General features: G+C 41.1%; 1 protein-coding gene and 1 long non-coding RNA gene across 2 annotated transcripts; both read right to left on the bottom strand.

The window, feature by feature from the left end:
* Window positions 1–47,427: 47,427 nt before the first annotated feature.
* On the bottom strand, window positions 47,428–156,204 carry LOC103183744 (follistatin-related protein 5). The gene is made up of 14 exons (XM_007901388.2): window positions 156,018–156,204; window positions 142,868–143,116; window positions 110,551–110,741; window positions 108,749–108,869; window positions 71,821–71,987; window positions 67,492–67,612; window positions 66,587–66,748; window positions 64,648–64,782; window positions 57,170–57,196; window positions 54,120–54,238; window positions 51,079–51,225; window positions 50,391–50,498; window positions 49,959–50,083; window positions 47,428–48,183 (listed from the first exon to the last, which is right to left on the bottom strand). The coding sequence occupies exons 1-14, from the start codon at window positions 156,202–156,204 to the stop codon at window positions 47,481–47,483; spliced, it is 2,562 nt and encodes an 853-aa protein (XP_007899579.2). The 3' UTR covers window positions 47,428–47,480.
* A 10,162-nt stretch (window positions 156,205–166,366) lies between these two features.
* On the bottom strand, window positions 166,367–201,227 carry LOC103183675. Its single transcript, XR_488439.1, has 3 exons — window positions 201,170–201,227; window positions 195,049–195,174; window positions 166,367–166,404 (listed from the first exon to the last, which is right to left on the bottom strand). It is a non-coding gene; the product is annotated as an uncharacterized LOC103183675 (long non-coding RNA).
* Window positions 201,228–225,046: the final 23,819 nt, after the last annotated feature.

The following is a 225,046-nucleotide window of genomic DNA, read 5'->3' as shown; positions in this document are numbered from 1 at the left end:
CACCTCAACGTGATTTTGAACCCCCTCGACGACATCTAGACATTTCATGATGAATGGCTAACTTATTGACAGAATCACACCAGTAATCCAAACCATTCAGCACAGAAGAAAGCTCATCATTTCTGCTTAGTCTCACTCCACAGCATAGCTTTACCCTTTCAGATGTTTTCCCCAGATGTTTTGAGTGTCGGCCTGGCTCGGTGAGTCAGCAGGTTGCGAGCTCAAGCCCCTACATCGAGACTTTTGATTTCATATTCCAGGCTGACACCCCAGTGCCAGTTGAACTGGCTCCAAGGTGACGTGGTTGGCACCCGAATACGGGAATCGAGTCAATCCTCAGTGATTGTCAAATGCACGCGTTATCAAAAGCGAATGCAAAGATTATTATAATCCTCTGGTGGTCTCAGGAATCCAGTTCGTCAGCCTGGCAGATCAGTATTTCCAGGGCACTGCTGATGGCAGACCGGCCAACCTGCCTCCTCAACAGGTCTTTGGATTCTCCCAGATTTAGAGCAAGGATTCTCCCCCAATCAGCTCTCGTTCACCCTGCCGGTCAATGCCCAGCTGGGGGCGATGGTCCTAGCTGGACAAGCAGCGTAAAGCTTGTCAGACAGTTTACGGTTTAAGGTGGTTAAACTCCAGCAGTACCCAATGCACACTCTGGGGTTCAAAGACTCTTAATAATTAGGTAAGCGGGGTGTGTCCCACCACGGAGAGATGCATATTCCATGACAGACGTGGAAATCTCCACATGTAGGTGACATACATATATGGATAAACCAAAAAAAGACATCTGATCAAGCAGTTGGGATCTCAGTTTATTATCACTTCGAACAATGCGGCTCTGTATCAGAATGTCAGCCGAGAGCCCTCTGGATTATGAGCTCAAAGTCTCAACGAAGAGCTTGAATACCACAACCTATCTCAATTAAGATAAAACATTTCACAAGGATTAGTAATTTTTCCTTTTTCACCAGAGGCCTTGGATTCATTAAATCCCATATATATATATATATTTTTCACTCTTTAATTTGTCATTTTGATAGATTTTGATCTATGAATTTGATTTTAATCAGTCCATGCATTCGACTGTTCGTAAACTCACCAAGACTTCGATCCTTTAACCTTTCGAACAGTTAATCAATGAATCAGGGGCAAAAAATTAAGATTAATAAATTGCAAATTTTGTCGTATTAAATATGGATTATTATGAGACAGAACATAGTGATCTTCACTGCAATTGTTTACAGGAAGTCATGGGAATGTTACACAAATCCAATCAAGCTTGACTTATATACGCCCTAAATTTTCTACTGATTTGATAAATGGTTTAATAAAGTTTATTGCTCTCCTGATGTTCATAAAATAAATTACTATAGAGAAACAATGTCCAGCTGTAAACAGGAAATATGTAATATTATTTTGATAGATTAATTTGGACTGAAATAGATCAGAGAATTAATACGAGGCTCTAATTGGCAGAATATTATATTCCTATTTCTGTTTACCTATAACTAATATAAGGACATATATATCTGAAAAGAATTTCTGATAGTAGATTGAAGCTTACATAAAATATTTCATTTCCATATTTAATTTCTCGTTCAAAGTATATTACATTGATTCCTTCGCCCACCCAGGTTTCCCGAGGCACACATATTTATAGATTGTGCAAAATTGCCCTCATCGAATCTGATATCTCCTCTTTTGATATTCCAGCATCCATTTGAACCACGCCTTGTGTCTCAGCTACTTTACGTCCATCCACTTTTTAAATATTATTGCCGTATAATATTTTGTTCCAGTAAATAGATGTGTTTCGCACCTTCCTCTGGAATTGTTCCTTGTCCCTTTCCATAAGTAAACCTAAACCTAATGATATTATAAACACCGTTATCCAGATGCTCTCTCACTGCTACACACTCCACTTGCTCCCATTATCGCTATTCCATCACTTGATTTTCATAGTTTGTGCATTGGCATTCACACAAAAAAAAACACTCTTAAGCGCGATGATTTGTGTACTGCTGGTATCAGGTCATTGCAGGTTATTGACCGTAGAGGAAAAGATGCCAAGACCGAGCGATGAAGGTGAATGGGTCAAATCATCTGTCCGTCCGCGATCATATGCTTTATTTTCTATGTTCTTATGAAACCAATGTTTTGTTTAAATGCTAAGATGGAACGTAAATGCAATGCTGAATCACACCAGCGAGTGGCGCAGGTGCTACATAAGACATTTACAGTTCATTCATAAAGCACCATATAAAATATTCAGGAATCAATAAAATATATTAATTCAGTCACACTGCAATGCTCAATGTACAGCCAAACAAATCGTTTGGTGAGTTGCAGTTGTTTTTCTCTCTCTTTGCTGACATATACCTAATAAAATGCTGATTCAGACCACAATCATCTGAAAGCAGTTTAAGAATAATTAATTTTTTTAAAAAAAAACTCCAAATACGTGAATGCTAATGCAAAGGACTGTTTAATGATAAAGAGACAGAGACGGATCGAGAGTAAGGAGGTGGTGTTGGGTAAGAGAGAAGGATCACAATGAGTAATGATGATTACTTCTAGAAGCAACTCTGAGAACGTGATGAAATTCTCAATTATTTTCAAAGAGGGTGATACGAGCAGTGCAAAAAAAAAAGGGGTTGGTGAAGGGCTAATACAGTTTGTAACATGCTACATCCTAAACATCTTCAGGTGAGATTAAACCAAAGCTCTGTCTTCCTGTCCAGGTGAGCATTAAAGATCTCACGGCACTATTCGAGAAGAGAAAGAAATTTCTACTGATGTCTTGGCCAACAATCCCCCAAATAAAATCAGTTAGACCGATTATTATTATTATTATTATTGTTGTTGTTGTTGTTGTGAAGTGCTGGCGTGCAATCATCTTTTTGTCCTGTAAAATTGCTGGCGGTGCTGGAATCTCTCAGTAGCCCCCTCGCCAACCTCGCTCAGCTGTGCTCCAGACAGCAGCAATTTTTCACTCAGATTTAGTCTTTTCCTTACGGGTTGTTCGATTGTTTGACTGCAGGACACGGCCTCGCTAAGCTAACGCTGTGCATTTTTTGCACCCACACAGATACACATTTCGACAAGGGTCACGAGAGAGGTCCTGGCGAAGAAAGCCCTTCAGTTCATCCTTCCAGAATACTAACCCTATTTCTCATCACAGCATTAAATTGTTTCTTAAGTGTGTTCGGTGACCTGGCCTCACCCACCCTTCTTGCCAATCAATTGTAGCAATCAATTACTCTCTATGCCATCCTAGAAAAGTGCGCGGCACAGTAGTGAGCAAAACAGTGATTTGTTCCATGTGCTCTTCTAAAAATCATCCATCTTTATGCCGTTTCCTTGATCTTTCTCTATATCTTCTCATACCCTTCCTCTGCCTGTGCTTTTCAAATTCTTTTTTAAAGACGCCTGTGCAAAGAAATACTTACAACACCATAAATGTATATTTATATAATACCTTTACATGTGTCCGTCCTGAAATTTGCTCTTCACACCCCTGTTGTTCTGCCGTGTTGGCATATTTAAAAGTAATATTTTGGGTTTATTTTCATTATTTCATTAAACATCTTAAATACCTTTACAGCAACTCTCATTTTCCTTGTATGTTTCGTCTCCATCTCTCTCTCTCCCCCTCTCACTCTCTTCCCTCTAGCTTTCCTTCTTTCCATCTATCTTCTCTTCTATCCCTCTACCTCCTCACCCTCCCTCTGCTTTCCTCTTTCTCCGTTCCCCCTCTCCACTCTTTGCATCTCTGCCGGTTGTCAGAATCCTAATGTGAAACTTATTTGGTCTTTGCTTTTATGAGGAGCGAATAAGGATTACAGAATAAGGAGCGACATGAAATGATGAGACTAATTGCAACCAAGAGCACTGCATCATCCATCCGTTCATGCCAAAGGGATAGATGCTGTTGCATTGCACTGTGGTTCAGTGAAGCAATTTCCCTTCTACCTGATCAATTCCTCATCTGCTGGTGTGTATCTTAACCCTTTATCCAGCTGAGACTCAGCAACAGATTTGAACAAGTCTAAGCTCTAGTTTGGGGTCAGTGTGTTCTCTTCTACAGTGCAATCAATAAAACAAGTGGCTAAGAACTTTGACCTGAAATATTAGATCGGACAAATGGATTCAGATGACGACTAAATTGAAATGACCTTTTTCTTCCCCCAAAATAAGCAAAGGGGCTTTGCTCTCTAAAAATGAATATGTTTTACAAGTTTCAAAGAGTGGACCTGACTGTGGAGAGATTGATTGCAATGTGGACTGCGATGAACGTGAGATGGTATGGAAATGAGACCAATCATCTGAAAATGTTGAATAATGTTTGTTTCACCAGTTTTGGTTTCCTAGTCAGCTTTGTATCATAACACCTGTCACCAATATTATAAGTGTATCCAAACCAGATTGAGAGTTCCTCAAATAGTGGAATCTGTATATTGTTGTAGATTTTGCGAGCATAGTTTAAAGGGCCCCCCCAAATGTCATCAGTTTTAGGGCTTCCCCCAATCCCTTAATCTGGTCCTGCTCAGAGCTCAGCCCTCCAATAAAAGAGATAAATCGTCTTCATTGCTCTCCTAAAAAGCCCTGGGCAGCTCCGCCACCAGCATCTCCCGATGCTTTCCTCCTGCCTTACTCAGGAGCAAATCCGTTTCATGCTATCAGTCAAACTCACACTCTCCTCGGAATTGTCTTCCTTGTTTACGGGGACTGGAGAATCTTCGCAGTCGTTTTATGTAAAGCACATTTAATGGGAAATGCAGTACGTGACTGACTGGAAAGCCACTCTTGAATTGTCCGACTGCCATGTCAACTTGTTGGTGCTGAACGTCTGTGGCAGTGCGAGGATGGATGAGCACAGAGCGTGGATGAGTTTGGGTCAATCAAAAAGCACAGGAAAAGATAAGGTTGGGTCAACCGAGCAGATTGCAGGGGTCACTCAATGACCAAGTTCGAATAAGTTAACAAGACGCATAGAACGTATTTTATTTCCGCCAACGAAATATCCAGTCAACTCACTTTACAGTATATTCTGCGAAGCACTTTGAGACGTCTCGAAGACATGATAAGGCGCTATATCAAACGCAAGGAGTGAAATGTAAAACGGTACCATAGCTCCAGCCAATAAAATCATTGTCTTTGCAAATTTCAAACTAATTTCCTTTGCAGCTGCTCGCAAGGGTGAAGGTGCAGCTATTTGTGGTCATAGAAAAGAATCCAATACAAGAGGGATTATTAATATCTTCAAGGCCCTGACACCCAGCAAATGGAAGAAGCAATAATAATAACGAAAGCAATGACCTCAGGAGTCAACCAGCGTCACCAATCCAGAAAAATCAATCATACATCTCAACAACAGAAGCTACAGAAAATAAACTGGTTCTATTTTACATCTGGATTTGAAGTGAGAAGCACAATGTGGAGGAGGTATATGTGCTTATTAATAATAATAATAATAATTCTTCCATTTGATACAGCGCCTTATCACGCTGTAAGCGCTTTGAGATGCTTCACAGAATATACTGTAAAGTGAATTGACTGTATGTTTTGTGGGCGAAACGCGGCAGCCAATTGCGCACAGCAGCGTCCCCACAAACAGTCGTGGATTAAGTGACCAAGTTATTATTATAAACAAATTATTAACATTTTTTTGAACAAATTATTACCCCCGGAAAAGCGATCCTCCAATTGATAACAACTGGGTTCCTACTTACTGCCAGGTAAACAGAGGCGTGTGGAGTGAGGAAATTTGCCCAACATTGCGTCCTGCCGGGTCCTTCCCCTTGCGAGGCGAGTGCTCTAACCACAGAGTTACAGGACTCCATAAATTGTGTGTCAGCTATGTCCTGAGTGGCAAAAGCTCATTGGTGTCTCTGAGGATGTAAAGCTGAAATTGTGTTCCAGTTCTTTGGTGCAATCATGTTCTCAATTTGTGTTCAGTATTTTAAGGGCAAGCATTTTGCTGAAACAGCCTGATGCTTTGCATCTGCTTCAATCAGTATTCCTGGTCGGTGAAAGCATATTTCAATGCCTGTGCCCCTCATTCTCCTGGTGAATGAACTCGGATCGATTATAACAGCCAACGTAATTAAACCTGAAGGCATCAAGATAAGACCCAATTACAACCTTTGTGTGAAATGGCATTTGGACGAGGCATTGAGACTAAGAACTGGTAACATTTATTTGTGCTATTCATGGAAAGAAAGACACTTGAGCACAAAATAGATATTCTTATTTAGTTCTTGTTACATATCTCATCTGTATATCTTCTTTTGGTTTTACTTGAATTGATTCCAGTTCAGTGACAGGAAATTGAAGCCACGTATTTGTTTCTCTGCAGAGGACTAGTCACCAGCCATCCTGGTGCTGGTCCGTGTTCCACAACATAGCGCCCATTTGCACTGACAAAGTGAAGTCCTTTCAGACCAATTGGAGCAGAAATGTCCTAAAGTTTTACCGATACATTTCTCGATATGATTATTTATTGCCGAATAGAAATAATGTTGCCGGTGCATTTTTGTATTTTGTTTGTATCATGCTCCTTGCATTGCTCTTTTGGATAGTTCAGGAGGGTAAGTAATATATAATATCATATAATAATCCTTGCATTTGATACAGCGCCTTATCACATTGTTGAGACGTTTCAAAGCACTTCACAGAATATACTGTAAAGTGAATTGACTGTATATTTTGTGGGCAAAACGCGGCAGCCAATTGCACACAGCAGCGTCCCCACAAACAGCCGTGGATTGAGTATATTATTTTATTTATTGTTTGGAAGGGATTATTACCCCCGGAAAAGCGATCCGCCAATCGACTAACAACGGGGTTCTTACTGACTGATGGATAAACAGAGGCGTTTGGAGTAAGGAAACTTAACCAACGTTTCGCCCTGCCCGGGAATCGAACCCAGGTCCCTTTGCTTGCGAGGCGAGTGCTCTAACCACTGAGCCACAGGACTCCACCCTTCAACCCTTTCCAGCTCAGGGATCTTCCTGGCTGAAGAATCCTTCTGCCCAGACCTTTGCAGTCACTCTCAATGTCTGGAAACCTAGCGATCAATTCACTGGCTCAGAGCTACAGGACGTCGTTGACAAATGCCCCTAATGTCACGTGCTGGCGACTCGGCAGAGGCAGGGGATGTTTTCCAGCTCTTTCGGTGTTACAATAACAGCTCTTTCACTTAGCTCTGTTCTGGGATGAATTGAACAGGCATTGGGTCTGCTGCTCAGTCTTATCATGCGAAATTTGTATATCTACAACCTGTCTCAGCTGATTATATTTCCTGTGTATTTTTGTCTTACAGGGATCAGGATAAGACAGTGAGTTGATGCGCCAGTGAGGTTAGGGAGAGAACGCACCTGTTAACCATGAGATATATGATCATTGACATACTGAGCTATTGATCCCAAGATCCTCTCACTCGTTTGTAAATCCCTTCGTGCCCCTGGTACCTCCCTCCCTCCCTCTCCGACCTGCTTACCCCCACAACCCACTACCGCTGCCTCCGCTCCACTGGCTCCGGCCTCCTGCTCGTCCCTCGTGCTCTGGAAAAACATCAAGACTCATTCACCAGCTCCCGTGGCAGGAGCTCACAGTGCTATGTGTGCTATCAATTCAAAATGACAGGTCATTTCTTTGGACTTCCATGAGCAGAAAGAAAAAGGACAATTCACATTTGGCTCACTCTTTTGTTTTCATTGTGACATTAGATACTGTGTCATGTCTTCCCTTGGTCACTATCAATCTTATCCTCATTAATCAATAAGATTATATCGCACTTTATACCTAAAATTATGCACCCCTCTCCCCATCAGATGGTCTTTTCCAGCTGTAAGGATGCTGCAGTCCGAATCATTAATTTCACTACGGTGCACCCAAGAGGAACTAAATGATCGAGTAAAGTCATACAGCTCAACGGCTTAGCCTATTGTCTCTCTCATTGTCGACTGTAATGGGTCTTAGTTAAATAATAATCCTCGCGCTCGATAGAGCGCCTTATCACGTCTTCGAGATGTCTCAAGGCGCTTCACAGGATATACTGTAAAGTGAATTGACTGTGTATTTTGTGGGCAAATCACAGCAACAGCTTTCCATGTCAGTAACAATCCCCTGGGCGGAGAATGTGATGTGACCACCACTGTAGACCTTCCCAAGTTCACATGAAAAGCCACAGGACTGTTAGAGAAACACATGCTATACGCAACAATTATTTGTTAGGTATATTTTCTGATGCGTGAACCAATGTGTACGAGCATGTGTGTGCGCTGATGTGTCAAAAAGGTAGGAGTTTGGATGGCTTTCAGCGCCTTGGGACGTCTTCCCGACGTGAAAGGCGCTATACAAATGTAACCTTGGTGGTGGTGGTGGTGGTGGTGGAAAACAGAGAGGTATGGTTTATAGATCCTCTGTTTTATTTTATTTTACTTCAACCTTGCTAAGAGTCTTCCAAAAGAGTAAAGCAATTTATTTTTCTCATTCCTCTCTTTGATAGATTACACTCTCGTCCTTGAGAAGCATTAAAAATGACAGCTCACTGCATGATTACAGTGACAACTGCAAGTACAAGGGCTTGCTTGGGTCGACGAAACAGCTGAGACAATGACAGACAGACGGCAGATTTTACCCATTGTTAACAATTAGTTTTACATTTCGACAGAGGGCTGTCATGCTGTGACTTTACGCAAGTTTAAAGGTGGCAGGGATAAGCAGTTCTACCTGGTGGACTTTACGTCCTTTGAGCGAGAACTTGTGAAACGAGTCGGCTGTAAGAACGTCAGCTTCTGTGAATTCCTGCCTGCATTTCGACTCTCCGATGCATGGACCAGCGCAGCTATTTCATCCTCAAACCTCAAGAGAAAACTTCGAAATAGAGAGAGTGTTCCTGCAGTTGGCTTTATGAGCTATTCTGAGGTTTGGGAACATGCTGGAAAAACCAGCCTGGTGAATTATTTTGATGGTTACAGCACACGCTTCTTAAAAAGGTGACATTTTCGGCAAACAAAGCCCCTAGCGATTACCGAAGGTAGTTTTACAGTCAAGTCAAAGACAAGTACCCAACCAGTAACTTCAATGGTTGAGTCTTTAGACACGTCAAACTCTTACATCTAGCGTACTTTCTGCGTGTATCAAACTGTCCGCACACTTTGCTCAGAAGGCTCCGGCCCGCTCCACGTCCCCCGGCCCGGCCCGGCCAGCCCCACCATCGGTGGTCGGGTCTTCAGTCTCTCTGCCCCCACCCTTTGGAACTCCATCCCACGGTCCCTTTTTCTCGCTCCCTCTCTTGCCTCCTTCAAGGCACATCTCATGACCCTCCTCTTCGACCGCGCCTTTGGCTCCTCTCCTGCCCCGACACTCCCAGCCCGCCTGATCCCACTGAGCCAAGCTGACATTGTTCTAACTGGTGGGTTTAAAGATTAAACATTTTAAGAAGGGGTCAAATAGGTGATAGTTACAGCAGAATTCCACAAGGGCCTATGAATATTGAATCCTGCAGATAATCTGATGTCTCATGTTAACCTGTGGGAACTCCATTCTGAGGTACACCAGAGAAGATTGCTTTGGAGCGCAGTTTCCAACAGTCAGTTTGACACATAACCGGTTAACTGCAGTTCTAAATTGGTTTTGACCCCAAGAATGTGACCGAGATAACAGAAGTGGTCAAGTTCTCTGATCCCAGTGGCCAGTTATGTTTGGGGTATTGTCAATTCACTTTACAGTATATTCTGTGAAGCGCTTTGAGACGTCTCGAAGATGTGATAAGGAGCTCTATCAAATGCAAGGATTATTATTATTATTTATTGTAAATACCTGGTTTCAAATCTTAGCATGTAAAACTTTGTGACTTACTTTTTGATTCCTGATCTTAATTTTTCTCGGTCGAGTTCCCAAACATTAGGTAATTGCCAGTGGCTGTGAGATCTGTAAATTAAATATGATCCTCGCATTTAGTCATGTCGTGTGTTTTAATTGACAGCAGATGGAGCTATCATCAGATATTCATTAAAGTAAGAAATATATTGTTGTTAATCGATATTATTTTTCTTTTGCAAGTGAGATCATTTCAGTTAATATAAATATGTTCCATCAGTTTCAAATGAACATTTCTGTATGATTGAAAAACGTTATCGTGTGTTAGAAAAGAATCAGATTAAGTGGAATTATAATAATAATAATGACAATAAACAAATAATAATTATGTATAAAAATCATATTGTTTATTGTGATGAGAGCTACGACACTGCCTCTGAAAATCTTCTAAAGTGGGAAGAGGTTGAAAGAGGACTCAATGGACAATATTTTTTTCTTACATTCATTTTCTATTGTGTGTTAGTCAAAGACTCTCACAGCGATCAGGAAATCATGAAATACTGATAATCAAAATCCTCGTATTTGATATACCACGTCTTCGAGACGCCTCAAAGTGCTTCACAGAATAAACTGTAAAGTGAACTGACTGTACAGTTTGTGGGCGAAATGACTTTATGAGGCAGCAACAACAACAACTTCTTGCATTTATATAGTGGTGGAGTCTGACAACGAGCTACTGATTTACTTTGAAGCACTCTCCGGATTTCCTTATCTGCATTGATTAAACTGCTACATGTTTTGATGAGGTTTCCCCTTTCTTGCTAAGCTGCAACGGTGTTTCTTCACGGATTAGTGTTTTATATTTCTGTAGCTTTTGTAATGTTAGGTTTTTGTACCATGGAATTCAAACCTCTGTTAACCTATATTTAATTGTTCAAGTGCTGTATCGCAACATTTTATTAGCTTTTTAATCGCTTCACAGTATTTTGTTTGAACATTGAAAGTGAGATCTCTGTTACTACTCTCCAGTCTAATTCTAAGTCTCTCCCTATTCTAAATCAATACAATTTGTTTAAGGCTCAAGTTAGTTCAATACACAGTATATGTAATTGTCAGTATTAAATTCAAATTGCAATAGACCCGGCCACACAAATCTAAAGTCTTTTCAATTGCTTTGTTGCGTTCTGTGTCTTTACCGCTCTCCCTATTTTTGTCTTCACAGCAAACGTGACCGACCATATGTTGGTTTCAGTATTCATGTCATTTGCAAAAATTAGAAGCCTATGTGCCCAAAGCTTCTGCAAATGCTCTCCTCTCAGTAGCCTTTGAGAATCCACCGAATACTCTACTTTCTCTCCAGTCTAACACGTTTCCTATTTTTACACTGTTCCTTATCTAATCCTGTGCTTGGAATATAATTTAGAACGATACCTAAATCCACAAAGATCCAGAAAAGAACACGGAAATGAATATAATTAGAAGCCTTTCACCTTTACATACATTATTTATAATATTTCGACTTCGACACGGAACCAGGTCAGTGATACACATTGTGATAAAACTATGTAAATTATCGCTAAATAATATAACAGTGCATATTGTATAGTGCATAATAGAATCATATATAATAAGAAACACGATACCAGTCACTGGGACATGGAACCAGATATGAATCTGCATTGGTGATAAAACTACATAAAATGTCGTTAAATAATACAAAATATAATACAATATAACACTATAGTATGCTAAATGTAGTGTACAATGCCGGAATAAACTTCAGCGCAGTGTCACTGAGATGAAACTAAGTGAGAGTCCAAGACAGTGGTTAATAGGAACATAGGAACAGAAGTAAGCCATTCAGCCCATCGAACCTGTTCCGCCATTTAATTAGATCACAGCTGATCTAAATCTTTACTAGAATTTCAAATCCAATTTCCCACTTTCTCCCCGTATCCCTTAATACCCCGACTGACCAAAAATCTATCAATCTCTTTCTTGAAGGTGTGGATGGATCCAGGATCCATGACCTTTTGGGAGAACGAGTTCCAGATTTCTACACCCTTTGAGTGAAAAAATGCTTCCTAATTTCACTCTTAAATGGTCTGGTTCTAATTTTAAGACTATGCCCCCTTGTTTTGCGTTCCCCCAACATAGGAAATAGCTTTTCTGTATCTACCCTATCAAATCCCTTTATCGTCCTAAAAAACGCTGTCAAATAACCCCTCAATCTTCTAAACTCAAGTTAAAATCCAAGTTTGCGCAGACTTTCCTCGTAACTTAACCAAGGTACACAACATTAAAATAATACAATATAACACTGTAATATATAATGATAAATTTCACCCCAATCACTGAGGCATGGAACTGCGAAATCTCCATGTGTAGTATTTTTTTCTTCTTCAGAAAACTCTGCATCCCAATTCTTTTTTATATTCATTTTCATTTCCTGCACTTCACGATTCAATATATGTAGCTATTAACAGTGCCCTTGGGTTGCGAAACACAAGGGCTATTTAAAGGTTTTGCTATGCATGACAAACTATCACAAACTATCATACTGTGTATGTTGTGGTCAATTAATGACACTTTAGAAAAGTCTGTTAGAATAGTTTGAATAGAAGTGAGTATCACTATTCCCGTGACAGGTTGATAAGGTTTCAAACCTGGAAAAACTACTGTTTGAATTCAGCTTCATATTTCTCAAAGGATTTTTTTTCATTAGGAGAGTTAATATCTATCAGCCCGACTGAGAACAGGTGCCCAAAGTATGATGTGATTTGTTGTAAGCTCTCTGTCACCTACCTTGAGTGGAGGGCGCTATACAAGTACAACTTGTTGTTGTTATTGTTGCTCACGGTAATATCTGGTCAAAATAAGGCCAGAAAACCCTCGTTATTGTTGAAGCACTTCTTTGTTCAATCAGAACGAATGAGAGAAAAGATGACATTTAACTGAAGAGGTTGTGTCATCTTGGTTACTGAGTTATCTTGGTATCTCTTCCTGCTACATTTTCATTCATGTGTGAATTTCTGGAGGTAAAATTTTTTCGTTAGGTTCCTATTCCTTGAGGAGTGGAGATCTGTAGCACGTATCGTGAATTTATATACTATACTCTATGCTGTGAGCTTGACTGAAGGCGAGACTCTTATTACAATTCCCAGAGAAACATCAGTGCTCAGGGCTTTTGGAGGTGATTCATTGGCTTGTCATTTTTGTACCTTCGAAGCATACTCAGGAGCTGAATCCATCTACCTTTATACACTGGACGCATTTTGTTAAAAAGTCATTTCTCACTTGATTTCCTCTGATGGCACTTTGGCAACACCTCGAGGTAAGCTACTTATACCAGCTTTTGTTTTGCTTCTACGTGAATATGACAGTAACCCTTTGTCAACGAAACATATCGCAGGATTCACCATAAGTCCTAGCTTCCCCTTAAAAACATCTATAGCATAGATGCAATTAAGGGAAAGTTAGATAGGTACATGAGAGAGAAAGGAATAGAAGATTATGCTCGAAGGCTTAGTTGAGGAAGGGCAGAAGGAGGCTCATGTGGAACATAAACACCTGCATAGACCAGTTGGGCTGCATGGCCTGTTTCTGTGCTGTATATTCTAATGTATTCTAAAGCGTAGCGACTGTACTTGTAGGCAAAAGTGGGAGCCAGTTTGTGCGCAGCAATGTCTCACAAACGGTCAGGAGGTGAATGACCATTTTTTTGGGTGTGTCAGGAATTGTTGGCCAGGACACCAGGAGAAACTCCCTCCTCTTTTAGAATAGTGTCATGGGATCTTTAGTGTCCACCTGAACAGGGAGATGGGGCCTCAATTTAACATCTCAGACCAAAGATGGCACCTCTGGTACTGCAGCACACCCCCAGCACTGCATTGGAGTGTCGGCTTAGACTATGTGTGTTCCAAGTCCCGAGGTGGAGCTTGAACCCACAACCTTCCGACTCAAGAGGCAAGAGTGCCACTAACTGATCCAGGCTGATACACAAACATATATAATTTATATTTGTATACATTTAAAATATATATTGACAAAGAATTTGTTCACCCCACCAAAATAATAATAATAATCATAATCCTTGCATTTGATATAGCGCCTTATCACGTTTTCGAGACATCTCACAGCGCTCCACAGAATATACTGTAAAGTGAATTGACTTTGTGGGTGAAATGTGGCAGCCAATTGCGTACAGCAGTGTCCCACAAACAGTCGTGGATTGAGTAACCAATTTTTTTTTGAAGGAATTATTACCCCCGGAAAAGCAATCTGCCAATTGACTAACAACTAGGTTCCTATGTTCTGCTAGGTAAGCAGCGGTGAGTGTGTGGAGTACGGAAACTTGTCCAACATTTCGCCCTGCCGGGAATCGAACCCAGGTCCTCCTGCTTGCAGGATGAGTGCTCTAACCACTGAGCTAAAGGGCTCCACAGATCCACATGGAAAGGGCATGTAGTGTAGCCCCTGGGCGTTTCCGCACGGGTGGGATGTATGTGATTGCCGCAATATGTTAAACAATATTTGTCTGTTGTACTAGGAAATATTAAAAAAAGGCCCTTAAGGAATCATGTTTGGCTGTACATCCAGGAAGCAGCTGTGCTACAGAGCTTGGCTTGGAGTGAGGGAAACAAACAAAGACATTTCACATGAATAGACAATCTAATAAGTGATAGGAACCACAGAGACTCTAATGCCTATCAAGTTGTTCACAAGAAGTCCCACTTGAAGAACAACCTTACTAACCCTCAAGTGTCTGTGATCCACCATATCTGATTGGTTTTTCATTTGCCAGTGGGCGCGTGAACCCAGCGAGAGAAAAACAGAATGAAAGGATTGATTTCCTGAAAATACTGAGAGTAATAAAGTCTCTGTAAATACAGACGGAAGAGGAGTGCTGAACGCTAAATGGCAGGAAAGGAATTGCTTCAGTAGATCTGTATGTTCATGAGGTGAGGGCTAACAAGAAAATTCAATATCCTTGGTACTCTTATGCTTAAATGCTTTCACATTGGGTCACATTGGAGATCATGGCCCCATTATTATCCTGGATATGCAGCTTAAACCACACTTGCCTAGTCAATGCAGTTACTTCCTTGCAGCTGATTGTTGAATTAGGAGCAATTCACTGTGTAACCTCTATGTTGGTTGAAGACCATCGAGGAAGGTATTTGCACTTGTGACTTCTTGTCTTTCAGTTCCTACAGCAGTTGTATTAAGAGGTCACAAGATCAAGAAGCAAGTTTGAGATTTCTATGCTACTGGTAGCTTTTTCACTGGTCCAATGCTGAAAATATTTTAGTTTAGTTTAGTTTTGGTTGCCGTGCATTGCCCAGATACAATCTGGGCTTTTGAATACGAGACTAGATGGCGACCTGTGGAACTGTGCTTCAGAAGAAGAGGGTAAAAACAGCTCAGAGAAATCTTAACCTCGCAACAAAGTACAAAGATATTATAACATTGGCAGCTCGGTATCAAAGAGATCTCTATTGTATTCGTCATGTAGAAATGTATTCTTTTCAATCGTATATCCAAGAAACTCGACTTCTAGTGCTTTTTGTGGTTTAATAGCCATTTCCTTTTCCCAGCATATATTCTTAATATATTCTTAGCAGCTTAACATTGGTGGTGGGAAAAATAATGGGATCTGTACTGAAAGAGGTAATAGAAAAACACCTAGAAATGGAAAATATAATAAAGAATAGTCAGTACGGCTTTCAAAAAGGCCATGCTTAACCAACCTCATTGGGTTCTTTGAAGCGGTAACAGAAAGAATAGACAAGGGTAATGCAGTAGATGTAATGTCTTTGAACTTCCAAAAGGCGTTCGATAAGGTACAGCATAATAGACTAATGAATAAGGTCGGAGCATGTGGAGTCAGAGAAAAAGTAGCAGAACAGATAGCAAGCGAGCTAGAAGATAGAAAACAGAGAGTAGGGGTAAAGGTAGCTACTCAGAATGGCAGAGGGTGGGCAGTGATGTTCCACAAGGATCGGTATTGGGACCCATTGCTGTTCACAATTTACATTAACGATTTGGACTCGAGGATTGAAAGTACAATTTCAAAATTTGCGGACAACACCAAGTTGGGGGGTGTAATTAGTACTGAGGAGGACTGCAACAAATTACAACAAGACATTAATAAACTTGCTGAATGGGCATTTAATTGACAAATGAATTTCAATAGAGATAAGTTTGAGGTGGTACATTTTGGTAGGAGGAATAAGGAGGTCACAAACTGCCTGGGAAATAAGAATCTAGAGGGATAGAAATGAAAAGCAGGTTTATGCAAGTTTTTTCTAAACTTATATTGACCCTTGGTTAGACCACACTTGGTTACCAAGTTCAGTTCTGATCCTCATATTATAGAAAGGATGTAGAGACACTGGAAAAGGTGCAAATGAGATTTACAAGGATGATACTGGAACTGTGAGATTATATCTATCAGGAAAGGTTGAACAAGCTTGGACTCTTTGCTCCTGAAAAGAAAAGGGTGAGGGGTGACCTAATAGAGGTCTTTAAAATGATGAAAGGTTTTGACAGGGTAGACATAGGGAAGATGTTTCCGCTTGTGGGGGAGCCCAAAACCAGGGGCCATCAATATAAAATAGTCACCAATAAATCAAATAGGGAAGTCAGAAGAAACTTCTTTACCCAGAGAGCGGTGAGAATGTGGAACTTGCTACCACAAGGAGAGGTTAAGGCGAATAGCATAGATGCAGTGAAGGGGAAACTAGATAAGTACGTGAGGGAGAAAAGAATAGAAGGTTATGCTGATAGGCTTAGTTGAGGAAGATCAGGAGGAGGCTCATGTGGAGCATAGATCAGTTGGGCCGAATGACCGAGTTCTGTATACTCTATGTAATTCTATGTAATATTCGTAGAATGTCTGCTTGATTAAAAAAAATCATGTAGATCCCTATCCACATTAAATGGCTGAGTTATATTTTCTGTGATTTTTCACTGGTGTTTAATCCCATTACCTCAAACAAAACTCTGTGATTAAAGTGAGCATTGGCATCTCTGTAATTGCGTGTGATGAGGTCACTCTGATGTGTAAAACGCTCCAGGAAGCATGAAACAAAGCAGGAATTTGACAGAGAAAAAGGATAAAAGAGAAATTTTTTTACATTTGCTGAATCTGTGTCATTAGATCAATTTGAAGTTAGCTTCTGAGAAACAAGTGTCGGATGTGTAAAATAAGACCGGAAAGAGATCCAAATATATGCCTTCATCTTCTCAAAGATCATAGAATCTTACAGCCTCACAATTTTGAACATCTCTATTAAATCTCCCCTTAACCCTCTCTGCTCTAAGAAGAACAATTCCACCCTTTATAGTCCCTCCACATAACTGAAATCCTTCATCCCTGGTATCATTCTGGTAAATCTCCTCTGCACCCTCTGCAAGGCCCTGACATCTTTTCCAAACTGTGGTACCCAGAATTGGACCAATAGTCCAGCTGAGGCCTAACCGGCGATTTGTAAAGATTCAACATAACTTCCTTGATTTATAAAGCAATTTTTTTTTAACAGCTTTGTCAACTTGTCCTGCCACCTTCAAAGATTTGTGTATGTGAACCCCCAGGTCTCTCTGTTCCTGCACTCCCTTTAAACATGTACCATTTATCTTATTTTGCCTCTCCTCGTCCCTCCTTCCAAAATGCATCACTTCCCACAGCACTGCATTGAATTTCATCTGCCATGTGTCTGCCCATTTCACCATCCTGTCTATATCCTCCTGCAGGAAGCTACTATCCTCCTCACCGTTCACCATGTTTTCAAGTTTTGTGTTAACTGCAAACTTTAAGATTTCGCTCCCTATATCCAAGTCCAGGTCATTAATATATATCAAAAAGAGCAGTGGTCCTAATATCGACCCCTGGGGGACACCACTGTATACCTCCCTCTAGTTCACCACCACCCTGTTTTCTGTCTCCCAGCCAATAATGGATCCTTGCTGACACTGTCCCTTTAATCCCATGGGTTTTAATTTTGCTAACGGGTATATTATGAATCAAACCTCGGTCCTCTTGCTTGAAAGGTCCTGAAGAAATTGAAGGCTTTTCATGTGATGGCACAGCTAACAGCTATCAATGAACTTGGCCTGTTATTGATGTGCGAGAATAAGAGGATGGATGGAGGGCAGAGAAGAGAGGTAAAATGATAGGTTTGTGATACACCCTCATACACCCAGAGAAGCTTCTTTTTCTAGCTCAGTGATAGTCTCAGGAACAAAGGCACAGGCTAACTACTCACAGGAGATTGCTTGTACAGATGCAAAACTATTGATTTTGTACCTAAATAGTGAAGCTTTTAATCCTTTTGGCGGACTGGTTTGCATGAGACGCTTTCAATGTATCTCTTCTGGTTGCAGATTTCCAGCATCCGTTTTTCAGTGCTTTTTCTATCAACATTTTGACTATCCTGATCCTTGTTTTGCACAAGATTGGTTTAAGCATCTTGCCGCAGTGCTGCCGTTCTAAGAGGTTTCGCTGGCTTAGTAACTATCGAAGGACTCGGGACAGTAGTGTTGAATATGCATCTCTCAAGGCAATGTGCCAGCCAGCAGGACATCCTCAGATTGATAGCTGGGAATATGCAAGTGAACTCACACTTCCCAGGCTATCCAGGTTTACAGGTTAACTCTGTCGCAATCAATCCACACTGGAGTCCTTGTAAGATTATCTTCCCATTTGTTCTCATTGCACTGAATTTCTGATTCCACCATAAAACCATTATGAATCATCTCTTTTTTTTAATGTGCATTAAATTGAGCTGTTCCATTGACAAAGTCACTCAGAGGCAAAAACATATTTTTGAAATGTACCGTAATTGCTGGAGTCGTTGTTATTGTTGTTGTTGTGAGCTGATCAAGCGGAAAAATGTTAGTGTAGGGGAATGAAGCACTTTCTAATCAGACTCCGAGGGCAGATTTAGCACAGATTGAAACTGTCCAACCTTATTTAATATAAGTTGTCAACATTCAGCAGAGAGACTTTGATGCTAATTGTCCCCGCTGACCCCCAAGCCCCAAAGTTTCTAATCTGTAAACTGTTTCAGTGATCTTTGGATCTCCAATGAAAAGGATGAACAGATTCCTGTAATGGATCTTTAACAATCAGCCTGTGCACTTTTACTACAATTAAATAAAATGGAAGTTGTACATTTAAAAATGTTACAGCTGGAGATTAAAAAAAGATTTACGTTTTGCGAGCAATTAAAACCCGCGGCACTGTCCAACGTCCTCAGAAATGTGGCATTTTGTGTAAGATATGATTTTATGATTTTAAAAGAGCTTTCTCCTCGACCGTGCCTTTGGTCACCTTCACCCTCCCCCTGGCTCGATCCCGGTATCCGTTACTGTAAAGCGCTCTGAGACGCCGTCCGGCGTGGAGAGCGCTATATAAATCCAAGTTGTTGTTGTTGTTTTCTATTATTTTGAACGAAATTGAATTGAAAGATGCTGCACTATAGTACTAGAATTTCCATGACAGCTATTTTTACCAAGAATTTATAGAAATTCTAATCCCAGCCTAATCCTGATTCACGTGTAAACCTTTCTTGATGAAGTATCTACCTGCGCAACAAAAGTCCATTTTTAAGAAACCACCTGCTTTAGAAATAAATGCTTTAGAAGAAATCTAGTCACGAGAAACACACTTAATGACTTATTATTTATGCTTGTAACCTAAATGCATCCACTATGTGCACAATGGTGCACTAAAATACAAATGTCATTGAGCGCTGTTATGCCTGAAAATGCTGCTGATTGTGATTTTAAGAATAAGCCTTGAGGAGGTATATTTTTCTTCAGAGCGTTACAGAACACTAGGAGTCTAGATAATGATCCATGTGCGATTTAAACCTAATGCTTTATTGATCCTGTTTTGGATGTCTCTGTACCCTTGCAGTATCTTGTTTTTTGAATTAAAGCGAATTGATTCTTAATCATTGCTATCGTTAAAGTACATTGTCTTTGGTTTGTTTCAATTTTCTCCCATTCTCTTCCCTCCTTTACTTGAAAGTGAGGAGTCAGGTTGGAGCATAGCTTTGTGAACACCCACAGCCTTCCATTAAGTCACCCAAGTGAGACTAGACAGTGAGGTTGGCAAGTAGTTATAAGATAGGCGGCATTACAGCCAAACCTAATCACGCCTTCACCTGCAGTGCAATTTCCAGTAGGGGCTAATGGTTAGGAAACGTAGAAAAATAGCAAAGAGAGGAGGCCATTCAGCCCATCCATAAAACCTGTTCCACCCAAATCTGTCAATCCCAATTCCATATCCCTTTGGCACAAACAAGGTTTGAAAAGGTAAACCTAGTACACGACTTTAGGATGCACCAAAACAGTGGAGTACACTTTACAGTGTGTCCTGTGAAGCGCTTTGAGACGTCTCAAAGACATGATAAGGCACTACATCAAATGCGAGGATTACTATTATTATCACCTCGAAATCTTGAGAGAAGACGACGCAGAGGGGACTTTATAGAGGCGTACAATATATTAAAAGGGATTGAAACAGTAAATCTAGATCAATAATGTATCATAACATGGCAGTAGAACAAGAAGGCGTTGGTTTGAAGTTGTAAAGGGCAATTTCAGGACAGATACCAGGAAGATTCTGTTTATGGGGAAGGCAATCAATGACTGGAACAGATTACCAGCAGAAGTGGTAGAGGTCAGGACATTGGACTCATTTAAAAAGCAGCTTGATGCTGCGATGGGGGAGAATGGGGTAGAGTGGGTGTTCTGGAAGGATGAGATCAGATGAGTCAAAGGGTCTTCTTCATCCTGTAGCTTCAGAGTCCTGTAGCTCAGTGGTTAGAGCACTCGCCTTGCAAGCAAGAGAGCTGGGTTCGATTCCCGGGCAGGGCAAAATGCTGGGCAAGTTTCCTTACTCCAAAAGCCTCTGTTTTACCTAGCAATAAGTAGAATCCAGTTGTTAGTCGATTGGTGGATCACTTTTCCCGTGGTAATAATCCCTTCAAAAAAAATAAAAATAATAAATTGGTCACTTCAAACCACAACTGTTTGTGGGTGGCTGCCATTGGTTTGAAATTGGTTTGGCCCACAAAATATACAGTCAGTTCACTTTACAGTACATTCTGCAAAGTTCTTGGAGACGTCTCTAAGACATGATAAGGCGCTATATCAAATGCAAGGATTATTATTATTATTATTATTATCCAAACCAAACTTGTGATCTTGTAGAGATGCATCTTGAAGTTGTATTGGGCAGTGTTTCTGTGGCCCTGTCTTGCTTCTTCCTCTGATCCCATAAGGTTACAATTCCTTATACCAAGAATTTTACAATTCCTTATACCTGAACACTTGTTTAAATTCATGGATTAAGATGATTTCAGTAATTACTTAGTCATTTCACCAGTGCTTGGGGGGCACAGGGTGAGTTATGTTGACTGCAAGTGGGTCAATCTTATATTATATACACTTCAAATAAATCCCCCACAGTTTTAACCATTTATAATTTAAGATTTTGGACACCAAGATAATCAAGCTGACAAAAACAGGTTGTCCTTTCATAAACATTTTTTTGTTTCGCAATGTGCTTGATAGAAAGGTAAAATTACCAATTTGGAAAACAATTTGTTCTTCCTAATCTTCCCTCTAGAGGCTGTTTCAACTATAGTCTCCTCGGAACCCAATACTTAATCAATATGTTTCCTTGATCTTGTCCTCACCCCTCTCCTTTCCAATAAATTACATTCCTTCAATCGCATCACAAAACGACACCCACCTTTAGCTCTCCATCCCATCATAAACCATCCATCAAAACATCCTTAACTGCATCAGATAAACAACAAGATAAGCAACATCCTTGTTTCTTCAATCATGACCCACTTTTCCCGAGGTCAACTCTATCATATTTGTTTGTTCTACTTTCTCACTAAACCACTAAACCATATGGCTGTTCCACTAAACTGGCCTATGATAGTGTTCATTTTATTATTTTATTTTCCTTATAAGTGAAGTACTTTGAGACGTCCTCACGTTTAGACGTGAAAGGGGCTGTATAAGTGTAATTTGTATTACATAGTCAATCCACAATATACACAGTCAATTTACTTTACCGTATATTCTGTGATGAGCTTTGAAACGTCTCAACAATGTGATAAGGGGCTATATCAAAAGCAAGGTTTATTATAAGGTATAAATGACTTCTGTATTCTTCCTACCAAAGTGAATCACTTCAGATTTTTTCTAGGTTGAGTTTCTTCTGCTCTCTGAAAGTGCTTTCTGTTTAGTTTTATTCTATTGCCTTTTTATTCTATTGCCTGTTGTTTGTTGTTGCGTTGTTGTTCCCGTATACAACACATTTAATAGAAATAGAAATAGAAGCCAGTGCATAAAACAACAACTGCAATTTGGCTATTGCAGAAGCAATGATTTGGGTTCACTAGTCAGAACCATAGCCTCTATATCTAAACAGTCTAAATAGATACATTCATGTGGAACATGAGCTACATGGACTGATGGTCAACCCCTACCTGATATGGTCATTGTTACTAAATCATGCATCAATTCAGTTCGTATTTGCTGCTATAAACTTGGAACGAGAAATTACATCCAGATTCAGAGCAGATATGAATGAATTGTTGGGATTTTTCCTTTTATCTCTTGCGCAGACTTGTTTATCTGTCAGCAGCATTGAATGAAATAGCGTATCTGCTTTAATAGAAATATAAAACACTTATCCTCCTTTGCTGAGAAAGTAAACAAGTTGCCCCGTAAACCAGTTTCCACACCAGATGGTTGCAGGTTTGAGCCCTGGGGCAGCCCATTGCTCTTCACTCAAAAGCAGCATGGAATTTACACTTGGGTAATACATGTTTTCAAAGTAAAATTGCGTTCTATAATACACGTTCAAAAGTCTGGAAGAGGACCCTCTAATGAGTACATCCAATAAGGAACTGAACCACTCATGGAAAGAGAACTTTCATGATTGTTAGGAGGAAAAATATGTGTTATTATCTATCTTGCGAAGCTTCCCCCATCCCCTTCTCTTCCCTGTTACGGAATTTATATGTTTTGACCCAACTTTCCAAGGAAGAAAGAAAACTGAGAGCTGGGTGTCCTCTACCGAAATTGTTCTTCAGGCACTGAGATCCTGTCTACCTGTTCAAATGGACGTTAAAGAACCCATGGCACTAGTTGATAAGTGAAGGGAGTTTCTCCCAGTGTCTGACTAATAATCCAATAGAATTGGTCATTCACTCCATGGCAGTTTATGAGACATTGCTGTGACATTGCTTCGGCCTCAAAATATACAGTCAATTCACTTTACAGTATATTCTGTGAAGCGCTTCGAGACGAAGGTGTGATAAGGCGCTGTATCAAATGCAAGGATTATTACTATTATCCTTTGAAAGTGCTTTGAAAGGTCCTTCTGACACGAAAGGCACTATGCCAAATATTATTATTATTCCTCCAATATTAGAATTTATCGGTTGCTACCAGTAACTCCAGTTTACCAGTTTATTTTGAATGATTCTAGCATTTATATATGCATATCTAATTTTACTCTTTTCCTCCTCAACCTTTACATCTAGTTCCCTGGCTTTGCTTTCCAGAGCTTTCTGAGATCTTTCTACCACTGATTTAAATATTTTCTCTCATTTTTTGTTCTATTTTGCTTTGAGGTATTGGAGAAGGTAAATGGCGCAACAGTGAACGACCGGAAAAACATTAGGTCGAGGTAAATGGTAATGAAATTGACAAGGGAGGAAGATACTGTAAATGGTATGACAAGGAAGTCAGAGAAAGAGACTGGGGAATAGAGAAGGGAAAGGGATTTAGTGAAAGACAATGCAATCATTTAATCCATATTAGGTCGTCATCAGCTTGCTTTCTGCTATGATGAGGGTCTCTAAGATCCCTGTGGAATGCAAGCAGAAAGCATACAAAATCATGGTTGGGTGACAATAGTTTGAGAAGGTTATTACACTTCACTCTCCTGAGGGGCTCCCTGAACATGTCCCTTGGAACCAGATTCTCCAATGAAGGTAGGCTAGCCTGCTGACATTTCTAGAAATAAGTTCTGAGAGAGATGAAAAAAAGCCTTAAGGCCTCTCTATATTTCTCCATAGAGTGACAGCACCGAAGAAGAGAAACATTAATGCGTATGAGGAGAGCTGTGCACTACGTGAGGAGGTTTTATTGCAAGGAATGCACTCAGAGAGAATCTACTGGCCTATAAATGAAGCTCGACTGTTATAATAATAATAATAATAATAATAATAATAATCCTTGCATTTGATATAGCGCTTTTCACGTCGGGAGGACGTCCCAAAGCGCTTCACAGAACACACTGTAAAGTGAATTGACTGTATATTTGTGGGCGAACGCGGCAGCCAATTGCGCACAGCAATGTCCCACAAACAGTCGTAGATTGAAAATGACCAATTATATTATTGTTTTTGGTTTTGGAGGGACTATTATTAGGCTCTGTGTGGAGTAAGGAAACTTGCCCAAGGTTTCGCCCTCTGCCTGGAATTGAACTCAGGTCTCTCACTTGCAAAGCGAGTGCTCTAACCACTGAGCTACAGGAATCCACTATGGTCTGTGGGCAGAATTTGGACATTTGGTGTTGATAATAATGTGGAAAGAGATGTTAGGTTTTAAAGGGAATACAAGAATAGCTAATGTGTGTGGCTTCCTGAGGAGAAGTGTATGGAGTATGGCTGAATTCTTTGTTACAGCCAGACCACTATCTTCAGATGAAACAAACCTGTAAATTGAGATTGAGTTGTGAAGCAATCTTCCTTACTTCAGAAAAAAAGAGTTGTGCGATCAATGAGTTTTCAATGTATGTAAGTAATGATTCAATGATTCCCGGATGGACACTGATATCCAGATAAATGCCATAAGCTGCAGACACTTGTTTAGTATTTCAGAAATAGAAATGAAAATAGAGCATTTATGCAGAAATCCTGCAAGTGGGTTTCAAGAACAGGGAATATCTCCAACATAGCTAATCAAAGATTTGTACATAATAGGGTTTAACAATGTAATGCCAGGTATTGTCTTATGTTAGCTGTCTGTCGCTATCCTCCTCCCTTCAGTGGAAAAGCATCAAATCTAGCCTTGGAGTCACACTGCACCTGTTGTTGATAGACTTCTTTCAAATCAATGCGTTAACTTAAAATTGTTCTGTTCAATCATGACCACGGCATTGTTGGTACATCAAGTATTGCCGCTGAATATTTATAGGCATAATGGTTTTTTTACCTATTTTCCAACCTGTTTTTTTAAATTTGCCTCTTGGTTGTACAGTAGTTGGCAATATTGTCCAATACTGTATGCTGTGATTCATTGGAATCAGATCAGTTTTGGGAGTAGGCGACTCTCAAATATTCATCGATGTGTCGTGAGTTTTTGTTTTGTGTCAACAGAGAACCTGAGTCTTAGATTTATATGACTTATTCAATGTATTCTGCCATTTTATACACAAAAATACCAGCTTTGGAAATACCTGCATCGGTGCTCTCTCCCTTGCCTCCTTCAAGGCACGTTTCAAGACCCTCCTCTTCGACCGAGCCTTCAGTCACTCTCCTTACTCTCCACCCTTCCTTATCCCAACCCTCTCTCACTGCTCGGGTCCAAATCCCTGACTGTCCAGTGCCTTACAACGTCCTCCTAACGTGAAAGGCGCTGTACAAATGTAAGTTGCTATTGTATTGTATCTTGATTGACATTTTTAAATAATAGCAAAGAGTTTTCAGGATTTTTGAAGGCACAGAGCCCCATCAGTGAGGGTTCCCTCCCTGTGCGGCTGTTTCAGCGCTAACACCAGGAGGAAGCACCCCATTGATACCTCGAGCCACTACACAAACAGATGGTGAAACATCAGACTCCCCTGAGGGAAATGTGAGAGCCACAGGAAACAACTCTGACTCCCCTGTAGTTAGTGTACTGTGGTTTCTTGGTTCCCACTATTTTATCTCTCCCCCTCACATATGCTGTCTCTCCCCCTCACATATAAAAGCATCTCTCCATCTCGCATATAAATTAACAGCAGGTCAGTTCATTTACAAATCTGACCATGGTAGTAATTTGAATAATTTCAATTTAGTTCCCATAAGTGAAGATTTTTTTTTCCAGGAACATGTATAGCTTTTACCCAAACTAAGAAACCCGCAGAAGATCTTAATGCTTAATACCAAATTGTTTCCTTGAATCCCTCCTGACACCCATTTCCTTCCAACTGTCATTGACATTCATAACAGAAGTTCACAATACTAACCTGGAATACTGTTTGAACTGCTTCCCTCCTCCCAGAGCCATCTGGATTCAGAACACCCTAGAAATAATAATACCGCTGGACAGGCTAACGTTTCCGATTCAGCAGAACAAATGTAACTTTCTATTAAAAATCTGGACTTCATTCATCATCCAGATTGAGGAACAGATGCCTAGGTAGAGAAAAACAGTTGGTAGCACTCTTGCCTGAGTCAAAAGTTATGGGATCGAGTCCCAAATTTGAGCTCATAGTCTAGGCTGGCACTACAATCAATGAGTGTTGGGGGCATCATTACGTTGTTGAAGGTGCCTTCCTTCCGATGAGATCTTTAACCAAGGTTCCACCTACTTGTTCAGCACCGAGACATTATCCTCAGTGAAGGATGCTATATAAATGCATGTTGTTTAGGAGAATGTTCAAGATCCCAGGTCACTATTGAAAAGAGGGAAAGAGAATCGGCCAGAACGGCCTTTCACTTTGTGGCTATTTGTAGGACATTGCTGTGGGGGCATGAAGACATTCCTATTTGACTGTGCCTACAGTCACGAGCCCCTCCCCCCCGGTTCGGAATCGTGCTGCGCCACTGTCAAGCGCTCTGGGACGCTATCCTGCGCGAGGGACGCGATACAAATGCAAGTTGTTGAGATGCAAGTTGGCTGCCGGGCTCACCTACAAAATACACCGTCTATAGCAAAAATCCTGTGAAGTGCTTTGAGCCTTTTCAACAATTAATGATCTTATCAAATCAAATGCAAAGGATTAGTTATTGTTACTGTCACAAGCATTTCCGGAAGATGGCTTTCCCTTCAAAGGGCTGTGAAAATTTGAGGTATGTGCCTGAGCTGGGAGTTAGATTTCCCAGATTCAGAGTTGATTGACCTGATCGAATTATATTGTCAGTCTGCTCTTAATAATAATACATAATGAGTAAGATAACCTTCGAGTGTTAAGAGTTGCACTTTAATTTGATTAACGTTGTGACTCTATGCTGTACGCGAATTAATGCAACTAAGTGCGTAATAAAAAAACCAAGTTCTTCGACCTCAATTAAGTACTACTTGAGTTTCTGTTAATGAGGGGTTAGGGTATAAGCAACAGGCCTGTTAATATGAGCCAGTTATCATGAACTAAACAATCCATAACTGGAGCCCATCACTGTAAATAAAGTGATTGGGATTAAGTCCTGTTATTAGTCCTTGAAATATTTGAGGTTACTCTTATAAAGAAATAGGCAATATTTTGGTATTCAAATTGATACTTTTGAAGAATAAATATGATGTTGTTACCTTTTATCCTCAACAATTGAAACTAACTAATTAAGGATAAAAATCATTTTGCCCACAAAATATACAGTCAATTCACTTTACAGTATATTCTGTGAAGTGCTTTGAAATGTCTGGAAGACGTGATAAGGTGCTATATCAAACGCAAGGATTATTATTATTATATAAATCTTTATTGATTCAAATCTACTTGTCAAAGTGATTCAGTTGGACGATATTAGAGGAAATTCACTTTTAGATAAATGAACTGAGGATTCTTTGATGGACTTTTAAATTAATGGAAAAATTCAGTAGATTGTAGTATTTAGAGTTGTACAACTATTTATCTCACCTAAACCGTTCGTATTTCTCTCCCTTTCAGTGGTAGTCGTACATCAAGTCAATGCACTGTGATGAGTCCTGCCACAGAGGTTAAGGTTTTCAATGTTGAGGTGCCTTTCGGGACTCCTTCAATATAACACATCAGTGGCTCAGAAGTGGAATGCTGGTTACCAAATATATCAAGGACACGAATATCTGTATGTTCCATCTTTAAAAAGTCAGTGGGATAACTATTCTATGAAAGATTCTACTAAAGGATAAATATTGACCGTCATTCCCATTAGCATTGTCTGTCGCGTAGCTATTTTGGCAACGCTAAGATTCATTAACATATTGAAATTCAAAATAAATTCAGGGCAATGTTGTGCACTTATCCCGGACTGAAGCACAATAGATTTCATATGTATCTTTCAATGTTTAGCGACTATCCCTAATTTTTGGACTTTCAAAAGTGTGCAACACATACATGATAAGGGAAGGGCAGGAGGAACTAAACAAGGGCTTCCTCTTGGATCTGTTTTGCAAGATTCACAAAAGGATTTGTAAATAACAATAATAATCCTTACGTCTGATACAGTGTCTTATCGGGTTGTTGAGCTGTCTCAAAGCGCTTCAAGGGAATACACTGTAAAGTGGATTGATTGTATTTTGTGGGCGAAACGCGGCAGCCAATTGCATCCCACGCATAAGTTGTCCTAGTTCACGTCTGTGGAACTCTGCTCAGACACCCGTGTCTTGAAGGACACCAACTTTCTTTGGCTTAATCTGGTTTGAAGGAAGACCATGATTGTCATTAGCTGATCCCACTTCTGAGACCGTAAGTTAGCCCCAAAGAACATCAGCCAGGGTTCCTGGTCTGGTGAGATCTCCTAGAACTGCCTAATGCATCCATTAAATCAAGACAAGATCAAGTTTAAAAGATGAAGCAGATTTTGGTTTACATGTTTCTTCTCTTGTCCTGAAGGTTGGGGTTCAGTTCAACACCTCTATTACTTTATGCAGTGATAATTACCCTCTATTACCAGATACAAGCAATTCACTTTACAGTATATTCTGTGAAGCGCTTTGAGACGTCTCGAAGACGTGATAAGGCGCTATATCAAATGCAAGGATTATTATTTTAATAAATCTTCATTATGAGCCTCAGGAGACCTCACTGGTCTATTCTTCCTCTTTAAGTGCTCTTGCACACTTAAACACCCTCTACACGGCACCTCTACCTGAATAAGAGAGCAATATCAGTTGGAACCAGCTCAGGAATTTCAGGAGTGTCTCCTGCTCTGTGTTGCGCACCTGGCAAATAATGTGTTAATTCTCTCAGCTTTTTTTATAGCACTGCACTAAGAGATTTTACTGTAATGAGTACTATGAATATTTAGTGTTACAGTGACTAACCTCATTAGAAACAGGAGTTTAGAGTGCCTCACAGACTGCAAGAGCAATGAAAAGTGGAGCAGTAAATGTTAAGGTTGAACAAGCTTCTCCCATTGTACTCGCATCCATATATTCCATTTATAGCTGAAATGTATTGGGCTAGAAATGTATTGAGCAATAATGAAACTTTTCCATGTTTTCACTGTTTACTCTTATTATTAAAATAAAACCAATTATTGTATTGATTTGTTTGCTTGTACTTTTTCCCCTTCCAACCTTTCTTTGTGTTGCTGCTGTTACTGTTTCTCATGTCTTGGAATCTGACTTCCTGCAGTTATGTCAAGGACATTCATCTCACAAGCTGCAGAACTACCTAATGTGGGCTGCGGAAACTGCATAATTCATTGCATCGAAGTTATTGTGAGGATCTAAAATGCAGGAGAGCAGTAAGATAGAATGTACCCTTATGGCTCCAATGCAATATTTAAACAATGAATGGGACCCAATGTCAAACTCATGAATGATGATGTAACACATCTCGTCAGCTCTTACGTGAGAAGTGTCAATATGTTCATTGCATTTTTCCTTCCAAGTTATTCCTTAGTTTAATCACTCAAATATTAACTGCACACAGTAGTTTGAACCTCTACACAATTGAGCTAACCCATGCCCATCCATTAAATGCAGCTGGAACCTTGCGCAGTTTTGGACCCACATTGTCGAGACGATATTAGAGGTATGGAGAAGGTGTAATGAAGGCTCTCGAGGATGATACTGGAGATGAAAGGATACAGCATATAAGCAGAGGCTAGAGGTGAAGATAGAGAAAGGTTTGAAAGAATTAATCATTAAAAAAAATCTCTTCCTGAAGAGGGTAATTTGAGGTCAAGAGGGAAGTAATTCAGGTTTGTAACCAGGGAAAGAAAAGGAAATCAGAACGCAAAATACTGCAGATGCTGGAAATCTGAACCCAAAACAGAAGTTGCTGGAAACACTCAGCAGGTCAGGCAGCATCTGTGGAGAAAGGAAAGCGAGTCAAAGTTTCGGGTCCACGACCCTTATAGAGAGAGCTTCACGTGTGGTATCATCCCAGAGCACTTGGATAGAATGAGGTGGTTGTTAAAGCAGTGAATTGAGGCAGTTAAAAATAATTGGACAAGCACATGCAGAGGAAGGGTATTAACGGGCACGGGGGCAATCACAGGGTATTCAGATTAGGATGCATTGCTTCTTGGAAGAACAAACACCGATAGAAAAAATGGGCTGAATGGCTTCCTAATGTGACACACAATTCGGAGCTCCAATGCTATTATGTTGATGTCATTTTCAGAGAGAGAATTATATGATAATACTTGTAATAATAATTAATTATGATAGTATTTAAACCGAATGACTATATGAACGGCCTGTTATATCTGTTTCCTGTACATGGAGGGATGAATGAAGCATTATTATATTGTTCGTTGGGGAGTGCTTCCGCTGGTAAGTCATATTTTTCATTGAATGAGACAGTAACGCTTATAATGCATGACCATGGGGCTCAGACAACAGAAAGGAGAAGGAAACAAAACATAAAATACTGCAGATGCTGGAAATCTGACACAAAAACAGAAGTCATAACATTAACATAACATAACATCTATGAAGAAAGGAAAGTGAGTCAACGTTTCGGGTCTACGACCCTTCGCCAGGGTTCTGACCTGCTGTCTGACCTGCTGAGTGTTCTCAGCGACTTCTGTTTTTGTTTCAGAGAGGAAGGGGCATAGATATCACTGCAGTCTCCCTCTCCCCCTGGCTCGTTGTCAGAATCCGCCACTGTAAAGCTCTCTGGGACACTGCGCTGCCTGAAGGACTTATAGAAATGCAAGTTGTTGTTGTTATTGTTGGGCTTTGGAAATCCCAATCACTCACAAGCCATAAAAAACTGGAGATGAAAGGATACAGCTATAAGCAGAGGCTGGAGGTGAAGATAAAGAAAGATTTGAAATGATTAATCATTAAAAATAATTAATCATAAAAAAACTCTTCCTGTAAAGGGTAATTTGAAGTCAAGAAGGAATGAATTCAGGATTGTGACCAGGGAAAGAAAAGCAGATCAAATAACCTGTCACACAGTAGGTCTGATTAACAAAACAAAACAAAACGAAGGCGTTGACTTCCCAACAACAGTTGCTCTTTAACCTGATCAGCTGTTTCTGATCCACTAGATCCTATTTCCGCATAAGACTTACTACTTTGACCGCACTTTCAATCATCTTCCCCTCTTCTCCCTCTTCAACTCTTCCCAACCTTCCCACTTTAAGACGTACTCCCACTCACTGTATAAATGTATATTGTGTTGTATTCAGTTGAAACCTGGCAAAGTAAACCCTCTTTCCGTGGGTGGTAGTCTACAAAAAAAATACAAAGTTACATTTGTATAGCGCTTTTCCTCCCAAGGCGCTGGACAGTCAGAGATTTGGACCCGAACAGGGGGTTGGGATCAGTGAGGGCGGTGAGGGCAGGAGGGTGCCCGAAAGTGTGGTCAAAGAGGAGGGTCTTGAGATGTGCCTTGAAGGAGGCTGGGGAGGGAGCGAGGTGAAGGGAATGTGGGATGGAGTTCCAAAGGGTAGGAATGTCCTTTGCAACCTTTATGCTGTCCCTTATACTAACTTTACTGTTATAACTAAAGATTAATTTAATATAAAAATTATACTGTTAGGGTTTTAAAACTTGGAAATACATTCTCTCTTTTCTGCAGAATAAAGCACTTTGCTCGATGTTCTGTCATTTTTTCCTACAGAAAACCTTTAAAATTTACAGTACTCAGGAACTATTATGTCATTTTGAAGCCTAATTTAATAGAAAATGTTGTTCATCTGTAGACTACAGCCAAAAAAGCATTTATTCAGAAAGATAACCAAGTAAAACTGATACGAATCATTACCCAAATGGTTTTATTGCAACTGGTATTATTATCTCATCTCTTGTGCATTGAATTCTTTCAGCAGGCTGTAAGAAATGCTCTGTTGTGTCCTCACACATAAAACACGAGCCTTACAGTTAAACAAAGAATTTGCCTTGAAATGCAGCACGTCGGTTTTACACGGAGTGTGACTTCACCTGCGACTTATCATAAGGTTCATCGAATGTCCCAAAATGCAAAAAAAATGAAATAACGTGATATCCCGTGAAGCAGCACTGATTTACTTTATAATTTCCCTGCATCACCCCAAATTTCAACATTTTATTCATTGAAAATTCCACGTCCTGGGCTCCTGAGTAAACAACAGACAACAACAGAGTTGGCAGGCCTGGAATTTCTTTTGTCCGACCTAAACATAGATCAGATTGCAGTGAACGTGTGACATTTCTTAGCCATAAATAAACCAAAAAAAAACAAGAGCTAAAACCCTTCCTCATCCAGAAAAGTGCAGCATAAGGAAAGAGACATGACCTAAATTTGGTTGATGTCACGTAACAAGTGAATCCAACCCATAAAACTGACGAGCAACATGGAATGACACAGGGGAGGTGGTGTGTGGGTGTCTGCTCTACAACATCAAATATATTTTGCCGAATCCATTGTTAATTTCCACAAATGTTGAATTTAACTAATATATTTCCAGTACGTTGACACCTATCAAACCTCCAGGGCTAGAAACTGCTATTTCTCTTTAACAATGTGTATTAAAACAAATTCAGAATAACTAGAAGCTTCGGAGGAGTACATGAAAATCTTCTGAGTGCCTAATAGAAGCAGAGCCAACTCTTATTTTACGCTAGAAATTCATTGTTAACAAATCGGGTTCTAAAACTCAATTTATTGTTATTTGCCCTTGTGTTTGATTGCATTTTTTATGCATTAGCTGGTAATAAATTGTAGTTTAAAATAATAATAATCAATGTCGTATTTGATATAGCGCCTTACTTAATCTCAAAACACTTCACAGGATGTTATTGTGGAGTGTAGTGGCTGTATTTTTGTAGGCAAATATTGACTCACAGCAATGTCCCAAAACAGCCACGAAATGAGGATTGTTGGTCAAACACCCTTTTCCTTGTGAATAGTGCCATGGGATTTTTAATGTCCACCTGAGAACATTGGTTTAACTTGTCATCCAAAGTACAGTTCCTCCAACAATTTTGCACTCCCATAGACGAGGGATGGCCAACTTGAATGACAAGTCTTGTACCATTTCCTCCTGTCGTGAATGTTGTATTGTATTGTGTCCTATGCAGGCATAACGTGGTCTGCATGTGGTCCATGAGCCACAGGTTGGCCATCCCTGACTTCGCCAATGAGCTCAAAATCCAATGTGTTGCTTGATTTCCCCAATCTTTTGATTGAGAGACAAGAGAGTTATCAACTGAGCCACACTGACAAACATTTAATATCCAAATCATACATTATGGAGTCCTGTAGCTCAGTGGTTAAAGCACTTACCTCGCAAGCGAGAGGATCTGGGTTTGATTTCCTTGCAGGGCAAAACGTTAGGCAAGTTTCCTTATTCCTCACACCTCTGTTTACCTAGCCAGTCGATTGATAGCCCGGTTGTTCCTTTTCAGGGGTAATAATCCCTTCAAAATTATTAATGATAATTTGGTAACTCAATCCGCGACTGTTTGTGGGACACTGCTGTGCATAATTGGCTGCTGCATTTCGCCCACAAAGTATACAGTCAATTCACTTTACAATATATTCTGTGAAGCGCTTTGAGACATCTCAAAGACGCCATAAGGCGCTATATCAATTGTAAGGATTATTATTATTATTACCCAAATAATTTATTATTACTGCACTGGATGTGGACTATACAGACATGATTAAATCACTTGTTGATGATTGTATTTTTATACAGTATTTTAAATGAGATGTTTCAAACATTTTCAAATTGTAAGAACCGTTTGTTTTCTGTGATTTTCTACAGGGATGACATCTAAACTGCAAGGAAACAAACAGCACAGACCAAATTTATTCCAGTTATTCAGACGCATGGAGGGCAAAAGTAGGTCAGTGTATATGCAGTATTACTATATGCAGGGTCTACATAATAGGAGTAGAGCGAATTACTCTTTGCATTTATACATACAAAATATTCTCTATCCCTGCAGTGAAATAAAACACAACGCTACTTAATTCAAGACATCTCATTCAATTGCAGAACCATGCTATACATCCCAGCCTGTCACAACTCACTGCAAACTGTAGGAAACTCACTATGCTTCTTTAATTTGCAAGCATGGGATTCGATTGTGTGTGAATTGTGCTGACAAACTTCCTTGAATTGATTTTTCTTTCTTCCTATTTTTCATTTTCTCAAATGATCTCTCAAATCCAATGTTTCACGTGTTTAAAGAGTTAGGAACTGGGTTTCCCCTCAGTGGTAGATGTTAGAAGTGGGTTTATTGTGTTGTTGGAGGTCTTTTCTCTGGGTCTGTCTTGGCAATGGGGAGGAGATGTTGGTGATCAATGGAGAACGTTTCTCCTGAAGTTGGTGATAATTCCACTTTGGTCTAAAACCCCTTCTGTTCAGACTATTGGAGTATCTTGGAGGAGAGCACTTTTTACACATTAAAATATTTGTTGATGATACCAAGCTTTAATAATAATAATCATTCCTTGCACTTGATACAGCACCTTATCACGTCTTAGAGACGTCTCAAAGCACGTCACAGAATATACTGTAAAGTGAATTGACTATATTTTTGTGGGCGAAACGCGGCAGCCAATTACGCACAGCAGTGCCCACAAACAGTTGTGCATCGAATGGCCAAATTATTATTGTGTTTTTGAAGGAATTATTACCCCCAAAAAAGTGATCGATGAATAACCGGGTTCCTACCCACTGCTAGGTAAACAGAGGCATGTGGAGTAAGGAAACTTGCCCAATGTTTCGCCCTGCTAGGGGGCAGGGGAATAATATATGGATGATAAATTACATTCAGAAAGATCTGGACCAATTAAAGAGTTGAGTCAAGGAATACCCGATGGATTGTAACATAGATAAATGCAAGGTATTACATTTTGAAAAAAAGAAACAGGGAACATGTGCAGACAATGTTAATTAGCAACAGTAGAGATGGAACGGGACCTGTGCATGATCATTAATCATTTAGTGAAAGATTTAACGCCCTAAAATATGAGAAGAGAGAGGGGGAGAGAGAGAGAGAGAGAGAGAGAGATGGTTGTCTACGCATACATGTTAATCCCATGTCTGTAGATAATATCAATGAATGTCAGTGTATACATAAATATAATATCTAAACGTATATATTTATATATGTAGATAAACATATATATATATAGAGAGAGAGTACAGTGGAGAGAACCAAGGATAGAGCTCTGAGGAACACTGCATTTGACTGTGCAGAGGGTGGAAGGAGAAACCATTTGATGAGAAACTGGGATAGGTTGGAGTGAAGTGAGGGTAGGCAGACTGTGAAAGTGGCATGTCTCGAAGACGTGATAAAGCACTATATCAAATGCAAGGATTATTATTATAATGTATATGTGGAACTCTCAGTCTGGTTGCATATTCTTAACCTTGGTGATCGATTTCCCATATGTGTCAGATACCTGGCTGATCAAAAGAAAACCTTGTCTCATTTGGCCCGACTGGTTCACATGCAGCATCAGGCAATGTAACTGTTTCCCTTCCACAAGTCCTAAGACATTGGCTGTTGCATCGAACTTTCCATATGAATAGGCGGTAGGTTCCCTACTTCACCAGTGGCAGTCAGACCAGTGGCAGGAGATGTGTCTTTTTACAGCATTCATAGCGCAACTCTCAACAGGTACAACGAAGAAACTAACAAGGACATCATCGAGAATATTTGTTTGAATGTAGCGGTGTCCTTAAGTACTTTGTATGACATTGAATTGTAGACTGAAGGACAATGTAAGAGAATGGGCTTTCTTTGCAGTGCAGCCCCAGAGTGCACTGATGTCAGTACAGAATCATAGAATTATACAGCACAGAAAGAGGCCATTCGGCCCATCACGTCTTTGCCGGCTCTTTGAAAAGAGCTACTCAAATCAATCCCACTCCCCCGCTCTCTTCCCATAACCCTGCAAACTTGTCCTCCCCAAATAATTATCTACGTCTATAGAATCAGACAGAATCAGATTCTTCAATAGAATATACCTGCAGTACACTGATCTTTTATTTTAATAGAAGGATAAAACATCCTTTAATTTCTCTCAGAAAACAGAAAAGGCTGGAAACATAAAACAGGTCAATTGGCACCTGGAAGGCAAAGATAAACATTTTGGTGGATGTGCTGAAGGGTTGAACATGAACAATGAACTCATCCTCTTTCAGATATTTATTGACGTGATGTGCATTTCTGGCACTTTATGATTAACTTCAGTTACAGCATTCACAGTTTCTCTTTCATCTCTAATTTCTCCTCTTCTCAGAGCAACACTGTACTTGACCTGCGCCAGACTAATATTGGGTGGTGTAAAAGAGCAGTCCTGAGGGATAATATCTGAAGGCTTTTTGTCCTTGGTTGGACAGCACCAGTGAAATTGTTTTCATTAGGATTTCATTAATTGATCAAATTAAATATTCCCCTACTATTTCACAAACAGTCTTGCTGTTTCACACTGGGATCTATCTGCTCTGTGGCTATTTTATGGCTTCAGGTCCCTCGCATTTCCTGCCCCACCATTAGCGTTTGGGCATTCAGCACCTCTGCCCCTACGTTCAGCATCTCTGCCTCACCCCCTCTCTTACCTCCTTCAAGTCCCGTCTAAAGACCTTCCTCTTCGACCATGCCTTTGGCCACTTTTCCACCCTCAAGACCACCAACCCCTCCTGCCCTCCACCCCTCCTGACCCCAACTCCCAGTTCGGGTTGAAAGAAATCCTAACTGTTCAACAGCCTGGGACATCTTTCCGACGTGAAATGTGAAATTACAAGTGTAATTTGTTGTTGTTATGAGAGTCACATCTTAAAGCAGGGTGACTTGGATCATGTGAATCAACTGAAGCTTACACAATAAGCAATGGGAAACTCAATTCTTTTTAAATCTGCAGTTTACACTGGAAACCAGTTCCAAATTACGGATACCAAGCTGAGGTGGGTACATTTTCAAAAGTTTTCCTCTTCTAAACGTCTTAAATTTTACCCACCAACAGAAGATAAGATGCACTTGCTTCCAAAGTCGGTAGGTTTATGGACAGCATGAGAATTATTCTTCCTGTCATTTGAATATTAGTTGGCCTGGTGAATGTGATATAAAGGCATCCACTACTGTTTTTCTACTTTCAATGCCTCTGAAGGTTGGAGGCTGAATGGTGTAAAGGAGGTGGTAGAGTGGAGTGCTGTGCCAGTGTGGTGGGAGGTAAATTAGTCCCTGTGATTTTCCTACCATCCCACACACATACTGAGGTGCTGGTCTCAACTGCTATATTACTGAGAGGAATCTGTGTACAATAGAAGGGTGTGGGAGGGAGTAAGAGATGGGTGGACACTCATGTGGAGTATAAACACTGGCATGGATTAGTTGGACTGAATGGCCTGTTTCCGTGCTGTAAATTCTATGTAAATCTATGTAAACGAAATGCTACTGCACAAGTGAGGAGCTCCTCAGACGCTGTACTGCACTACCAGTGTATCTGTGCAACAAATAATAATCCTTGCATTTGATAAGTTTTTCAAAAGTGCAGCAACAACTTGCATTTATATAACGCCCTTCACGTGGGGTAGTGCTTGTAACTCCAGAGTTAAAAGTGGCACTCAGTGAACCCCCCTTTTTTAAACCAATCTTGCTTAGAGATGTGAATATTGAAAAGAGGTTCTGTTTCACTAATTTAGTTACTAGAAATATTGATGTATTGGTACAGATCACAGCTATGAATATTGAATATGTGCTACTATTGCTGCCCGCTCATCTATTGTTGTGTTCCAGCGGTGCCACTTTCCGGAATCAGTGGCCAGGAACATATCAATCTCATGCTTCATTGCTTGAAAGCCCATAGCAATCCTCCTGGCTTTCTGAACCATGTGGTAGAGTTGTCCTTTTGTTAGATGGAAGATACATTTCTGTCTTTCTCTAAAATGTCCACCCATGCATTCAACGTTCCAATGAATGGAGTAGTCAAAGGCTCTCTGAACCTTTCTGCTAAGAAATAATAATAATGCTTACTTTTGGTATGGTGCCTTTCACTTCAGGAGGACGTCCCAAATTGCTTCACACGATAAGAATAATAATCCTTGCGTTTGATGTAGCGCCTTATCACATCTTTGAGACGTCTCAAAGCGCTTCACAGAATACACTGTGAAGTGGATTGACTGTATATTTTGTGGACGAAACGCGGCAGCCAATTGCGCACAGCAGCGTCCCCACAAACAGTCGTGGATTGAGTGACCAATTTAGTATATTTTCGGAAGTAATCATTACCCCTTAGAAAAGCGATCCGCCAATCGACTAACAACCAGATATACTGTAAAGTGCAATGATTTACGTTTTTTCCAAATGTGGCAGACAATTTGCGCACAGCAATGTTCTGCCAACAGCCATAAAGTGAGTCCCCAATTTTATTTGGGGATTGTTGGCCGGGACACTGGGAGAAACCTCCTCTTTTCAAATAGGGCCATGGGACCTTTAACGTCCACCTGAAAACTAGCAGACTGAGGCCTCGATTTAACATCTCATCCAAAGGATTCACCAACAGCAACGCAGCACACCAATGCATTAGATGAGTTTCAAGTCCTGATGAAGGGTTTAAACCCACTCCCTTTACACTCCGAGGTTACAGTGCTGCCAGGCTGACATATCTATGATTCTATATGTGAAAATACACACTGCCATTGTACAGCAGGTTTCAGTGTGTAATCGCAGGGATATTCATGTCACGGATTTCACAGGAGCTTTGCCTTCTGTGGAATGTTGCAGCACCAGAAAAGATTACACATTCCGTCAGTATCACATCAATTTTCCTTCAACAGCTGTTCTGAGGTCTGCTTGGTTTCATTTGTATACACATTTAGACCACAAGGATTGATTAATCTATTCGGAAAGGAATGGGAGCTATAGGCTGCTGATTTATTTGAGGTGACTGTTTTGATTGACCTCTGGTAACTTGAATGACCTTACTGTTGTTTCACATACATTCAGTTTGAAAAACATCTTGTTTTGATATCCCAGAGGCTTAGTTTGAAGTTGCTTTGCTATATCTCTATTATAGAAACCACTTCTACAGTGCATGATGCAAAATTATCACATACAGTCAATTCACCTTGCAGTATATTCTGTGAAGGGCTTTGAAGACGTGATAAGACGCTATATCAAATGCAAGGATTATTATTATCTCTCATTGACTTGTACACTTAAGTTTCCTGAAACTACACTTATAACCTATATTTATGCCTCTTTCATATAACAGTAATGTTTTATTAGGTTTACAATACAACCGTGAAAATTTGATGAAATTTCTCCCGTCAGTTGTATTGGCTCCTGAAATATTGGGCAGTAAATTAACACATTTGTGGAAAGCCTTGTGCAACCAAAGATTTGCAGAAATTGAGGAATTAATCAAATCTGAAGCATTAACAGCCTCACAACGAGCAGTCAATGATGCAATTTTAACATAAAAAAGCACTGCTGGTGACAGACCAGCCAACCTGGCTCATCAGCAGGACTTGGAGGAGCAAATCTTAACTAAATTTAGATCTATATAGATATAGAACTGGGACCAGGGATTCTTCACAATCGGCTCCTCTACAAGCCTAAGGTAGGGTGGTAAACAGCTGACAAGGCATTGCTCCTAATAATAATAATAATTCTTGCATTTGATGTAGTACCCTATCACGTCTTCGAGACGTCTCAAAGCGCTTCACAGAATATATTGTAAAGTGAATTGACTGTATAACCTTGTGGGCGAAACGTGGCAGCCAATTGTGCACAGTAGTGTCCCACAAACAGTCAGGGATTGAATGACCAATCCTTTTTTTTTAAGGAACTGTTACGCCTGGAAAAGCTACAACATTGAATCAATTGGTTAATTACGAGCAGACCACAAGCATTGGCTCTCTCCAACCTGGGCCTAATACACTGGAATTAAGGTGCTTTCCTACGGTGAGAGAATGCACAGTCCAGAGAAAGGGACATTTCCACTTATAGGTGACATACATATGTGGAACTCAATCTGATTTGGATATTCTTAAACGTAGTGTTTTTTTTTGCATATGTCACAAACCCAGCCGACCAACCAAAAAGAAAATTGACATGGAGTCAAAAGGAAAATATTCGCAACATGGGCATAGAGCAAAGTAAAAAGGTTTAGCACATTCCTGTTGATATTCAGGGTGAGAGGACAGGTCATTGGAAACATTGCTTGAAATAGAGAGCCATAAATTGCATACAGCCCACCAACATAATAATTAACGTAATATTATAATATAATGTAATGCAATATTAGTGAAATAACCAACCCATGGCACCAGATCAATATGTTAGAAGAACATTATTTAAAGTGACATGCAAATAGTTGGGCCTTAAAATGCATGTATTTATGAATTGTTCCGACAAAAAATATATTTTGCAGCTCTTTGACATGAATCACATTATATCAAATGCAAGGATTATTATTTTCTTTATTTTTAGCTATTGTCAGTGCCAATGATTTGATAGTGAGAAATGATAAAGTAGTTCAGTGCTAATTGGTACTAAATCACAATTGTGATTTGGCTCCAATCTAACATCAGTAAGGAATTGGACTCAGATCACCCAAACATATCTGCTAATTGATGTAAGCAACCCATATTTGACTTGGGTTGCTTACATCAAATATCAGATTAAAAATAGTTTCATCTTATATGTGTAAGCAGATTTCGAACCCTTGTGTTAAAGTTGAAATGATAATGTTGTAATGAATTTTACGACCTATTTCTCCGTTACATTAGGTTCAAATAGTCTTGTCACTTGAGTTGAATTGTTAATCACTTTGGTCTCAAAAGCAGTAGAATAAAAGATCAACATAGTCAGGTTATCATTCAAAAGTGCAGTGTTTATTTACTGCTTTAGATCAGATGTGTTTCTCACATACAGTAATCATGAATATGGAATTGTTATACAGTCAAGAAAACAGTGCCGGACAGAGATGAGGAACAAAAGACAATAAACATGTGTGTTTTCACTAACACAACACATATTGCATATTAAAAAAGAAAAAAAGGTCATTTTTTTTTACCGTTAGAATAACAATGGTTCTGCCACACCACATAAATACAGATATTCTCCACATAAAACACAAACGTGTGTGAAAACAGAAGGCGGAACAATGCAAAGATCTGGAATTTGGTATTCATGGAAGCTATGGGCTGCAAAAGAGTTGAGCATTCAACAAAATGTTGAATAACTCTGTAACCGAAGATATACAGGAAAAGGTGTGTGGTGCTGTACACTGCAATTTGCAGCACACCACTGGCCAACAACCTCACTTTTAGAATCATGCAACTACTTGTGTTGCCATAATCAGTGTCAGCCATGCTCAGCTTTTGCTGCTAATGTCTACCTACACTTGCAGGGAAATAAACATTCATCATTACAGGATTAAAGGAAGGATTTTTCAAGGTGAAGATGGATTGTCGGATGTAAGGGTACTTGTGCTGGATACAGTTTCGTGGACTCCAGTATCTCGCCCAAGTGGCCATTTTTCACAGCCAAGGAGTGTTAGCAAACTATGCGTGAAAGGGCACCGCAAAGTAGAGAATAATTATTCTCATGCATTGAATGATTCACACCATAGTCTGCTCATTGACCAGTTGAGGAGGCCATGCATCGTGAGAGGTAAGTCTTCTACTCGGACAGGCATAATCTTGAGAAAATAATCTATCTGCTCAGACATGTTCTGTGCTGCAGTATTGCATGAATTTCTTAGTTTCTTTTATAACAAGCTGTTAACAAAGTTGCATTTTTCGTGACATGACAGTTGTGTCAAAGAGTTGGAAATCTGTCACATTGAGAAATGTGAAATGAAACACGTCTTGATACCATGAGAGTGAGCTCCTTAAGTAGTCTACATATGGCCTGCTACTGTGCGAATATTCTTGGGAGGTTTTTCTGGCTGTCAATTTTATTATTTTACTCACTGGCACTTAAAATATTATTCCACATGGTTTTATCTGATTTGCTATTTAAAATGGAGAACAGTTTGGCATTCATAAACAGCCAAATGTCATTTTGGTTCACCTAGAAACGTTTTCATTGCTGCATTAGAAGGTTTAATACCAATGTTTACGTTTGAATTCAGTCTTAGCTGACATTTCATTGCAGTGTTGGTGAAGTGCTATATGATTGGGCGTCTTGATCATTGGATGAGATGTTAAATCGAAGTCCCATCTTCCTGTTCAGGTGGTTATTAAACATCCTATTGACACTATTTGAAAACAGAAGAGAGTTTCTTCTGACCAATAATCCCGCAGATAAAATTGGTCATTCACCTCAAGCCTGTTTGCAGTGACAACAACAAAAAAATTACACTTGTACAGTACCCTTCACATCGGAAAGACGTCCCAGGGCACTGAACAGTCAGGGTATTTTGGACCCAGGCTGGGAGTTGGGGTCAGGAGGTGTGGAGGGCAAGAGGGTCGGGGTGGGAGGGTGGCCGAAGGCACAGTCAAAGAGGAAGGACTTTAGACAGGACTTGAAAGGAGGCAAGAGATGGGGTGAGGTGGAGGGATTGCCGAATAAGAGTTCCAGAGAATGGGGGCAGGGATGCTGAATGCTCGACCGCCAATTGTGCAGGGGAGGAAGTGCAGGGGACCTGAAGCAGGCCGGTGGCCACCGAGCAGAGGGAGAGATCGGCTGATATGGGGTTAGGGGGTCGGAGAGGCAGGAGGAGAAAGGCCGCCGAGAGCTGTGAAGGTGAGAACGAAGGTTTTGTATTCGATCTCTGAGGGATGTAGAGCCAGTGAAGCCGAGCAAGAACAGGGGCAAGAACACTATTGTGTGCAAATTGGCTGCCATGGTAGCCTACAAATACACAGTTACTGCGCTTTTCATAATATTCTGTGAAGTACATTGAGCTGTTACAATATTACAGGTGCTATATGGCAATTAAGGGTAATTATTTGTATTATTATTTTGGCGGTTTGTGTGACTTTTATGTGCACAGAATTCTAGTTGAGTTTACTTACAAAGCCACTACACTTAACAGAACTTATTATATATTTCCTTTCTGTATTTATTTATTAATTATTACCCCCAGAAAGCGATTTGCCAATCAATTTACGGCTGGGTAACTAAAAGCGTGTGGAGCAAGAAAACCTGACTAAGGTTTCGCCCCGCCCGGGAATCAAACCCAAGTCCTCCAGTCACATTTATGGTCCTGCAAAGAATAAAATGTTCCTGCCTGCTGAATTCACCAGCCTTCAAAGAATCACCGTTCTAATCACATTTTTGTTTAGAATAAACAGCCTATAAAAATCCATCAATGCGATAGTACCTTTCAAACTTAGCTATATGTTTATCTCCGCGTGAAGAGTGAAGAGAATCAATAGTTTGCTCAGAAATCTTCATAGTTCACTGACTCAAATGAAATCATATAAATCTATAGATCTTGACAGGTTTATATGAAATTTCTTTGATTCACAGTAATGAGTTTCGATCTCAGTCTTTGCTATCTTGGGCACTTAAGACTTTACCCAGGCTGGTGGGAGCTCCGATTGCTGTGAGTTTCTGTTCCACACGAAGAGACAATTTGGGGGTTCAAAGATTTTGCTGGTGGGAGGAGGGGGACAGTAAAACACAATTATTTTTACATCACAGCACCTCCAAGTTTGAAATGATAATTCAGAATGTCCACAGGCATATTACCAGGGTTTTTCACTGTTACACTTGAAGTTAATCAAAAAATAAGTTTTAACGGGATTTGGTGTGAGTAATATAGGATTGCACTACGAAGGAGTACTGAATAAGGGTCTGAGGTTCTTGAATTAATCTGCGTGAACTACACTGACATAATACTACTACTATTACTACTAATAATAATCCTTGCATTTGATATAGTGCATTATCACGTCTTTGAGATGTCTCAAAGCGCTTCATGGAATATACTGTAAAGTGAGTTGACTGTATATTTTGTGGTCAAAACACGGCAGCCAATTATGCACAGCAGTGTCCCACAAACAGTCAGGGATGAGTGACCAAATTATCGTAAATTTTTTTTTGAAGGGCTTATTATCCCCGGAAAAACGTTCTTTGTGCAGAATAGCATGTCTGTGAAACTGCATTAGCTAATCACGGATCAACTTTGGCCACCAATTCTAGCCTATATATAAAAATCAAGACGTGGGCAAGTGGGAAAGCTAGCTACTTAACCTCATGCTTAACCATGAGCAGAAGAGGCCACTCCTGTCACAATCGACATAGAGGAAGAGGAGGAAGAGGATGCAAGGGACACACGGGATGCAAGGGCCATTGCGAAGGAGGTGGAGGTCACCACGGGAGAGGGCGTGGTGGACACAGCGAACATTAAGGATGCAGAGGAGCAAGGGGTACCCAGCCAGGATTCTGATTACCAGTATTACCAGCATCTACTATCACGAAAGAGAACTGGGCTCGTGGCCTTTTGTTTGACTGTGTCAATGTTCGATAAAATAAAGTCCACAAAAACTTTAAGCGATTTGAAAAAAACTACTGCTGTGCGGGTGATCGATCCCTAAAAACGGGTGCGGATTTATAATAATCATCATAATAATAATCTTTACATTTGATACAACGCCTTATCACGTCGTCGGGACGTCTTATTTGGGAGAGCAGGAGAGCTCTGGTCTGATCTGATCTGCATTTTGTCACCCTGCTCCCTCCCTTGCCTCCTTCAAGGCACGTCTCAAGACCTTCCTCTGCGACTGTGCCTTTGGCCACCCTCCTACCCCTAACCTCCCTGCCCTCCACCCCTCCTGACGTGAACGGCGCTAATACAAATATAAGTTGTTGCGGTCGTTGTTATTGGTCTCCTAACAAATAATGTGCTATCCCCCGGGGTGTCGGGCAGGCGGGGTTGATAGGGTCACAGAGCCTGGTGTAGGAGAGGATACAGGCTGCAGAATTCTGAATAACCTGCAGCTTGTTGTCTAAACTGTTCTGTTCACCTGACTTATCCTGAGCATGATTCCTTGCCACTCTGTTGTAAGCATTGTGGTTATGTGAAACCTTATTTTGGGATCAGTTTACTTTGGGACCTCAGCATCTTCAAAATTTCCATAGGATCTGCCCTGAGCTTTCTTATTTCCAGTCCTATATTCCCAGGTATCCAATAGCAGGTATCGGTTTAGTCACTCTATACTGCTGTGAGGAGTTACTGAGACTAGTCTTAACTCAACTGTCTGCCTACGGTCTGAGCTGGAGAGTTGTATGTGACACTAGGGGTTTTAAGTCACAGAGATAATGCAAGATACTGCGAGTAGTGTGTATTCATGAAATACTAGTTACATTAAAAAACTGCCAGTTCCATTTACCCTTTGGGCTTTTGTTGTAGTACGGAACAGATCACTGTATGATTGTTGCTCCTTGTTTCCGCCAATTTCAACCTCCTAAATCCCAGTCTGACAACCAAACTGACACTGTGACTGACATTTGTAGTTTTTTATGTATATATATTAATTGCTCTCGAACTGTTTGTGGATATTGGGATCATTACGCTAGTTTGTTGCACTTTCGGAATCAATCGCTGCAATGGTTTACTCTTTAGGAAGCACTCATCCATCTTGTACGCGGTTCACAAAAAATGAGCCCCAGGTTCCACTTTAAACCTCACCCCTGTGTTAAAAAAGCTCAACTCAGTCAATAAGAGCGCTGAAGCTCGTCATAATGACACTCTGGTTTTCGATGGGTGCAAGTGCAAACAGGAGCATCATTACCTCTGAAGTTAACTTGGGAGAAAAGCTTTCGCTTATTGTCTTCTAAACGCACAACAAGACATAAAACACAATGAAAAATGTCATCATGCTGCAAGAAATATCACACTGCCACTTAAAGTTATGGCCCTTATAAAGTCAGTCACCTTTATCAAACCCATAATAATCCTAGAAAGATGAATGTCACTTAGTAATGCACAATATTTTAAAGGTTCTGAATTGAAATTTCAATTTTAATGCTGCACTCAAGATGAAATATCAATTCAGTATTCTTAACAGCCTGCATAAAGAATGCCTCCAGGCTTTCCGAAATAGGATCTGTCTTAACAATTTGTACTGAGAATATGTGACAGATAAAATGGAGAAGGAGTCATATATTCACAAAGTAGCATCTGACTGCAGGTGCTTAGAACAGGTCAGAATCTAGTCATTTGGAAAGCAAATATTCAAGTATTTAAGATCTAAAGATTCCCCCCTGTGCATTCCACCAGAGAAGTGAAAACAGAGTTATTAAAGGGTCTGAATGTCAAAGCTCTTCACTTGTGATTCCCACAATCAGTCCCCCTGAAACTCTGTGCTGAGCAGTAGATTATTGCCTTTTGATCACAGTTAAAAGATGCTTTCTCTAACATAATTTCCATTGGGGAGGGAGGGGCGAGTGCTCCTTTGGACGTGACAGAGGCTTTGAGTTTCTCTTAATGAGAAAAAAGCTAATCTCAATCAAGCTCGAAGCACAATAGCGGTGTTTCATTTTCAAATTCCCCAATGAATCTTGCATTTTTTTTAACACTGGTAATCCTACTGGAAGTGTTTTCTCCACCCTATCTCTGAATAACACTTGTGCAACATCAGGGTTACCTAATACACCAATACAACACTGTGTGAATTCACCGCTTCTGCTGACTTCTATTTGTGTCATTTTTGGGGCTCTACATTGTGAGACGGGTCCTCACCATCTACAATGAGATCACAGAAGAAAACAATTGAAACTTTTAGGATACTGTACGACCTACGCCAATAAACCATATTAAAAGAATCTCACAAAACCCATGGGAAAGAGGCAATATTTTAAGCAACAATTAGTTGAATAACATAATGCTGGTAACTGCTTTGTAACCCTTTGAGAACTTTGAGAATAGCACTCATATACCAAAATTAATGGGATGAAGCGATGAATTGATAGCCAAGTGGAACGTATAATCGCTACAGATCACAAAAGTACTGCACACATAGCTCTGATCATTTTTCAGGCTACATTTATCATACTCCACAGTGGAAAGTTATAGAAAATAGTTATCTTTATTGGCAGACACAGTGAGTAATTTAAAGATGTAGAATTGATACTCAAAGGGTTACTCTATTATTCAGGTAATAGTTGCAACTAACACCCTTATCACGTTCATCATGTTCAAAACACTGTAAGTTCAGCAAAGTTGTTGTACATTAAAGATTGCTTCTCAGTGTAAAAAACGCATATATGCTAACTGTACAGTTCTCTTAAAAGGAGTGTAAAAGGTCAAAATAATATGTAAGCTCCACTATCTCTCATCATGCTTCCCCAACCCACACGATTGCATTACCTCTTTTTATGTTGGATATCTCACAGTTTAATTTGTTTTGTCTTGCAGCTATGATGAATAGGGAATCCTTGGATGGAGTAACAAGGTGCTGTCCAAACAGACCACTGCCTACAACAACCCTGTTGTTTCTGTCCCACACCCATTCCTCTGGCTCCGTGGGATCCTTTAGGCCCTTGAGGATGTTCACCTTTTCCGTCGAGAGTTCCAGAAACAGAACGTCTGTTTGAACACGTGAACTAGCGTAGATGTAGTACTGGTTAGCTTCTGTGAACGATGGCTGAAAGGTCACGTCAGCTATTTGCAAATTTGTAGTGATGTCGAAGGCAGGCTTGATCTCTCCCTGGTGGGTAATAGATTGGACTCTAATTAGCCCCTTGTACTCATCTGTGCTGACTAGGTAATGTCCATCAGGAGAGATGTACGGTGTGCCTGACACTTCATCATTGTATCCAATCACAGAATCCGTGACGCTGTCTACAATGATCTGCGGCTGGGACTTGGCCAAGCTGTTAGCCTGACAGTGGATAAAATAATAGCCGCCTAGATGAGTGTAGGCTATTGCCTGTGGGATGCAGCTGTAGTTGTTAAGGCTGATTGTTTTGATGTAGGCCACAGTCTCCAGATCGATCTTGTGAAGCGCAGCCTCCGACTTGTGAAGAATAAATCCAAATCTACAGAATAAATATCAAACCGGGAATCATGAGGAGGTTATTTCAAATAATTCCAGCTCTTGAGCGAATGGGATAGGAGGGCAAAGGTTCGATAAGAGTAAGTAATATCTGCGAAAATGGGTTCCCGTTCATTTCAATGAAGATTTGTCAACCAGCGAAAAACTGGCTGGTGTACTATCGAGTCAACTGCTATTCTGAATCTAACCCAAACAGATGGGAAGGTGAAACCTCTCTGCCAGCTGCAAAGGTTCTAGGCGATGGGCAAGTTCCCACTGCACACACTGCTACAATTAAAGGTGGAATTGGCACTGGATCAGTAACCTAAAAGAAGCCAGCCAGATTATTCTTATTATAGGAAATGGGGAGGAGGTGTGTGGGGGGGGGGGGGGGCGAAGGGGTGATAGTACCACCACTCAATGGGTGGTGATGTGCATCCAAGCTGTGGATAACAGGATGGAAATTTGATGAATGCTTGAGCGTGTTTGAAGCCAGGTGTTAATGCCCATTTTTTATGGCCGCCACCTGCAAGTTTTCTCTGCGCTTGGCGTGCTGTAGATACTGTAGATAATAATAACCCTTCCTTTTGACATAGTGTCTTATCACGTCTTCGAGACATCTCAAAGCGCTTCACGCAATATACTGTGAAGCGAATTGACTGTGTGGCGACACGGTGGCCAATTGCACACAGCAGCGTCCCCACAAACAGTCGTGATCATTTGGGAGTATTTGATACTGAAACAGGTTATAGAAAATGGACTTTATTTTCTGGTCAGCCGGGTATCTGACATACGCGGAAATCTATCCCCATGCTTCAGGGTATCCGTGTCATCTTCGACCATCTTAAATCCAAAGAGATAATAATAAAAATAATAATAATAAACCTCTGCATTCGATACAGCGGCTTATCATGTCTTTGAGACGTGTTAAAGCGCTTCACAGAATCTACTGTAAAGTCAATTGACTGTATATTTTGTGGGCGAAACGCGGCAGCCAATTGCGCACAGCAGCGTCCCCACAAACAGTCGTTGATTGAGTGACCAATTTATTATTATTATATTGTTTTGAAGGCATTATTACCCCCGGAAAAGCGATCCGCCAATCGACTAACAATCAGGTTCCTACATACTGCTGGGTAAACGGAGGCGTGTGGAGCGAGGAAACTTGCCCAACGTTTCGTCCTTGGCACCTCTCCAGGAGGATAGTCATTAGATCATCTGGCATCCACCTGACTAGTTAGATAGCACATTGATTGGTACGCAGAGAGATAGCAGGTGCAACTCCTTGTGAGCTGAGTATGAAATGAAATGAAATGTGTGTGCGCATTCATCATCTTTCCACCTCATACCCACAGCTTGGATGCACATCCCCACCCATCAAGCGGCGATTCTATCAGTTCTATCAGTATGAAACTTCAGCGGGTTACCAACCAAGATAGATACCAAGCCCTGGATCTTGAACACAGACTCTAGGTACTGGCTTCCAACAGCTCTCATTCCAAGTGGAAACTATTCAGTTCCCAGGATCCCTCAATGCTGGTGATCTTATCATATCACCTTCCCCCCGAAACAAATTGATATTCAAGATTTTCACATGTTGACTGAGGTTTGCCCCTAAGAAAGTGCAAATTTGAAACTTGGTGCGTTAAAGGTTACTGGTTGTAAAGCGACCATACTGGCACAGTGATTGATGCACTCACATTCGGGCACCGAGACACAATACCCTTTCTTTGTCACAAGATGCACTTTACACCACCTGGAAGAGTTGCATAAACATACCTAATGTGATTGATGATGAGGTTAGTTGGAGGAATGAAAAATTCATTCACTCGATCAAACTGTTTGCCAACTGGCTGTGTATGGATGGTATGATGATCTCTGTGTCCACTTGCTTGAGTAATAACCTTCAAAGAGAAGAGCAATCAGAAAAATCACCAGTGACCACAAGGCTGCACCTATCCAACTTTTGATTTAGATTTCCACATTGCTCAAGAATTTCCATGTTCTTCCCAAGCTCAAAATACTCCTTTTTTTTTAACCTCCTTCGCCTTCTCTCTCTGTTGAGATCAATTGAAAATAAATATAAAATCTGTGACTTTCGATTTTTTAAAAACTTCCCTCGTTAACACTGAACAGTATTAGTTAAAAAAACGACGGTTTCGACTTTTCTTAATCTTCAGATCACACGAGACATGTTCCATTTTTACACACCTGTAGAGTTGGATTTGTTTTCTTCATATCTCCCCAGCTGAGGACCCAAACTTGGTCGTGTGACTTATCATATTGCAATTTCACAGGGACAGGATCCGTTGACACAGCCTGCGGAAGAAGATTCGTCAAGAAGTTATCCGGTTTCCAAAAAAGATATGTACCAGTATTTCTCCTTACATCCTAAAACATTAATAAAATGGGTCATTTTCAGGCAAATATTTAGAGACATTGACAGCCATTGAGACAAGCAAACAACTGCACTGCAGTCAGGCAAAACACGCAAAGCAGGGGGTTTATAAGCAAAAAAGAATTTAATTTATTGTGTTCTGACGAAGGGTTGTGGACCCGAAATGTTGACTCACTTTCCTTTCCCCATAGACGCTGCCTGACCTGCTGAGTGTTCCCAGCGACTTCTGTTTTTGTGATCAGATTTCCAGCATCGGCAGTATTTTGCGTTTGTAGAATTTAATTATTATTGTGCTTCGTAGAGCATTTCTGTCAAGTGTAGTGACTGTTTCCGTGGGCAAACTTTGCAATCATTTTTGCCAGCAAGGTGAAGAGAACCCAAAAAGCTGAATGAAAAAGCTGCTTTGGCATATTTGATCTCATCTTTCCAAAATACCCACTCAGTCCAAGTCTCAACTGCACTTGATAGCAATAAAACAACAAATAAGGTGTCATTGGTTACCTGTAAGACTTTCTGACTCTGGATGTCAAGGATAAGGATTCGGTTGTTTGTGGGCTGGGAGATGTAGATATATTTATTTCTGATGTTGACGGCAGAAGCCCATATACACTGAACAGTCTCCTCTTCCCCTCTGGGACAAATCTCTTCCTATAAAGGAGAAAGACCATGTTTGACAAGTGCAGTCTTCATCATTGGAAGCAAAATTATAATACTTGATAATAATAATCCTTGCATTTGATATAGCGCCTTATCACATCTTCGAGACGTCACTTTTATTGCATTCAGTTCATCTCAGATTACACTTTCAGATTTTGTTTTGTATCTAACTGTAAAGTAAAAAACAAGAGGACGGAAACCCTATAAAAGTATAAGGCAATTGAGTCTAAACATACAGGTTCTGTGTTGGAATAAGGGGCAGCTGATAAATTGTAAGGTGATAAACAAAAATGCTAAGGTTATAGATAAAGGCACATTTTGTATATATCCAAGCCACCTTTCAAGAGCTTGCATGATCTATACTGGGATAAAGTGAAGAATTGAGTATATTTAGAAGTGTCAGATAACGTAAAGATTCCAGGCTACTACAGAAGCCTGGAAGCTTCTGTATTTTCTGAAGCATAAAGAATACACGGTGAAATGGTGATAGAACATGACTATAATGTTTGCCTATCTTGATGCAAGGACTGTGTGGCACGCTAAAATCTGCTGATATTAAATCATCTTTGGAATGAATGTCAATGGATCTTCATAAATCGATGAGACACGATTTGTACCTTGATATGATGTCACTAATTAGACATTTGTCAGCTGACGCCCAATGGTTTCACTGAGTTGAAGGCAAAATGCAAGGATTATTATTATATTATATTATATTATAGTAAAGTACTATCAGATATGCTGATTTCCTGCAGTACTCAGAGATAGGCTGCTCTGAAATCAGCTCGACTGCTTGCCTTGGTGATAAGTTGTTATTGCAAAAAACATGCTGCACTTGTATCTCAAACTTTGATGTTGCATTTTTATCAGATTTAATATGATAAATATTAAAATAATGTAATTGCACCTCTGAAAATGACGCTGACATATTGTCTACCCATTGCAATATTGACACCAGCTTATTAAGAAATATATTGGGGTAAAAATACAGTGATAACGTGAGATTATCACACATCACACACTGAATTTTTCATCCATTTATGGTAATTAACAACAACAAAATTACATTTAGAGAGCGCCTTTCACGTCAGGAGGACGTCACAAAGCGCTGAACAGTCAGGTGTCGGGGCCTGAGCGTGGGGGAGGGATGGTGTAGGGGTGAGGGAAGGCAGAGAGGTGGGAGGGAGACCGAAGGCACGGTCGAAGAGAAGAGTCTTGAGACCGGCCTTGAAGGAGGCGAGGGAGGGAGCGAGGCCAAGGGACCGTGGGATGGAGTTCCAGAGTGTGGGGGCAGAGAGGCTGAAAGCTCGGCCACCGATGGTAGGGCGGGTCGGGCGGGAGACATGGAGCAGCCCGATGAACGGAGGAAGCGGGCAGGTTGGTAGGGAATTAATAATAATAAAATAAATAGCATTTGATATAACGCCTTATCACGTCTTCTAGACATCTCAAAGCGCTTCACAGAATACACTGCAAAGTGAATCGACTGTATGTTTTGTGGGCGAAACATTATCCGCTGTGTCTATAAAACAATGGGAAAGATTATGCTGTTAACGTTATTTGTTTTATGTTTTATGTTGCTGCATGGGAATTTATTTTTTAATTTACCACTCAAATGGTTGCATACTGTTTGTCTGTACGATCCCATCCGCAACAGTGGAGTTGGCGTTATGGATATTAATGAGCTCCGCTCTTCCTAAATTACATTTTCCATCCATTATCTTCTCTTAATATGTAAATCTAATGACATCACCACTTCGGGCAATTTAGTAAGTGAAGCGACTCAAACGCATTCATAATATTTTGTGCTAAACAGACATTTACATTATCAGCTGAAAGTGCTAGTGGGTGTTAGGAATCTTTTTCACCATGTGGGTGTAAAAAAAACTCTTGTGCTTTGACCTTAAAATGAGGAACAGTTAAATGCCTCACAATCCACTTAATTACATAAGAGCACACAGAAGTTACAGAATAAGGCGAGATGTTATTAGGTGTTCTTTTTGAAACGCATCGACAGATTCGTACATTCCGGGGACATTCTAAGTGAAGAAAGTGAAGGTAAATTTTTCACAAATTATAAAACTCTCAAGACTCTTTCCTTTGGCGCAGGGATGGTTCGAGGTGTGTTTCAATAGAGGTATTTAAGATACTGAAAGAATGTTTCCACTGGTAAGGGGATTTAAAGTGTGAAAATTGTGGCAAGTGGAGTAAAAGGTAAGGTTTGGAAGAACTTCTTCTCCCAGGTGGCAGAATCCTTAAAACTTAACTTTGTTTTGCCTTCAAATGGCTAAGAATTTAACAGTGTAACACACACAGAATCTGTCTCCACATTTTATGTAATAGTCTGTGTAAACAATATATATTTATGGACTACATTACAGTATAATGTATATTGCGATGATAATAATGTTCCTTGCAACCGGTGTCGTGCCTTGTCACGGCATTGAGACGTGCAAAAGTACTCCACAGGATTTTACTGTGAAGTGTAGTGACTGTGCATTTGTTGGCAAAAGCAGCAATCAACTTGCGCAAGGCAATGTGCCCCGGACAATCATGAAGTGAACGACCCATTCTCTCCAGGGGGTGGTTGACCAGGACATTGGGAGAAACTCACTTCTCTTTTCAAGCGGTTCCACATCGGATTTTAATACACACATGAACAGGCAGACGGAACGTTGATGATTATCTCATTTGAAGTTACGTTTAAGTATTCCAACAACGCAGCACGGCATTGAAATGTCAGCCTAGACTGTGAGCTCAAAACCCTGGAATGTGCTTGAACCCACAACCTTCTGACTAATATGTGAGAGTGTTAATAACAGTGCCAAACTGACACAGATTTGGAATATGTGCTGCAATAAAAACATATGGACTTTCACACTTACGTAGCTTGCAACAATCTTGTCGCTGGCTTTTATCTGTCTTTGAATCTCACACCCTGTTGGCTGGATTATTGCGATTCCATCGTCAGAGAAAACATAGAACATATTTCCAACACTCAGCCCTTGAAGACAAAACACGACATTTCATTGACATACATTTTGAAAAAAAAACCTCGAAATAATATATATTTTTTTGAAAAATCGTGAAAAAAGGAAAAGCAATGTTTGAAGGCATTGGATTGTACAGCCTCCTCCAAAAAAAAATTGTGTGGATGTGTTTGCCAGCTAAACAACTTTCTATGGCAAGTTTCACTTGGCATGAGAAAGGGTTTGAAAAAATTGCATACAGTGAATCTGTAGAGGAATGCAGAAGGGTCATTTTCCATCAGTGCATTCCCAAAGTATAACAGCAATGGTTCCTTAGTACCTCCGCAACAGGCTCTAACAACATTATTTCTTTAATTGGATCTGACTGAATACTTAACTTGGTCTTAGCTTTAAGCATCTAAGAACTTAATTAATGTGCACGTAATCTGTCACCGTATGTGCGGCATTATTCATAACGTATTGTCGCATTATTGTTTCTTTACAAACATTAAAGACGGACTGTTAAATGTTCACAAAAACGTTTGAAAGAACATTCTTGAGCTGAATTACATTATGAGGCCTGAATTGATAGGGTAAATTTATGTTCTGCCAAAGCCACCTACTCAAGATAGCCTCAGTGAATTGCTTTAACACTACAGTTCACAACAGATGTATCTTGATGGGGGTATAAAGTACATTGACCATTATACAATATGTACTTTTCTATCTTGAATGTTGAATAATATATATTTATGATATATTATATATAATACACTCACTGTAATATTGAGACTGTGTTAAACATTATATTCAAACAGTATTATTGAGAATATTGTAACATGCTAATTATCATCAGTGCTAATTATCACATTGTATAGGGCCCCTGAGATTGTGTAGCTTTGTGTAACATATAGAGATTGTTTCCTCATAGATTAGTATGCTAAACATGAAATCAATTTTCCTTGAAGTTAATTTTTTGCCGATAATTATATTTTGTCAAATAATTTGTTGACAAAATCTTACAAACATGCGTCTCTCTGGAATTTCCCAATATCTGGTGTGTAATCCAGAAGTCACTCCTATTGTCCTATTCACAATAACATCAGTCCCAGTCAGTCAGCGAGTGTTTATAAAACACTGGTTAGGCCTCAGCCGGAGACTGTTCAGGTCTGGGCGCCACACCTTAGGAAGGATGTCAAGGCATTGGAGAGGATGCAAAGGAGATTTGCCCGGATGGTACCAGGAATGAGGGTCTTCAGTTATGAGGGGAGGCGAGAGAAGCTCGGATTATTCTCCTTGGAGCAGAGAAGATTAAGAGGAGACTTAATAGAAGTTTTCAAAATTATGAGGGGATTCCATAGGCTGAACAAGATGAAACGATTTCCACTGGCAGGTGGGTCGGTAACCCGAGGACACCAATTTAAAATAGTTGTTAAAAGAAACAGAGGGGAGGGGAGGAGAAATGTTTTCACACAGCGAGTTGTTCGGATCTGGAATGCATTGCCTGAAAGGGTGGTGGAAGCAGATTTGATAACAACTTCTAAGAGACAAGTTGATAATTATTTGGGGAGGACAAGTTTGCAGGGCTATGGGGAGAGAGCGGGGGAGTGGAATAGCTGTTTTCAAAGAGTCGGCACAGACATAATGGGCCGAATGACCTCCTTCTGTGTTGTATAATTCTATGATTCTGTGAGTCCCTGTAGTTCAGAGACTTGATTCCAACGTGATTTGTCAATATTATTTTAATCTGGAAGTGATATTCGGACTCGGTTGACAAATCCTTTTGCCAAATTAATGTCAACCCAAATATCCTCATTCTCTGTCGAGTTCAACAATTATTATTGCAGAAAATTGGGCAGCAAATTTGGAAATTCAATGAAGCCAGATTGCTTAGAGAAACACAGACTGTGTTGATGAGAAACCAGATGGCTGGAAAACCTTTGACACTCACTGCTCAGGCTCAAAAGAATGGCAAATTTGGGCAAGGTGCAAAGGACTGTTGGCTCATTTATCTGGACCCCAGCTTGACTTCTCAGGGTACAAGTGAAAGAAACAATTTGCTTGAGATTATCAGGGTCGTTCAATTAAAACAGCAACTTCTTTTTGAGAAATTTGCTTAATTATTACCGATTTGTTAATGTTGGTTCCCTCTGCACTTCAACAATAAACACTGATTCCATTATTCTTCCGGTTGACACTAGGATTTCTATCACCACCGTTGTTCAATTTAAAAATTCAGTTCTAAATGACCATGAGTTAGAGGCACACTTGGGAAGAAATTCTACTTGTACCTCGAATTACTCTGTTGATCTAGTATTTTAGAACACCCAGAATTTGGGAGTGTCAATTCAGTCTTAACTTTGTAGAAACATACAGAAAAATACTTCTGTATGATGACTGTATTTAAGAAGGAAAGCTGAATGAAAGGGCATTGCCCTCGACTCCAGCACACCTCCTCGTTGCCAGTCAAAGAGTAGCACTGGGCAAGCATTTTAGCAACAGTTGTTTTTTTACCCACAGTCTCCGCAAGGGAACTGGGAGTCTGAAAAGATTATCACATGAAGTCACATAATCAACACGAAAACAAACTCCTCTCCCTCACCAAGCACTGCTTCACTGCACAAGATTCTCTTTTAACATGGGTGATTGATTGATTGATTGATTGATTGATCGTTCGATTGATCGTTCGATTGATCGATTGAATGCTTCTAATATCTATTCGCCAAAAGGAAACAATAGCGAGTTAATGCAACCGACTCTAAGTCAGATTTGGTTTTAATAGTGGTTAAATAAAAACAAGAAATTTTTGGATGATATTGGAAATAATGCAGCCTGTTTCGGAGGTAACAGGAACCCTCGACTTGGGGGCACAGCAAGGAGAAGGACCTGTTGATAGAACTAATAAGTTGTGCTACAAACAGAAGACAAGCACATAATCACTACAACACAACATTGCACTGCAGTACCTGCCTCTCGCCACAGTATGTTTGCAACTGCAGCATCAGAGATTGGAGAAAGCAGAAAATGGTTTAAAAAAAAAGAAAAAAAATGTCAAAATTTCAGTTCATTCACACATGCAACGAGTTGTTTATATCTATTATCGAAAGACATTTTTCTTAGCCTTAAATATTTTTTTTTGCCAATGCTGACTGAAATCAGAAACTTTCACCATTAGACTTAATGCGCTAGATATGATTTATACCACATTGCTGTTTTAAGAACAAATTCGATAGATTTTTGCTGTAAAATAATATCCGGGGATACAGTATATAGTTTGGGACACGACATGTCAAAGGGACAGCCAGGATGGTGGAAGGCAAAGGCGAACTAGATGGACCTTGGTCTTCTATCGCCAGTAAATTCTTATGTTCTTAATGTCATTGCGATTTACAAAACGCTCCTGAAAATAAAAGAGTGACTGATTGCAACACTGGTTATATTTACACACCTCTTATTTTATGGCTAAGTCTATCGGTTCCATTTTGTTTTGAGACTTAAGTCCCTCTGTTTTCTTCCCATTCCCTGATCTCCTCACTTCAACTGTGACGAAGAGGTCAGATGACCTGCTCCCAGGCCTCTACCAATGTTTTTTTTACAGCTGATCATAGGAGATATGTGTGAGCAGCCTGAAGACTCAGGGCTCTCTCCACTCTCTGTGGGAAATGATCTGGCTTCTGCTCAGTAAACCACACATCAACACAGGTGAACAGAAGGAAGTCAGCAGAAGAGCGAGAGAGAACAGGCAAGAATACACAGCTCATCTCTTTGTCTGGAGCCTCCTGTGTCATTTTTCAAGACATACATTTGCATTAAATATACCATTGAGATCAGTCATTGTGAAATACATTTGCACATGGCCTTGAAGAAGAAAAGGGATCAAGAAAAAAGTAACATTTAGAGGCCGCAATAATCTCCATTCTAAAATACTAGGTGAAGGAACATCAGACAGGAATGGAGAGAAGATGTCCCGTTTCTTATGGTTGTATAATTATAGCTGGCCAACACAAATGAATACTCCCATCTTGAAACTCCCCCAACTACTGTTTAAATATATCAGCAATTGAGTTTTAATGGTCAGTGAAAACATTGTGCCTGGTATATAATGTTTAAACATCTCAATCAACAAAGCCCACAATCCCAACCCCATTTAGCATTGGACCATTACAGAAAAAATCACACGGCTTCAGTCTTCAATTCATCCATGTTGTTTGAACTGTGTGTTTAAACCGTGAGCCCTAATAGGATTAGTGTAGAGGAGGAAGTGTGGAGAAATTAGTTCCATAGCGTGAAGATAGGTTACTGATGAAAAAATGCTTGCAGTACTGGAAATTTGATTTTCTGTAACACGCATGTCTGTGGCATGTGTCAAATACTCCACTGACCAAAAAATAAATAAAATTATCATTCACTTCACTAAGCTCTGTGAGCCGATCAGCCGCATCCTCGGCTGGGTAATTATCCGGGGGTTGGGACATCCTTCCAACGTGAAAGACGCTATATAAATGTAATTTTGTTGTTGTTCTGGAAGGATGAGATCGGATGGGCCAAACTAATCTTATAATACTGTGTGTCAGCCCAGATCAGTTGCTAGCACTCTTGCTTTCGAGTCAGCGCCTTGGGACGTCCTCCCGACGGGAAAGGCGCTATACAAAAAATGTATATTGTATTGTATTCAGTCAAAAGGTTTGGGGTTCAAACCCATAAGTTGGGACTTGGAACTTATGTAGGCTAGGACGCTCCACAGCAGTGGTTGCGATGTGCTACATTGTTGGAGATGCTGTCCTTAGTGTACACAACACCTCCAACACTCACACAGTTGACAACGTTATCTGAAATTTTTGATGGGATTAGAGCCTTTTAAATCACTCATATATATATATGCAAAATGCAAGTATGAAGTTGTAAAGTTATGGTTAATGATTTTCTTCAATTTGTTGCACTCTCCCTTTGATTTTACTTGGTATGAGATGATCGGCCAACCCCGTTTGATTAATATCCTGCCCTGAAGCATGAGATCTGGATTCATGTGTTTGGAACCAGTTTAATGGCACAAAGGGAATCAAGTCTGTATGAGAGAGATTTATTAGCTACAGAGACAGCTCATCAACTCCAATGTAACTAAATACCAGTGGAAATTAAAATGCTATTGTTACTGCGTGGTATTGCAATGTCAGTGGTATTACACAGGAGTTTGAATTACTTTTCTTCAGATAAAAACAAATCCCCCCAAAATATTATTTTATTAATGGGGCAGCACCTTCAGGATTTTTGGGGGTTTTGTTTGCAAACACCAAGATCCGAGGATCAAAATTCCAGCAAGTCTTAGGGTGTGCAACAAATATACATGAGGAACTAGAACTAGACGCTGGGGCGTAGAACTGAGCTGTTGGCTCGACTCTCTGCTGAGCGAGTCAACCATGAGATCAGTCAGCATGGGGGTGTCGATGGTCGCTGTTTGGTTTTCAAAGGGGTATCGCAACACTGGTTTCAATGGCCCGGCAAACACCAATTAATAACACGGATCAAGTGCCCTCACGGATGAAACACCTTCTGCTCTGATCAAAGCCAGACAGGAGAAACGACCATTCTCGTCTCCAACTGAAACTCCGCTGAATGGTCTCCAGGCCCCAAGCTACACTCCAGCAAATAATACTAATTCCCAACGATGTCCTGTCTTTGTTGTGTTCACACTTCTGCTTAGCGTTGGGTGGGGGGGTGGGGGAGACGGAACGATGGAGTCTGAGAGGGGTGAGCTCTGAAAAGAGGGGAGCGTGGACAGAGGGGAACAAAAGAAGACTGGAAGAAGGACTGCTCCAGGAGCTGAGAGAGACTCAAGACAGTTCAAACTGCAGCAACAAAAAAAAGGGCCAAAATAACATCTCCATTTATAACGGGCATTCTCTTTCTTAAAAGCACTTTCATCGAAGTCACACTGTAATATCTACCATCTCTGTGAGTTTCTGCAAACTCTGTTAATTAAAATTCAGTGGAAAATCCACTGACCGATTCAGTCTTCATAATTACAATAGCCCCTGAATTACACTGTGACTGTGAACTTCTTTCTAAGAAGGTATTGAATGCTGTAGTGTTAATATCATTCGTATGTGTGCCCAAGCTGAGGACAGACGGTCAGAAATCATTCACATTCAGGAGACAGAGTTTGTAACAGCTTATAAGTCCACTTTGTCTTCAAATGTAATATCACAAAAAATTAAAGAAAATTCTTAAATTAATTTCAAATTTTGAAGTCACAATTTCCTCAGTTCTTAAAAAGAACCAATACTCATCATAAGGTAAGACAAGGTGGCATCTCTGGCAAGGATTATTATTATTATTAAATTGTGACTTAAATAGTAGAATACATTATGACAAAAAAACATACACTTGCTCCTCCCATTCTACCGCAATTCAAATCTGCCAAACTCATTTTCATAAAGACTTTCTTGCTTGCCAGACTCCTCATCTCTTATCTACGCAAGCTGCAGACTCTCCAGAATCTGTAGCCATGTCCTTTCCTGTACCAGACTCCATAAGCCTATCACTCCCAAACTCCCTCAGTTCAATCGGTTCCCTATCACCTCGCGGATCAAGTTGAAGATGCTTGTTCTCCACCTTCAAATCCCTCTATGATCTCAGCCCATCTTAACTCTGTGACCTCCTTCATCCCTACATACCAAGCTATTCCCTTTGCTCAGCAAACACAGTCCTAGCATCCGCAGGTGGGTTCTCAGGCTTTCAGCCATTCTCCTCTCACTCTCTGGAACGCCATCCAGTGCTAAACATTTATTTTAATATGAATTTTGGAGTATTTTCTTTTAAAGGCCATTTGTTTTTCTAAAAGGGATCCTGATGCCCCACTTACTGTTTATAGAGCAATAAGGTTCTTCAACAACCTTTTCTTGTGTTTTTGGATCTTGTTTTGCTCTGAGGTGACGAAAGACTCTGCTGCTTCAAATAACATCCAAAGTAGTACAAGTGTTTTTTTAATCCCAAAATTTTTAAATGATTAAAGGACCTATTGAGGTCCTATTGTGAATGTCCAGTTAAGTTTTAATTAAAAATCACCACATATCTCAAGACACCTTCCCAATGACTGTCTGAAAAATACTGTGTTGGCCATGTGCAAGCAGTGAAGCATGTAATAGAAGAACTTATAAAAATATTTTCATTTAAATTCCAGCGTTGCTAAAATTAAATGAAAAGCCTTCGGGCACAACAGGCACTGAAACCACAAAGCAATTTACAGAAATTACACCCTACATAAACCACAAATATGTTTTGTTTTAATTCTTGAGGAATGTTATTGTTTCTGGATTTTGTTTTGTGTCATGAAAATAAAATTGATTTTCCTTGTTTTTCGTTATGATTTTGGAGCAGTCAGTAGAGAGAGAAACCTTAATCAGTGGGTTTAACCATCAAGTAATGGGCCTTGAAGACATTTCAGCAATGTTAGACCTTTTAGTTTTCTCTTGTACTCTTGGGGTATTGATTAGCCTATTAGTACCTCGCCCAAAGTATCTTTGTTCATTGACCTTGACCTGAGACCACGAAAAAATTTGGGAGGGATCATGCTAAGCCTGATCTTATCATTCATACACAATAATTTCCAGCAGCGATCACTTGTGAGCGATCAGAACTGCTTCCCCCATCAACCCCACCACCCCTTGGAAGGGAAGCTGGCCTCAGGATGTTCCCCAGCATATATAAAGTTACGTAGAACAGAACAATGATAATTTCTGAGACTTTCCTGCTTTATAAAACAGACCACAGCAGTACCACACCATGCAATATGTTTCTTTTCAATGGAGGAGCCCAAGAATGGATAATTGACAACAAACGGTATCCTACTTCAACGTCTTGCAGAACAATTGAGCATCCCATATCAACCTTTCCGCTCCCTCGGCTCAGCAGGCTCCGGCCTTCAGCTTCTCTGCCCTCACCCTTTGAAACTCCATCCACATTCCCTTCGCCTCGTTCCCTCCCTTGCCTCCTTCAAGGCACGTCTCAAGACCCTCCTCTTCGACTGCGCCTTCGGCCACCCTCCTACCCTCCCTGCCCTCCACCCTCCCTGATCCCAACCACCCCGCCCCAGCTCGGGTCCAAAATTCCTGACTGTCCAGCGCCTTGGGACTTCCTCCCAACGTGAAAGGCGCTGGACAAATGTAATTTTGTATTGTATTGCATCTTTGGAAAAGATGTATTGTATTGCATCTGTGGTCAAGTTTGCTTGTGTCGGTAAATTGTTTTATACATTATAAAAAATGTGGCACCACTTTCCACATCTGATAAATTCTGGGTTAACCTGTTCTAGGTCTGCATGGATTCATTCTCCTAATGGCCTGTTGCAAACAAGCTATTCGACTACAAATACAAAGAGAATTGTTTTTCTCTCCAAATTGAAAGCCATTTTTGTTGGCCAGGCAAGCGTTTCAAAACAAGAAGGTTCGAATTACTTGAGATCTCATAAGGTATATGGAATGAGAAAAAAGTATTTGGTCCATCAAGCCCTCTCCTTCCAAAAGGCCATGTACAACCTATGCTATCATTGATTCACCGATGTAATCATCACGGAGGCAAATAGCCTTCAGGAAAACAAAACATAGTTATATTTCTCTCTTACCTCCAAAGACAGTGTGCAATAATCTCCCGGACATCAATCTAAAATACCCGACCAAGTTCATTTTAAATGAGACAATCCCCTGGTTCACAAGATCAGAAGATTGGTCTGGAGGGAAAAAAAATCTTACCCCGCCCCCCCCACCCTTTACTGTGGGTGAAACAAGGCAGCTTAATCTTAAGCTAAGAGCTAAGGCATTTAGGAGTGGAAGCAGGAGGTGTTTTTTCATCCAAAGGGGCAGTGGAAATCTGGAACTCTCTCCCCCAAAAGGCTGTGGATGTTGGGTCCAGTCAAATTTTCAAGACTGAGGTGGATAGATATTCGTTAGGTAGAAGTATCAAGGGATGTGGGGCATGGGTGGATAATTGGAATTGAGGTACAGATCAGCCATGATCTTATAGAATGGTAGAACAGGCTTGAGGGTCTGAATGGCCTACTCCTGTTCCTATGTTCCTATTGGCCCAAGTGCATACCCTATCAAACTCTCTTTTGGATCTTTGCTGCCTTCCCTGATTCCCCGTAACTTAGTATCACCTGCAGATGTAATTATTTTACAGTGGGTCTGCAGATTAATATTAATCAAGTATTAATACATACACAGAACAGGAAGGGTCCCAGCTTCTCCTTTGGCAATTTCTAACTCATCCATGGAATACCTGTGTTTCCTAGTATTACTTATTAATTGTAATACCTTGCATTTAACTATTATATTTATTTTGCCAGTCATTGATTTCTGAGACATTTTGTTTAATAAAGATCCCCATCTTGACCTATCTCCCCTAACAAGGACCCTTTGTTTCCTTCCTTTCAGCTATTTCTGAATCCATGTCTATGACTCGCCCTTGATTCCCCATTACCACAGTTGTGAAGGACTATTTCATGTGGTACTTTGTCGAACGCCTTTTGGAAGTCTAGATATATTACATTGTATGAATTCCCAGTCAATTTGGGCTGTTACCTCCTCAAAAAAGCTTACGAGATTTGTCAGACAAGAGGTTCCAGCTCTCCTGGAACAATAGTGTCTAGAGTCTCTGCAGAATAAATCATTGTAGAGGTGAATGTACTTATCCTTAGAAATATTAACCCTTTTCAATAACCAGATATTTGTCAATGTCATTACCATGGTGTTGTTACCTTTATTGTACTTGATGGGAGTCTGGTTGGTTTGTTTACTTTTTAATTTTATGATTCATTTCATGAGACAATGATCTCCTCTCCCAGTGAACAAATACATCAGCCAAGTTGGTCGTGTTGCATTATAAATGGATTCAGTATCCCTAGGGAAGGGAATATCAGCCAGTGCTGGATATTAATGATGACAGCATCGGAATCAGGCTTAGCTGGAACAGTTTCAAGCTGAACAGCCTGACATCACTCACCGTACAGACTCTTATATGAAGAATAAATGCTTAGATGAGATAGCAGAGGAGTCATCACTTATGCAATCAATGAAGAAATCCCATCAAATCCCACCCTGGCTATGAGTTAAAAATAGATTTTTGCATAATAAAGAGGTTGCCTTCACCTCGGGAAAGGGAGCAAAACAAAATATGTGCTATTTAACTGGATACGTTTCTATTTCGGTGGAGGAAAACCATCTCATGGGCTTCCTGAAAAAAGAGTAGTTTTGTCACTACCAAATTGTTGGCGGTTACTGGGATACAATCTCAGACCCACAGTGTTAAGACTCCTCCAAACTCTTTATAATTAGCAGAGAAAGAAACCTTACAGATCATTTGTCTGTGCTGACGTTTCACCTAGGATCAATACCAAACACACTTTGTAGACTCAGTAAAAAACAAAGAGCTTAATGCGTGTTTGACATACGAGTCTTTCGAGCTGAATCTTCGACAAAAAGGGATGAGATGTCCTCGTCCACCCCTGCTTCGTTTTTCGCGATGCATGTATACGCTCCTGTGTCTTCATATCGTACACTCTTAATGTGAATTTCACCTCCGTTTGCTATAGAAATGTAAAAGAATAAGAAACAAAAGGGAACACACAATACAAAATAATTCCACATTACAAATCACTACTTAATAATAAATCCTTGCATTTGATATAGCGCTTTTCACGTCTTCTCGACGTCTCAAACGCTTCACAGAATAGACTGTAAAGTGAATTGACCGTATAGTTGTGGGCGAAAGTGGAGCCCGCTACCAGGGAATCTTCCAAAAATCAACCATTTTTTAAACAAAAAATCAGCATTAAAAATCTTTCTGTTTTTTTCCTGTCATTTCATTTCTGTTGATTATTTTTCTATTCTTTTAAATGACGAGGATAAGGAATATGATTGGGGTCCCGATTGGAGGTATTATTGAGCCCCATAATATAAAGAAAACTCAACTGTATCGCTCACTCTCATGCAATTGAAGCTGAAATATTCTGAGTTAATAAAAACATTGAAGCGTTATAATATCGGTCAGTAATTCCTACATAAGGATAACTCCATGTCAACAGACCTAAAAAATATTTGAAATAATCGGCAGAGGGAAAAATATAGAATGGCAGAACAGACTTAGGGGGCTGAATGGCCTACTCCTGTTTCTATGTTTCTATTCCAGAACTAGCTACTGAGAGGAACACAGTTACGGTTGAGATATTCTATTTTCCTGCCTTATCTTTTGGGGAAATCGATCAGCAGTAGCTCATTAGTGCCACTCCCTTGAGATTAGGGGGAACTTCTCATCGTCGTGAATCTCATAGTAATTGTCACATACTGAGTCGGAGACTGGGGAATACTAGTTTCACACTGCACCTGTTGGTTAGCACTCCAAAACTTTTATCCACCATCCCAACCAATATTTTGTTTCTCCAATTCTTGTTACCTTTTGTGCTCACCAAGTTGAAATACGCCAGTGCTCAAGAATTGAATCATTTTGAACGGCAAGTAAAGCGCTTTCAATTCGGGTTACAAGCAGAACAAAGCTTCCTCTTTCTCGGGAGTAAACGCAAGTTAAAATTCGGCCTCTGAAGTGCATTCCAACTGCACCGTTTTCTAACTAAGGCCAATGTAGTACCATTTTTTCGGTGAATCTGCCAATTTAGTGCCGATTTAGTTCCACATTCACTAGGAACTGTAACCCTTAACGTCAAGAGAGAGAAAAGATTATCATCCCACCAATCCGCATCACAATCAAACATGCAAAGTGAAAGCAGAGTGTGCTAATCCGTTGTCCAATCCCACATGTCATTTGATTTCTCAAATACAAAATTATTGAGCAATTGCAATTTCAAGTCATGGATGGAACGTGAACAAGTCTATTTACAGGTCATTTTGATCTAAATTCCTAAAATATTAATTCCCTTCCAATTTTTTCTACCAGGAATAATGTACCCCCACCTCGTCCTCCTGGGTGAAGAAATGTTGCAAATTGGATACATATGAATTAACATTGGAAAATTCTCCCTTTGGCCCAACTCAGACTAGAATGGATTCAGACCGACCATTATTTCACTGCCTATGTGAATAGTTTCCTGAGCTACTACCTGGGAGATGTACAATGTTTGGATTATTTTCTATTGGTGGTTTACTTAGTCAATACCCTTCCTGATATCATGGATCCTTTTAGTGATCAATTCAAAACACACGTTTAGTGTGTCTGTGTCCTCTTTAGACTGTGGCAAAACCAAATGCAAGGATACATTTCTTACTAGCAACTTTGGAATCTGGTGTCATCACATCTTCTCAAAACCTTTTGCTAGCTGTTTAACATAGTTAGAAACCTTCGCGAATCAGTGACTATCAATGGAATTCAGATACTACCTAACAGTGTGAGTTGCTTTGGGAATCTTGGAGAAATGTCCAGACCATTCTTCAGCCAAGTGATTTGGGGGTTGGGAATGCCGTCTGCATAGCACTTCAAGCTGGCAGTCACTCCAGGCTCCTGTGCCTGGCTCTCTGGGTACACTCTGATCACTGGCGGAACTAAAGACACAAGCAAAATGAATTATGCAATGAATATCTCACACAACATTAATGGCAACCCATAACAGTCCTTACATGTATCACAGAAAACCGTTGAGCATCTGCAACATCACAAATATTAATCAAAAGACATTATTATTTTACATCATATTTGAGTTGAGCGATAACAAACATCCTGATTTGTTACCTGCAACCCAATTCTCCTGGTAAACAGAGTATGGAAATTTGCTTAAGGTTTCGTCCGGCCGCTGGGATTTGAACCCGGGTCCTCTGGCTTGCAAGGCGAGTGTTCTAACCAATACGCTACAGAACTCCACAAGAACCACTTAGCTGAACTGTGGTGGTATTCTCGACGAGGGGCTTCAACCCGCAACTTTCTGACTCCGAAACTCATAGAGATTGCATTCCAAATTCAAATTCAAAGGGTTGGGAGTCTGATGTTGCAGCCACAGAATCAACAAACTCCAATTTATTACCCTTTACTGCAAATCAACAGACAGATTGCGAATCTCGATCCGCGCCAAACTCATACAGTTTTGTGGCTCTGCTCTTCAAACAGCAGCTTGCTGACTTCATCATCCTTTACAATAATTTTTCCTAATGCTCAAAAGAGAATCGACATCCACCACAAATATCAAGCTGTCATTTATAATTGATAAAACATAGCTTTAGGATGTAAAATAATCACAGGCAATACAGTTCTTGGAGGCTGTTTGTTACTATCAGGTATGATATTTACTAACCATTCACCTGGAGGATGTGGGTCTGGAAGAGCTCGTCATAGCCAAAAGCATGGCATGTATAATTCCCCAAGTGGATCATTGTAACCTTGGTGATATATAGGGAGCCATCATCACCAAAGTCCTGCACACAAGAGAGACAAATCATAGTGTTACTATCAGTGTTACATCGAAGTCCAGACACTTCAGAAAGGGCAACAGTGATAGCAAAATATAATGACAATCCGAGCAAAATAAAGTTGCAAGGGGATAATAATACCGATAATAATCCTTGCATTTGATATAGCGCCTTATCATGTCTTTGAGATATCTCAAAGGGTTTCACAGGATATACTATAAGGTGGATTGCTTATGTATTTTGTATTTTGTGGGCGAAAGACAGCAGCCAATTGCACACAGCAATGGCCCACCAACAGCCATGGAGTGAATGACCAATTATATAATGACAATAAAAGTAATCCTTGTATTTGATATAGCGCCTGATCACGTCTTCGAGACGTCTCAAAGCGCTTCACAGAATATACTGTAAAGTGAATTGACTGTGTATGTTGTAGGCGACCAAATTATTTTTTATTTATTTTGAAGGAATTATTATCCCCGGAAAAGCAATCTGCCAATCAACTAGCAATGGGGTTCCTAATTACTGCTAGGTAAACAGAGGTGTGTGGAATAAGGAAACTTGCCCAACGTCTCGCCCTGCCCGGGAATCGAACACAGGTCCTCTCACTTGCGAGGTGAGGCATTTCAATGCCATGGTGACACTGCAACACATGGCTGGGGACGGAGAGGGGAATAATTGTGGCCAATGACTTAATTAATGCCTGTGATCCTATTATTTTATCTTGACAAATAAATATAGAAACAGAGATATGGATACAGGAAAAAAAAGAAATGAGTTATAATTCAAAAACCCTGTACAGCTTCAGGGAGATTAATTAAAATTTCATAAAGTCTTGTAGTCATGGTACTTAATTATTCTAAAATAATCAATTACTTTGATATACAGTGACTGTTTCAGAAGTGCCAAGTGAATAAAGTGAGTTCCAGGCATATCTATGCTAATTAAGGTAGGAATGACAGAAATGTAGAATTAAATATTATTCTTTTTTGAATTTGATCACACATCATAAATGGACATATAAATCTCCTTCATGACTTTTAAATTACATTTCGAGAGAGTGGTTTATTCCAAAGCTTGGAAACGTTGATTCATAGCAGTGGCACATATAAATAAAACTAAGATTATTTTCTCTCAATGAAATAGGAGTCTTTTAAATGTTGATTGATATCAGTTCTGGGCAATTGGAACACATTTCCATTTTGGATATGTATTGTCACCATCAAGGACTCCTAAAGTAGATGGGTTAGAAACATTATAATACAATTCATATTTATATGGAACTTTTCACATTGGGAATATGTATCAAAGCACTTAACACTGATGGCCAAGCTGGTTAGATTCAGGTTTAAGTCATTCCTTCTAGTCAGTTGCACAGCGCTACAATCTTGACCATCAGTATTCCTGTTTCAATAAAAAAAAAGCATTCATAAATCTTCAGATGGATCAATGCACGTGTATCCCATGTGGTGCAGTCATATAGGCTGGATAGGTGAGGGGTATAGAACTTAGAGACATGTGAGGGAGATGAGAATAGAAGGGTATTGGAGGGAGCAAGGAATGGGTGGAGACTCATGTGGAGTATAAATACTGGACTAGATGGGTCGAATGGCCTCCTTTCATGTAAACTCTCAGTTTGTTTGGATACTCTTAAACCTGGTGATGGGTTTCCATATGTGTCAGACACTCGTCTGACCAGAGAAAGAGACTTTCATGTACGCCTCATATAATATTTGTGCAGGCAAGTTTTATCTATCTCCTAACAATTTTCTTTCTGCACTTTTGCCTTCGGCATTTGCTTGGTCTGGTCAAATGTGATGTCTAATAAAGTTTTATTGACCCCCATGAATTGTGTGCAAACTACCATGGCCTGTTCAGAGCAGCTGCGTGGGATAAGACAAAGCTGGAAGTATGTATAATAATATATGCAAGATAATGAAGTGTAGCTGGTTAGCATGGCTTCTGAAGGTAATAAAACATACCTAGCGCTAACCACGATGCTCCAAGTGTAAGGACCCGGGTTCAAATCCGGGGCAGGGCAAAAACTTGGGCAAGTTTCCTTACTCCACACGCTTCTATCTATCTAGCAGTAAGTGGGAAGCCGGTTGTTAGTCAATTGGTGGATTGCATTCCAGGGGTAATAGTCTCTTTCCTCCAAAAAAATGTAATTGATCACTCAATCCACAACTGTTTGTGAGATACTGCTGTGTGCAATTGCCCACAAATACACAGTCAATCCACTTTCCAATATATTCTGCGAAGTTCTTTGAGATGTCTCAATGATGTGATAAGGCTCTATATCAAATGCAAGGATCATTATTATTATTATTATTATTCCCAGACAAAGATATTTGGGTTGAGAGTGATCCATTTCTGATGGTGCTTTCATTTCTGGAATGGCTCGGATGTGATGGGAGTGTTCCCAACTGCTCCTGAAGCTCAGCAACATTTTGAGTTTGAGCGCCTGCATTTGAGCACGCTTCACATATGTGTTGATCTGCTCCCAGTCCTCGAAGAGGCAAAAATCTCCCACGTCACAGGAATAGTCATGCTGGAGGCAAACAAAGACGCTGTTTTTCACTGTCCATCACCTTTCTCCGTGCACCCCCTCAAGCCCACTCCCTCCTCACATCAAATGCCAAGTGCGAAGAGGTCCTGGACTTCTTTGCCTCAAATCATGCACAAAATGGACATCAGCTCTTCCTCCGCTCATTGAGTCTAATAAATTGTTGCGTTTACACCTCCTCAGACCTAACTCTGTGACAGACCCCAACTTTCACCACTCTGCTTCAAGTCTACTCTGCTTTTGTCTCACTTCAAAGTGCAGGTATTTCGGGCGTCCTCCCGATGTGAAAGGCACAAAACCAAACGTAAGGATCGATGATTATCATTATTATGTCACAACCTTGTAAAATTTACTAGGTACGCTGTCACGGCACTCTTTGCATTGGAGGACTGTGAATGGCCACCCATTTGCCACCCATCTGTAGCAAATTACACCTCCCCCAGAATGAACCAGCAAATGAACTGAACCAGCACAAACCATCCCCCACCCCCCAAACTGACATTAACTCTTTCAGCAACTTTTCTTTCTATAATCTCCCGCTATTGCCTTCTTTTGTCTTGCACCATCAACAACTCTGATCTCATCATCTTGTGACCTCCACCTAAACTTTCCTTTGCCTTTCTTTCCCCGCCCCTTTTCTCTGTTTGTCCTTATAATCTGCTCCCTTCCAACATCCCCCAGTTCTGACGAAAGGTCATCAACCTGAAACGTTAACTCATTTTCCTCTCTCTCCATAGATGCTGCCTGACCTGCTGCGTGTTCTCAGCGACTTCTGTTTTTACTTGAACTCTTTCAGCATTTGTCTCCACAATTTCTGGTCCTGTGTGTCCTTACAGAAGCAAATGTCATTGACTTTATCACTGTTTTGTGGGACATTCCTAAGCCCAAATCGGGAACCAGTTTTGCCTGCGGATTATAGTCTGTAAATACTGTAACGTGCTTTAGATGTCTTGACGACACGATAAGACAATATATCAAATGCTGGGATTGCTATTATTACTATTGAGGATAACATAATCCTGAAAGAAAAGAACGGTTTTCAGAGAGTTAAAATAAAACAGAAACCAGAAAAGACGCTCTCCAAACAGAGGATTCAAGTCATTTTCCAGTCGGTTCTTTGGTTTGAATTTTAAAAATTCTTAAATGCGCTTCTTAATCATTTAATGATATGAATCGTATCTTTCTATACCCCATCGTTTTATAAAAACACATGTTCAGCTGTACGAGTTTCTACATAGACTCGAGTTATTTGATGTGGAATGTTTGTTCTCTAAATCTTTTTCAAATTCTTTTTCAAGTGCTGTACCGAAAATCACAGAGGGCATTGAAAATGTAAGTACGTGTTTCTAATTATACATCATTTAACCTCCCCCAGTCTTCAATATGTATTTTCCTGTGTGTTGAAATTTCTTCAAAATGTTTTTAAAAAAATAATAATAAATTGGTCACTTCAATGCACGACTGTTTACGGGACGCTGCTGTGCACGTTTCACCCACAAAATATACAGTAAATTCACTTTACAGCATATTCTGTGAAGCGCTTTGAGACGTCTCGAAGATGTGATAAGGCGCTGTATCAAATGTAAGGATTATTTAACAACAGGCAACTAAATTCCAGAACATGGTCCCATTAGATGATTTCACTTACATTAATATCTTCCAGATCCAAGAAGTTTAATATGATTCCATTGCGTTTCCAGATGATCGGTGGTCTCAAGTTACCTTGAATGGCACAAGATAAGACGGCACTCAGACCCACAGTTACTGTGGTCACACTGACTTTCTGATCTTCACGGAGGCTCAGTTCAATAACCTCTGGAAGAAATCACATTGAAATATCAATGAATTCAACATTTGTCACATAAAATACAGACATCCTCAAAGTAACTGATTAAAAAATAGTACTGAAATCTCTGGTATGGAGTACAAAGACTCCATTGTCATTTGCACACACCAGTTCACTGGTCCACTATAGAAACAACAACAACAACAGCTTGCATTTAAATAGCACTCTTCACGCTGGGCTGAGTCTCGGAGGTTCTACGGAGTGGTTGAGCTGGTTCACGACTGAAACAATCCTTTTCTTTCTCTTCATCTTACAAAATAGCAGTTACTGCTCGCTAATAGATCCACCATTTTTGCACCAAGTCTTCTTGTAATCGATGCCAGTAATTTGATATCAAAATGTTCCAACTTTTGTGGAAATCTACTTTTGTGCTTGTGGATCTGCTTTCAGTTTGGAACTGGGATGAGCCTGCGGTCAACTGATTGTACCTTAGAGATAATATTCCATTATCCTTGTCTGAACTTGAATTCACCCCCAAACGTACTTCTATAAAGTAATATTTAACAATTTTCACTGATGTAGCAATCTTAATGCAGGATAACATAATGGATCCCTATACAGTGATGGGGTTGGATGCCGAGCAAGGGAGATTGGGGAAAAGGAGGTGACCATAGGTGCGGTCGAAGAAATAAGTCTTAGGGTGGGATTTAAATATAGATTGGAAGGATTGAGGTAGGCATTTGGGCTGTGACCAGATCGAGGGATGAGCAGGTCAGAGAGGTAGTGAGGTGCTAAGGTGTAAGAGGATTGCTGCAGCTGCTGTTCTTCATATGAGATAACAAACCCAAGGTCCTGTCTGCCTGTTGAGATGGACGTTAAGAATCCGATGACATTACTTAAAAAGAAAAGTGATTTTCTCCCAGTATCCTGTTCAACTATACCCCAGATAAAATGAACCATTCACTTCATGGCTGTGGCAGTAAGTTCTGTGAAGCACTTTGATACATCCTCCTGACTTGAAAAGCACTGTATCAACTGCAAGGATTATTATTTATTATATTATTACATGTTAATGAACTGCAGCTGTAAAATAATAAGTGTTTTGAAGTCAATACTCTGTAACAAGTAGAATTTAATAGAAATTAATTTCTCTGAAGTCTGCAATATTATGTAAGATCTACAGCTAATTGTCAGAATATAGCAATATCCTTTGATTGAAAAGAACATGTTGTATCGTGTCGAGATTCAGCCTGGATCAGATCAACTGAAATTCTCAATCTTCTTTTACGACCTAATGGAAAGAACTTTTATCTTACAGTGGACTAGTGAGAACTCTCATTTATTATCAGAAGAAAAAAGAAAAGAATTAAGAAGATTTCCAAAGGGGACCTTCAGAGTCATCCGATAATATGCCATCAGTGTTTGCATTATGATTGCGGTTCATAACAGATCTGAATTGTAAATCATTCAAATTTAAACAGCGTTGAAGATATCAAAGAGGACCCGGTGATTTCATCAAGTCTTGCACTAATTCTGAATGGCATTTACAATAAGATAATATTAATCCTTGCATTTGATACAGAGCCTTATCAAGTCGTTGAGACATCTCAAAGCGCTTCACAGGATATACTGTGAAGTGGATTGACTATACATTTTGTCGTCGAAATAACTGTGTTTTAACAAAACACATAGGCACTGAACTTTACGGTATATCTTGTGAAGCGCTTTGGGACACTTTCTTGACTTGAAAGCCAACATTTGCCAAGGTTTCAACAAACATAGCTTGCAAAGGGCGATAATTAATTAATTTTGGCAGAAATATTGCTCTTATATTTGCTTCTATAGCTAATAATTAATCTCTCACTATACTAGTCTCACCAAGCCAATATCTTTGCACTTCAGTAATTGTGCATACGTACAAGTAAAGGAATCATGGTGTATGTAAATCTGCCTACAGCTTTAATTAATTCGGGAAATCAAAATTACCATTTAACTGAATTAATGTCAGGATTTATGGAATATGCAAATTCAAAATAGTTATGTAATAAATCAAGATCTCATCAGCAATAAATACGACTTGGATGACATAGATTTAAAGATTTCAGCAGTGAACAAATCTGATCCCTTCATTCAAAGTTATAGATGGAATTATTTCATTTCTGGAGCTTGGAATGTTTTCCATACATTTAAATGAATAAAACTCATGATGTCTCTTCTCTCTTTCTAGGCAAATGAGTGTCTAGTAACTTGCACATGAAACCCTACAAGCATCAATGGTTTGTTTACGAAGTTCAATTTGAAAAACTACCAAATTATTTTGTAAATATTATTACTATTTATTATTATTATTTGAAAAATCACCAAATTATTTTGCAAATTCGAATTGAGTGTGTTTTCAACATACATATATACATACATACATGGAACATCTTTGTTGCATCGATTCCACTACGACTATGCTGTTGCTGATTATCTTTGATTCACTTCATACATAATTGCTTGCGGGCGAGCTCACACACACACACACACACACGCACACACACACACACAAAGGAAAGTTTTATTCCTCATTTACTCTGACAAAGATGGCATAATGAATGTCACTCCTCACTGTTGGATGGTTTGATTGCTGTACTCTCAAAGTATAAGAAACGATTCCAAGCAAGTGCTACATCATTACATCATTAATTTGAACAACCTGTTGTCGTAAGGTGGACCTACTGGCTAAGAGCATTGCAGAAGAGACAGAATACCTACCTTAGATAAGACATATTGTTTTATAAACATGGAAGTAATCATACAGCAGGGATTTGGGTTGATATTCTTCTGTGTCTACCAGAAAGGATTGGCTATTGAAATTTGGAAACACAGTCTGAAATATTCCTTCTATACTTTCCAACTCAAAAACTATCACACACTACACTACACACACACACGCGCGCGCACTATCTCTCCCCCACCAGATTCCAATATCTGACTTGTAGTCATTATTCAAGCTGGTCTCTCCCTAAATGAAATATACCACATTTCCGGAAACACAGCCACAGCAGACGATAAGGAGAAACACCTCTTTGTAAGCCCTGAAGTTTGCATTAATGAGATATGGAAGAAGTGATTCGCTTAATTAAAGCGAATTAATAGTGCTACTCATAAAGGCGATTCCAGCGTCAAACAGGCTTATTGCGGACTTTCCTCTTCTGCCTCACACACCCATTTGCAGAGTTGCAGCCGCCAAGCAAACCCTATCTGAATTCAGCATTAATCTAAGCAGTTGCCATGCTATTTTAGCACTGCAGTCATGCTGCTGCTGTGATCTGAAGCCTGCTACGGGCACTATTTAATTCTGGGATAAGGACTTTTATAATTGAGGTCATTGCTTGGATCATCAAGAAACAGGCCTGTGGTGGAGCGAAGAGCATTGATTTGCCACACGCAGAAATAAAAACCACAAAGCTTAACTTAACAGCCACCATGCTGCCCACAAGCCACCATTTCTTTCCCTGTCAAACTAATCTGTAACCATTTGATGGCCAATAATAAGCTCGCGACACACTCTCCATTAGTTTGTGATTTGCTTTCACCGAAAACTTCAAATTTCAAACTCCAAACAACTCCTGTTTAAAGGGGAAATGTCTTCCAGTGATTTGTCACAAAATTATCATGAAAACTTGCAATTATACAGCCCCCCTTTGTCCGGGCTAGCGTCCCGGAGCCCTTACGAAGAAGCATAAGAAGCTAAGAACTTGCTGGGCGAAAGTAGACTAAGCTAGTTCGCCTTCCAACATCCTGGCAGTCGCTTGACATGTTGTGTCCCAAACTATACACTGCATCCCGAGATATTATTTTTTAGCGGAAATCGATCTCATTTGTTCTTGAAACAAATGACATTTTCTGCTTCCACCGTCTGTCTCCCTAGGGAGCCTGTTCCATAAGTTTACTGCTCGCTCACCGAAGTAGTGTCTCCGCAGATTCTGCAGGACTGAAATGAAAAAAGGCCGTTGGGATCTATATTCCAGCCTACCATAGACTCAAATTCATTTACTTCATCTCCAGAAAGAAGGTCCCGTAACAGTACTTGATCATACCCATATCCCCACAAATGATCCCTGCTCGCCTGCTCTTCATATAGATCACAATCCCTCAGCACCAGCAGCCAGGCTCTATTGCAGAGATGGCAAGACAGTACCCCTGATAACTCGACCTTGTCACGACCACTTAAGTCATCATGCTGTCAATATCCCGGCCCCGCATTTATACATATGCCTAACTCAACACTCTGGAGAACTCATCACTCAGTTCCTTGTTTCTTGCAGTGACAAGTTGTGAGGAGTTTACTGTTGTCTCTGTTTGAGAGCAAGCCATGAAGAATGAGTATTGTATCAAAATCTTAGCATTTGGTATAGTGCCATTCATGTCTCAAAGTGCTTCACAGGATATATTGCAAAAGGGGAGATTGTGTATTTTGTAGGAAAATGTGCCTCCGATTTTGCGCACAGCAATGTCCAACAAATAGCCATGAAGTGAGGGACAAATATTATTTGGGGGAAATTGTTGGCCTGGACTCCTTTCTCTTTTCGAAGTGCCACAGGATCTTAAATTCCACCTAAACATACAAGCGGGACCTCGGTTTAACAACAACAACTTGCATTTATATAGCGTCCCTCACGCATTTATATAGTATCCCAGAGCGCTTGCCAGTGGCGGAGCATGACACCGAGCCTGAGGGAGGGGTAGGTGATCATAGGCACGGTCGAATAGGAAGGAATTCAGGGGCGACTCGAAGATGGGGGAGGAAGGGGCAAGGCAGAGGGATTAACGTCTGATTCATCTCTGTATTTTAATGTCCCGAAAACTAGAAGGTGTAAATGCCTGGAAGTTATCAGTTTCTACTCTGAGCCTTTATTTGAAATCAATCTGCTGTGAACAAAATGCACCACCACAAAATTAAACAGGAACAATTAAACCTAAGAAATAATCTGGATAAATCTTATTTGTATTGTAAATGCTTAAATCATGTAAACAGCCTGGGGAGACGTGCTATAGGAATTGTAAGCAATAACATGTCATTTACTAGTTTCTTGGAGTCATTTATTTCATGCGTTTTCATGGAATTAAGAAGATTTATTTTATTTCAGAGCAACATAAAACCTCTAACGTAATTAATTTGCAATCTTTCCTCCCAATGGTAACTCATTTTAGTACAATTAATGTCCAATTACAATAAAATAGCTCCTAACTGAAAATCACAACAAAGGCAGACCCATGAGATTAGATCCTGATGCAACCTAATGAAGAGGGTAATCTGTGAAGCGCTATGAGACGTCTCGAAGACACGATAAGGTGCTATATGAAATGCAAGGATTATTATTATTATTATTATTAACAAAAGAAACCTGCAACATAAATCCAAGAGTGTTTACAAAATGATCTTAACAGTGAGAACATTCAAATTGTCTGGGTGTTGTTCCTAATTTATTTGTTTTCCCAACAGGGAATAACGCAGCACTTAGTAAATACCATATCCTATAATGAATATAACATCTTATAGTATCTATAATGCCAAATACTAAATATAACACCCAATAATGAATATAATCTTAGGAGTGTCAGTCTGGCTCGGTTGGTAGCACTCTTCGAAGTTGTAGGATCAAGCCCCATATCGGGATTTCAAACTCACAGCACAAAACTGTCAATCTCACCCAGCAGAAAAAAAATCACACGCTCGCAATAGAAGTCCTCCTTCCTAGAATACATTTCTATTACTATAGAGGTCAGCATTGCTGGGGTGGTTCCTGCTTTGTTAGAGGTGTGCCATTCAGATGAGACGTAAAACCAAGCTCCCGTTTGTCTGTTCAGGTGAACATTAAAGATCCCGTGGTTCTACTCGAAAAGAGTTGGTGTCTCTCAGTGTCTCGGACAACAACCCCCCAGTTAAAATTGGTCATTCACTTCCTGCCTGTTTGTGAAGTGAAGTCGCTTTCAGATACTAGGCCCCGAAACTCTGGAACACTCTTCCTCTATCCCTCCACCGTGTCCCATTCTTCCCATCTTAAAGTCACGCCTGAAGACCTTCCCCTTCGACCGTCCGTATGGTCAACTCCCACCACCCACCCACCCCCCCCAGCGTTAAGCAAGCATTCTGCAGAATTTCTTCCTGACTTGGAAAAGGTAGAGTTAAAGAGAGAAATATATCTAGAGCGATGGAAAGAAAAACTGAATATCGTATCGCTTTTGGTCCAGCCTGTAAAGGAGTTTGACTAATATTCTTTAGACGTCTTCTCTCCAAACCATACTCCAAAAATTTCCACACAACTGCTTTTAGAGGTGGTTCCTTTTCTTTTCTCTGGGGATGAAGTTTAAAAAAGGGCAGTCATGCTTGTGGGTCTAATGCTTTCTGAGTAAAATTAGCAATACTTTTGAGAAAATGACATGGTGAAGTCAGAACAAAATATTAATTAAGATAAGAGGTTGAGTGTTGACAGTTACTCAAAATTATGTTAGTTTACGTGTCTTACTTGTGGGTAAAAATAATTACTTTCCAGAAACATTTCTAACATCAAGTATAGAATGAGACTGTAAAAGCTCACACATTGTGCATCAAACACAACTCGGGTTTATAATACTCTTCTTGTTCAGTCTTGTAAAACACTCTTTTCATCATTGTCAAACATACGCAACCCTGTTGAGAATGATGGTGGCAACCTCGGTATTAATGGTAGCCCAGTCAAAATGGAAGGAGTACATTTATACTGGTCATTTGACCACCTATTAATGTTAATGCCGTGTTTCGCCCACATTATTTCCCATTGCTTATCGCTGCCAGTTGCTGTAGAGCTGGTGCGCAATGAGGATGATTCCCACTGTTGACAGGAATGAGCCATGAGCAACAATTAGGCAAGTTAGGGCTCTCCAGTCTTGAGAGAAGATTTCTCAGAGGGTTATTTAAAATTTTAAATGGGATTGAAACTTTAAACTCAGAACTAAAGTAGCAGTAAACCCAGAAGTAAACCCAGCACCCTTAGGATTCACCAAGATGGTAGAACAAAACAATAGAGGTTTAGAATTGCAAAGGGCAATTTGAGGACAGATACCAGGATGTTTTTCTTTAACTGGGAGGTAATTAATGATTGAACATTTAGGCAGGAAGCGTAGCTGTGGCTTAGGACATTGGATTCATTTGACAAAAAATAATCTTGTGAACAAAAGAGACTAGGAAATGCAAAGGGGAACGCTTTTGATAAAAGGATAATAAGAAAAACTACAAAGAATTTCAAAAAGAATATAGTCAGTGTACTATAAATAAGAAATACTTAAGGTCATTGGATACAGAGATACATCGTAGTAATTTTAGGAATAATCTTTTGAGTAGACTAGATGGATCACACTCTGGAGCTCTATACCGCAATCCCTCCCCCTCATCCCCTCTCTCGTCTCCTTCATGTCCCGGTTAAAGACTTTACTCTTCGACCGTGCCTTCAGCTACCCTCCAACCCCAACACTCCTGCCCTCCACCCCTGTTGATCCCAACTCTCAGCTTGGTTCCAAAAATCCCTGACTGTCTGGAAAGCTGAGATCCTCCTGCCTTGTACACACACACACACTGAATTGCAAAGGAATCCAGCTAGGAATTTTTTTTCCCCCGCCGTGCAGATTGGAGTTACAAGTGCATGTTCCAATCACTATTTAAAACAAAGATATGAATGTTTTGACAGAAGAGGTGAATTTCAGAAATGCACATTTTGGCTACATAAACACCTTAATTCTCTGTAATCCACAAACCCAGGACAAAGCAGCTCAGGTACTGAGAACCATCCCTTTATGAGACTAATTTTAACTGCAAAAACGCTATACCTTCACATTCAAATGTGTTTCGTTTGCTCTGTAACATACATTATGGAATCCATTTAATCTGCTGAAAGCAGTAATAATTTAAGCAGTCTTGCAGATCATGGATACACACCCATTTTACTAACGTATTTATTATCGCTTTGCATAATGTACATTAATGTAGGAAATGCATTCTCACTGAGGCTCAAATAGCACTCGGGTGAAAATAATAAAAAGAATCCTTAAATTGATAAGAGCCTTATCACGTCACCAAATTGCCTCAAACTGCTTCAAAGGATTTACTGTAAAAAGTACTGACTGTGTTTTTGAAAGTGCAATGGTTTCTCAATGCACATCTAAATGCACAACTTTGAGATGATTTTCCATGAGGTGATGGAATTATATAACTTGCTGCTTTCAGATATAATCCATCACTTTTTATGATAACTTCCATTTGCCTACAGCATCTCGGAGGCAATATGAGTGGGTGGATTTTTTTTGTTTTAATACAGTAATTATTCGTGAGACAAAAAGAAATTAAAATAAAAGTTTAAATAGCAAATATATTTAAAAAAATAAAGGGAGCATTGTAGGTCACTGATGTGCATCGAATTCACGATGAAATGGAAGATGAATTAATGGCAGCAAATTTGCAAAAGCATGGAGAGCAAACAGATCATTGAGGAATATAGATTTAATGCTCTTACTCTGGGCTCATGAGGTGAAGGGACACACCACCCTGAGAACCTTTTCAATCACTCATATAATTATGATTACTTTGTCAGAGTAAGGGATCATTCATAAAATAAGTCATTGTCAATCCATTTGTCAGTATAATTCATTGTGAATACTCAATTTCATGATCCTTACAGACCAACACAAGGGAATTACTGGCAGAATCAAATCTCTTAAAATGAATAACACAGCTCACGTTAGAAGCTGCAAAACAAAACAGTTTACATGGTCATCTGAATCTCAGCAATGGATTCATAAATAATATTTATTTGTTATCATTTGTGTACTTTATGTAAACCTAACGCTTCTGGATCATTTCATCTAGATTATTACTGGTGCCTGTATTATCCATTGCACCACTAATCTGCCAGGATATTTTACTCAGGGTTCAGACATTTGTTATAGCTGCTCAAGCTTTGTTCTCCATAGTTTACAGCATTTAAGGATCAAAATTCATTTTTTACTGTGATAGAATATCACATTTATCATGTGTATCAGCCTGGCTCAGTTGATATACCAAAGCTGGCATAAATCTGATCTGTATGAATCATAAAATAGCCCAAGTCGTACATCTGTCCAATTCCCATTGAATTTCCTAGTAAATCCATTTAAATGTATCTGCACTAGTTGTATTAACAGTCGCGCAATTCGTAACTCCACTACCGTGCCTCTGAGTCAGAAGGTTGTCCCACATCAGAAAGCAGAACTCAGTTTATGCTAACACTCCAATGCAGTGCTGGGAGAATGCTGCATTCTTGAAGATGCTGTCCTTCAACAACATCAACTTGTATTGATGTAGCACACCTCATGCACGATAGTGCCCCAGAGCACTTAATTCAGATGAGACGTTAAACAGAGGTTCTTCAGATGAGACATTAACCTTCTCTCTCCAGAATTCTTCGAGCTGGAGACACAAGATTTGTTAAGTATCTGGCCAAATAGACACGCACATCAGGAAAGTACAAACTCGCCACATTTGTCCCACGTTCAAGGATCAATATTCAAACCCAAGGGGACAATAAAGACAATAAAGGATATGCCATTCAGGCAGCGTTCTTAATGGTCTATTGACTGGCTTGAATGACTTTGAGACATTACCGTTCTTAAACTTAAGTTTATACTTTCCTCCTTCAAGCAGAGAAAAGGAGAAGGTTAAGCATAATTTGCAGTATCCTTGAAGCTGCTTTGAAATACTGTGTCAGGACACGGAACAGAAGGCTTCATACAAATATTTTAAGATCACGTCAGCTTTGGAATTTTATGGCGAGAGATTGAAGTGCAAACACATATTGAGCCAGAGACTTACCATTATTGAAGCTGACAATGTCAGTATCTGCTTGAATTACTCCGAAGAACGCTAGATCCTGAGTTGCATGTGGAAACTGTTTTAATGTCAACTTCCTTGTCATAGCATAGCCGGCTTCCTAACCGAGCTCAGGTGCCTAGCCAGCAGTATTAAGCACTTCAAAACATCCTATCAATGTGAAAGGTGCTACATAAATGCAAACCGTATTGTATTATATTTGGAAATGATTGTATAATGTTGCCTATATTCCTGTGCTCCTTCCCAGGAACTTGTATGACTTATGCACTGATCAGTATGTCAACCAACAGCTTCAAACCAACCCTGGAGCCAGCGATGGACAGGTGCCATCAACAAGATAATTTGGATTTCCAAGTTCAGGCATTTTCAGCTACATGCAGGGTTCTGCTGCCAGCTGTTGACCAGCATCACCAATGCTCTTGGTCAAGAAAGGATGCGAAGTACAAGCAGGTGGTCAACTCCTTCAACCCCATGAAACAGCATCTCTTCTGAAGATGGGCCATCAGAAGATCGCCTTGATTCAAGAACCATTCATCTCTATACTTTGGTATTCCTGGCCCAGGTAAGCCAGAGTTGCAAAGCATCGACACCTTTGAGCTGTGAGCAACATTGGCATCTTTACTCAACCAAAGTACTTGACGAAAGGTCATTGACCTGAAACTCATTTTCCTCTCTCCATAGATGCTGCCTGACCTGCTGCGTGTTCCCAGCGACTTCTGTGTTTATATGCATTTACTGTAACTGCTATGCTGCATAGTGGGATTGCTGCTGCTGACTTTTAGACATGTAGTCCATAAACCCCTTAATCGTTATGCCTTTATGAGCTTGTCTCCCAATATTCCTTTGCTTTACACTCAAAGAGCACAATAAAAGCTGATGCGATGACTTTATTTACTTTGATGCTTGTTCTTACAAAATACCATTGCAAAGCAGCAAACTGCATCATGTTTTGTGTAGGCTTGGTACTATTCAGCCCTACTATTTGAAAAAAAAGGATTGGACAAGCACATGCAGAGGAAAGGAAGAGTGTTAGAGTATTTAGCGAAAGAAAAAGGAATTGGGATTAGGATGGATGGTACCTTGGAGAAACAGCCATTGACACGAAAAAAGGGCCAATAGTCTCCTATTTGGATTGTATATTTCTATAGTTCTAAAACCCAGCCTGTGTTGCACTGGGGCTGCTGTAAAGGCCCATGGCTTAAACAACAACGCCTGTCTTCCAGAGGAATACACTAATTGCTTAACTAATTTCAGAGAGTATTTCAGAGCTCAGGTCAGCAAGAGCCAAAGTGCGGGGGTCTGCTATGGAATCGAACCTGGGTCCTTTCGCTTGCGAGACGAGTGCTCTAACCAATATGCTACAGGACTCCTCCAGACCAGTTGAGCATTGCAAGACTTGCTGGGTGTTTTAGCAGTAGTAGTGTAACATTGCCAAATTCTGATCACAACCCATATTTGCTGACTGCAGTGTACAGCAAGTGACTGACTGCTTAGTCAGTCAGGTTCGATTCCTGGGCAGGGAGAAACCTTCGGCAAATTTCCTTACTCCACACTCCTCTGTTTACCTAGCAGTAAGTAGGAACCTGGTCGTTAGACGATTGGCGGATCACTTTGAAGGATAATAATCCCTTCAAAAAAATACAGTAATGATAATAATAACTTGGTGACTCAATCCATGACTGGGACGCTGCTGTGTGCAATTGATTGCCATGTTTTGACCACAAAATACAGTCAATTTGTTTTACAGTATATTCCGTGAAGCACTTTGAAACGTCTCAAGGATAAGGCGCTTTATCAAATGCAAGGATTATTATTATTATTATTATTATTATTATAATAAGTGCAAGAGGCGGCTCTGTCTTCGATTGAGGGTGTGTAACACCGATTGCAGGGAGTACTAGGTGCTGACAATGGATCAGAGGAAGAGAGAGATGACAAGTTATTGGTCACAGACCAACAGCTTGTGACAAATCCAATCTGGGTACCACTGTCACAAATGGAACAGGGATTTACAACACATGAAATAACGGAACAATTGATGACGAGCAGTCAGATTTTTAAGCTAAATCCTCACAAGGCATGTATCCACTATGGTGTACATGGAGCAGAAAGGTTACATTTTTAGATGTCTACATTTTTCCCAAGAGTGAAGTCAAATTGTAATGACAGCACATTTGACAGGCTAATGTTGCAAAGATGAAACTGACAGGATACACATTCCTAAATGCTCTCGGAACCTACTCAAACTTCTTAAAATTTCTCGGGCAAACGCTCCGTAGCCATGACTGTCAGAGAAAAAGCAGGCTGTTTTCTGAGCTGTAGTGTGAGATAAATAGGTGACACATTTGGAATGAAAGCCAACAAAGCAAAAACGAAAGGTAGAATTTTATAAGTTGACTGAGCTTTCAATTATTAGATAAGGCTGTTGAAATTCTTGAACTGTCACAAAAGACCTCAAGGATTTCTGAAGTGAAATGACTGTATTTTGTATTTGAAAGGATTCACATTTCAGGGCAGTCTGGATTCAATGCTTAAATTTGACGTTAAATTTGACCTAATTTCTCCTGGCTACAGAGATATAAATCAGCAAGTGTTCTCTCTCCGAAACCGCTAACCAGTAACTCCTGCTGGAATGAATCGACGTATATGTATATATACATATATATGTATATGGCTGTATGTGAGGATATTGGCAGATGACAGGATCAGGCCTGTGATGTTTCCAGGCGTACATAATAATAATAATCATAATAATCATAACAATCATAATAATCCTTGCCTTTGATATAGCGCCTTATCACATCGTTGAGACGTTTCGAAGTGCTTCACAGGATGTAAAGTGAATTGACTGTATACTTTGTGGGCGAAACGCGGCAGCCAATTGCGCACAGCAGCGTTCCACAAGCAGTCGTGGATGAAGCGACCAAATTATTATTATTATTTGGCATAAGGCTGGCCAAAGGTTTGCACATGAAGAATAGACACATGTATGATGATTAAGAGGACATTCAACACCTGTGGAAAGGTATGCAAACATACATCAGTACTTTCAGTAGAGAGGAAAACTGACATGGGGGAAGAGGGGGGATATGCCCTAAACATTAATCGGAGTATAATAATACTATCCAGTGCAGAAACTTAATTGGTTCACTATTGAATACTCTTCAGTCTTGAGAGCGGTGTTCATGGTACGCGGATTGCTAAAATAGCAATATGTTCATTTCGTGTTTAGAATGCAAAATTACTCTTTACCTCTCCGTGGCCCAAATAATCACAGCCCTATACGGCATTACTGCACCCCTTGACTTCCACAAATCTCATAAAACTGTTGTGTCGTCAGCAGGTTTATTTGAAAGGAAAGATAAACACTGAAGTGCGTTAGACAAACATTTTAATTCATTATTTAAAAATCACACCCCGAGCAATAGCCTCTCTTTTTTTGTACCAGGAGGAGTCTTTTCTCACAGGAAAATATAACAGAATTTGAATTTGCTTCGGTAAGGTGAAATCGCTGAGAATTCTAATGTTTCGCATATGATATTCAAATTCTGATTTCATGCTGTTTATCATTTTTTTTCATTTCACTGTGGTGTGTTTCTTTGACAGTAATATATTTTGTGCTAACACGGAATGTGCAATGCTTTGAATAAAGGAATGAATGGCCTAAATATTTTATTTAAATATAATTTGATTTTATGTCAGGGCCATTAGCATATGAAATGAAAATTCATCCCTGAAGAATGTCTGGAACTTTTCTCCTGCGTTCACCATTCATGACTGCACTCTTCACCTCACCGAGCCAATCCAAAACCTCTGTGTCCTTTTCGACCCTCAGTTATCCTTCAAGCCTCACATTCGCGCCTTGACTCGGTCTGCCTTTCTGCACCTCCGCACCATTGCTCGCCTACACCATTGGCTCTCACCGCAGGCCGCTGAGACCCTGATCCACATTTTCATTAGGTCCCGGCTTGAGTACGCCAACTGCCTGCTCGCTGGACTTCCCAACTCTTCACTCCACTATCTGCAGATTATTCATAACTCTGCAGCTCACGTGCTGTCCCGCACCAGGCTCTGTGACTCTATCACCCTCACACCCCATTCTTACCCGGCTTCACTGGCTCCCCATTCCTCAGAGAATCGAGTACAAAACCCTCGCTCTTACCTACAAGGCCATTCACGGCCTTGCTCCCTCCTACCTCTCCAACCTACTATCCCCCTACCTACCTGCCCGTACCCTCCGTTCCTCTGGCTCCGGTCTGCTCCACGTCCCCCGCCCCAACCGCCCTACTATCGGTGGTCGGGCCTTCAGCCTCTCAGCCCCCAGGCTCTGGAACTCCATCCCCCAGTGCCTTCGCCTTGCTTCCTCCCTTTCCTCCTTCAAGGCCGGTCTCAAAACCTTTCTCTTTGACCGTGCCTTCAGCTCCCCTCTCGACTCTCTTCCTCCTCCTCGCTCCCTCCCTTCCCTCCCCTCACCCTGACCATTTCCCCCCTCCTCTCTCCCTCCCTTCCCTCCCCTCACCCTGACCATTTCCCCCTGCTCGGGTCATGACCCAACTGTGCAGCGCCTTGGGACGTCCTCCTGACGTGAAAGGCGCTCTATAAATGGAATCTTGTTGTTGTCTTGTTGTTGGACACCGGCCTGCTTCAGGTGCCCCGCACTTCCCGCCCCACCAATGGCGGTCGGCCATTCAGCGTCTCTGCCCCCACACTTTGGTACTCTATCCCAAAATCCCTCCACCTCACCCCCTCTCTTGCCTCCTTCAAGTCCCGTCTGAAGACCTTCCTCTTCGATGGTGCCTTCAGCCACCCCATCTGATCCCAACCCCCAGCTCCTTGGGATATCCTCCCAATGTCAAATGCGGTGCAACAAATATAATTTGTTGTTCTTATTTCCCTCCTCAAAAAAATTTGCCAAGCACTCTTTCAGGAAGACTGTGGCTCGTTAAATAAAACCAATGATTGAGGCTTCAGGGACTCTGGAGCTGACAGATGAGGAGAGGGATGAGAACAAGAAGGAGAGTGAGCAATAGCCTGCGGGTAAAGCTCAGGGCCTCAGCATCGCCTCTGAGTACATCCAAATAATATAATAATAAAACTCCAGTAACCGTAAACGTGTTAGCCTGAACTCAATAATTGGAAAATTGATGGAGTCAATCATCAGAAAGAAAACAAAAGATGACTTCTGTATAAATGGCAACCAGAAAATCGTGCCTGACAAACCTCAAATTACTTTTCTTGAGGAGGTGACATCCCAAATTGACTGGATTGTCATGACATTGTGTAACCTAAAGATTCAAAGGCATCTGACACAGCATCACATGAGAGTCTTTTTTCATAAACTGAGGTCAATAGGTATCAAGGAAAGACGCTGACATGAATTCAAAATTAGCTGAAAGGAAGGAAGCAGTGGATAGATGTTAGGACGACCAGATTAAAATGAGGGGAGGTATTAAGTGGGCTGCCTCACAAGTCTGTATCAGGACCCTCATGTCCTCGAATCACAAGGTAATTAAATTTTTCATTTAGACCAAGTTGGTAGGTACTGTAGAATCAGAGGAGGCAAGAATTTACAAAGAGAGGTTGATAGGCTTTGCATTACTGTTGGATATGCCAAGGCAGTACAAGAGGACCACGGTTCAATCTCAGTCACAGGTCTTAAAGTTGGGAGGGCTAGATTTCTGTACTGTATAAAAGTATCCAAACAGTGCCCATTATATAGTGTGTTATTTACTGTTGTGTGTTAGCAACTTTCATCTCCTGTGGAGTCCTGTAACTCGGTGGTTAGAACAATCACCTTGCAAGCGAAAGACCTGGGTTCGATTCCGTGCAGGGCAAAACCTTGGGCAAGTTTCCTTACTCCACACGCCTGATAATAATCCCTCAAGAAAAATAAACAATAATAATTTTGTCACTCAATCCACGAGTTTTTGCGGGACACTGCTGTGCGCAATTTATATTTTATTCCATAAAATATAAACGCGCTATATCAAATGCAAGGATTATTATTATTATTATCTCCCTTTCATTCTCTCCCCCCAATACTACAGCTTCTATCATTAGCTCTCTCCTGATCTGGAGACCTGTAGCTCAGTGGTTACAGCATTCACCTCGCAAACGAGAGGACCTGGGTTCGATTCCCGGCAGGGCAAAACGTTTGGCAAATTTCCTTACTCCACACGCCTCTGTTTACCTAGCAGTAAGTAGGAACCCGGTTGTTAGCCGATAGGAGGATCGCTGTTCCGGTGGTAATAATTCTTTCAAAAAAAATTTAATAGTAATTTGGTCACTCAATCCACGACTGTTTGTGGGACGCTGCTGTGTGCAATTGGCTGCCGCATTTCGCCCACAAAATATACAGTCAATTCACTTTACAGTATATCCTGTGAAGCGTTTTGAGACGTCTCGAAGACGTGATAAGGCGCTGTATCAAATGCAAGGATTATTATTACCTTAACAGAAAATGCATGATGCCTGTCTCTTTATTTCAATTGCAAAACATGACGACACAAATAATGTCAAAACACCAGCATTATATTGTTTGACTTCGACCAACGGTGCTTTGTTAACTGAGAGGGTAATTGGATGACTGTGTGAAAACACTGTCCTTTCATCACGCGGACTTGAGCTACCATTCATTTCATGGAATGGAAAGCTTCCTCTCTCTAGTGGCTAAGGATCATATGCGAAATAAGTTTCAAGGAGTTTTAATCTTCTACTGGGCATGGATCCACAACAGATAACGGCTTTAAACTGACGTTAACTGGCATTAAATCGACAATCGCATTGAGGCGGAACATGTTGATTGCTGGCCTGGGAAATGGAAGTGTTACTCTGGTTGCAGTACAGGATAGGTTTTTGAGGTTGAAACAAGGTCACGATACCAAAGTAGCGTAGAGGGAGCTCAACTCTGCATCAAACTGATGCTACAGCTGACTTGGCTATACCTGAGTGCTACACTGAGGACTAAAAATGGAAAGGTAGCTTCACCAATGCAGACATTCTTCACCTTGTTCGGGACTAAAAATATAAAAGGAAGAAATTGACAGAAAAGAACTTTGAATGTAAATCAACAACAACAACATTGTTAAGCCATTGCCATTGTTAAGTGCTCTGGGACATCACCCGGCGTGGATAGCGCTATATAAATGCAAGTCCTGTAGCTCAGTGGTTAGAGCACTTGCCTCCCAAGCGAGAGACCTGGGTTCCATTCCGGGCAGGGAGAAGCCTCGGGCAACTTTCCTTCCTCCACATAATATAATAGTCCCTCAAGAAAAAAATAATAAATTTGTCGCTTCAAATCCAGGACTGTTTGGGGACGCTGCTATGCGGAATTGGTTGCCAAGTTTCACCCACAAATGTAGAGGCAATTCACTCCACAGTATATTCTGTGAAGCGCTTTGAGACAGATGTCGTGAATAGATAGAAGACGTGAAAAGCGCTGTATCAAATGCAAGGATTATTACTATTATTATAAGTTGTTGTTGAATGTACAAAATCCCAGGCTTTTATTATATTTCCAATCTGTATTTATTTTGAAAGTAGGTCATTGAATAGCCCAGAAAACCTAATCATTTTCAGCAAGAAGTTGTTGCGTCTTCGTTACGTTCAACAATGTTCCATGGTGAGATGAGCCTAAGACTCAGCACATTGCTTAGTCTATTTTCAGATTGAGGTGGCAATTTGACACACGGTTGTACGCACCTAGAAGCTCCCAGATTCAATCCCAAGTCTTTGATGAGTTTGCTGATCTCAGTTGCGGCAATGTATTCATTGTCCTTTCATGACATAATGCTGTGTTTCGCCCACAAAATATAGACAGTCAATTCACTTTACAGTATATTGTGATAAGGCGCTGTATCAAATGCAAAGATTATTATTATTGTTATTATTATGAGGGCAATAGTACATTGTTGCAGTGCTCCAAAAAATGCTGTCCTGCGTGAAGGGCACTATATAAATACAATGTGTTATTGTCTGAATAAAACTCTTTTTGAGGAAAACAGACTCATTGCTCCTGTGGTCTCATTGACCTCTACAGCTCTTAGTGGCGCTTTCATCTTCTATGCATCATGAACAGTTAGACATTCCTGTCCTCATTAAGCTTTTACACTTCTTCAGCACTGATTGTATGTCTCAGTGTGGTTTAATAGTCAATATAAAAACGTAATGATAATTTCTTTGTCAATCATGTGCAAGTTATTAATTTCACACACTGTTACCATCGTGTAGGCTGGCTCTAAGCAGATAAGTACAAAGATCATAAAAGTGTACCATAAATATATTTTACGGTTTTTATCACAATAAAAACTAATCAGTGCTGTAGAATTAGAACGATTTGTACATTTTGATGATTCTATCGCTTGTTAACTTATTCCAATTTACTGGTAGAATATTTATAACCAACTATAAATTAATGTAGGACATGTACTTCATAGCAATTGACATTAGAAACTTGGTCTTTCATGCAATGCATGAACATAATTGTACTTACAGTAACATGGAGTGAGAGGGAACTGGTTTGTGCCTGGCGTTCATTATAGCACAAATTGCCTGAATTACAGTGGTATTATGGTATGGCCCCCACCTCCACTTGGAACTGTCCTAGACCCATACTAAGTAGTTTCCTTAAAACCAACAGAGAAAGAGGAAGTTTTCATTTTGTCCGATTAGGTTTGGATTCAAACCTAATAACGTGATAAGGCGCTATATCAAATGCAAAGTTTATTACTAAATCCTGTCCCCAAAGATAAGAGAAACAATGAGCTAAATGATACAGTCACACTAACCAGCTCAGCCACTTTTTAACAGATCAATGGCAACAACAACAACTTGCATTTATTTAGCACCCTTCACGTGAGGTAGTTTCCCAGAGCGCTTAATGGTAAGGATATGAGAGCAGTCTGAAAATAATTGAACTTTAAATAAAAAAATACTTTTGGGTGTATCTGAAGTGCATTATAAGCTGTTGAGATCCTGTGTGTGTTTTTACTACATTGAAAGAAAGGCAATCTTATTTTAATGTGAGAGTTAATTCATCCGCTATTCATTGGCAGTGCCATGCCTGAAAATTGTCAGTGATAAATTAAGTGAATATTAAACGAAAAAGCTTAATGCGAGCTATAGAAGGTAGCTACCCCACTAACTACTCTCCACTACAGAAAATTATATATTGTCTCGAGTCAATGACACTATTTCGGTTCTGTCACACTGTAGGGCTCCATAATAATAATAAGAAGAAAATGACCAGCTAAAACTTCCTTCTCTTCTCAAATAGTGCCATGGGATTTTTAACATCCACCTAAACAGGCATTAGCATTTCATCCGAAGTATAGTGCCTCCAACAAAGAGTGTCAGCCTAGACCATATGAGTTCAAAGTCCCAATATGGGCCTGAACCCATAACCTCTGACTCGGAGGAGAGAATACTACCAACTGAGCCCAGGTTGACTTCTCAACTGGGAACAGAAAAGGGCAGAAAGTCATTCACAGTAATCACCATATTTAGTGGCAACCCACCTACGTGGAAGTTTCAGCCTTTCCTATCGTAACTATAATAATAATAATCCTTGCATTTGATATAGCGCTTTTCACGTCGGGAGGACGTCCCAAAGCGCTTCACAGAACACACCGTAAAGTGAGTTGACTGTATATTTGTGGGCGAACGCAGCAGCCAATTGCGCACAGCAATGTCCCACAAACAGTCGTGGATTGAAAATGACCAATTTATTATTGTTTGGGGTTTTGGAGGGATTATTATTAGGGTTGTGTGTGGAGTAAGGAAACTTGCCCAAGGTTTCGCCCTGACCTGCCTGGAATTAAACCCAGGTCTCTCGCTTGCAAAGCGAGTGCTCTAACCATTGAGCTACAGGTCTCCACAACTAACGCCAATACTTAGTTGGGATACTAAAGGTCAGTTTTTGTCCTTTAAATAAATAGGCTGTTCATCTTCAGCAAAAACATTGTGAATTAATTAGCGTTTAAGTGCTATCTATGTCAAATTTGTTAAAAGACCTTCATGGGAGATAAACTTTATTGTTCATCATCTGTCCCAGATTTTACTTGTGAAAAGGTTCATTCGCTATTCTTAGCACGTCCTGCGGGACACTACTCCTTATGGAGGATGCTACATAAATGCAAGGTGTTGTTGTTGTTGTGGCTAGTTTTAGGATGCTGGAGTCATCCACACCAAGTTTACTATTATTTTGAAAACAAAGCTCTAATACTAATAATAATAATCCTTGCATTTGATATAGCGCCTTATCACGTCTTCGAGACGTCTCAAAGCGCGTCACAGAATATACTGTAAAGTGAATTGTACTGTATATATTGCGGGCAAATGCACGCAGCAGTGAACCATAAACAGTCGTGGATTAAGTACCAAATTATTATTTTTTTTTGGACGGTATTATTACTCCCAGAAAAGCGATCCGCCAATTGACCAACAACTGGGTTCCTACTTATTGCTCGGTAATTTGCCCGAAGTTTTGCCCTGCCGGGAATCAAACCCAGGTCGTCTCGTTTGCGAGCTACAGGACTCCATGCTCTCTACACTAGAAGAAAGCTGTACACAGCTGGTGACTGTGAATCACTCCAAATGTGCCCATTGTTTTACAGCTGAATAATATAATTTCTGCAGCGGAAGATCTGCTCAGATCTCCTGCTCTCAGGTAGGTATGTTTACTCTCAAGTGAGTTCACTTCATCTCAGGCTATTCTAGTAGATTCGGTAAGGTGGTGAGCAGAGGCAAATGTACAGTACTTCCCTACAGAAGGAAGGCTACAAAAAGTAGACTTCAACAACTCGGGGATCAAAAAGAGAAGATAGCTTCCAGAGGATCAAACAGAATTTATGACAAACTATTTATGAGCACGCACAGGGTAGCGAGATTGTGGAACCAGATAATACGGTTGAATCGGATAGTACACATGCATTCAAGAGGGAGCTAGACATTCACGTGAGGAAGAGGGCAATAGAAGGATAGGGATTTTTGAGGAGGGGAGTGATGATGTTTTTTAGGGGCCTTTAGTTAAGCAATCGTGCAAAATCAGAATGTGTCCAACTGCGAAATTAATGGTCAGTTTCTTAGCATTGCTGCTTTGGAATGTTTATGTCCTACATTTGGTGTGTTATACAGATTTCTATCACCCTTCAAAGAGCTGTAAACTTCCACCGAAGACTTTGAGGTGAGAAAAAGTCTTAGACGTGCAAATTTTCACTGACACCATCTAAACTGCAATGCCACACAACAATTGAGCAACACCCAGAGGACCAATCAGTTCCCCATCCAATTCGCAGACATACTCACACTAAGGAGTCTCGTAATAGAGTGAAGGTTACCGATTACAATGTTTCTATGTTTTATTTGTAATCAAGTTGATATGTCCAATTAGTTTTACTGTGAAAGTTTTCAGGATAATCGTAAAAGGTGATTCGTTGGAAGCTGTAATTGGTTTGCTGTTGAAGTTGTCATTACATCCAAAGTGACCTTGGAAGCCATATGTTATATTATATATTATTCAATTACTCCCATCAACTGCTCCACAGTGATATTGTAAAGGAAAACAAGCCTTAGGCTGAATGTAATGAATTCAGGCAGAATTCACTATCCTCCTGGAGGGAGGTGGGAGATAATTGAGGTCTTCTTGGAGCTGAACTGGCTGTAAGGTGACATATTTAGGAATGGAATGTCAGAAATAAGTCCACCCTCTGTGGCGGTCTCAGTAGTGTAGTTCCTGAGTCAAGTGTTCCAGGGCACTGCTGCTAGCACAGCAGGCCTGGCTCATCGGAAGGACCTGGAAGGGCAGACCAGTCACTGGGAGCAGGGACTCTTCCCACTCAGCTCCTGTTAACCCTGCAAGACAAAGCTCTGACGGGTAGGGTGGTCCTATCTGGACAAGCAGCGGGAAAGCTGGCCAGACAGTGCTTCCAATGGCAAGCTATGTGACTTTAGCTGATTTGACTTCAGCAGTTACCCCGACACATCGTGGGATCCCCAATCCTTGATTCTTGGATACTCTTAAGCATGGTCACAGGTTTCCACATGTGTCAGACACCCGGCTGAAACCCCCAAGAATTTAATATGAACTTTTCTTAATTGCACCAACTGACAGCCTGGTCAGCAGAGGCCTGCAGTCTGTAACACCTCATTAGCTACACTGCAAGAACCTACATTTTGCTAGATCATGATTATTTATATTATACAGCCTAAGCTCTTGTTTCAACTGTGTTACTCTGTTCTGCAGCGCCAACACTTCAAAGCAATAAGAGCATGTCGTTGGAGCCTAACTCAGCTACACCCGGGTGCAAAAGAAGGGAAAAAACATTAAAAACTTTTCAAGCACTAAAAACAAATATAAAGGAAAATAAATATCGGTAGCAAAGAGCTAATGATTAATTAGTATGCAGTACTCATAGGTTAACAAACAACAAATCCCTCAAGTTGCTGACAAGCAGTCTAAATAGGATTTATTACATCTTAGAACAGATATGATGACAAGTGACAACTTGCACCTCCGAATATATTTTTGGACTTGAACAATAGCGGCTGAAGAAAAATATTATCGGTTCTGGTAACTGAATGAGGTAGATATTGGCTTGGCATCTTCCAGCTCTATATATTCACTGTGCGGTTCTCCAAACCCAAGAAATATACTGCACTATTTACCAATTCACAAAATCAGATTACAAAGAAGCTGCCAAGCTGCTTTAGGTTTATTCATAAACTGGATTGCTGAGATTTCAATGTATACATGCAACCCACATCATAACTCACAAACTACATGGAGGCATTAGACTGGCCCTGACTATTGCAGCACATAAATAATGTTGATCCTGGAGGGTAGGGCTTTGAGTTTATCCTTTCAAAGGATAATGAAAGAGAATTTCTTTCCTGCCAATAGCTTTGAGAATATTGTCTTTTCTGGAAAGCCACCTGTGTCCCTTTCGCACCATCTGATTCACACTCTCTGGTTCATTGTTCATCACATCTGACACGGGTGTAAAAAAAAATCTACCAACGCGTTCAGAAACTGCAGTAAACATGAGAAATGCTTCATGCAGAGGCGACCAACTTTAAACTATATTGCGTTAACTCATAAAAGTGCAGTGTCATGACAGAAAACAAAACCCCTCAACTAGCAAGAAAAATAGGCTAGAAAATCTATACGTCATTTATTCACAATGACTCAAATCAACAACAACTTGTATTTATGTAGCGTCCTTCACGCAGGGTATAGTCTCGGAGCACTTGACAGTGTCGGAGTTTGCTCCCGAGAAAGGGGGAGTGGGAGGGGAGGAAGGTGACCTTAAGCACAATCAAAACAAAAGGTCTTTAGGTGGGATTTGAAAGTGGGGAGGAGGGGGCAAGGCGGAGGATTGAGGGAAAGAGTTCCAGAGTTTCAGGAAATTCGTAATGGCTGAACACAGTTGATGTCATTCAATCACCCAATTGTAAAGAAGGTTTATCAAGCACTAGTTTACAAGGATGGTAAATTTAGGAACATAGGATTAGGCCATCCTGCCCATCGAGCCTGTCCCACCACTTTCTGAGGTCATGGCCAATCTGCAACTCAATTCCACCTCCCTGCCCTCTCTTCATATCTCTTGACACCTAGGAACATAGGAACATAGGAATTAGGAGCAGGAGTAGGCCATTTGGCCCCTCGAGCCTACTCTGCCATTCAATAAGGTCATGGCTGATCTTCTAACCTAACTCAATCTGCCCTCCGTCTTTAAAGCATAAATCCATTTGCCTTTTAAATTCTTCAACTGATTGCCTGCACCGCCCTTTGGGGGAATGAATTTCACAAGCCCACCATCTGCTGCCCGAAAAAGTACTGTCACTTCCAACTGGTTTAGCCTCAGGTTTAGGACTATGGCTTCCAGGCCTCAATCCTCCCACCAGAGGAAACAGTTGCTCACTATTCAGCTTGTCAAATCCCTTCCTAATTTTAAAAGAACAGTGGTGTGCAATTCAATGCTTGTAGGGACTGTGTATGTCTACTATTTATGCTGCAAAGATTCAAGAATAGAACCATCAGAAATTCAGGTGTGTCCAGCAAATGTACGTCTCATACATATACGGCCCACACTCTGATTTTAAAAAGGCTCCCATATCAACTGCATCAATGTAGATGGAGAAGAGAGAGAGAACATCAGAGAAGTGGGAGTGAAAATCTGAAGGCGGTTCATTCAATAATAATCCTTACGTTGGGTATAAAACCTTATCAACAACAACAGCAGTGTACGTGCAGTCACGGGTCAAGGCTCATTGAATTGCAGGAAACATAGTCTTGACCAGTCACCGCATTCGCACTTACCGTGGAATTACACGAGCGTAGTGTAGATTATTGATTAACTCGGATTTTATATGATCGATACAGCTTGCCTGCAACTCAGACGTATTGGATGTCATGGTCCCAACTGATAATACTTATGTGAGTTTTACTGTGTAGAGCAGCAACACCAGTTCTCACAGTTTCCTATCAGAGCTGCCACAATCTGCCTTTCACACCCATAATAATGCTAACAGTAATAAACCTTGCATTCGATGTAGGGCCTTATTGTGTCTTCAGGACATCTCAAAGAATTTCACAGAATATACTGTAAAGTGAGTTGACTGTATGTTTTGTGGGCGAAACCCATGCAAACTTCTGGCATCTGTTATTGGTTCAGCAAATGGTGAAATTATGTGGTGAGTTGAAGAAAGAGAAGAGAGCTAATCTTGTCCCTGAGAAGGAGCAGTTGCTACTATCTGAGTCAAAGACTAGTCAGTACTAGCCCTTGGTTCCAAATTAGTTCAGTCATCCGTGAAAGATGGTTTCAGATACTCGAAACTGACTGCAAACAAGAAAGAGGAAACCAAATTGTTCACAGGTGCAAGGTTGCTCCTATTTTTGCATGAAGAAATTATTGAATTCACAAAAGATGATTTCAATGACAGGCAAAAAGAAATACCTACCAATAAGTCTTCCTAATCAGAATTATCAGCTGGTCATTGGAAAATGAATTGAATTCAATGATATGACTCGAGCAGTTTCACAGACTTTGTGCATCATCCATAAAACTGTTCCCTTTGCTGTTTACACAAAGGTCACTGAATTACTTTGGTGATCATTCATGTCTGTGAATTTCCACTGATGCAGAATTGATAACCACAACAAACAAGAAGATATGACAATGGGCATCATCGTCAAATAACTGAACTTCTATCCTAAAGCGTTCAAGAAGTTCCAAGTATATTTTGATTTTTTTCCCCCCACTACGTCCCTGGGGAAGAGGAGGCAAACGGGGTCCCTTTGGAGCAGAAATGGCTCCCAAGTGACATGCTTAGGAACAGAATGCCAGAATTGAGTCCACCCTCTGCGGTAGTCTTTGTAGCACTTGTAAATCTCTTCATTATGGTTTTATTCATTATGCCCCTGTTGAATTTTAGGAATGTAATAATAATAATCCTTGCATTTGATATAGCGCCTTATCACGTCTTCAAGACCTCTCAAAGCGCTTCACAGAATATACTGTAAAGTGAATTGACTCTATATTTTATACAATTGTCTGGCATGCACTGTTCTTCAGGGATATCCATTTATCCTCAACTGATCTGTCCTTGAGTAATGCCTCACAGTTTATGTCTGTTAGCTCTGCCCTCAGACCCCTGAAGATTGCCTGCTTAAAAGTTGTACACTGCAATTTGGTTGGATGTTGGAGTTTGCTCCCAAGTTAAACTGAAGGTTATTGAGTCCCCGAGTGGATCATCTACTTCCACTCCCTGAATTATAGTGTCTGGGTCACTGACTAGAACTTAGTCAAGGAGCAAATTCCCCCTAGTGGGCTTCCTGACATACTGAGTCAGGAAGCAGTCATGCACTACGTTTACAAGCTCAGAGTCTTTCGCACATGTCCATTTCCAGTCTATGTTGGGCTGATTGAATTCCCCCATCACTACTACCTTCTCATTCTCACACACACTACAACAACAACAAGATTCCATTTATAGAGCGCCTTTCATGTCGGGAGGACGTCCCAAGGCTTCCCAAGGCACGATTAGTATTATCGTACAGTGCCAAGTTGTTCACTTTGCTTTGGTTCGGCGCTCTATAGCAAACCCCAAATATTGGTCTTGCCTTTTTCCATTATTACGAATTACGAGGTGAATAATATGAGCAGTGCAAAGAAATAATACGTGGTTGTGATAGGAAACTGAATGGAACTTGGGTGGATGTACAACTTAGATGATTATACGACTTATAATGAGAAGACTTACGTGGATTTTACTGCATTCACTTCCACCCATCCTGGTTTAGACATGTCTCTGTGATTCCTACCACATCGTAATCACACATTGCCTCTAGTTCCACCATTTTATTTCACATGCTTCTACCATTAATATATATGCACATAATTATACTTTTTCCCCATTTTACCCTTCCTGGTCTGGTTGTCTGGCCTTGCTATCTTGTGCTTTCTGGGATCCTTGCCCTCTTGATTTAGGTGTTTTGGGACGTCCTCCGTGTTTTGGGTGCTTTAGGACATTCTCCCGATGTGAAAGGCGCTCTATAAATGTAATTTGTTATTGTTGTTGTTGTTTCTCTGTACTTTGTCCTATAATGGTTTCAACATTTCTCGTCTTTTCTTGATGATCAACAGGTCAGAGTTCTCTTTTATGTACTGCAGCATTTCCGTTGCCCAAATCCAGTTGAAATGAAATGTAATTGCTCCTTTTATTTTTGAGCCAATGGTTCAGCATCCCATTTAATTAGGTGTAAACCATCCTTCCTGTAGGCGTTTCATCTGCTTGAAAGTGTTTCTCAATTATCCACAAACTTGTACAGGATAAAACTCAACCACGTCTCTCAGTTATAACGTATGAATAGTGACCGCACTGCATCAGAGTAAAGTATCCCACATCAGCCATTCTTTCAATCTCACTGAGTTTGAATGCCAACATAGTGTCAATTAGTGTTGAATTATAGACAGCTTTGTGCTGTGGGCCTTCACCCACTTGGAACTGTGTTATTCAGTCCATTAACACCATAGCTTTGACACACAGCTGCAGAGTCGTTCCTCACTGTGTGTCCAAGTCTGAGATCCACATTTGCATCTTAGAGACATAACGGCATTAGATCCATTACAGCTTCATCTGGTCTGAAATTCGAATGTCAATTGACAGCAATTAGCATACCTGTCACCAAAAGTGCGAGTGCACACTTGTGTTCAAATTTAAGGCAACAACCAGCTGGAACCTTCTCCACACAGGTACACACTTTAGTCTGATAACTCTCACTCCATTTTCAAATCAAAATGAAGCGAAACTTTGAGAAAGTTATTACTCTTGGGAGTAAAGTCAACATTACTCACATCTATTCCAAAATCTACAATGCAAAATAAACTCACAGGGATTCACACACACAGCCTAAGTTAAATAAACAAAACCCTGTGTAAACTGTTATTGATGACTATTCCATTTAAAAGTCTTCCCTACAGATTGCTGTCAGCCTTTTACATCATTAAAGCATTGCAGATAAAGGTCATATTCTAGAATTTAAATCTCTAAACACCATATCACTCACTGAAATCACACCGTTACTAGAAAAAATGGTGTGATTAGACTTAGTCTAGTATTATTGTTTGTTAATGAAGGGGAGATGATTTGCTGTGAAACATGCTGTATAAATACAGAACTAATATAGCTTCTTCTTAACGTCTTTAATAAGTCCTTAATTAGCTCACTTGACGACAAACCAAGAATTATTATAGTGATGCCTGCATTTGCTGCAACATTTATAATGTTGAGAAATTCTCAAAACACTTCACAACATTTAGGTACATCTAATACAGCAGACAATGTACCAGCAATTGCCCAGCAACAGCAATGAAGTGAACAAAAAATTTATCTGGAGGATTGTTGGCCAGGAAACCGGTAGAAATGGCCTCTTTTTGAATTGTGTCATGGGATCTTTAATGTTCATCTGAACACCGTCGGAAGGACAGCACCTCCGATTCCCCCAACAACTCACTGACATGTCACCCTGGACTATCAGCTCAAAGTCTAGATGTGAGGCTTCAACCAATAACCTTCTGACCCAACTGTACAGCGCCTTGGGACGTCCTCCCGACGTGAAAGGCGCTCAATAAATGGAATCTTGTTGTCGTTGTTGTTGTTGAAAGAGGGCTACATCAACTGAACTTGATCTCGGGGCACTATAACAGGGCTGGATCCAACAGGTGGAATTACAGGCATTGGTAATCCCCCAGAGGATTGATTTCAAGATCCTCATCCTCACCTACAAGGCCATTCACGGCCTTGCTCCCCCCTCCCAACCTACTATCCCCTACCTACCTGCCCGTACCCTCCGTTCCTCTGGCTCCGGTCTGCTCCACGTCCCCGCCCAAACCGCCCTTCTATCGGTGGTCGGGCCTTCAGCCTCTCAGCCCCGAGGCTCTGGAACTCCATCCCCCAGTGCCTTCGCCTTGCTTCCCCTTTCCTCCTTCAAGGCCGGTCTCAAAACCTTTCTCTTTGACCGTGCCTTCAGCTCCCCTCTCGACTCTCTTCCTCCTCCTCGCTCCCTCCCTTCCTTCCCCTAACCCTGACCATTTCCCCCTCCTCTCTCCCTCCCTTCCCTCCCCTCACCCTGACCATTTCCCCCTGCTCGGGTCATGACCCAACTGTGCAGCGCCTTGGGACGTCCTCCTGACGTGAAAGGCGCTCTATAAATGGAATCTTGTTGTTGTTGTTGTTGTTGGTTGCCACAATGAAACAACTGCATTGCATTGGTTGAATATCCAACAATAACTTGCACTCACTCCATGCAGGGTGGCGTCTTAGAGCGCTTAACAGTGGCGGAGCCTGACGTCAAGCCGGGTGATGGTGTGTCGGTGGGGGGAGGAGGTGGCCATAAGCACGGTCGAAGAGGAAGGTTTTCAGGCAAGACTTGGGGAGGGGGCACGATGGAGGGATGGAGGGAGAGGCGCCAGGTGGTGGATTGGGGAATGAGGAGGTCGGAGAGGTAGGGAGGTACCAGAGAGTGAAGCGATTGATCAGTAATATAATCTACATCTTACTGCAAGGCAGAAATTTAAGGTTAGATACCAATATTCAAACAATTATGATTTTTCGCCTTTGCCGTGGCTTGACTGTTGTTGCTTTGGAATCCAATCCAGCTTTAAATGGATAGTTTTCAAAGAACCAACAGTTTAGGGTATTCCAAAAATATGTTTGATTATCTGGTTATTATATGAAAATCTCAAAATGTCCTGCAATTTTGTAATTATTTAGCATTAATCTTTATTCTGTGTACTTTTGTATTGGATCTCAGCTAACACGCTCTCCATAAAAGCTTGGCTTATAACAATTATGATATATAGCGAGACACCATTACGTTTGCAATTTTGGTTTTCATTAGAGAGCCCTACCATTAAATGGAAGAATGAATAATCAATTGCGAAACTGGAGTAGCATCCTCTGATATCCATTTTTAACCAAGTGGAGCATTGCGTTTTTAATAGCTTTTCTCTGCACGTTCCAGGTCTTAGGTTTCCAATAATTCAAATAAAGTGATAATATAATTAACCAGTTTCCCATTAGACTGGAATTAATAGTCTTTTTCATTGTTTTAAAATTAAAACACACAAGAATAAAGGTATGGTGTGAAAAAATCTTTGTGAATCAGGGTAGTGCAATAGTGATTAACTACACAAATCGTTAATTCAATTATGGGCCTTCATGTACTCTTACAGTATAATGTGCAGAAATGTGGTGGAGAGAGCTGCTAAGTATTGCATCTGTTTACAAATTCAGACAGAGGTGAGTTTTAATAATCTAAGGTGCATTTCTTATAAATACCTTCTCCACTTAACCCTGAACCAACCATACAACTCCTGGACACTACCCTGCATTAGGGGCGCTATATAAATGCAAGATGTTGTTGTTTATAACAACTCCTGTGCAAAAGATACCCCTATACCATTAAGTGCTAATATGCAGAATTCCATTGAACCAATTGACTTCCATTGCGATCAATTAAAATGAAATAATTTCCTTTTTATTCATTCTTATTGCATATAATTCTAATGAATTATGTTCCAATCAAACCCCTTTAATTGTATAAAGGTATAATGGACTGCACTGCTCTCATTCGTTGCAATGCATTGTTTTGAAACCCAATAAACCAAACTGCGACCTATTTAATTCGGTATCGAATTTGCAGTCTAATCATAACAAAGGAATCTTTGAACAGCTTGCAAGATTACAAGAGTTTGAGGTGAAGAAGATTCCATCAGCGTAATGGACAGCTACATATCCTTTCAAAAAAAACCTACCATTCTGCCATTCCTTGTTGTAATACAGAAGTACAGAACCCAATTCATATGCAAGGTTTCACATTAATTGATAGAATTGAGGCTGTATATTCTTATTCACGAGTGAATGTGTCAAAGAAGATGTTTACTTTTGTTTTACACAGTATATCTGAACTAATTTCAAATTCTTTCTCGTCATATTTGTCACAAGCAAAGTACAGAGCTCCAACAGGAGTCGTCAGAGTGAGATTTTATTTTTGGGGTAAAGGTGGAAAACACATCTACTAGTTTTTACTTCAACTTATTATTATTATTATTATTATAACTCATAGCACAACTAGCAACTGAACTGCAGTACAAAGGGATTCCGACATCTTGTAAGAATATGGTTTGCAAAACCACAACCATTACCATCAGGCAGTTATAGAAAATCCTCACACTGTTTCATCCTGATTTTAAAACTGAAATTATAAATTTGGGAATACATGGATTAGGTACTTTAATCATACGCTAACTGACACATACAGTGAATCAAAACAAAGCTTTAGTACAGTAACACTGGCAAGGAAACACTCATTTTCTTGGGTCATTCAGGTGCTATAATTTCAAACGATGAAAATCTCTTGCGTTGTACGGCTAATGAATGTAATAAGAAAAGGTATTCAGAAACTGAGATTAATAGGAATATCAAAATGTGCTTCGCTTTCATTTCTATCTCTTGGAATTTCAGCCAGTACAGCCTCAGATTTAAGGGTTGCAAAATGAACAAAGGGTCAAATGGTAATTCAATAACAGCTTAGCTCAGAAGAGAAGTACAATAAGATTATCGAGGAGACTAATGTGATCTGTAGACACAGGCTGCAGGTTTAGGACGATAAAGCCTCTGTGCACTGAATCACGGAGATCCAACCTTATCTTAAGCCACAGGTATCCCGTTTAATTAAAAGATCTCGTTATCTCTACTGAGAAAATGTTACCATTGAACAAATAAACCTTTAACTCTTAAATTTACACTGAATGAGATTCACACACTGGTAAAAAGCATTCCAGTTCTGCGTTACAAAGTAAAAAAAATAGAGTAAGAATAATCCTGGGAATCAGGACTAAAATGAGTACAGTTTTATGTGGGTTAGTGATTCCCAAATCTTGCCAAAGTGATGCGAAACAGATTGTTGCATCCCTTGTGAATGACATTCTATTTATTATAATTATTATAATTATTATTATTTATGAGACCAAATTATTATTTTTTTAAGGGATTATTCTCCCCGGAAAAATTATCCGCCAATTTATAATATAACAACCGGGTTCTTTCTTACTCTAGGTAAACAGAGGCGTGTGAAGTAAGGAAACTTGCCCACGGTTTTGCCCTGCCGGGAATCAAAGCCAGGTCCTCTCGCTTGCAAGGTGAGTCCTCTAACCACTGAGCTACAGGACTCCACGGTAATAGATAGATAAATATGAGTTGCATTTTCAAAAAGATGAAACTTAAAATAGAATATAATAGAATAAACAGTAAGAGCCATCTAAATGGTTTTCATATTTATTTTTCCAAGTCTGTTATTTGCCTTTGCGATAAGGCAAATTCACTTTGTGCTAAAAGGCTGGTATGGAAGGAAGGCAATATAATCTTTCCTCCTAAGGATATGCATCAAAGTTAAAAGCGATCTGGCTCCTCGAAGCTGAGTGACCTTCAGACACACTTAACACTTTTAATCTAGAGATATATCAAACATAGTACATCGTTGATTTACAACAGCGCTCTCAAACTGCCTGGCTACTTTTGACTTTTTCCTTCGTGAGTAATTAACCTGTTAAACTGAACACAACAATGGATAGCACTTTTACTTTCCCACCTGCTGAGCCTTATATTACAGTCGTTAGAAGCAATGCAAAAATAATTAACCCGATTATAAGTTTATTATCCCCTGGCTTGGGGTCAGACTCTGTCACTGTCAAGCTCTCCAGGACTCTACCCTGCGTGAAGGGCATTATATAAATGCAAGTCGTTGTTGTATTACAGAAGCACCAAATTTGTCCAACAATAAGAACAACAAATTTATTTTTTTCACGTCGGGAGGACGTTCCAAAGCGCAGAACAGCATTTCAGACCCGAGCTGGGGTTGGGGGGTTAAGGGAGGGGAGTGGAAGGGGGGTGGCAGATGGCTTGGTCGAAGAGGAGGGTCTTGAGGCGGGACTTGAAGGAGGCTAAGGAGGGGGTGAGGCAGAGTGACTGGGGGATGGAATTCCAGAGGTTGGGGGCAGAGTGGCTGAAGGCTCTCCCACCAATGGTGGGGCGGGTGGGTTGGGGGACGTGGAGCAGGTCGGAGCCGGCTGAGCAGAGGGAGCGGGCGGGTTGGTAGGTGGTTAGGAGGTCGCAGAGGTAGGGTGGGTCGAGGCCATGGAGGGCTTTGTATGTGAGGACCAGGATCTTGAAGTGGATCCTCTGAAGGATAGCGGACCAGTGGAGTTGGGCGAGAATGGGATCATGGAGTTTGGTGCGGGAGAGGACATGGGCTGCAGAGTTCTGGATTATCTGCAGCCTGTGGAGGGAGGAGTTGGGAAGGCCGACAAGCGGAGCATCTGCACAGTCGAGCCTGGAAGTGGTGAAGGCATGAACAAGAGTTTCAGTGGCCTGAGGGGTGCGGTAGTGGCGGAGTCGGGCGATGTTACGGAGGTGAGGGAAGGCAGAGTGGGTCATGGCTTGAATGTGGGGGAGAAAATACAGTTGAGGGTTGAACAAGACACCCAGGTTCCTGACTGGCTGGTGAGTTGAAGTGTGCAACCATGGAGGTTGATGTTGCCAGAGCCTGAGGTGCTGAGGCGCTGGCGTGAGCCAATCAGGAGGGCCTCAGTCTTGTTCAAATTCAACTGTAGGAAATTCGCCCTCATCCAGGACTTGATGTCCGACAGGCAGTCTGTCAGGACAGCAGTGGTCCTGGAGTTGAGGGTGGAGGCAGAAAGATGGAGTTGGGTGTCATCCACATACATGTGGAAGTTGACCCCATGTCTGCGGATGATGTCACCAAGGGGGAGCATATAGATATTAAAGAAGAGGGCCAAGGACAGAGCCCTGGGGGACACCAGACGTGACAGTGCGGGGGCTGGAGGAGAAACTGTTAGAGGCAACGAAGTGGAGACGGTGAGAGAGATAGGAATCGAACCAGGCAAGGGCAGGTCCGTGAAGATTAAGTAAAGAGGAGAGGCGGTGTATGAGGATGGAGTGGTCAACAGTGTCGAAGGCAGTAGAGAGTTCGAGGAAGACAAGGAGGCAGAGGGAGCCCTGATCACAGATGTTCAGAATGTCATTAGTGACTCTGACCGGGGCTGTTTCCGGGCTGTGGGAGGCGCTGAAGCCGGTTTGGAGGGGTTCAAAGAGGGAATGGCGAGAGAGAAAGGAGCGGAGCTGGGACGCGATGACTCGTTCCAGGACCTTGGAGAGGAATGGGAGGTTCGAGATGGGGCGGTAGCTGGAGAGGAGGAATGGGTCCAGGGAAGGTTTTTTCAGGATGGGGGCGATGACGGAGGTTTTTAGAGGGGTGGGAACGGAACCGGTGGACAGGGAGAGGTAAAAAAATTACTTTTAGTTACTCATCATTTATACGTACACATCCCTATTCATTGAGCGACAACGTCTCACAGGAAATTGCTGTGCGGGATTGCCTAAAAATGCAAAACCAATCTGTAGAATTGAGCGACTGTTCCACTGGGAGGTGGGTAGCCTGAGCAGCAGCTTCTTGCCTCTCCGCAAACCTACCAAGGTGGATTCCAAGCCCTCGATAATAATAATAATCCTTGTATTTGATATATCACGTTTTCGAGACGTCTCAAGACGCTACTGTAGAGTGAATTGACTGTATGTGTTGTGGGCGAAACGCGGCAGCCAATTGCGCACAAACAGTAGTGGATTAAGCGTCCAATTTATTAGTAGTAGTTTTTTTTAAAAGAAGGGATTTTTACCCCCGGAAAAGCGATCCGCCAATCGACTAACAACAGGGTTCCTACTTACTGCTGGGTAAACAGAGGCGTGTGGAGTAAGGAAACTTGCCCAATGTTTTGTCCTGCCCGGGAATCAAACCCAGGTCTTCTAGCTTGTCAGGCGAGTGCTCTAACCACTAAGCTACTGCATTCCACAAGCTACAGGACTCCACATATACATGAATATGTTACAAACCCTGTCTCCAGGTAATGCCTTCCAGCGGCTGTCATCCCACAGTAATAGAGATTAAAAAAAACTCCAGGAATGAATACCAAATTTTTGATTTATTTTTATCATTTGCATCTTCGTTTTATGTAAAGCCACATCCTACATCTCTAACCTATTAAAATTGTACTTATTAAAAGCAACCAATTATTCGACTTTGGATCTTCAATATTCTTTAAATCATTCTGAAAGCAAGAAGTAAAACTGCACAGTCACGAAAGACAAAGGTGCAGAGGTAGAGACAAAGCACATAGGGGCAAGAAAACTGCAATGCAACTATGAGAGTAATCACAAAGATGAAAAATCTGCAATATAGGAGATGGGAAGTGTTCAGTTTTCTCCTCCAATAAAGCCACCTTTCTAATCCCAATTCCCCGCTCTTTCCCGGGACCCTCCTAATACCCTTCCTCTGAGTGTGCCTCATAAATTCCCTATTAAATGCTCCAATCAGCCACCCCGGCAATCTATGATTTCTGCTGACTTGCCTTTCTTTTCCTGTTCCTATTTATAATCTTAAATTCATGCCGTCTTGCCCTCGAATGCTTTCAAACCCTTTCATTATCTTAAAACGCCACAAGAATACAGTTCCTCCGCTTTGCAGTAAATCCTGTGAAGCGCTTTGAGGCGTCCTCCTGACTTGTAAGGCACTCTATCAAATGCAAGGATTATAATTATTAAATACCTGTCATATTGCCCCTTTGCATTCTCTGCTCCAATACAAAGAATCTTAATCTCCCCTCATAGCTATATTTCCTCATCTCTGGCAACATCCTTGAGAATGGCTCCAAGGTGATGTACTTGGCAAAGGAATGTCAGAATCAAATCAATCCACCGCAGAAGCCTTGCTAATCCAGCTCCAGAGCTAGGCTGGTTCACAGCACTCCAGGGCACTGCTGAGGACGGACTAGGCAACCTGCATTATCGACAGCATTTAGGAACAGGGATTTGTTCCACTTATGTTCCCTGTCCGCTCCCTCCGCTCAGCGGGCTCTGGCCTCCTCCATGTCCCCCGTGCGGTCCGCCCCACCATTGGTGGTCGGCCCTTCAGCCTTTCTGCCCCTACCCTATGGAAGTCCATCCCACATTCCCTTCACTTCGCTCCCTCACTTGCCTCTTTCAAGGCCCATCTCAAAACCCTCCTCTTCGACCGAGCCTTCGGCCACCCTCCTGTCCCTCCCTGACCTTCACCCACCCCGATCCCGACCCCTAACTCGGGTCCAAATCCCTGACTCTCCAACGCCTTGGGACGTCCTCCTAACGCGAAAGGCTCTGTGTAAGCGTAATTTTATATTGTATTGTTAACCCTTGTAAGGAAAGGCAAATACACAAGACAAAGATCAAAGGTCACGTCGCGAGACAAAGATCAAAGATGAATAGTCTTCAGACATTCACACTTTGATTTCCTTGAGTATGTGCCAAGACCGTTCTGTCCCTATCTTGAGAACAGGGAACTTTGAAAACAAGGCACGGCTGTAAAACAACAGGACTCCTGTTGTTATAATCTTAAATCCCTAAGACAAAATGGCTGGATTGGTTACGAAAGAAAGTCAAATGGCTAGATTGCTTCATGGAAGGAACAGCAACTTGTGACTAAAGTCATGCAGAGGGCATGGCTAAAGGAACTATAAAGGAACTATAAATCTCCCAAGTTTCCAACGGACAAGCAGCAGTTTGTCAGATGTTACAGCACATCTACAATTACCATATAGAACACTAGAGGGCTATTTTACCATTGCATTGCACTGCTGATGTGTTCGGTATCTATCTTCCTGTCAAGTTACAGTATTTCTGTTGAAATAAATTAGCAAATTTTAGAATTGGCGCTTGTTTTCTGCTTTAGCTAGCTTATTGTACTAATATCCACAATTAAAAGTTTTTTTTAACAAAAATGCAGAAGATAGTTGGGCAATAGATCATTTTAAAAAAAGGGTCCAATCTTCTCGTGATTAAATGTAGAGTTAAGCAAGAAGTAATTTCGGAGCAAAACACAGCTATATGATTAAATGAATTCAAATGAGTTAGTGATTAAAATGGGTCAAATTACTGGGTCAAATTACTGCTTGTGGGTCAAGTTAATGTGACTCACGTAATTCCTTTGCTTCTCTTTGCACATCAGGAGTGGGCTAGCAGTGAACATACATGATTACAAGCCTCTGGCTGAAATGGTTGTCATATTCGCCCACAAACTCACAGTCACTCCATTTTACAAAATATTCTGTGAAGCACTTTGGGACGTCCTCCTGACCGGAAGGGCGTTATACTAAATGCAAGAATTATTATTATTAAAATTCAAACTGCTACATAAGTGGGATTGTTGTTTCAAATCATTCGGCTCAGTATGGATGTGATAATCTTGATGTGCGGAAACGCAAGACTACAAGCCAGCGATCTTTGGTTAGGACTTACGGAATGCTGTGTATAGTTCTTTTTGTGTCAGAAGTTGGTCGTTGTTGTAATCGTCGTACTGAAGAAGATCAAACAGATTACAGTCGAAGAGATCATCATCAAGGGCATCCTGCATCATTACCTGGAAGAGTGAAACATCATCTGAATATATTTTATTCATTTATTTATATAGAGTAAAACTCACATAAGTCGTATCAATCGGGACCATAACATTTAACATAACATGAATTACGCAACGTCTGAGTTGCAGGCAATAATATTATTAATAATATAGTAATAATACTTTTTGCATTTGATATAGCGCCTCATCACCTCTTGAGACGTCTCAAAGTGCTTCACAGAATATACTGTAAAGTGAGGTGACTGTATATTTTGTGGGCGAAATATAAATATATATGTCATATAAAATCCAATATAATCAATAATCTACATTGTGCATGCCTAATTCAATGTAGCCGGTAAGTGCGTGAGTAATTGGAGGATAGGGGAGTGGCATAACAAGTTAATTAATATGAGTAGTGCAAAGAAATCTAAGTGGTTTTGATAGGAAGCTAAATGGGACTCAGGTGAACGTACAACTTGGGTGTTCATACGATTTATAAAGACAAGACATTTGCGAGTATTACTGTATATTAAACTTAGGTATTTAATTTTCACAGTATCTTTACATGAGTATGTTTTCCTCCTAATGGTGCATTTGGTGCACAGAGTGCAACACAGAGAGCATTTGACAAGGAAATGTTGTTTTTCGTGTCTATTCACCTTGTCGTGTGCTAGCTTTTCTTTCATGCATGAGTACAAGATCATTGAACTTGCAGGTGGATAGATGTCACTGAATGACTCTCAGGATTGTTCTAGGCTGAAAAGTGCCCTGATTAAGCGGAGGCAAAATATTTGTAAGTAGTCTAAGTGCCAGACATCTTCACTGTGTATGTTGATTGCAGCCTCGAATGCAATGTGTGTTTGTGTGTGTGGGAGGGGAGTGGTGGGTGGGTGGTTGCTGCTTCAGGGGATGATATTGTTAGTAAATGAGATGCATCCTCCAGGGAGAGAATGTTTATTCCATTCCACTACGTGAGAATTTCCATGTGCAGGTGGGATGCATGGAATTCGCAGATTGGTTTGGATACTCCTAAGAGTGGTAGCGGGTTTCTACATGTGTCAGATACCCAGCCGACTCCAAAAAAACGTTTGAGTGTTTGATGAGGCCAGAATGCTTAATTGTGTGCCATCAGTATAATCCAAACAGTAATCCAGCCAGTGTCTCAGGAGGTTAAGTATAACAAGGGCAAACCTGAGCGGCAGAGAGCAAGCCTGCATAAATGCATTACAATAAACAGGAGTCAGAAAAAAAATGACATTACACAATAACACTTCTTAAGCTAATTGGTTGCAACACTTTTGACTCCTATTGAATAACAAACAGCAAAGCAGCCAGCTCGATAGCAGCCAGCATCAGAAGAACCTTCTTGATGTCTTCATGCATTTAAAGATCATTTCATGAGGACATTGTTGAACCTAAGGTCAACTCTTAAAGATTCATTGCCATTCAGAAGATCTGTCATTACTATATTTGACTTTACTTTAGTTGAGACTTTGATATGTATGTTTGTCTACATTTAGGTTGAGTAAAGATTGATGTGATTGAAAGCATTACTGGCGAAGTTTGTTGTCTCGCATGTGAATCCTGCATATGTATGATGAGAATGCCATCTAGTAGTGTATTATCAATGTCCAACTTTCATTTCAAAGTAAAAAATGGAACCATTTCAAAGTAACAAAATACATAGCATGGCACCCACCTGTCCCAATTCACTGTGGTCAACAAGGCCATCCTCATTTACGTCAAAGTATTTGAACATGTTTCCCACCAAAAGCCTCTTCAGGGACATTGTGTTTTGCTGAACACTCCCTTCTTCGAAGTACCTCTGGCTCTCAAGGTCCAACAGCATACTCTTCAATCTGCTGTAGTCCGCCAAATTACACCTTTCACCTGCAAAAAAAGATGAGACATTTAAAAATGTTTTCATGTATTTTCATTGGGTGGTGTGGCGGGTTAGGAATGCTATCCTTTTACCGGGAGAACATGGAGTTTGAATCCAGCTCAGATTCCTGAAATGATGAACTCTTCTTGTCTGGCTATAAAAACTCTCTTTGAAATAAATTTGAACTGATCTCAACCCGATTCCAAATGGACCAAGGCCACAATATAGTATAGAATAGACTGACTTGGTTATCTTACTCCATGAGGAATGCAAGAAAGTTTGATGTGAGAAATAGAAACATTGCTTTGATGCAGAAATGGCCTTTTTCTGAGATTAAGTTAAAGCAGATTTATTCTACTACTTTTTAATTCTGTCCTGGGGGTGCTTGGTATTGATACTTGGTTCTAAAAATATGCAAAAGATATAGAAAAGAGGCAAAGGGGAAAAATAAGAAGGCGAAGAGGGAACATGAAAACAAATATTGAAGGGAATAGTGAAGTTTTGCTTATAAACATAGCAGAAATAAAAGGTTACCTTAGGAGCAAGTGGGCCACTTTGAAACAAAACCAGTCAATTAGTGGTAGAGAATGAAAGGATAGCGGAGCTATTTAATGAGTTATTTGCCTCCGTTTTCACTGAGGAGAGGTGTAGAATTAAAGGAAGGCAATAAGAAACAATTACTTGGGGTTAAGGATCCAAACGGAAGCCATGCTAAAAAGTTAAGGGAACTAAAAACTGAGAAGTCACAGGACCCCGAAATGTTGAGGGAAATCTGATAAGGAGAAGGTAGAGGCTCGTCAGTGATTTTCCAAATATCCTTGGAGACTGCCGAAGAGTGGCCAAGGTGGTGCCACTGTTCAAGCAGGATGCAAAGGATAAGCCAGGGAACTGCAGGTCTTAGGATCACCTCAGTTGTGAGTAAACCTTTGGAGGCAATAATAAGGGACCAGGTTAGTGATTACTTAAGTAGGCATGAGTTAGTCAGGACAGTCAGCATGGATTTGTAAAGGGCGTATCAGGTTTGACCAATTCAATAACTTCTTTACAAAAGGCACTGAGAGTCTAGATAAAGGCAATGCTATGGGTGTTGTGTATTTGGATTTACAGGAGGCTTTTGATAAGGAGCAACATGGAAGACTAGTAGAGAAACTCAGTAGCATGGAATGGGGGAAATGTGGTGGTTTGGAGTTAGAGAATAGGATGGATTACTGCCTATTGTTCTAGTGTGTGGTTTGTGTCAACGTGGATCAGGGAGGAAACCAATGACTTCAAACACGCTTATTGAGTATCATCATAGGAATAAGAGTATATATATCTCTAAAACAGTTCAAGTATAAAATGGACATTTTATTTCAATTTCCATCTAAATGTTGAGAAGGGCTCGAGAGACTATATCTTTGAAGAATGGATCTTTAAGGAAATTCCCAGCACATTATAAATGGCAAAGTCAATTTTCCATTTTTTTTAAAAGAACACCCTTCATGTTCAATCTCAGTTAAAACCACAAGATTGAGGAAATCTCGCCGCAGCAACCTGTAATAGCACTTTCAGAGCAAGAAAAACAAAGATGAACAGAACAGTACACCATTGAATAAAAAAAACACATCAACTGAAGGACAAATTGCAGCATACATTTGCATTCATTATCATAATAACTGTCACGCATTTGGTAAAATATAAAACCTGCAATTATAATAATATTAATCCTTGCATTTGATATAGCGCCTTATTATGTCTTCGAGACGTCTCAAAGCGCTTCACAGAATACACTGTAAAGTGTAGTGACTGTGTATTTTTGCGGGCGAAACGCGGCAGCCATTTGCACACAGTGGGGTGTGTCGTATGCTCTTCACTAAAATAATCATCTTTTCATTACTTATTCACAAAGGGAATGAAACATTGGTTATTTTTATGAAGGTAGTATGACTGTATTCTTCTACTCCTGCATCCAGTTTATGCCTATTTTTATTCCTACGAGTCTTTACTCTCCGTAAGGAAAGATCTCCCTCAAACCCATGGCCTGTGTAAAAGGTAAACGTGCTCCTGCAATCTACTGTGCAACTAATTGGAACCATATCATGAATCAAGTGGAAGAATCAAACTGGAATGAAAGATTTTCCTATTACTTCCTTCTATACATGGTTAGAAAAACCTTAATTGTTCATTCTTGATCAATTAAAAGTGGCATTCAGTTGACTTCATATGCGAGTTGACTTATATTAATGGATTATTCCCATGTTATATTTAACTACTTAGTAACTACTTAGTTTGCCTGATTTATCCATGATTATCTAGCATGTACTTTTAGCCTTCTTTGATCAGAGAAAAATTAACAAAATCTTTGTCAATTAATTTGAATTAAGGGAATCAAAGCTTGATGGTTTTGCATAAACTAATCTCCTCCTCTTTGGTGCTATGCTGAGAGTGAAATCAAGCATTATATTCTGCTATTTCATCATCTGACCATAATGAGCTATGGGTGGGGTTATGAGTGCTTGAGAGAAAAGGAGACAGTTATTTGCATACTTAACACTACTGTAACAATTATCTTTATTATTATTATTATCTTTAAAATAATCCCTATAACCAGCAATGTCCCATAAATAATCATGGATTGAGTGACCAATTTGTTTTATTTTTTGAGGGGATTATTACTCCCGGAAAGCGATCCGTCAATCGACTAACATTCGGGTTCTACTCCGAAGTAAACAGAGCTTGTGGAGTAAGGTTACTTGCCTAAGGTATCACCCTGCCCGGGAATCAAACCCGGGTCCTCTCGCTTGCGAGGCGAGTGTTCTAACCACTACACCACAGGATTCCCGCAAGCCCCACTTTAAGGTGTACATCATAAGTGCTATAGGGTTACAATAACAAGCAAACCTATAAAAGTAAGAAGGTAATGTTCTCAATACTTTTGTTAGACATTTGGAGTATTGTGTCCAATTCTGGTCTCCACAGCATCAGAAGGATACAGCAGCGATGGAATAAGTACAGCATAGGCTTACGAGGATGATACCAGGGCTGGTAAGTTACTACTATCAGGATAGACTTAGTTTAGGCATTTTTTGTTAGTGAAGAATGTCTAAAAGAAGTGTTTCAAATTATAAAAGGATTCAATAAGGTTAAACAGATAGGCTATTTCACTGGTTGGGAGTCTGTAACCAGGAGACACAAATATAAGATAGCAACTAGGGGATCCAACAGTGAATGTAAGAGGAACTTCTTCACACAGAGTGTAGTGAGATTGTGGAACTCGCTGCCTGAAGCAGTGGCTGAATAGTTAGTATGGATACATTCAAGAGGAAACTAGACCTTACATGAAGGAGAGGAATAGAAGGGTATGGGAGGGAGTAAGGAGTGGGTGAAGACTCAACAACAACTTACATTTATATACCGCCCTTCAGACGGGGTAGAGTCCCAGAGCGCTTAAACTCGTGTGGAGTACAAACAGTCTCGGGACTGGTTGGGCTGAGTGGCCTGTTTCCAGGCTCTACATTGTTTGTAATCTTTGCCCACAAAAACAAAATGTCCACTGTAACACTACACGGCTGCACTTCCCAAGTTGTTCTCTAGGTACCATTTAAGCTTGTTTAAGGGTGTGAAGAAAATGATTACTGTTGCTCTGCCACTGGCTGTTATCATTATCATAACAGGTTCCAATACTTTCCCCACATTTAGTGAATTAAGTGCATGGCAGACCCTGACATAACTGAATTTACAATGTGCTCTGGACAGATACTGACGAGGAGTAGTTATGAAGGAAGTCATTAAAAAATGAAACCTATCTGCGGGTACAAGCATTTAAAATTAGTGTTTTGAAGACTGCATCCGACCAGGTTCTTTTCAGCAGAAGGTGTTGGCACTTGTCACTGCAAAGTCTGTCCTCGGTTTGATATAAGTTCAGATAGAAATACAGGGGATTGTTGTCACCGATAAAACATGTGATAATAATAATAATCCTTGCATTTGATACAGCGCCTTATCATGTTTTCAAGACGTCTCAAAGCGCTTCACAGAAAATACTGTAAAGTGAATTGACTGTATATTTTGTGGGCGAAACTCGGCAGCCAATTGCGGACAGCAGCGTCCCCACAAACAGTCGTGGATTGAGTGACCATGTTAGTATTATTTTTATTTGAAGGGATTATTACCCCGGAAAAGTGATCCGCCAATCGACTAACAACCAGGTTCCTACTCACTGCTAGGTAAACAGAGGTGTGTGGAGTGAGGAAACTTGTCCAATGTTTCGCCCTGCAGCCCTGAAGAAAAGGGATAAAATGTCATCTAGATGGGAAATGTTGGTGTTTACTGATATAGTGACAAAGCCAGGTCTCATTCACCCAGGAGAAAGGGAATAATAATGATAATAATAATAATAATAACTGTTTCTTGAGGTCCCCAAGCTTGGCTCTTGCCAACCTGCGCCTAATACTTTCCAAAATTAGGTAAGCGGGATGCGTTCCCTCCAGGGAGAGAGAGAACATGCCATTCCAACGTTCTATCTCTGCACCGTGGGACGCATGGAAATCTCAGCTGGGTTTGGATAATCTTAAACCTGGTGATGGGTTTCTGCATGTGTCAGATACCCGGCTGAACACCCCCCAAAAAAGTTGTAAAGGAACATTTCAGCCATGCCCGATTGGCCACTGAATAGTAATAAGAGAGTAGAATCCTTGCTCATTTTCTCTGCCTAATCAGGATTGACACCCAATTATATGGCACCAGTGTCACTCAGCTGAGTTCAGCGAACTCAAATAACAACTGGAGCCATGGTTCAGTTGCTCACTGGTTAAATTCAATGAGCCAGCTGGGAGCTAAGGCGCATACTTCTGTTTTAAAATATATTTTACACTTGAACACACATGGTCACAAACAGAAAACAAGTCAGAATATTAGCCACATCCCACACGGCGTTAGATGCTTTTCATTCAAGTTTAAAGCATCTTTCAACAATGTAGAAGTTTATTTTATAGACATTCTATGACTCACAGTGTTATACCATCTTGTGTCGTTGTGCACCTCTGTTGATAAACCTGGTAAAAGGTCACTTTACTTAGATGCTCATGCATTTTAAGTGATATGTTCCATCATCCATGTTCATGACACAAAAAAAAACTTGTGAGTAATAAAATATAAAGATAAATTCGACTTTTTAAAGGAGCACCATTTTCCAAACAAATGTGTTTGGCAAAATAGTATTTTATAGTTGCAAATGCACATCACAGTAATGTAAATTGCAAACATTGTGGATTCCTCCCGACGTGAAAGGCGCTATACAAATGTAATTGCAAACATTGTGCATTTAATGCATTACTGACTCCCATGATGATGAAAATGATACGACGTTTAATTTCACTCATTTATTTTACTCTCTTAAGCAATCTGCAGTCCTCATTACCGTTTTTACTATCGATTCTTCATAGTTAGATGAACTTTTCAAATGCTATTATCCTTCTTGCGGTTGAAAGCAATCTCAGTAAATTGCTGAAAAGAATAATATTATTTGTGCTTTAATAAATAAACAAGTATACAAATCCATTTGTTGACAAGTCTGTCCATTTTCTGTTACCAGTACGGTTCAGTTATCTTCAAAATAGCAGCTGGTGTCTGACATTCACAGAAGCATCTCAGTGCAATTACTGTAATCACATTGTTCAGAGACCTGAGACAGAGGCAACTACGGCTCATATTTTTATATCCAATTGATACAGCAATTTGCGCTCTAGCCAGCACATCTAATATAAAGTAATCATGCACACTAAGCATGCACACACATGTAAATCACATCAAAGTGATTTTGGAATGTGTTTTTCTACCTATTTATTGGGTTATAGTTGTTTAACTATTCAGTCTTGTTTAACTTATTGCAATATTTCAATAAAAACAGCCTCACAAAACTTGTGCGAGCAGTTTTATAATAATAATAATAATAATCCTTGCATTTGATATAGCGCTTTTCACGTCGTGAGGACGTCCCAAAGCGCTTCACAGAATATACTGTAAAGTGAATTGACTGTATATTTTGTGGGCGAACACGGCAGCCAATTGCGCACAGCAATGTCCCACAAACAGTCATGGATTGAAAATGACCAATTTTTATTATTGTTTTTGGTTTTGGAGGGATTATTATTAGGCTCTGTGTGGAGTAAGGAAACTTGCCCAAGGTTTCGCCCTCTGCCTGGAATGTGATTTTGTGGTTTTGTGATAACAATGCTGGGTCTCTCCTCTCCTGCCGTTGTTCCACTCCAAACAAACACAGGTTTGCCAAACACATTCTCATCGAGATCTGTCGGTCGCTGTGCACAATTGGCTGCCGGATTTCGCCCACAAAATATACAGTCAATTCACTTTACAGTATATTCTGTGAAGCACTTTGCAACATATTGAAGACATGATAAAGCGCTGTATCAAATTCAAGGATTATTACTATTATCATCAACTTTCATTGATTGCAAAAGTTCCTTTTTCATAAAAGCTTTGGTCCACGGAAGTCTCTGTAGATTTGCCAGCACTCTAAAGGTTAAATGCAATCGTAATAAATACCTTTAAGTACAGGTTACCGTAAAATATTTTAAAATGACATATTACCTGGAAACATCTGTTAGTTTTTACATTCATGCAACCCTTGGTGCTTTATTTATCGTTGTACTGTTGCTCAGTGATCTGCACCAGAATTGAAAACTACACCCGTGTGTAGTCCTTGAATAAGGGTTGACAAGTCAGTGAATTGCCCTACATTTCAAATGGAAATATCCAGGCAGGGAGAACTTGATTATAACTGTCAGGTTCAAGATGAAGAAACATCCAATCTCTGAGATACTTTGAAAAATGTATTTTCAATTCAAACTACATTGTTAAGCCCGATAAACTGACCCACAAGACAAGATAAGGTCAGTCTGCAGACTTTGTTGTTTAGCAGCGGAGTACGAAAGACTATCTGAAAGTGTAAGGTGTATACAGATTGCTCAAGAACCTTGTTACCCACTTATTTCTTTGCGTGAAATAACAACAAGTGCAAATGGAATGATAATAAAGTAAATGAAAAACCATGGACCTCATAATGGTTTCAAAATAAATAAAAATAATTTGGTCGCTTAATTCGCGACCGTTTGTGGGACGCTGCTGTGCGCAATTAGCTGCCGCGTTTCGCCCACAAGAGACACAGTCACCACACTTTACAGTATTTTCTGTGAAGCGCTTTGAGACATCTTGAAGACATGATAAGGTGCTCTATCAAATGCAAGGATTACTATTATTATTATTATTATTGGAACCTTGTTATTGCAATCAGTTCAATCTCAATCCTTCTACTGATTTGCTATCAAAGTCACAATAAAACATCGCATCAACACTAACAGGACCAAGGAAGGTAGTCCCGAAGATATTTACGAATAAATAAATGAGCTGCGATGTGCGAGATTGTTTTATTCACAGTTTCTTGAGTGCAGTTGAAATCTCACACATAAAGCCTATCTGCAATTGAATCACAGATTCAATTAGTGTCCTATCCGTTTGTATGACATTACCTGCAATGAGTTGCTGACAATGGATTGTTACAGGATTCTCCAAAATATTGTCACACAATGTTTTCAAACATTTCTAAACCAGTGAGGTTCCACAAGGTGTGATAGCAATCTAAAAACAATCCAGTTAATTATACAGTCTGTGGCATAATCTGTGTGGCTCTCTCTCTCCTCACCAAATAATCACATCAGCATCCCACAGTAATATTTTACTTTGACCTGCCACGGTAGCACAATGTATTAACAATGAGCAAATTCACTTAGACGAGTTTCAAAATCCTTGATAACTCGTGAATGGTGTGTGGTGGCACAGATCAGCTGATACAAAACCGATCACTCCAATCCAATTTAAACTCAACCCCAAATCAGATATGACACTTTCTCCCAAAAAGCCAAATACGATTTGAGATAAAGCTAACACAAGGTTAGTGTCAGGACACAAGGTCAACTTACCTTCAAATTAAAAATTGGGATGGCTATGATTGAAAGGTTCGTTCCCATATTCTTTGGATTTTAAACCCGTAGTTTCCAATCTACTAGTGATTAATTTTCCACCTTCATCCCTTAGGGCTTTGTGGTACTGAAGGACCCAATATTACCTGGTTGTAAGCAGTTGATTTAAACCAAACCATAGACCAAACTTGGGATCCTCCTTGTCTGAAAGTATCCACATCACACAGGACATCTTGAAAGGTCCTCCAGCTTGTATCTGCCAACTTGTGGAATCACTGCTCAGTCCCATGTGGTACTTTGCATCATGTGGGACACTGCACCATTGAACCACGGTTGAAGATCCAGAGAAAACTGAACACACCGTCAAAAAGAACCAATTTAGCATTTGGATTTCCAATGATCAGAATTCAAGCTGGAATCAGCAACCGACCTGCTGGTGTTACCAGCAAAACCTGTAGGATGAATGCTGTTTTACCATTCCTGTAGTGGAGTCCTGTAGCTCAGTGGTTAGAGCACTCACCTCGCAAGCGAGAGGACCTTGCTGCAAATCCCAGGCAGGGCCAAACAATGGGCAAGTTTCCTTATCCCACACACTTCTGTTCACCTGCGGAAATCCACCACCGTTGCTTAAGAGTATCCAAACCAATCTGAGAATTCCATGCATCCCACCTACACATGGAAATCCCAGAGATAGATGGTTGGAATGGAATGTGCTCCCTCTCCCCGGAGGGACACATCCTGCTTACCTAATTCAGAAAGTATTAGGTGCAGGTTGGCAGGAGCCAAGGCTTGGGGACACCAGAATGTGCGTTGGGGTAACTGCTGGAGTCTAACCAGCTAAAACCACATAGCTCGCCATTGATATCGCTGTGTGCAAACTTTCCCGCTGCTTGTCCAGCTAGGACCATCCTAGGAGTCACACACACACACATTGTATCCTTTCCTGTTTACATTCCTGCACTTCAAACCTTTTTAATCTCTATGAGGACTATAACAAATGGATAATTCATCCACAGTGAATAGCCTGTATTAATTCCACTGTGGTTCCAGTCCTTCATTTCAAGAGGGATATGGATTAATCATAAATCAGTCATCCTATTTTAGGAGAAAAAAAAGAAATTTGGTTCAAGACCCCAAAATCATTTCGATTAAATGATTTACAATCTCGAAGGAGTGGAAGTGGAAAATGAGACACCCATTACTTTAACAACAGCACTATCAGACCACTTAACAGAAAAAAAAATGTTATTTTCTACATTGAATCCATTTGGGAAATACCATTTATGTGCATAAAAGTGTTCCAGAGGCCATTCTAAAGTTAAAAGTTATAGCACCCTTTTATTAGCCTAGATAGAACGTATTTGAAAATGTATATATTAACGAGATGAGCTATTGCACCAACTACAGTTTCGTTGATAGTTATATAACTGTGAAAACCTTTTTAAAGCTATTTCTAGCAATTGGTTGTGAGCAGACAGCTCACGTCATATCTGGAATGAATCCTAATTTGTCATTCCCCCTCAATACACACATGCACTTACCTCTGCCTCATATCCCTTATCAACCTGTCCGCTTCCTCTGCTCAGCAGGCTCCGGCCAGCTGCACGCCCTCTCCCAGCCCGTCCCACCATCGGCGATCAAGCCGTCAGCCTCTCTGCCTCCAATCTTTGGAACTCCAAACCACATTAGCTTTGCCTCACTCTCTCTCTCTTGCTTCCTTCAAGGCACATCTTAAGACCCTCCTCTTCAACCGTGCCTTCAGTCAACCTCCTATCCTCCCTGCCCTCCACCCTCCCTTACCCCAACCCTCCCACCCTTCCTCGGGTCCAAATCCCTGACTGTCCAGTGCCTTGGGACATCCTCCCGACATGAAAGGCACGATCCAAATGTAATTTGGCATTGTATTTTGTATTGTATATCCAATTTTCTTCTCTCCTCTCCCAAAGAAGTGTGATGCCTCAGCCTGGTTCAGTAGATATCACTTTCACGTCTGTGCTAAAAGGTTATAGGTTCAAACCCCACATCAGGACTCCATTCGGTGATGTGGGCGTGTTGCATTATTTGCCAACAAAACACAGTCACTACGCTTTACAGTATATCCTGTGAAGTGCTTGGAGTCATCCGCCTGACCTGAAAGGCGTTATACCAAAGGAAAGTATTTATTATGTTGTATTATTATTACTTTCCACAAATCAACCCACTTTGCAACTTACCAGTATCTGCACGTATCCATCCACTATTCGTCAATGTTAACAACACTTCCTAATTTAGACTTATCCATAAATTTGGATGTTATTACCTAAGCTCCTGCAAGGAAAGGCTCAAGGAGCTTAAAATCAACAAATATTTATAAAAATACTACTCATAATTCTTGCATTTGATATAACGACTTTCGTGCCTGGGAAGGATGGCAGAGACGAGGCACAAGATTTATTCAGCACCCGACAGAAGGAGTCAATCAAGACAGGGGATGCTTCTCCCACAAAATATACAGTCAATTCACTTTACACTACATTCTGTGAAGCGCTTTGAGAACGTCTCAAAGAAGCGATAAGACGCTGTATCAAATGCGTGGATTATTTATTATAAGTTCCAATGGGGTGGAAACAAGTGAGGTTACTGCTGTATTCAGGAAAAGCAACAAAACTAAACCTAACAATTACAGACCCACTAGCCTGACCGCAATAATAGCAAAACTGACAATCATCACAAAAGGAAGTTGAAGATTACTCTGTAAAACACCGGCAAGGTGGAATCTCCAGCGAGATGTAATGACAAGGCCGATACCGGCATTTACTGGCATTTTTCAATGATGCAGGGAAACGCTGCTATTGTATTGTAATTGTTTGAATCTCACAAGCAGAAGAGCTGTTTTTTTTTAAATAAGCATATAGAAAATCTCGAATAAAATATACATCAAAATTGATTTCCCCTTTTATTAGAAGGGCGTTCACCTTGAAAGATTTTTGCCAAGATAATAGCATACTATTGGTTGACTCATTAAAAATAAAGAGTAAATAATGCCATTGCTATCATTATTCCCTACATGCATCCATCACTAACAAAGCAACGCCAACAGAATAGACATTATCTTTTTCATTCTACAATATTTTCTCTTTCTCAATCTCTCTCTGCCCACAGGCCAATTTTTCACCCAGTTGAAAATTAAAACCTGAAGTTGGACAGGATCATCTCTCATAGAAGCTGTTTTGTCAATCCTAATCTGGAGTCAGACCAGGAAATCAAAGGTAAAACTTTCACTGAATGGAAAGGGATAATCAACTCAATGCTACTAAAAAAAAAGGGTGCATTTTTATGGCTGGGATGATTAATACATTTTTTGTCTCCATTTACTAATGTGGTTAAGGAGGTTGCTGTGATTTTATTAAAACAATGTTATTGTTTGTGTGACACTGAATTATTTTACTATATTCATTGGGGGGAGTGGGGGAATCATTCCTCCATTATTTCGCAGGTTAAAAAAAAGGTTCGGACTAAACTCAAGAAGGGAAATAACATTTATCATTGTGGATCAAAAACACACGCTTAAATCATCTTTTAGATCTGGTCCATTCTCTCCTTTGTGATATCTTCCTTAGTAATGAGCTCCTTTCTTAAATGCTCTGTCAAATGCTCTGAACATATGTCGAATACTTAGGTGAATTCACCTGACGCAGAACATGGAAAACAGTGCACCAAACCGCAAAATACACTTTACTGTGAAAGGAAATAGTAGATGTCTAAGCGAAATAAAATAAAGAAACAAAATAAAGAGCAAAAGATGGAAATCTTATCGTCATTTGGGAGACCAGTGCGATTTTCACAGGACACTTTATTTGCTCCAAACATGTCCAGTATTCTGATGAGCTATGACTAAGCTAATGATGGGGATTACCAGCAATGTGTGACACTTGGCCTTGAAATTGTGCTTCTGTGAAGATGTCAACTGGACTCACAAGAAATTAAGAGTGTTATGGGATTTCCTGACATTCACTGCGATCCCAATGCTGGTAGAAGATGGATTATTACTGAACCATGCTGAGAAAAGATTTGATCTCCATAGACATCAGAATACTGTGTGGATCAGGCAACCTTTTGATACTGTTGTCACAGATGGCAGATTAGTGGATGGTCTATTCTGAAAGATTTGACCCAAATGCATTTATTTTAAGAGCTTTTTAACTTAATAAATGTTAATGACCTTCTAATGATTTCTGGATATCAAATGGCTTCAAAACTGTATGCTATTATTTGACAAAGTAACAGAATAGCATAGTGGCCCCCAAATTCTTCTATTCCCAAGATCTATACTTCTCTCATAACAACAATAATCCTTCCATTTAATACAGATGTCAAGTGGCCATCTCAAAGTGCTTCACAGGATATACTGTAAAGTATAGTGACTGTGTGTTTTGTTGGCATCTCTTGCCAATCAAAACTCCCCAGAGACATGAGGTCAGAGTCAGTCTTGAATGGAATTTGAGGATCCAATATAATCGATTTTATTACATCTGTAATGCGTTTTGGAGACATCCTTCTAATGTGAATGCGCTATATAAATGTAAATTTGTTTCGTATTGTGTCTGTCGGAACCTTGATTACTTCTTGAACTTCTTTGGTCAATCTAATTTTCCTTGATATTCTCAGTAACGTGAGTACTGCAGAGTGTGTGTGAGAGAGCCAAGACCGTTTGAATGGAAAAGCAACACAAAGGAGCAACAAATCAACCTCAAATTCAGGCAAAAAGATCAGTCCATGAGTCAAGTTTCACAGAGAAAGCATTACATAGAAACCGTATAGGGTGGGCTCGCTGCTAACATTCTGTTGCCAAACATGGTTGAAGAGGAAAAGCTTCAGAAAGCTCTCATAAAATAAAGTGGGGGGAAAAAAGCACATTGATGGTATCTTCTGGGCACTGCGCTGACATGGCAGACTAGACTATGATCTTAAATCCTGGCTCAGTTGGTAGAAGTGAAGTGTGAAGAGCTTTAAGACGTGGAGTCCTGTAGCTCAGTGGTTAGAGCACTCGCTTTGCAAGTGAGAGACCTGAGTTCAATCCCAGGCAGAGGGCGAAACCTTGGGCAAGTTTCCTTACTCCACACAGCGCCTAATAATAATCCCTCCAAAACCAAAAACAATAATAAATTGGTCATTTTCAATCCACGACTGTTTGTGGGACATTGCTGTGCGCAATTGGCTGCCGCATTCGCCCACAAATATACAGTCAATTCACTTTACAGTATGTTCTGTGAAACGCTTTGGGACGTCCTCCCGACGTGAAAAGCGCTATATCAAATGCAAGGATTATTATTATTATTATTTTTATTATTACTATTATCTCAACGATGTGTAAGGCACTGTAGCAAATGCAAGGATTATAATTAAAAATGTGAATATAAAGTCCCCCACTGGAGGACTTGAACCCATAACCTTCTTACCCAGAGGAGAAAGTGTCTGAATTAAGGCAGACGGACACTTAAAAGTGACAGATAACTACAACAACTTGCATTTATATACCGCCCTTCACATGGGGCAGCATCTCAGAGCATTCAACAGAGGCACCGAGCTGGAGAGACTGGGAAAGTGACCCTAGCATGGTTCAAAAGGAAGGTCTTCGAGTTCAATCTGAAGGCTAACAAAGGGGGTGAAGGCTATGGATTCTATAACTTTCCAGAGAGAAGTGGGTAAGGGAGGGCACAATGTATGAGAGAAGATAAGAAAAAAATTCAGTGCAGTGAGACGGTGGAAGAAAAATGCAACAGAAGAACAAGTACAATCGTAGATGGTACCAGTTGTGAGAGTACTGAACATAACCGCACTTTTCAAGACTAATATTTTTATTAAAATTGAAAAATCCAGATAAAGGACTAAGGCTCGCGGTACAGATACCACTGAAAAGAGCAAGAGGAAAAGGGTGAGATGAATCAAGAAATAGTTATTATTTCGTAGAGTTGTAACTGTTCAGTTCTGTTTAGTGTGTGATTCCTCAGCTTGTAAAGTTATCTATATCTCACACAAACATGGATGAATCTCACACATTTCTCACACATAAATGGCTGAGTTCCAGATCGTCAGGTCACCGCTGGCATCACGTCCTGTGCGCTGCGCACTTCCCTTGTGATGCGACATCGATGGTGCGTCCTGCACATTGAGCAGGAAGTGACGTTAGTAGTGTAACGTGCACATAGCGCAACTTCTCAGCAGACAGGGAGTAAAGTTTTTGGTCTGTAGCCTGCAGGAAATGACACCTCCAGCAACCTGAGAGTCGGCCATTTTGTAGCGTGGAAAGCCAGCTAGCCAGACGTGCTGGAGGTCAGGTGTAATAATAATAATAATAATAATAATCCTTGCATTTGATATAGCGCTTTTTACGTCGGGAGGACGTCCCAAAGCGCTTCACAGAACACACTGTAAAGTGAATTGACTGTATATTTGTGGGCGAACGCGGCAGCCAATTGCGCACAGCAATGTCCCACAAACAGTCGTAGATTGAAAATGACCAATTTATTATTGTTTTTGGGTTTTGGAGGGATTATTATTAGGCTCTGTGTGGAGTAAGGAAACTTGCCCAAGGTTTCGCCCTCTGCCTGGGAATGAACTCAGGTCTCTCACTTGCAAAGCGTGTGCTCTAACCACTGAGCTACAGGACTCCACAGGACTCCACGTGTAGCACGAATCATAGAATCATATAACTGTACATCACAGAAAGAGGCCATTCGGCCCGTGGTACCCATGCCGGCTCTTTGAAGGAGCTATCCAAATTAATCTCTCTCCCCATAGCCTTGCAAATTCGTCCTCCTCAAATATCTATCCACTTCTCTCTTGAACGTTATAGAGTCCACAGCAGACCTCACGCCATAAATGTGGCAGAACTGTGTCAAATGTGCTGCGTCGTATCGAGGATTTCAGATTCCGGATCGACAAGTGATCAGAGGACACTTTCAGAATCCATTTTATTTCATTTTTAAGTCTCCTTTGTGCTAATTTAGTTTCTAAAGGAATACAGCAGTGAAAGCTTATCAGTAGTCAACAACTGTTGAGCTGCCAGGGGACAAATTGCTTTGAACTAGTGCCCTTTGATGTCGGTCTTCAATACGGTCTTTGTCCTTCTGGAACTCAAAAAAAAATGAAAAGCGCCAAAACAAAATACTTAAAGCTGACCCACAATAACATGGAAGGGTAGAAAGGAAAATGTGGAATTCAGAACATCAGTCATGTTGCATTGTTAGATGCCGGTCTCAAACCTCAGAACAGTTTTCACCATTCAGAAATTTGTAAATGCCAGAGCTTTTTTCCCCCCACATTTGTTAAATAATAGCAAGGAGATGGAGACTATTCCAAAACTGTTCGTATAGCACCGAGTCGACGAGATGAGAATGAAAAGCGACCAATTTGATTCGTGCACCATCAACGGGCAAGGTTGCAGGCCTTTAAATTGCTGCTTAACAAATATTTCAGAAGCTAATTCTTAAGACAGAGTAACGGGATTGCTTCAGACTCTTTAAATGCATTACATCTGCAAGAAGAATTTTATATTGTCTTGCAAATGTGCCAAGAAGGTTCTAATATGTCAGGACATTGACCAGTGGGCATCTGTTTCTAATAGAAGTGAATGCTGTAAACACTGCCCCGTCTTTCTTCTCTCACTAACAATCCTGATTTACGTATAAAACTACTACTGTCTGAAATAAAAAAAACCTTAATTATCCGTCAGTAAAGCTATATCTGTGAGTCGTACACGAAATACGTGAAATAATCCTTGAATTTGATATTGCGTATTTCACACAAAGAGGACATTTTAGTGCACTTCACAGAAGTTACTGTAAAGTGTAGTCAATGTATTTTCTAGGCAAAAACGGCCAACAATTTTCACACCGCAAAGCCCCACAAATAGGCTTTTAAGTTTGAAATTTTAAAGTGAATGACCAATTTTATCAACGTCACAAGGTTGGTCTGGATGAAGAAAACCCTTTGTCTCACCCAATACTTTCAAGTGTATCATTTAAAGTATTTTGAGACGTCTCGACAAAGTGATAATGTACTATATCAAATGCAAGGATTATACTTATTTATGATTATGAGCATAAAGTTGCCTTTTTTCCCTTGTACTGCAATATCTACTCAGTCTTCTGGTTATGCAGTCCTGTAGGATATTGTTTAGAGCACTCGCCTCACAAGCGAGAGGGCCTGGGTTCTATTCCCAGATAGGTTTCCTTACTCCAAACTTAATTACCTAGCAACAAGTAGGAACCCGATTGTAGGTCAATTGGCAGATTGGTTTGCAGGGGTAATAATCCCTTCAAAACAAAAAATAATAATAATAATAATAATAATTTGATCACTCAATCCACGACTGTTTGTGAGACACTTGGCCGCTGCGTTTTGCCCACAAATATAGTCAATTAACAGTATATTCTGTGACGTGCCCTTGTGACATCTCAAATGACGTGATAAGGTGCTATATCAAATGCAAGGATTATTATTATTATTATTATTATTGTATTATTAATGACATTTCTTCCAACAAGGACCAAACACATAGTGAAAAATAAATGGTCCACATCGATTTCTATTAACCTGGAAGGACTGGACAACCTGAAAGTTAGTTGCAGTTTACACACTCTTTAAATCTAAACAACGAGAGGTAAAATCATCTCCAAGTCGCTGCAGGAAGCTGAATAAATTGTGAAATTCCCTTTTGTGTCACTGAGCGTTTTTCCCTACAGGCATTCAGCTTAATAGAAATTAATTACAGCTGAGTTCTGCCTGCCAGCTTCTAAACAGGTAACACAGCCCAGTGGTGTGTTTTTACTTTGAAAGAGCGATACATGAGAGGTTCTGAAGCAAGGTCAGTCTCTCACGATGATAAATTATGCAACATTTCAACACAAAGAACATTTGGTATCTCCTTCCAGAAACCGCACCCTAGTCTTCTCACATCACAGCATCAAGCTATGTTTTTTTTTAAAAAAATGAGGTCAGGTACTGATAACTTAATCCAGTTATTATCAGTAATTATCCTCTGGGCAAAAGGTTGCTTCCAGGTGTCTGTCCTGAAATTGGCCTTTGGAATCCTAAAGCTGTGTCCTCTTTTTCTGCTGTCTCAGTACATCCTGAAGTATTACTTTCGCCATCCCAATTAAAATCTTGTATACGTCTACATGGGACTCTCCTCCTTCAGGCCATTCAAGAGAGGGTTCCAGTCAGTGGATATATGAACGTGAGTTCACGAACTCAGACTCCGGGTAACGCCTTCCAACAGCTGTCACCCCAAGACTCAAGAGTTTCTCCATCAGCTATCTGACAGGCATCTGCCTTCAGTGGGGTGGGAGGACCTTTTACAGGACAGCTTGGGACGTGCCAGCCACCTTGGTGTTCTCAAGGTCCAAGTTCAATCCCGGGTACCAGGCTTACTCAGCACCAGCTGCTTAATCCAGGTCCCGTGTGAGGGGCCTTGGTAAATAGACGAGCCCCTCTGTGAAGCCATCTCTGCCTCCAGGGTGTTTAGCGACAGGTCAGTGTAGGCTCGCGTCCTCCCTCTCTGCGGCCACAAATCCACCTCATTGCTTGATCCTGGACTTTGCAAATAGGTCGGAGGAAGCCTGTCTGCTGAATCCCCAGGGGCTCAGATCCAGAAAGGAGGAGTGTTTGCACACAGGGCTTGTAAGCCACAAGCTTGACCTGCATTGGGACCTTACTGTCAGACAGTGTCCAAGCTGAAGTTGGTGTCCACCACAACCCCGAGGTACAGATAAGAATCAACAATTGAGCCTGATTCCCCTTGTATCTTCCAATCAATTCCCTCGAAGTGTTCCCTTGGGCTGTGCAGAACCATGATTCCGCAAATAAAGGTTAATAAAACGATTCTTTGACAGTTTGGGTTAACTTCAACCCAGGCGTGATGATCTGAGACAGACTTATGAGTGCGGAGCTTTCAGCCACTATGCTCCCACGCTATAGAACCTATAGAGCTCACATCCTCCCTCCCTATTTTCAAAGCCTTTCTAAAATGCTATTTTTTGACCAGGTTTTGGGGGTCACTTCCCTCTACCACTCCCTCTCTTCTTGCCTTGCCCGGGTTCCATACTCCCTTTGAAGCACTTTGAGACATTAACTTACTGCAAAAGCACTTCTGAATATATTTTACTATTTACTCTCTATACATCGATGCACAAATTGCAAGAGACAGAAACAATAAGAGAGGATGCAAGTTGTCGGCATAACCTGAAATCAACAGAACAACCAAGAAATCATTTCAAAATAATTTTAGCAGATTAAAATAAACAAAGCTTTGAATTGATTAAAATACTACTATGCCAACCATTTTTAACAGAATTACCAGTGACTTGGTAGAGGCATCCAGCAATAAAGCACAGTATGTGTCTTCCACATAAGCCAAACATGTGTTACTGCTTAAGATATAGTACTCAAGCAAGGATTATTTTGCTGGCTGATCACGTTCAGTTCCTGTCCCTTTTTTTCCCCTCAATTTGTGACTAGACAGCTTTCGCACTCATAAAATTCAAATAAGCAAAACAACAAAAAGTGCCCACAAAGTACACCTTCGCTACACTTTACAGGGTATCCTGTGAAGCGTTTTGAGACGTCTCGACGACATGATAAGATGCTATATCAAATGCAAGGTGTAATATAGTAGTATATCTAGATATATATTGCACAGGCCACACAAACCAGTAAAAACTGCTGCTGAAAATAAAATGTTTAGGCCGCAGCAGTCACACAATCACAGTTACTCTTTAGGTCCGGGGTAATGAGGAGCAATTGGACTGTTTCTTTTAGGTTGCGTTTGTCTTCCTAATGCATCTTGCAGTAAAATGGTTTGTTTTCTTGTTATCTCTAAACTGCCCAAAGTAGATTGTATTACATCTTTGTAAGTTATCTTTAGCTCCTCTGTTTTTAATTTCTTTTTTTTACAGCTTTCTTCAATCTCTCCACACTTGCCAATCTAAAATGTTACTGGTTCTCCGCACCTGTTCTTATAGATATCTGCTGCTATTAAACACTATAATTTGCCCACAAAATATACAGTCAATTCACTTTACAGTCTATTCTGTGAAGCGCTTTGAGACATCTAGAAGATGTGAAAGATGTAACTCAAGAATGAGATGATGAAGCACAGATGCAGTTTTCAATTTAGGTCTTGGTACGTGGGGGGGGGGGGGGGGTAGGAGGTGGGGTGGGGGTGTCACCCTTATTGTGACACCATGACATTATCGTGTCACAACCTAAGAGGCTTCAAGGCCTCGGTGAACAAGGGAAAGAATGAGATTTTGCCAGAAAGCAAAAAAATGTCGGGTCGATTCTGACCTTTACCTCCAAAAATTCTACATCGACAGCAGACGCTGCAGTCTGTTTAGGAAAACAAATTGTGTCTCTGTGTGGTCACTCACTGAAGCACTAAAAGCTAAACAGAACACAACATAAATCAGAGCCTCTTAAGAAAGCCTTTCTCCTGATGACATTTTAAGTGCCTACATGATCAATGTCGTTGGTTTAAAAACTACGCACTGCTGTGTTTGGATAACAAACGTTAGATTTTGCTTATTAGACTTAGAAACTTGATGCATTAGACAATATACGAAGCTCTGGCTTTAAAAGTAACTGTCTTTATTCTGGAAAATCAGAGAATTAGTTTAGTTCTATTCTTCTATGCAGGTCAAAATTCAAAACAGATAAATCTTCAAAGTGTATTCTCTCAAAGGGTTGGTACATTTCCAAATCTTGGTGGTGTGAGTTTAGAATGCGGTCGAAGAGGAGGGAGAAAGTCGATCGTAGTGGCTGTAACGGTATTTAATGCGAGTGATGAAATCTCAAAGGACAAGTTGCAAACAATGTACCAGGAATAGAAAAAAACAAATAACATCCAACATTGGGTTAGCAGGGTGTCTGTCTGTCACACACTCCGGGAGTTTACAAAGCTATGGAAACACTGGAGCTGTGCCATTGCGATTTATGATTCAAGACCCTGCTATCTTGTTACAGGTTCCGAACAATCTCAAGCCTTCGTTTATTCTCCGTTGAGAACAAGGTATAGTTATTGAGTAAGCTTACCATTTTATAAAGGTGTTGACGCTTCAGTGAACTCTCAGGTGGCATTCTCCAGCGAATGATGCAGCAAGCATTACAATAGTGAGGATTGAAATTCACAGCACCTTGCCAAGTTACGCTCTTGACTTTAATTGTGCCTATAGGGATTACATGAAGTATAAAGTCCCACAAGACAGACAGGCAACTCTTTCCACTAATCTGCACCGTTGTGAACACATTTCTCTTGTGAAACTATATCTCACATTTGTTCAACACTTTGCCAGTCTTGCCCCCTCACCTTGCAAACCAGATGTGGTCTGCAGGGAGGAGAAGCTTTTTAAGGTGAGTGACAATTGACCCTGCATGAGCAGCACTAATCCAATTTTATGTTCAGGGTTTAGCAGTTAGTACACACAGTGTCTGGTTTGCCCAGCGCACATCAGCTGAGAGAAAGGACAGTAAATCTGTAATCTTTTCTGTGAAAACTAAGCAGTTCCTTGGGAATGTGCTAATCTCCGAACACTTCCGGTGCTTTTGTAAAAGTGTCTTCTCTTTTGGAGTCCTGTAGTTTAGTGGTTAGAGCTCTCGCCTCGCAAGCGAGAGACCTGGGTTCGATTCCTGGTCAGGGCGAAACATTGGGCAAATTTCCTTGCTCCACATGCCTCTGTTTACCGAACAGTAAGTAGGAAGCCGGTTGTTGGTTGATTGGCGCATCGTTTTTCCGGGGGTAATCATCCCTTAAAAAACAATAATAAATTGGTCGCTCAATCCACGACTGTCTGTGGGGACGCTGCTGTGCCCAATTGGCTGCCACATTTCGCCCACAAAACATACAGTCAATTCACTTCAAGGTATATTCTGCGAAGAGCTTCGAGATGCCTCAAAAAGGTTGTTATGGAAATTTCAACCTCTCAGTGACTGAGATATTTTATATTATGGATGGTAAAATGCTTTCCACATTTATTGGGTTGAGAATATCAAACATGACCCACATTAAACTTCACTGGGACAGAATCAGTTTGCCAGCGGTGAAAAGGAAAAGGACACGCTCCCTATTTGACAAAGACATTTTTTTTCAAGAACACATTTGAGTTACTTCACTGCAGTTGTTCGCCTCTGAATCACGTAAATGCTTTGCATTATTAAATCAAAGCCACATGCAATTTTTTTCAACGAGGTACACGCGACACTGATTGATACGTTCAGCTCTCTTAAAGTTGGAATGTTATATGGTTATCAAATCCAACCCCAAAACCAGAGCAAGGAACCCTGAGATAAGGCGATATTATCTCACAGCAGTGGGATCCGATGAGCTCGAAGAATTTAATCTCCTGCTGATCAAGACAAGGCTAGGAAACAATATCATCACATTGGAATCTAGAATGGGAGCCCCACTTTTTCGATAGATACGAAATAATACGAAAAACGTCGTATAAAACAAAATAATTCTAAACAGAGAATTGAGTGCCCCCTCCCTCCCCAGCCCTCTCTGCCCCCCCAGAGGTCCTCGTCTGCAGATCATTTCCCCCAGACCCCCTGGCCCAATACCTCCCCCCACCACGCCACTTTATGAGAGGGTGAGGGGGGTAGAAAGGTGGGAAAAAAAAGGACAAAGAAGCATTCAATAATGTAAAGTATGGTAAAAACAAATTCAATATGTAATATTTTGACTGACGGCAAAATGCTTAGGAGCATCAAAATGTTGAGAGTCAACACGCAATGTTTTCTTGCTGTAGTAATGTTTTCATTGCTCATTTAGATGGGTAAATTCAAACAAAAGCTTAGCTAAAGCTAGTAAACAATGCATGATACATCTCATTGACGTAGGTCACAGGATAGGATGCTAAATCTGTAAGTGGCGATTTAATCTGAATCAATAATAATAATCCTTGCATTGGATATAGTGCCTTATCAAGTCTTCAAGACATCTCAAAGCACTTCACGGAATATACTGTAAAGTAAATTGACTGTATATTTTGAGGGAGGAAACACCAATTTTTAACCAACTTTTGTTGTAAATTACAATGTGACAATATTGTTTCCAAGCCAATTTACACATAGGAGTCTTTTTAAATCTTCTCCCAGCTCATTTCTCACAATTTAGGACACGTAAAAGTCAGAAGAGAGATGGAAACTTCCATCCCATCATTCAAGGTTTATTTAAATCCCAGTTCGTAAAGGTGAAAGGGTGACTGCAGTTTTTCATATAGAAAAAATAGAGATAGCAAAATCGATATCCTCCTCAGGTTGGATTTGTAACCAACCAATTTAAATTCACACTTCATTGAGCATAGAGTTGGTTTTATACCAAGTGAATATTGATGGCCAAACCGCATATTGATTCTTTATTTGTCCAGCGTGGAATGTAGGATAATAAAATAATATAATATAATCCGCGGATTTAATATAGCATCTTTTCACGTCTTCTAGATGTCTCAAAGCGCTTCACAGAATATACTGTAAAGTGAATCAACTGTATATTTTGTGGGCAAATCAGGGCAGCCAATTGCGCACAGGATAAAATAATGGAGGCAATTCTGTTGGTACTATCCAGGTTCTTTTTTCCGTCAGCATCTTTGAATACACGATTATTTTATACGACAGCAAAACACCTTCTTTTCCTCTCCCTCTTCAGCTATTGAGTGATTCTTAATGTCAGAAAAGGCTAACATTAAGAGAGGAAAGCATTTTCTACTGCTCTATACTGCCCCACCATCTTACTACGATAACAATAACAACTTGCATTTATACAGAATGCCCTTCACGCAGGATAAAATCTCCATAATAATAATAATTATAACATAAGAATAACATGTAAGATATATGTATAATAATAATAATCCTTGCATTTGATATAGCGCCTTATCACGTCTTCGAGACGTCTCGATACCTCGGAGTGAGTGAAGCCCATTTCCTGCTCGTGCCACACTGTGCCCGGGGCTGGGCACACTGCATTCTTATAGGTTTGTAGCGGATAATGTCTCAAGGATTGAAGTGACCAATTAATTATTTTTATTGTTGAGGGATTATTATCAGGCGTGTGGAGGAAGGAAACTTGCCCAAGGTTTTGCCCTGCCGGGAATCGAACCCGGATCTCTCGCTTGCGAGGCGAGTGCTCCAACCACTACGCTGTGTACTCCATAATTGGGATAAATCATGTCAAGTGGGAAGCTGAAAGATACTAGGGATGTTAGTTGACTCATCACTCACTGTGTCAAAACAGTGTGAGGCAGCAATAAACAAGGCCATTAGGGCTCCGGGCTCTATTGCAAAATCAATTGAGTCAATCAAGTGTGTGCAAAATCCTCTTTGACCATGCTTACGGCCACCTCCCCCCTCCCCGCCCGGCTCAGAGTCAGTTACACCACTGTTAAGCGCTCTGAGACCCTGCCCTAGACCCCAGAGGCAATGCAGAGGAGAGTAACCAGGATGATCCAAGTGTCAGAGGAATGAGATATGAGGTGGGCCATTGGAAAAGTGCGAGTGCAATTCTGCTATCAACAACATTATCCGCTACAAACCTATAAGACTGCAATGTGCCCAGCCCCGGGCACAGTGTGGCACGAGCAGGAAATGGGCTTCGCTCACTCCGAGGTATCTCTCTCTCCGCTGTGTGTGTGTGTGTGTGTCTGTCACTGTGTGAGTGTATCTGTCTCTGGCTGCTGTATTAACCCTCAAATTCAACAGTCACACCAATTACAGTACATCTTGTGAACCACTTTGAGATGTCTTAACAATTCGATAAGGTGTTATATCAAATGCAAAGCTTATTATAAGTAGGCCAAAGTGCCCGTCCAAACCTCCCTTGCGATCTTGTGATAAGCTATTTTGAGTGAGACAGGAAACTTTCTCTTCTTATGACTTAACTTAAGAAACATCAAGTTTGCTGGGCAATAATGTATTCATCCATCTCGCTAGATAGATGATCTGTTAATCCAACGTTCCTCACATCAGTCGATAATTCGACACACTTTCTAATTCAGAGTTGTGCTGCTTTAAAATCTTATTTATTCACAGCAGTAGAATCCAAGTGGAATCCAATTTTACCTCTTCATAAAATTGTGAAGTTTAAATGCATTAATCACGGATTTTCTAGAATCCCAGAAAATGGAAAAAAAGCTACCAGCAACAATTACTTTGATGCCCATTGACGGACTTTGCAAAGTCTGTTTTCTTTCTTTAACAGTATCTTAAATCAAGTCCTTTTTTTTTGAGTCAGCCTATGTCCGGAATGTGCAGTCTCTCCCTGGAGGGATAAAGTCTGCTAACCTAGTTCCAGTGCTTTGTGCAGGTTGGTGAGAATCAAGGGGTCTCCAGAGTTGGAGTTGGTTTAACCCGCTAAAACTGCATAGCAATAGAGAGCATAGTCTGGCAAGCTTCCGACTACTTGTCTAGCTACGACCTCCATACCCGTTAGATCTTTGGCCTGTAGGGTTAACAGGAGAATGGTGGGAAGATTCCCTACGCATTATTAATAAATTGGTCACTCAATCCACGACTGTTTGTGGGGACGCTGCTGTGCGCAATTGGCTGCCGCCTTCCGCCCACGGGATATACAATCAATTTACTTTACAATATATCCTGTGAAGGGCTTTGAGACGTCTTGGAGATGTGATAAGCCGCTGTATCAAATGCAAGGATTGTTATTACTAGGATTATTACACCTACACCATCCTCCAAGTGTAGCCGATAAGGGAGCATGGCTAGTCCGCCATCAGCAGTGCCCTGGAATACTGTGGACTCACCTGAATCAGCAACCAGATTACTGAGATTGAAACTCGACTCCGATATACCCAACAAGTCACCTTGGAACCAGCTCAGCTCCAAGGAGACCCCACTTACATCCCACCCCAAGTCTCCAAGTCCTTCATTCATACAAATATAAGTAATTCATAGTTTTGGAGCTACTGTTAAGAAGCAGGCACAACACGTTGGCTCCATTCACTGAGATCAACAATTTGAGTCAGGCGGGAGGGGAAGGTGGCTGAAAACACAATTGTAGATATAGAAATTATAAACGTGTTGTATGAATATTTCATTCTACAGGAATTAATCTTGTTGAGTACTATTTTACCAGTTCTCGAAATCATGCATAGCGGAACACTATGTCACTTTGTCTTGCACCCATATATAAAGGGAAATTGTTTTGTGAATTTTGTTTAATCAACAAAGCATCCCTTGACATTTTTTTTCCCCCTTGAGCAGATTGTGATAGTTCCCTCAATCTTTGGACATTTACCTCTTTGTCCTTACAGTCACCCAACTCTGAAACACGGAGGACAGACTGTTGACAGTGTAGGAGAATTCTAGCTCACGATTTATTCCTTGCCAGATTCCCACAGATTCCCTTAATCTCTCCTCATTCTTCACGGCATCTGATGGCTACAATCCAGGTAATCTTTGTGAGTTTCAGCAGAAACTAAACCTCCACATTCTCATGCATGGCTGGATTCATACGTAGGCTTTCATTTCCCATGTGCTTTGATTTTTTTCTAGGACACCACGCATCAGTACACCTCATGACTCAGTGCCAGTTCACAGCTGTCCACCTCTGATATCAGGACGCAGGTGCATATATGTCAATGCTTTTTGAAGCCAACTCATCTGGGAGCATGAAGGACATTGATTGTGGAGTCCTGTAGCTCAGTGATTAGAGCACTCGTCCGGCAAGCAAGAGGACCTGGGTTCGATTCCCGGGCAGGGCGGAATGTGGGGCAAGTTTCCTTACTCCACACACACACGCCTCGGTATACCCAGCAGTCCCCATTCAGAACCAGAAAACATTAATACCGTTGTTTCGTAACGACAGACACACTGTTTGGAGACAGCAATGTGCACAGTGCGTGAGGGGGAAACATTGAATGTTTCACCGAGTAGAATTTCTCATCCTCAAATTTATAGAGGTCATTTGAACAAAAACTAAAAGTGGGTAAGTCACAGGTGGCTCTGGCTCTTTGAGCCTTTGCCAGAAAGTTGGCGTTTCTGTTTGAGTGCAGCCAGGATTAGCAACTTCTGCATTTTAAAATTCCTCTGGCCATTTTTCAGAAGGTGAAATCAAATTAATTCCCAGCAGTGCAGTCAAATCATTGACCTCCATCACATGTGAAGTACAGCTACGTGCAGCATGAAAATTTTATTCCAGACAGTGCAGTCAGGGAAGTGGGCTGGAGAATTCTCAACAACCTCCAGGATACACACACATGGGATAGGAATTTCACTTGGGTCTCGATTAAACACAATTAACATAAGATTAGCATCTCAGAACATCCAAATGTGTCAATACATCATTTTGAAGCTGATTTTCTATCAGTTCTTTTAAGAACTACCAGAAAATGGACTTCGAAAGTTGAAACACATTTTTTGACATCAATCAGTAATGAAAGCTTTGATAGGTTTAATGGTCCCAGCTGGACAAGCAGCAAGAAACCTGTTGGACAGTGCTTTCGATGGTAAGCTATGTGGTTTAAGCTAGTTATACTCCAGTAGTATCGCACCACACACTCTGGGGTCCCCAAGCCTTCGTTCCCGCCTCAAACTTAATAATAAAATAAGTAATGCTTGCATTTGATATCACATCTTTCTCATTTCTTCGAGACGTCTCAAAGCGCTTTGCAGGATATACTGTAAAGTGAATTGACTGCATATTTTGGGGGTGAAACGTGGCAGTCAATTGCGCACAGTAGTGTCGAACAAACGTCATAGATTGAGTGACTAATTTTGTTTTAAAACTTTCCAGTAAGCAGAGTGCATCCCTCCAAGAAGAGAGTATACGTACCATTCTAGACACAGGGATATTTCCACACGCAGGTGGCATATATTTCTGATACTGTCAGTCTGGTTCAGATGATAATAATAATAATAATAATAATAATCCTTGCATTTAATATAGCGCCTTATCACGCCATTGAGTCGTCTCAAAGCACTTCACAGAACATACTGAATTGACTGTATATTTTGTGGGCAAAATCTTCTTAAGCATAGTGATGTATCAGACACCAGGCTGACTAAAAGAAAGGATGCCAGCAAATATACCATTGGATTGGAAACTACTGGCTGATAATAATTGTTTCTTTCTCAAAATACCTAGCTCCGCGGCATGTGCTCTTGCATGGTACATTTGCAGGAAATCTCTCTTATCCTCTGGGATGCTACCCTGTGTGAGAAGTGTATATTGTTGTTGTTACCCTGGTAGCCTCATGCAGCCTGAAACAATTGGTTAGAACTTAAGAACGAAAAAAAAAAAAATCATTTGGAATATCCAGCCCACTCTGTCCACCACCCCACAAACCCTAACCTGTCATGGCTTCATCCATTCGCTCTGCCTCCGGAGGAAAGGAAAGTTCTGCAATAGATCCTTCTGGTTTCCAAAGGTGATGGAGCAAAAGTTTGAGAATATTCTTTCATAGCCACCGTTCAAACCTTGTTTCCTTCCCTCCCCAGACGATACTTTCCCCAGATGTATAGAAACATTGCACTCTATGAAATATATCTCATTTATTTCAGCTGGGATTCATTTTTCAAGGAATTTATCCAAACAGCCTCAGCTACCTTTTTGTTGGCAGCCAATTCCAATTATCTACAATTCTGCGAGCAAAAAATCTTCGAATCTCAAGTTCTGCTTGAGGCATTCTAATTTGAAAACTATGTCCCTAATAAGCTTATAATAATAATAATGATCCTTGTATTTGATATCGCGCCTTATCATGCCTTCGAGACGTCTCAAAGTGCTTCACGGAATATAATGTAAAGTCAATTCATCGTATATTTCGTGGGGGAAATGTGGCGGCCAATTGCGCACAGTAGCGTCCCCACAAACAGTCGTGGATTGAGTGACCAAATTATTATTATTATTTTTGAAGGGATTATTACAAGAACAACAACAAAATTGCATGTGTAAAGTGCCTTTCACGTCGGGAGGATGTCCCAAGACACTGGACAGTCAGTGTTTCGGACCCAAGCTGGGTGTCAGGATTGGGAAGGGTGTAGGACATGAGGAGGGAAGCAGGGTGATCGAAAGCACAGTCGAAGAGGGGGTCTTGAGATGGGTCTTGAAGGAGGTAAGGGAGGGGCGAGGCAGAGGGACTCCGGGATGAGTTCCAGAGGGTGAGGGTAGATTGGCAGAAGGACTGCCCGCCAATGGTGGAGCAGGCGAGGTGGGGGACGTGAAGCAGGCTGGAGCCCGCTGAGCAGAGGGAACGGGCAGGACAGTAGGGGGTTAGGAGGTCGCAGAGGTAGGTACCCCTCGGAAAGCGATCCGCCAATCGATTAACAACCGGGTTCCTGCTCACTGCTCGGTAAACAGAGGAGTGTGGAGTAAGGAAACCTTGCCAACGTTTCGCCCTGCCTGGGAATCGAACCCAGGTCCTCTCGCTTATGAGGCGAGCGCTCTAACCACTATGCTAGGAGTCTCACTTCATCACATTATCTATGGCCAGACCAGGGACAGACTCCACCATCACAAATCTATCTCCACCCACAGCGAGAGAAGTGAGAAATTAAAATTTAAGAAGATTCTGAAAATAGTGTCGCCACGTTTACAACACGCTATACTCTGACTGTGTAATAATAGATTAAATTGAAGATCATTTATTAATGGGACGTTAAAACACTCCATTTATGACACCCTCTCAACTCATCTCTCTCCTTCCATAAAGTTTAATCATCCTACTGTTTGCAGTGGAGAACGACATTTCTTAGCGCAGAACCAGTGAAGAATAATTCTGATGAGTGTTGCATACATCTCTTTTGGAGAACTCGGCCCAAAGACACTGCATGTAACACTCACCAGAATTTGCCCCCAATGATGTTTTGCTATTATTATTAATATTATTATTATTATACAGTAAAACTTGCACAAGCCATCTCTTTATGAATCGTACAATCGCCTAATCATACAATGTATCTGAGTCCCATTCAGTTTCCTACCAAAAAACGTCTAGATTTCTTTGCACTAGTTGTATTCCATTAATCGAATAAACAGCTAAATCCTAATGGTTTATTGCTCTTAAGTGATTCTAAAACCCTACGCAAATCATCTCCTAACTCTTCTCCGCACTGATTGGCTTCATTGAAGTGCACACATGCAGTTTTCCGTTTGAAACCAATGTGAGAAACAAAGTCATATTATGTACGGGTCAAGAACAAAGAGTTTTGCCTAAATCGGACTTTAGGTAAGTCATATCGAATGTTACAGTCCCAACTGATGTGAACTTTACGCATTTTATCGTATCAAAAGAACCAGTGTAAATTCTTGGGTGATGCAGTGAATTTGAAGACAACCAAAGAGGAAAATTCCACCTGGATCTAGATTTACTGTATTAACGTAACATTTCAGAGTGCCTATAATTTGCTACATTTTTTAATTGTATAGCCTCAATTTTGAAGCCGATTTCCTGTAAGTTCTGGGTACACAAAACTGGTTCAATAATAATAATCCTTGCATTTGATATAGAGCCTCATCACATCTTTGAGACGTCTCAAAGCGCTTTACAGAATATACTGTAAAGTGAATTGACTGTATATTTTGTAGGGGAATCGCGGCAGCCAATTGCGCACAGCAGCGTCCCACAAACAGTCGTGGATTGAAGTGACCAAATTATTATTTCTCTTTTATTTATTTTTATTTTTGAAAGGATTATCATCCCCCAGAAAAGCGATCCGCCAATGGACAAACAACCTCATTCCTACTTACTGCGGGGTAAACAGAGAGGCGTGTGGAGTAAGGAAACTTGCCCAACGTTTCAAATAATGTGTCATTAAGACTGAATTGAACAATTGGCTTAATTCTGTATGCTCTGAAATGTTACATCAATGGAGTAAATCTAGACCCAGGTGGAATTCTATGTTTTTCTACCTCTAGGATTTACAGCTGCAACCGAGAATATTTGAAATCAATCTCCACTTAGTTGCTGGTGATCACAGAGCCCCAGTATAAAACTGCTCGCAATTCAGCGTAAATTGGCACTAAATTGCCCATCTTATCCAGATAAATCATTTGGATGGCTCCACTCTGAGTTTTCTGCATTAACCCTGACCTGGAAATACTTAATGCCAGTACTAAGTACACCATTGAAAAAACTGTTGGCAAGCATGCCATTTCTCTTCCCTCTTTCAGTTGGATATCAAGATCAGGCCAGGGGAACCTAAGAGCTACCTATCCCTAAAATAATAAGAGATCACTGAAAGGGAAATCTATCATTTAATCTTCAAGAAAACTTCATTATCATGTGCTGGAATTTATAGTATTTCTTATAGAATTCAGATTTTTAGAATGTGTTTCTACAGATAGACGGACAGACAGACAGACAGACAGACGGAGAAAATGGCCCATGAGTCAGTAACTAGAAGGCAGCAATTTAAGCTAGTTAATAAACAAGTAAATGGGGAGATGAGGAGAATTTTTTTCATGGGGGGGTGAGTAGAATTTGAATGTCCTGCCAGGAGCAATGGTTCAGAAAAATAGAATCAGATAAATACTAAATACGAAGTAAAGCAAAAAAGGGGTGTGGAAAAAGGGCAGGTAAATGGAATTGGATAGCAGAATTGTTCTGAAAAGAACCAGCACAGAGACGATGAGCCAAATTGCCTTCTTCTGTGCTATAAATTTCTACCATACGATGGTTCTACTGTGCTGTAAATCCTCTTCTTGTGATGCTGTACAAAAGTACACCAATCCGTGCGCACTTTATTTTCCAACTTACAGAGAGTAAAAATAAAGTTAGAGCTTCTACTGTGCCACTGAGATGTCTATTGTTTAATTTAGTATAGTTATGAAATATTTAGATGTGATATGTCGTCAATGGTTGACTTACATAAGCACTCACAGACACAGATGGAGAAGAGAGAGACATACAGACAGATAGAGGAGAGACAGACACACACACATACAGACAGAGGAGAGAGAGAGAGAGAGACACAGACAATCTCACAGGCAGTGGGAGTCCTTGTATTAGCCCCTGGTCACTGACCACACAGCAAAGCCCATTTCCTGCCCCCTGCGCCTCCCAACACCCCCCACGCGGTGATTTTCTATAGTCCAGCCTATCACTTCTGCACGTGTGTGAGAAGCAGAATTGCACCTTCTCACACAAGCGCAAAAGCGCTCTGAACTCAGGAGAAATTTCGATTTCTCCAGAGGTCTGAACGTGCGGAGTGCTGCTGCTGACCCCAGCCTCACAGCCACAGCTGTTTTTGGGGGTCCCTCAAAATCCGGGGCTGAGGGCTACAGCACCTAAAGGCCTGGGTTAATCCAGCCCTGACTACTGCATATTGACCCTAGCTGGAGTTAGATTAGAAGATCAGCCATGATTGAATGGCGGAGCAGGCTCGAAGGGTCGAATGGCCTCCTCCTGCTCCTACATGTTATGTCATGTTATGTTAACATGGCCACCGATGAGGTATAAAGACACAGTAGGAATTGTAGGAATGAACAAGGTCAGAGTCTTGTTTCATAAGCTGAGGAACCCATTTGGTCAAATCCACTCAGCTGAATACCACATCTAATGGGCCATAAGCTCGTATTCTCTTTGTATTCTAATTGGGTTCGGCACCTATTGAAAAACACATTGATTTAATGTGAAGGGAGCTCAGTGTTAGTCAATAAATATAATAATCCTTGCATTTTGTTACAGGGCTTTTCACATCTTCCAGACGTCTCAAAGCGCTTCACAGAATATAATGTAAAGTGAATTGACTGTATATTTGAAGTGAACTTGAAGTGAATTTGCACAATTTGCCAGTACTGTATAACAAGAGTGGAAACTGCACATTTTTTTTTCCATTGGAGCCACCAATGATTTTTTTTCTCTCTGGACTTTTACAGCTTTCAAAGCTTGCTCACTTGGCAGCTCAAATAGTGATGGAGAACTTCCAACACTCTAGGTTAAAAACTGGTACCCGCACCTACGGGTGGCTACAGTGAAGCTTCGCTGTGACATACCACTTGGGATCCGTAAAATCCGAGCTGCGATTATACAGTCAAAGAAAATCTCGTAGCACAAAAACACAATTGATTTGCTTGAAACATAAGGTGGCATCTTGTGCTCGTACCCACCGTGAAACAGCAACACATACAGTGACAATTTTATGCACGATCTTAAGTTGCGTCTTACCTCGGAAAAAACATTCTTTACTGTGAGTGATGTAGATCTTGGCTTTCTGCAAGCAAGCAGAACGATGTAGCTCACAGTGATTCTCATAAAACTTCCCATCGGAGCCGCAGACTGGTATGTAATTGGGCTTGCATTTCTGTAGGCACACACACACTGGCTGCCTCGTTTCCTTACTGACGTTACACTGTTCCCCACGGCCACAGTACTTCTTCTCACACGAGCCATATAGACCATCGTGGCCGTAATACACTGGAGAAATAAACCAAAGAGAGAAGAAAAGGTGAAGAAAGACAAAATCCCCAGTCTCTATGTAAGGTAAGGCCTACAAACATACAGTCACATAAACCTGTGAATTCCCGTATGTCTGATTGACTGTGCTCCTTGCCTATTTGTTCACTGCCAACAGAAGTGTTAATCCGAATAATTCACAAAATAGAACAATGTGCCAATTTTTAAAAAGGTCTGGCAATCATAGTTTGCAGGAAAAAAATTCCAGGACGCTGCCAAAAAAGGCAAATCAATTATACTTAAGAAAAATAAACAGGATGGAGAAGGTTGAGGAGTTAGCAAATGGTCCTATCACCTCTCAAACCAGAAACATGAGTGTGAATGCAGGCTCGAAAGATGGGATGGAAATCTCCACCTTACAGCCACACAGGACCCCTCACGCAGAGTCGCGTCCCAGAGCGCTTGACGGTGGCGGAGACGGTCGCCAAGCCGGTTGGATGGGGGGGGCTGACCGTAGGCACGGTCGAACAGGAAGGTCTTCAGGTTGTGAGGCTCCAAAGTAAAGTTATTTCAGAGCAGCCACAATGGACGCAAGACAGAGCACAAAACTACAAAAAAAACATGGAATGAGATAAGGCCAATTGGGCTATTATACCCACTCCATCTACTGAACACGTAAACTCTCCCCAATCCTGGAGTCCATCCCATTCATTTAATTCCCTCGAGGGTAAATTCTGAAAAGGTTTATCTGACTCTGTCCCTGACTTCAAAACTTCAGAATGTCCGATTTCAGTTCTTCACTTTGAAACCTTTGCTTTTTACAGATGTCATTTCCATAATCACAGCATCACAGGAACCAGCACTTTTACTGGCTAAATCCTCGCACATGTTCATAATCTAACACAGGGAGAGAAGGCATAGAAGTGTGAAATATTCATCTTCAATTATCACCTGTCAATAATCACAGCAGATTTTCAATTAAAATAATTTTCAATCGGTTAATGAAGAGACTCTTTCATGAAGTCAGCGGCTTTTTGGTTAAAGTGGAAGTCAGATTTCTAATTTGACTTTTATTTCCATCAATATCCAATGCAATAATTAGCATTATCAATATGAATTTCCAAAGTCAGTGTGGCAGCAACTTCTGTAAAAGGTGCGATTCCCTTAGCGGGATAATAGCAAAGTTTCATCCATTTTACTAATTGGTATTTGTGTCTGCATAAGTGTTGAGGTATTTACAATTCCATAACTGTTTTTTTCCCTTTTTCTTTGCTGCAATTTTACTCTCAAGGTCATTAGCAATAACCTGATCTGCCAAATACTCAGCCAGAACTTGGCAATCAACAACACTCGCAAAGCAGAGACAAAATCTTAGTGTAAAATGGCCTTTCTACAAGAGTGCATGCTCAAGCACAAGATCATTAGGTCACAACACGTTCTCTGAAATTAACATTGAATTCAGATATAACTGACTGATTAAACAGTCCTCACATCAACATTTTCTTTCGTGTTATTAAAACTGAATAAATTCCCAGACCCATAAGGATTAGAAAGAGCATTGATGGAAAGTGTACTAACTGAGACTGTGGATTAATCTACGTTTGCTATTTATGAGCCGCCCCACAAAAACAATATATTGTTACATTTAATAATAATAATCCTTGAATTTATTATGGCACCTTATCACATTGTTGCCTCAAAGCGCTTCACAGAATATATTGTAAAGTGAACTGACTGTGTATTTTATGGAGGATTTAATTAAATTTAATTTTGTGGGGATTAAAGAGAAGGTATTCAATTGGAATTACCTAACACATCAATAATTAAATCCTAAATAGGATGCCCCAACGGGTGCCCGAATGATCTAAATAGAGTTTACAACATGATTTCAATTTAAAAAGGGGAGTTATGCAAATAAATTTGTTGGAAAGCAATGGAAAATATGGTTTGGAATCGTTTCATGCCACCAGTCGCCCAGCACCACACAAGACACCAGGAACAGCAACTAGACACATGTTCCATTATCAGACATTGGCAGTAGATCCCGGGGTCTAAAATTCCACCTGGTCTTAGTCATTTAAGAGTTAAGATCATGCAAAATTATGGAAAATTCTTCAATTCAGCAATTTAGAACTGGCTTCCAAATTATGGTTGAATGTAAGAATTTCCAGCATCCTACAAAAGGTCCTTGTGACAAAGTGGCCTCAAATACACCAGACACTGAACCTGCACACCTTGCCAACCACCAGGAACTAAAACTAAACATAAGAATAAATTGGTCATTCAATCCACGACTGTTTGTGGTGACGCTGCTGTACGCATTTGGCTGCTGTGTTTCGCCCACAAAATTTACAGTCAATTCACTTTGCAGTATATCCTGTAAAGCGCTTTGAGACGCCTTGAAGACGTGATAAGGCGCTATATTAAATGCTGCACCACTATCACCCTGGGGAAGGGTGTGAGCAAGATATCTTCGGGGCCAAGGTAACATGTCTGGCAATGGAAGATTGGAATTGAGTCAATCCTTTGTGGTGCTCTCAGCAGTGTGTACCCCTGGCCAGGCTGGTAAGTAGTTTACCAGGACACTGGATGATGGACTAGCTAACCTATCTCATTGGCAAGTCTTGGAGGAGCAAACTAGTCACTGGGGGCTAGCATGCTTCCCGTCTGGCTCCAGGTAAGCCTCCAAGGTAAAACCCTAATAGGTAACGTGGTCCTAACTAGATTAAACAACAGGAAGCTTACCAGTGGACTGCAATAGTAGGCTGCACAGATGGTTAAAATCCAGCAATACTCCATTGCACACTATGGGGGCACGAAGCCTTGATTCTTCCCAATCTATGTCTAAATTCTCTGGGATTAGGTGAGAAAAGTGTGTTTCATTGGATGGAGGCTTCAAATCAAGGGAAATCAAATCAATATCAAATCAAGGAACTATTATTCATTGTGAGACAAATAGATTACCCTTTTACGTCACTTTCCTGGCTTATTACAGACTGGGAAACTCACCAACGACAACAACAACAAGATTCCATTTATAGAGCGCCTTTCACGTCGGGAGGACGTCCCAAGGCGCTGGACAGTTGGGTCAGGAAATAGATGTCAAGAGGCCAACGTTCTACCGTGCCACAAACGCACCTGCTACTCTGTGAACTGTATTTGAACATTTATGTCTTTATTATTAATTAATGAATTAATTCCTAAGAGAAAATCAAGGCAAGTAACACACTCTTCTGTGATTAATGTACGTTTGATAAATTCTGTGTCAATCTGACTCAGGTTAAGGTAGCACTCTTGCTACCTTGAACAGGAATACGGGGAAACAATATCTCATCTGCAAAAACACACGAATCCCCAAGCGTTACAAGAGGCAACAAATGCTGAACCCACAACATTCAGACTCAGAGGTGTACGCCAAACTAAGCCAAGCTGTCAGATAATTAATTGGTTACGAGTATATTAAGCTTTTAAAACCTACATCCGGAAATCAATTGTTTGCCCACAGGTTCACCTTTCTAAATATTGGTTTTGCTGGAGACAATGCTACACATACATACGCTTGACACACTTTCTAGTTTAGGATTTTCTGCGTTTCAGGAAGCCTGAAGGAGCTTCAAACGGCAATGACCTCTCCAAGCCACCCTCAATGTCAGTATGGCTCCTTTCTCGTCTCTTATCTCGCCCACAAAATATTTGCCTGTCCAGGTGGACGTGGGTTGGGGCGGGGAGGGGAGAGGGTTAGGGGGGAGTGGAATGACAATGATCAGCAAAAAAAAAAGTGGTATTTTTACATCTACGTTGCATTTTTTTTAAGTAGTTTATTGTCTATTCCTATTTGAAATTCCGCAGTCACGAATGCTCCCATAACAGTGTAAGATAGGAAGCTCCAGAAATTGGGCCCAGCGATAATGTAAGATAAATGGTTATTTATTGGGTAAAGACTATGCTCCTTGCAATGTCTTTTAGCTTACCAATGCTTTCAGACAGACACAAAGTGCGCAATGATGAGCACTGATCTCATAGGTGGTTTAGATATGGATAAGTTCATAGCTCTAGGAAAAGTTTCTGGACAGGAGAAGATTATCAGGAACATTGAAGACAGACTGAGACAGCAGTATCTTTTTACTATTAAAGCGAAGCAAAATTCTCTCAACCGAGTGTGGGGTCGAGAGCATATGTGAGAAAGAGGGAGTAAAAGGAGAGTACGGGGAGACATGCTGAGAAAAGATCCTTGCATTTGCTATCGCGTCTTATCATGTCTTCGAGACGTCTCAAAGCGCTTCACAGAATTCAATACAAAGTGAATTGACTTGTGTATTTTGTGGGCGAAATGCAGCAGCCAATTGCACACAGCAGTGTCCCACAAAAGAGTCGGGGATTGAAATGACCAATTTATTATTTTTTCAAAGGAACTATTACCCCCACCAATCGACTAACAACTGGGTTCCTACTTACAATACTCGAACCCAGGTCTCTCGCTTGCAGGCGAGTGCTCTAACCACTGAGCTACAGGACTCCACTCCAGATATGGGAAAAGTAACAAAATTGAAAGCAAAGAGGAAACCTTCTTTAAAGGCCAGATGCAGAATAATTCAAGATAACACTGGTTAAAATGGTGGAAGTTTGCAGAAAGATCACTTAAGTGACAGCCACAGAACAAGTACCAGAGAGAGACAGTTTGAGCGAACTGAGATTATGGCTGCTGAATTCTGTAAACCCACGGGGGAACAGAGGAAGTGAATTCCGGTGCTGTTATTTCATTTATAATTCAACGAGGACGTGGGGTTACATCAAGTGCAAGACGAGACAACGCACGATTCACTGGAAATGAGAGTAGGCATGTCTCTGGAATCATGAAGTTTAAATAAAGTTAGTGAAATGCCAGGCAGTGACTTAGCTCACTGAGAGCTGAGCCATTAGCTCCATTACTACTCAGAAGCAGCCAGGCTTTAATCCACGTGGAAGGAAGTGGCCTGTAATAGCTTTGGCGCACTGAAAGGCTGTCAAGAGTGCTTTGTAAATAATACACAACTTTGTGTTGGAATGGCCGTACGTGTTTTGTGCGTTAATCAAAAGCCAAGTAGAAGCAATAATTTAGGGCTATTCTCTAAACCCCCCCCACCACCCACCCACCAACACATGCACGCACACACACCTGTACACATTACTTTAACAACAACAACAAATTACATTTGTATAGCACATTTCACGTCAGGAGGACATCCCAAGGCTCTGGATAGTCAGGGATCCACACCCGAGCTGGTGGTTGGGATCAGGAAGGGGTGGCGGGCGGGGAGAGTAGGGGTAGGAGGGTGACCGAAGGCACGGTCGAAGAGGAGGATCTTGAGACGGGTCTTGAAGGAGGCAAGAACTTGATTTAGAACTACCATTCTATCATGCTAAATCAATGGTAGAGGTATAGTGGTGTCACGGAAAAGCATTACAATGGTGGCATTGATTATCCATTAATGTGTATTGTGTTGGAAACGAATAAGAAATAATTTATTAAACCTTTCAATATGATAATGATCGTGACTTTTAACTGCAATTATGGCCGCAACAACATTTCATCTCATTTCCATCGAGTTTAAAAACCAAGCCGTCCACTTCACAAGCACAGGATCAGTTTTCGAACAAAGGGGAAAAATACCTTTGTGCATTGTAGTCCCTGTATCAGTCTAAGCGCGTGCCAAAGGCTCTTCTGGTAAAATATAATAATAATAATTTGATCAGTCAATCCATGACTGTTTATGCAACACTGCTTTGTGCAATTGGCTGCTGAGTTTCGGCCCAAAAATATATACTGTCAATTCACTTTACAGTCTATCCTGTGAAGCGCTTTGAGACGTCTCGAACACGTGATAAGGCGCTATATCAAATGCAAGGATTATTATTATTATGATGATCTTAGGAGGTCCATAAAGTTTTTGTTAGAAAACAGGCGTAAGACCTACATATATAATACCGAACTTCACAAAACACTGAATATTTACATTCAGGGAAATTAAATATTTTGTCTGTCTGACCATCTTCAACCCTCTCTGGTTTGGCTGTCCATCTGTTTGGGTTGCAGTTACCTCTCATATTAAGCTATTTATTTCCCTTTTAGTACAGTAGAACCTGCATTAAGTATCATCTTTACAAATCATACATTTGCCCGAATCGTACCATGACCCAAGTCCCATTCAGTTTCCTATCAAAACCACTTTGATGCCTTTGCACTACTCATATTAATCACCTCCCAACTTGTAATCCCGCTCCCCTCCATTACTCCCGCACTTACCGGCTGCATTGAATCGCGGGAAACATCGTCTTGACCCATCACCGCATTGCACTTAACGGCTGCACTGATGAATTATCGCATACACACTTACCAGCTGCATTAAATGACGCATGCATTCATTTATTATTGATTAAAATGGATTTTATGCGAGTTGTACAGTTTGCCTGCAAATTGGACTTTGCCTAAGTTGTATCAAAAGTTACGGTCCCGACTGATATGACGTATGTGAGTTTTACTGTACTCTTTTACATCTGGACACGACGAGAACTAAAAGAATTCTCTTCGAACCAGACTAATGAATGTACAGACTCCCAACGATAGCATTTGATGCTGTGTTGACTAACTCCTTCACTTAGAGTTCAGTGGGTAAATGGATCGACAGATCCCTGATCTGCGCTGGGTTAGTTACTCTTGGCATTGCGAGGGTTGGGGCACGACAATTGACCTCGACTGGGGAGGTAAAAGTGGCGAAAAAAATAGATAGCCTCAGCTCACGTGCAAAATAGCAACATGAGCAAGGAAACACAGAGCAGCTGGCATATTTATATCCGTATCCCAACATGAGACACTGAGGTGAGCAGTAAATTAGAGGGAATAAAACAAGCCGCAAGAGAATGCACAAGAGAAAATTATCATCAATATTTTATTGTGTAATCTTGGAAAGGAAATGTTTCTGGAAACAGGTTCCATGAGATTGAGTGAACAGGACTGGACATAATGTCTTGCTCTTTGCTGGCGTTCTAACAGTTACAGTCTGTCATTCTTGCGAGTCAACCGAAGGGGATTGAGGAAAGCAGGAAAAAACACTTAGATTTCCTACCGGCAATAACAATTGAAGAGCTTATTTAGAGAAAAAAAATAAAGTACAGAATAAAATATGAGCAGGAGTCTGCTCTGAAGCCCGACATGCTTGAAAAGTTTTGATGCTTTAAGAAACTACAAACACAAGAGCAGTTTAAAAGTTCACTTAAACCCCCAGGTGCACTCACAACCTTTACCACTTACAACTCGCTTCATAATATGGAGTTCAATGAGGTGGGGATCAGAAATATAGAATCCCGGAAGTACCAGGATTTGACTAACGCCATTTTGCTGGAAATCCGCTCAGTCGCCCACTTCAGCCCTTCGGCTCTCATCCAACTTCACGGGAATCAGAACCAAGATCAGTATCTGAGCTCAGTCACAATTATAGTAATAATAATAATAATCCTTGCATTCGATATAGCAATTTTCAACAACGACCCCAGGCTGTTCTTTTCCACCACAGGCGGCAGACAGGACCTTGGTTTAACGTGCAAACGGGCTGCGGGAAGTCACTATAATTTTACACCATAGAATAATATGCAGCTGTTTGTCACCTAATGTCTGATAGATCTTGTAAATCACATTAACCCAAATGTTTATTCATCAGTGGTCATTTGAATTTGACATTGACAGACAGCGATACACCACAATCTCGTTTTCAATCAGAAATGAATTGTCTCGGCGGAGGCTGAGCTGTTCACACATTACTCCACCGAAGAGGTGCTCTAATGGTGCAAACAAGGTCAGCCGAATTTGCAGCTGACTTCAAAGAAAAATGCTGTCTCATTTTCATTCACAGTGTACATTATCCCTTGCAAACCGCTTCAGTGGTAAATTGAAGCCTTATTAAAGTTGGAAGGTTATGTAAAGATGTTCGGATACACAGCATCTTCTGAAGCTGTGCGGAAAGAGCGGTTGTCAGAAGATCAGAGACTGATCACAATGTGTAGTTGGAGCTCTCTGGAGCTCTCTTCTCGGGCAGGTTTGCAGATCCAATTGATGTTTATGATAATAATCCTTGTATTTGATATAATACAAGATGAATAGGACGTGAGGAAACGGCAGCCTGCACACATCAATGTCCCATAAATAAAAAAACTCCCCGTCGTGTGTTGGGGCACTCACCAGATTATAAAACTGTGGGGAACACACCCTGTGCTGGCCGTGTGTAAACACGGGGTTGTATCATGCAACATGTGAAAACCGTGTGAACACGCGTATGTAATAATTTATCTTTAATCGTTTATTAAATTGCTACAATCGACAAAATGTTCAGCCTAAAAGATTGATTTTTTTCCCCCCACCTCATAAGCACGAGCCTGTAAAACGAATCCCGGTTTCAATTGTTCGTTCACTGGACGGGTAGTTTATCGCTAGTACCTACAGGAAACAGCGCTCATCACACGTGCTCGAGATCAGTGACCTGGGGTGCAGCTGGTACTAGTCGGTCCTCTTCAGCAATCGGCGGCTTCTGAGATAAATCAATGAAGTGAAAGCAGATTATACGCAAAATCATGGCAGAAGATGTTAGTGATTTGCCATAAATGCGATCTTAAACCAGGATTATCATAAAGCACGAGGTAAAGAGCATTCTGTCCAGTCCATTCAACGGATAATGCAATGAATCATCCTTGCAGACAGCAAAAAACATTGAACAAATACACAGGTCACACAAAAGCAATTTAATCTGTAACTTGTGTTGCTGTTGTGAGTTAGCCCTCGCCAGTGAATTGTCAGCTTCTTATGACCGGACCAGTTAAGTGAAAAATGGACAATTGGACGAACACGTTAAGGTCTGATCAGGATTTTACATCTAAGTATTGTACTTGGCTCAGGAACTCTGTACAAAGAGAACTGAACATTGTTTGTTCAGTCAGAAACCTCCACTTGGAGAAGATTGAGTGTATCCAGAGTTCATTGCAACAACTGTTACGATTGACATTAAACCACAACTTTGTTTGACTGTTCTGTGGTTGAAAAGAGAAAAATACTGAAATCTATATCTGTATTCATTGGGGAGACACTGCACGGATTGGAAGAATCCACACAATGTATAGTCCTTTGCCTCAAGGCTCTGTGGTGAATTTTATTTTAAAACGTGCATTTTAACTAATTCAATATATCTTACGTGAATTCTGACAGATGGCTGAATTGCATTCCACTTTAATGTGAAAGCCACACATTAAACCAACAGACCTGTATTCTTTATTTTATCTGTTTTTTACCGTTTATAACTGTTTATCTATTTAAATTCCATAATACCTTTACACTGTGCTGTCAGAGGCAAGAGAGACAGTCAGAAAACAACAACAACAACATAATTTCATTTGTAAAGCGCCTTTCATGTCGGGAGGACGTCCCAAGGGGCTGGACATTCGGGGATCAGAACACGAGAGTGGTGCGGGGGGGGGGTGGGTCAGGGTTGGGATGAGGGAAGGCAGCGAGGTAGGAGGCCGGCTGAAGGCACGGTCGAAAAGGTCTCGAGCCGTGCCTTGATGGAGGAAAGGGAGGGAGCAAGGCAAAGGGATCGAGGGATGGCTTTCCAAAGGGCGCGGGCAGAGGTGGCAAGAACGCAGCAGTGAAAGACGTGGGCATGAGACGATTACACGGAAAGATGTGGGCAGATTGTAAAGGATTGCGTCATTTCTAGGACATTAACAATGTAATGATTACCTTACATCTGCAATCACAGAGATTGATTGTTAACAGCAATTAACCTCTGGCTGAGAAAACTGACAAGAAGATAAATTCTCTATCAAATCTGACGGATCTCAATGAAGCCAGTACAATTAGCAGCACAATTTGTTGTACATGGTTTTTTTTTTCCCGGGTCACCTCCTTCAGAGCTGTACCTGCACAGTGTTTCACAAACAACAGTATAATGTTCTTTCTGAGGATTAGAAGCTGTACAGTCTATGCCTCAGACTCAGTAACTCCCCTCTCAGTTCCCACAAAGGAATGTATTCAAAACAACAACAAAAATAAGGTGGTAAAATTAATATTTGTTTTGAACAGTTTCAGTTTTCGACCACAAATGTTAAGCCAAGGCTCTGCCCGTCTGCTGTTCAGGTAGATGTTAAAGATCCCATAACATAAGTCTAAAAGAGATGGGAGTTTTCTTTCAAGGACCAAAAAATGATGGTACGTACTGGCTGTTAGTAGGACGCTGTCGTGTGCAAATTGGCTGCCGTGCTTCCCGTAAGCACTGTTTATCAAATTTTGATGCGATAAGGCGCTATATCAAACACACAGATTACTTGTTCAGATGGGCGCAGATCTAGACACACGCACAAACACACACAGAACGACAGAAACACAAACACACACACAAACCACTATCTCTCGAACAGAAGTAGTAATCCGGGATGAATTTCCCTCTCCCGAGCATAGAAGGTCAATTCAAAGCCAAAGCCGTGGAATCCTGTAGCTCAGTGGTTAGAGCACTCGCCTCGCAAGGGAGAGACCTGGGTACGATTCCCAGCAGGGCGCAATGTTGGGCAAGCTTCCTTGCTCCACACACCGCTGTTTACTTAGCGGTTGTTAATTGCTTTTCCGTGGGTAATAATTCCTTCAATCATTTTTTTTTAAAAATGTTAAATGGATCACTCAATCCACGACCGTTTGTGGGATGGTCTGTGATGTTCGGCTCGGACTGCTGTGTGTAATTGACTGCTGCATTTCGCCCACAAAATATACCTTCAATTCACTCTACAGTATATTCTGTGAAGCGCTTCGAGATGGCTCAAAGACGTGATAAGGCGCTATATCAAATGCAAGGATTATTATTATTATTATTATTTCAAGTGTCTCACAGCTGTCTGAGCCAAGATAATGTAACTCATCACAGTCCGGATATCGAATTTGACAGCTCACAGTTCATTTACCATTAAACTCATGTTTCGAAGGAGAAATCCTGAGAAATACAGTAACTAAAATTTCTGGCACTCTCCTTTACCCCCTACTTTAACAGGATATCATCACGTCTTATGTTCCGAGACAAAGCCTTTCAGAACATGGTTTTGAACGCACATGAAGCAACAATGTCACTGCGAGTCACTGGGCTCTCGCTCACGTCACTGCTGATCTTGATTCGCAAAGGTGATTCTCGGCTGTGGTAAAGTGGGCAGTTGGTTACAGTTCACTTCTCTAATTTAACGATGATCTCGATTCAACAACGGCCGGTAACATCAGGCCATTTAGGATTCCTCTCGCAGTGAATTCATGAAGTGTAACGTAAGAAGACACTGTGAAGAGGAAGTGGTGCCCATTCAAGAGGTCGGTAGAGAGTGACAGGCACCGACTGTCACATTTCACCAATTCCTGAGGCGTAGTAGTTTAGAGCACTCGCCTCGCAAGCGAGAGGACCTGGGTTTGATTCCTGGGCCGGGCGAAACGTTGGGCAAGTTTCTTTACTCCACACTCCTCTGTTCATCTAGTTGTTAGTCGATTGGCATATCGCTATCCAGACGTGTAATAATCCCTCCAAAGAAATAACAAATTGATCACTCAATCCACGACTGTCTGTGGGACACTGCTGTGTGCAATTGGCTGCTGCATTTCGCCCACAAAATATACAGTCAATTCACTTAACAGTGTGTTCTCTGAAGCGTTTTGAGACGTCTCAAAGACGTGATGAGGCGCTACACCAAATGCAAGGATTATTATTATCATTACTAATTCTCGGCATCTTCATGAAAGATTGCCCGGAAAACATTTGCCACAAATGCGTCACGTAAAAACCTGAAAAGCATCTGGATTTCGAACCCAAAGTGCTGGTTCTGCTCTGCGAGAGACATCAAGTCTCAGTCCTTCCAACGTTCTGAAAGAAGCCCAACATTACAGCCAGAGGGAGAAGACTCTTCTAAGCTAAGCCACCAACCTGGATAGCGTTCAAACCCAACTCCCACAGGTGAAAGATTTGTGCTCTACCAGATCGTGCCACACAGTCGCACAGGCACACCCTGAGCTTTTTAACAATTGATGAGATGCTCGTGCTGTTCTATACAAGGCTATTTTCAACCACTTTGCAGTGATTGTGCATGAATCCACTTCATTAGCGTTCCTACGAGACTGTCATGAGGTAAGAGATACAAGGCATGGTATCTTGAGGCCAGCCCAGGGTTATTGAAATGCATCCAAGGAAACAAGCAAGTGATATTATTGGTCATATTATTCGTGCCTGCTGATGGAAACTCTAATAATCTAAAGAGGCAATCTCTTTATCAACATCAATTTGCATTTGTGTGTGTGTGTGTGTGTGTGTGTGTGTAAAGAGAGAGGGAAGTGCCCATCACAAATAAATCACACATAAAAGTCAGCATTTTGGCAAGATCGGGTCACTGGCTCATCTATTTGCTTATAAACGAATAAAAGTTTGCCCCAACATTTTTGATGCAGAAATCGCCCCCTTAAAACACGTCAAATTCTGAGTGTAATGTCTGCAGTCTCTTTAACAATCAGTTAGCATCAGGGGGATTTGTACACTCGATAGAACTGTGTGTCGTTCGGCAGAGGATCAAAGGTGTTTCGTCTAATACTAGTGCCAATTTCATTGCTGACAGGATCCAGCCAAATAGAAGTTGGAAGATAGTTCTAAAATAAGTTGCGCACAGCTCAGATCGGATAAAGTCCTGCACTGTGTTACTGCACTGCATGAAAGATTAAAGTTAGAAATGTTTTAACTGGGTTTAGGTTTACTTTCTGTAGACATAAGGAAAGATCAAGCTCGAGGATTTACGTTCAAATTTAGATTAGTTTTTACGGGGCTTATTTTGGGGTGGGGGGGGGGCGGGGGAGAATTAGCATTAATCTCAAAAGGCAGCAGTAATTCTGTACTTTGAAGCTCCAGATTGAAGGTCTTGGTTGAGGTAGACTTCCTCTTTGAAGGATTTACGTAACTTGTGAGGCTTTGAAAGCGCAAAGCCCTCAAGTCGTTAAATGCCAGAATACCAGCATTTGTTAACTCGGCATAAGGAATACAGAAGCCAGAGTTAGTCCACGGTGACATGATCAACGCTGTCATTGATTCGTGCAAAGAGCTGCTTAACAAAGACTTACTCTCGCAATCTGTGTGGTAGCTTTACATGAGCTTACAAGTGCTAACAATCCCAAAGTACTCAATGAAACGAAAGAACTTAAATGACAAAAAGATTTGAAGGTTTGAGCCTGTGAACCTCTTTATTTATATGTCTCAGGAACCTTCAGTTCACCTCACATGAAGTCCTTCAAAATGGTATTCGACATCATCTGTGAAGACGACTGTCAAACGGGAGTTTAAACAATTGCCAGTTTCAAACACTGATGTTATTGGCAACTGCTCAAATAATTCCGCATGGCAGGAATTTATTATCATGACATATAATCCGCTGCCACAAGCTTTTGCTCTCGTGAGAGGATGCAATTTGTGAGGATACTGTCAGCTTTAATTATTAATGCGAACGCAAAAAATGGGTCAGGAGATGAACACTTTTGACTACGATTAGAACGAATGGTTTTAAAAGTAAATTAGATACTTGTATCTCACTGCTGCCCAGACGATTTGCACAAATGAAAACCAGCAAACGTTCTGAAAGTATTTCCATTTAGACCACAATTGCAGATGCTTTGCAGAAATTGGTTTTTTCACGAGTTGCTTAGACACGCCAGAGCGAGAGAGCCGAATTATCAGCAATTTATTAAATCACAAGAAGAATCAAGCATTTGTATTCCTTTCAACCGAGTTCAATTTCGTGCATACCCCTTACTTCATTGTTTCTCCTTGTTCTCTTAGTTCTAAGCCATTGAAAAATTACAGTGTAAATCTGAACCAGAACAGAGGGAATATTAATCCTGAATCAACTCTCTTGGCTTGACGCCCTCTTTAACCTTCCACATTACCAATTACAAGGCCGTCTTGACAAACCTGGGCTATTTCAATCAGCAATCCTTTCTTTTGCTTAAAAGAACCCCTCCACATTTCCATAATTTGTACGTGTTCAGGTGGACATTAAAGAACCAGCGGCACCATTTCAAAAGAAAAGAGAATTTCTCTGGCTCCTAGCCAGGAAACATAAGATTAGGTTAGCTGAAGAAGGCCCTTCGGCTGATCTAATTACATCCCTCCAGAAAGATCACCATCCCATCCTCCCATCACAACTTCAAGTTAGTTTGTAAATCAGTTCAATGCCTGGCCTCAACTACTGTTCCTGACAACATGTTCCAGTCATCTCTGTGGCACAAAACTAATCTGTCCTAAAATCGCACCTCGCACGTTCTATTGTCGTGTTGCATCCTAAACTATTGTTCCGGGTTTACATTCCCAATCAATACATTTTTTTTTAAAAAAATAGTTAAAAATAGCCAAGAGAATACACTCCTGAGGATTTGTACCATGTTTTTCCTTTTGAATATTTTTTATAATTAATTTTTGTTTTATAATCTTCCCTGCAAATATTACCTCCTGGAAGCTGATGTCTCTGTTTTACTCAGGAGTTTTGTCTCTGTAGAAAATTAAACATCTTTGCATCCAGTTACAGTTGAGCAATTGCCTCGGGTGTAAATTTCCATAATTATATTTCCGTAAACCTGAGGTAATAATTGCTTGTTCTCAAAACAATAATTTTATAGCATAACTTCCACTGGCAAGTCAAGTAAGTGATAGAGAATTAATATCTTTTCTTCCGACAGATTTAAAATGTTTATGATAGTACGCTCGATAAAAAATAAGAAAATCTACATCGAGTCAAATATATAACAATAATAATAATCCTTTGCATTTGACTTAGCGCCTTATCACATCTTCGAGACATCTCAAAGCGCTTCACAGAATATACTGTAAAGTGAATTGACTGTATATTTTGTAGGCAAAATGCCCACAAAATATAGATCAAAGTTGTTACCGGGCAAAAAGTATCCAGCACTAGACAATATGTACAAGACGATAGCATACTCTCAGAATCTTTGTAAAAATGCACAGCCTAATTTTGTGGATTCATTACGCATCAAATACTAATCTTGCCGTTCTTGGGGGCAGCTAAATTGATCCTCGACAGTTTTAATCTTTTTTTTTCGGCCACTCTTGCCCCATTTGCAAATTATTTGCAACGTTCGATATTTCCTTTTCTTTTCGTGCCGTTCCTTACACGGCCACGGAATTCCTGCGGCTATGAGCTCAATTCCACACGTAACTGTCTGACAGGAGCTGCCCAGGAGCAGTCGATGCACGTTCCCAATGTGATCACTAGTGCACACCTCACTACAAAACATACATGAGTACAGCGAAGGGCAACAGCTGTTGATATTAACCAGTGATATCAATGGCATGACACGTACAGAAACCCATCACCATGCTTAAGACACCCGACTGACCCCAAAAAAGACTAACCAAACACAGGAATAAGATGTTAAATGGACGAAATGTGAGTCAATCCAAACAGTCTTTGATATACATGAGATGGTTTCCGTTAACCTCTGTTTATGGAGTAGCCGTAGCCATCAACAGGTCAACTTCAACAGTTTTCAATGGAGCATTTGCAGAGTCTGAAACAGGGCTTATTAGCCACATTATGGGTGATATTCAAGAGGCAACAATGACACTCGTAATGCAATCCCAACCTTTCTTTTAGAACAAACTCAGATTTTCTTTTTCTGTACTTTTTCTTTGCTTCATACAATGATCGGCCACTAACATGGTACGAGTAGCCGAGGCTGGGAGCTGTGCCTGAACAATGCGGGTCTGCTACCGTTATTTTGATAAAAGAGGAAAATGTGGGGGAAAACTGGCAAATATTCTAGGGATTTCTAAAAGTCAAACCCAGAAAACTCTAGGAATTTGTAATGAAAATGCTAGTATTGCTTACAGCACAGTAGGAGCCCTGATCCAAAGCCACTGTTAGATTCTGCTGCTTCTGCATCCTTTCTTTGAGAATCCAGTTGCACTTACATTGTATATTTGCATAAATATGCATTTTGTTTATTCTTCACCCACCTATCTGTTTGATGAGATGTATGCAGGATGTCAGCATGATTTATGAAACGCTCCTGTGGAATAAATATCATAGTCTTACAATGAGATGCAACCAAAGACATACATTTTGAAACACAACCCTTAATCTTGAAACAACACTGCGTCCCTCCCTTCTTTCAGAAAACATGGGCACATTCTTTCATTTCTTCCAGTTAATGTGATCGCTTCCAATGCATTTTAACTACGAGTTATGTTTTGGAGAGAAATTGTGTTTTATGAGTTGTTGCAATTGTCATTTATATACATCATGTTTCTCTTTGTCAGACATAGTTCCAATGCCAGAAAGAAGCATTTATACAGATAGCTAGGCTGCTTGGATTATACCCACGATAACACTGTATGTGTCAAGGACCATAGAATGAGGCTCCCATCAACTGGTATATTTGGAGGTTTGGTCTGCTCTGGTTTGCAGTGTTGTTCACCAACAAAGACAGTCATTATTGTGGAGTCCTGTTGCTCAGTGGTTAGAGCACTCGCTTTGCAAGTGAGAGACCTGAGTTCAATTCCAGGCAGAGGGCGAAACCTCGGGCAAGTTTCCTTACTCCACACAGAGCCTAATAATAATCCCTCCAAAAACCAAAAACAATAATTAAATTGGTCATTTTTAATCTCCGACTGTTTGTGGAACATTGCTGTGCGCAATTGGCTGCCGCGTTCGCCCACAAATATACAGGCAATTCACTTTACAGTGTGTTCTGTGAAGCGCTTTGGGACGTCCTCCCGACGTGAAAAGCGCTATATCAAATGCAAGGATTATTATTATTATTATACTTCATAATAATGTCCCTGAGAGTAAGGGTCAGCATGCTCGCCTCACAAGCTAGAAGACCTGGGTTCGATTCCCAGGCAGGGCGAAACCTTTAGGCGAGTTTCCTCACGCCACACGCCTCTGTTTACCTAGCGGTAAGTAGGAACCCAGTTGTTAGTCGACTGGCAGATCTGGGGGCAATAATCCCCCCTTTCAAAAAAACTTCAGTCACTCAATCCACGACTGTTTACAGGCACTGCTATGCGTAATTGGCTGCTCCATTTCACCCACAAAATAGTCAGTCCGCTTAACAGTAAATTCTGTGAAACGCTTTGAGACGTCTCAACAACATGATAAGGGGCTATATCAAATGCAAGGTTTATTATTATTAAGACAATTCATTACAGCTTGAGTTTGCTTATAACACATATAATGTGTATCCTCCTTGGGGGGGGGGGGGGGGGGGAGGTAAGCAGGGTCTCCTAGTAGCTTGACTCTGTGACGGTCTTGGTAGTCCGGTTCCTGAGCCAGGCAGGTCCACAGTATTCCAGGGTACTCCTGATGACAGCCTGACTCATCGGTATGATTTAGAAGGGCAGATCAGTCACTGGGGCAGGGAATCATACCACTCGGTCAGCTCCTGTTAATCCTGCAAGCCAAAGCCCTAAGAGGTAGAGTGGTCCTAGCTGGACGAGCAGCAGGAAAGCTTGTCAGACATCGCTCTCAATGGCAAACAATGCGGTTTTAGTTGATTAGACTCCAGCAGTTACCCCAATGTAGGCTCTGGGGTCTCCAAGCCTTGGCTCTTGTCAAGCGGCATCCTAATACCTTCTAGACTTAGGTAAACAGGAAGCATCCCTCTAGAGGGAGAACGTGCATTCCATTCCAACAATTTGTCTCTGAAATTTCCATGTGTAGGTTGGTGGGATGCACAGAATTCTCAGTTTGGTTTGGATGCTCTTAAGCATGGTGATGGGTTTCCACATGTGTCAGACACTCAGCTGATGCCCACCCACCCTCTCACCAATGTCCTGAAAATCAGCTTCTCACAACCTCCAGTTCAACGAGTCAATGTCGCCTCCTGCTTTGTACAAGTGCAGAAAACAGGAGTGGAGTTTTTGGTGACCCAATGAACTGGAAGTCAATCACTTTTTCTTCAAGTACAGAACTAGCCAGTGTGCAGGAAGTAAGTCAAACAGTTGCACACATGCACAGTAATACCTAGATGTCACGTGGGATGGGATTTAGGGAACCCAATACTGGGTTGTAACTAGGCTGCACAGGAATATTAATAATAATCCTGTCATTTGATATAACGCCTGATCACATCTTCGAGACGTCTTAATGCGCTTCACAGAATATACTGTAAAGTGAATTGATTGTATATTTTGTGGGCGAAAATATACAATCATTTCAGGAGTCTGTGGACATTAGCTGGACTAGCTTTAAACCCCCATAACTTTTGGGCACCTCTTACAGTCTACAGTCTTACCAGTCAAGTCCTGAGGGGAAAAAAGCCCAAGAGAAACATGTACTAAGAAGTACGTTAAATACACAATCCAAATTGGACATAAAAGAACACTTAGCATATGGAAGTAATTACTTTGTCAGTTATTCCTTTGCACACCAGAACTTTCAAGTCAAATATAATCAAATAAATCATTAAAATCATTCTTGCTGTCTGTTGACTGGGCAATAACATTCTATTGTAATAGCGGCATTAAACATTTATATCATGGTAATCCAAGAAATACAGCCATCATTTTAAGATGGAAGATAATCTGTCAGCGACCAACACATCACCCTCTGAATGATGGTCTTAAAAGTAAGCAGACAGAGGCCGTAAGTACACACTTGCACTGTTTTATTCTGAGATGGAAGAGATGACTTTCCAAATTTGATTCCGTGAGGTCATCTGAGAATTGATTTTCTTCCTGCTTTAGTTCTAAACAGACCGTGTTTAGCATTCTGTCGCTCCTTCTGTCTCCCTGCTGAGTGCTGAGTGATATTTTCTCCCACTCTTTGCCAATGTGGCATTGACCCCAGTAGCAGATCACAGGCCAAGACCAATGTGGCCTTGAATTTCATCCCATTCTCTCTGCAGAAGGTACCAGACCCCACTCTGTGCCTTTGCTCAATGAGCTGCCCAGATTGGAAAAAAAAGCATCGTCTGTCCCTTTAGGAGAAATGATTCCACGTAAACCTGCACGTGTTGGTATTTTTTTTACCGTCAAACAAAAATGGACCAATTTTTGCAGAGCATCAGATGTTAAAAGGTCAAAGATTTACAGATTTGACCACCTTCAGATGAGACGTTTTACAGAGGTCTCGGCTACCTGTTTAGGTGGATGTTACAAATCCCATGGCACTACTCACAAAGAGAAAGGAGCTTCTCCTGGTGTCCTGACCAACAACGCCCCAAATAAAATTGGTGATTCACTTCACAGTTGTTTGTGGGACACTGCTGTGTGCAATTGTGCTCCCATGATTGCCTACAATTACACAGTCATTTCATTTCACCGTAAATCCTGTGAAGCGCTTTCCGACATCGCGACGATAGGAAAAGACGCTTATAGCCAATCCAAAGATTATTACCTGTGAGTTCATTCTTTTAATTCCCAAAGAAAAAAATGATGAACCAAAAAACAAAATGTCTCGATGTTATGGCTGGCTTTGCCATGTTCAAGTAAAGGTTAGAGGCCGTCAACAACACCGACAACTTGCACTTATATAGCGGCCTTCACACGGGGTAGCGTCCCAGAGAGCTGCCAGTCTTGTTCAGGAAATACAAGGAATGTAAGAGTATTGCTATATCTCTGTACCTGGTCTGAGGCTAGTGTCTACAACAGCTGGTGGCGTAGTTAAATGAGAGGCTGCGCTGCTTAAATTGCAGACACAGCAGGACACTGTTAATAATAATAATAATAATAATGTGATAATATGGCAGGAGTCAACCCTCAAATACAGTGAAACCAAGGTCTTGTTTTACAGGCAGTCATCTTGGTTACCATGGTGGCAATGTTTGAGAGATCAATACTAGTTTCTCTCAGTTTGGGCATGTACACTAAGTAGATTTGAAAGCTATCTGAAAGCCATGGGATGAAGACAAATACGTTCACATTTGTATTCTGGGTCTATATTGCGCTGTATACCATGCAGTGTATTGCACTTCTTGTTAAGATACATCATATGATGCATTTTGCTTCTCCTAGAATGTACTATATTTAAGTTAATTAAAATTATTATTTTATTGTACATTATAAATGACTAAATCATAGATTCTTTAATTCTATAATATGGATTCTGTAATTTAATGTATTTAGGTGCAATGAATGTCATTATTTTAAACCTACTGTCACCAACAAATATACAATTTTTTTCAGGCGAACATTGATCACTAAAAAGAGTTCTGATGAAAAGTCATCGACCTGAAATGTTAACTCATTTTCCTCTCTCTCCATAGATGCTGCCTGACCTGCTGCATGATCCCAGCGACTTCTGCTTTTGTTCCAGATTTCCATCATCTGCAGTATTTTGCCTTTTGTTCACACTTTTCACAAGGATTGTCAAGAAACAGATTCTCACAGGGATCGCTGGGAAATAGCTTTTCACTGAATTTACCCACTAATTTTGTTCTAAAATATCCCCCCTGATTTTCTCTTGTTTTGGGAAAGAAAAAATAGATGACCCTCCTCCCCTCATACGCAGGTGTGCATTTAGTGAATATAAAAAAATACACTGTCCTTAAGTGTACCATATAATGTTCAGTGTACTGCATATTTTACAATTGTTTTCTAATCCGTAGTGTGTAGTGTATATTGTGCAATGTAGGTCTAATTTGCAGGTTAACAGTACGTAGAGTTGCTCATCAAACACATACACATGCCCATATAAATATATAATTAACACCTAACGTAAAGTATTACAGAAACACCATCAATCCTTTTGATTAGATTTTAACTACTTAATTCAGTGGCCTGCAATTCCCTCTGGATTATGTGTTTGCATATGTAATCATCCGCTTCCAGACATCCAACAATCTTGCTTGGACCATCCTGCTAAAAGATGCTTGATAGCAGTCCAAGGTCACTTCATAGGATACTTTACCTGTGGAGGCTCATCGAACTCCTGTAGCATCTAAAATAACAATAATAATAATTGCATTTGATATAGCGCCTTATCACGTCTTCGAGACGTCTCAAAGCTATCGGACCCCATGGCCTGACCAAGATCCTAAACTCACCAATGTGTGAGGAGTGTGGAGCAGAGTTCCTTCCTAACTATTGTGTGGATTGATGCTCCAATGCACCATTTGCATAATTCTGTTCAACCCAGTGTTGTACATTGAAGACGAGCCTAACCTGTAATCACAATACTTCTTCACTGGTTGTTTTTTTTCACCTGGTCCACTGAATGAATAATGATGCACTGACAGCAAAAGAATCCAATTTTCAGAGCTGACAGTTCAAATGGATGAAAGAAAAGAGACTGGTAGTATACTGTCACTTCAAAGGCATTCTTACTGATTGCACAATAGATTTATAGGCTTCAAATATCTTGACCTAAATAAAGAGTTTTTTTTTAAATAAAATAACCACAGGGCAAAGATACAGAATCATATACATTTTTATTTAAAAAAAGCTTCGGCGTAAAATTAAAATTGTAATTACAGACAAAGGTGATGATACCAGTTATCGAACAAAAACATGAGAGCTAAAAAGGTTCTGTTGCAGCAATTTCTGGAGTAAGCAATTGTAAATTTAATTCGGATTTCTTAATTTCGTCGGATTTGGTAACCAAAAATTAAAGGCCATGCGGTACGAGAAAGCATCACAGTTCAAAATTTAGGACTCAAACACGCCACAAGTATTGTCCCACCTCGGAACTTAACTTGCAGCCCTCCATTCCCTGGGTGAATCTGTTTAATTCCTCTTCACAGGCAAGAGACGCATGTAGGTACAAGGAGCCTCACAATCAACAGCGCAATGCATGAATGTGGTAGCATCAATTGAGCTAGAGCTAAATAATCTTAAATAATTCACAAGTAGGACATTTTACGTGATCCTGATTACACACTTCATTTTTTCACCCTGGACTGCGCCCCACTAACAACTGCGCATGGTGTAGTATCAAAGATCAGGAAGGTTCAGCTTTGACTTCGGACCTCGCTGAGATTGCTGACCTCGGCCAGGCAGTGATTTGGTCAATTAAATTAACTCTGGGTAGTGGTGGGGTGGGGGGTGGTACAACCAGCCAGAATGCCTGCTCCTGGCTGCCATTCCGTGACACATGCTGGAAATGTGTGTGTGGATCATTAGCTCCGAGGTTTGATACTGGTTGCCCAGCCTTATCGGAGTCATGTAGCCTGTCTCAACTCACTCTCTGGGGACATGCATAAAACGGAGGATATGGGAGGAGTGTTAGTGCCCCGGCATTACTTACTGCCTTCAGTCGGGGAAGGCGACAACTGAAATAAAAAGGGGGCGGGAAGGGTCTCTTAATTTCCACACTTTCTGATGTTATTGTTGATTATATTGAAGTACTTCACTGTACTTAAGAATGTACTGTGCTTTACCTGCTGACCCTACATCAACCTGTCCGCTCCCTCCGCAGGCTGTGGCCTTTTCCACGTCTCCCGCCCACCCCGGCCCGCCACACTATCGACGGTCAGGCCTTCAGCCTTTCTGCCCTCACCCTCTGGAACTCCATCCCACATTCCCTCGCCTCGCCCCCTCCCTTGCCTGCTTCAAAGCGTGTTTCGAAACCATCCTCTTCGACTGAGCCTTCGGCCTCGTTAGTGCTCTATGTACTTGTAATCCTGGACTTGTATTTTCACACCGATTGCCCTCCAATTTGGCTGTTCTATGTCTATGAGAGACACCTGAATACTCTGACACAGCGACAGAACTGTGCCAACTCCAGTTAAAACAGCTGGAGCCAATACAGCACCCAAACCAATGTCATGAAGTGCAACTGAACCAAAATCTGCTCAAACCAATAAAGTTTCAACAAAAATGCTACTTTCACAAAGTACTCGGGGAATATATTCAATACAATTTAGCATTTTTAATTTTTCAAAATTCATATATTTCTTATTGAAGATAAGGTTCACAACTTTCATAAAATAATTACAAACATGCGAGCTGACTGAACGGAGAAAGAGAAGAGATAGACCAAGAGAGAAGTGGTTGCGATTGTATTTTGTTCCGATGCAATACACTAAGCCAGATAAAATCTGGATTGGAACTCCCGGCTAAAGCAAACATGGCAGCAAAATGGGACTGAAGAGTAGACGTTCACTGTCAAACGATGATTTAAAATACATTAATTAAATAAATTGTTTGGTGGAATTGCCATATTATTAATCACGTCCCCAGGGCCCTTGTATTGAAATGATTGATTCTTTAAATTGGGAGTCAAAATTGCCTTTACTTACCTTTTTTCTTAATCACATCTGAAGCTTCTGCTTGCTGTAAGAAAAAAAAGTGAATAATTAATAAAAAGCATATTTTTAATTACCGAGGCACAGTCTTGTTATTTGCATTCTTCAAATTTCTGATAGACAAACGTTTCCTTGTTCATATCGCGTAGATATTTTCGAGCCAATACTCGAGCTCAAAGTCTGGTCTCTCCTAACCAGTCACACTTCTCATGTTAAAAAGGGAGTGTTTGCTATCAGTGATTACCCAAATTACACAGGAACATGCCACACACACACACACACACATGTTCTTCTTTCTTTGCCACAAGTGACCTCCACATAATTACCACCACTGATTAAAATAAGGAATGCTAGACGAAAAAAATACCAAGGTCCATCGAGTTCACCTTCCACCTTCCTGGCTGTCGTATGCACATATATCCCGAACTACCAATGCAATAGATCCCATAATGTTATTTCCTAAAAGAAAAAAATCTAATCTGTGTTTAAAGGAATCAACATTTCCTGCTTCAACTGTCTCCCTAGGGAGCCTGTTCCACAGGTTCCATAACTAAATTGGGAATCTCATAATCTGTGCTTTATCCCAGTTTCCTTTTGTTCAGTATGAGCTTACACAGTGTCCATTACGCACTGTGAATACTGTACGGGGACAAATTTTCAAATCACTCTTATCAATCAGATTTCCTGTGCCTATTTCACTGCGAGGAGCAACACAGCTGAGTCCAATTCAGTTATTCCTCCTTCCCACACGATTCAGCAGGGATCAATGGTTAGCAATCAGCAGTGGTGACACTGACTGTATGTTTCCCACACAAGCCCATTGCACTGAGGCTTACTGTAACATAGCAACTGTTGGCTGTGGAGATCAGCCAACTCAGCACAGAGCGGGCATCTAACCTCAGGTCTTCTGGTTTGTGTGGTTTGATGCTACATGGAGCATGAAAATAACATTTTTATTAAATACAGTGAATTTTTGATCTCATTTATTCATTTGCTGCATATCGAATGAGTTACAGAAGCCATCAGGACAAAACACTGGACTTGAAACTGCACAATTGAAATGACAAGATCTGTGAAGGAGCTTGAATTTGACTTTAACTCAACCGATACCCATTCGTCTACTTCACAGTCTTGCCCTTAGAAACTGCTCTTGTGTACTAGGCGTTGACTGATTTATATTATTTAAAAAGGAAACAATGGGAATGCATAGGAAAATAGGAACAGGAGGAGGCCAATGAAACCATCGAACATGTTCCAACAATTGCAGGTCTTGGCAGATCATAGGAATTGATAAAAATCAGGGAATGCTATCTGGTGAAGTAAAAACAGATTCCATTAAAGAGTCAAAGGGAATTGGATCTATCCCTCATTCAGGAGGAAGAGAAAGGTCCAGGAATTATGTTATGTTATATGATATTAGCTGAAGTTAGATTAGAAGATCAGCCATGATTGAATGGCGGGGCAGGCTCGATGGGCCAAATGGCCTTCTCCTGCTCCTACATGTTATGTTATGAATTGAGGCAGGAGACTGCTTTTTTTTAATAGAACACTAAGATCCTGATGAAAAATTTGGATGACATATTGAGCGTCAGAATTCTTGTTCCTATTTTCTAACACATCATCGGGGGAAACTTAGTATTGCACGGTTACAGCGCTGCTGGCGTGAAGGAGCTGAGAACAGTATAAATTAATTGATCACCTGACGCTTGTGCGTTTGTTTGATTTTAGGATGTCATTGCAGTGTGTATATTAATGCAACTCTTTGTCGATTGGAACACACATCTCCGTTTACCCGGCAGTAAGTAGGAACCCGGTTGTTAGTCGATTGGCGGATCACTTTTCCAGGGGTAATAATTCCTTGATAAAAATTAATAATAAATTGGTCACTCAATCCACCACTATTTGTGGGGACGCTGCTGTGCGCAATTGGCTGCTGCGTTTCGCCCACAAAATATACAGTCAATTCACTTTACAGTATATTCTGTGAAGCGCTTTGAGACGTCTCGAAGACGTGATAAGGCGCTATATCAAATGCAAGGATTATTATTATTATTAATTGCAATTCCTAGTCCAATAAGCGTTTACACGTTAAAGGGAGGAGGGCAGCGTGGTGTTAAGAGGGAAAGGAAACACTCCAGGGAGTCGAGTGAGCAAGCCTCAGTGTTGCACATTTTAGTTGTCAGGTGAGAGAGGGAGATAAATGAAACTGGGGAGAAATTGGATGGCAGCTACGTTTGAAGAAACTTTTTAAAAAAAAAGTAGAATCCATCATGCTACAAATCACCGAGGCAGCATTATTGCCACATTATTATGAATCGCACCCTCCCAAAGCAATAATAATATTTTTAGTCATTTTAGTCATGTGGGTTACACCATACCAATATAGCAGAACATGAAATTTTGCACCATTGCCAATAAGAGATGGCAATAAAATCTAGAAAGGTTGTGCTTGAATCCTACCACATTGCCTTTTATGTCACAGGTACTAAAGCTGTTCACGAGTGACTCAAAGTAAATGCAATTCTAATCCTAATCTAACAGGATTTTCAGAAACCCACTGATCAGCATATGTTAATAAAATCTTGAAGACGAAAAATGACCAGGATCAATAAAGGTGAAATATCACAAATAGAAACAGATTAGGGCTTAAATTCCATTACTCAGTTCCTGTGATTTTGTTGCATGAGTGACAGAGTGGAATGCCTGTTGGGAGTGTTAGACGCTGTTATGATACAATAATAACTTGCATTTATACAGCATCCCTCACGCAAGATAGCTTCCCAGAGCGCTTGACAGTGGCGGAGCCCAACCCCAAGCTGGGGGGAGGGGAGGTGACCGTAAGAACGGTCAAACAGGAAGGTTTTCAGATGCGACCTGAAGATGGGGAAGGAAGGGGCAAGATGGACAGATAGAGGAAGAGTGTTCCAGAGTTTCGGGGCGTGGTGGCTAAAAGCGCGGCCACCAACGGTGGGACATGCAGAAGGCCGGAGCCAGTCGAGCGGAGGCAGTGGGCTGTGGGTTGGGGGGCAAGCAGGTCGGAGAGGAAAGGAGTTGCCAGGCATGAAGGGATTTGAAAATGAGTGTGAAGATCTTGAAATACGGTAGCACCAACGCCAATCAAAAATTGTTCTCACATTGACGCTCTGGGCCTAATTAACAAGCGCTATAACAAGTTTATTTATACAGTGTTGTTCACATTGGATGATATCTCCGAGCACTTCACAGGTACAGAGTGAGACCCAGAGTGAGAAGTGAAGGGGAAGGGGGTGAGAATAAGTGACACAATAAGTGCGGTTGAAGAAGTAGGATTTTCAGTGGGATATAAGGAAAGAAAGGGAAAGGAGGGATGGAAGTTAAAGGTTGAAGCGCTGCAGAACACTACCCTGGTGAAGGGCGCTATAAACATGCAAGTTGTTGTTGTAGGGCATCGTAGCTGAAGGTTCAACCACCAATGGTGGTGCCAACACCCAAGGTAACCCAAGGTAGCTGAGTGCAGGGGAAAAGGAAAAGAATGGGGTAGAGGACCACAGGGATAGGGAGGTGCTAGAGCACAAAAGGATTTTTAAGTGAGGTGTGAGGTCAATCCATTGAGAGGCAATGGAGCCTGGGAAGGGCAAGGCAAGGTGAGGATGCAGGGGTGAATTTTTGAATTAGCTGATAGTCACCTGCTGGAAATCTCAGGCCTGTCTATACATACAATTGAAGAGGAAATGCAACCACGTATCAACCACATCTTGCACTTGTATAGCGCCCTCCACACAGGGTTGTGTCTCAGAACAGTAGCGGAGCCTGATTCCGAGCCGGTGGGGGGTGGCGAGGTGGCCGTAAGTGCGGTCGAAGAGGAAGGTTTTCAGGCGGGACTTAAAAAATGGGAGAGAGGGGGCAAGGCAGAGAATTTGAGGTAGAGAGTTCCAGAATTATGAATATGAATTACATTCACGCATCAAGATGTGGTGGGGGAAGCCAAGGTTGCGGGTTTGTGCTCCAGTCTTCCAAAGTATAGCACAAAATTTTGCGCATTTCTGATCATTTATTCAATACCTGCTCAGGCTATCTTGGTGCAGCACTTGTTATTAAAGAGCGGTAGAGGAAAAAAAGTGGGAAATGTGGCTACTCACTGAGACACCATTAAAAAGGGGTGTTTCAACGTGCCGCAGAAATGACCATCAACAACAACAACAACGTGGGCACGGTCAAAGAGGAAGGTCTTCAGGCGTGACCTGAAGATAGGGAAGGAAGGGGCAAGTGAATTGGGACACACACCCTGGCTTAAAGTACTCCTAAATTACATGACCAATCTAAATTCACATTTCTTATGTAGAGCACAGAATTTTCAGCCCCGTCAATCCAGCACCGTTATTCCAAGTGTTCAGCCCTGGTAACATGTTGAATTCCGTCTGAGACTAGACCAATTCTACAAGCTGCTGTTGGCCCCCAGCCCACATATTCTCTGTGTCAGACGAAAGCCTTGCGATTCCTGGAATTTTTCCGAGTGTTGGATTGTTCACAAATAGGGAATGTGAGTTGGTAGACTGAGTCATGAGACAGGTTCATTTTCCCCCACTGATGAAAGAATAGAAAATCCTGCAATCCTAGACCATCTAATTCCCAGAGGGGAGACCACTGAGCACCCCCACTAACGGGCATAAAATCCTCAACATAAAAATGGAGCAGGAGCAATACATCTGAAATATTCCCAGAGGCAATATTTTCCATCAGCAATGTCCACAGCCACAAATGAAACTGGTCACTCAGCAAAATGGGCAAGGGGGAGGGAGAGAGGGGGAGAATGAAAGAGGATTTGTGTTGCACAACTAATGCTTTGTGTTCTTGATCCATGTGTGTTTTCCTGTGTTTTAGGTTTTTGAGGGTCTTGACAAGACAATGAATCAAAGGTATCAGCAGCATGCAAGGGCTTGAGCAAAGTGAAGAGGATGATACTGATTCCCTTTGGCTTTGAACATCATCAGTCCTAATATAGATGAAAGGCCATCAGGATAAAATGTTTTATTTATGTTCAAACCTTTCGTAAAAACATGCTGAAGCACACTTTGATCTTTCCATTTGTTTTCCTTTGGTTATTACTTTTCCACTGAAGGATGAAACTGTTCATTTAAAATAGGTTCCAGGACAAAGTTCTTTGTATCAAAAGAATTCTGGATTGTATAAAGGCATTATATAAACCGAATGTCACTTTAATTTCAAAATTGAAAGCAAAATGTAAACATATTAATCACACACTTTTAACATCAGAAATATGGTAGTGATGATAGCTGACACAGTAATAAGCAGTACCAGTAATGCTGTATTAACAATAATAATCCTTGCATTTGATATAGCGTCTCATCACGTCTTCGAGAGGTTTCAAAGTGCTTTACAAAATATACTGTAAAGTGAATTGACTGTGTATTTTGTGGGCGAAATGAATCTGAGAGGCAAATAGTGGCACGGATTCTTATTACTCCAAAACATTTGTGTCACAGACCAGGAGGACATGGGCCTGTGCCCAGGTTTCTTTCTTCGGGTATTTTATGCTCTTATTTACCAGCACGTGTGAAGGACATTGAATAATCTCACCTTGGTCACAGTAACCAGATTAGATCAGTTGCACGCACAGTGGGTTACAGCCTCCTCCAAGACGTGCAGCACAAATGTGTACAGTCAAAGATGTACATAATGCACAGTGCAGAGAACGTGCCTGCGCATGTTGTCATTTTTGGTCAGCCTTAGTGTCTGATTCACACAAAAACCCCTTAAGAGTATCCAGATCAGAAGTGTGGTTAATCTGCTTCCGCTAGTCGCATATTGTTCTGTGCAAGATCACTTAACTCGGAACAGAATAGAGATCAAATCTGGAATGTTGCTGGTCTGTACAGCTCTGTAGGCACCACATGGTGCATTTATCCCCTGAGCTACCTTTGTAATGCTTTAAAATGTATATGGTGAAAGGAGAATAGAGAGTATCCTGGTGCTATGCATGATAATCCATAAACACTTGTTTCAATTACATTTCACTAAGCCCAAATGTCACTGAAGTGATGTCAGATGCAGAGAACAATGTCAGCTCAAAGTGTTTGCCTCATCAAGTTACAAGAGGCAATTTCCACTACAGCAGCCTTGAGTACTGCATTATGTGGCTAAAATCCTATGTTAACTAATGCAGATCTGATGGATTTACCCCTGGGGCCTACCAGTGATTGTGACTATCTGGACGCAATGCAGATCAGAATAAGGATTGCTTTGTCGTTGAGATCGATGAAGCATTCTGTCATCCTTCAGTGAAATCAAGGAAGCCCTCTGCCATTGCAACTCTTATTTGGTTACAACATCATAATCTTAACCAGCAACAATATCAGATACATGATGTAACTGCAATCCTTAATGTTATGCTCCTCTGTGCCTTTCTTGAAATGGTTCTCAGGTGGTGGGAAGATAGGAATGAGCTATTTTCTTCAGGAACCATTAACAATCAACCACATTTTTCATTAATTCCACGCTCAGATTTGGCCTCAGCAGCGACCACCCCACTTGATCCCAACCCCCAACTTGGGTGCAAAGCTTTCACTGTCCGAGAGCCTTGGGACATCCTCCCAACGTAAATGGCGCTCTATAAATGCAATTTGTTGCTGCTGTTGTATTATTATTTATTTAACATTCGCCTATAGATACACAGTCACTGCACTTTACAATATATCCTGTGAAGCACTTTGAGATGTTATTAATAGGGAGTTTTAACTCTGCATCTTACCTGATCTTGAAGTACTTAGTGGGACAATGCAGAGGCTGTTTTATTCTGAACTAAGCTGTTGCTGAACTGGGAGTGATTGATGGGCTAATGCGGAGAAATCTTCACTCTGGATCTAGCTAGTTTTGTACTGAATGAGAGTGCTTGACACTAACAATATAACAAAGTGTAAAAAATATATCGTTCTCAAGGACTGCTTGCATCCCTCAGAAAAATGCACACAAAAATTCCCAAAACGTTTTATTCAAAAGAATTTAATCAAAAGCAAGTTTCAAACCAGAATCAATCCTCAATTCTCTTTTACCATTGAAACTCACACAGTGTATTTTACTGTCTATTTTGGTGGATGAATGCAACAACAATCCTTTGAGGAGAAAGTTAGCAGCTGCTACATTAGATCATCCTTGCATTCGATACAGCGTCTTATCATGTCGGATAGAGTTTAGTGCCAAAGTGCAGTGTCTATGTATTTTGGAGGCGAATGCATCAGCCCAATTTGTACACAGCAATGATCCATTTGATTTGGGGGCTGTTGTTGACCAGGACACTTGTCTTTTCGAATCGTGCCTTAGGATCTTTCATGTCCGCCTGCACAGGCAGAGGAGACCGCCACTTAACATCTCATCCAAAAGACAGAACCTCCAACAACACAGCGCTACCCCAACAAGGCACTGGAGTGGCAGCCGAGACACATCAGCCATTTACAAGCTCTGTTGTGCTGATAGATCAAATGTGTTCTCACTTAGAGATCAAATGTGTTCTCACCGTCTGTCTCTGCTGCAAGAATTCAGGCAAGGTTGTCAACGGCAACTACATTCTAAAAGATTTTCATCCACTTCCCAAGATACACAGAAGGACACCTTTCATATATTCTGTTGCTAACTGCTTTATCCTCTATGCAATGCTACTGGACCATTAAATGTAGTTGGATAAATAAAACAATATGGTTCCAGAGTCCCAATGCCTCGACTCTCTACCCCCTCCTCGCTCCATCCCTTCCCTCCCCTCACCCTGACCATTTCCCCCCGCTCGGGTCCTGACCCAACTGTACAGCGCCTTGGGACGTCCTCCTGACATGAAAGGCGCTCTATAAATGGAATCTTGTTGTTGTTGTTGCTGATCTTATTGTTGTTTAAAAGAAAATAGTTTAACTCTGCTGACTTCTTTTTAAACAGCAACAACAACAACAGATTACATTCGCACAGCGCCTTTCACGTCAGGAGCACGTCCCAAGGCAATGGACACTCAGGGATCTGCACCCGAGCTGGTGGTTGGCATCAGGAAGGGCGGAGGGCGGAGAGGGTAGGGATAGGAGGGTGGCCAAAGGCACGGTCAAAGAGGAGGGTCGAGACGGGTCTTGAAGGAGGCAAGGGAGGGGCGAGGCGGCATACTTTGTATTGCAGATATTATGTTAAGCACTGGCATCTACATTTTACTTCATTCGGAGGGGAAAAAAAACATGGCACAATACCTATAGCACATGTACACAATGTTACTTTTGAGGCTCTTGCATAGAATTAAATACTAATTTTATTTTGGGTACATGAGTTATCTTTGAAAAGGTCGAAAAGCATTCTTTTAAAGGGAATCGGTCACCGCAGAGTTCTATGCATGTCACCCAAACATGGAAATTCACGAAGTGGGAATGCAATGTGCAAATGGCAATTGGCAATATCTTAAAATCAATGTTAATTCTGAAGCCAGTTTTCGCTATGTTCTTTTACATCATCTTCAAAATTAAGGTACAATTTAACAAATCATCAAATTCTGGATGCTCTAAAGTGTTACATAAATAGAGTAAATAACAATCCTTGGATGTACACAAATAATAATCCTTGAATTTGATATAGGGCCTTATCATGTCGTTGAAACGTCTCAAAGCACTTCACAGGAAATGTTGTAAAGTGAATTGACTGTGTATTTTGTGGGCGAACATATAAAATCTAGACAATAAAGATAGACTCAGGTGTAATTTCTTGCCACTAAAGAGGTTAGTCTGCTCATGTTTTTGACTCAAGTCATTGAAAATGGTCTTGCTTGAGTAATAATGAGCCTGACCTAATGATAGAGAGCTTTGGCTGAGCTTCACCACCACCACCAACAAAAACAAATTGCATTTATATAACGCCCCTCATTCACCCAGAAAGCTTGACAGCAGCAGAGCACGTCTTCATAACCCTGATCATACTCATCCCATTTTGCAGATCCAAAGTCTTGTCTCCCAGATGGTTCTGAACGGCAAGCTTTATAATAATCCTTGCATTTGATATCGCGCCTTGTAACGTCTTCGAGACATCTCAAAGCGCTTCACAGAATATACTGTAACGTGAATTGACTGTATGTTCTTTGAGCAAAAAGGATTAATTTTAGTGGTGCTCCAGTATTAGCATTTTGAATCTAATTTATTGTGTTAAAATAGGCTATTTTTTTTTAAAAAATGCCCAGCACTTTTGTCAACCACTTTACACAACTATGTTTTTTTAATGTAAAAGGCTGCTCTCTTATGCAAGTACACCACATATTTTAGTTTTCTAATAATAACATATTCCATCTCCATCACTGGATATGAAGTTGTGTGGCAATACATGGAGACCATAATAATGCCTGTAAGGGAGAAATTGCCAATACTGATGGAAGAGATGAAGTCAAGAGCAGAACTAAAATGAGACAAGTCATAAAATTCAAATTAAGACTGAGCAGAAAGAAAGGTGCTAAAAGGCTGATGTTGTTATCCATTTAATGTTAATTCATCCGTGTCACCACCTCATTTTTGTTTGCCCACAATACACAGTGACTCCACTTTACTGTATATTCCTGTGGAGTCCTGCAGCTTAATGATGAGACCACTCGCCGCTCAAGCGAGAGGACCTGGGTTCGATTCCCGGGCAGGATGAAACCTTAGGCAAGTTTCCTTACTCCACACACACGCCTCTGTGGATCCCAGTTGTAAGTCGATTGGCGGATTGCTTTCCGGGGGTAATAATCCCTTCAAAAAATAAAATAAAGAATAATAATGTGGTCACTCAATCCACGACTGTTTTGTGGGACACTGCTGTGCGCAATTGGCTGCTGCGTTTCGCTCACAAAACACAGTCAATTCACTTTACAGTATATTCTGTCAAGTGCTTGGGACATTCTCCGGATGTGAAAGGCACTACATTAAATGTAAAGATTATTATTACAGAGGAATCGTCACTGTTGTGTGGAAAATAGTTCATTAACACTTTTACCACGTCATCTCAACTGTGATGTAATTTGCATTGCATGTGTAAATAGAGGGAACTATTTTTACAGCACCTTCGTAGGAACTATCATTACCCCTTTTATCAATCCCTCCAAAAAACAAAAATAATAATAAATTGGACATTTTCAATCTACGACTGTTTGTGGGACATTGCTGTGCGCAATCGGCTGCCACGTTCGCCCACAAATATAGTCAAATCACTTTACAGTGTGTTCTGTGAAGCGCTTTGGGACGTCCTCCCGACGTGAAAAGCGCTATATCAAATGCAAGGATTATTATATTATTATTATTATTATTTATACAGGAATCTTGAATCAATCACGTTACCACAGCTGAATGCCTCTTGATCCGCACAACTCGATAATTATTCAGTGTGGGCTAATTGTTTTACATCAACAATTAAGCACCAGGAGAAAAGCATCTGAATTTCAATACCGTCAGCAATGCCCAGAAATAAAAGACCTTTTTTACAAAATGTTAAAATACCAATTTGGAATAGTTCCAGATACTGTCAGAAGAAGTAAAATAGCTTTAAATTAGATCAAACTCCAGTAATTTCAGCAAACTGCTGCCTCAGGATAATTTTGTCTCAAGAGATAAATGATAGAGTGCTTACCGCACAAAAGATTTTTTAAAATTCTCCTGACCAGTCACAGATAACCAACAGAGGAACAAACTCATTTGACTCGTTTAAATAAAAATAACGACCATTTTGATTGTACCTTCAATGAGTTTGAATGACATTAAACTTGCACGCCACCCAATCAATATTTTATTCTGGAATTTCTTCCAAAGAATGGACTTCAAAGATAAATAAAACCTCTCGACTTCTTTCACAAAATTGATTTAGAAAACTATCGCATCTTCGCTTATATCTATTACCATTGATGTGAACAGTCAGCCCTCACATTGCACTATAACAGTGCAGTTAGTATATAACAGTATAATAGCACATCATATATAGAAACGTACCTCTAATAATCATTACTGAACATCATTATCTTCCCATTAACACCTTAGATCCACTACATCTTGGGCTTCCGAGTGTAAATGGATTCCCATTTTAAAGATTCCTATGTCTGACTGTGGGGCTCATAGACCCATGAGCATTCAACATATTCCACGGAGCATTTATTTGGCAAAGTCATATGGATACAGGGATTCATCCCAGTAATGGCTACTCCAGCAATCCTACAAAGACACTGAGTATTCTGAACACACTAACCACTTCTGTTGAAATACACAAGACTATTAATCATGCTGGATGGAACAAGATTATGAATTTCTAATCACACGAGTGCAGAGTCCATCCGGTTGAACTTCTTTTATATTGAGTTATCGGACAAGCCGCTTAGAAATCGCCATATCACACCGCACACGACACAGCAAATGCAGGATGCCCTCTCTGCACTTCCGAGGAGCTGGTGCGAATTAAGTAAAATATATATAGCCGACATTCCAACAAGCAAACAAAAGGTAATCAGAACACGGTGACAAATGAGGAGTACACCAGAGACTGTGTAGCTGTCATCATTGGGTCTCTTTAATTAGTAAACTGGTGAGGATTATGATTACCTGTAAAGCCCTTTAGTTCTTTTCTTCTCAACTTGTTGAACGTCTGCTTATTATTTTACTGTAATAAGTACTGATAGCAGTATGAGGGAGGTGGAGTCCTGCAGCTTAGCGGTTAGAGCACTAGCCCCGCAAGGAGAGATCCTGTGTTCGAATAGAGAGATTAGAGTTCAAAAACCTTGTCCTCACCTTCCAAACCCTCCACAGCCTTGCACCTTCCTACCCCTGTGACCTGCAAACACCATATGGACCTTCCAAATCCTTCCACTCAGCAGAGCCACTGATGACACCCCAGCCAGCCTGGCTCGTTGGTAGGACTTGGGAGGGGCAGACAAGGAGCAAGGTTTCTACCCATGCAGATCCTGTTCATCCTGCAAGCCTAATGTGTAGGCTGGCCCTAGCTGGACAGCAGCGGGAAGCTTACCAGACAGTGTTTTCAAAGGCAAGCTACATGGATTTAGCTAGTTACACTCTAGCAGTACCCCAGCACACACTCTGAGGTCCCCACACTTTGGCTCTTGCTAACCTACACAAAAGATACAACGACAAGATTACATTTGTATAGTTAGCGTCTTTCACGTCGGAAGGACATCCCAACTAATACACCTAATACTCTTCAAGAATTATGTAAGCAGGATGCCTGCCTCCAGGATGAGAGTGCGCATTCCATTCCAAACACGTGAATTTCCATGTGTAGGTAGGTGTCATGCATGGAATTCAATATGATTTGGATTCTCTTAAGCGTGGTGATGGGTTTCCGGCTGACCAAATCTGAAACAAACAAACCAAGGGAGAAGGATGACAAATTAGTCATAAATCTTGAAACGTTTTGGATTTTTAGAAAAGGAATCGAATGGTGAAATTCCGTGTTTTCGAGCACATTTGAATAGTCCACCAATACTGCAAAGTTCTGGTTTGCTGTGATTGTTTTGCACACAAAATTGGCCCGCGTTTTGCCCACAAAATATAGTCAATTCACTTTACAGTATATTCTGTGAAGCGCTTTGAGACATCTTGAAGACGTGTTAAGGCGCTATATCAAATGCAAGGATTATTATTATTACTATTATTATTATTATGGATCCTTGCCCAAAGTTTCCCCTGTTGTCCCCTGTCTCTGCCCCATTTTTTCCTTTAACTTGGGCAGCAAACCATCTTAGACATGAATCACTTCACATCGAAATCAATAATGCTCCAATACTTCAACCCCATTAAATGCAGAGTGAAACTCCTTTGAGAGGATTTAAACTCTGGTAAGATCCACCAGGAGAGAACAAAGGCAAATCAGGGCCATTATTGGTTTTCTTTACAAGGATTTGTTTCTGCTGCACATCTAAGGATCCCCAATCCCTCAGGAAGGGAATAGATTTATTGTTCTGCCTTTCATAAATCACACTCCAGAATAAATAGATTTGCAACCTTTAAAATCAATGGTAAGGTAAAGAGATAGCGGCTGAAATTGGCTTTTGGGTGTAGGATTATACTCCTATATCCATCACATTGTCCTCTGAATTGAATTTGTCTCGGGTAATTCAGATAAAATGAAACTTAGGAAAAATCCTGATATGCTGAAGGCAGATTTCCAGTTTTTTTTATGCTACATTGCTGAGAATTGCTAAAATTGTACAAATTTGTCCACGTTCAAACAATGTACTTGAATTATGCAGGATTTTCATTGCCAAGACATCTAGGAGAAGCTGATTTCACATCAGTAGCAATTCAAATTTCATTTTTACATTGGAAATGCAAAACCGATGCAAGTCAATAGTTCAGCCTTCCTGATCTTCATCACTCTACTGCTGTGTGTGACTGCCGTGATATTTACCCTCCCTGCCTCTGCAATCTACTAAAACCTTGCCAACGTGCCCGATCCTTCCACCTGACGGACACTGGCCTCATCGGTGGTCAGGCCTTCAATCTTTCTGCCCTACCCTGTGGAGCTCCATCCAGGAGTCCTTTGCCTCCCTTGCCTCCTTCAAGGATCGTCTCAAGACCTTCCACTTTGACCGTGCCTTTGGTCAACCTCCCAACCCCCTTTGCCCTCCACCGCTCTTGATTCCAACCACCAGCTCAGGTGCAAACCCTTGAATGCCAAGCCATTTGGTATATCTTCCTGACATGAAAAGCCCTGAACATACACAATTTGTTGCTACATTGCTGTGTGCAAATTGGCTGCCGCGTTCGTCCTCAAATACACAGTCACTAAAATTCACAGTGTAAAATGCAAGGATTATTAGAACTATATACAGTGTTTGTGTTAGAGCACAATCCAAATGAGAGGTTTCTCCTGAATTAAATTTAGGTAGCAAGCTTTCTACCACTTTATAACAGCATGTTTGGACTCAGCATCAGTCTGTGATCTAATAATTCTACCCACAAAATGCACACATCATACCACTTTACAGTATATCCTGTGAAGATCTTTGAGACATCTTGACAACATGATAAGGCACTCTATCACCAGGAAAGAAGACTGAGATGTCACAACCAGGAAAGAAGCAGATTACTGTAGCTTTACAGTTATGCACTGCTGTGACATTCGCATGAAACCCGGGTTGATATTCTACAGGAATTTATGAATTTTAAATATCCTCCCAAATTAAAATCTCAGGTTTGCCTTGCTCGCAATGGAAGGTTTTTGGAGCAATTTAGTACTTTAAAAAATCAGGATCTTGAACTTTCTACTAAATGTCATGGGCTCATACAGAACTGTACCAGATGACTGAGATGTCAGAGAATATGTATCATCACAGAAACAATTCCTTTCATGTTTCAAGCAGACTTTTCATTATCAGACGGGTAACCTATCTGATCTGGAAAGAGAAAAGTTGCTACACTATTCATATCACTACCAGCATGGTTGCCAAACAGCAGTATAATCTTAAGATAAATAAATCGCAGGGGCTGAATAAATTGCATCCGAGGATCCTTAAGGAACTAAGCGAGGAGTCGCAAATCTTTCAAAAAGCTTTCACTGAATATTGGAGAGGTGCCGAGGACTGGAGAAAGGCAGATGTTACTCTTATTTTTTAGAAAGGTAACAAAAGTGACCCAGGAAACTAAAGACCAGTAAGTTTGATATCCATTGTGGGTAAAATTATGGAGACTCTTATTAAGGATGAAATCATGGAGCATCTGGACAGAAATCAAATCATAAATGATAGCCAATATGGGTTCATGAAGGAAAGGTCTAGTCAATTTAATATACTGGTTTTCTTTGACAGTGTGACAAGGGAGCTTGATAAGGGTAAGGATGTGCATGTTGTATATCTAGATTTCAGTAAGGCCTTTGATACAATTCCTCTTGAGAGGCGGATACTGAAAGTAAAGAAAGCGGGAATCAGTGGAGGTATATTACAATGGATACGCAATTGGTTGACTGGAAGAAACCAAAGGGTGGTGGTACAGGGAATGTCATCAGATTGGGAAAATGTTACAAGTGGAGTTCCACAAGGGTCTCTTTTGGGACATCTTTTGCTTAATATCTTTATAAATGATCTGGAACCAGGAATCGCAAGCACAGTGGCTAAGTTTGCAGATGACACCAAGCTAATGAAGGTGGTAGATTGCGAAGCTGAGCAGGATAGGTTACAGGAGGATTTGAACAACAGCCGGTGGCCGATGAAATTCAATCTGGAGAAATGTAAAGTACTTCACATGGGGACAAAACAATCCTGGAAGGGACTATTATTTGAACAGAAGGAAAATAATATGTATGGAACATGAAAAGGATGTGGGAGTCCTGATTGATGATAAATTGAAGCTCTCCCAACAACGCTCTGTGGCAGTGAGTAAAGCAAACCAGATGTTGAGCTGCATCAAAATATCAATAGCAGCCAAAATAGTGGGGTAATCCTGCCACTGTATAAATCATTGGAGTACTGTTCTGTTTTCTGTTCTGTTCACCGCAGTACAAAAAGGATATTGGAGAAGTCGAGAAGATACAGAGGAGGGTAACCAAAATGATTGAGGGAATGGAGGGACTAGGCTATGAGGAGAGACTGAGTAAATTGGGACATGTTCACACTGGAAAAGAGAAGATTGAGAGGCGACATGATTGCTGTCTTTAAGATTCTAAAGAAGATAGATCATGACAGGCTGTTTCAACGTGTCCAGAATATTAGAACCAGGGGACAAGGCCTGCGATTGAAGGAGGGTGAATTCAGGAGAATCTACGCAAACGCTAACTTGCGTAATATAGTGCCCCTCATGCAGGGCAGGGTCCCAGAGCGCTTGGCAGTGGTGGAGCACGATGCCAAGCAGCAGGGAGGGGAAGGTGACCGCAACCACGATCGAAGAGAAAGGTCTTCTGGCATGACCTGAAAATGGGGACGGAAGGGCAAGGCAGAGGGATAGAGGAAGAGTGTTCCAGAGATTCGGGGCTTAGAGGTTTGGCAGCCAATAGTGGAACGGACGGCACGAGGGAGGGACAAGTAGAAGGCCAGAGCCAGTCAAGCGGAGACAGAGGGTTGTGGGTTGGGGGTAAGCAGATCGCTGAGTTCCAGGGCTAACAGGAGTTGAGTGGGATGAAACCCTGCTTTTCGTGACTGGTCTACCCTTCGATATCCTGCTGATGACCTGACCGTCTACTCTGTGGTCAACAGTGTCCCAGAGTAATACAGAGCCGCTTGGCCCATTACAGATGATTCATTTGATTCCAACATTCCTTTGTCAAGCACATGATATTGGAGTCAGCTCAGCTCCAAGGGGACCCTGCTTACCTCTTCCCCAAATCAAAATGGTCGCTCGATTTACCTAACAAACACCACCACTGCCACCCCGAACCATAAAAGCGCAATTCAGACAGTTAGGCTTCTTCCCAGTGTCTCTTGTGTTTTGGTTTTGTTAGCCAGAAATCTAACACTCTCACAGACCTATCAAAAAAAATGAGACATTTTTTAAAAGATAATAATTTGGTCACTCAATCCACGACTGTTTGGGTGGGACGTTGCTGTGCGCAATTGGCTGCCAAGTTTCGCCCACAAAATATACAGTCACTATACTTTACAGTAGATTCCGTGAAGGGCTTTGAGACGTCTCGAAGACGTGATAAGGCGCTGTATCAAATGCAAGGACAATTAATAATTATTATTACTATACTATTACTATTACTATCAGCATGCTTAAGAGTATCCCAACTATTGAGAGTTCCACATATGCATTGAAATCTACATTTGTCTGGAGTCAATTGCACACTCTCTCCCTATGGCTGTCTGCCAGGGAGCTGTACACAGGGGCAATGTGGATTTAATCCCTCCATCTGGGGCAGTCTCCTTCTTTACTGACGTCTGGCTGAGGTAATGCTGCAGAGAGCACTTCTGCAGAAATTTGGCCACAGAGATATATTCTACCACTCAGTGGGAGAGCAATGGGCTGTGGCACGTGGCCACCGCACTTTAATTAATTTTATTTTTAAGCTCAATTTACCGCTCATCCTGTGCTCACGTGCTGAAAATTGTGCAAGCTGAACATCATCAGCCAGAGAGGGACGATATATGCTGCGAAGACAATCATGCGGGTGATAAAAAGACAAAAGGATTTTGTTTCGCCCACAGCAGACAAATAGAGTTCACGTCTCTTATGAAAAACATTGTTCACTGACCATACTACATGCACAAGAGTCCAAACTAGGCCAAACTGCCCACAGACGATAATTGGAACCATTTTCACGTTTGCGGTCTGTCTCCAAGTGCAGCGATAACTGAATATCTCACACAGTAAGTAGTTTTATCATTGTTGCTAACAATGGATGATGTACAGCAAATGCTGTGAAGCCATCATTATCATTCGTAGGTGGATTTGTTCAACCTCATTAACTATAAAATATGAACTGGTACAGTCATTACTCTATCAGGTTGTGTTCTGTAAGGGAATGAAGCCTTCCATCAAATCACTCTATTGCAACCTCCAGCTTTTTTGCATTACCAAACTTGTTCAGGGACCAGGTGTAAAGCGTCTGTTCTGACACAGTGATTTAAATGCCTGGTATTATAATTTGTGCACCACTGGTTTCTTACATGTGGGAAAAGGTGACATTGCCTACAGTGGATTTTGATTAAATAAAAAGGTGCATTGAATTTTATTGGTTCAATTCTGCTCATTTTAAAATTCTTTCTGATCTGTGCCAGAAACTTAGAGGACAAAATTCAGCGCAGTATACCATCGGCGGCCAGGACTTCAGTCTTTCTGCCCCCACCCTTTGGAACTCCATCCCAGAGTCCCTTTGCCTCGCCAACTCCCTTGCCTCCTATCTCAAGATCCTTCTCTTCGACTGTGCCGTCAGTCACCCTCCTACACCTACCCGCCCTCCCCTCCACCCCTCCTGATCTCAACCCCTTCCTGGGACACCAGACCAGTGTACCCCTCATACACACCCTATGTGCACACACGCCTGTGACCTCCGCACTTCCTCCCGTGCGATTCTACAGTTGAATTAATCATTGCAGTAACAGCAAAGAGGACGTTTTAAACAGTGCTCACAAAGGGCACTGTGATAAATGGAACACAAAAGTATCTGAGGTGAAATCCATTTAATAAATGTGAATGGCACTTATAGATAAGCAACAAAAGAGAAAGAAGTTGCTAATCCGACATGATAAAGTTATTAATGAATAGACGCAATGTCATCAGTTTAACTTATTAATCAATTTAGGCCAATATTTTTTGCTGAAGCAGCTCTCTCGGTCACTCATAGTGGACATGCTCATAAATCCTCTTTCCCCCCCACCCCATGTGACGTCATAAATATTTAATAAAGAAATATTTAATAAAGAAATAAAAATCGCCCACAAATACATAGTCAATACACTTTACATTCTGTGCAGCGGTTTGAGACGCCTTTCATGACGTGATAAGGCGGTGTATCAAATGTAAGGATTATTATTGTTATTATTATAAAGTTTAGCAAGTGACGATGTGGGGAGGAGAGGGAAAGAGTTTGACACAAATTGCCAATTGCTAGTCTGTCAGCTGGAGAGTCTGAATAGAGAAATAAAATAAATAATAGGCATTGTATTTGATATCGGGCCTTTCACAAGGGGAGACGTATCAAAGGCACATGGAAATGTCCCACAAACAGCCTTTAGGTGAATGATCAATTTTATTTGGGGGATTTTGGGCCAGGACACCAGGAGAAACTCCTGACAGGCGAGTTAAACAGTTGAGAGGGTAGTCACTGAATGACCGAAGGCTTGATGGCGGAATCTCTTTTGATGAAGCTAATCAAGCTCTCTCACACTGTTGGGTTCAGTCACTCCACCACATCAGTTCCCGATGACTAGATCATCCTCGAAGGTCATTTAAAAGTACGTCTCACTGTACAATAAATGGTGAGATCTTTCAAGTTTTCCTTGGCCCAATTTAATTAAATATTAAAATGCTTTTGTTTTTAAACAATGAATGATAACATTTCTGGAGGTACAGGCTGGAAGAGTTATTACAGTATGCAGGTGTTGAATTAAAACGTATCTGATGCATACTCATTCCTGACTTTATGGCTGGACCTCTGCTCAGCTCCACCACAGTCATCTCAACAATTTAATTCCACACACAATTCAATTTACATTAACCCACAAAAGTATACAATCAATTCATTTTACAGTATATTCTCTAAAGCGCTTATCAAATGCAAGGATTATTGTTATTATTAATCCAACCCAATCAGGTGATAGTAGTCACTTAAAATAAAAACAGAAAGAATAAGACGATGGCGTAGAATTAATGCGTATCCTGTGAAATAACTCTTTTTTGAAAAATAAAGGATCTGAATACAGGGATTCGCTCTTCAAAGGCACGCTTCTGTTAAATGCAGAACATATTGCAGGAGCATATTTTATGTGATTTCTCTGTCCCTTGGGAAGAACATAGGCATTTGTCGTAATAGCTGGATGGATAATGAGAGAAAAACACATTTAGGTTTATTTCCTTCCCATCTCAAGGATCCAGAGACATTATCACAATGCCTGCAGCAAAGTAATGTGCAATGTGTAATGTTCGTTTCATAGGGAATGTCTCAACTCTCTCCTAACCATAATTGCTCCTGGTAACATCTAATTTGCATGTTATTGGCTGGTCTGCCAGGTGAAAATGTATGGATAAAAGGTATTAAATTGCGACACCTTCACAACTGTGCAAATTAATCAAATAAGCTAGCGGCCCATGATTAAGCTTTAGAAAATGAATACACGGTTCCTTCAAGGCACAGTGTAAATTTAGATGTTGAAACATCAATCCTGCTTCATGGCCTTTCAGGAAAGGTTTGGGTAACATTAGCCCAGTCAGGTCACAGGATAATACTGAAATACCCTCTGGACTCATGATCACAGGCAGGAGTTTGTGTTGATTGTAGACAACTTGCAAACCAGAGTGCTCAGTGCTCCCCCTCTGCGATAAACAGGGTCGATGGAGGGGTTGGTTGGCCAAACACCAGCTGACTTGGAGCGGGCTGACCTGAAGGGCGCTATATAAATGCAAGCTGTTGTTGTTGAAAGCGCAGGGTTTGGGACAACCTTGTATAACATGGCTATACTGGGCTTGGACACACCACATGCCCCATGTTCTCGCCATCAGTGGACTGTCCAGGGCTGGAGACTCAGTACGGAGTTGGTACAAGGCACACCTCACTTGCCAAAGATGACTGTTTCTTTTTTGAAGTCGAGTTGTCAGAGTTTCAGCCTGGCTGGCTCCCAGTATTTCTTTCCCCAAACCCGTTACAATATCTTGTGCTGTAATATTTCATCACCTCCTTTATTTCAATCGGATAATCTTGGGCATAATTGGTGCATCAAGTCATGACGTGCATTACTTGTGAGTCAAGAGTTGCACAACTCTTTAGTTTGGAGAGAGATTCAGCAGAAGACAAGAGGGTTAAAGCAGCAAATCAGGGCAGCATCACTACAATGCTTCTCTTACAACAACCTGACCTTTTGCTGGTTCTGACCAGTATTGGAGGAGGCACAGGTCACTTGTCGATTGACTGATCAAATTCTTAATGTTATTTTTGAAGGGATTATTACTCCTGGAAAAGCGATCCCCCTATCGACTAACAACCGGGTTCCTACTTACTGCTAGGTAAACAGAGAGAGAGGCGTGTGGAGTAAGGGTATTTGCTCAACGTTTCGCCCTGCCTGGGAATCGAACCCGGGTCCTCTCGCTTGCGAGGCGAATGCTGTATATTGTATTGATAATACTGAGCGTATTGAACCATACTTATCAGAGAAAGTCTCACGATTGATCCCCATTCTGTGCTGAGTTGGCTTAACCAGCCTGGACAGTGGTGGAGTGCAATCTCATGCCCCAACCTTCCTGGGTTACAGAAGAGGAGGGGAACACTCATGCGCGAATCCTACGCATGATTATTATCTTCTCTGCTCAACAAGATGGTCCATTTATACGGATGTCCAGTGAGATCAAGAATGGGTTTGGCTGTGATATGCTCCCATAGTTGAAGAGCTTGCAGAAACTTAATTAGGGGGCTATTTGTCATGATCACTTGGGCAAACTGCCAGGAGCTAATCGTGAGCAATTGCCTTCAGGGAGAAAGAAAATTTGTGAAAAAAACTAATGTTACAGTTTATAACAGGGTCATTGATAGCTGCCCTGAAATAATTCTATGAGTTGCTTTACCCTGCACTTTATTACTGCAGTGAGGAGCTGGGTGATGGCATTTATATCTTTGATCAGCAGCTACAGGCATACCATCTCCATTTTCTTAAAAAAAAGAAAAGAAATGGCTGAATTATGTCATAGAATACTCAGAACGTAATTGAAGTTAAATATGGTTTTGAAATGATTTGAAAAACCTCTCTCTCCGTCAGTACAAAGAACGTACAGCACAAAAACAGGTCTCTTGATTATTAGTGTCCATTCCTCCAATAATAATAATCCCTTCAAAACAAAACAATAATAAATTGGTCATTTTCAATCCACGACTGTTTGTGTGACACTGCTGTGCGCAACTGGCTGCCGCGTTTCGCCCACAAATATACAGTCAATTCACTCTACAGTCTATTTTGTGAAGCGCTTTGAGATGTCGAGAAGACGTGAAAAGCACGAGAGCAAATGCAAGGATTATTATTATATTATTATTATTATCCATTCCTTACCCTTCTTTTCCTCTCTCCATTATGTGAAGATCTAAGCTTCTCCTCACGAATGTATTTAAAAAAATTATAATAATACGTTGGTCACTCAATCCACGACCATTTGTGGAAAACTGTTGTGCGCAATTGGCTGCCGTGTTTCGCCCACAAAATATACAGTCAATTCACTTTATAGTATATTCTGTGTAGAGTTTGGAGATCTCAAGAAGAAGTGATAAGGCTCTATATCAAATGCAAGGATTATTATTATTTTATTATCTTTTCTATTCCAGGGTACTGGTTCAGTGTTGTTCAACCCCCAACTGTCCTTCAAGCTCTACATCCAGGTCTGACTCACTCAGCTTTCCCTCTCCTCTGCAAGATCACCTGTTTCTGCCACTACCTCTCTTTCCCAGGCTGCAAAAACCATCCCATCATCCACACCTTCAGCACATGCAACCTTGATTATCCCAATTCCCTGCTCAACGGCCTACCCTGCTCCTCACTGCATAATCTGTCCAGAACTCTGCAATCTATGTCCTCTTCCGCACCAGGCTCTGTGAGTTTATCACTCCACTGGTTCCCTATCCCCAATGGATTGAATTCGAGATACCTTGTCCTCACATTTGGATCCCTCCATAACCTCATCTCACCCTCACTGCAATCTCCTGTTATCTGGCTCCTCTCTGCTGAGCTAACACCAGCCTGTCCCCTCCTGATCCACCTTAGCTTTGGTTGGCGAGCATTCAGGCATTCTGACCCCCTCTCTAATCTCCATCCTGGAGTCCCTCCACCTTCTCTCCCCATCTTCAAAGACTGCCTTAAGATCTCCCATTTGGATTCCGCTTGCAGTCATCTTACCCTCCCCATGGCTCCCCCCCACTAGCTTGGTGCCCAGTCAGCTGTGTAGAGTGTTTTGAAACGTCTTCCAGACATCACAGGGGCTGTGTACGTGTAAATTGTAGTTCTTGTTGTACTTATAACGATGATCTAATTCAGTATTTGTTTTAATGAGATTAGCTTCTAATGTATCTCAAGCACCTGATACCTGCTCTGCCAAGCCACTATGCTGCTTTTATCCTCAAGCCCCTCACCCTGGGATCAGATACGTTCCTCATTCATCTCCCACATTACACTGTTTTGCAACAGTGCAGTTTAATACAGATTGCAAGGATTACGAATGAATGATATTCAAAATAATAATCCTTACATCATACAGCGCCTTCGAGACGTCTCAAAGCGCTTCACAGAATATACTGTAAAGTGAATTGACTGTATATTTTGTGGGCGAAATGCGGCAGCCAATTGCACACAGCAGCGTCCCACAAACAGTCGTGGTTGATATCGCAAAGACATAATTTTAGTCTCCAGTTTTCATAACTAATCCTAGCTGGAGATTTTAGCTGTTCACAATAAGACAGTAAAGAGACTGAAGATGACAGACATGACATGGATATTTTAATTATAAAAAACAATTTGCGAGTGAAAAGGAAATTGCAAGACACTTGGGGTTCAGAGGACATTTTAAAACCAGTTTAAGCTTTATTCACATCATTTATAACAGCCAGAGCCCTTGATTATGTAACTTGTAAGTTGGTCCTAATCATCAATCATGTTCCAGTCCTCAGTTCTACCCCAGGCACATGCCCAAATCAGGAAGCGACAATGTATTAAGAGTAAAGTTAAAGTTGTTCTGCTTCCTCTCCTGAAGGCATGGTCACATGCTAGTGTATAGTTTCATGGGCACCAGCTCGTAGCAGTTAAGAGACTGGACGTGAGCCCAGAGAGTGAGTGCTAGCAACTTATTCAACCATGAGGGATATCACACCTAACAAAGTTCCTTAGTCCTAAATTTCTTTGTGTTCTTAACCTTATAATAATATAATAATCCTTGCATTTTATGTAGCACCTTATCCCGTCCTTGATACGTCTCAAAGCGCTTCACAGAATATACTTTGGACTTTAAAAGTTCAAAGTTGGTGTGAATTTGGGTACCAAGTTTGTAGGATAAAAACATTACAAAGTATATGTGGATTAGTGGAGTGATGAGCAATGCGCATTACAGCTGACGTGATATGAAGATGACCCACTTCAAATCATGTCAGGTACTTTCAATCATATTTAAAATCAAACATTTACTACTGAGTAAATCATATAAAATAGAGTAGGAAATAATGTCTCACAACCCGTCTGACGATCCCCAGGGCTGCCGGGGATCTGTTATGTTGTTCCACTGGACTGATCGCTGGCACAAATAAATGGAACAGACAAGCTGCTTCCATGTATTGTCTTCCAATATTCCTAAGGGTCTCATTTCATAAAATCATGTGCCTATCACTTGGCACTCTTGGCATATCTTGGCACTCACTGCACTTGGCTTTTCTTAATCAAAGCTTTCTCTTGGGAGAGTGATTCGACTGTTACTTTGCACCCCCACACACCACAACCACATACACACAAATGCATACACTTAACATCAACGGCAATTTTCCACTGTATTGTTGGTGGTTGGAGTTTATGTTGGGTCACGCTGTATGGATCAGTTTTTTCCGAATTTAAGCTGCCATTTCATAAAGGTTACCTCCAGTGTATTGTAGTTTATTGCATTGCAACAGGTTGACTTGTGCTCATTAGGCCCTAATATTTTGAGAGGTTACAAGCCAGGTGAATGAAAGGTAATAAAGAAGGTATCAAACTCATTGAATTGTAATAGATTTCTGCAACTGAAAGTTAATAAGTCCCAGGTGTTATGTTATTTAGGGCAAATTACTCAACTGATTTCAGCAGAGACATTCCCAGACACTCACAACATGTCGAAAAGGTAATAAGCAGAGTAATATTCATATTCCTGTAACTGAATCTATAATGTTTATTAATAGATGTGTAAGCCTCATGGGAATGCAGAAATAACAGCCCTAATATTTTCTTGACTGTTTTACGTTATCATTAATTAGTTTAAATGCACGCTGTAAGGCTAAATGGTAGGAAACCCTTTGAAACGTACAAACAACCGTCACAGTCACTTTCATACAACCTAAAATAAATACCTTTTAGTAGGCTGCAAATTCAATTGCTACGTTCCAACCGACACATTTCTCACAAGTAAAAAAATAAAAATAATAAAAAAGCTTGCATTTGATGTCCCATAGCGCCTTATCACGTCGTCCAAACATATTTACGTGATTCACGAGACTTATTGTAGAGTGTAGTGACTGCTTATTTTGTGTGGCAAATGCAGCAGACAATTTGTGCCCATTATGACATTGATCAATAATCTGCCTTCTTTGTTGCTCCTGTGGAAAGTAACTGCTGCCAAGGTAATTGTGTTTAACATGCTAAAAAGGATAAATGTGTTTCTTAACGGATGGCTAAATATTTGTAACTATCACTGCATTATATTTTTGTTGCATCATTAAAAAAACCTACCTCCCAAATTATCTTTCTGTAGCTTTATACACATCTGTACATAACCATAAGTCATATACCATACGTTGAATAACTGCTTTCAATCTGAATTTCCATGATGTTCAGGTGTAATGATCTTACGAAGACATCAGATACACATAAATTCTAATACTGTGATTGTGTTTCCAAACACAGAAATGATTTCACACACAATTCCATAACTACCTTCTAAAAAATCAAACAGGAATGCTAGATTTAATAATTTATAAGTGACATAAAATCAAGTAAGAATAGTAATATTCTGATGACAACAACCATTCAAACTATCCAACACAAGAGCATGAGATAGCATGGAATTAAAACAGGCCATTGGGCTATCAAGCTCAGTCCTTCTAAAGTCCACGTGCAATTTCCCCTCACAGCTTCAATCCAAGTTATTTAGTCTCTTGAGAGAACATGCTGAATAATTTCTCCGCGAGACTCAAAATAAGAAAAGAAAACTCCACAATATCCATTCCCTTTAACATGCATAAATCAGCCAGTTAGCATTGTAGTGTTTGACTGTTTCCTCTGTTCCCACCCTTTGGAACTCCATCCCACAGTCACTTCACCTCGCCCCCTCCCTCGCCCGTCTCAAGACCTTCTTCTTCAACCGTGGCTTCGGTCATCCTCCTACACCCACCCTCCCTACCTTCCACGCATCCTGATCCCAACCCTCAGCTCGGGTCTAAATCCTTGACTGTCCAGCGTTTTGGAACAAATATCATTTGTTGTTGGACAAAGAAGACCCTCCAACCCATCAGATCTCATCCCTCCAGAACGCCCACCTTATTCTCATTAGTAGCCCACACTGGTCAGGTTTGAGTGAATATTGGAACTGGTCAATAGAATACATTGATAGTTCACTAACAAAAAAATGAAGCAAAGCTGAGGGAATGCTCTCACTAAATAAATAACAGTTTCCTACAGTTTGTTTCAAATATATTCTTTGAGGGTTGCAGCAGTGACCAAGAATTTGTCGCAATGTTTCTAGCAAAAAAAAAGGTTTAGGTCATCATTGACCTGAAATTACTTGTTAGTCCTGAAGTAGCTCTTCTCTAAAGCCCTCCAGTACAATCGATATCCCCTGTTAGATTAAGAATTCTGAAACAATTTCAATTCACACTTTCTATGTTCAATTTCCAGCTGTTTCATTTTAGCTCGACTCTCACGAAGACGGCTTTCCTCTATCTCCACATCATTGCCTGCCTCTGTCCACTGCTTCAACCCCAACACAGACAAAACCCACATCTCTGCCCACTCCAGCCCTGCTTTCGGGCTTCCTGAACTGCAATCTCCACCAGGTCCAAGCCATCAGGAAGTCCCCAGTTCATATATTCTCCCCACCAGGCTCCACTAATAACCTGTCTCGAGATGTAAAACCTTAGTTTAAAAAAAATACATTCAAAGAAGATGTTTTTGTTTGGGGAAATTCCACATTTATAGAAGGAAAAGTCCCAAGGCCCAGGAGATTTTGACTCTCAGCTTCTTCGATGGGGAGCAGTTTCCCGGAAATAGGAAGTGAAGAGAGAGGGATGAAACTTTAAACTGTCCCCAGAACCAATCCAGGCCCACAGGATACCAGAACGCTACACAAATTAATTCTACACCCCAAATCGCTTGTGTTTCCTCCAGCCCAGATTGATTCTTAAGCTGTTTTGAGACTCTCTGGAAATCAGCAGGAGACCTGATTGAAAGTTTTCATAGCAATAAGAAGCCTGAGCGTTTAAAAAGAATTCTCTGGAGGCTCGTAAGTTCTTCTCTAAACTCGAGTGCTCTCGCCAACATGCATTTCCCGAAACCTAACGTTTTGAGCAATTAAATTTGATGGACGACCAATACAGCATCAAACTTTCCACCAGGTAATGCAAACAGATTTTCTTAATGGAACTTCAGCTGCATATTGGTCGTGAGGCCACCGTATAGCAATTACATCATTTGTGAGCTACATGTATTTGTCGTGCTCCTTCAATCACTAAAAACTAAGAACATTGTTTCCAAGACTCAGTGAACAATACGATTCTGATATATTTTGTATATTAAGTGCCGCTACCTCGTGTGAAGGGCGCTATATAAATGCAAGTTGTCGTCGTATTCTATTCATCTTCCTAAGTCATGTGCTCCAATTTCATATGCCTTCCTTACCTTGAATCTTTCACCTCAATGAATTGCTCACAAAATATGGAAAGGAATTTATTGGAGGATTAAATGTTTCTTTGCAATCTTGGAACATAATGCCATATCTAATTGCAGTGGCATTATGTAGTTTATACACGTTGTACATGTATTGTAAAAAAAAAGCACAGTAATTTACCAGAATGAGAGACGAACGAACATTGCATTGTTGTTTTCTAAGCGTTTATAATAATTACAATGCACAATGATGAACTCATCTTTTAAAGAAAAATAGATCATATTCTTTGAAATCTGTGAGCATTATGGATTTCTCCATAAAGTACCTCCCACTACATTTCACAAGACTTTGAAGTACCAATTTTCTCCATGATTTTTCATGTGCTGCCAAGCTACTTAACTGGATAGGATTTCCAAGAACTGCTTATTTACATGTTTTTTTTCTCTCCAGAGATCAATCCCCCCAACTCTTAATTGGAGAACATATTGACAATGGCATTTTGATGGGATATCTTTTCCTGTAGTGCTCCCTCTACTGTACAATATATTGAGTCCACATGTACTCATCCTGAAAGTACAACTGTAGGGGAGACTGCAATGATTTTAGTTGGCAATAGTGGGAAAGGACCTATTAATTCTGCTGGAGGTCACTTGTTCCTATGATATTTTACACAGTAATTTCACAGGATCACAAGGATGTGTTGACAATCATCTTTCAGAGTTCAAAATCCTCGTCCTTGCCTTCAAGGCCCTCCACAGCCTTACCCTTCCCTACCTCTGCGACTTGCTGACCCTACATCAACCTGTCCGCTCCCTCCGCTCAGCAGGCTCTGGCCCGTTTCACGTGCCCCAACCGGCCCTCTCCACCGGGCATTCAGCCTCTCTGCCCCCAGCCTATGGAACTCCATCCCACATTTCCTTCGCCTCACTCCCTCCCTTGCCTCCTTCAAGGCGCATCTTAAAACCCTCCTCTTCGACCGAGCCTTCAGCCACCTCCTACCATCCACCCTCCCTGATCTCAACCTCCAGCTCGGATCCAAATCCCTGACTGTCCAGCAACTTGGGACGTCCTCCCAACATGAAAAGGGCTATACAAGTGTAATTTTGTATTGTATCTGCTTCACATATCTACTTTGTTAATTCAATTCAATATTTTGCGATATGAAGCAGTGCATTAGAATGGCAATCTAAAGGAGATAAGAAAAGTCCATCAAACCTTCATTACCGTAACAGCTTATTTCTAGATTGTAAACCTTACATCTCTTTAATAATTCTTCAAAACCACCGACAATTAAATATAATAGTAAAAATAAATTTTCTCTTTGATCCCTTGAAACAATCGTTCAAGTCCGAATTTGTGGCGTATTTCTGTCGCAATCGTGTTTTCCACAGATTGTTTCTGGCGAATGTAGATTATGTGTCGATGAACAACTGAAATAAAACACCGTTTCTTACCTCCTGTCTGTCTCCAGGTGGCTGCTTTCCAGTGGCTTTTCTTTCTAACCATCCTTCAGCCATCAACAAGCATATTCCAAGCAAGAAAAGAAAGCACCACAATCCACTGGACTTCATTGGATCACCCTGTCAGAAAGAAGATAACTGTCACACATTCGGATTCCTTGCAAAAAAATGTTTTTAAATATAAAAATGTCAGCAACATCATGTCTTAATATTTCATTTAAGAACTGATACTGTGTGCCTTCAGAGGCCAGTTGTCATATTAACGCCACTTGAATAGTTAATGACAGCTCCGAGAGTCCAGTTACCTTGATATTTTATGCCCTTTGGGATTTATGAAACCTAAACATAAGAAAACTATCATAACTAGGCTCAAACAGTTATCACAAGGTAATGGGAATGCTCATGACATCAGAACAAAAGATAGTCATTCTATCCTTGTACTTTGGACAATTGTTTTGTTTTTAATGTTGTGATAAGGTACCTGAATGTTGAGATTCTGTTACATGGTTAGCCCTTTTGACTATTTTCTCATAAAATTTACAATTGGGCAGAATTGTAGAAAATTCTTCACTTCAGTCTAATTTGACGCAGTTTTCTACAGTTCTTAAAAAGAATCGTCTTTCAAATTAAGAATAAAAATTTAATTGGACCTATATCAAATGCCAGCATTATTATTGATGATTGTGTGCTCAAAAGCCTTTTAGGGCACTTACTGAATATATGTGCTGGGCAGGTGCGGAATATAGAATTTGTGCTATTTGTAATTAAAACCTAATTATTCAGTCGTAACTTTGTCATTTGTACATTAAAGTGTCAATCAAGGTGATGATGTGCTGTGAAATTACACAGTGAAGGTTCATATTCTTGACTACTAATACAGTGAGCTCCAAATCTCAGCTACATTATCATGAGGAGGCACAAAGTGACATCAATACGCTGTGCCTTTGAGAAGTAAGACGAAATTTTATGCCCATGGTTTCCTAAATGTGGAGCTCTGAATTTCGGATGCCTCACTTTAGGGAGGCACTTAGCAGAGTGCTATCGTGTTAGCATATTATAGTTTTAAATTGGAACAGAATTATCTTGGGACACTTTCAGGTCCTTCTAGTAGCAGCAAAGTGTCATTGATTGAGGCTTTGGAGAAGGTTGTCCTTGTTATCTTCATTAGCATAAAGCTAAACATACTGTACAAAATATACAGTCCATTCACTGTAGAGTATATTCTGTGAAGCGCTTTGAGACGTCTTGAAGACGTGATAATGTGCTGTATCAAATGCAAGGGTTATTGCTATTATTACAATACTAATACTTCAATCGAAAGAGAATTCTGCTTTTTAAACATTTTGGGGTTTTGCAATAAGTTATCCAATGAAATCATTAAGTTTGTTTAAAATAGTTACTGGTCACTAACTTTTTTTAAAACAAATCACTCTATCTTAAGAACTAACTCTCATAGCCAACAGTTTCATAAGATAATTTTATTTACGCAGCTGTTGATATTACTTGCAGGTTTTGCAGTCTGATTTCTGTTGGCAATGAGATGCCTTCAATATGTTCTGTGAAGAAAAGCAGTTGGATATTCTGGTTGGTCTAATGCTTTAATAATAACTATAACTGCAATGGAAATTACAATGTTCCCTGCAATCTATTGAGAATTATTTTCTATTAATTAAATATAAAGTTGAGCGGATCCATATATTGAACATGATTCGTTTCCTTCAGTTTCCAATTGTTTTTTTTTAATTGCAAGGATAGTTTGGGGAATTTTTGTTTCATTACTTTAGCTATTCAATTCAAGTACAATTTCCAACGCCAAATAGAGCTACAGTTTTATTAATGAAAAAGTGCTTAAAAAAAACACTTAGATTTTATTTGGTGGAGGATAGAGTGAGAGAGAGGAGCCAACAAGTTAGGTGACATTTCTTCCTCAATAATAGTTCCAAGCGATAATAAACAGCTTCACATGATTTAGGTGCACTGTTGTGCATTTGTGAATTCATGAAAATAGATTTGCTACCGTTTTTTACATAAACAGTTACTTCCAAAAATGCATGTGTCAACTTCGTTATTTATTTTGCAAAATTAAGATCTCTCCCAACAATGCTGAAATCCTGACCTCTGTGCAAATACGTTGACAGCGAGAGCATTTCTCTCTAGTGCTTTCTAGTACTGCAGAAAGCCTGAATGCGTGAATGCAATATTCAGTGCAGTAGAAATGTCTGAAAATCCCGATTAGCTGCTGCTATTTAGCACCTTTCTGTTGCGACATCCAATTACAAAGGCCTTAATCAATTGAAAGGACAATTCCATTTGCAATGTCGGAGACACTAAAGGCTCTTGTGACTGAGCACCATCTTATTCGAGTAACGGCAACATTATCCCAGTCAATACTCGCCTTTTAAAAACATAAATACTTTAAAATGTGTATATACAGGTGAGGGGTGGAGGGTGGGGGGGAAATCTTTCGCAGATCATTGTTATAATAAGTTTTTGTGTGTATGTGTGTGTGAGAGTGAAGTGGGTACAAATGGGCGGAGAGTTTGTGACTTAGCGCTTTCCAAATCATGTCTCTCTGATTCGAGGAACCACAGCCAGGAACCAAGATGTGTCAACACGGAGGTGAAGCACTTGTGTTGTGTCCATCACAGGCGGACTGTTCTGCGAGCGCATCTGAACCGTGGTCTAAAAGACGCCCGAAACCGAAATAAATATGAAATGTTAACTCGGTTTCTACTCCGAGGACAAAAATAAAGGACAAATGTGGCAATGACAACTGCCATTTATTTACACGGTTCCCTCTGTTCAAATGACACAAATGGTATCAGAATAGTTTGAATATATTAAGTAAAAACTAAAACTACCCTTGAAAACGACTTGCGTGGGCAGGGCAGGTGGGGGGCTTTTGAACCAGAATAAATGAGGCTCGCAACCTGATGCCTCCACTAAAGCACAGAGCACCATACTCACTCTGCCACCTCCGCACCCCCCCACCCCCACACACACACGCTCACTCCATCCCACACGCGCCCTCCATCCCACACGCCCTCCATCCCACACGCCCTCCACCCCACACGCCCTCCACCCCACACGCCCTCCACCCCACACGCCCTCCATCCCACACGCCCTCCATCCCACACGCCCTCCATCCCACACGCCCTCCATCCCACACGCCCTCCATCCCACACGCCCTCCATCCCACACGCCCTCCATCCCACACGCCCTCCATCCCACACGCCCTCCATCCCACACGCCCTCCATCCCACACGCCCTCCATCCCACACGCCCTCCATCCCACACGCCCTCCATCCCACACGCCCTCCATCCCACACGCCCTCCATCCCACACGCCCTCCATCCCACACGCCCTCCATCCCACACGCCCTCCATCCCACACGCCCTCCATCCCACACGCCCTCCATCCCACACGCCCTCCATCCCACACTCCCTCCATCCCACACTCCCTCCATCCCACACTCCCTCCATCCCACACGCCCTCCATCCCACACGCCCTCCATCCCACACGCCCTCCATCCCACACGCCCTCCATCCCACACGCACACACTCAAACAGATACATTCATGGATGACCACCCACTAACTCGCCCTCAAAAATATATATATATGTCCATATATTGGCATTCACAGGCAGATACTCCCAGAAATATACACAAACCTATTCAAACTTTCACACTTACAAAACACACGCACACAAATAAATAAATATACAGACACATCCATACACCGACTCACACATACACACTTTCATAAATTAACTCATTTTCACTAAACACACAGGCGCCAACTCCGCTAGACGCTCTCAAACCCTCCCAGGGACACGCGGTGGCAATTCAATATAAAAGGCCGGTTTCAATAATTGATGGTAATGTGTATGCGAAGCTCGACTGACTCAGAGCCTGTATCTGCTCAAGCACATTTTGATTTGATTAAAGCGAAAGGGAAGAGAGCGAAGTGGACTTCAGCACCGAGACGTTGGACAGCTCCTGTGGGGTCAATGCCAACTGTGAACTATTACTAAGTTTAATTCATAATAATAATAACAATCCTTGCATTTGATACAGCGCCTTATCACGTCTTCCAGACGCCTCAAAGCGCTTCACAGGATACAGTGTGAAGTGAATTGACTGTATATTTTGTGGGCGAAACGCGGCAGCCAATTGCGCACAGCAGCGTCCCCACAAACAGTCGTGGATTGAAGTGACCAATTTTTTATCATTGTTTTTTTTTTTTGAAGGATTATTATCGGACGTGTGGAGTAAGGAAACTTGCCCAAGGTTTCGCCCTACCAGGTCGCTTGCTTGCGAGGCGCGTGCTCTAACCACTGAGCTACAGGACTCTACCACAATGCCAAATCTCAGCCAGAACCTCGTCTCAAAACACATGATAACATTATCTATTTCTAGGATCAAAAATATATTGATGGCTATTGGATCTAAAAACACAGACTTAAAGAACAGGTCGATGAGCAGCTGCCCTGCTCACTAGCAATCAGAATTCCTCTGTTTAAAAACAATCTACAACTGATCTCAATGTCCAACTTTAATCATTAGATTCTCTTAACCCTTAGTTATAAGAAATATTGCATGGGATCAAAATGACCACACAAAAAAACAGATGTTGTATTAACCTTACTGATAAATTTCTTGGCTCAATTAGTAGAGATTTCTATCTTGCTTCTCGGGTTCTTTCGGTAGAAAGACAAGACGAAACTACCATCAATTTCCCAAACAGCAGAAGATTTTGATTCCAGGTCTAACTTGTTGGGTGAAGGAACACTCGTCAATAAAGCATTTGCACAGCGCTTCACAAACACCTACAGGTAAAAATTAACATTGCACCATGCAAAATTGCACATATACAGTAATTTAGTCAAGATCTCTTTATTTATTTTGGTTAGCCGGGTGTCTGACACATGCGGAAACCCATCACCTTGCTTATGTGTAAGCAAACTTAGAATAAAACTTTTTATTTAATCTTCTGAAAGCGGATCGAATGAATCTAGAGACTAAAAAAAAAAGTTGTGCATGTACAACAGAACAGCTACTCATTCACAGGAATGAATGACAGGTCAGTCTCCGACCTGAGGATTATTAAGATGTGTTGCTGACACTTATTCTCACTGTTGTTATTGAGCAGACCTGTGGCTGAGATAATGGTTAGAAAAGTTATGCATTTCCCGGAGCCCCAAGATCATAAATGAGATAAAGAAGGCTAACTTAATCCTAATGCCTTCACCCTGCCTTCCTTCCTTGGGGTCATCTCCACCGTCAAAATCACTCCCGAATTCAGAATGTGCAAGACAGAGCGACACCCTTCTGAGTTCCCCCTTGAAGGTGCTTTTAGTTCCATGTTTCCCTACATGTGTTTTAAACCTGCATTTCTCCGCCAGAGACCAACAGTATTGCAATGCAATGTGCTGACCATCATTCTATCAACTGCAGATTTCTGATGATGGGTGTTCGGACGATATACTTTGACAAGATCTAAGTTTAAAGCGATTAATCAACTGATGAAATCTCGAGATAGAGAGAGAGAGAGAGAGAGAGAGAGAGAGAGAGAGAGAGAGAGAATCAAGACGTGGACAAACCCATTTCCCCACCAGATAAATTGTTAGAATAATATCACATCTACATTTGATTGCCAACTAAATAGAGACTTTCGCTCAGCTTGCAGCAAAGTAACCTGTGGCTTTAATTTTTAAAAAAATAAATAACAGATATATAGATATATTTCTATAAAATCATAAGAATTCAGTATTGAAAGATCCCAGACTAGTCAACACAAGAGCCTGCGCTTGACCAAACTCTTTCCAACGTCCTGCTCTTGAAAACAGCATAGTCTACATTTCAGAGGTTTTACCCTTTTTTTTAAAAAACACAAAAAAAATCACAATCGACTCTTCAAACCACAAGTCAACGCAAAGGGGTTGGTTGGGGGTAGCCGGGGAATGCTATTACAGCCAACGTTTCTATTACAGCCAGATAAGGTGCTTCTCCTCTTCACATCCTAACATACAACCGTCACGTTAATTCGCTGCAAAAGAAAGGAAGAAAGAGTCAGATGCAGTGATAAATCAGTAACTGCACTGAGTTGCTTTACCTGCCACAAAACCCGCGGGCAGTGAAGAAATCCGAGACCACAGGAGTCAATCGCCACCAAAGGAGGAGGAGGTGGGTGGGTGGGTGAAGAATGCGTTAGTGTCCTGGTTTGTAGCCTCTCCCCCCCACCCCACACACACACACAGAGGGTTTCACAGGCTGCTGCAGGGTAGAGGACAGGTTGCTATGGATGAGGGTCTGAGTGGATGGAGGGGGGGGTCTGAGTGGATGGAGGGGGGGGTCTGAGTGGATGGAGGGGGGGGTCTGAGTGGATGGAGGGGGGGTCTGAGTGGATGGAGGGGGGGTCTGAGTGGATGGAGGGGGGGTCTGAGTGGATGGAGGGGGGGTCTGAGTGGATGGAGGGGGGGTCTGAGTGGATGGAGGGGGGGTCTGAGTGGATGGAGGGGGGGGTCTGAGTGGATGGAGGGGGGGTCTGAGTGGATGGAGGGGGGGGTCTGAGTGGATGGAGGGGGGGGTCTGAGTGGATGGAGGGGGGGGGTCTGAGTGGATGGAGGGGGGGGTCTGAGTGGATGGAGGGGGGGGGTCTGAGTGGATGGAGGGGGGGGGTCTGAGTGGATGGAGGGGGGGGGTCTGAGTGGATGGAGGGGGGGGGTCTGAGTGGATGGAGGGGGGGGGTCTGAGTGGATGGAGGGGGGGGTCTGAGTGGATGGAGGGGGGGGGTCTGAGTGGATGGAGGGGGGGGGTCTGAGTGGATGGAGGGGGGGGTCTGAGTGGATGGAGGGGGGGGTCTGAGTGGATGGAGGGAGGGTCTGAGTGGATGGAGGGGGGGTCTGAGTGGATGGAGGGGGGGGGTCTGAGTGGATGGAGGGGGGGGGTCTGAGTGGATGGAGGGGGGGGTCTGAGTGGATGGAGGGGGGGTCTGAGTGGATGGAGGGGGGGGGTCTGAGTGGATGGAGGGGGGGGTCTGAGTGGATGGAGGGGGGGGGTCTGAGTGGATGGAGGGGGGGGGTCTGAGTGGATGGAGGGGGGGGTCTGAGTGGATGGAGGGGGGGGGTCTGAGTGGATGGAGGGGGGGGTCTGAGTGGATGGAGGGGGGGGTCTGAGTGGATGGAGGGGGGGGGTCTGAGTGGATGGAGGGGGGGGTCTGAGTGGATGGAGGGGGGGTCTGAGTGGATGGAGGGGGGGTCTGAGTGGATGGAGGGGGGGGTCTGAGTGGATGGAGGGGGGGTCTGAGTGGATGGAGGGGGGGGGGTCTGAGTGGATGGAGGGGGGGGTCTGAGTGGATGGAGGGGGGGGTCTGAGTGGATGGAGGGGGGGGTCTGAGTGGATGGAGGGGGGTCTGAGTGGATGGAGGGGGGGGTCTGAGTGGATGGAGGGGGGGGTCTGAGTGGATGGAGGGGGGGGTCTGAGTGGATGGAGGGGGGGGTCTGAGTGGATGGAGGGGGGGTCTGAGTGGATGGAGGGGGGGGGGTCTGAGTGGATGGAGGGGGGGGGTCTGAGTGGATGGAGGGGGGGGTCTGAGTGGATGGAGGGGGGGGTCTGAGTGGATGGAGGGGGGGTCTGAGTGGATGGGAGGGGGGGTCTGAGTGGATGGAGGGGGGGGTCTGAGTGGATGGAGGGGGGGGTCTGAGTGGATGGAGGGGGGGTCTGAGTGGATGGAGGGGGGGTCTGAGTGGATGGAGGGGGGGTCTGAGTGGATGGAGGGGGGGTCTGAGTGGATGGAGGGGGGTCTGAGTGGATGGAGGGGGGTCTGAGTGGATGGAGGGGGGGTCTGAGTGGATGGAGGGGGGTCTGAGTGGATGGAGGGGGCGGGTCTGAGTGGATGGAGGGGGGTCTGAGTGGATGGAGGGGGGGTCTGAGTGGATGGAGGGGGGTCTGAGTGGATGGAGGGGGGGTCTGAGTGGATGGAGGGGGGGTCTGAGTGGATGGAGGGGGGGTCTGAGTGGATGGAGGGGGGTCTGAGTGGATGGAGGGGGGGTCTGAGTGGATGGAGGGGGGGTCTGAGTGGATGGAGGGGGGGTCTGAGTGGATGGAGGGGGGGTCTGAGTGGATGGAGGGGGGGTCTGAGTGGATGGAGGGGGGGGTCTGAGTGGATGGAGGGGTCTGAGTGGATGGAGGGGGTCTGAGTGGATGGAGGGGGTCTGAGTGGATGGGGGGTCTGAGTGGATGGGGGGTCTGAGTGGATGGAGGGGCTGAGTGGATGGAGGGTCTGAGTGGATGAGGGTCTGAGTGGATGGAGGGGGTCTGAGTGGATGGAGGGTCTGAGTGGATGGAGGGTCTGAGGGTCTCAGTGGATGGGGGGGCTGAGTGTATGGAGGGGCTGAGTGGATGGAGGGGGTCTGAGTGGATGGAGGGTCTCAGTGGATGGAGGATCTGAGTGGATGGAGGGTCTGAGTGGATGGAGGGGCTGAGGATCTGAGTGGATGGAGGGTCTGAGTGGATGGAGGGGCTGAGGATCTGAGTGGATGGAGGGTCTGAGTGTATGGAGGGAATGTGAGTGTATGGAGGGGGGAGGCTGAGTGTATGGAGGGGGGAGGCTGAGTGTATGGAGGGGGGAGGCTGAGTGTATGGAGGGAATGTGAGTGTATGGAGGGGGGAGGCTGAGTGTATGGAGGGGGGAGGCTGAGTGGAGGCAGGACCGCAGTGCAGCGCAGCTCTGACCTGCAGCCTCAGTCCCCGGAGCACCACGAGCTGCTGCTGCCGCGGCCGCCCGTCTTTATAGCATTTTCCCCCCGTTCTCGCCCCGCCCACTGGCCGCCTGCCGTCCAATCACCGACGCCGCTGGCCACCGGCCCCGCCCCCAAACCACGCCCCCCTGGGAGGCGGGGCCTCGGCGATCAGCTGTGAAGCCTGAAACCCCCTCCACTCCCATCGCTCACTCCCCTCTTACAGTAATACTTCATGACAACAACAACAACAACAACAGCAATAATAATAATAATAATAATAATAATGAGGATGATAAGCCTCGCGTTTGATACGGCCCCTGATCACGTCTTCGAGACGTCGCCAAAGCCCTCGGCACTCAACGACGACGAGAACGAAATTACATTTATAGAGCGCCTCTCACGTCGGGGGTGGGGGTCGGGGTGGGGGGGGGGGGGGGGGGGACACACGTCCCAAATCCCTGGGCAGTCAGGTGTCGGGGCCCGAGCGTGGGGGAGGGGTGGTGTAGGGGTGAGCGAAGGCGGAGAGGTGGGAGGGCGACCGAAGGCACGGTCGAAGAGAAGGGTCCCGAGACCGGCCTTGAAGGAGGCGAGGGAGGGAGCGAGGCCAAGGGACCGCGGGATGGCGTTCCGGAGTGTGGGGGCAGAGAGGGTGAAAGCCCGGACACCGATGGTAGGGCGGGTCGGGCGGGAGACATGGAGCAGGCAGGAGCCCGCTGAACGGAGGGAGCGGGCGGGTTGGTAGAGAGTCAGCAGGTCAACAACAACAACAACAACAACAAGATTCCATTTACAGAGCTCCTTTCACGTCGGAAGGACGTCCCAAGGCGCTGAGAGTCAGCGCCTTGGGACAGAGAGGTAGGAGGGGGCACGGACATGGATGGCCTTGAAAGTGAGGACGAGGATCTTGAACTCGATCCTCTGGGGGATGGGGAGCCGGTGGAGTCGGGCGAGGGTGGGGGCGATGGGGTCGCGGAGCCTGGTGCACGAGAGGACACGAGCTGCAGAGTTTTGGATGATCTGCAGCCTGTGAAGGGAAGAGTTGGGAAGGCCGATGAGGAGGGAGTTCTCGTAATCGAGCCTCGATGTGACGAATGGGTAGGTGAGGGTTTCAGCAGCCTGAGAGGTGAGACAGTGGCTCACAGAATTGACTGTATATTTCATGGGCTCTTGTTTGGGTGCTTAGTTAATAATAATCTCCAATTCCCAAAACAATAATAAATTGGTCATTTTCAATCTACGACTGTTTGTGGGACATTGCTGTGCGCAATTGGCTGCGCGTTCGCCCACAAATATACAGTCAATTCACTTTACAGTGTGTTCTGTGAAGCGCTTTGGGACGTCCTCCTGACGTGAAAAGCGCTATATCAAATGCAAGGATTATTATTATTATTATTATTATTAGTTATAATGTCTGTCTGTGCCAAGCCCAGTGTGGCGATGTCTGTCCAGCAATATCTTAGACACATTTTTAACATGTCGTTCACTTGTGCGACAGACCATTTAAAATTTGAATCGTAGAATATTACAGCACAGAAGGAGGCCGTTCGGCCCATCGGGCCCGTGCCCGCTCTTTGGAAGAGCTGCCCAATCGGTCCCGCTCCCCCACTCTTTCCCTGTATCCTTGCAAGTTTTTTTCCTTTTCAAGTTCCTATCCAATTCCCTTTTTGAAAGTCGTTATTGAATCCGTTCCCACCAGCCTTTCAGGCAGTGCGTACCAAACCACTGCAAAAAAAAAAATTGCAGATCCAACCCTTGGTCAAGGTTAGTTTTAAGAAAGAGCCGTACTCAAAGATTTACATTTCTGTCCCTTTCAAGTGCTGATTGACTTCCTTTGTATTTTCAGAATTTTCTCATTATATTTAGATTTTCACCATTAACAGTCTTTCATTTCATATTCACCCGTTTTGGACATCATCTTCCATTATATTGGGGGGAAAAAATCTCCTCTTTAGATTGAGGATATAGAAATGAGAATTTTGGTTGGCGTTATTAATTGGATTTCCCATTTGAGCGGGGAGTTTCAGGTTCAAGTCGTGTTGCTAGGAAGGTTTTCACACTATAATTTTAGTGAGCTATTGTTTGATGCTGAGAGAGCAGGTGATGCATTCTTTTCAACTTCAATAATTCCTCAACTCACCCTGCAGCTTTCAAATAAATTCAAGTCCGAGAGTTTGACTGCGGTTTCAGGCTTTAGGGTAAAGCACTGTCCTTTGAGATACCAAAGTGACATTGAATCCACATTAGGGCCCTGAGCCTTGACTTTATTTGTTGCAGCACCAGTAAATAGGTTACAATTCAGCTCTTATGTTCAATCATTGCATAATACTGTATACATGATTTTGTAATTCAGATGTAAGAGATATTGGATGTTGCGCATTCAGATGTAAGATATTACACAAGGTTGTTTGTTTATAACATAGCACATTAAGGGGATAGGTAATTTCATCAGTGCTCAGTTAAATATAAACAACCTACTTGTATCATCTGTACCCTCAGAAATGTCATCCTCCTGAAAACTGTGTCATTTATGTAATTGGAATGTACAATTGGTAAATATCATGAATGTCCGATTAATCAATTATGTAAATTTAAGATAATTTACCGTTACTGATTTGGTTAGTTTAAAGGAACAGAAACACTTTATAAACCTTTCTAAAAAAATGAATATCGGAGTAATTAAAGAGACCCTCAAATCTACACGCTTTCCTTCCACTCTTCAAACAGGAACGTTTCCGTGTTAAATAACTGACATAAATGCTATTTATTGATGGTGTTACATTGGTAATTGAGAAAAGTAACGTTGACTGCAATGTTTAAGTTAGAATTGATAAATTATTTTCCTCAGGTTATGAATGTACGTAATAATGCTCTAATTTTTCCACAAATTCTTTGTCCCTTCTTCAACCATTATCAAGCAATACTTTAACTGCAGAAGAATGTATTACAAAACCGTAAACGTTATTGAGGGGAAAAAAGTCTAGTTGCTTAGTATTTCTCAAATGTTCTTTATTCCTGTGTTTTATGCTTTCAGATTATTGGCTTGCCAGCACACATTTTGTACAGAATTCCTCTGTATAATAAATAGAGTGGTGCAGTCAACTAAAATAATAATTCTTGCATTTGATGTAGCATTTTATCACATCTTTAAGATGTCTCAAAGCGCTTCACAGGATATACTTTAAAGTGAATTGACTGTATGTATTGTAGTCCCAATTTAAGATATTAAGGGGGGAGGAGATGTCACCGGGGAGAAGAATAAACCAAAGATGCAGTTTTAAGAAGAGCTCACAGAAGATTATCATAAGCATCGAGGACATCCATAATCAAATGACTGATAAATCCACTGTGTGCCAGGCGACTGCTGCAAATATGAATCTGCGTGACTGATGGACGGTGAGCCGTCCACTAGAAAAACATGGGTAGATTTTCAATCCCATTAAAAAGAAACCACCATTCCTTACAAGCAAAAGTAATAGCCTTATTTCAACACGTACCACATTTTGTTCTGCAGTACATTCTCCCAATAATGTATGAGGTTGACAGCTATTGTATCGTGCAATCAATATTCATTCTCAGGTGTGTAACAGTGACAAATATTATTGCTTCACATTGAACAGCACTCAGATATATCACGGTGACAAATATCGAAAAATATCCAACTGAGAAGTAATTGAGAGGGAACATTTCTAAACTTGCAGTGCTCACTTTCAGCAAGTCAATCAAGAGTCCTTTCCCAGTTCCTATTTTGGCTAATTGATAATATGAGGACAGTTTGCCCAAGTTGAAGGTTTTTTTTTAAACGCAAAGGAGACAAATATTAATCTTTATTAAAACCCTATTCATTTTCTTATTTCCACTATCTTCCCTTTCCTGCATGTGAACTCTCTCACATAGCGTAGTCACTCAGGACTCAGGCCATTTTTGTTTTGCAGTGTTAACTAACTCCGCGCTCTGGGACTCTATCCCGCTTGAATGGCTCTGTACAAATGCAAGTTGTTGCTATTGTTGTTAACTACCAGCTTTTCCCAACAATCCTGTTTTAGCAAATGAGACTGAACTATACACTTGACTTTCTGTCTGGCGGGGATAGAATAAAATGTAACTCTGACAATGAATTCACAGACAGCAGTATGAAGCTTTGTCACTGATATTCTACGCAGGATGCAGACACCACTTAGGTGAAACCGCAGAAGCTCATGTTTCCCTGCCAAAGCCGCATGTTCTTGCTATAAGTGCTCACAATTCTTTTGCTGTGGCTCCAGTCATCAGTTTGTAGATTGCTGGGAGAGGCGACGCAATTCTCTGATCTTGATAAGTCTCTCTTTATCTTTTGGTTGAAGATGATTCTGCATAAAATGAAAGTCTAACCAATCTCAACACAGATTTTAGAGGAAGAGAACCTTCTGATAATTCAGCAGTAACCTGGTGATCACTTTTGATGAGGTTACAGAAAAGCTGGTTTGAGGGGAAAACAAATATTGGTGCAGTGCAGAGGAAAAGCTGCTCCTCATCTAAACCGTCTCTGACCCAAGAGTGAATGTTCCTGGCGATGGATAAATTTTGCAACATCAAGGCGCTTCTCATCTTGACAAGCACCAAATTCACCATCAAAACCTTTCAAAAATGTAAATATTTATTTTAAAACAGCGATCTGTTAGTTATTACTTGATAGGTTTACCACCGGTCGAATTAAAGAAGTTGCAATAACATTTCAATACTTTTACTATAGTTTGTCTGGCATGAGAAATGTGTTTCACGTAAAACAAATTTGTCTGGTGATTTACTGCACTTTTAGTCTTATTACAGCATATATCTTTTACAAGAATATTAACGCTTCTGTAGAAATTTCTATGATGCACAGCAGCTTTAAAAGAATGTCTTAGCATATATTTTAATAGATTTATTAAAACGTCAATGTCTCTAAATATTTAAGATGCACGTTAATGTATTTTTCTGTCCTTTATTTTATAATAATTGGACTCATTCAAATTTAATTGTTATCATAAGTTACATCAGGAGATTATTTCAAAGATTTTATTAGATGATTTAGTTTTGCTGTTTTTTTAAAAAAAACAGGATATTTAAGTTTGTGGTAGGGGAATTTTCTTAACAAGAATAGGAATAACAGTACGAGGGATGAGAGATATTTTTTTCTGTATTTTGTGTCCATTATGAATATTGACCACTTCTAGTCACGTATAGAATGACCAAGTACAAAGCTTAGCTCTCTTAAATCTACTCAGCCTTATTCTCACTCTCACAAGAGCATCTCAAATGCACCAGTATTACATTTCCTATTATTTGGTTATCTCTATGTATGACAGCCAATTTAGGACTAATTTGCGTGGTACATCAATATTCACAAGAAACAGATTAACATTACCTAAATTCCTACTATTTGGGACCCTTACAATTGATAGAAACCGAAGACTTCCATCTTAACATTCAAAGTCCAGAGATAAAAGAATAGTATTCAGTTCCTTTAGGCAATGTTGTTTCTGCTGTGCTTAGGATAAAACTAATGCAAATTCACAGCTATGTGAATTTCATCACAAAGGTGAATTTTAAGCAGTTAATCATTCAAACCTTGAGAGTCGATTGTATTTATTTTTCCTTCTGCTTTTCCTCTCATTTCTCCCAACAGTCATTAATCTATTCAGATTTTTTCAAAATAAACCATTAAAAGATGAAAATCATTCAAATGTGAAATAAACCTGGAAAATCTTAACTCGGTACCAAAAGGATTGCAGCCTACTCACAAGCGGCCCTTAACTTTACCAATAATGTTGGTGATATCACTCCAAGAGGAGATACATAATCTAATAAATGGCAACTAGCTTGGATTCAGAAGGATTTGTGAATTGTAGAAGTCAACCTTTATGGTCGGCTAACCAAATACTTTTTTCTTAATAGCATATTTCTTGATTTATGGTCACACCATTAATATCGCTATCGAATGGCTACTGGAAACAAAATATTGATTTAACACAGATTTACCCAGACTGGTGCGAATGTTCAGAGAGGCATTTTGTGTTGTCCCTGGGCTATGGGGTTGGCCACCACTTGCGTAGATCATACCTGACGAAACCTCATAGATTTTGAGGAGTTTTAATTCCAAATTGACTGAGAGAAATGGTGAACCTGGAGTTCCAGAAGGTATTTGGCAAACCACCAGAACAAGAGGGTGCAGGACAAGAGGGTGTAAGTTTAGCGTTGGCAAGTGGAATTTCAGGACAGATACAAGGAAGTATTTATTTTTCCAGAGGTATTCAACAGCTGGAACAGGTTACCAGAAAGGGTGTCTGAGAACTGTCCGGTAAGCTTTCTCCCTGTCTCTCCAGCTAGGACCACCTCACCCATCACTTCACAGTATATTGTGTGAAAAGCTTTGAGACGTCCTGAAGACATACTAATGGCGCTATATCAAATGCAAGGATTATTATTAAAAGGTTGCAGTAATTTAAGTTCTTCTTGGGTTGGGTTAAAGCATTCAGAAGATATCTCCTTGGGGGCAGAGGAGAGAGCTTTCCTTTGCATCTGGCTGTGCTATGTTTGATTTGATGCTGACACTCGGTGTTGGAAATAGGAACAGCAATTGTAGTGATGTGTTTCAATCTGCGATACAGCTCATGTTTATCACCAACACAGATGACTTGAAATACAATCACAACAACAACAATAGGTCAAAAGGGCAATTCTCAGCGTCGTTCGAAGAAAATCTATTTATTCTGTCTGAGGCACAAACACTGTGAATGTTCGAGAGCAGTGGTTCCCAAACTAGATAAGCTTTCAAGATCACTGCTTAATGCCTGATCTGAGCTGATCTGATCAACGTCTCCATGTTGGCACCTCCCGCAAAATTATGGCCAGTTATTCTACAGTCACCCACTGAAGGTCACAAGTTTCCCTATTACCAGAGTGATCGCAACTCTAAACTTACGAGTGAACCTTAAGGCTATGGTCATTATTTCAATCTAAAAGCCCTTTAGTAACCATGGCGACAGGGTCCATGGTGACAGGTAAATAGCTGCAGGCTTCAATTAACAGGCAACGGTGAAAATTGGTACATATTCTGCCTCCTCAGCCACTCACACGCTGTACCTACAGAGTTCAGCTATAAAAAACAGCCTTAGTGCGTTATTGGACAATAGAAGTTCTGCTTTATTATTGCCTTTCAAATCTTATTACTTCAATAACTCACGTAGTCTGGACACCCCTGTGTCCTGGACAACAATCTTTCAGATAATTCACTTCATGGCTGTTTGCGGGAAATTGCTGTGAGCAAATTGGCCTCTGCACTCAACTACAGGTATCCAACCACTATGCTCTACGGTGAAACAAATCCTGCCAGAGCTAAAGTACTTTGTGCAGTACTGGGAAAAAGTACTTTGAGAAGTTTTGAATATGTGATAAGGCGTTATGTCAAATAATTTAAGAAACAGGGGCTAGTTATTTGGGAGCTCGATCAAAACGGGAGGCGGTATTAGTCCGAAAGGTCATGAAGGGGAAGTCTTATAGAGATATGAAAGATTTTAAATGAGGTTGAGAAAATAAACCCAGAACAATATGTTTGGATGCACCGAGACAATAGAAAAAGAAGATACAAAGAATAATTTCAGAAAGGACATAAGGAACCCAGCCACTATTATTAACCAGAGTGTATATAACTCTTTGATTGTACAACTTGGGCTTTCTACTGGCAATGCAGAAAGTGCAATTGGATTTGAAGGATGTGATCCAATTGAACCAAATGCGGTTCATGTGTCATAATTTGCACATCGAATATTGTCATAATTAATACCTTAAAGCGTTCACTGAACGGGGATGCTAAGACCCACCAAGGAAAGGCAGAGAATCCAAGAGCATCAAATTTGCTGCCAGAGATTCAAAGTGGACTCTTTGCGTTGGGATGAAATTGGACAAACAGTTTTTATTCCTGCGCTCATTCCATTTTCCGAGTGAATGGAATATTAAACTTCAAAGAGAGATGCTCTTGTCGTTGGGAGATATTTTAATAATGAATGAAAATAGTGTTTCTTCATTGCACAGCTTCTTCCGAGTCTGTCTTTACAAGCAGCTGTCTTTTCTCAAGCACAGGCCATACATCTCAGTTTGAGTGTTTAGGTGATTACAAATAGTTTTGTGTTTCATCAAGGTGTATGTAGTACAAATTACTACTTGAAAGAGGAAAGAGAGGAACGAGGCAGAGGCAGTTCAGATCCCTTTCTCTTCAAGATAAACCTTAGAGACTCACTTTTCGAACCCAGGGATTTATTTTGAAGATTCACTTCAAAATACTTCGGTGTTTGGCAGCATTTGTCTTGAAGAGAGAGGGGGAGAAAAATGGGCATCACAAGCCGGCATCGTCTTCCTGACGACATCAAGCAAAAGTGATCATATGGTCTATTTTGAAGTGATTTGTGCAATTCTGTCACTGAGGCTATTCTGCTTGGTTCCTGTCAATGTCTCTTCACCTCAGGCAGGGTATATATAACGCTTCCTGATCGTTCATTTCAGCTTACCAAGCCGATACAGAATCGTGGTGTTTTGCCTGACCTTCAACTCTAAGCCTTTCATCCAGACACTGACCGTGTACACTTTTTTTCCATCTCTGCAACACCACCCACTTCCATCACTCCCTCACCCCCAGACTCTACGTGGTCTTTGCAACGACTTGACGGTCTGACTGTCCTTTTCTTTCACTCTTGTGCTCAGTCTGATCCGTGCAGTTACCTAATTTGACAGGAGGATGCAAAGCAACGGACCACAGACATAAACATTTTAAAGCAACAACTCGATGGGAACAAAAGAATTGTTCAATGTCATCTCTCGACAAAATAAATCAATAATGGGAAGTTATTACAGAACCTCCATCAATATCCCCCTCCTAACAATAACATTGAGTAATGTTATTTATGATGCAATTCTGCAGGGAAACATCTCTTGGTGATAGACCTGCCATAAAATTCTCTCCACCTTGTTAGTAAATGAACCTAAACTACAGACACAAATACCCTTTTCATTTCTGGGAGCAGCCGTGATAGTGCAGCGGATAAAGCTCCATTTTATGGACCAGAAGTTTGTTGGTTCATAATCCCAATCTGTGCTGCACTCCTGAATTGACCAGGACAAATGGGTGGGGGGGGGGGGGAAGGGGCTAAATGAATACTAATAATAATCCTTGCATTTGATATAGCCCCTTATCACATCTTCAAGACACCTCCAAGCGCTTCACAGAATACACTGCAAAGTGAAACACAAAATACTGCAGATGCTGGAAATCTGAAACAAAAACTGAAGTCGCTGGAAACACTCAGCAGGTCAGGCAGCATCTATGGAGAGAGAAAAGTGAGTCGATGTTTTGGTTCCACGAAGGGACCTCTCTGTTCTGACGAAGGGTCGTGGACCCGAAATGTTGACTCGTTTTCCTTTCTCCGTAGATGCTGCCTGACCTGCTGAGTGTTCCCAGTGACTTCTGCTTTTGACACTGTAAAGTGAATTGACCGTATATTTTGTGGGCGAAAAACGCGGCAGCCAATTGCGCACAGCAGTGTCCCGCAAACAGACGTGGATTGAGTGACCAATTTATTATTTTTTNAATGAATTATTACCCCCAGAAAAGCGATTCCCCCAATTGTTCTACAACTGGGCTCCTACTTGCTGCGAGGTAAATAGAGACGTGCGCAGTAGGGAAACTTGCCCAATGTTTCGCCCTGCCCGGGAATCAAACCCAGCTCTCTCGCTTGCGAGGTGAGTCCTCTAACCACTGAGCTACAGGACTCCACTTGGCCCTGACCTTCCTAGGATTAGAGAAGAGGAAAAACAGCCATATTCCAGGTCATAATTTGTGCCTATCCTACTCAAACCCAATTCATGTGTGAATCCTCTATTTGTCAGGAAATACCTCCTTCTGGGGATTTAAGAATGCATTACATCAGTGGACTATACCTGACAAGAGCTGGAGGAGGTGATCTGTGGCAATTTGCCTTGAAATGTGCATTATAAACTCAATATTAGACCAATTTTAGACCTAAAATATCATTCAACCCTAGTGAAAGGGACAATAACTTCAGGGTGACAATAACCGCTAGTGACAATCGCTTCAGGGGATATGAAATAATATAAGCAATCTGTTGAGAAAGCGGTGTTTCTACACAACTGGTTTACATTCTGGATCCGTGCTTCAGAGAAAAGAATCGACAAACAGCAGAAAGGCAGGCCAACTCCTTGTGAACTCCTAGATGTAAACTAATGCTGTTTAAGCAAAACTGAATAAAAAGTACTTTTTGGAAAGAGGAAATAGCATTTCAAGTGGGAAGAGAAAACCCAGCAGACAGCCAACATCCCTGAAGGAACAGAGATCAAAATGTTATTTTGTGCCTGGGATTTCTGAGTGAGGCGCAAAAATTGTTTATCGTCAGAAACATAGTTTTATAACCTGATCAGATCCCTTCCAATAAAACCTAGCTCCTGAGATTTCAAGTGGTTTTATATTATCCTTCAGTTTAATTCTGCATTTACTGCACTCATTGTAAATCTTGCTTATTGCAAGCCTTCTTTATCATCTTGTTTATTACAAGATTTACTGTATCTGAACACAAGGAATAATAATAATAATATTAATATTAATCCTCCCTTTTGATGCAGTGCCTCACCACTTGGTTGAGACTCAAAGAATATATTGTAAAGTGGATTGACTGTATTTTGTAGGCAAAACACGGCAGCCAATTGCACAGAGCAGTGTCCAACAAACAGTCGTGGATTGGGTGACCAATTTATTATTATTATTTTTTTGAAGGAATTATTACCCACGGAAAAGCAATCTGCTAATCGACTAACAACCGGGTTCCTGCTTACTGCTAGGTAAACAGAGGGGTGTGGAGTAAGGAAACTTGCCCAACATTTCGCCTTGCCCGGGAATCGAACCCAGGTCTTGCTTGCGAGGCAAGTGCTCTAACCACTGAGCTACAGGACTCCACGATGGGGAACTGATAGGGCATCAGTGGATTGATAGGTGAAGATGAGGACCTGAAGTCAATCGTTTGGAAGACTAGGAGACTTAGTGGAACCTGCCAAGGAATGAAGTGATGGATCTGCCCAGTTTGCTGTGGGTGAGAATGTGGACAGCAAAGTTTTGAATCAGTCGGAGCTTATGGATGGTGTAACTAAAGAGATTGGCAATGAGTGCGATGGTAAGGTCAAGTCGAGAGGTAACAATGGTGTGGATGAAGGTTTTGGTGACATTTGGCGCGAGATAATATATAATAATCCTTGCATTTGATATAGCGCCTTATCGAGACGTCTCTCTCCCTTCTCTCCTCCCGACCACAGCTCGGGTTTGAAATGCTGTACTCTGTCCAGCACTTTGGGATGTCCTCCTGACGTGAAAGGCGCTCTACAAATTTAATCTTGTTGCTGTTGTGCAAAGCGCTTCACAGAATATACTGTAAAGTGAATTGACTGTATATTTTTTGTGGGCGAAACACGGCAGCCAATTGCACACAATTACGTGTGTAGGCGGGCAACGTGGCAAAAGTGAAGAGAAACGGTCTGGGTCATGCACGGAATGTGAAGAAAGTAGGAGAGCTGAGGATCGGACTGAAGAACCAAAAGTTGCGCACAGGATTGGTCAGGTTGAGGGAAAGATCGAAGAGGTTGAGGAGGTCAGAATTGAAAGTGAGAAGATGATGGTGAGGAGGATGGCAAGCGATCGTATTTCACTATCATACAAATAGAGTTCCTCGGAAACCTTGCTCCTAATTTCATCCTTTGGAACCACAGCAGTGATTTTTTTTTTTAACTGAGTAATGTCTTTGACCTTCAATAAGGGGAAAGGAGGAAATAATCAGGGCTCTGCTTTTCCCATTCTCTGAAACATAGTGACCATAACATACCCCGATAACATTATATTTAATGCGGTTCATGTTTTTCTTCAGTCATGACCGCAATAACCTGAATTAACATTTATTAATTAAAATCACTTTCGTTTGTCTTTCTAAAACAGACCACTGGAAAAGCACAAGATAAGCTGACTGTCTTTACACGTAACCAAAAATATTGAAATGCGTCATATCTACAGCAGCAGAACCATCTTTGAAATGCCTAATCACTTTGTAATGGCCCGGCATAAGCCAACCACAGCTGAAAGGAAGGAAATGTAATTACTGTACAATTGCGATCACCTATGGATAGACTGCAGTGGAGTTCAAGAGATGAAAAGGCATTGTGATTTATTCATCTGCTGCTTTCTGCTCTTAATTCGATAGCAATTTACTACACCACTGCTACTGGTCTCAATTTCATAGCATTCGGAAATGTGGTGACAATGGGAATACGATGACAGATGATAATCTCCGTGCACTGAACAGAGTAATACTCACTCTACATGTACCTATGAGCAGTGTGTCACTTTGAGCAAAAATAAAGCATCATCCACTGAGTGAAACTGGGAATGCAAAGTATCCTGGACTGCAACACGCAGTTCTATTGTATTGAGGAGCTGTCAATGCTGCCTTGAAGCTGTGATCTATGTGAAACGGATTGGATGTTCAATAATAAATTGCCTCGCTGTCTCTTAACAAAACCTGAAGATCAGAAACAAGATAAGGAGTTTTATTGTCTGCAGATATTTACAGATCGCAACCAAGACTAATTCACAGCCTTTTCTATTTGTGAGACAGGTTATATTTCTGATCATTCAATCGGTGTTATAAGCCTACAGTTCAGCTCCAGAAATAATCTTTGATTTTATTACATAGAAAGCAGGATATTCTAAAGATTAAGTTTCGTTTGCTTTACTATAATTGGGATGATAGCTGAGCTGCAAAGCAGTAACGCAATCGAGATGGTAAATAGCAGAGATGAAGACAGACAGTTTAAAAAGTCATCAGAATCGTGGGTTGAAGCAGCTTTTGATTCAGGAACCTATTTTTAAATATCCAGATACAACTTTCCACTTTGCTAATTGGGCTGTTTTTCCCAGATGTAACAGAAAAATTATGCTGTTTGTTTTCCTTCCATTTCTCACCACCACTGCTGTGTTTGCCATTTAGGTCGCTTCACAGTGACATTTGAATCCAGTCGTTTACATTAATGTGGAAAAATTGCAGGACGGAAATATGCTGCCAGGAACAAATGCTAAGAAAGTGATTAGTTGTGTTTCGCTGGCATAGTTGGTAGCACTCGCAACTCTGAGTCAGAAGCTTACAAGTCCCAGGTCGGGACTTTTGAGCTGATGGACTAGGTTGACAAGAGCAGTGGTGTTCTGCCATTACCTGTGTGTGTGTGTCTGTCCGTGTGTGAGTCTATGTGTGTCTGTGTGTGTGAGTCTGCGTGTGTCTGTGTGTATGTGTGTGTGTCTGTGTGTGAGTCTATGTGTGTCGACCTGATGGTTAATGACCGTGTCCAGTGGTCCCACCCGAGTCACAGTCCAGTAACGCTGTCTGGGAATTGTGCAGGTAGGCAAGCTCAGTGGAAATAGAATCAATTTGGATTCACTGCTCAGGCCTGTTAATGTTCGTTGTCTCGACTCACACACTTGAAAAATTGCCCACTTGGTGAGGTGCTGTAGGACATCTGGTATCTGAAGAGCAATACTCCTCTAACCCAACATCAGTATTGCCAAAATACGCAGGCATTTGTAAATGACTGAAGTGGTGGCAGAAACAGTCTAATTTTACAGAGCGCAGAGGATAGGATTGGTCACTGTATGCCGGACTGATGAATAAAATTTACTGTGGTGACATACAAAGATGGAATAAGCTACTTCTAGTGACATAGAGGTAGAGACCTTGTGCATCACGGCCTTGAAAAATACGGTGAAATTATCCCGAGAACGAAAAGGCATCTCAGAAAGCGCGCACAGCAACAAAAAACAACTTCTGTTTATATAGTGCTCCTCGTGTAAAGAGTAGGCAAGACGAGGCAGAGAGTTCCAGAGCTCCATTGAGGTAGAGAGTTCCAGAGATTCACGGCGTAGTGGCAGAAATCACGGCCACACAGAAAGACCCGAGCCAGCTGGGAGAAGGAAACGGGTGGCGGAGTGGGGTGTGAGCAGATCGGAGAGCTCGGGAGGTGCCAGGGCGTGTAGTGATTTGAAAGTGAGAGTGAGGATCTTGAAATAGATCAGTTCTGGAGCAGGGAGCCAGTGGAGCCGGGCAAGATGTATTACTGGGGCCATACCGATCGTGGGAGATGCCACCCTTCGGGTGAGATGTTAAACCATGGTCCCGTCATAGACAACTTGCTGTTCAGGTGGCATTATTCCATGGCATTATTTGAAAAGCGAAGGGAATTTCTCCCGACGCCAACAATCCCCCAAATAAAATTGGTCACTTACTTCATGGTTTGTGGGACATTTCATGTGAACAAATTCACCGCAATTTCCAACATGTGACAGGCTGTTTGCCCTCAAAACACACAGTCACTGCACTTTAAAGTAATTAATGAGAAACACTTCTGACCATGAAAAACACTGAGCCGAATGTAAGGCATTATTATTATCATTATAAAACTATAGTAATATTATGTTATTGTTAATAATTGAATTAATTATTATTATTATTATAACCCTGAGAGCTTTGTGATATGTAGGCTATGGCCCCACACAACATAGCACTCTCCCACCCCACACACACACATCCAACAACAACATTTGGGCATTAAATAGTCTAAATTATTTTGTTCCCAAAAAATGAACAACACTGAATCACCCAAACTGATGATAGTTCTATTTGTATGTGCAAAGTCATTAGTCTGTTGCTTTAAACTAATTGAGAGTAGGGGCAGATGTCATCCAACAGCATAGCTTCACTAACTTTTATTTAAGCTTTCCATTGTACAGAGCAATTTCCGTGATATGTTGCTGAGATTGGTACTGAGTACATGTAGCACACAAGAGTGACATTTGAAGCCCTTTAATGAATGAAATGCTCAATTGAATTGACATCGCAGATCGCATTAATCCAGCAATACCATTCAAAGATAAAATAGTGCTTCTCCATTGAGCACATCACTAAATGATTGTGTGTTGTGCAAAGGGGGGGTTGGTTTGATAGACACACAGCATGCACAAAAATATTTTCAAAGACTTTATTTTAAAGGCAGGTCTGAATGGTCCCACTGACAGATTAAGGCGATGAACTTCACAGGCAATGAGATATCAAACAGCGATAGAAAGATATTCCTAGTAGAAATACTATATCGTTTATCAAACATACCAAAATGGCACGAATATTTTAGCTTCAATTTAAAACGTCCACCAACACAAACAATGAAACCGTATGAGGCCAAACTATTCTTGAAGAAATTATTAAAGTAAGATTTTGTGGTGATCATAAAAGAATCTAAAGCAACGAGACAGAATATTTGAACAGGCACGAGTCTAAAGCATGGTTTGCTCGTGCTAGAAAGTGGGATTACCATGTACTCTTCCCCAAATATCACTTGACATAACCTGGTGCTTGGAAGGTAGAAGGCAACAGAATTTCTCCAATCAACAATCAGTTACACTGCCCACATCCACAAGCTTCAAGGAATTGAATGTCAGAGCAGCAGCTCTTCTGATTATAAGCCTGTCCTGTAATCTGTTCCATGACAGGCATTCAGGGTTGTGATAGCCCCAGTGTTTCACTCTTTGTTTTCTCTCGGCAGTTTAAATCGATCCAAGTGATGTCAATGTGGCAACAAATTTAGCAGTGTGTTTGGGCGTCCATGCATGTGTGTAAATGGATTAGACTTAATTTACGGTCTGCTGCAGAAATGGTCACATTCCTACCTTTTACCATTGAATTAACCTTTGTGCACGTTGAGAATGGAGCACTTTTCCCATCATGATCTTCCTCAATAGATGTACTATCTGTTCTGTGTTTCTTTCTCAGTTGGTGAACTTAATATTTCAGGCAAAACTACCTAAGACTATTTTGCCTCACAAAATATACAGTCAACTCACTTTACAGTATGGTCTGTGAAGCCGTTTGAGACGTCTCGAAGAAGTGATAAGGCGCTATATCAAATGGAAGGATTATTATTACTACCATTCTCAACATCCTATCCTCCCCATTTTCCACACCAGTCATCTACTCCCCTCCCTCAGTTCCCAAGTACAGGCTGCTGAACGCACTTGGTTTAAATCCAACCTTGTAATTCACCACCACATCTAACTGCACGTCCTCCAACCCTGCAGACCCATTTGCTTCCTCCACTCAATGGTCCCCAGACTGCTTTGTGTCCCCCCCGCACCTCACCCGCCCCAGAATTAGTGGGATTCCATCTTGGGGTCCGTTCGTCTTGCGCCATCCCTCATCTCTTTCAAGGTCCGACTCAAGACCTTCCTCTTGGACCACACTTTCGGGTATCTTGCCCCCCCACTCCACCCTCCAGCATCCATAACCGGCTCGGGTGCAAACCTTATGGACTGTCAAGCATTTTGTGATGTGCACCTGGCATGGAAGGCACTATGTAAATGTAAATTTGTATTGTATTTATTCCTCCCTCACCCTATCAAATCAAATCAAATCTCAGTACATGGCTTCCAGTGCTCTCATTTGGTTAAATAGCATTAAAAAAAATCCATTAAACATTAGAGAATTCTTTGGACTCTCAGTAACCCATCTCCCTACTCTATTAAATTGATGCTGTGAATGGATGACTGTGAAGTTTTTCATTTATCCTCATGCAACTTAACTTATTCCACCTCACAGGAACAAACTATTCCACCACCAATGCCACATCAGATGTCCTGAATCCACAAAATATACAGTCAATTCACTCTATTCTGTATATTCACAGGATATAGCGCCTTATCATGTCTTCAAGACGTCTCAAAGCGCTTCTCAGAATATAGTGTAAAGTGAATTGACTGTATGTTTTGTGGGCGCACAGCAGCGTCACACAAACAGCCGTGGAATGAGTGAGTAAAATTCTTTTTTTTTTGATAATCTTCCCTGTAACAGGAAAGGCCATTTTACAAGTGTAATCATTATCATTAAAATAGATTATCAAAGAATTAGAGAATTCCTACGGCGCAGACTCTGCGGATTCCATGACTCCCTCGAACTTCAACTGCTGATACTTGGAATTTCTCGAAGTCACAAATGAGCTGGTGAAAAAGTCTCTGCGCTGCATTAGAGGACTTTGTGACTGTAGGGTCACATGTAATCCTCTTTGTCATATTTGACGTGTGCGAATGTTTGGAGAGGATTGTTCTACGTGTGTGTAAACAGATGCAACTATAGAAATTAAGGAAGCCATTACTGTATTATCACTCTCTCTCTCTCTCTCCCTATTCTCAATCCACAACACTGCTGTGTACAATTGGCTGCCGCAATTCACTCACAAAATACACAGTCACTACACTTTACAGTGTATTCTGTGAAGCGCTTTGAGATGTCTCAATGACGTGCTATAACAAATGGATGGATTATTATTATTATTATTATTGAGCTAAGTGTCAGCCTGACTCAGTTGGTTCCACTCTGAGTCAGAAAATTGTATTATCGCCTCGTTGGGCTTATTGACCCGAAGTCACAGGATTGTTCTCAAAACGCCTTCTGATCAGCCGGGGGCCTCTGTCAGGTTGTGAACCTGCCAGAAACTAACACTGAAAAACAGAATTATCATGGTTAACTTTTGGCCACAAAATACATGAGATCAAAATACAAAATACATGAGCCAGATCCCCTGACTCAAGTCCGTTTTTGCTACTGGAATGTCTACTCTGAGGGTCATAGTGAAAGTGCAACACATAACACATAACTGTTTCTAAGAACATAAGAGTTTGCTGGCAAAAGAAGACCATCGCCTTACACCATCCTGGCAGTCAATCCCTTGACATCTTGTGTCCCAAACTATATTCTGCATCCCAAGATATTATTTTCTCGCAGAAATCTATCCAATTTGTTCTTGAAACAAATCTATCTAATTTGTTCTATGAGCTTATGAGTTCAAGTGATGAATGAAACTTCTACTGTTAAAATACTGTCCTGAACTAATTCGTTATTCAATCTGCATTAACACTGTGGCAACGCAGCAACTCTTATGTTATGACAGAATGTTTTTTTTTAAAAAAGGAGAATTTATCTTTCTTTTTGTGCAGCAGGCTTCCTTCCTCCTGAGTAGTTCTTTACCAGCAGCTGTGCTCAGCAAACACTGAGACGGTGCCTTAAAGGAACAATTACAGATTGCTTTGTGGAATTGACACAGGGTGATTTTTTTTTCTGGCAAATATAAAATGTAACTGAAGGAGTTTCAGCTTTACAGACTCAGGTGACAGCTGCAACAGTGCACAGATTGCACACCTTGGTTCAGATATTAGACGAGGTACTGCATCTGCACTAAGCAGATAGTTTGCCCGGGAGATTCGCTCAACGTTGAATAAATATTTCTGGTGAGTTCTTGTGCTTATTAAGGGAAGGAATATCCATGTCAGGAAATAAAACACTCTGGTACCAGTGTGAGAATCTACTCTATCAACAAGCATCCTCAGAAGATCAGTTCCATCTCCCAAACCAGCAAATCCTTATGACCTCTTTCATATTGTCACACTATTAATTTACTGCAACATTAAGGACACATTTGTGCTGTAAAGTTAGATCCGCGAGGGCGTTGGGTTGAAACTGCCCCCAAAGCTTCAAATCTCTCCAATAAATCGTTTCAACCTTATTCACTGTTTGGTGATTAGGAAACACTTCTTCGAAAAATTTTGCATAAAATAATTGGAAACCGTGACTTGAACTGCGTCAAGACAGATGGAAAAGGGGAAAAAATAACGTTTTTGTTCAGCGGGGCAGGGAAAGATGCTACCAGCCAAAAATCGAGTAGCGTAGATAGAGCAAGGCAAGCTGCTGCCTGGCAAGCTGGTGAGATGCTTTGTGTTTTAGCCTAAAGCTGGAAAATTACTCCCCCATCCATAGGTCATTGCTGAGTGGAAAATGTATCTGTGCACAGCTCCTGTAGCTGCCCAATATCTGGCAAATCCCAGATTCTGGAACCTGCTTTTCCCCACTCTCAAATGTAAGCTCTTCCTCGATGATAGATGCACAGCTTAAGAGCATAACAAAACCTGGTACAAGAAGCAGCCGTTGAACCCAACAAAGCCATTCTTCCCAAACTGACTACAAGTAATCTCTACGGGTCGGATTCCCAACCCAGTGAAACTCCCGAGGAACCGAATATCCACAGGTGATACTGAGAAATGTCTCCCTGACTCCCAGAAATAAACGAGAGGAAATCGTGCATATTAAACCACTCTTTTTCTTTGCTTTATTCATATCAGATTCATAAATTCTCGGTCCCCTGCTGCCTGGAATAAATAACAGCTCGGCCCACTTTTAAGTAACAGTCCGTGTGTATTGTCTGCGCATTCTAATGTAGACTGACTGATGGGTTTGCGCTGCCCATTGTAGAATACGATACAATTGTAAGTGGAATGAAACAGCCATAGTGTTATAGTTGGGTTTCATAAAGAACTGACCGCATTTTAACTTGTTTGATTACATGGGTGACTGATTGTTGCTTGAGATCAGTCTCAGAGTCTGCTTTCCCCTAAGAATGCATTCGAGATAAGCAATTGTTTGCTAATATCCCCAATGTGCATCTAAATAGGTTTCTGTGCTTATCGAGAAAACTGAGGGTGGGGAATAGAGCATTTTGTTCTGCTTTTGTTATCTAGCATCAGCATCAAATACCACAGTGTACAGAACAAATTCCCTGTGAAAACAGGTAATGTTCCTTGAGTTAACACCTTTAAAAAAATAAATGGATTAATCTTAGTTTCGGAATGAAATTGCAGATTATTATGATAAGTTTAGTCAAACACTCTATGGAATACAATCATTTCTATGTTGTGGAGGAAACGTCAGTGTCGGGTTAGATATGCAATGAAACAAATGCAGGTGTTGTTTTAAACTTATTCCCAGAAGTCTCATCGTGACATTTTCACATCCACAGCAACCATCTTCTTGACATGAGTGAACTTATCAATGAACTGAACATTGAACTCACTTTCAGGCACCATTATACCTTGGTCCTGCAATCATCAACACTAACCAAAACATGTTTACAGAAATAAACATGACCCAAAATTACAGAATTTATGCCCTAAGCCTTTCCCCATACATTTTTTTTTATTTTTCCTTATCCAGAACAGGTTACCCACAACTTTTAGGGCAAGCCTTATATGACCACACGTTAAAGATTTATTTCTGTGAGTTCAGTTAAGAAAGCTGTGAAAAGGTAACCAATGCCCACTGTTGTACAAGCACAGCGATAGAATACAGATCAGAAGAGGTCATTTTGTTTGCAATATAACCATTGATTAGATCTCATCTGAAGTTCTGTGCAGAGCTGATCACCTCATCATGGGGAAAGTGTTATTGCCGCTGAGAAGATAGGGTAGGGAGCAACTAAGAAGAGAATAATAATAAAAATCCTTGCTTTTGATGTAGCGCCTTATCACGTCTTCGAGACGTCTCAAAGCGCTTTACAGAATATACTGTAAAGTGAGTTGACTGTATGTTTTGTGGATGAAACGTGGCAGTCAGTTGCGCACAGCAGCGTCCCCACAAACAGTCGTGGATTGAGTGACCAAATTATTTTATTATTTTTTATTTTTTTTGTGTGTGTGTGTGCAGATCAGGAATTTAAGTTATGAAGAAAGGTTTGGTTCGCTTTGTGGGAAGGAAGTCGTTTCGTTGATCTTATTGAAATTTTCAAGGCTATGAAGAGAACTGACAAAACTGATCCAACAAACGGACTGTGAAAAGTGATACAAAAACAGGTGGAATTGCATTATTAAAAAACAAGGAACAGCATTATTGAACCTAGTGGTATTTTCCTTGTTCCGAAATATTGTTACCAGACAACACCTGCAGTGATATTAGTGTTCTCTTGAAGAAAAACAATGTTCTGGAAGGAACTAGTGTAGAGAATATATTTAAATAAAATAGACAATTACAAAAAAATCTCATTGAACACTAGAAATTGACACGTGGATGTGATTTGAATGCTGGAATCTCATCTCAGCGATGCTCACATTTGGTTTGTGGTGTCGTGTGACTCCCGTGATGAGATTAATAATCATTCCTGGCTATCTGTTACTCTCTCTATAACTACCCTTATACAAAGCTATCGATTATCAGCCGGAGTGATGCTGGGAATGTGTTCTGACACTCCATACAGCAGATTTCATTGCATCTATCAAACCCAATAATTTCCCAACAACACTATGAATCAAACTCTGACAGAATATA

The sequence above is a fragment of the Callorhinchus milii genome, unplaced genomic scaffold (genome assembly GCF_018977255.1).
Source record: "Callorhinchus milii isolate IMCB2004 unplaced genomic scaffold, IMCB_Cmil_1.0 Scaffold13, whole genome shotgun sequence".
NCBI classification, from domain to species: domain Eukaryota; kingdom Metazoa; phylum Chordata; class Chondrichthyes; order Chimaeriformes; family Callorhinchidae; genus Callorhinchus; species Callorhinchus milii.
This window is presented reverse-complemented; position numbering and strand designations above follow the sequence as displayed.

Coding starts and splice junctions, on each gene's coding strand:
- LOC103183744 (XM_007901388.2), bottom strand. CDS start 156,204: ATGACAGCGTTGATCATGTCACCGTGGACTAACTCTGGCTTCTGTATT. Junction 143,117..156,017: donor CTTCAATCTGGAGCTTCAAA/GTACAGAATTAC, acceptor TTATTTCTCCAG/TGTATTACGGCCACGATGGT. Junction 48,184..49,958: donor CTCATCATCAATCACATTAG/GTATGTTTATGC, acceptor TTTATTCTGTAG/ATTTGGATTTATTCTTCACA.